General features: G+C 43.1%; 5 protein-coding genes, 2 long non-coding RNA genes and 1 pseudogene across 14 annotated transcripts; 4 read left to right on the top strand and 4 right to left on the bottom strand.

Moving 5' to 3' along the window:
- Positions 1-7,410: 7,410 nt before the first annotated feature.
- POU2AF3 (POU class 2 homeobox associating factor 3) lies at positions 7,411-17,886 on the top strand. 2 transcript variants are annotated; one of them, XM_058446661.1, is made up of 5 exons: positions 7,411-7,454; positions 9,385-9,479; positions 13,775-13,829; positions 15,228-15,457; positions 17,220-17,886. In XM_058446661.1, exons 1-5 carry the CDS (start codon positions 7,448-7,450, stop codon positions 17,586-17,588), a joined length of 756 nt encoding a protein of 251 aa, XP_058302644.1. In that variant the 5' UTR covers positions 7,411-7,447; the 3' UTR covers positions 17,589-17,886. The 2 variants fall into 2 exon arrangements, with proteins under 2 accessions (XP_058302644.1, XP_032023226.1); XM_032167335.2 differs by lacking the exon at positions 7,411-7,454 and adding an exon at positions 8,111-8,878.
- A 41,770-nt stretch (positions 17,887-59,656) lies between these two features.
- Positions 59,657-86,152, bottom strand: POU2AF1 (POU class 2 homeobox associating factor 1). Of its 2 annotated transcripts, XM_032167338.2 has the most exons (6): positions 85,814-86,152; positions 84,417-84,495; positions 64,628-64,758; positions 63,937-63,979; positions 63,587-63,852; positions 59,657-60,717 (listed from the first exon to the last, which is right to left on the bottom strand). In XM_032167338.2, the coding sequence occupies exons 2-6, from the start codon at positions 84,490-84,492 to the stop codon at positions 60,403-60,405; spliced, it is 831 nt and encodes a 276-aa protein (XP_032023229.1). In that variant the 5' UTR covers positions 84,493-84,495; positions 85,814-86,152; the 3' UTR covers positions 59,657-60,402. The 2 variants fall into 2 exon arrangements, with proteins under 2 accessions (XP_032023229.1, XP_032023230.1); XM_032167339.2 differs by lacking the exon at positions 84,417-84,495 and having other exon boundaries at positions 59,659-60,717; positions 85,814-86,118.
- BTG4 (BTG anti-proliferation factor 4) lies at positions 64,661-226,241 on the bottom strand. 3 transcript variants are annotated; one of them, XM_058446659.1, is made up of 7 exons: positions 226,036-226,241; positions 212,597-212,795; positions 211,997-212,134; positions 211,214-211,412; positions 209,161-209,312; positions 112,593-112,698; positions 64,661-64,758 (listed from the first exon to the last, which is right to left on the bottom strand). In XM_058446659.1, the coding sequence occupies exons 2-6, from the start codon at positions 212,767-212,769 to the stop codon at positions 112,596-112,598; spliced, it is 765 nt and encodes a 254-aa protein (XP_058302642.1). In that variant the 5' UTR covers positions 212,770-212,795; positions 226,036-226,241; the 3' UTR covers positions 64,661-64,758; positions 112,593-112,595. The 3 variants fall into 3 exon arrangements, with proteins under 3 accessions (XP_058302642.1, XP_058302643.1, XP_032023233.1); XM_058446660.1 differs by lacking the exon at positions 226,036-226,241 and adding an exon at positions 214,621-214,750; XM_032167342.1 differs by lacking the exons at positions 64,661-64,758; positions 112,593-112,698 and having other exon boundaries at positions 208,813-209,312.
- On the top strand, positions 89,725-89,854 carry LOC116477599 (U2 spliceosomal RNA; annotated as a pseudogene).
- Positions 122,241-126,163, bottom strand: LOC116476917 (uncharacterized). Its single transcript, XR_004250308.1, has 4 exons — positions 124,344-126,163; positions 123,921-124,042; positions 122,836-122,979; positions 122,241-122,739 (listed from the first exon to the last, which is right to left on the bottom strand). It is a non-coding gene; the product is annotated as an uncharacterized LOC116476917 (long non-coding RNA).
- A 2,333-nt stretch (positions 226,242-228,574) lies between the features above and the next one.
- Positions 228,575-253,825, top strand: HOATZ (HOATZ cilia and flagella associated protein). Of its 3 annotated transcripts, XM_032167344.2 has the most exons (7): positions 228,582-228,807; positions 229,309-229,350; positions 229,838-229,908; positions 238,755-238,835; positions 250,552-250,611; positions 251,213-251,265; positions 253,566-253,825. In XM_032167344.2, exons 1-7 carry the CDS (start codon positions 228,582-228,584, stop codon positions 253,621-253,623), a joined length of 591 nt encoding a protein of 196 aa, XP_032023235.1. In that variant the 3' UTR covers positions 253,624-253,825. The 3 variants fall into 3 exon arrangements, with proteins under 3 accessions (XP_032023236.1, XP_032023235.1, XP_058302654.1); XM_032167345.2 differs by lacking the exon at positions 238,755-238,835 and having other exon boundaries at positions 228,575-228,807; XM_058446671.1 differs by lacking the exons at positions 238,755-238,835; positions 253,566-253,825 and adding an exon at positions 252,121-252,282.
- Positions 228,781-248,969, bottom strand: LOC131384611 (uncharacterized). The gene is made up of 3 exons (XR_009215630.1): positions 248,912-248,969; positions 230,247-230,340; positions 228,781-228,891 (listed from the first exon to the last, which is right to left on the bottom strand). It is a non-coding gene; the product is annotated as an uncharacterized LOC131384611 (long non-coding RNA).
- Positions 253,826-257,520: 3,695 nt separating the features above from the next.
- Positions 257,521-276,887, top strand: LAYN (layilin). 2 transcript variants are annotated; one of them, XM_032167346.2, is made up of 7 exons: positions 257,521-257,728; positions 260,902-261,199; positions 266,586-266,743; positions 270,528-270,560; positions 271,174-271,257; positions 273,498-273,600; positions 276,015-276,887. In XM_032167346.2, the coding sequence occupies exons 1-7, from the start codon at positions 257,644-257,646 to the stop codon at positions 276,376-276,378; spliced, it is 1,125 nt and encodes a 374-aa protein (XP_032023237.1). In that variant the 5' UTR covers positions 257,521-257,643; the 3' UTR covers positions 276,379-276,887. The 2 variants fall into 2 exon arrangements, with proteins under 2 accessions (XP_032023237.1, XP_058302653.1); XM_058446670.1 differs by lacking the exons at positions 257,521-257,728; positions 266,586-266,743 and having other exon boundaries at positions 261,013-261,199.
- The last annotated feature ends 11,471 nt before the right edge of the window (positions 276,888-288,358 follow it).

The raw sequence follows: 288,358 nt of genomic DNA on the forward strand, positions 1-288,358 counted from the left end.
TAGTCATAAGGAATAAAACATCAGTTATATTTAAAGTACCAAAATAACGATTGATGTCTAAGGTTTAAGTCACATTACATTATAGTGATTCTACCAACCACACACCAAAATTATACTCTTTACTTAAGGCTCCATCACTGGGTCCTGTCTACAGTATCCTCTTTATGCAAAACAATATTACACCGTTCATCTCACACACTATAGATTCTAGAGAGGTTAAGTGCAAAATCACACACTCTAGACAAAGTGGTTCTCCAGCTAAAGAGACTCATGGGGAGGATTCATGAATGGCTCACTTCTGTGTCCCAGCACCTGGCTCGGGGCCCAGAACATTGAGCATCTGCTCAGTAAATTTTTGTTAGATTGAACTAAAATTATACCATAAAGATGAGTAACTTTTTAGCCCTTGGTTCTATGGGTGACAGCTCTCTGAAACCAGTATCTGAGAGGATTCTCACCATGTTTAGTATCTAACATTAGCCATACTCTCTCCAAATTCAGACAGTAGGTGGATATTGGGCTTTAGTGGTAATATATCTAAGATGACCGGTTTAGTCTTTTTAGATACCTTTATGAAGTAAAATTACTGAACCTTTGAAATAGCACAGAAAAATGTTGATATATTCATTTAGTATGTACATGTACTATGATCTGTTGCTAAGAAATTTTATAAATAAAAATTATTCAATATTTGATCATTATCTCTGGTGTGACTAAAACAAGTATGATAAATAAATCAGGAACAAGAATCCTCAAAGGTCAAGCTAAATAAACATTAAAATCTTCTATAGTTATTTGCAAATGATGACATTATATTATATTTGATTTTCGATATGGAAGTATCCTCTGACCAGGTGTGGCAGTTCACGACGCCTGTAATGCCAGCACTTTGGGAGGCTGAGGCGGGAGGATTGCTCAAGCCCAGGAGGTCAAGGCTGCAGTGAACCATCATTGCACCACTGCACTCCAGCCTGGGAGACAGAATGAGACCCTGTCTCAAAAAAGAAAAAAAAAACTTATCCTCTAATTATAATCTCTGATAAATAACATACGTGCATTTGTAATATGCAATGTCATTGTTAGTACAATTAAAAAAAAGAACAGTAAAAAATGTTAGAAGTTCCAAGAGGAATAAAATGTGGACCAAACATACAGTATCTTTGGATTAGCTCTTTTGGATTAGGAAAATTGATAGATATACCTGCTAAACTTCCCCCTAAGAAAATATCTTAACAGGAATAAGCATGGGCAAGGAATTCATGTCTAAAACACCAAAAGCAATGGCAACAAAAGCTGAAATTGACAAATGGAATCTAATTAAAGAGCTTCTGCACAGCAAAAGAAACTACCATCAGAGTGAACAGGCAACCTACAGAATGGGAGAACATTTTTGCAATCTACTCATCTGACAAAGGGATAATATCCAGAATCTACAAAGAACTCAAACAAATTTACAAGAAAAAAAACAAACAACTCCATCAACAAGTGGGCAAAGGATATGAACAGACACTTCTCAAAAGAAGACATTTATGCAGCCAACAGACACATGAAAAAATGCTCATCATCACTGGCCATCAGAGAAATGCAAATCAAAACCACAATAAGATACCATCTCACACCAGTTAGAATGGCCATCACTAAAAAGTCAGGAAACAACAGGTGCTGGAGAGGATGTGGAGAAATAGGAACACTTTTACACTGTTGGTGGGACTGTAAACTAGTTCAACCATTGTGGAAGACAGTGTGGCAATTCCTCAAGGATCTAGAACTAGAAATACCATTTGACCCAGCAATCCCATTACTGGGTATATACCCAAAGGATTGTAAATCATGCTGCTATAAAGACACATATATGTTTATTGTAGCACTATTCACAATAGCAAAGACTTGGAAACAACCCAAATGTCCAACAATGATAGACTGGATTAAGAAAATGTGGCACATATACACCATGGAATACTATGCAGCCATAAAAAAGGATGAGTTCATGTCCTTTGTAGGGACATGGATGAAGCTGGAAACCATCATTCTCAGCAAACTATCACAAGGACAAAAAAACCAAACACCTCATGTTCTCACTCATAGGTGGGAATTGAACAATGAGAACACTTGGACACAGAGTGGGGGACATCACACCCTGGGGCCTGTCATGGGGTGGGGGGATGGGGGTGGGATAGCATTAGGAGATATACCTAATGTAAATAACGAGTTAATGGGTGCAGCACACCAACATGGTGCATGTATACATATGTAACAAACCTGCACGTTGTGCACATGTACCCAAGAACCAAGCATAATAATAAAAAAAAAGAAAATAACAGGAATAATCCAAAAGTTTTAATGGTTTTAATAAGTTAATTTAGTCATAAATGAAAGATCACTCAACTGTTTTATTTCTTAAGCTTGATAATATAGTCATAGATTTTCATCATGGTATTCTTTATATGTTTTTGTATGCCTTAAATGTTGCACAATAAAAACGTTTTAAGTAATAGAAGAGGAACTCTTCAAGCAGTGTACGGTGGTGTTTTTCTTAGTTAAAGGATGAATTATCAAATGCTTGCTCCCCATGGAAGCCTCTTAAGGAAAAGTTAAAACTTTGAATATGTCTTATGGGAAGAGACTGACGTAGCACAAATCTTTAAAAAACCTTCACCTAATTGTCTTCTTGGTCATTTTCATATGGACCAAATGTTCACTCTAGGACCCAAAAAACATTTATTTCCTGCACGTATTCAATCTTCTGGAACTTGATATTTCCCACAAGGTTTGTTAACAGTGTCCCAAAGTCAAGGTGACAAAAGAACTTTGCATTAATAAAGACAATTTCGAGCTGTAGTCAAATTTGGAGGGAATAAACTATCCCTTTTCCTTATACTGAAAGTCCTGTGCCTAAGTTGAATAAAATCTCCTACGTGGGGGGGAGAAAACAATGCTCTGCAGTGTCATTTGCGTACAAAAGACTGCCAAAATTTTTCAGTCAAAATATTCAGTTTAAAACTTTCAAAAGAAATCTATTTCATTCCCATCACTTTGGGTACGGACTGGGTATAAGAAGGTCAAGGTCAAATACAGGATTTCTGAGGTCAATGGCAAGGATAGCCAGAGATCTGAAAAACAGTGATATGTGAAGAACTAGAGAAACTGGATGAGGAGTCTCAAAAGGAGAAGGCTTGGGGTGGAGATGGGATGGGCATAACTTCTTTAGACTTAGTACTGGACCTGGTCAGAGTAGCTAATCAGTATATGATTGTTGAATGAATGAATGAATGAATGAATGAATGAATGAACCAATTATTGAACTAAACAAACTCACAATAGAAAAGCAGTAGTACAGAAGTAGGAGAAGAGAGTAATTGATAGCAGAAATCAAGGTTTACTTATTTTTGTACTCCCGGTACTTGATACCATGCCTAGTGCATAGTTGGTGCCCAATTAACACATGATTGGATTACAGCAAAATCACTGATCACTACATTTAAAGCAGTCCAATAGTGGAACAGGCTGCCTCACAAATAGTGAGCTCTCATTTCCTCTACACAGATTCTACTATGGGCCAGGATCTCAGCCAAGCAGTGGAGCCAGAGGCTGGACAGACACAAGCAGAGATTTTGGAAAAAGACTGAGTCCCTCTCAGCACTTCAAAGATCCCTTCCAACACCTAAACATCAAAAGCCATGTTATATTGCCAAGCAAGGGTGCCTATGAATGCCTGTTGAAACCCCACAACAATTTTTTCAGCCATTTATTAAAACCCCAAAGAGACTATCAGGACTTCAGGGCAAACATCCTAGAGGTAGCAATGCTCCCAGCAAGAAGGAAGAGTTCTCAGTCTGAGAGGCACAAACAGTAATCAGTGTAATTAACAGCTCACCTTCACCTCCAGCCAGGCGTTTCTTCAAGCTTCTGGTGTTTCCAGTCCTTACAGAACATTCTCAAGTCAGCAGGCTACACTGTCTTAGTCTCCTCGTACAAACTGATGGTAAAACTGATACACCCCAAAATATTTCCACATGCACAAACAACCTTGAAACGTGTGTTCGCATATCTTACAAGCAGGTATTTTTCCAATGTCACTCACAGCCTATTAGTGGGTCATTAAATTAACGTAGTGACTCCCAACCAACGTATATTTTCCATAAATAGAATGAAACGGAAAAGGTGGACTAGAATAGAAAATATCAGAGTGCCTCACATACGTAGGTATATGTTGTTTCACGAAAAGTTTTGTTTAGAAATATAAATGTTGTTATAGATACACGTGAACATGTAAAACAGATTTCTTATTGTAGGTTAAAGTCCAAAAAGTTTAAAAGCTTCTTGTAGAAAAGATCAGGAAGACAACATCAATAGCTAAAAGCAAAGGCCAGGCATGGTGGCTCACACCTATAATCCCAGTACTTTGGAAGGCCGAGGCGGGTAGATCACGAGGTCAAGAGACCGAGACCATCCTGGCCAACATGGTGAAGCCTCCTCTCTACTAAAAATACAAAAATTAGCTGGGTGTAGTGGTGCATGCCTGTAATCCCAGCTACTCAGGAGGCTGAGGCAGGGGAATCACTTGAACCCGGGAGGCAGAGGTTGCAGTGAGCTGAGATCGTGCCACTGCACTCCAGCCTGGTGACAGAGTGAGATTCCGTCTCAAAAAAAAAAAAAAAAGCCAGGGCTTTGAAGTTAGACCTATCAAAGTCTGAATCCTAATTCTGCTACTGATATGCTCGATGATCTTGGCATGCCACTTATTCCTCTGAGCCTGTTTCCTCACCTGTGGAATGTGAATGCTATACAATATAGCACCTGATGTCCAGTAAACAATAATGAGTCTCCTATGAGGTCTTCTCTGAGTCTCCTATGAAGAACAGCCAATGCTGTGGGTACCTGGGGTCTCAGGGTTGCTCTGGGCCCGATCATCCACTCAGATCTGTAAGGAGGATTTGCAGGATCCATTTAGAAAGATTCTCCCTTACTTCCACAAGCATGGCCTTTGGCTCTTAAATACCTGTGCTGGGGTTTTGTAATTATAGAAACAACAGGAACCAAAACTCATTAATGTTGGGCTACAAACCAGAGGGAAGCTTCTTTCTCAAAACAGGGCTCAGGCCTAGACAAATCTAGTTTTCTGAAATTGCTAGCCAGCAACAGCACTGAGATGGCCATCCCAGAAACAAGGCCAACACAGAAGCACCCACAAAGGCTGCTGGAGGTTGGGACAAAGAGATCCTTGCTGTCCTTACAGACCCCCTGACTTCCCAGGAGCTCCCCTCTCACCCAGCCTGGCCTGCCTTCTCCACAGGGTAGCTGATCGTCAGCATCATCTTCAATGGTGTTGCCAAGAGCACTCAATGCTCCTGCCATCCCTGTCCATCTCCACATGAAAGGAGAGGTTAGGAACGAGATGAAGCCTGAAAGCATTGGGAGGACACCCCAGCACAGGGGAACACAGAGACACGTGAAGTTCAGGGAGAAAACCAGTAGTGCAGACAAGAAATGGAAGAAAGCAGTGACAGGAAGAGAGACAAAGAAACAAGGAAAGAAGTAAACAAAAATGCAACAAAGAAGAAAGTTTTTAAAAGCAAATTAAAAAAAAGAGTATAACAAAAAGGAGGAGAGCAGCAAAGAAAAGAAGGAATGGAAGAAGCTATGAGGACAAGAGACCATCCCTAGATTCCAAGCTGCTTGGTTCACTGTTCCTTCAGAAGGGGCGATGCCTAGGCCCAGCGGGAAAGAAGGTATGCAGGGAGGAGAGGTGCTGTCTCCACTCCCATTGTCCTTCCCCTCCTCAGGTCTGGTCCATCAGGGAAACCTAGGACACAGCCTCAGGGGCATTTGTAGAAAGAAGCTCCAAAAGCTGTCAGATTTCAATACATCCATCCTGCCCTCCACTGCCAGGTGCCACCTCAGGTGATCCCAGGCCTGCTACTCTCCCCCAGAGATGTGGTTTCAGCTGCCAAGCAATTCCTATCAGTCTTGTCATTCTCAGTTGCCCTTTCCCTAAGCTCTGTGCGTTTCCCTCTGTATTTGACACATTTGGGGGCACCCCAATCTTTTTCTAGAGGCCTTTGGGGCTAAACTACACTGTTCGCATTTCTGAGAACTCAGAGAACAAACAGCAGAGGCCTAAAACCATGGCCTGGTCTTGAATCCTGGAAATACCATGGTTATTTGCAAAAGGAACTCCACCATGCCTCTCTGTCTTCTCTTGCTGTCCCCTTCTGTGGAGGGGGTGGGTGGCTATGAGAGGACTTGGCCTGGCACTCTCTCCCTCTGTGGACCATTCCTGTCTCCTCATCTTCCAAATCACATGGAAGAGGCACAGTAAGTACTCACAGAAGATGACCCAGTAGAATCCCAAGCCATTAGTGAGGGGCTTGGGCCTGGACCATGGGAGAAGCCTGATCCCAAGTCCCTCCCCCTTCTCACCCCAACGGGAGAAGGCTTGTACCGAAGTCCACGTCCTTTCAGTTAAAATGAGCAGGAGCCAAACTTGTCACTGTTTCCTAACATGTGCTCCTACAGCAAAAAGGCAGGGGTGGCTCTAGAGTGAGAAAAAGCAAAGAGGGCACTTCACAGTGCAGTGGTGAAACCCAGAGTCAGAAAGTCTCCAGAGGATGAGGCTCCTGGCATCCCCAGCTCTGTGGGGAGGAGCAAAGGGTCTTAATGGGCAGTCATTCTGAGCCGAAACGTCAGAGTGTCGGGCCCAGGAAGAGCGGGATGAAAGGGGGAGGGAAGCCCGCTGGTAGCCAGGCGGAGCCAGAAAAATAGGAGGTGCAGAGCGAAGGCCTCTGCTAGGCCCGCTGGCCTGCCACCTGGGCCCAGAGCGACTTCTTGCTGTGCCACACCCACTAGCTGCCATGTTCATTCCCCAAAACCTGAGATTTCCCCTCAAAACACAGATGGGGGTTGCGGGAATCAGTCTGGGCAGCCAGTCTGGCTCGCCAGGGCAGCCTAAGTCACTCACGGCTCCCTAGCTGCCCTGAAGGCTGAAATACAGAGCATCTTTGAGGACATCTGCTCTATCTGTGGGAAGGAGGACAAAATGCTCAAAATATAATAAAAGCAAGGGCCAGGACCCAAAGGGGTCTCACTCCCTGTTTCTCTGGACTCTCTGTGGGGTGCCTGTGTGCAGGATTTCTGCAGAAGATAGTCCATTTTGTTAAGCCTTTGAATATTCAAATTGAAAGTATCGCGCAATCATTGATTGTCAAATCATGGGTTTCTAGAGGTTTTAAATACTTGGCATGAGGGGGAAAAAACTCAAACCTATACCCGAAGGTATAAAACATTAATTCTGTTTGTCTCCTGCTCCAGGGACCTGAGTGCAGCCGGATGCTTTGTGAAACTTTAAAAATGTTGCATCTCTGCTTCTCTCCCTGCCCAGGAGCCCTCCCAGGCGCTGAGTCCCTGCAGCTGCAGCATCCAGCCACCGACCCAGCTCCTGCTGACCACGATGTCGGGTAACTCGACTGCTTCTCCTGGGGTCGGGTCAGGCGGGCCAGGGGCATTTCAATCCGGGGGTGTTTCCACAGCTTTTCCTGCATAGAACAGAGAGGCACAAAGTCAAGGCATGCGAGTAAGGGCCGGGGATCCGGAGAGGACGCGGGCCACGCTGTGGCCGCTCCCACTCAGCGCCTGTCCCGGAGGGCAGAGGCTCAGAGGCCGAGTTGGCCGCTCCGGACGTCCGCGTACCCCAGGCCCCCGCCCGCCCTCCCACGTATCCACTGTTGTGTCCTGGGACACGCGGCGCGGACCCTGCGCGCCCAGAAGCGGCGACGGGGGGAGCTAGAGGCTCACAGTGAGCCTGGGACGGGAGCAGAGCGCGCCGACTGCACTGAGCCGAGCTGTGGCGGTCCTGCGCGGACCCCGAGGGGCGCCCGCTGCCCGCGGAGTCCGGAGCCGATCAAGGAACGGGGTGGTGGGGCTGCAGTAGGCTGGAGCGCGGAGAGGGCGCGGCGCCTGGACCCTGCGGGCGGGGCACCGGATTCCCTGGGTCCGGGCTAGGAAGAGCGCAATCTCCTTTCCTGGGGAGACCCTAACTCCTGGAACCCGGCTTGAGGGGGATCCCTGCTGTCCAGCTGCGGTCCCCGCAGTGACCAGGCGAGGCGCTGGCATCCTGGCACTGTCGCCAGGCGCCCAGGCTGAACGCGCGGCCACCCTCGGCCGCCGCACCCAGCTCCTCCCCGCGCGATTCCTGGACGCTCACTGCAGGGTCGTGGTAGGGCCGGAGCCGCCCCGGACTCCTGCGGCCACCTCCACCTTGAAAGCTCGCCCGGCTCGGCTTGGCCTAACAGCCGGTCCCCAACCTACTCACTGCGGCTCTTCGGGGTCGGGGGCCCAGGCTGCCCCTGCTCCCAGCGCGCAGGGGTCCCTCCCAGCGAACCCCTCGCGCGCGCCCGCCACCTGCCGCTAGCCGGGGCAGTCGGACCGGGCCCCGCCAGCCCCGGGGCGGCCCCTACCGAAGGGAGGCCTCCCGGCGGAGTGCAGGGTCATCGGGAGCACCGGACGGCTTTCCCCAGCTCGCGCTGCGCGGGCTCGCCCCGGAGCCTCAGTGCGCCTCGGAGAAACGCCTGCTCCAGAAAGGGAGGGGGTGGGGAGAGAAGGGAAGAAGGGGAGAGCAGGAGCGGGGGCGAAGGAGGGAGGAGGGCAAGATGGAGCGCGGAAAAGGCGGAGAAAAGGGGCGAGAGAGAGCAGGCAGAAGGAAAAGACAGAAGGGAGCGAGGGAGGGAGTTCCTCGGGCCTGGCCCCTTTACTAGGGTCAGTCTGGCAGGTCCCTCGCCGGCCCAGGACTGGGCTGGCCAAACCTCACCTCTTGCTCCCGGGCTGGCTTCCAGACCAAGGGCACGCAGAGGTCGGAGCCTGTCCAGAAGCCACACCTGGCCAGGTGGAGAAGGAAGGGACTCAGGACTTCCATGCCAGTGGGAACATCACAGTGGGGTGGGCTACATCAGCCGCCATAATCAGAGATAGCCCCCTGCCCCAGGCCTGGCCCCTCCCCAGGTCCATAATACCCTCTCTCAGCTGTCTGGGCCTGAAAGCCAAGGTTCCCCCGACCTAACCAGAGTGGTGGGCTCCCCTGCACTGGTCTCCACATTCCAGAGCAGAAAAACCCGTTTGCTATTGGCCTAGGACTGAGGCCCAGCCAGGGGTGGATGGCCCCACAAATTTCCATGGATTCTGTTCCTACTGGGGCCCTGAAACCTGCTCAGCCACTCTTCGTTCTTTCAAGTTTGAAATGTTTGGGTTTTTACCATCCTTTGACATTTTTTGTCTGTGTTCTCTGAACTTAGAAACTTGGCTTTGGGTGCCATAGCCTATAAAGGGGCCCCCACTCTGCACCCTGGCACCCAGACCTTGGACTTGACCACTGACTCAGTTGCCTTTCTCCAGAAAAACCGAAGGTGTATCAAGGTGTCCGAGTGAAGATCACAGTGAAGGAGCTGCTGCAGCAAAGACGGGCACACCAGGCGGCCTCCGGGGGAACGGTAAGCATAAGCCCTTCCCTCGCTCCCCAGCCCATGCCAGGCCTCTTTCAACCCTGTGTCTGCAAGCTGTGGAGGCCACTCAAGGCCCCACGCACTCACCATCCCCAGACCTGGCCTTCCTCTGCTGTTCCTATGACTTCTGTACCCAGCTGCATCCCAATCAGGAAGCTACAGAGGACAGCTGGGGCATGTTGTGGGGCTCAGGATTTGGGGGAGCCCATCCATTCCCCATGGGTGAAAGTAAAGTATGAAAAGTGTGTTGGTCCTCTGCAGGGGGAGAAGCAGCCAGCAGGTAAGTAGACATTGTTTTGTTAGGAAGACAGTGTATGTATGCACAGCCCTTGCAGACCCATAGAAAATCTCTCCCAGAAATTCACCTCATTTTAGGGGCCCCTTCCAGGATAGCATCTGTGTAGAACATCCTCCCTTCCCTCCTCATTCTTCTGGAACTCACCCTCTGAGATCATTTATCTGTAAATCATCAGTTACCCGAAGTATCTAGCAGCAAAGGGCCCTATCTCTGCAGAACAGACAGCTGGAGTAGAGGACCACTTCGTTAAAATGTATCAACACCTTAAGCAGTTTCAGGTTATTACAAAATTGAACTGAGCAGTCATAAGGGTATACCCTGACACTTTATACACCTTCCTACGGTAAGTACTGCCAAAAGCACTCAGGGCAGCAGCAGAACCAAATAAACTAGGTGGGGTTATTGCCCAAGAGGGGGCAGCTCATCCCTAAAAAGCCTCGATCATAAAATTGCTTGGGGGTTGGTTTGGGTGTGAACATAGGATCTGACAGCTGGGGCTCATATTGCCTATGTTAGGATTTGTCCTTCTCCAGCCCATTGGCATCTGCCCCACAACAGTTTTTGTGCCTGATGCTGTTCATGTGCAATGCATGACTTCATGAAATAGGCCTTTGACAGTGGGACTTCATGAAATGGGAGGGAGCAATTGGTGTAGGGGAGGTAAACACAGGTTCTAGAACCAGATGGACTGGGCTCAGGTCTCAGCTCCTCCATGGTGTGTATCCTCAAGCAAATTACCCAATTTCTCTTGCCTCTGTTTATTCGTCTTCAAATTGGGGATGATAGGATTTTGTGAGGGTTAACGGAGTTATTGCACGCAAAGCCCTTAGAAGAATGCCTTCCACATAGTGAGTGCTCAATAAATGTTAGTTGTCATTATTTGAGAAATAATAATATTATTTGGGGAAAGCAACTCATATTCCAACCAAGGATTGAAAGCCAGCTATTTGGTAATGTTCGTTCACACCCTTTGCTCAGAGTTTAGAGTTCAGATGTGAGCCAGCTGCAATTTGACGTGTACAGCACATGCAGCTGGAGAAGTTAGGACCTCCATGTGCAGAATTTCAGGTAACACATTAACACTCCCTTACATTTCTAGAGGACTTCACAGTGGTTCTTCTTTTAAAGCACCTTTGCACAGCCACAATTTCATTTAGTTTTTATAACAACCAGCAGAGGTAAGTAGATCAGAGATCTGTACCTCGATTACAGGCAAAATTCAAAACCTTGAAGTTGCTAAAAGTAGGACTAAGGTCTTATTCTCAGTGTAATATAAAAACCCTTCCGTTGGCTCTTTATTCTCTAAATTCATCATTCTGCAGATCTGACCATACTAAGCAGGAGTCTGATAGCCTCAACCCCTTCAGTTCAGAGATGGTTATATAATTAATAAAACCAGGTACAAGGGAACTGGAAAATGCTTCTGGAGAAAAACGTCATCAAGACTTTCATAATAAAATGTAACGTTTCCTTAAGGAGCTTTGGTACTTGCTAGAGTTCTGCTCAGCTGCACCTGGAGAGCCCCATGTGAGTGTGGCACTTCTGTTGCTGCTGGGCCCTTACAGATGAGTCTAGCCACTGCTCCCTTCTTAGCTGGCTACAGGAGCTAATGCGAGGGTCAGACACTTCACTTGTGTATCTGACCAGTTTCTGTTCCCCAGAGTAGTTTCACTTGTTTAAATTTTTCTGAATTCCCTCCTGAGAAATAAAGCAGGACTTCTGAACCAGTGTCTTATAGGAACAGGCAGAGTAAAGCCTGCTCTACTTTGCTTCCCAGAAGACTGCATCAGCCCATGCCCTCGCAAGCAAGCAGGTGTAACACGCATATAATTTAATTACAAGAGCCAGATGTAAAATCCCTCACTGGAAGCCATCGGATGGATCTGGGATTCTAAGGAAGGTGTGAGAGCGTACTTAGTAGGCAAGGGTAGCAGATACCAGGGGATGATGTATGCCTGCTTCTTAGAGTAGACCTTTCTGGTATAACAGAGATGATCCCCAGTTTGTTCATTTGTTGAAGGATGCCTCTGGGAAACTTTAAGCCAAGGGGAGGGTTAATTGTATCAAATACTACAAAGCGGCAAGAAATCTATCTTAATTTGTTATAAAGTCAGAGTAGTATCCACAATTTGAAATTTTAAGAAGGCAATCATGAATGGCAGTTATAGGTTGAGACAGATATTCAGTAAAGAATTCAACTATTCTTCAGGCAGTGCCAGAAGAAACTGTGTGTATGCCAGATTGGAACACTTGATTTTAAAAAACTTATTTCAGCCAGATCAATTTGCAAACACGCACGTGCGCGCACACACACAGACACACACACACATTTGCCTTTGGGGTAAAAGGAGACTTGAGTTAGTCGTTATCAAAAGATATCATTTACCTTTCTTTTTTTAAATCATTAATTTTTTAAACAGCCTTGATGTGTTTTTATAAACTGTAGATTGTGAATTTTTGTGCTGTTTGAAATCTAAGAGAGAGTTGCCTTTCTTTGTATTCTTGGAGCAAAGTAGAAAATGAACCCATGACTAGAAAGATAATATCAAGTAGGATATTGTAAACACACCTCAGGGAGATAACATGGGGAGGAGGCAGACAAACAGGCCAATCTGGGGGAGGAATGGGGTTAAGGAAAGCTCTACAATGAGGCAGATTTTTTAATACCCACTCCTTCCAAGTCCTTCAGCTCAAGCTGCAGCCAAATATTTGCATAAAGAGCTGGTAAAGGATTCCAGCTTCCTGGTTCATGACATTACAGCATGGATCATTTTCAAAATTAATACTGCCTCCTGTTTCAGCAGTGGCTGCCTGCACAGCTCTCCCTGTGGCTCAGAGTATGGGAGTGAGTATGCCCTGTAACCCAAAAGAGGTGTGATAAGCTCGGCTTCCCAGCATAGAATCACAGAGCAATACAGGTCCCTTTAAACTTTAAAGCCACCACCTGAAATTAAAAAAAAAAAAAATCCTAAATTACTCAGTATAATTATCAATTCAACTGAAAAATGCAGGCTGCTTTACTTTAAATAGTTAAAAAGAGCAGTCTCATAAACTTTTAAGTATTTAAATACAGTAGTTTAAATAAAAGCAACTTTTATAGAAAATATTACAAAACATACAAAGTACTAGAATAATTCCCGACCATTAACTAGAATGAAAGTAGGTTCCAACTCACCAACTACAGCTTTAAGAAAATATTTTCTATTTTAATATTTCATATATACTAAGAACATGTGAATATTTTTAGCTACTCAGGATTAACAAACTTAAGAATTGTGTTCTTTGGGGAAACAAATCCCTAAGGCTAAGTAGCCAGAGGGTATATGAAATTTTTGAGAAAAATAATTGACTAAGCCATAGATAGTTGAGATTAAATAAATGTTAGTCCTTAATAATTTTAAATCGAATACTTTAATAGGAAGCCTTTTGCTGCATTTTCTCAAACTGTTACATTTTTACCACATAAAATTATTTACATAAATTTTTTAGTCAAAATTAATCACTTTTAAAATTTAAGTAGAAGAATCTGATATTAGGAAAAAAACTCCCCAAGCAAGCAAACATAAATATTGAATCTAGATAAAACACAATATTGGTTGTATTTAAGAAGTCTGTTTTATGATTTGATTTCAGGTTTTCATTGTTCCAATGCAATTTTCCAGATTGAATCTTAAAAGGATTATAAACCTCAAAAGTCATTTTAAATTCTACACGGACTTAATACACCTACTGCAATTCTATGCACCTGTCTTTCAAATTCTATAAAATATCTGTTGACACTTTCCCTTTCACTTGTTTTTTACAATATATTTTGTATAAAAATTTGTCAAATACTGAAAAAAAAAAAGGAGGCAACTTTTTCTGAGAAGGAAGAATCTGGCTTACCTTACAGCAGAAAGAAACATCGTCCTCATCAAAATGTCTTAGCTTTCCCTTTAGAGCTTTTCTTTCAGCCTGCTTCACAGTGATATTCTTGCTTTGACAGCGGTCCGGAGGCAGCAGTGTCCGCCTTTCAGAACCAGTTGCACCATCTTCTGCAGGTCAGTACAGCCAGCATTACAGTTCCCTCAGACACTCTTTCAAAAGTCCATCTCAAAAGTCTTTCAGTCTTGATTCAGGGGTTAAGATAGGCACCACCATTTAATTGGAATCCAACCAATCAGAAGGTGAAAAAGGCATAGTCACTCCACATGCAAGCCCAGCAAGAAAACAAGCGCAAATGTTGTCTTCATTTCTGAACTCTCTACTCTCTGCTATATTGTCCCAAGAGTTTGTTCTTCACATTTATTCCAGTTCCTCATCGCCAAGTAACTAAACTGAACTACAGAATCAGAATTGTTCTCAGGAACTTATCTTTTTTTAGTGCACTGTTAGATGGAATACAGAACATCCCGAGGCACTCAAGTAATGCCTTTGCTCTGTTCCTTTAGTTTCCAGCCGACAGGGGCTTCCCTCCCCTTCTCTCTTCCCAGAAAGCAGTTCAAACAAGTGTAGGTTTTCTCAGCCCAATAAGAATAACTCAATTACATAAACACTCCTACCTCTGCTACTCAACAGCTAAGAGTTTAAGGAGGTCGTATATAAGGAAACCTCTGCCTATGGCCGCTCCCCATTAAATGTGTCACTGTAGCTTCACCTTAAAGGAACTTGAGACCTCAAGAAGAACCCAGTGTCCTTTAGTCCCTTTGATGAGCACCCTCGAATCCTCTCTTCTTCCAGCATTTACAGATAATTATCACAAATTGGGCCTATTAATAATAAAATGGAAAAGGAGTAATGTTTGCTGATTATCCTTGTTTGATGTTTAAAAACTTACTTTGATCACATTATGATGTTAACATGTTCACTGAGAAAACATTTTTGCTTTTTGTACTTCTGAGCCAATCGTGCTAATTGGTACTCTATGTTCCTGGTTTCCATGATTATTATTTGCATTCTCATTTAAATCACTTCTCAAAATTATCTCCTCCAGACTTAAGTTACTGAGTAAGAGTGAAAAGTTCAGAAAAGCAATCACCCTAAGTCAAGAGAATTATTTCCCATCGCATCAGAAGTTTTCTCAAAGCCTCAACAGCTTTGTCAGTTACTTCTGAGAGGTTTACGTGAACTGCCGGTAGGGGCTTGATGTCCATGGTTTTACAGCCCAAGAAAGGGGAAACTTGAGCCATTATTTGACTGTGACACTTGGACACAAATTGGGTCACCATCCTTTTAGTTTTGCCCTAACCAGTTTTACAGCCAGTTTCCACATTATTAACCATGTTCATTTCCCTGGAGCTTGAATTAGCTAGGACAACTAAAAAGTCAAAATTGCATTCCCGTTTACTCTTCTGGACTTGTTAAGCCCCTTTTCCCCCAGACATAGTAAATATTCAGAGTGTAGATCTCCATTCAAATCTGTGTTTTGCAAAAACCTGCCTTTTTCCTTTCTCCTCTAGGACTGTATTTTGAGCCTGAAACAATTTCTTCCACGCCCAATTATTTTCAACGGGGAGAATTTTCCAGTTGTGTTTCATGTGAAGAAAACTCAAGCTGCCTCGACCAGATCTTTGATTCCTACCTTCAGACAGAGATGCACCCGGAGCCTTTGCTCAATTCCACACAAAGTGCTCCACACCATTTCCCAGATGGCTTCCAGGCCACCCCTTTCTGCTTTAACCAGAGCCTGGTAATTTATCTCAGTTCTTTATATACCTGATTGTCGCTAACTATGGGGTAATAGTGCTTTGTGAGTTTGCACCATCTCATGGGAAATCATACAAAAACTATCAGCAAGGAAATCACCCAAGGAAACAAGCAGAGAAGAATTTAAAAGTCAATGTATAGAAGTAGCCACACACTGCAGGGCATAAACCTGTGGAAACACACATAATTTAGATTTCCTAAGATTTAGATTTTTAGGCCACCAAGTAAGTTGGTGTGTAGCAATAAAAAGAGGTTCCTGGCAATATTCATTTAATGTTTTTTAAACTGTGAAGTCAAGACACCTACTAATTGGGAGTCAGTGGTTTAAACAATGGCTCTTGGATTTTTTAACGGAATTTTGAGTTCGTGGAAATGGAATTAAGGCTGTGTATATATGGTAACAAACTTCATTTCATTAGGGGGAGGTTTTGCTTTGTTTTGTCATTGAACTGGCTCTACTAACTGATTGTTTTAGTCTGCTATAAGCACAATGACTCATTTGGGTCTGAGATGGTTAGTAAAAATGAAGCTGTAATCTTTGAAAAAAATTAAATTGGTTGTTCTCGGTGGATCTCGAATGTTTGAAAATGTGTTATCCTTCAAAATGAAGTAAGGTTTCTATTAGTGGAAACTAGTTATTTCAGTTGTCTTTTAGAGACTCACAGGTTTGTTTTGTAAACCTTAAATTGTAAGATTTTCTTTTTTTTTTTTTTTTTTTTTTTTGAGAAGGAGCCTCGCTCTTTCACCCAGGCTGGAGTGCAGTGGCGGGATCTCGGCTCACTGCAGGCTCCACCCCCCGGGGTTCACGCCATTCTCCTGCCTCGGCCTCCCGAGTAGCTGGGACTACAGGTGCCCGCTACCTCGCCCGGCTAATTTTTTGTATTTTTAGTAGAGACGGGGTTTCACCGTGTTAGCCAGGATGGTCTCGATCTCCTGACCTCGTGATCCGCCCGCCTCGGCCTCCCGAAGTGCTGGGATTACAGGCGTGAGCCACCGCGCCCGGCCAAGATTTTCTTTTTTAAGGAATGTAAATACTTTTTGCTTTTGGATTGTCGAAAGCCTGTGTGGGCATCAGACTAAATTTTAGAGGGGATAGGAAATTAACTCTGCAGAATATGCACATTGTCACGGGGAAAATATGGGGCCCCAGTGACCCAGTTCCTTCCCAGCCTCCAAGTTAGGTTTTCTCAGTAACAATTGTAGGCTTGCTTAAGAGAAAACAGACAGTAGCTCTCACTCCAGGGAACAAGACTTTAGTGGCGGGACAGGTAGTGACTCATCTTGGCATATGCCGGGGCTACTCCAAGATCCTTGAGGATCCAAGTTATGCCTTTGCCTGATCACCTGATTCTCCATGGTGAGGGTGTGGAGAAACATCCAGGGTGCCACCTACAGCTTAGATTGTGGCATACAGCAGGATTTGATGTGCAGGTGACTTGAAGCACAATGGGATTTTGTGGTTTCAGAACAGAGCACCCTCTAAAGTAGGATTATAACAAAGGAAGCCAGTGAAGCAAGGCAATTTATTGTTCGGAAAGAAATAGGTAACTATAGATTGTGGTGTCATGAAATCATGTAGTCTGCAAATAAAATTACTTCTGCAGACTTGGGTTGGGTGTTGTTTGGTTTGGTTTGGTTTTTTACCGCTCATTTTCTCACTCTGCGTTGGTAAACTCACGCTGTTCGGTTCTTTTGATCCTGTCTAAGTTATTAAGCTCTTTGTTTCTTGGTTGTCATTTCTCTAGATCCCAGGATCACCTTCAAATTCCTCCATTCTCTCTGGCTCCTTAGACTACAGTTACTCACCAGTGCAGCTGCCTTCATATGCTCCAGAGAATTACAATTCCCCTGCTTCTCTGGACACCAGAACCTGTGGCTACCCCCCAGAAGACCATTCCTACCACCACTTGTCCTCACACGCCCAGTACAGCTGCTTCTCCCCAGCCACCACCTCCATCTGCTACTGCGCATCATGTGAGGCCGAGGACTTGGATGCTTTCCAGGCAGCAGAGTACTTCTACCCGGGCACAGACTGTGTGGACTTTGCCCCCTCGGCAGCCGCCACCAGTGATTTCTATAAGAGGGAAACAAACTGTGACATCTGCTATAGTTAATAGAAATTACAGTAATTCAGAACATGGCATGGGTATATCTATTTTTCTACCACGTCTAGATGACACTGCAAAATATGCAACTTGGTAACACAATATCCCAAGCACAGTTTACATGTCACTATTTCCAATTTTCTGATGCTAGGCATTCATATGAAGTCCTCAAACCCAGTCACAGTGCCACTCCTACTTTGTATGCTCATAGTTTAAATTTTTGTAGGAAACTTTCAATTGTTTTACTTTTTGTGTAAAGAACAAATGCTCTCTCCTTTTTTACTAATAAATAATTTTGTATTACTAACTGTTGGATTTTTTTAATTTCCAATTTTTAATTGATTTGAACATTATCCATTAATTCTGGAAATTGCTAATTACTCTCAAGTGGTTTAATCTTATGGATTCATGAATTTAAAATTATTTGTCTTTGAGCCAGGGGAAGTGGCTCACACCTGTAATCCCAACACTTTGGGAAGCTAAAGTGGGAGGGTCACCTGAGATTAGGAGTTCGAGACCAGCCTAGCAACATGGAGAAATCCGGTCTCTACTAAAAATACAAAAAAAAAAAAAAAATTACCTGGGCATGGTGGTGCATTCCTATAATCCCAGCTACTCAGGAGGCTGAAACAGAAGAATCACTTGAACCCAGGAGGCGGAGGTTGCAGTGAGCTGAGATCGCACCACTTCACTCCAGACTGGGCAACAGAGCAAGACTCCATATATATATATTCATTTAAAATGCAGTGAGATACCTTGGCTTTCATGGGATGGAGGGTAGGCACAGCTAGGATGTTGGAAAAGGGAAACCCTGCCTCATGAGGGGGTACAGCAACATCACAAAAATGCATTTATGAACCATTAGTTTCTCTTATCTAACATTAGTCAATGAAGTGTTAGGATAACCAAAAAGCACATGTTGCCTACAGCAATGTTAGCCCGTAGATCATTCTTTTTCCTTTCCAAAGCATTGCTTTGGAAACTTTCTGAGCAAGTGGTTGATCTTTTCCTTGAGAGCTGCCATACAATTAATGCAGCCCAAAGTTTAGAAGTCATTATTTTCTATTTCTGAATTTTTGGCTTTAGGTTCTTAAATATACATCACTCATGTTTACACATTGATTTATAGGATTGACTATGTTGTTTACACTTGAATTTTAGAGTTTACTTCCTCTGATTAATCTATTTGAAGAAGCCCAGCTGTCTTTCAAGGTAAAGAGGAGTTATTTAATCTACCTATGCGGGACTAGACTGTTGAATCTTGTTTGCTGAAGGCATTAAGGCACAGGACTTAATCCCTGAAGTGAAGTCTGAAGAGCCTTTGCCATGTGTCAAGTGCCAGTACAATGGCAGCAATACGGGTACCTTCAGCATTGGCCACAGGTACCATTTTCTGAGCACGTCCTATGTGCCCGAATTATCTAACAGTATTCTCACTCATTATCTAATTTAATCTTCACAACACTGACAGAAAAATGAGGAGTCTGAGGCTCAGGGAAGTTAGCTCACCTGTCCAGTGTCACCCAGCCAGTAGGCACCCAAGCTTGGGTCGGAAAGATAGCAAAGCCCTGTTCCTTCCTCTCCAGGGCTGAGAAGTTTGAGCCACCATTTGTGAAAGACCATTCAGGAACCTATGGCATCATTAAATGCCAACTTCCTCATATACACAAAGGTGTGTCCCAAAAACAATCGACTCAGACCTCACCAAAAGGGCCGGATTGTCCACAGGACACAGAGATGCCAGGCACAAGAGCTACCAGATTAGGTCCTATACTCTGGGGACTCAGGAAGAAACTGACTCACTGCCACTTCAGTGGGTTTCTTCCTACCAGGAGACAAATGTGTTTTGGAAATGTCACCATCTGACCGCCCTCCCTGAGGACTCAACTAAGGCTTGGGCAAATAGAACAAGTTGCAGCCTGCCTCATAGGATAATCATGCCAGGGAAACAGAACAATTGCTGCCTTTCTGAGATGCCAGTAAAACTAGATTTTTAATGGCTTGAAACTAGCCTCTTGTCAGCAAGTATCTATTCACACAGACCAAAGACCCTTCATACTGTCCACCCACCACCTCACCCCCAGCAAGTGTTCCCAAGATATAGAGAGCAGAGAATACAAAGCTGTCCAGTGGTTGGCACCGATATACCCCTTTTCTAGATGCCATTCTTTTTTTATTCCCCATGTCAGTCCTCTGGCACCTGAATCAATTGTCTTGCAGCTTAAAGAGAGAGCATTTTTGTACCTCCTTAGGACTTACTCTTTCCTCGCATGCTCCTAGTTTTTCCCTAAATCTAATGCAGAAAAGCATTCATAGAGGAATGTGAGACAAGGGCGAGCACAGCTCCTGTGCACCACGATGTGTAACTCCATCTTAAAACCGTTGTAAGAACTTGCTAGAAATTTGGGCCAATGGGTCACCTGGTGCATTCCTAAGTGGGTGGACACTGCCCACTCAGTCTCTTAGCTGCTGCAGCTCACACAGAACAGCTCAGGAGCCCTGTAGCCTCAGGCAGCACATCCATCAGCAGCACGTCTCATCAATATATACTGTGGCATCTGGTAAAACCCAGGGGCTTACACCTCTGTGTGAGAAAGGGGAATTCAATAAATCCAGGGTGGGGCCCAGGCATCTGCATGTTCTAAATGTACCTAAGTTGATACTTTTTGTTTGTTTGTTATGTGTAAATGTATGTGTGTGTGTGTGTGTGTGTGTGTGTGTGTGTGTGTGTGTATGATGGTGTGTGTGTGTATGATGGAGTCTCACTCGGTTACCCAGGCTGGAGTGCAGTGGCCCAATCTCAGCTCACTGCAACCTCCACCTCCTGGGTTGAAGCAATTCTGCTGCCTCAGCCTCCCCAGTAACTGGGATTACAGGTGCATACCACCACGCCTGGCTAATTTTTGTATTTTTAGCAGAGGAATGGTTTCATCACGTTGGCCAGGCTGGTCTCGAACTCCCGACCTCAGGTGATCTACCTGCCTCGGCCTCCCAAAGTGCTGGGATTACAGACATGACCCACCATGCCTGGCCTAAATATACCTAAGTTGATTCTGATAGAGATGATCTTCTGTTTACACTTGAAAAACACTGACATAGTCAATGTCCAAATTGTTTATTTGAAGGACCAGCAGCACAATAATAATAGCTTTACATGGATTAAGCTCTTTCTATGGGCTGGTGCTGTGCAGATTACCTCACTTAATCCTCAAAAAAAATCACACAAGATATATGTTATTATTGTCCTCATTTTTATAGATGATGAAGTTAAAGTTTGGAGAGATATGATAACTTGCCCAATGTCACAGCACTGATAAACCAGGAAAAGAGTTCTCTAACACAGGTGATCCGATGTTACTGTCTGAATTTCCAATAGCCTCAGTACACTTTCCATGCATTATACACGGAAGAATAATCTTCTCTGGAATTTTATCTTTTGCCTTAAATGTCACAGGTATATCTACAGCCAGTTCCTCATACCACAAATGCATTTGATAACATTATAAATGGAAGTTTACATGAAGGAATATATTTTGTTATTCAGAACCATTATCGAAATCAATAATCCAAAATGTGAATTTAGTGCTTGCTGTATGCAAGACTGATTACATGTTACATGCCTTCAAAATGCAAAGCCAAAGGTTAAAAAGGGATGTGATTTTACAAATTTAAAATTATGAGGATTTCAGGCAGGATGGGCATGGACTGATTTTAAAATTCTTAGAAAACTTTAGTTAGGAGTCAACTCTTGAAGCTCGAGAGAGAGGAGACAAAGCTGAAGGTAGTAAACATTTGGAAACTATTATCTCAAGAAATTGCCAGAGCACGACATATTGGCAGCTGGCCTAAACCAGCAGGTGAACACTTGGGAGCAAGGTATAGACAGATAAGGAAAACTGAAATGATTGAGTCAGGGAGGGGAGGCTACCCATGGATAAAAAATGCTTTTAAAAATCACTCTTTACTCTGGAAAGATGAAGGCTGAAAAGGGTTAGGATCAAAGCCAGTGAAATTGTGAATAATTAGATGAAAGTAAACATGAACTTATCATTCTTTCCAAATCCTCACAACCTACATAACTAACCCCATAGCAACTCACTGGTGAGGCTTTTCTGAGAAGCCCCCCTCATGGCTCCCCCCTTCCTCCTACAGGTGACAGTATGGAAATGCCCTGCTAATAGCATCATTTGGGCAATGGGGTATCTCAGAGCCCTGGGGGCTAGATTTCAGGGTGGCCAGAGGGTGACCATACAGGGACAGGTGGCTCTGTGCTTTAAGGCAGAGTAATTGACCTCATTTTTTATGCTTCTATAGCCCTCTGGGAAAGATGTGGAGGCTGGAAGATGAACAAACCTGAGACAACACAGCTTTGCATGGTAATAAAGCACCAAACTCAGTGAAGACAGGAACCTGTGTCCATTCCATTAGGTCATACTTCAGAACAGTTTCTTTTGCTTAACATGGATAGAGAACATACAGTCGTTATTTGAGAAATATGGAAGCATGTGTGTGTGTGATCTTTTTCAGTCTTTTTCAGACAAACAAATGCTGAGAGAATTCGCCACTACCAAGCCAACACTACAAGAACTGCTAAAAGGAGTTCTAAATCTTGAAACAAATCCTGGAAACACACCAAAACAGAACATCTTTAAAGCATAAACCTCACAGGACCTATAAAACAAAAATACAATGAAAAAAATCAAGGTATACAGGCTACAAAATCACGATAAATGGGATGGTACTTCACATCTCAATACTAACATTGAATGTAAATGGCCTAAATGCTCCACTTAAAAGATACAGAATTACAGAATGGATAAGAATTCACCAACCAACTATCTGCTGCCTTCAAGAGACTCACCTAACACATAAGAACTCACATAAACTTAAGGAAAAGGGGTGGAAAAAACATTCCACGCAAATGGACACCAAAGGTGAGCAGGAGTAGCTATTCTTATAACAGACAAAACAAATTTTAAAGCAACAGTAGTTAAAAAAAAGACCAAGAGGACCATCATATAACGAAAACAGATCTTGTCCAAAAGGAAAATATCGCAATCCTAAATATATATACACCTAACACTGGAGCTCCCAAATTTATAAAACAATTACTAATAGACCTAAGAAATGAGATAGACTGCAACACAATAATAGTGGCACTTCAATACTCCACTTACAGCACTAGACAGGTCATCAAGATAGAAAGTCAACAAAGAAACAATGGATTTAAACTATACCCTGAAAGAAACAGACTTAACAGATATTTACAGAACATTCTACCCAACAACTGCATAATATACATTCTATTCAACAGTGAGTAGAACTTTCTCCAAGACAGACCATATGATAGGCCACAAAACAAGCCTCAATAAATTTTTTTCTTTTTTTAATTTTTTTTGTTATACTTTAAGTTCTAGGGTACATGTGCACAACATGCAGGTTTATTACATATGTATACATGCGCCATGTTGTTGTGCTGTACCCATTAACTCATCATTTACATTAGGCATATCTCCTAATGCTATCCCTCCCCCCTTCCCCCACCCCACGACAGGCCCTGGTGTGTGATGTTCCCCTTCCTGTGTCCAAGTGTTCTCATTGTTCAATTCCCACCTATGAGTGAGAACATGAGGTGTTTGGTTTTTTGTCCTCACAATAGTTTGCTGAGAATGATGGTTTCCAGCTTCATCCATGTCCCTACAAAGGACACATGAACTCATCGTTTTTTATGGCTGCATAGTATTCCATGGTGTATATGGGCCACATGTTCTTAATCCAGTCTATCATTGTTGGACATTTGGGTTGGTTCCAAATCTTTGCTATCGTGAGTAGTGCCGCAATAAATTTAAGAAAATTTAAATTATATCAAGCATTCTCTCAGACCACAGTGGAATAAAACTGGAAATCAACTCCAAAAAGAACCTTCAAAACCATGCAAATCCATGGAAATTAAACAACCTGATCCTGAATGATTATTAGGTCAAAAATGAAATTGAGATGGAAATTTAAAAATTCTTTGAACTAAACAACAATAGTGACACAATCTATCAAAACCTCTGGGATACAGCAAAGGCAGTGCTAAGAGGAAAGTTCATAGCCCTAAACACCTAAATCAAAAAGTCTGAGAGAGAGCACAAAAAATCTAAGGTCACACCTCAAGGAACCAGAGAAACAAGAACAAATCAAACCCAAACCCAGCAGAAGAAAGAAAATAACCAAGATCAGAGCAGAACTAAATGAAACTGAAACAAAAAAAAAAATACAAAAGATAAATGAAACAAAAAGCTGGTTCTTTGAAAAGATAAATAAAATTAATAGATCATTAGCAAGATTAACCAAGAAAAGAAGAGAGAAAATCCAACTAAGTTCAACTAGAAACAAAGTAGGAAATATTACAACCAACACCACAGAAATACAAAACATCATTCAAGGCTACTATGAACACCTTCATGCACATAAACTAGAAAACCTAGAGGAGATGGATAAATTCCCAGAAATATACAACCTTCCTAGCTTAAATCAGGAAGAATAAGATACCTTGAGCAGACCAATAGCAAGCAGTGAGATTGAAATGGAAATTTAAAAATTACCAATAAAAAAATGTCCAGGACCAGAAGGATTCATAGCAGAATTCTACCAGACATTCAAAGAAGAATTGAGAGCAATCCTGTTGACACTATTCCACAAGATAAAGAAAGAGGGAACCTTCCCTAAATCATTCTGTGAAACCAGTATTGCCCTAATACCAAAACCAGCAAAGGACATAACCATAAAAGAAATCTACAGACCAATATCCCTGATGAACACAGATGCTAAAATCTTTAACTAAATACTAGGTAACCGAATGTAACTACATATTGAAAAGATAATCCACCATGATCAAGTGGGTTTCATACCAGGGATGCAGGGATGGTTTTAACATATGCAAGTCAATAAATGTGATACACCACATAAACAGAATCAAAAACAAAAACCCCACGATTATCTCAATAGATGCAGAAAAAGCATTTGACAAAATCCACCATTGTTTTATGACTAAAACTCTCAGCAAAATCAGCATACAAAGGATATACCTCAATGTAATAAAAGCCATCTATGACAAACCCACAGCCAACATAATACTGCATGGGGAAAACTTGAAAGCATTCCCTCTGAGAACTGGAACAAGACAAGGTTGCCCACTCTCATCACTCCTTTTCAACATAGTACTGGAAGTCCTGGCCAGAGCAATCAGACAAGAGAAAGAAATAAACAGCATCCAAATCAGTGAAGAGGAAGTCAAACTGTTTCTGTTTGTTGGTGATATGATTGTTTACTTAGAAAACCCTAAAGACTCCTCCAGAAAGCTCCTAGAACTGATAAAAGAATTCAGCAAAGTTTCTGAATACAAAATTAATCTATACAAATCAGTAGCTCTTCTATACACCAACAGCAACCAAGCTGAGAATCAAATCAAGAGCTCAATACCTTTTACAATAGCTGCAAAAATAAAATAAAATACTTAGGAATATACCTAACCAAGGAGGTGAAAGACTTCTGCAAGGACAACTACAAAACACTGTGGAAATAAATCATAGATGACACAAACAAATGGAAACATCCCATGCTCATGGATGGGTAGAATCAATATTGTGAAAATGATCATACTGCAAAAGCAATCTACAAATTCAACACAATTCCCATTAAAATAACATCACCATTCTTCACAGACTTAGAAAAAACAACCCTAAAATTCATATGGAACCAAAAAAGCACCCACATAGGCAAATTAAGACTAAGCAAAAAGAACAAATCTGGAATCATCACATTACCTGATTTCAAACTATACTATGAGGCCATACTCACCAAAACAGCATGGTACTGGTATAAAAATAGGCACATAGACCAGTGAAACAGAGAACCCAGAAATAAACCCAAATACTGCCAACTAGTCTTCGATGAGGCAAACAAAAACATAAAGTAGAGAAAGGACATCCTATTCAACAAATTGTGCTGGGATAATTGGCAAGCCACGTGTAGGAGACTGAAACTGGTTCGTCATCTCTCACCTTTTACAAAAATCAACTCTAGATCGATCAGGATTTAAATCCAAGACCTGAAATGATAAAAATTCCAGAAGATAACATTGGAAAACCCCTTCTAGACATTGGCTTGAGAATAGACAATTCTCAAAAGAAGATATAGAAATGGCCAACAAACATAAGAAAATATGCTCAACATCACTAATGATCAGGGAAATGCAAATCAAAACCACAATGTGATACCACCTTACTCCTGCAAGAATGGTCATAATCAAAAATCAAAAAATAATGGATGTTGGCACGGATGTGGTGAACAAGGAACACTTAAACGCTGCTGGTGGGAATGTAAACTAGCATAACCACTATGGAAAACTGTTTGGAGATTCCTTAAAAAACTGAAAGTAGAACTATCATTTTATCCAGAAATCCCACCTCTGGGTATCTACCAAGAGAAAAAGAACTCATTATACAAAAAACATAGTTGCATATGAAATGTTTACAGCAGCACAAATCGCAATTGCAAAAATGTGGAACCAACCCAAATGCCCATCAATCAACAAGTGGATAAAGAAATTGTGGTATATATATATATGATGAAATAATACTCAGCCATAAAAAGTAATAAATTAATGGCATTCTCAGCAACCTGGACGAGATTGGAGGCTATTATTTTAAGTGAAGTAACTCAGGAATGGAAAACCAAACAGAGTATGTTCTCACTCATAAGTGGGAGCTAAGCTATGAGGATGCAAAGTCGTAAGAATAACACAATGGACTTTGAGGACTCGGGGAAAGGATGGGAAGGGGGTGAGGGATAAAAGACTACAAATTGGGTGCAGTGTATACTGCTAGGGTGATAGGTGTGCCAAAATCTCACAAATCACCCCTAAAGAACTTATACATGTAACCAAACACTACCTGTTCCCCAATAACCTATGGAAATAAAAAAAATTTTTTTTAAAGAAAATAAAAGTTTCTTTTGCTTAATATGGATAGAGAACATACAATTGTTATTTGAGAAATATGGAACAGAGAGAGAGAGAGAGAAAGTGTGTGTGTGTGTGTGTGTGTGTGTGTGTGTGTGTGTGTGTGTGTTCCACTAGTTACCACCTGGATAATCAGGAGGAAAGAGGAGACATTGGCCCCCTAACCTGTCACAATTGGACTTGGAATGCCAAAGCTCACCTGGGACAGTCCTAGTGAAGCCACCACTTTCCCTCCTCCATTATGTAATTCTTGGTTGATTATCTCAGATTTTGAGAGTAGTTCCTCTGTGTGTTACTGAAGTTCTAGGATTATCCTGATGAAAGAAAGGGGTGAATCCTGGAAAGGGATCAATTTGGTTGATAGACATCACTTTCCCTAAAGGGGGATAGGGTGAAGAATTTCACTGTGGCTGTACAAAGAAAGGAGTTCTCTGAAAGGAGGACTCATCAGAGGACATGGAGCTGAATGAGGAATTGGAGTGCATCCTCAAATGGGCTCCCTCTGATTCTGGTATACCATAAGGCTTTCGGTGGAAGTATAGAGAATAAAGTGAAGAAACTGCAAAGGGCAGCATGGCCTGCCCAGTTCCTCCCTCTCTGCTGAGAATCATATGGAGCTGGTAGCATCTTATTGCAGGGAGTTGCAATCAAGGGATCATAGGAAGTGATTGGTAGCCAGTGAGTGGTGGGTGGCGCATGGAGAAGGTCAGAGTCATGGCAAAGGGCATCCATTGAGAAGATGCAGCTCCAGGACACAGCTAGAGGATGACAATGCTTGGGAGTGAAAGAGGCTAGAGCTTAGGTCACTCAAAGAAGGGATAACTTTAGGACAAATTCAAGAAAGTTTTTATACAGCAGGTAATAAACTTAACATCCTACCCCTGCACACCGAACATGTAAATAGTTTCAAGAAGGGTTTAGATAAATTTGACTGATAATATTTTAGGACTGGAAAGGGATCTGGAGATCACCTAGTTCAGTAATTCTCAACCATGGCTGCACATTGCAATCACCTGAGGAGGTTTTAAAAGACATTGACGTCCAAGTCCCAGACTAATTAATCACAACCTTTGGCGTGGAATTTGGGCATTAGGATTTTTTTTTAACTTTTTATTTTAAAATTGTAGGAAGTTGCAAAAATCATACATACAGTCTCATGTACCCTTCACCTAACTTCCTCCAATGGTGATTATCATCTTAAATATATATAAGACAATATCAAAATCAGGAAGCTGACATTGGTACAATGCTATTAACTAGACTACAGATTATTCATTTTTCACCGTTTTTTACATGCATGCATTTATGTGTTGTAAGGGTATGTGTCTCTATGCAATAAAAATTAGTATTTTTCACAAACTCTCCAGAAGATCCTAATTCACAGTAAAGGTTGAGAACTAGGGGTTTAGTCCAGCCAATCCTCAGTTCACAGGTGAGGAAACTGAGTCCAGAATGGCAAAGTGACCTGCCCAAGGACACAATCATCTTTTGGAGGGCAGGCAGTGGACTTTCTTAGTCCAGTGTTCTTTGCTATACATTAAGTTACCTCTGCTCCTTTATGGGTAACAGGTCACTAATGTGCTACTGAAGAAGAGCTGATTTCTTGGGGCAGGGTCAGGAGGTAGAAGGGGAGTGTGTCAATTTTTTAGATTGCCGTAATTAAAAGACAAACACAAAAACACAACTTTCGGTAGTTCTTCTAACATTATAAGGTTATCGAAAGACATTTCTAAAATAAATTCATAAAAAGCATGGGCCCCGGCCAATAGTAAGCACCCTCCTCCCCAACTCCCACAACAATATTCATTAGTATTATTAGAGAATTCTGGCCTAAAGGGATCACGGGTTGGGCATCCTGTCGAAATTATTTTATTCTTTGGCTTTCTTCCACTGTGGCTCATTTTATTTGCTCCATGTTGCAAAGGGACTTCTAGCAGCTGAGGGCATTCTCCTGATCATCACTCCACAGGTTGAGGAGCCACGGTCAAGCTTGTTAATATGACCTCCTGCCATGCTGGTCCTGGGAATATTCGTCCCTCTCCACTGGCAGCATGCAGCCAGGCAAGTGCGAGAACTGACTTACTCTCTGTGGGACTTAATGTCTTCATTTGATGTGCTTTCCTGGCCTGAACAAGACACAGAGATGTTTCTTCCTTCTACAACAGCCCTCTGTTGAAAGCAGCACATCCAGGGAAGTATGTGGAAGGGCTCAATGGCTCCAGCCTAAGCTCTTCTCAGCCTAAATACTTCACCTGTCTCTGGAAATCCTTCTGTCAGAGGTGTTTGAACCAGAGCAACTCCATCTTGAATAGGAGCTAGGTAAAATAAGGCTGAGACCTACTGGGCTGCATTCCCAGCCGGTCAGGCATTCTAAGTAACAGGATGAGATAGGAGGTCAGCACAAGATACAGGTCATAAAGACCTTGCTGATAAAACAGCTTGCAGTAAAGAAGCCAGCCAACTAACACGGTGAAACCCCATTTCTACTAAAAATACAAAAAAAAAAAAATTAGCCAGGCACGGTGGCGGGCGCCTGTAGTCCCATCTACTCGGAGGCTGAGGCAGGAGAATGCCGTGAACCCAAGAGGCGGAGTTTGCAGTGAGCCGAGATCACCACTGCACTCCAGCCTGGGCGACAGTGTGAAGACTCTGTCTCCAAAAAACAAAAACAAAAAAGAAGCTGGCCAAAATCCACTAAAACCAAGAGAATGACCTCTGGTCATCCTCACTGCTACACTCCCACCAGTGCCATGACAGTTTACAAATGTCATGGCAACGTCAGGAAGTTACCCTATGTAGTCTAAAAAAGGGAGGCATGAATAATCCACCCCTTGTTTAGCATATCATCAAGAAATAACCATATAAATGGGCAACCAACAGCCCTCGGGGCTGCTCTGTCTATGGAGTAGCCATTCTTTTATTCCTTTACTCTCCTAATAAACTTGCTTTCATTTTACTCTACGGACTCACCCTGAATTCTTTCTTGCACTTGAACTAAGAACCCTCTCTGGGGTCTGGATCCAGACCCCTTTCCGCTAACACTTCTACATACCACGTTTATCTGAGACAGAAAAATACAGCAAGGACATCCATCTAAACTTTGTCTGGAGTCTGAGCCCAGAGGAGCTGCAGCACACGGAGGGTCTCTGGAGTGGGTGTGGCAGATTAGAACTCTGCAGCGCCTAAGCTCAGCTGGCTTTCCTCCTCTGCCTCTGTTCCTGGGACTTGCTCACGGCTCACAAGGCAGCTTCCCACTGTCAGTCCATCAGCAACAGCCAGTTAGAGTCGGTTGGGTGTGAGAAGCAAGACTATTTATGAGCAGCCTGTCCCCTGTGCCACTGGCTTATTAAGCAGAACTGGGCATAGACAGCTGGGAACTCTCTGGGCGGCTCCTTTAAATTTCTCTTTGGAGAATGTTAAGCATTCACCAGCAGCAAAGGTTACAAAGGCTGAAGTTTTCTCTCCATCCCCAGCATTTCCCAAGGGGTTAAAAGGAAGGATCAAAGCTACAATGGGCTTGGCTGCCCTTCTCCAGGAATGGCTGGAGGACAACTTCTGCTTGGTGAGCAGCCATTTATGCCACCCCGGTGCTGACAGGTCACCTCTCCTGGGCTGGGGAGCAGGAGCTCAATGATTAACTAGAGGAGGCCATCTCTGGAGGACAGGAAGAGCCTTCTGATCTGGTTAGCCATGCAGACCTGAGCCTGGATTTTCCTTCTCACTCTACTTCGAGAGAAGGGTGGGTTCATTTCCACAGTTCTCCTTCCTGTGGCAGGAAGAGAGAGTAGAAACCCAACTTCCCAGACACCAATTCCATTTCCACACAAAGCGGTAGAGCCCAGACCTAAGGGTTCTGGAGCCACACAGACCTGGTTTGAGTCCTGGTTCCATCACTTATCCGTTCTGGGACATTGGTCAAGTGCCTTAACCTTCCCGGGCTACAACTTAGTGACAGAAATCAGTGGAGTAAAACCTCATTCAGAAAATTTTTTCAAAACTGATGCCATCCTGGGAACAACTTGCAGAATGCTATTTTTCTTGCACTGAGCAAAAAGAGGTTACACTAGGTGTCATCCCGGGGAATCAGGTATCATCACATGGCCCACACCATCTGAGACCTTTTCAGATCCTCTAAGATGCTGAGACAAGAAGTCATCCGGTCTTGGAGGGAATGGAGATGGTAAAAGCATTGTCAATGACATGGAAGTCTGAGAAGTGTCCTATTCATGCCTTTGGAAAAGACTTCTCTGCCTGTCTGGGTTTTATGTTCTCCCCACACTTCAGCAGAAAATAATGGTTTTGCTGACTTCATCTGGTCACCTCTGAAAATCCCCCCAACCCCTGGTATTTTGTATCTGCTGTGTACCAGATGCTCTGCTAGACTACCTACATGCACTATCTCATTTCGTCTCCATAACCAAACTAATGGAATAGATATTATTATCCCATTTTATACACGAGAAAACCAAGATTCAGATAGATTGAGTCAACTGCCCAAACCAGTAAGTTAGAGCAACATAATTCAAACCTAAATCCGTGTAATTCCACAGCCTATTCCATAGCCTGTGTCTTCTTCCCCTAGGAAAGTTCCTGGATACTTCTGGAACAGAATTCTCCTGGGGTAGGTGGTTCACACAACTGACCCACTTCATTCCCAATCAGCAAAATGAGAGCATCATTGACTCTGACAACAAAATGCTGAACTGGAAAGCTCTGCAGTAAAACGTGGTGCAGAACAGAGAAAGAACGAAGACATTCTGCACAGATGGTACCATGCCCTCCATGAGGAAACTACTCCAGCATATCTGTGTTTCAAATGATGTCTTTGAACTATTTATTTTAAATGCCCTAAAAAGATGGAAAGACTTTTTTGTAGAGGAAAGGGCTTGAAGTTGCTAGGCTGTTCTGCATTCAATAGGCATTTATTGTGCAGCTACAAAACGCTGCACCAAGCACCGGGCAGTGGAAAGGTGATTCAGACACAGTTCCTTTGACAAAACCTCAAAATCCCATGTGAAGTTTTCTTTTATAAAGTAAATCAGAAAAGATGCAAAAGTTGAAGCACAAAAACAAAATAATATAAATGCAAGTAGTAAAGCACTATTAGCTATAAATAGAAGCACTTAATAAGTGGTTGTTGTTTCTGTTCTTCTCTCTAGTAAGTGTATACAGGTGGCTAAATGCTTTTGTTGAACTATGAGGACCTCATCCTGTGGAGTGACTCAGAAAGTCTCTAGGTGTTAGACTGGAAACAGGTGATGTTCAGTGCACGCAATGCTTGAAGTGTTCCCAGGTATTTAGTTTCAGGTAAATTTTACTGTTTAAAAAGATTGTTTTTACTTGCTATTAAGTGTGTTGACCTTGGAAAATTTACTTAACCTCTCTATGCCTTGCTTCCTTTTCTGCAAAATGACAGTGAGAAAAGTGCTTACCTCATTGGCTTTTTGTGAATATTAAATGAGTTAATACATGGGAGAAAAGATGTTTTTAAATAATCAGTTCTTAGGAGTTGGTCAGTGTTATGAGTTACATCATGCGTAGTTAAATATTTTTTAAATAATCAAAATTTATTTTCCTATAGGAAAAAGGAGGGACTGAATTGTGAATCCATTTTCTCTGCTTTCAGTTATTTCTACTCCTGAGAAAAAGCCTAAGCGCTTAGGGTCCAGAACCACATCCCGAGACTGTGAGCTCTTCCCACATTTTCACATGCGCATGACTCACCTGTAGGTCTCGTTCAAGCGGAGATTCTCACTTGGGAGGTCTGGGGTCGGGCCTGAGTCCCTGCATTTCTAACAAACTCCCAGTTGATGCTGGTGCCACTGGTTCTGAATTAAGAGGCTTGTTTACCTAGTGACAGCAACAAAAATTGTAGCAATGGTGTCCAGAAGTAAACAGCATACTTTTACAGGGCTAGTCGAATGAACCCAAACATACAAAATAAAGGCAAACCTCAGAATCTTCTTGCGATGATTTATTACTCTGAGACCTCATTTTAGGTGAGATTGTCTCCCTCCAGAGCCTGATTCCTAAAAGCTTTCTATGACTTTGAAATTATCGTTTTCCTTTTGGAGATAGCACAATATAAGAGCTAAGAAGAGAATGAGAACCAGAGTCCCTCCCACGTTTGCATCTCTAGGTATGTAAGCTAAGGTAAACTACTTAGCCTTTCTTAAGCCTCGGTTTTCTCATTACAAATGGGCATATATGGAACATTGGCTTGCCTCCTACAGTTGTTTGAGGACTCAATGAAATTGTACGTGAAGCTGGTTGCGGTGAGCTGAGATTGTGCCACTGCACTCCAGCCTTGTGACAGAACGAGACTCCGTCTCAAAAAAAAAAAAAAAAAAAAAAGACTGGTTGCAGTGGCTCATGCCTGTCATTCCAGCACTTTGGGAGGCTGAGGTGGGCGGATCACAAGGTCAAGAGAGCAAGACCATCTTGGCTAACATGGTGAAACCCCGTCTCTGCTAACAATACAAAAATTAGCTGGGCATGGTGGCACATGCCTGTAGACCCAGCTACTCGGGAGGGCTGAGGCAGGAGAATCGCTTGAACCAGGGAGGCAGAGGTTGCCGTGAGCCGAAATCGTGCCACTGCACTCCAGCCTTGTGACAGAGTGAGACTCCATCTCAAAAAAAAAGAAAAAGAAAAAAGAAAATGTATGTGAAGCAGTTATCCTGGTGCCAGTGCCTGGTACGTATCAAGGGCACCAGCAACATTGGCTATTTAACCTTAAGGTTTCGAATCCACCCTTCTCTGGAGACTTCTTGTTCCCTACTCTCATGCATCTCTGCATCATGGTCATAACCCAAGCAACGAAAAGCCAAGGTTTCACTCTTTGAAATCTGGGTAATGGTATTTGTCTGCAATAATATCCTGGGAGTAGAGCTAGAGAATTTGTTTTGGGTTTTGTTTGTTTTTGTTCAGTTTTCAGACACGGTGAGTCAGAAATGTAAGGCTCAGAGATATTTTTAGTTTTTCCAGCCACCAAGAATTCTTGTTGCCTGCCGGGGAATAAAGAAATGCAGAGAAGGGGGAGTGTTAGACTTGCCTGCTTGCTGTCCAAAACCACTTCTTTCCTTTGAAAAAGGGTCTGTGCAGCCAAAACAAGCAGCTGTGGCTGCTAACACTGGGCTGAGAGTAGGCACCAGCCATCCAGGAAAGAGACAAGTCAACCATCAGCTACCAAAGCTGCTTCAACAGCAGACAGCTCAAAGAATCAAAAAATGCATCCCAGGAGGGCTGGGTGAGGAAAGACAGTGATCTTGCCTTGGTATTTGCAGCAAAGTCACAGACCAGGAAGGTCAGAACCTCGCTGAGAACCATGTGGACAAATGTCCAGGACATGGTTGCTGGCCTCAGGGAGCCCACAATTTTATTGAAGAAGCAAGATTGTCAGAAGTAAGGACCAAAACTTGTGTATACAGAGAAAGGAGAAAGAGAGAGGAAAGAAGAGGAGAATCAAGGAGGCAGAGGTTAAAGAAAGGAAGGGATAGAAAAGAAAAGAAAGAGAAAGAGGGAAGGAGAGAAGGGGAAAAGTATGGACTCTGTTTCATGAGTACATCACAAGCATTGATGAAAAGAAGAGAAACCTGTGAAGACTCGAAAGCAGGCACTGTGTGTTGCACCCTGACACCCCAGGAAAAAGGAAACAACTCACTTTAAAAGCCACAAAGAAGAGACGCTCACTCAGACACAGACATGATGGGTTTTGGCAGCTTATCACACTGGGAAGGGCGGAATTGGGTTATGCTATGGTTTAAATGGGTCCCCTTCAAAAGTCAGCCCATGTGATAGTATTAAGAGATGAGGCCTTTAAGAGGTGATCAGGCCATGAGAGCTCCTTCCTCGGGCTTGGAATTAAGTACCCTTATACAGAGGTTTGGCACAAGGAGTTGGCCCCCACTTGCCCTTCCGTGTTCAGCCATGAGGACACAGTGTTCCTTCTCTCTGGAGGATGCAGCATGAGGGCGCCATCTTGGGAGCACACAGCAGCCATCACCAGACACCAAACCTGCTGGTGCCTTGATCTTCCCAGCCTCCAGAACTGTGAGAAATTTCTGTTCTTTACAAATTACCTAGTCTCGGGAATTCTGTTATAGCAGAACAAAAGGACTAAGATAAGTTACCTTTTCTTAAAGGAACACTTTGATAAATATTCTTTGTCCTCTATTCCCTTCACCTATACCCCATGAAGCAGGAAGGATAGGGGGAGTAAGAGGAGGAGCTGAAACTAAGAGGTCAGCAGCCCCTAAGCCCTAATCGGAAGCCTCCAAAACTGTCAATCAAACCACTGTGTCTCCAGCCCTGGGCTGACTCAGGAAACCATCACCTGCCTCTTCTCCAGCCTCCTCTCTCCATCGTTGCTTGTGATGTAGTCATGGAATACCCTCCATACTCTTTTTCCTCCTCTTTCCTTCCCTCTTTTTCTTTTGTTTTCTCTCCCTTCCTTCCTTTATCCTCCTCTGCCTCCTTGATTTTCCTCTTCATTTTTCTTCTCAACCTTTCTCCTTTCTTTTTATACCTTAGTTTTAGTCCTTACCTGTGACAATCTTGCTTCTTTGACAAAACATTAAACTGAGATCTCACACTGGCGTGCAACCTGATTAGTAGAAACCTGCTCTTCCTGGCCTAGTGCAGTTCATCATGCAGTCTCTCTTCCTCTTCCCCTGGCACCCCACAGCAGTCAGCATCCACGTGCTCCTGCTAACAAGTGCAAGGCCAAATGAAGAAAACACTAAGAATGCATTCACAAAAGTGACAGCATCTCCTCTGGCCACTTTGGATTTTCCCCTCATTTACTGAGGAAAATAAAATTCCTATTTGATCTACAGGTCTGCCACCTCTAAGGAGTCGTTCCATTTTCTGAAACCCAGAATTAACCAGAACTACTGTCTCCACTGTCACCCAATTTTGTGTTGTGTTAATCAGAGCTGTTGGCTGGTCAGGCAGGTTTTTCAGAATAAAGTTGACTTCAGGCTGAAATAGTCAAAATCAAAACCTCGGGCCCTTTGGATGATTCCCTAGTGACTCTTTATAAAGCCCAATAAAGGTCCCCATAGAAACACCTTGCAGCCCATTTATGAGCTTTCTTAGCAATAGCTATCCAGAAAATTTTTACACCCCCCTGGAATAGTCAATCTACCCCATCTGCTCCATGGCAACAGAAAAATGGTGCCTGATATCATTAGCCAGCATCTCATAACACATCAGGGTTTTGGCCTGAGATTGTTCTCTGAGATACACTATGCAAATATCCAGTTGGTATCACCAGACAGCAGGAATTTAGTTGGGAAAAGCACAGGGATTGGGAAGTCTGAGGAAGGGCTCAAGGTCTCCAACTGGACAGCCAGCTCAGGACTCCTTTGTCAGGGTCCCTGGGGACCTGGCTGAGGTTTTCAACAGGTAGGGCTTGATCCTAGTGCAAGACCTTGTTCTTACCCTGGGTCTCTTAGATGAGTGAACTTGGCCAAACCACTTAAGTGATCTGAGATTGTTTGCTCATCGTGATAATAATCATAATACTGCCAACCTTACACGGCTGTTGCGAGTGCCCAGAGAAACAAAAGGTAAAGGAATGTGGCCCTCCTCACATGAGAAAGGAAACTAAGAGAAATTAAGGAGCTTGCCCAAGTTCATACAGGAGGCAAGCTGTGGTTTAAATCTAAGTGTGTCTGACACATATTGTGTTCTGTTTCCACTAAGCCCTAGATATAAGATAAAAAATATTATGCTTATTTGCATATTGTTATGCATAATGTCCAAATGCATGCTTCATTTGCACATATGATTGCTACGGTCTCTCACCTGGGATGTAGTTCCCAGCTGGGTAATACATTTGAGCTAAACTCTCCTCAAGCCCAACTTCAGCCCAGCAGAGAATTTTTAGGGGCAAAGTCTCATCGCAACACACAGCCCTTCTGAGCAATCAGGTGAAGCATAGAGTTCCAAAAAGCCCAAACTTCACTCAAATTTCCTGTCGTAGCTCAGGATGGGAAGCTGGGGCTCTTCCAAGGGTAAGCAAGCTAGGTATCATGGCAGCTTCACACCACATTTTTGTATTCATTCTTGACCACTCCCCACCATTCCCAACCCTGCTGCCTGTACCCTGTTCTAAAGCTCAGGACTCTCAATGTTCCAGAAACAGCTAATACCATTAAAAATGGTAATTAATTTTGTGGAACACCTACCAAGGTAGGTCAGCCTCTTTATGATATTTAATATTCAACGTGAAACCAAAAGTAGGGGTTTTTTAACCATTCCCATTTTGTGGTCAGGGAAATGGAGGCATGGAGAGATGAGGTGGCCCACCCAGGGTCATACAGCTAAGAAAGGTAGGACAGGATTCAAACCTAGGTCCTCTTACACCAGACCCAGTGCCTGTCCCAGGGTGCCGTCAGTCCCATTGCTGCTGGAGGGCAGTGTGGGTAGCACACCATCCTGCCAGCCCCCCTCTAGCCAGGGCAGACTCTCAAAATGCAAAACTTGCCAGACAGGCAGGAATGCAAATGCGCACACAGCCTGAAGTAGATCTGCCCTGACAGAAGTCACCCAGGTGGCCACTTGGCCATGGAATGTGCCCAGCTTGATAAGAAGGCAAATACCTGGCGTCTTGCGGGGCCAGGGTGAGTATCAGGTTTCATTTCTTGGCTGTGGCAAGGCAGAAGCCATATGTGGTCTTTGCCTGCCAGGACTGGCTGGCCCTGATGCCCACGGCCTGCCAGGCATGACAAGCCCGGCAGTCTTCCCTAACGGGGCCTTCTCTTGCCCCAAGCAACAGTCCTGATGTCTTCCCTGTTGGGCACAGTTCCACAGCCCCACAAACCTGCAAGCCAAGGAATGCAGCTCCCTTTTACCTCTGCCTTTCTGAACTCTACCCTTCTTTCAAGGTCAGCTCAAGCCTGCCCCCCACATTACAGGTTAGGTTCAAATGCCAATTCTAGCTGTATGGCCTTGGATGACTCATTTCACGTCTCTTAGTGCCCTATTGTGAATAAAGTGGGGGTAAAAATGTCCACTCCCCAGGGCTATGGTAAGGATTGAGAGGCCCAGTGAAACCTGGCACATAGTATATGCACAGTAAATGGTAGGCAGCCCCCACTTCTCATAGTGACCTCTCTTTCCTGCATTTCAATTCCTCTTATCACCCGCCTAATTCAACCTAGCATTTTATTAAACACTGACTCACATCTGTTTAGCTCATCATTTTCCATGCATGTGTAAGTCTCGTCTTTCTCTGATCTCCTTAGAACCAAGAACCAGGCTGTTCTTTCTCTCGTTTCGCCATAGACCACTAAGCACAGTTCGGAATCGTCATGTGATTCATCAGTTGCTGCTGGTGGGTTGGCGCTCCTAAGTATATTGATAATACAGATTGAATATCCTTAATCCAAAAATCCAAAATCCAAAGTTCTCCAAAATCTGAAACGTTTTTAAGCACCAACATGATACTCAAAGAAAATGCTCGTTATCGCATTCCAAATTTCATATTTTGGGATTAGGGATGCTTAAAAGGTAAGTATAATGCAAATGCTCCAAAATCTGTAAAAATCTGAAATTTAGAACATGACTTATCCCAGGTATTTTGGATAAAGTATATTCAACCTGTACTACTAAACATTCTCTAAGAGTTTTTAAGTGTTATTGCTGTTCTGTGTGATTTACATAATTATGTTTTTAATCCTGGCAAAGTGAAACAGGTGCTGTTTTTATATCCATCCTAGAAGTAACCAAGTCTTAGGGCGGTGAAATAAACTGTCCATAGTCACAAGGACTGAAAACGGAAAAAGTCAGAATTTAAACCCACATTAGTTCAACTCTAAAGATCATGCTTTTAACCATTATCTTAAACCCAGTAATGTAGTCAGGGCCATTCCCCTATTGGAACAGAGCGTCTCACAAAAAAAGAAAAGCACACAAAAAGTTAGAGAAAAAAAGGAAAGTTACACAAGGAAACACCAAAACAAGCCCCAGGGAAGGCTCAGAGTTGGCTGGCAGCTTCCTCTTTGATCTAAGACTGACCCAACTATCACCCAAGCAACAGCCCCCAGTCTATTCCTGCTAAACACACTCAGAGAAAACATTATGACATATTCAAAAGCAGGAAAATAAAGTTTCTTCTTAGAATGTTCTTAAATGTTACCCTCTTCAACACCACAGCCTAGAAAGACCACTAGATGAGAGAGACCTAAATGATTTCTATAGGAAAAAAAATCACCTTGCTTTTGAGTTATCTGCTTCATGGCCGGAACTACCAAGAAAGTGCTGGCTTCAGAGTACTAATTGCACCTGTCTGTTACACCTCAAATTAAAACCATTTGCATATTGCTAGAGGGCTTTGAGATTTAGAAATCATGTGCCGTAACTTGAAAGCCAAAAAAAATCTATCAAAGCAAGCCAGGACTCGTTCCCAGGAGATATAACTGAAATTTACAAGAATCTACCCCAGTGGTTCTGGGTACTTTCCTTGCAGAGACTGTTGCTGCCTTCTGGGTCTCAGCCCAGTCTGGCCTCTCCTCTCAAGGCTTCTTGGAAGGGGAACCTGGCTAGGCTTTGTCAGTCACTCCGGCTCCAAGCACAGGGCCAGCTCCAGGGTGCTTTGGGTCCTTCCTGATGCTTTTAGACTCAAGAAAGACAAAGTAGACGATCAGAGAAGGTGGCCTCAGGACCAATGTCTTAATCAGACAAGGAGCAATTCCAAAGAGAGGTAAAAAAGAAAAGGAGCTCCTGTTCTATGCCAAGCCTTTTGACAAATGTGGGCACCTTTAACTGAACCACCCACAAGCTCTGAGACCAGTAGTATTATCCTCATTTTACAGATGAAGAAACTGAGGTGTAGAGAGGTAAAGTGATTTGACCAGGGTCATCAGGTTAGTAAATGGAGTCAGGGTTTGAGCCCAGGTCGACTGGGCCAGAGTTCACTTCATAACACTTGGCTGCTTTCCCTCATATGCCATCAGAGGCCAGAGTACATCACATTCAGGCCTGAGCAGAAGCATTGCCTGCACAGACCTCAGCCTGGCAGCTCAGTTGCTTTATCCGGGCTCTGAGGACAGATGAGACCATAACTGGGGCAGAGGGCCGGGTCTGAAGGCCTCAGGGATCACCGTCTGACTGGTTCCATGCCTTTATGATGATGCCTGGTATCCGCCAGCCCAGACAGGGGCTGGGCACGTGCCAAGGTCACAGTCCAGGGCAAAGTGCACACTTAGAAAGGCCTCTGCGAGTAGCTCGGACTACAGGTGCCCGCCACCACGCCCGGCTAATTTTTTGTATTTTTAGTAGAGACGGGGTTTCACCGTGGTCTCGATCTCCTGACCTCGTGATCCGCCCGCCTCAGCCTCCCAAAGTGCTGGGATTACAAGCGTGAGCCACCACGCCTGGCCAAGAATAATGTATTCATATGTTACTTGTATGCTTATAATAAATTTAAAATAAGGTTGTCCTAATTCTTTACAGTAGAGAAATGGTGGCATGTGGTGATCAAGGATGCAGCGTGGACTCAGACAGGCCTTAGCTTCCATCCCAGCTTGGCTACTCCAGAGCTGTGTGACTGTACATAAGCTACCCAACCTGTCTGTATCTCTTTCGCCTCTTCTATAAAATGAAGATGATGATAATACCTCAGCAGAGGTAGTGAGGAATTAAATGAGGTAATGCTTAAAGCTCTTATCTGTATGCCTAGAGCATAATAAGCAATCAATCATTATTGGAAGCTTTCATTGCTCCCAAAGCCCTGTGAGGAACTGTGATTTGGGTGACGGTGCTGGAGGGGATCTGTCAGGAAGTATTAAATAGTCCATCACACCTCCAGGACTTCTATCAGGGGATATCAAGAGTTCATTCCTGCCCAGCACCCTACACACACACTCAAGGGGAGAAATGGGAGGGCAAGTGACATCCAGGAGGAAATCTGGGTGGGAACCAAGGGCGATGTGCTTGTGTGTTGAGGTCAGAGGACGCTATGGAGCAGGCCACGGAAGCCAGGACTCAGCTGCTCAGGGTCCACCGTCCTGTCCCCAGTGCAGCAGAGCCCAGGAATCCCCTCAGCTCTGAGGGCAGATCAGCCCTAGGGAAACCAAATCCCTGGGATGAGTCATTGGGAAATAGAAAGGGGCAAGACCCCGGCTTGGTTGAGCCTGCTGAGCACTGGCTGAGCAGAGAAGGTAGACAGAGCAGCAGGGGCAATGAGAAAGGGCCTGGGAACATCCAATTCAGAAAACGGGGGTTTTTCCCAGAGAGTAAGGGCTAGAGCTCCCACCTTTGTCCCTTCCAGCCAAGCACAGACACAAAGCCTTGGCATTGCTATGAAAGATGCAGGAGCCTGGGAGGTGCTATCCAGCAAGGCATATTCATCCGAATTCCTGGGATTGACTGTGGGACAAATAACTATGTCATGTTGCCCTTACAGCACGGGCCAGGGGCCTAACACTTTCCTTGGCACTCCTCCAGAGTCTGCAAACACAGGCCTGAGTGCTGCCTTTACAGAACCGAATCCTGTGCATCCTGATTAAATATTGACAATAGCTCTACCTGCCTTATCTTGATTCAGTGGAAACCCAGTCCCCGGGGAGCTGTGCAGGGCAGGATTTACCTCCCACACCACAGCCACAGATGTCCTCTTGAACCAGCTCAGCGAAAACACTGCTCTGAGGCACAAAATCCACATCTGTGCTCTTCGGCAAAATACATTTTATGACTAGTTAGACCCTAAAATAAAAGTCTTCTTTAGTCATCTGGGTTTGGGTTGCGAGGTGATATTCCTGTGGAACTTAATAAATCACTCATTAACTTTCTGCCAGCGGGCTAATTTGTAAGTGGGGAAGTAGGGATTGGGAGTGGGTAGAGAGCTGGATCATCAGGCTTCCTGGTGTCTGAGGCTGCCAACAAAATCCAGGCCTATCAGCCCAGAGATCAGTGGGGCCAGCCCAGAGGTCAGAGGGAGTCTAAGAGTCCCAGGCCTCTAGCAAAAGACAGGCTTGAAGTGAAGTTACAAAGGGGCAAAGGTTATCCTCAGCTCCCAGCTGGTGCCTTTGGACCTTTCAGTGACATCCAGGACCTGGGCCTCTTCGCTGTGCTTTCCCTGAGAGCATTCCAGATCCCTGAATATTCAAGTGAAAACACAGTGAATGGGTTTAGGATGGTCAAGACTCCTGTCCTCTTTTCCACTAAAGGAGCAGGATTGGAATAGGAGTTTCTCCCTGGAGATGTGGCGAGGGAGACCCTATGTCCTAGGCTGCCTTGTTAACAGAGAGCTTCGGGATCTTCTTCACAAAGAGAGCTTCTCATGGTAGAGAGCACTCCAGCTAAGGAGGGGCAAATGTTCAGAAGGGTGATGAGCTTTGGCCCTTTTAACTCCCTCTGCAGGCATAAGCCAAGGTTTCTGCTGCACCTGGCAAAGAAGTGAATCAGATCAGAAGCACAAACGCACAGAACTGAGTTTTCTGCCTGGACAGTGTCCTAAGACTCTCTGGTAAGATCTCTGGTTTAACGACTTCCTGTACTTTATCTTTCACCAGACAGCACATCTCCTGAGGCCATGGGGATCCCCATGTAAGTGGAACCTCTGATCACCCCCAGTGGAATTCCAGAGTTTAGAAAGGTGGCGGCCACATCTCCCTAGAACACAGTGGACAGTTTTCTGTTCAGGGGATTGCACATTGGCATCAAATCCCACAGGCTTCGGAGAGAAATCCCTAAGAAAGCAGGTTTTCCTCCTCATTGTCATCACAGCCACCCATCATGCAAAAATATCAGGTCCTCGGCTGAGTGCTTTGCACGCACGTTCCCATTTAATCTTCATCGAAATCTCTTAAGGACCCATCTTATAAATGGGGAAACTGGGGCAGACGGGCACCAAGCAACTTGCCCTTGGTCACAGATCTACTAAATGATAGAACCAGGCTTTGAAGCTAGATCTGTCTGACCTCATAGGTCATGCTCGCCATAGCCACTCACAGACTCCGAGCCAGAACGCTGAGGTTGCTATAGGAGGGAATGAGTTAATATCTGTTAAATACTTTCAACAGTGCTTAACACATGGTAAGTCCTATATAAGTGCTTATTAAATAATTAGAGGCTTTGCAGGACAACAGAAGATGACTTTGCACACCTGCGTGGCTGGGATAAACCCTATGAAAAGAAATAGAATGGGGCAAGACTGAAGAGCCCCTCAGCCCTTTGTGCCTTACTCCTAACTCTATCTGGTGAGAAGGTGGTGATAGTCACCTCTAGCATAATTCTCACCCCCAACATAGGAAGTTCTGTCTGGACTTTTGCTGTCTGTCCCCTGGGCTGGAGGATCTGCAAGAGCTCCCAAGAGTGATCTGCAAGGGCTCCCAAGAATGGCCCAGCCAGACCCCTTAGTCTCAGAGGCCAACACAGCTGGAGTTCATTTGCATTGGAGTTGCAGGGCACTGCATCATCCAGGAGATAAGTCTGCATTATGCAAGTTACTTGTGCCAATTCTCCAGAAATTACTGAGCCATAGGGGGATTGCCTAACTGCTTAACCCTTTCTATCCAACTATAGAATAAAAATAGACACCACTGGTCAATGCAAAGAGTCTTCCCCAGACGTGACAACTTGATGAGCTGAGAGTGACAACTCAGGACTGGTGTGACCGGTGCACACCTCTCCCAGCAGGTTTGTTCTTGCCTCACGGGGTCTAAAGCCCAGCCCCTCCCTATACACACCTTCTAAAGGGGAGTGAGTTGCCTCCTGGGGATGCTCAAGGTTCACTGGAAGGGGAAGGATTTCTTCAACAGGCTTTGGGCGTTCAGAGTCATTTACCCTGGCCATATTGGGTCGGTGGGTAGCTCTCAGATAAAGTGGTATTTGAACGGGGCATTAGATGTGAGTCAATGAGGAGAAAAAGGGCATGTCAAAAACATAGGTACAGAAGGTCACAGCTTATCTTGGAACAGCAAATTGCAGAAGCGTAGATTACAGCATTGGACTAGGTGGCAACTGAAAGCAAAATACAATTTTGTTAGATAAATCACTGTAATGAAGCTAAGAATATCTAATAAAATCACAAGTCCATGCTTATGGGTTATGAAACTCACCATTTGAACAAAAAACAAACAAATTAATTAAAAACTACTGTTCAGATTTTCTAGACAGAATATCTTCTAGTGGGCACTGGAGATTTAAAAACAAGAGGTGAGGCTGCCACAAACACAAACTCATAATGGGTATTTGCATAGCTGAGCTCCTGGGTCCAGCTGGAACAGCCAAGCCTGGGAGGGACCCACAGCTTGGCCACTTGGGACATAGATTGCCAGATGAGTAGCAAGGAAGGGCTCCTGCAAGGAAAGTCAGTTTCTCCATCTGACTGGCACCACAAGACATCAGATTCTCTTGTGGCTCCCCTAAGAAGGAGTCATGGAATCTTAGGGTAGGTAGCCCAGCAGAGACCATCTTATCCTGCCCTCTGCCTCTAGGCCAAACTATAATACATACAACATAATGAAGGTAATTGGATGATGGCCATTATGTGTGTATGTTGTGACAGTGACATTTACAGCCCAGCCCCTCCTTTGACACTGACAGAACTTACTGATTCCATTCACTCCAGTACTACTGACAATGCCTCACCAACTTTATAACCAAAAGTTTCTTCTTTACAGCCAATCTTTTTTTCCTTTTGAAACAGGGTCTTGCATTGTTAATAAGGCTGAAGTGCAATGGGATGAACATAGCTCATTACAGCCTCAACTTCCCAGGCTCAAGCAATCCTCCCATCTCAGCTCACCAAGTAGCTGGGACAACAGGCGCATGCCGCCAACATGCCCGGCTAATTTTTTTTATTTTTTGTAGAGACAGGGTTTTGCCACGTTGCCCAGGTTGGTCTTGAACTCCTGGGCTCAAGCGATCTGCCCACCTCTGTCTCCCAAAGTGCTGTGATTACAGGCATGAGCCACTGCGCCTGGCCTTTACAGCCACTCTTGAGCCCTGGAGTGGAACTATGAACACTGTGTCTTTAGAAGACACCTTCTCCACATACACTTCCTACCTTCGCCCTCACCTATCCTGTGATTTACTACACAGGATCTCTCCAATTCTCCTTCCACTTAATCTATAGAGAATGGCATAGCATAATGGTAAAGAGTCCAGGCATCAGGGTAAAACAGAGACCAGGCTGGTGCTCACTCACCACTGTGATCTTGGGACAGTCACTTAATTCCTGTGGACTCAGTTTTATCTCTGTAAAATGGAGATCACAATATTATTTATCTGTAAGATTGCTGAGAATATCAAAGGAGAGCATAGAAGCCATTCTCTTCATAAATACTATACCATATAAACATAAAATATTACAGTATTATTTCTACTTACAAAAGTAACACAAGTGCCACTGAACAAACAGTAAGCATAAGGAGACTAAAGTGTCTATATTTATATCAAATAAAGTAGATTTCAAAACAATCAGTATCAGCAGAGATAAAAAGGGATCTTTTACAGTGATAAGACAGCCTACTCATGAGAAATGCATAACAATAATAAATGTGTATATCTCAAATAACAGACATTCAAAACGCACGAATCAAAAGTCAACAGAATTAAATGGAGAAATAAATTTAGAATAATAGAGATTTTAACACTTTCATAAAAACTAATCAATAAATACATAGAAGACCTGAACAACACTATCACCTTGACTAAATTGTTTGTTAGTTAATTGTTATTAAGCACATTACACCCAACCATTACAGAATTTACCTTTTTTCAAGAGAACATGGTATGTTCCCCAATAAATCTTAAATGTTTGTTCATAAAACAAGTCTCAATACATTTAAAAAGATTGAAATCTTACAGAGTATATTTTCTCACAATGGAATTAAATTGCAAAGAAGTAATAATGGATCTAGAAAAATGCCAAAATACTTGAAAATTAAACAGAATATATCTAAATAAATCATGGGCCATACAAGAAAGCATAAAGAAAATTAGAAAATATTTCTAATTGAATAATAATGAAAATAAAAAATATTAAAACTTAAATGCAGCTAAGGTAGTGTTAAAGGAAATTTATAGATTTAAATATGTATATTAGGAAAGAAAAACGATACTAAAAGAAAAATCAATGACTTTAGGCTATATCTTTAAAATATAGATCAATAATTCTCAACCAGAAGTTACTTTGTTCCCCAATATCTAAAGACCTTTTTGTTTTCACAACTGGGTGGGGAAGAGCTATTGGCATCTAACGAGTAGAGGCCAGGGTTGATGCTGAACACCCTAGAATGTGTAGGCTAGTTCCTCACAACAAAGAATTGTACAATCAAAAATGTCAATGGTGCCAAGGCTGAGAAACACTGATCTAGTTAAAGAAGAGTGAAGTAAAACCAAATTAAGTAGAAAGAAAAAATAATAAAAGATAAGAGTAGAAATCAATGAAATACAACATTGAAAAACAATAGACAACATTTACAAAGACAACATTTACAAAGCTGAAGCTGATTCTTTGGAAAAATCAAGAAAGATCAAGAAAATTAATAAACCCTAGCTAGATAAGCTGAGGAAAAAAAAGAGAGGGAGCTCAAGTTGCCAATATCAGGAATGAGAGAGGAAACATCACTACAGATTCTACAGTCATTAAAAGAACAACAATAACATAGTATTAACAACTTTATGCCAATAAATTTGACAACTTTGGTGAATGAACAAAGTCCTTGAAAAATAAAAATTACCACAAATGACACAGGTTTTTCAGAAATCTAAGTAGTCATTTATCTATTAAAGAAATTGAACTTGTCATCAAAAACATTTCCACAAAGAAAACTCTAGGCCCAGATAATTTCACTGGTGAATTATATCAACATTTCAGGGAAAAAGTAACACCAATCTTTTATGAAGTATTGCAGAAAACAGAAAAAGAATGCTTCTTAATTCAGTTTATGCAGCTATACAAAAATCTGATAAAGACATTATGAGAAAAAAATTACAGACAAATAGTCCTCATGAATGTAGACAAAAAATCTTTACCAGAAAAATAATATGTTTTGGCTAAGTCAGATTTATCCCAGGAATGAAAGGTTAATTTGACTTTCAAAATAATCTATCAATGTAATTCACTATATTAATGGTGAATGAGGGAGAAAATCAGCATGATCATCCCAATGGATCAAAAAAGTCATATGACAAATTCAACGCCACTTGTGATTTTCTTTTCTGCAAATTGGAAATAAAAGGGTACTTTTTCAAGCTGATGAAGTGAAGAGTGCCCATAAAAAAAATCTACAACTAATATCACACATAATGGTGAAATATTGAGTGATTTCTCTCTAAGATTGGGAACAAAGCAACAGTGCTGTCTCTCACTGCTTCTATTCATCATTGTACTGGAGATTGGAGCCAATGCAATAAAATTTTTTTTAAAAAGAATACCAATTGGAAGGAAAAAAAAGAAGGAAAATCTCAGTTGAGACATAAAATGTTTACATATTAAAACATAAGGAATAAAAAAAGAGTGGCCAGGTGCGGTGGCTCACTCCTGAAATCCCAGTACTTTGGGAGGCCAAGGTGGGCAGATCACCTGAGGTTGAGAGTTCAAGGCCAGCCTGACCCACATGGAGAAACCCCATCTCTACAAAAAATATAAAATTAGCCAGGCGTGGTGGCACATGCCTGTAATCCCAGCTACTTGGGGGCTGAGGAAGGAGGATTGCTTGAACCTGGGAGGCGGAGGTTGTGGTGAGCTGAGATCGTGCCATTGCACTCCAGCCTGGGGGACAAAAGTGAGATTTCATCTCAAAAATAAAATAAAATAAAGTAAAATAAATAGCGACTAGAACCAACAAGTGAGCTTAGCAAGACTGCAGGATACAAGGTCAATCCACAAAAATTAATGATATTTTTATCTACTAGTAGCAATCAGAAAATGAAATTTTTAAAAATTCTTTTTACAGAAACATAAAATACTTAGGAATAAATTTTAAAAACATGTGCATGACCTGTGCACTGAAGACTACAAAACCTTGCTGAGAAAAATTTTAAAAGATCTAAATCTGTGAAGAGACATACCATGTTTATGGGTTGGAGGATACAACGTTTTAAGATGTCAATTATCTAAAAATTGATCTAAAGATTTATTACAATCCCAATTATAATTTCAACAGGTTTTCTTTGTAGGCATTGACAAGCTGATTCTAAAATTTATATGAAAATACAGAGGATCTAAAATATTTAAAGTAATCTTGGAAAAAAAACAAAGTTAGAGAACTTATTTGATTTTAAAACTTCTTATAAAGCTATATTCATTAAGACAGTATGATACTGATGTAGGATAGATAAATTAACCAATAGATCAGAAAAGAGTCTAGAAATAGAATCACACATATAATTTAATTTTCAACAAAAGCATCAGAGCAATCTAATAAAGAAAGAAAAGGGTTTTCAACATAAACGTGCTAGACAACGAAATATCCTTAGCCTTGACTCCTGCCTCATACTACACACACACACACACACACACACACACACACACACGAAATGAATTATAAATTTAAATGTAAAACATAAAACTATCAGTCTTCTAGAAGGAAATAAGCTATCTTCACTATTTGAGGGGCAGGCAAAGATTTCTTACATAGGAAACAGAAATACATACCCATTAAAATGATAAATTGTACTGCATTGAGTTTTAAAATTTCACAAAATACACCAGTAGAAAAATGAATAGGCAGGCTGCAGCCTGGGAAAAAATATTCACAGAACGTATATCTGATGAAGGAATTGTATTCAGAATAGATAAAGGACTATAATTCAATAACAAAAAGATAAGTTGCCCTATTAAAATGTGGTCAAAAGATTTAAACAGACACTTCACAATGGAAGATAAATAAACATCAAATACATATATGACAAAATGTGTTTCATTAGTCATGAAAGAAATGCAAATTATAACCTAGGTGAAATACCCCAAATGTTGTTGAAGATGTGGAATAACCAGAATTCTCATTTCTTGGTGGTGAGAGTATAAAATAGCACAACGACCTCGGAAAAAAGTCTGGCAGTTATCTTGTAAAACTAAACATATATCTACTATACGAGCCAGTGATTTCATTCCGAAGTATTTACCCAAAAGAAATAAAAACATCTGGCCAAACTTGAAAAAAAAAAAAAAAAACTTGTTCAAGAATGTTCTTAGCAGCTGTATTCATAATAGCCAAAAACTGGAAACAGCCCAGGTGTCGATCAATAGGAGAATAAATAACCAAAGTATGGTAGATTCATGCAATGGAATACTATTCAGCAGAAAAGGAATTGCCTATACATGCAACAATATATAGATGAATATAGAAAAACGTTATGCTAAGTGAAAGAAGAGCTACACAAAGAGTGCATGCTGTGTAATTCCGTTCACACTTATTCTACAAGCAATGCTCATCTATGGTGAAAAGAAATTGGTGGTTGCCTCTAAGGAGATAGAGGTGGAGACTGATTGATAAGGAGCATGAGGAAATTTGGGGATTAATAGTATTGTTTTGTATATTAATAGAGATTTGGATTACACAGCTGTACGTATTTTCCAAAACTCATTGAATGATATCCTTAAGATTTGTATGTTTTGCTCTATGTAAATTTGACCTCACGATAAAAAAAGAAAGAACCTTAAGTTAATATCAGTTTAATATATACATCCTGAAGTCTTTAGGGTGAGTGCACTGATGGCTTAGCTTACTTTGAAATGCATCTAACAGAAAAATACAGAGTCAATAGATGGATTGATAGATTTCTGATCATCTAGAGCTAAATGTTCATTGTAGAATCTAGGTGATTACAGGCATTCACTGTACAATTCTTTAAACTTTTCTGCATGTTTGAAATTTTTCATAATAAAATGATAGATAGAAAAAAAAAGTAACACTGATGTGAAGTATCAAAACTCTCTATGGTAACCTTAGGGCATAAACCTAAAGAATCGAGTCCCAGTAGGTATACCTCCCCCAGCTGCTTACTAGCGCACCTGTGTCTTGAATGGATTATCCAACACCCAAGCTTCTGATCAACCTGGACTACTGCATTGCATTTTCCCAGCAAAAGAATATGCAGGATTTTCAGTAAGACTGTGTGTACATTCTAATTTTAATAACTGCAGTTACTAGTACGATAAAGCTTCTGACAATCATATAATTTAAGTATATAAAAGGTACTTTCACTTCAGACTAAAAACTGGTGAAAAATGACTGCAATATGGAAGAAAGTAATTATTTTCCAGCCAGGAGATTCTATTTCAATATCAGCTATAAGAAAAATAATTTGTATTTAAATTTTGTTCATAAAGTGTTTCTATCATACCTGTGAGCTGTATTTATTTATTTATTTATTTATTTATTTATTTATTTATTTATTTATTTTGAGATGGCATCTCGCTCTGTCATCCAGGCTGGAGTGCAGTGGTGCAATCTCGGCTCACTGCAACCTCCTCCTCATAGGTTCAAGGGATTCTCCTGCCTCAGCCTCCTGAATAGCTGGGACTACAGGTGCCTGCCACCACGCCTGACTTGCCTGGCTAATTTTTTTTTTTTTTTGTATATTTAGTAGAGATGGGGTTTCATCATGTTGGCCAGGCTGGTCTTGAACTCGTGTCCTCAGGTGATCCACCCACCTCGGCCTCCCAAAGTGCTGGGATTACAGGCATGAGCCACTGCGCCTGGACAACTGTTTTTAAATTTTAAAAGTTTAAGATGCAAGGCCTAATCTTCTGCTTATGACATGTCATCAGTGGACATTTCATGTATATAACCATGTGATAATGGAACACAGCAGTGAACGGATGCATAGCAGTCTGAACTCTTCCCTGTGTATTAGTGCTGAGTCACTACTGGGATCTGGCAGGGCTCCTCAAAATCCCTGAGCCTCACTAGGATCTCCGGCCTGCCTCTTGGTCTTCAAGTACACAGACCAGAAATTCACTGTTCCTGAGAGGTGCACAGGGCCAAATGATGCAACCCTGAAAAAGCTTTCCTCTAACTCACTTTCCCAAGGCAGAGAGAATTTCTCTAGAAATCAGGTCAGCCATGTTATTTAGGCATTTTAATTGCATCTTTTCCCCAAGGCCCTGGGACTCTGTGTTGGTATATACACAAAGGATTACACTATTTTTGTTTAGTAAGATGGCTTGCTGATTTCAGTTTACAAGGTGAGAACATGGATATGTAAGTCTGAGTCATTTGGAAAAACAAAAGACAATCACTTTTAGAATAAAGAGAAATACCTACTTAGAATTTTCTCTGTAAAAACATCACATTGATCACATCTTTCCATCTTCTGAAAGGCATTTTAAACCAAATCTACAGATTAGAAAATTTTGATAGATAACTTATCAGAACTGTATTTTGTGTTGAAACTGACCAAAATGCTTAATACATTTACTTTTAGTCTTTTAAATATTCTGACTTGTGTTAAATATGTCAGGAAACAAAGAAGTAAGGCAACACCTTCTTGACTTGTGAGGTTTCCAAGCTCTGGGCTGGACGTAGTAGTTACTCACTAAGCATTTGTTGAATCGGTGAACAATATATCCCCAAAAAAGGAGCATAATGAAAATAAAGCTGCCACAATCGGGCCCCTTGATTTCCTAAAGCACCCAGGCATCAGCTTGCATCAAGTACTTTTGCAGACACAATCTCAAAATGCCTCATTCTAAGAAATGGGCAAATGATACTCTCTTTGATTAATGGAGAAAAAGAACCTGAGCCCAAGATGGCATGGCAAACTCAGAATTCTAATTGCAACTTGCAAGATCAAAACACCCAAAAAAAGCCCCTGCACACAGCCATGCTGCTGCCTCTGCTGACCTATACATTGGCTATAAGTCATCTGAGGGACAAAGTTCAAAAGAGACCACAAAAGTACCAGAAGATAAGAATTCCAGCTATAATCTGTGTGTATCCATTAAATATGTCTATTTATGTAGATTCATATTTATTCCTCTATCTACTGAGTGTGTATACTGTGGGTTGAAAATAAAATTACTTCATTTGGTAGCAAAAACTGTGAGGTTTGGAAATTGATACATAGGCAATCAGTACAGTAAGATGAAAGTTTAGCATGCCATTAGGCTACTAGAGCCTATATATGATTTTGAAGAGAGGCACCACTAACCATCCAGAGTCTAGATCACAGGGGCACAGAGCAACCAACACGCTGGCAGAAAATATTGCCCTTCTCTCTGCATATCCACTCTGAATTCAGAACTGGCTAGATGTCCCAAAGCACAAGCATGAAACTTTCATGTCCACTTCTCTCTGTCTGCTCCTCTTGGAGTGAATTCTCCCATTATATAGACCGCTGAGTTACTACGATCTGAGGCACTCCAGGTGGGAACATTCCAACCATCCAGTCCTCTTCATCCATAGCATCTGCCACGACAGAAAGACACTCAACAAACACTTGATGTATTGATGTGAGCTAAGGCTTGATAAAATAAAAATAGTAGTCATCCAAATGGCCACCAATAACGTCAGTTGCTATGTGGCTACAGGATTAAAAGAACGAACATTGAACATGCTGGATTTGAACACCAGCACTACCATTTACTGACTATGTAAACTTGGACAAGTGACTTAACCTCTTTAAATCTGTTTCTTCTTCCTATACTTGGGAATTAAAGTAGTGTATCCCTTATTTGCTTTCTGAGAGGCTTAAGTGAGATCATGGTAACATCTCCTTAGCAAATGTGAGATGTAAAGCATCTGTGTTTATATCTACCACTCTACTTGTTTTACTATATTATAACCTTCCATTTGCCCCAATAACTCTGAATTTCTTGTGATCAAGGATGCACCTGACTTTTCTTTGAATTCCTTAGCAGGTAGCACAGTATGCAGCACATGAATGCCATAGTACATTGTAAAGGAAGCAAGAGTCTCCATTCTCATCTACCAGAAGTTGGTGACAATCTTCTTTAGGCTCCTGAGCCCCAAGTCCTCCAGCTCTTTCAGCTACTACAGACACCAAAACCTTTCTCCACTGAAATAGGTAGAATAGAAAATAGGAAATAAAGACACTAGTTGTGGAACACTAGTTCTTATAATTAGGAAAAGCAGATTCATCAGTCCTATATGGCTCATTCTTTAAATTTTGGTTTGGCTTGAATGTCATAAAGCCCTTTGCCCAGGGAGGCAATGAGTAGACTTCAAATGTCTTAAATGTGGGGTTCTACCATAGTTGCTTTCTCCATTATCTTTTTACCTGACCCAGCTTGCCCCATGTTTGAATATGTCAATCCACTGCTGAGCTTTAAAAGTACACAGGTGAGAGAAGGGGCAGATGCCTCCGACATCTTGCTATTTTCTTTATGTTTCATTCTTGCATTTGCTTATGGGTCTACACACATGAAAAGGAAATCGTCATGCTGTCAGATAAAAGACATTTAAAATCACTTTAGCTGATACCTCCTTGCTGAGTCAGTCTACACTAAAGACCTCCTATAGTGACTGCTAAGACCACTGGGCTTTCACTCTCTAATGAAGAGAGTGAGAATTACCATAACCCTGTCTGGTTTAGTAAGGGGGAAAAAAAATCTCTAAAAGGGCAGCATTCATGCTACATGCCACTCACAAGTTGCCTCTGAGAACTCTTTCTTAGTATTCAGACTCGACCACAGTCCCACCCACCACTGGAGGGGAAAGGTAGATGTGTGGTGGTTCTCAGCTTTCACCGCACATTGGAGTCACCTGGAAGAGCTTTAAAAATTCCTGATGCCTGCATCCACTCCCAGCAAGTCCATTTTAATCAGCCAAAGGCACAGTCTGGACACAGGGATTCTTCAAATTCCCAAGTGATTCTAATGTGCAGCCAAGGCTGAGAACTGCTGTTATAGATTTCCACCTAATGGGCTTGGGTGGGGGAAGACAACATCTGGATCTTATGAAAAGTGTGTTTTCTTCCTCTTAAGGTTTTCCCAGATGAGTTAATGTTATCATATTAATATAAGTGTCACCTTAGGATAGGTTGGATAAAGAAAACTTTTAATGAGAAGTGGATTTTAGTTGTAGGAGAGCAGATAAAGATGGTGTATCCCATGCTACTGCCACTCCTGACAAACACCAGGATCGCCCCCTGGCAGAACCACTGATGCCCCTGGACCCAGTCCCATCTTAGAACAAATAATGTCAGGGTTCCTCAGGCCACAGCCAAATTCTCTCCTGTGGTCTCCAGAGGGAATTTGAGTGAGAAATCTATTAAGCAAGAATTGCTTTAACAAGCTCCAAAGAGACCAAAGTGGCAGGCATGTGTCTTAGGGACCACATGAGGCAATCCATTGGAATGCAAAAAGAAACTCCTAATTTATTGAAAAAAGAAAAAGAAGTAAAAGAAAAAATAAGCAAAGGAAAAGGAAATTAAGATTTATTTGTATTTGAATAATAAATATAAATAATAAACCTGGACATTTGGTCACACGAGTCCACATTAACATGGACCAGACAATATTAATGTGGACTGGTGTGACCAAACGTCCAGGCTTGCCCCAGACTGAAGGATATATTAGAACAGGACTTTCAATGCTAAAGCCAAGAAATTCCCAGGCAAACCAAGATGAGTTGGTCACCATAGTGCTGGTGCTCTCCACACTTTAGTTATGTGTGACTCATGGTTCTGAGAGTGTCCTCAAGGACAAGAGGAAGTTATGCATGGAACTGGGGGTAACAGTGATGCCCTCAGTGAATTCACTCCCATCATATTGCAACACAGTGAGATTTAAGGATGATATCAGTGTGGTTAACTTTATAGACCCAACATCTCTAAATGTACAGTCTTTATAATGATATGAGACCCTTTTGTGCCATAAAACGAATCACTGATTATCTCTTGACTAAAGACACCCAAAGAACTGTGAAACTTAAAAATGAATCACACATAAATAAGTAAATCAATGAATTATAGATAATTAAATCAATCATTTATAAGCAATGACATATATAATTAAATTAATCATATATAATTAAATAAATGAATTATATAATTAAATTAATCATATAATTAAATTAATGAATTATATATCATTAAATTAAATGAATTATAATTTATATATTAAATATCTATTTACTTAATACAAATACAAGCACACTAAATTTGCTGATCTTTTTTGGTTGATAAGTTGGTTGTCCAAAATACGTTACCTGCAGATATTTTTTAAGTAGTAAACACAGTTTGTACTTAATCCAGCCCATCAAGATCAAGATAACATTAATGCTTTCTGAAATTCATGCAACGAGGGGAACATTTAGCAAGTGAAAATTTAGTAGATGTTTAGGAATGTTTCCATCATGTGATATTGTTGCTAACAACAATATAGGTGTGCGTCACCCATAAAAACTTCCATATCTTCAGCCTTTTAAAAAAATATGTAGAAACAGAATTTTTTAGGTTGCTGAAAATTTTTCCAAATAAAGAGTTTGAGTGGTTTTAACTCAATAGGTTAAAAAGGCAACTCCTTCAATAAGTGTGTAAGACCAGTTGACATCAGCTAAGATGCAAATTTACTGACCAAATTTTAAAATAACACCTTTGCATGATTGATAGAAGACATTTTAAAATAATTTTTGCAATTTATTTAGCATAGCCAATGATATACTATTTTTATTTGGATCTAAATATCTTTGTATGGTATCTTTTTCAGCTGTGACAAAACACCAAAATCAATTGAAGTTAAACCCAGATCTTCAAATCAGTATGTCACAAAGATACTCCTTCTAGATATTATTTACAGTTAATGAGGTCAAATGAATTTTTGTAGTCAATAAATAAAATAGTTAAAATACTTATTTTTATATTTACCTCTTTTAAAATTCCTATTATTGTGAACATTTTATAATACATACAATTAGCTATATGTTTGTAGGGTATACAATTTACAAATAACTAAATATACATATATAAGAATGGACACTCATACTGAAAAGAAATCACTGAGCTAGAAAACTATTTCAAAGCAGACATCTGTAATAATCCAAGATGCCTGCCTAGCCCAGAGTTGGCAATCAATAAATATGTGTTGATGGCTAACATATTTATGAAAAAAATGTTCAACATCACTAATCATTAGAGAAATGCAAATTAAAACCGCAATGAGATACCATTTCACACCTGTCAGAATGGCTATTATCAAAAAGACAAAAGATAGCAAGTGCTGGCAGGGATGTAGAGAAAAGGAAACCCTTGTACATTGTTGGTGGGAATGTAAATTAGTACAGCCATTATGGAAAACTGTATGGACGTTCCTTGAAAAGCTTAAACTAGAATTACCATATGATCCAGCAACCTCACTTCTGGGAACTTACCCAAAAGATTTTAAATCAGTGTGTCAAAAAGACGTCTGCACTCCAATGTTCATCGCAGCATTATTCACAATAATCAAGTTATGAAATCAACCTAAGTGTCCCTCAAGCAATGAACGAATAGAGAAAATGTGGCATATATACATAATGGAATACTATTCAGCCTTTAAAACTAAGGGAATTCTATTATTGGCAACAACATGGATGAATGGAGAACATTATGCTGAGTGAAACAAGCCAGACACAGAAAGACAGATACCGCATGTTTTCCCTTATATGTGGAATCTAAAACAATCAAACACGTAGAAGCAGAGAGTAGAATGGTAGTTATAGAGGCTGGGGTATGGGGGAATGGAGAGATGTTCAAAAGGTACAAAGTCTTAGTTAGAAAGGAGGAATAAGTTTTTTTTTTGAGATCTATTGCACAGCATCGTGAATATAATTAATAATAACGTATTGTACATTTCAAAATTTCTAAGAGAGTAAACTGCAAATGTTCTCACCACAAAAAACAAGCATTGGAGGTAATGGATATGTTAGCTTGATTTAAGTATTTCATATTGTATTCATAAATTATAACATCAATCTGTAAATTGTATCCCATAATGTATTATATTCATACCCCACAAACATATTTAAATTGTCAACTTTCAATAAAATAAATTTTTTTAAAATCTGTGTTGAATGAATGAAACACCTTCCACAGCAGCCACAGCTGTAGAAGAACTGACAAACAGATTAACAGCACCACCTTATGAATGTTTCTACTCAAGCTTTCAGAAAAAACATCTGCCAAGCATCATGTCTCTGTCCATCCAATAAAGGAGACTTCATTATAATCAACTTGCAATCATCTATATCAATATTTAGAAGTAGTGGACAGAGAATCCCCCCGGTTAATTCAACAAGAAATTATTGAGAGAGTCTCATATTTGACACTCAAATGAAGTAAGTTAATGCAAAATAAGTTATCTATGGTTTCTGATTTCAAGAAATTTGTGTTTAGCTTTAGAACACATCTTCAGATTTCCACTTACAGATGAGTGCAGCCTGATGTTCAGAAAATTTGAGCCACTTGGTCATGTGATTTTGTTCTTTTCCAGATGTCTATCTTCTTCATCTTAGCCACATACTTGTCTCCTTGCTACCCTGTTTTATGCTGGAATTGGACAGCCTCATGGATCAGAATCTTGTAAAGCACTAATCTACATCGCACTGTCCACGCTCTTCTTCAAGTTGCAGATCAAGTTTTTCATGCCTCTACCTCAAAAGAGAGTAAGGCAAATGCATTTTTAATAGATCTTCCCTTTCACTTGAGCCTCACTAAAGCTGAAGATAAAACCTCAAACCCTTTCCTTCCGTGTCAGTTTTCTAGGTTCTGGTTTTCAGGGAGAATAAGCCAAAAAGACAATGATGCTGGTAATCTAAAGAAGGCTAAATAACTGGATGTGCTCTCACCTCCAAAATCTGGAAATAAGACACATAGCAGAATAGTGTGGATAATTTTAAAACAATTACTCCAACGAAGATTAACAATGAAGGCAGTGAGCTCAGAGGCCTTTAGAAACTCAGAAAATCACCAGGAAAGGGAGACCCCTTCCAAACTGTAACTCATTCCATGGACTGATCTTGGAGGGGAATAATTGGCTTCCGGAATTTCCATTCCATGGTGATGTCTGGCCCTATGAGATGGCTTCCTTAAGTCACGGTTCCTGCCTGATGTCACATGCTCCTGGATCCTGACTCAAGGATTTTCAGAGCCTGCTATGGAAATGCCCGTGGTAGAACTTATCCCTGAACACTCAGCGTCATGAGAAGTTACTCAAGATGGCATGAATAACAGGAAGAGCAATCAAGTTAAAAGATTTTCCTGTCGCCTCAGCTCCCCACTCTCCTGGACAACAAGCCACTAGCCACGCGCATGTACTGCTTGGGAGAACTGGACTGCAGGCACGGTGGGGACTGGTTTTATCTTCTTCTGCAACAGATCAATTTGCAAAGTCAACAAGACTAGTGTTAAGTTCCTTCCTCTAATCACACTGTCTAACATGAGACTGAAAGCTTAGGGGGATCAACTTGATAAGAAATGAAACACTTTGGCACAGAAAAGTCTCTACAAATCTTTATGAAAATGTTTCCATCTTAGCAGAGTAACTCGGGAAGAAACCCAGATGGACTACTACCAAGACATTTGACCTCAAGATAAGAGAAAAAATAGACCATTTATCTTAGCAAATACGTAAAGTACTTTATTTCTTTGCTAGTTTTTGCCAACTTTAACTCCTTTGTGGAGGTTGCTTCTGCACCCTCTCAAATAGTACAAGGAAAAATCTTGCATAGTGTCTTTTTTTATGGAAAACCAGGGCTTTTAATCAAATAGGACTGAGACCCCCGCCCACCTACTTACCATCACTACCGACAAAGATGTAAATGCATCTTCTCAAATGCTGTCTTGAACTTTTAAATCTAAAAAATATCTGAATAAAAACAATTCAAGATTTGTGTACTGGGATTTTAGGCAGACACAGAAATTTGGGTCAAAATTAATCCTAAGCAGAAAAAAAAAAAAATCCAAAACAGACAACTTTCTCCAGAGTTTTTATTTAAAGTGGGCAAAGAAAATATGTCAAAGAAACTGTCATTTCCCAGAAAAGTCATTTCCCAGAAAAGTCCATGACTTCTACATGGATTCTACCAAGTGAAATATCTGCTTAATAGTGACAATGGTGCTATTAGCAGGTGGATGAGCCAGTTCCCAAGGTACACGTTCGCTATCAAGAGCTAAGCACACCTGCTAACAACTCAGTCTCGTACAAACCTGATGTTTCTCCAGCAAAACAAATTAAAATTAAACCTAATGGTACTTCTGGCTGAGGCTCCAGAAGTCCCCAGGAGGGAGGGTGTTTGGGTGGAGGGGGCCTTGGCTCCACAGAATGGTGGCTTATGGATGCTTTTAAGACACTAAAGAAGCCCACATGGTAAAAGGCTGGGCACAGTCACTCACGCCTGTAACCCCAGCACTCTGAGAGGCCGAGGCGGGTGGATCACGAGGTCAGGAGTTCGAGACCAGCCTGGTCAACATGGTGAAACCCCGTCTCTACTAAAAATACAAAAATTAGCCGGGCATGGTGGCATGCACCTGTAATCCCAGCTACTCGGGAGGCTGAGGCAGGAGAATCACTTGAACTTGGGAGACAGAGATGCAGTGAGCCAAGATCGCACCATTGCACTCCAGCCTGGGCAATGGAGTGAGACTCCGTCCCAATTAAAAAAAAAAAAAAAAAAGAAAGAAAGAGAGAAAAAGAGAAGAAGGAAGGAAGGAAGGAAGGAAGGAAGGAAGGAAGGAAGGAAGGAAGGAAGGAAGGAAGGAAAGAAACGAAACCCACATGGTAGCACTAAGCCTAGGCGAGGACCCATCACCTTTAGGCTTAATGGGGTCTTGGCCTCCACAGCACCAGCAAAGGGCCTAGAGGTGAGACAGAAATGGCAAAACACACCCTTCACCCTGTTTACAACAGCCCAACTTCCCTTGCACGTATCCTCAAGGAGAGCAGCAAAACCACCTCTTCTAGCAATGCTTTCTTTCAGTTTATTATTATTCTTAATAACCAAGTAATCTGGAGCCAAGTCATTCCTCAGCCTTCCTCCTCCCCACATCAAACTCAAGCTTCCTCCCACACCCCTCTCTCCAACTAAGATGCACAGCCTGTTCCCATCTCTCCTCTGTCCCTCTCTTCGTCACTGGCCTGTCCCCACCCACCCTGATGTTCTTTTCTCCCTGCCACCCACTCCCCACCCCTTACTACTCTGAGCCCCAGGCCTTGAGATTTTGCTGCCCAGACTGTAAATCTGGCCGATGCTGAGAAGAGCAAACAAAGGAGCAACTGTGGGAACTGACAGCTCAAGGACTCTGGCATCAGGGTAGGCCCTTGGCTGCCTTTCTCAGGAGGTGCTGTCAGGGCTGGTCTTCCCGCCGGCCACCACATACATCTTAAAATGACAGAGGGTGTGAGTTACCCTAAGACGGTTCAGCAGGCACTGGAGAAAGGAGGCCTTTTCTAAGAAATGAAATGTGACAGAAATGAAAGCCCATGGACCATGGACTTGGCAACATTTGACATAAAATGTTATCGCTAAAATCCCTATAATTACCTCCCAAAATGGAACAGAATTGAAAAAAGAAGAAAGAGAGAAGAAGCGAAGGAGGGATAGAGGGATAGAAGGAAAGGGAGAAGGGAAGGAGGGAAGGAAGGGAGGGAGGAAAAGGAAGGAAGGGGTTGGAAAGGAAGAAGGGAGGGAGGGGAAGAAGGGAAGGAGGGGGGAGAGGGAGGGGGGAGAGGGAGGAAGTGAGGGAGGGAGGGGAAGGAAAAAGGGAAGGAAGGTTTACAGGTCTACAATTCTAGCTGTGCATAGAAAGTGTAGTTATGAAATGACTACTCCAAACAAGCATGAACTTTGGGCTCAATTCCGGCTCATTTTAAAATCCCAGTTTCAGGGAACAGGACTCAGGTGGGAGCCACCCCTAAAAGCCTTCCACAGACAGAGTGTGGTTGAGAGCGTAGGCGTCGCTATCCTCTTCCTCCAAAAGCAGCTTGTCGATGGTCAATGAGCTGGCGGCTCTCCTGGGGTCTTCCATGTCCTGAAGGACTGGCTCTGGGATAGAGATGGGGAGCTGGACAAACTGGGGCCCAGGTAGGGCTGGGGCCGGAGGCTGGTACTGCAGGGTGGAGGTGGGTAGTGTGGAAAGGGGCTGAGGCCACGGGAAATAGGTGAGGGGTGCCTGGTGCTCTGGGCCCTCCAGCGGGGGCCCCACTGCGGGCGTGGCGGAGCTTCTTGTCTGTGACAGGAAAACACAGGACAGAGGGTTAGCAGCCCCGGGAGACCCATCCACCCATCCTTGCCCTTAGAGGGGCCTCCATCTCCCCCTTCAACTCTGCCCTTTCCTGGTTTCTCACTTCATGGGGCTCCACCTCCTCCTGCTCAAAGTCTCCCCCAAGGGAGAAGCCAGGCTGACTTCAACCGCAGCCCCAACCCTGACCCTTCCTAGCTATATGTCTTTGCTCAGGCCACTTCCTGCTCAGAAGGCTCATTTTTCTCATCTACGAAATAGAATACAAATAGTAATGAACTCATTGGGTTAAGCCAATTAGAAAAGATTTTCCAGGTTTCGTTGAATACAAAATTCATTCCTATTTCAGAGATCTTAAAACATGAAAAATATATGCATCTTAAAATCTGTGAAAATACATGTTAAACCATAGCCTGGCAGCTGTATCTGGAAGGTGGCCACTGTCCTGCCCAGACACAAAGACAGTCCAGGCTCCACACAACAGCTTTGGAGGTCCCCTTGGGCCAACACAGCTCCATCACCTCCCACCCCTCTAGTGGTGGCCAGCATGGGGAGGCCCGGCCATCCCCAGATGGGGGAAGCACTGCTTTGTCAGCAAACTTGGCCTTCCTTCCTGCTGCTGCCTGGTGCCTTCCACATCCTCGTCCTCCTCTGTGTCTGAGCTGATCTCCATGGCCATCCCACTTATGGGCACCCCCCATGACCCTCCAAGTGTTAGAGTCCTTCTCCTGAATGCTCTACGCATCATACCTCTCACCTGCATGGTGACTGCCCTCACAAACCTCAGATCAGGCCTGCAACAGAGGCGGGACCTGGATTCTTACTTTTCTTTCACACTTGAGGAAAGCAGAGAGAAGAGGATGCTCTCTGCATGGATTCATGACACAGAGGCCAAAATCTCCCCCTACCATCCCTGTCTCCCCTGTCATATGTCCCTCCTACTGTCACTGTGTCTTGACAGCAAACTGTTGGAATCATTTAGGGCCGGGCTTTTCTCAACCTCCTGGGGATCTTGTTAGAATGCAGCTTCTGGCACAGGAAGTCTGGAGTGGGGCCTGGGATTTTGCATGTCTAATCAGATCTCAGGGGACTCCAATGTGGCCAGTCCAGGGACCAGAGTTTGAGTAGCAAGGCGTTAGGGTGTTTTTGCATAGAATGATAGAGCTGGAAATGGTCTCAGAGGACTTCCAGCCTCCCGAAATCTGGGCTGAGCTGTACACCCCACCACAGCATAACCACTTCCTCTCCTTTGACTTAAGCCAGTGGTCCCCATCCCAGTGTCCTGAAACCAGACAGAGTCCGGGAAAGCCTCCTGATTCTCAGCTTTTCAAAAATCCAGATGGAAATTCTACATTTCCCAGTCACAAACCTGTAACTATAGGTTTCTTTGCTCGGGAATACAATTACATCCACTCAGCACCACAGCAGGTCTTATCTCCACTGATCAGGAGTGTGGACTTACAGCTCTAGCCAGCTTTGATGAGTTAATTTACAAAATGGCAAAACAAATAAATTAATTCTTAATGAATACTGTTTGTTTGATATACAGAACCTTTCAAAGCAGAAGGTGGGAATGATGAAAGGGGATAAATAACGAAAGGAATCCTTGGTAATGAAATGGCTGGGAGCCATGAGTCCTCCACCCACCACCCTCACCCCAGGCCCCTGACATGGAAATGAGTTGCCTGGGAGAGGTGTTGGATTAACTCCTTCTTATCTATCATCATCCAGGCTCCAAAACTGGTTTGCTGGGTAGCCAGGTGGACCTGGGAAGGAAGGGCTCCTGCGGGCCTTTCATAGAAGGTGCTTGGAGGCAGGGGCAGGTGCATCAGGATGACACTGGACCCTGGAGGGAAACGGAGGAGACAAGGTGGACAAAAGCAAGCTCCACCATTGAAGGCGGGCTCTGGGACTGCTCAAGGCCCAGCTCTACTTCCCACGGTCTCCCTGGACTGGAGCTGGATGCAGCTGTAACCACAGGTCTTTTTGCCCTTGAATACTTAGAAAATTCCCATTCCTTTAGTCGAACAGGCATCATTAACATAAATCTATTGCCCTTCCTTCCTTCATTCCTGGGGAAAGAGGCTCTTCCTTTCCCATCAGGCCCTTGGTTAATGTTAGCAGATTTTGATATGATGATAACTAATATATATTAGTGGTTTCTGTATGCCAGACACTGTGCTAAGCCCTCCACACTCATTATTTCATTTGATCCTGACAACGACCCTTTTCTTGGTATTCCCATTTTACAGATGAGGACACTGAGGCTCAGAGAGTTTTAAGTCACTAAACCCAGAGTCACATAGCTAGTAAGTGAAGGGGCACGGATTTGAACAAGGCAATCTGACAGTAGAGACAGAACTTTAAAAAATTACCCCACACGTGGGTCTGACACCATCAAAAACATCACCTGTTGTTCAGCCTAGAAATCTTCTGCTAAACCCCATTATTAAGTGAACAATCACTCCCTAAGTTATCTGAATAGAAATGAAAGGCTAGTTCCAACACAAGACCCCATGTAGATCTCACTTGGTACCACATTCACTAAAAACTTCAACTCAGAACCAAGATTCACTGCTTGCAGGGAAGCTGGGGAGATTTAGAACAGGGAATCAGAGAAGATCTCCCCAGTCCTGAGGAGCAGAAAGTATGACAAGAGAGGCTGCGAGACATCTTTGTGGAAGATATTTCAGGAAATGAGAATCAGAGCAGGCCTCCATGGAGGACAAGGCGAGCTTTGATGACCTGATTATCTTGAGAATCAATAGCAAGGAAGACCAGGATCGAGAAGTCAGATCTGGTTATAAAAGGGTGCACTCAGCATGGGCGGGTGCAGTTCTGCCTTTGTGTGACATACCGTGACGTTGGTGATGAGTGGTGGAGAGGCATAGGTCAACACTGAGGAGGGCCCCACCACCGTGTAGCTGGGGCACACGGGCTGCACATACATGTCAGCTGAGTAGGGGCAGCTGACAGCTTCATGGGGCACATACTCGGTGTAAGGTGTCCATGGGGCCAGGGGCTGGAGGGTGGCTGGGGTGGGCTGGGAGAGCCAGCCGGCACACAGGGCACCCTCCTCTGTCACTGCAGACACAGAGCCTTCCATGTCCAGGCAGGAAGGACCTGTGGGAAGAAGGAAATTACAGAATTTCAGATGCCACCCAGATGAGAGGCCTGGGGGCCACCAGGGCTACGGGGCACTCTTACCCACTGTGGTGTATGTCGCCAGGGGCTGATGGGGCAGCACCACCTAGAGGGGAGAGGAGAAGACCAGGGTCAGTGTTTAGCCATCATCGACTGGCCCTGTGCAGGGAACTTGCCCAGAGAGCCTCAGGGCAGGAGAGTAGAAGGTAGGAATCTCTCTGGTTAGAACAAAACATCCCACCCAGTATCCCAACCATCACCACCTACACGTGAGAGATTTGTGTTTCCATTTAGCAGGAAGTCTGTGCGCTCAGGGAGCTGGTGTCTTCTTCTTCTCAGGGGGAGCCCCCAACTCACACCAGGGTATGCAAGTCATTCGCTCACTCAGGTCTTGACAGTAGCTGTGTTCAGTGGGCCAACTGAGCCAGCCCTGATCCCTCATCCCAGTTGCTCCACCCTAGCTCTATCCCTGGCAGCCTCCACCATGCGACCTGCACTCCTTCCTGCCTGATCCTCTTGGTCACCTCCCAAGCCGTCTGCCTGCACACACACACATTCTTACACAAACACAAACACACACACTCTCACACACATACACACTCACACACTCACACTCTCACACACACACACTCACACACACATACACACACACTCCCTCACACACACACTCACACACACATACACTCTCACACTATCTCTGACACACACATTCTCTCACACACACACTCACACTCTTACACACACAAACTCTCACCGCCGTAGGTGCAGGTGCTGCCCCGCTGCTGGAGTGGCCTCGCTTCCTCCTCAGCAGTTCCTTCACTGGCTCCTTCACACGGACGCCCTGGTATGGCCGGGCCGGGGCTGGGGCTTGCTCCGGGGGTGTGGCTGTGAAAAGCAACGTCCCTGGAGCCCATGGTCCTTCTCAGACGAGCCCCCACCCCAAAGTGCCCATTTCCTCATGGATCTGCCTGCTCCCCCAAGTCGTACTTGAACACAGAGAACCACGTGACGCTTCCTAGAACGCTTCTCCAGTATTGTCACTCCTCCTACTCCCAAACCTTCTGTGGGTCCCCTGCACCCACACAACGAAGGCCCAGCTGCTTATCCTAGAATTGGACAGTCTTCAGAATGAGATCTGAACCCATTTCTCTCACCACTTTGCACACTCTCTACTACACAAACCCTGACTCCAACCAGAAGGTCTGTCTGTGTTCTCTACGTGTTCCTGCGTGTCTCACCTCCTCATCTGTGGTTGAGGTTTTCCATGGTCAGAATTCCCTCTCACTTCTTCCAACCTCTTGATTCTTGCTGACCCAAGACAAATGCAACCCTCCTGCCTGACCCCTGCAGCCTGAGGAATTTCCACATTCTACAGCCTCTCAAACATTTCCAGATCTGATTAGTATTCATCATAGGTGGCAGTAGAGGACAGCCGTAAGAGCAGGGACTCTGAGCCAGATAGCACAGGCCTCAAATCCTGCCCCTGCTACCACCTCGCTGTGTGATCCTGGGCAAGTTACTAAACCTCTCTGTGCCTCTTAATCTTCAGTTTCTTTATCAAAGGAATATTGAGAGAAGTCACCAGATGCAGGAAATTGGTAGAACAGTATATGCCTCAAATAAACTCAGGTACAGGGTAGGCATTCAAAAAAATTCAGTCTGTTATGTAATAGTTATTCTTTTTGATGGAAGTGTCTTATACCCACAACTAGATTATAAACGTCTCAAGGTGAATTATTATACCTTATTTCTCTATATCTTCCCAGTGGCATGCCTATCATTTTTAATCTCAGTCGATACTTATTGATTAATCAATTGGGTGATTCTTTAAGACATGCTGCCATTTGTCTTCCCTTCACCTCTCCTACACCTTTAGGATGGAGGAAATGGCTCCCAGGTTCTCAGTGACTTTCAGGGCATGGGACAATTACCCAAGGGTGATCCATATGCCCTGGGGCCAGAGAGTGTCCACCTGCTGCTGAGGGAAGGTTTCCTTCCCCTCTTGCCATCAAAGCCAGGAAACCAATGCATTGAACCAAATAAGAGCCAGTGCATAGGGCCCTTCCTGGCCTGGGAGAGCAATTGAAAAGCAGCCGTGGCTGGGAAGCGACAAGCTGCCCACCTAGACAGCCTGTGGCCTAGGGGCCCTGGGCTCTCAGAGAGCAGGCCTGGGTCAGCCAAGAAACACTAGCCCTTAGGACTTCCACAGGGAGCCCATTATTATCCACCGATAAGTTCCCCAGGGACCTGGGCTCTGAATCAAAGTCCCGGAAGCCTAGGTATCTGTTAAACCCGGATCTGCAGCGCTGCCCTGGTTGAACTTTGCTCAGTAAATACCCAGCTGATAAGGTCCCATGCCTCACTTGGCACCAGACCTCCCTCCAGGCTCCAGCCACGAGCAAGGCTTGGCCTTGAAGCCCAGAAGGCAGAGAGAAGCTTGGGCAGAGAGAGGCAACAGGAAGTGTGAAGTGAGCCCCGGGGCAGATGTTGGGGGTCAGGAATCCCAGTATCTCAGGTGGGCTTCAGACCCATCCTCCAAGGTCCCTCAGCTGGCCAGGTAGCAAATCAACCAGGAAATGATGCAATATACAGGTACAGGTCCTGCTCCAGGAGAGTCTGATTCTAGGGGGCTGATATAGGCCTAGGAATCTGTATGTATAAAAATCTCTCTTGGGAGGCTGAGGTGAGTGGATCACAAGGTCAGGAGATTAAGACCGTCATGACCAACATGGTGAAAGCCTATCTCTACTGAAATACAAAAAAATAGCCAGATGTGGTGGCAGGCACCTGTAATCCCAGCTACTTAGGAGGCTGACTCAGCGGAATGGCTTGAACCTGGGAGGTGGAGTTTGCAGTGAGCTGAGATCACACCATTGCACTCCAGCCTGGCAACAGAGAGAGACTCTGTCTCAAAAAAAAAAAAAAAGAAGAAAAAAAAAAATCTGTCAGGTAATTCTGAAAATATACTGGGATTACAACTGCTGATAATCCATTCCTAATTTAACATAAGAATCTCCCAATAACATCCCAATAGGAGATTCATTATCCTTATTTTAACTTCCCCTGTCTGAACAAGAGATCTCTACTGGTATTCATTCATTCTTTCAAATATTTCTAGTGCTAGGAGTACAGAGCTGCACAGGACCCATGCAGCCCCCGCTCACGTGGATCTTGCAGTCTAACGGGGAAGACAAGCAACAAAAGTTACCAGCAGATGAATGCATCACAACTTGTGAAATTCAGGCTGCTATAGGAGTGTCTAGCAGGGGAACCAGCCTGGTTCTGTGCCCCGGGGCCACCTGTCCACCTCCACCTTTGCTCTGAACACCAGTGACAGTAGACTTGAGAACCACACATACCCGTATTCAAATCTGGGCCGTCACTTACTGGTGGAAAGTTCTTAGATTTATTTAATGTCTCTGGGCTTCAATTTCCTCATTTGTAAAATGGGAATAATAATTCTTCTCTCACACAGTGGTTGTGAGGATTAACCAAAATAATACATGGGGAGCTCCAAAGGCCATGTCTGGCACAGGGTAGACGCTCAATACATGTGGTTTTAATTATCTTCCCTCTGGCCATTTCCACCTTCCTTTCGGGGGGATATTATCATGTCAGAAAGCTCTTCCTCCTACTGAGGCTAACTTATGGCAACACATGCCGTATTTCCCTCCATTACCTTCTAATGAAACTCACATTTCTTAATCCATTTACAGCTGTCTCATCTATAAAGTGAGGATCATAATGGTATGTATGTTGTAGGGTAATTTAAGATTTGCATGTGAAGTGCTTGGAATAGAGTTTGGCACAAAGCATTTAATACATGTGAGCTCCTATTATCATGAGTATTAGTAGTAATATTCCTTTCCGAAATCTGAGGAGAGATACCAGGTGTCCCCCTAGGTCTGAAGGGACTTCTCATTCCTTCAGCTATTTCTAAATGACATGGTTTTAGTCCCCCCACCTTCCTTCTGGGTGAGTCGTTCTTGCACAAGTTCCATTTGCCACTTTCCCTACTGCTGGGTGGTGCCCAGCGATGACCACAGGCCCCCGGTACAATCTGACGTGTCAGCGAACAGGGCACCTGCCCTGCCACACTCTACTCACTCTTTCTCAGGGTCACCCCATGGCCACGTCAGCATTTTTTGATTTTAATCTTTATGAGTACATAGTCAGTGTATATATTTATGGGGTACACGAGATATTTGGATGCGGGCATGCAATGCATACTCATCACATCAGGGTAAATAAAGCACCCATCCCCTCAAGCATTTGTCACCTCTTTGTGTTATAAACAATCCAATTACACTTTTATTTATTTTTAAGTGTACCATAAATTATTGTTGACTATAGTCACCCTGTTGTGCTATCAAATACTGGATCATATTCATTTTATCTAACTACATTTTTGTACCCATAAATCATCCCCACTCCCACTCCCCCTGCTGCCCTTCCCAGCTTCTGGTAGCCATCATTCTACTCTCTATCTCCATGCATTCAATTATGTGAATTTTTAGTTCCCACATACAAGTGAGAGCATGAGAATTGTGTCTTTCTGTGCCTGGCTTATTCCCTTCACATAACATCCTCCAGTTCCATCCATGCTGTTGCACACATCAGTTCTGTTCACAACCACATCCTGCAATTCACACCTGTCTTCAATTGGGTTCGCAGCTATTCCTTAGGCATAAAGTACAGTCTGAGGCATTGTGTACTCGAGAGAAATTTGGGAAATGGGGTTACTTGGAGGTCTGAGCACTGTGGTCACCCTCTTAATTCAGCTGAGGGACAAGAAGGGCTCAATCCCATATGCACATATCTCAGACCATCTCAGAGACAGGTGTATGGCTCAGCCCCCTCTTGTTTGCATGTACACTTCTGAGGAAGGGCTCAGAGGCCTCCTGGTCCTAGTCCCTCCCAGGAAGTGGACACACCACACACTTGGCTGGAAAGGGACCAGCTGGGCACTTCCAGGATCTTGTCAAGAGAGGGCTTTCCGCCTCCTACTGTTTCTAAGTCAATGAACAAAGAGCGCTCGGTGGAGGTGCTGTGGACAGAGAGTATCACCCTCTAATGTCTGGACTTCCTTGGAACTCAGTGTCAACAGGCGTGCCCTGGCACAACAGACCATATGTGGAGCAATCTCGAAGTCCCCACCTCTTCCTATTGTCGTTGCAGGACTCCCACAGCTCCCAAGGGTCTCCTGACTGCCCGGCACATGTCCACAGCCAGCTGCCAAAGAATCCTGTAACTGACTCCAACGGAGCAGGTAAGAGGGAGGGCGCTTCTCATAGTGACTTTGCAAAGTGCTCATGAAATATCAGAATCTGAAGCCTCAAGACGATTCCAAAGGAGCCCAATCGCCAAGTGTTTTTGCAAGTTGAAACTTGCAGTTGGTACCTTTCACACCAACCTATGTGCAGCAACAATAAACATTTTTAATTCCACAGTAAACACTGAGCTCCCTACTGCCACCAGCATGAGAACTGAGCTCACAAATACAAATTTGGGAGAGGAAAAAAGTTTGTCTAAAATCACGATTGCCTCACCCTTGGGGCTCCCGGATCCCTGAATTAACTTCAAAACAACTAAACTGGAATATGTAAAAGAAAGATTTTTAACTTTTTAAATAATTTCTTAAAATCATAATAAAAAATGCAAAGAAAATAAACCAGGAGGTTGAAATAATAAGATATCAGCAGAGAAGATAGAAGCCCAATTTCCCACAGTAGAGTTCTCCAGAGATTTTAATAAGCCCCCGATTAACTTGTAGCTCCAAGTAGTTCACCCTCAAAGCCTGAAGCTTTCTCACCATTAATCCTGTGGTCTGAGGGCCTTTCAAGTCTCCTGTGGGTATCCAAGAGTCCATCACGGAGGAAAATCTTTCCACCTTAGCATGAGCCTCTCGGCCCTGATTAGAAATCTCCTTTTTTGGGCTGAGAAGTTCACCATATTGCCTTTCTATACCACTGGAAGTCAAGCCAATGGAGTTTGAGGGGGAAAAAAATCATTTACAGAAAAACCATTAATTTGGCCCCTATAAGGGCTTCCCTTTTCCAAAATGAGCAATGAAACAAAATCTGTAGGTACAAAAAGTCAGCAGAGACTATTTCAGTTCCCCCTGCCACACACCCAGACATGCTCCACATCACAAAAATAAGAGTCCTGCAGCTGCTGTTCTGCTAGAGAGTGCAGAGCATGAAAACTCATGCAAACTGGTCACCTCAGTCAGCACCCTGGCTGCATGTGGACATTTGTGCCTGCTTTGCACCAAGCTAGGAACATGTGGAGTGTACTGATTTAAATAAATATGGTGCTCCAGTTCCTTGATGAAAGTATGATAAAATATCACCCAGGAAATATGTAAAATTTTCAGCACTTGTTTATTTAATGGCACCTTGCAAACCACATTCACACCACAGTGCAGGAGCTACTCACCTAAGGAGCTAAGTCCCTCCTGATGGCTCTGAGCTAAGCAAACACCTAGGGCCTGGTCAACGGTAACTTCTCTTCTGGGGCAACTTTAAGAAAGCCCATGTCAGAAGCAATTCATTCCCTAAAACAGCCTCCAAGGCACCCTTGAGAGAAGGCCCTTCTCCCAGCCATTGTCCTCTTGTGATGTCCCATGAGCTGCCAGGGCCAGGCACCAGGGTGGACAACAGTTAAGACAGTTGCTCTAATGGCGAGGTGGGCTGCAGGGTAAGCATGCATTTCCGTCCCACCGTCTCACCTACTGAGAGTACTCTCCATTCACAACTGACTGGTTGAACCTCAAATCAGCAAGGCGGTACCACAGTGAGGGATGGAGCAGAGGAGAGGAATGTATCTTTCCTTGTTAGATCAAGGCTTGAACCTGGAATTACCCATCTTATCTAGGATAGGAATAACATGGGAATAATCTGTAGTTAGGCAGCTGGAGGAGGCAGCTGGATATCCAGTTGTTTGTTCCTTGATTTAAGCAATATCTAATTTTGGCTTTTCAAGACCAAAGAGAGCCTTATGAAAAAAATAACTTTTCCTGAGACCATCATGTAAGGACCACTTTCTTGGAGGACGGACTCTTCACATCCCAGCATTAGTTTTGTATTTGGGGTCAGACCCAACTGCCCAAGTACCAAGGCTCATGGTGGCCTGGGGTGCAGCCTGTGTGAGTGAGAGTAGCCCTAACAATGGATTCATGAGAGACATCACAGCCGGTCAAGAGGAGCTTTCTGGATAATGCTCAACTTTACTAACCAATGGCCCTCATGATGCAAGGGATTCCTTTATGAAGGACATTGGAGAAAGGGAGTGGTCGTTAGCATCAAGCCTGAGAAAGAAATCACTTGGTCAATTTTTTAGGAACTTACCTAAAAATCAGGTAAAGCTTGTAGCCACACAAGGCCATTTTGAAAGATAAAAGCCCCTAGCCCAGAAGGACATGTGACACACTGTTAATAGTGACACACTATTGATCACTCTAAGTAATCACTGGAAATATCTTCTGCTGTTGAATCTTCAGGGGAAAAAAAACCCACTGAGAAGAAATACGATTTTCTCTTTATTTGTAGCAAAACTAATTGAACAATAGGAATTCAAGACTATGGCCAACAAACTTGCCCTGGCTTCTAACTGAAAATCAAGTCACAATAGTTGCTGCCACCTTTCACTTGCGTATAAAGAATTCTTTACATTTTCATAGAAGAATTAGCAGGGTGCGGTGGCAGGAGCCTGTAATCTCAGCTACTCAGGAGGCTGAGGCAGCAGAATCACTTGAACCCAGGAGGCAGAGGTTGCAGTGAGCCAAGATGGCACCATTGCAGTCCAGCCTGGGCGACAGGAGTGAAACTCCATCTCAAACAACAAAAAAAGAATTGCTTACATTTTCATGTAAAGAATTTTGTTTGTGCTTGTGGCCCAAGGACTTCTAGAGAACATTAACTCCAGTTGGCTAAAGGATTATTCACATCTTTAACTGAAACACTAATGTGGGTACTTTTCTTACAGTGACGGTCTGAGTCAAAGTTTTCAAATTTGTTCTTTCCATTCATGGACAATGGCTGATTTTTTTCCAAACAGGAAGAAAGAAGTTGGGTTTTGGCCAAAGGTTGGACTTGACACACTACAGAAAGGCTTTCCCACTCGTTTACACTATATTTTAGTTGACATTTCTTGTTGTTGTTTAACATAGGCCAACAAAGAAATCCCATATGCATGAAAACGCAGGCTTCCCATTCATTAACATTTGAACTGAGAGGACCCTGCAGCCAGGAATTATAAACACGTCACTCATATATCCTGCAATCTGGATGATACCCAGGACAGAGGAGAAAAGGACAGCAGGGGGAGAAAGGTGACTTTAAAGGTGATTGGAAGACATGAGAGAAAGGGGAACCATGATTGAAGTACAATTTGATGTTGCCTGCAAGGCTGCTGGACAGCCGAAGAATAAGTTGTAATATCTTGCTTGGTAGGCTGGGATGTCTCTATCAGATCAAAAAGATGGTGGCTGACCTCATGTTCTCTGGTCTGGGTGGAGAAGATCAAGGAACAGACAGTGACATGTGCCCTCCCTGTGTCCCCATTCTAAAAGACAATTCCTTCCCATCAGCCCCAAAGATCTCACTCATCAACCATGGGCAGGTCCCCTGGGAAAGGCTGAACCAGGGGCCACGGTCACTGAGAATTTCCCCAGACCTAGGCAAGCCACCAGGACCTAGAAAGAACAGCCCTGACAATGGGACCCAGGGGACACTCTTAAGGTATGTTGGAGGTGACAGCAGAGGGTTTTTCAGTCTTAGAGCCACAGAGCCCCAGACCAAAGTGGTCTAGGGGCCGAGTGATTCCTACTTAATGGAGGTCATAGCCAACAGGAAATGGACCCCCAGGGCGGTCACAGGGATCCCTCTAGGTTGTATTAGGCTGAAGTCAAGAGCCCACTGACCCACAGAAGACCACCCTTCTCCACCAAGCTCAGACCTGAGCATTTACACCCTAAGGCCTCAGGATTACTTGGATTGTCCCTAAACTTCTGGGTGTCCCGCCCCACAACCGCATGTAGGGGCAGCCAAAGGCCTCGAGTGCGAGAGGTTTCCGCGTGGCCGCGGCCCTCTAACCCTTCCCTCACAGGCACAACTCCCAGGGATCCTTTCCCCTGCGCTCTCCGCACCTTCCACACCACACCTCCCTTCCTCTGAGCCTCCTGCAGATCAGGTCAAGCACAGAAGGCTGTTTGTACCCATTCTCTGCTCCCAGGGACTCAGGTCTGTTGAATGAACGGGTGGCAAAGGTCCATGTGTTTCCTAGTCACATTCTTAACTCTCGGGAGCTCTGAAATCACCACATTCCTATTTGCATGATGTTCCATAGAGATTTTGACACTAATGATTGCAGATGGAGCCTCACTACAACGTATTCCTCTTCCCCTCCCTTCCTTTACCGAGAAGGAAAGTGATGCTCAGAGATGTTCAGTGACTTGCCAAACGACTACACTTGTAAGTGTAGTCAACCAAAGAGACTACAGTGTCCTCAACCAAGCCCAGGACCTGCGATTCCAAGTACAGTCCACTTCTGCCTCACTGCCTGCCTTGTCCCTGCCCGGGCAAGTCCCATTTATTTCTCTGAGCGACACTGCAGGTTGATCATCAAATGATTCCTGGCCCCGTCCTAACCCTCCTCGCTCCAGTTAAAGTCTGGACTTGGACTACCCTGATCCAGTCTCCCTCAAGTGCCAATTTCCCTAAGAAATGGTGTTGCCCAGCCAAGAGAGGAGAGATCAGTCCACGAGAACCTTGTCAGCAGCCTTCTCACATGAGGAGTGACGAGAACTGAGAGACCCAAACAATTCCCCGCAAGGTTTTATTTTTGGTATTTTTCGACTGAAATGACAGCGGACAGGTCCACCTGAGAAAGCAGCTGCATCTGCCTGCCTTTTACAGAAACTGGGGTCACTGGAGCAGAAAGGGTTCCCATCTCAGATACACTGTGTCCCAGGGTAGGGGACAAGACCAAGAGACCCCTGGCAAAGCATTCATTGAACAAGTACTTGCTGAGCAGAACAGATGAGGTTCTTGCCCTCTTGGAGCTTACAGGCTAGTCTAGTGGGGTACACAGACTTTAATCAAATAATTGCACAAACAAATTTAGAATTACAAACTGTGACAGAGCTGCATCTGCCTCAGAACTGAAGTGGTTCTGGCTTGTTTGGATGGTTTCCACCTACACCTTGTTTAGTAAGGCTTGAACAAGCAGCAAACTGGGGCCCCAAGTCTGTAGAGACTGTATAGAGGGGAGTGCAAGAGATATGACTGTTTTGTCTCCAATGCAGAGGGGCTGGTCTGGGGCCAGAGGCTCAGGCCTCACCATGAGCAGACCCTTGTCCCAGACACTCTAAGTGGCTGGTCCTGAGTGAATCCTAAGGGTGTGTCACTATCTTGGCTGATCGGCCCACCAAGAGAAGAGGAGTCCAGGGAACTCAGATTCTAAGATAGAAATCAGCAGGTTTCAGAGCTTCCATACTGAGTCTCGAGCATGACTTGCTAAGATTCAAATCTGCAGAGGCTTTTGTGCCAGGTTAGAGCTACCCTTGATGAAGTCATAACCTGCCTCCATCTAAGCAAGGGCCCTTTTCAACTGGGAGGGGAAGAAGGACCTAGTGCAACACTAAAATTCTTGTCATTGAGAAGCAGTGTGGTATAGTTTGGGACTAGACCTAGTTTAGAAAGCCTGTTATGTTGCTTATTACCTGTGTGACTCTTGGCAAATCACTTAACCAGAGTGTGCCTCAGTTTCCCCATCTGCAAAATGAAAGTAATAATATCCATCTCAAAGGGTTATCATGAGAACTGTATGAGATTAATACAATGAAACACCTGGTGCATAATGAGCTCCCAACAAATAGCCCTTTCTCCTTTGATCTCAGCCAACAATCCATGGCCCATCTGTCATCGGAGAAGTAGCCTTGGTACAGTGACCCTAACTTGCCCCCATTCAGCTACATCCTGATACTGAATGTCTCTGTCTTCAGCATACCCAGGGCCTTCTGTTGCCTGCAAGGCCTGTCTCTACCTGCCTTCATTATGCTCCTGGAATTAATCCCTCAGGTACCTGGAATCCCCAGGCAGCAAGATACCCCTACTTAGGAGACAGGGAGGCCAATGATGCTGCAGAGGGGCTGGTGAAAGACCTCACTTTCATACAGCAATCCTAGACAGGAGACGCCAAACCCTGGAAATGGCCTTTTATAAAGATATGATGAGCTGAGCAGAAGACTTCTTTCTTCAGAAGTCACCAGAGGATTAGGTTGCAGCAGATGTGAGTTTTTTTTTTGTTTTTTTTTGTTTTTTTTTTTCAAGATGTCCCTGGCTGTGCCAGGATTTCCATTTTTTTTTTTTTTTATTATACTTTAGGTTTTAGGGTACATGTGCACAATGTGCAGGTTTGTTACATATGTATCCATGTGCCATGTTGATTTCCTGCACCCATTAGCTCGTCATTTAGCATTAGGTATATCTCCTAATGCTGTCCCCGCCCCCCCCCACCCCCCACCCCACAACAGTACCCGGAATGTGATGTTCCCCTTCCTGTGTCCATGAGTTCTCATTGTTCAATTCCCACCTATGAGTGAGAACATGCGTTTTTAAAGGATGACTTTAGAAATGAAAAACCTTGGATATCTTTGAATGGCAGCGATTAGGTTGCAGACAGAGTATGATGGCGTTCCCTTGTCCTGACCTCAGATGCAGCCCCTTAAGGAACTTATATGTATCTCCTAAAGGCCAGAAACACAGCCATGGCTGAGGCGATGTTGTAGATACTCCCCCAACGGGGCTAGAAACCTAGCAGCACATATCGCATATGGAATAGAAATGTGACAATGGGCAAGGGAGGGCTCTTCAGTGCCCACAGATGGGAGTTTTATCACCTTGTAGAGTAAAGCAGATTCCTGGATTACGTATTTGGCATTGCCTCAAATTTGCTGAGAGTGGGGTATCAGAAGGAGAGAGAAAGCGCCTAAACAGAGCTCCAGACCTACCATCCCAGACCAGAAGGTGAATGAGGAGAGTCCACCCACCCCAGTGGCCACCCCAATTCTATAGCAAGGCAGTACCATAGTGAGGGATGGAGCAGAGGAAAGGGCTGTCTCTTTCCTTATTAGATCAAGGCTTGAATCTAGAATTGCCCATCTGAACTAGGATGGGAATAACCTGTGGCTAGGCAGCTGGAGGAGGCAGATGGGTATCTGATTTTTTGTTCCTTGATTCAAGCAATACCTAATTTTGGCTTTTCAAGACCAAAGAGCTTTATTGAAAAAACCTAACTTTTCCTGAGACCATCATGTAAGGACCACTTTCTTGGAGAATGGACTCTTCAGACCCCAGCATTAGTTTTGTATTTGGCATCAGACTCAACTGCCCAAGTTCCAAGGCTCATGGTGGCCTGGGGTGTAGCCTACGCAAGTGAGAGTAGCCCTAACAATGGATTCATGAGAGACATCACGGCCGGTCAAGAGGAGCTTTCTGGATAATGCTCAGCTTTGCTCACCAATGGCCCTCATGATGCAAGGGATTCCTTTATGAAAGACAATGGAGAAGGGGAGTGGTTTTTAGTATCAAGCCTGAGAAAGAAGTCACTTGGTCAGTTTTTTAGGAATTTACCCCCTCCTTATTCACAAGAGACCCACAAAGACTGAACACATAGTCTTCACAGCTTCAAAGTTTGATGAAGACCAGTGCAATATGTTTCACAGCCACTCACTGCCACTCTCTGTGACCAGCTAGCAGGGATCTTGCTAAAAAGAGGGGTAGATTGGCCAGGTCAGGGGGATCCAGCTGTGATCTGAAGAACCCTGGAATATAGTTATGGTGCCTGCAGGTGCCAACAGAGTGAGAATGGCAGAGAAATGTGAGGGAACATAAGCAATCAGAGCTCCAGATATCCCCCCAAAACTGTGTCATTTTTATTCTTATACTGAAGTTCTACAGTAGATTTGGTTTGAATAAGGGAGTTTATAACAAAATTGTTATAGACATCAGCCTAGAAATCCTTGGATTTTCTTCCCAGTGCTAATATTTTATGTCCTAAGATGCATCTGCACATCCCAGGATCTAAGCAAGAAGTCAGATTATCATCTATTCTTCAGGATGCAAACCCAATGCTACATGTTCCATGACACCTGCCCTGATTCCATCATCCCCACCTTCTGCTGAAGATAATTTATTTCATTGGTTGGTTTCTCTAGCTGGAAATAACTCCATTATTGGATGGATGCCTAGAGGGATGCATACCTGCATGGGATGATGAATAGATGGTTGATTTTCCTTCTATTCCTTTCCTTCCTGAATTGGTGTGCCTTTCATCCAACATTAAGACTTGCTTCTATTGTCAACTCTCTTGCCTCTCTTCTTTTCTTTCCTTTCTGTCACCTCAGCATTTCCTAGTCCTGGAAAGTTTTAACAATGTCCTGTATGCTTGCTCTCTTCCAGTGAAATGTATGGCTCTTTCTAGTGGATTAAAAAGTAATTCAGTTTAAGACTGGTCAAATCCTTTTTTGTCCCAGCACCTGGTCTGAGAATGATTCTGGTTTATAATCTTTTGGTGACCAGCTCTTCCCAGAAAGTGGTACTAATGAAACCGTTACTAAGAAAAGGAGGCCACACATTGTTGTTTCAGTTTTCGGTATCTATTTCTTGCATATTTCAAGTGTCATTCTGCTCACAACTAGATTACAAACACTCAGTCCAATCTTGTGAATTAAAAAAACAAACACAAGTTTGCCAGTCAGTACAAGTCTTGCTGCCACCCTACCTTACAAGGTCGGTAGGAAAATTGTGACACGAGTTCCAAATTTGATCATACAATGGTCAGATTAATCATCAGAAGTAACCGTGATCACTAACCCACCACAAGTTACAAGACTGGAGATGTGTGCCCTGCCATTTCACAAGAAATGCAGAACCCAGAGGACATACAAATTGTAATCTAAAATTAGCCGGCATAACCTTTGTCTTCAGAGGTAGATTGTGACAGAATGGGAAGATAATAATAGCAACTAGTATTTATTGAGTGTTTACTTAATGCCAAGCACAGCAGAAAACCCCTACCACAATCCCATAAAGTAAGAGTCACACCCCGGGTGCATGCCCATAAAGAAATGGTGGCAGAAGGAGGAAAAAGGACTTGCCAGTGTCACACAACCAGTAAGGCATAAACCTAGGACTCAAACTCAGATCTGCCTGCCCCAGAAATTAAGCTTTAACTACTAAAGGCAAAGAAAGAACAGAAGTGTCACTCTCTAACTCAAAGTTAAACCCTACTCTCTACATCTTACTCTCCACACCCCACCTAAACACACACAAATACACACACACACACACACACACACACACACACACACAAACACAGAGAGAGAGAGAGATATGAAGGAGCAGCCTGACTTTTCCAAAGTCTAGAAAGTTCAGAATGAAGGAAGTGCCATGGAGGCAGAAGCCTTGGCTCCCAGCAAAGGCTTCCTGCCACATCGGGCTCTCTACTAAAACTGCCCAGAAAAGAGTAGGGCTGGGTTATTTGGGGGCAAACTCTAGGTCCTTCTCTGAGCCTTTTATTATAGCTAAAATGTCTTCAAACTGTCCCCCAGAGAAGGCCCAGCTACAAGCAGAGACCTTGTTTTCTTCAACAGGTAAGCTGAAGTAAATGTTAAACAAACAAAATGGGTTCTCATGGTATGAACTACCATCTGCAGGCCTCATTTTGCCATTGGTCCCTTATCTGACATGGAAGGTCTGTGCTTTTACCAAGAATACTTCCTAAGCACTGTGAGAGAGACAGGCACTGTGGCAGGGAGACAGCACAGCTTAGCAGGCCAACACTTGAGGTCTGTTCACATGAATTTTGCTTTGTAGGAGAGTTACTAACTTAATCTTCATGATTCAGTTTCCTCATCTATAAAATGAACCTTACAACAGAATCTACTTCATGGAGTTTTTATGAGGATTAAATGAGATAATGCACTCAAAGCATAATGAAGACTGGCAGTTGTTACACTCAACATCCACCTTCCCTTCCTTTCTAACAGCCCCTGCATTATGGAGGGTGGCAATGTGCCCAGCTAAACAATTATGCTATTCTCCCTTGTAGATGGAAATGGCATCAGATGTCAGCAGAAGTTGTGTGTTGGGGAGGGAGAAGGGGCAGCAATTGGGAGGCATGATCTTTTGCTATTCCCTTTTCTTCTTCTTCCTTGTCCGAAGATGTGATGCTCACAGATGTAATGGCTGGAGTTACAATGGCAACTACGAAAAAATTCTTGAGGACAAGAGCCACACGCCAGGGACGGCAGATTAGAAAGAAAAAAGGAGCCTTGGGTGTTGTTGGCACTGTGAGACTCCATAAGATCCTGAACACCCTACTGTGGACTTCTTTTATGTGAGAGAAAGGACACCACTGTCTTACTTAAATCTACGTTATTTCAGGTCTCTTCACCAGCAATCAAATGTAATCCAAACTGATCCAACAGAACATTTTGTATACTGCATAGCACCAAATAAGTTCTCCATTCCCCAGAGATGTTTGTTTATCACTGTTAAAAGGATTGAGCATTCTTCTGCTCTTAGCAATGCCCAAAGGTTTATTAGAAGCCATCCATTTCAACCTCCAGGTCAGCAGTTCTCAGCCTTCCCAACTGGGAAGCATTTGCAGCTCTCCTTCAATGCCCAGGACAATTTAATCAGAAGCTCTAGGTTGAGATCTAGGCATCTGTGTTTCTTAAATCTCCTCAGAGCATTCCAGTGTGTAGCCAAGGTATAAAAACACTGTCCTAAGCAGATAGAAGAACCCCATCTATTAAATTAAAGACTTCTGATTTTAAACTTTTATTTTTTTTTATATAAACACTCAGGAAAACTCAGCAATTAGAGCTGGCAAAGAACCTCAATCAAGTTCAATCTCTAGGAAAATTAGCCAGGAAAAGGCAAGTTCCATTCCAACACTAGAACATTTGAGACCCAAAGTGGTTAGGTGGCCTGCTTAAGGTCTCTCATCTAATTTTGTGTAGAATGGAAAGTAGAACCCCTGGCTCCTGCCTACAAGAACAGTGCTTTGTCCCCAGTATCACACAAGCAGGACAAGAGGGTTTCAGAGAAGGCCTCCCCATCCCAGGTAGGCTCACTTTTGTCAAGTAGTTCTACAAAAACGAGAAAACTAGAGTGTTACTAAGCATTTCATAAAGGTGAGAATTATGTTAATGTTCACAATCAATTAGCCAACTTTGGTTTGGTTGGCTCAGAATAAGAAATAGGTGGACATCCCAACAACGATAGACTGGATTAAGAAAATGTGGCACATATACACCATGGAATACTATGCAGCCATAAAAAATGATGAGTTCATGTCCTTTGTAGGGACATGGATGAAACTGGAAACCATCATTCTCAGTAAACTATCGCAAGGACAAAAAACTAAACACCGCATGTTCTCACTCATAGGTGGGAATTGAACAATGAGAACTCATGGACACAGGAAGGGGAACATCACACTCCGGGGACTGTTGTGGGGTTGGGGGAGGGGGGAGGGACAGCATTAGGAGATATACCTAATGCTAAATGACGAGTTAATGGGTGCAGCAAATCAACATGGCACATGGATACATATGTAACAAACCTGCACATTGTGCACATGTACCCTAAAACCTAAAGTATAATAAAATAAAATAATAAAAATAAAAAAAAAGAAATAGGTGGACATCTTCATTAAGTGGGAAGATAAACTACTTTAGAAAGATGTCAAAGGGGGAAAAAAGCACTTTGTAATGGGAAAGTTAAAAGCAAATATTTAGAAGACTTCTTTATGAATTAAATGTCCACACATTTCATGAACAGCTGTACGCAAACTTGATTTTTTCTTTTTTTTTTTTTTTGGTTCCTCATGAAAGAACAGAATCTCAAGTGTGAATTGGGAGAGAGCTTTCAAAACTTCTGAGTCAGTAACTTTGGGGACAAATCTGGCATTTTCTTTAGTAAGTAAATATAAGTGGCAGGAAGTAAAATATCCATCAAGAACATCATCTGCTCTTTTACCAATTAAATCTGCGTATTTGGTTGATGTTTGTCCTTTATTTCACCTACAGAAGGTGCATGTGAATTTGTGTCTCTCTTTTGGATTCTACTTGCCCTTAACAGCAAGAACTGCTTAATTGGCCAGGCGTGGTGGTTCACGCCTGTAATCCCAGCACTTCGGGAGGCCAAGGCAGGTGCATCACTCGAGGCCAGGAGTTCGAGACCAGCCTGGCCAACATGGTGAAACCCCATCTCCAATGAAAATGCAAAATTAGCTGGGCGTTGTGGCATGTGTCTGTAATCTCAGCTACACAGGAGGCTGAGGCAGGAGAATCGCTTGAATTCGGAGGCAGAGGTTGCAGTGAGCTGATCTTGCACCACTGCACTGCAGCCTGGGTGACAGAGCAAGACTCTATCTCAAAAAAAGAACTGCTGAATCAATGGAATCAACCTGGTAAGAAGTAAAGGTGCTCACGAGGCTTATTAAATAAGCAAAGGTTGTAACATAGAATAGAAATATTAGAGGTTGTCCAGAAACCTAAATTACCTCTAATTGTAAGTTGTGCTTAAATTTATGTAGGAGATAGGCTTCCAAAAATTATATGCATAGTACACATTTTACTTATCTTTAACTGCCTCCCAAACAATATTGGCTCTTTAGTGGAACCCTAGAGTACATTTGAAGAGCTGAGTTCTATGTTGATGAGAATTTTAAGGCCTTAATTTTTCTGTTTGCTAAATCTCTGCTCTGTTCAAGTTGTCTAAAAGCAAAGGCATATCCATGACATAGTAATTTGATATGAATTATTTCCTGTTCCAAGGCCAAGTCCACAGGACACCAAGACAATCAGCCAGTCCAAAGAAAATCAGTCAAGCTTGCCTTTCATTAGCATGTAGATTGTTCCCTAATACAAACAACAACAATAAAAAGCAACTGTCCAATTTGTTCACTTTCTAGCAAATGGAGTTCAGTTTATTATACACAGTTCTATTACTTTTAAGGAAGAAATTCAATCAAATCAGTTTGGGGCATTGTACAAATTATTTAATGAATTGGCTGCAAGTTTTATTTCCCATTGGTGTTAGCAATGTACAATCCCAGGATACTGAGTTTTTTTTTGTTTTGTTTTTTGTTTTTGAGACAGAGTCTCGCTCTGTACCCCAGGCTGGAGTGCAGTGGCACGATCTCGGCTCACTGCAAGCTCCGCCTCCCAGGTTCATGCCATTCTCCTGCCTCAGCCTCCCGAGTAGCTGGGACTACAGGCGCCTGCCACCACGCCCGGCTAATCTTTTTGTATTTTTAGTAGAGACGGGGTTTCACTGTGTTAGCCGGGTTGGTCTCAAATCTCCTGACCTCGTGATCCGCCCGCCTCAGCCTCCCAAAGTGCTGGGATTACAGGCGCCCGCCACCACACCCGGCCTGATACTGAGTATCTTAAGGAAATGAATGCCTGAAGAACCAAACAAATTATCTCAGACCAGAAGTTGGCAATGTTTTTCTATTATAAGCCAGAGAGAAAATATTTTAGGCTTTGCATGCTGCACAGTCTCTGTCACAACTACTCAACTCTGCAAAAGCAGCCCTAGACAATATTCAAATGATAGACATAGCTGTGTTCCAATAAAACTTTATTTACAAATGGGGTGGCAGGCCTGATTTGGCACAGAGGTCATAGTTTGCAGACCCCTATTTTAGACCCTTGGAAAACTTTGCAATATCCTATCACCCAAGAATATGTAGACTGTGGCTTTTTAACTATTCTAATCAAAGTGTGGAAAAGGATATATGAATTTAACATAACACTGATCACTCAAGATGGGCCCACAGGAGGTTTCCAGGACGGAAGGCACTAACTCACCCCTACCACTACTTATCAGGAAACTTGCTATCATTTTACCCACATTCTCTACTTTAATTCTCACAAAAACCTTGGGAGGCAGACATTAGAATCCCCACTTCCCAGATGAGGAAATGAATGGAAATTTCCTTCTCTCAAAGGAAGAACTAAGTTGCCCAGTCAACTTTCAGACCTGTCTCCCTCCAAGGTTCCTGCTATTTCCACTACACTGTTACTAGCTAGGGGGGGATGGTAATTCTTCACATCTGCACCTGACCAGCAGGTCCAAGTCCAGAACCCAGGGAGAGAATCTACAGGTGGAGTGACGTCTTCATCCAACCGGCCCATCAAGCAAGTCTCAAATCCATTGGTTGGGGCTTGAAGATTTCTACTTCTCTGTGCCAGCAATTCTGGGCTTTGTCACGTTATGCTCTAATCTTAACCAAAAGCCAGGGTTCACATTTAGTCCACAAACTAGGGTCATGGGCTAGGTAGGGAGGAGGTAACATTCACAAAGTGAATGTTTTCTTAACCCTTTCCAGAACCCCATAGTACAGTCATTTCAGCTCATGCCTCGAGGGTGTTTTCTGAAAAAAGAAAGTGCCCTTTCAGCACTCTTGGTGTCTGATTTCAAACCCTGCCCTTCCATCGGGTGATTCTAAGTGGGCTGACATGCTGCCCTGTTTTTACTGATTTTCTCACAGTGTTTAGTCACCCAGGTGCCCTCTATACCACATACTTGGGTTCAGGCTAAGGGGATGGGTCCAGAGCCCAGGGTCTCTCCTACTTTTCCTTTAAGGCTTAAAGGACAATTCAAGATAATTTTGATTTGTGTTCATCTGAACATGTGGAAACATTTACCCCAGTTATTCCATTGATGAGCTTACAGTGTGGTCTCCCTTACAATGGAGTTTTGATCTATCTGACTGGTCTCCAGGGTGTGAGCAGGAAGCATGCCCTCCAGCATCCCCTTTAAAAAATTTGGGGGACAGGTGCGGTGACTCACACCTGTAATCCCAGCACTTTGGGAAGTCAAAGCGGGTGGATCACTTGAGTCCAGGAGTTCGAGACCAGCCTGGACAACATAGTAAAACACCATCTCCACTAAAAATACAAAGAAAATAGCTGGGTGTGGTGGCGGGCACCTGTAGTCCCAGCTACTAGGGAGGCTGAGGCGAGAGAACCACTTGAACCCAGGAGGCAGAGGTTGCAGTGAGCCGAGATCGCGCCACTGCACTCCAGCCTGGGCAACAGAGCAAGACTCTGTCTCAAAAAAAAACAAAAAACAAAAAAACAAAAAACAAAAAGTCTGTTCATCTCTTAGAAGTAATTAGAAATGAAAAAATGTAGTACGGAACCAAGCGGGGAGAATGTGGCAGATTGTGAATGCAGGAAAGCAACTCATATCTCAGAGGCTGATGCAGACAGAGCAATGAACATGACTTCAGTGGCACCTCACTTACTAAGGGTAGATCCTCAGTGTGGATATGATTTTTACCCCCACTTTACATACGAAAAACCTAAGGATTGAGAAAAAGGAAAGTGACTTGCTCATAGAAGGTAGGAGCTGAGGCAAAACTCCTTCCAGGGGCTCACACAAAAATCAAATGATTCAGCCCTAAGTGAAAAGGCACACAGATGCTTAGGAGCCCCCAGTAAAAACATGAATGCCCACCTGCTCTCATCCACAGAGCACTCACAACAGGGTCAGCTGCCATTGTCCCAGGAAGGATAGGCTGCCGCTGCTCCATTACCTGTTGGGAAGAGTTGCGTGCCAACAATTCTTGAATATTCCTAGTTATCTTGGAAAGAGTCTATAACTCTCAAACCCAAATTAAAGTTCATTTCTCTTTATTTTTTAAAAAAATGGATCTTTTGATATCAAACAATGGTGGGTCTTCACAATCTGAGAAATTTTGAAATCACTCTTCTGTGTTACTTGTTAATCAGCTTAGTTACAGAGAAATTTACGTAAGACATAAAGCAAACAATAAATTGGTAATAAGGTGACAGTGACACATTTTAATCAATGAAGTTATATTTTCAGAACTTTAGTGGATCCAATCAAGTATCTTTCCATAAAATAAAAACATTCCCTAATATATCTTCTTCTGTAAATCTAGATTCTCTTATATTAAGCATGCTTGAGGCACAGTGTACTTAAATTAATTAAAAGGCATTTTAAGGAACTAAGAATCTTTAAGAGAAAGACAGAGCAATTTTTGGTCATTTTTCTTGCTTGACGAAGTATAGAACTAAGCCCCAATAAGGTTCAACTCTCAGAGGCTGATGAGTTGACTCTGTTTACCTTGTCAAAAGAATGTTGTAAATAATCTGTATTATTTCAGTTATTAGTAAGGTAAGTCGCTGTTTAGTCCACATAAAGGAAAATAAAGTTCACAATTGTTCCATCCACCTCCAGGGATATAAAAATCAAGGCCAAAGATAAACCCACTGCTCCCTTTGCAGTGGGATAGACAAGCCTCGTCACAGAAGGGAAAAAAGAATGACGAAAGGCAAGACAGTGGAGCGAGTGAGGACACGCTTCACCAAGCCAGGTCTCCACTCCTGCCAGGGTATCCACAGGAACAAGTCACGCCCTGGCAGAAAGCTAAGTCACTCAGCTAGAAACAGGCCCAGGGAATTCAACAGAAGGCTGAAGAGCCACGACTTATGGAAATAAAGCCCCTCCTGTAAAGAACTGCATGGCTTTTCCCTCCCAACCCCAAACCCATCCCACATCTGGCTTTTGTTGTGTGAATCATAAACTGCCCTTTCTTCACCACAGTGATTCATGCACAGAAGCGGAGGTACCCTGAGCCGTCCCACCTTGGAACACTAGTTCGTTCCCCTCCAGCCTGGAAAATCAGCATCACCTCTGACAGGCTGGTTTCTCCACCAGGCTCCATCCTGCCCACCTCCCCCCTCCCAGCTCCCAGACTTGGAACCCAGACCCCCTCCCTGCGTGGCCCCATCACCTCCACCACCAGCTCCCCAATTCCAGGCCAAGCTGTGATCGCCCTGCCCCGCTGGCACTCGCTTGGGTCTGACAGCCACAGCCAAACCACTTACGTTTTTGCCAGAGCATGGCCTGTGACAGGATGTTGCCTTTTCTCTTTGAAGCCGACAGTTTGGCTTCTTTAATGTGAGACCGGGGTGTGTTTTCCTCCAGTGGAGCCACCGCTTGCGCTGAGGCTGTTTCCTGGGCTTTTTAAAGGCCCGGGTTCCCGCTGCGTGGGCCGCGTCATCACATCCTCCCACCTCAGGCACGGGTGCAACGTTTCTGCAGCCAGGCCGCCTGTCACCCCACTGTGCGCGCCCCAGCGGCCCCGGCCCAGAGTGCTCCACACCCGGAGCCAGCCAGCTGGGACAGAGCAACAGCGCAGCTCGGGCAGCCACGGCCTGCACCGGCCCCGCGGGGACCTGCTGTGTGTGGGTGTGAAGGTGGTGTGGGGCAAGATGTGGGAACCCCGTGTCAAGCCCTCCCCAGGCCAGTGATGAGCCCAAAAGCTCCTCTGGAAACCGTTGGTCTTTGCACGGCGCCCATGCAGGCTTCCAGGCCACCAGGGCATGGGCAGGACTCAGCCCGCCATGGGCGCCTGCTCAGCGGGAAATGCGATTCCCTGGGGTCACTGGTTCTCAACTGGGAGGAAACACCTGTCATCTCTTCAAGCCTCAGTAAACAACCTCCTCATTCTTTTAATATTGCTTTTCTGTTTATTCCATTTTGAAACACAATAGCCCTTCCCCTCGCCCCCAGCCACCCCCAAAATGGCAAGGCTTAATCATGCTGAAATATGGGGGCGCTGGTTCTCATGGCGGCTATGCCCACAGAGAAAGAGGCCAACCCTCAGGGAAGAAAGGAGAACATGCCCGTGCTCTTTGACTGGAGCTGGGCTTGTAGGCACAGGATGAACAGGGCCTCCTGCGAGTGACCACCCACTGATAACAGGAAGCTTCTTTAAGTAAAAGTCATGGGCTCACCATCTGGAAGTATAGAGGGTGTTGGCTACCGGCTCCTTCCCAGTTTGGAAGCCTTCTGCCACTGCATATCTGAGGTCCACATGCTCAGGCTCCAGGGACTCAGTCAGTTTGGGGTCAAGACCCCTTGGCTACGACCCCTAGAGCAGGTGTGGGGCCTTGCTGCTCTGCCGTCCATACTGCCTCAGAGCCATCTTGCACCACCTAGACCTGATCATGCTGTCCTCTGGACTACAAAGCATTCACCTTTCCCTTCAGCCACAGAGCTGGAGGCCTAGAAGGCCTCTCACAATCGAGCCCTTGCCTTCCTTTCCAGCCTCACCACCCACTGCCCTCTTACCACTGGTCCCAGTGCCCTCTAAGCACCACCAAACACCCATGCAATTCCCTGCCTTTGACCTTGCTGTCTTCTCTTGCCGGAAGGACAAACCCCCAGCCCAGAAAATACTTGTTCCTCTTCTCAGATCTTAGAGCACTTTGTTCATTATGTGATGGTGAATTGTCACATGACTCTGACAGTTTCTCAAGGAGGTTTCATCTTTGCCTCTCCAGTGCCCCACACAAGACCTGGAGCATAGTGACTCCCAATAAAAATTCATCTGATGAAGTTACGAATTACTGTCTCTAATAGGTTGTTGATTTGAGGGCAGGTCTTGAGGAGAAATGCTGTCCACATTTTATAAATGGCTCACTCAAAAGCCAGGGAAGGCTGTCTCCTGGCTGGCTATAAGCCCTCCCCGCAAAGCCTCTGAAGTTCAGGACAGTGGAGGCCCCCATGCTGTGGTGGCTGGCAGCCCACACCCTGGCCTGGCAGGGGGCAGCATCGCAAGGCCTTGGGCTGTGCCAAAGAGTTTCCATGAGAAACAGAGGCACATCCCTCAGGCCTGCCTCAGTCACAGGAGACGTGGGTTCCCATGAAGGCTCTGACACTCACTCGCTGTGTCCCCTTCAACAAGTCGCCTCAGTTTCCTCATTTATAAAATGAAGAACCAGTTCTGTGAGTGTCTCACAGGTTCTTAGGAGGATATGTGACCTCGCTGGTCCTCTCTCCCATGGGTCTGTCTTTTGTCTATTTTGGTCGGGCCTTATTCTCTCCAAGTCTGTGAAATTCAGAACTTTTTCTTATTCATCTCAGTTTCTCCCCACAGGCCTAGCATGATGATTTCCACAAAGTAATAATAACAACCACTTACTGTGCAGGAGGCTCCATGTTAAGCCTTAAATACATTACCTAATCTAGTCACCACAACAACGCTGCAAGGAAACTTCTACCTGTATTGTTCAGAGAAACAAACAAATGCTTAGGGAATTTCATCTGCCGAATGTCACCAAGCTATCAGGTTATAGGTTGGTGCCAGACCCAAGTTCATCTGACTAGAGCCAGAGCTCTAAATCATTAAACTAAAAGACACTTATTAAGTTGAAAGCAGTAAATGCCAAGTGTCAGCCATGTTTGTTAGTAGTAATATAGGATCATTATTATTAAAACCTGAAGCAGATCAACAGAAGCTATATCCCCCGGAATACATTTCTGTCCTTCGGAAAGAGGGAAGGAAAAGGTAAGACCCAGAGCTACTCTGACAAATCAGATCTTGTACAGTGGCAGAAAAACAAAATGTCAGTAGGCAAGCCCACCATCATGGCCAGCGATAAACCTATCACCTCTTATGGCCTCAAAGCTCATGAGGCAGATTCCACCTCATTTCTTCCAGCAAATACCCTGCATATCAGTGACCACATACAGGCAGATGCTTTGGAATCAAGACTTGATCAAAACAGCAAATATTTTCCAGGAAAACATTTTCCGTGACTTAGAATCAAAAGTCAAACTGCATGGCATAGTTCAAAAGAGGCGACTATGTTTATGCAATGTCTCAAGAAGTGGAAGAAAAGAAAAAAAAATCTGTGAACGTGGTCTAGATGTCTCCAAATATAGGTGAGCTCACATTTTTAAAGAATTTGATATACCAAGATCAAAACTTCTGAAAAAATTGGTTAAAGAGCACTGATTCATATTGTGAAATAAATTTTAGCTTTGCAAAAAGATTCACCATCAACTTCATTTCTTCCATCATTTAATAAATATTTACAGAGTGCTTATTACATGCCATTACCTCTGCCAAGTCTTAATCTTTTCTTTTCATTTAGCCTTTAATCATCTTCTTTCTCATCATTTTTGATTTATGAAAAGCCCCTATCTTATTTTGCTCAGTAATTTATTTATTCATTCATCTACTTTCCCCCTCATTTTCCGTGTCTATTCTTTTTCCTGTCCCCTCATACCCCCATCACCCACCCACCATTCCAATCAGGGCAACTATTTTCAGTGGTTGATGTTGAAGCTTTTATTTGTAGACATTTGTGCCTGTTCTTATAAGATCTGTATTGTTTGGCATGTATAGATTTTTAATTTATGTAGATGATGTTATATTACACATTTCATGCTGTTTCTTATTTTTTAATTCAGCACAGTGTTGTAAGATCTATCCACATCGATGTAGACATTCTGTGCACCACTTTTAACACCCGCGAAGTATTCTATGGTGTGCGAGCGCTGCATTTCACTTAAGCAGATTGTCTCCAACTTCCTCTCCCACAAACAAAGCATCGATGAACATTCTTATATGCATCTTTTTTCAGAGGCATGTAAAAATTTCCTTGAGGTTATAGCCCAGAGGTGGAATTACTGGGCCAAACAATAGGCGTATATTTAATCTGACTGCATACAAACAAACTGCTGTCCAAGACTTCCACCAGCAGTTCATTCTTCCACCAGCTTCTCATATTTCCACTTTACCACCAAACCTGGCATTATCCAAGGTCTAAATGTTGCCAGTGTGGTAGATGTACTGATAGCAATAGTGTAGTGTGTGTGTGTGTTTAGTGTAATAGTGTAGTGATAGCGTAGTGGTTTATTTTACATTATAATACTAATAAATGTAAGCATGTCTTCATATGCATGTTAACCCTACGGAGTTTCTCTTCTCCAAAATACGTCTCCAATCACCTCTTGGCCTTTTGGCTAAGATCAAGTGTAGTATTTGTTCTTGCCAGTTTAAAATGTCTGTTCATTCCTTTGCCAATTTCTGTACCAGGATTGCCCTTTTTCTTGTTGATCAGCAGAAATTCTTTGTACGTCTGTATTCTAGATGTACAATTCTAGATATTTTCAGTTTTACTCAACACAAATTTCTTCACTCTTGTCAGCTGCTAACTTTATTCATAGTGTGCTTTTTTTGAATAGAAATACATACTTTAGGTACATAGACCTATTTTATTTTACTGGTCTCATTGTTCTTGTACCTTATAGTTTTTATTATTATTTATTATAGTACAGCTTAAAGTTTTCAGATAAGTTTATCAAGTTCCTCAAAAAATCCCAGCCAGCATGGTGGCTCATGCCTGTAATTCTAGCAGTTTGGGAGGCCGAGGCGGATGGATCACCTGAGGTCAGGAGTTCGAGACCAGCCTGGCCAACATGGCGAAACCCTGTCTCTACTAAAAATACAAAAATCAGCTGGGCGTGGTGGTGGGTACCTGTAATCTCAGCTACATAGAAGGCTGAGGCAGGAGAATAGCTTGAATCCAGGAGATGGAGGTTGCAGTGAGCCGAGATCGCACCACTGCACTCCAGGCTGGGCGACAGAGAGAGACTCCCCAGCACCCAAAAAAAAAAAAAAAAACTGAAATTTTTATTGGTTTTCATTGAATTTGTAGATTACTTCAAGCAAGAGTGATATCATTATAAAATTAATTTGGTCCAGCTGCGCATGGGACAGCTCTCCATCTCTTCAGATCATATTCCATGTTTTTTATTATTAGAGTTTTTAAATTTTCTCCACAGAAGTATAGTATATTCTTAAATAAGCTAATTCTCAATTATGTTATAGTTTCTGTTGATATTGTGAATGGCATCTTGTTTTTTATATAATTTTCTAGTTGGTTAGTGATGCTATAGAAAAATTCTAATATTTGAGAGTTTATCTTATTTCTAGAAACCTTGCTGAACTATTTTATTTATTCTAATAGTTTGTTGGTTATCATAGTCTTTCTAGGTACAAGGCGATCTGTTCTGAAAGTAATGGCAGTTTTATTTTTTCCCTTCCGATTCTTCCATCTCTTTTTTTTTTCCTTTCCTATGGTGTTGGCCAGTACTATGACCTGTAACAATGGTAATAGTGGTTATTCTTGCCCTGTCCTTGTCTTACAGAAATGACAAATTCCTAAAATTTAAAAAAAAAAAAAGACGAAAAATCTTTGAAAGGCCTCATGGACAACAATGGAGGTAAGGTAAAACAAACACTTGGATACATTACAATGAAATTTTAAAACAACTAATACAAAGAGGACATTCTAAAAGCTTACTGAGAAAAAGAATATATTTATAGCTAAGGAACAAGAATCAAAATGACAGTATACTTTTCCACAGCAAAACTAGATGCAAGTGGATAATGAAGAAATATTTTTAAAGTATTTAAGAAAATGAACACTGAACCTATAATTTTAAATCTAGCCAAATTGTCATTCAAATATTGTAGCATAATGAAGATGTCTTCAGACCTACAAGACTCCCATTAAAATTGCTCTTAGAGAAAGCACTCAAATGAAAAGAGTGACCCAGGAGGATGCTGCAAGAACTATGAGAGCAAAAGGTAATCAAATACTGGGTAAAGTCTATTATAGGAATTTTCTTAAAGCTGGGAAAAGGAGAAAATTCATCCATAATAACACAAAACAAAATATCTTTAAAATGACATGATTACACAAGTCCAGAGAACACCATTTATATTATATCATATTTAATTTTCCAAAATGTGGCCCTTGAGGAGATCAAAGAGAAATTGAAATGCACTAATGCTTTCGTTTTCTAAGGAGAAAATATAGCTATCAATAAATTTAAGAAATCAATAGGGACAAATAAACATAAAAGTGGATCTGAAGGACAAATAAACATAAAAGTGGATCTGAAGTAAGAGGTAACTGCCACTTTTGTTCTTATTATAAAAACAAAATTTTTTATAACAAAAAATAAAACAAAACAAAAAAGTTAAACTTTTAAACATTCTGTTTAACTTTTTCATAAATGAAATGTTACACATTCTGTTTAACTTGTAATGTTTAAAAGTTTAGCTTTTAAATTTTAAACATTTAACTTTTGAGCATTCTGAGAGAAACTGAATCCTTCTATGAAAAACAGGAAGGATATATTTAAAAATTACAATGAATGGAAAACAGGAATAAGTTGGCTGGATAGGTTCTACTAGCTCAGTAATGATAATGAATTTAAGAAGATTAAACTCACCAATTAAAAGACAGATTTCTGCATTTAATTTAAATTACTTTAAAGATCCAATCATGTAAACTTCATTCTAAAGCTAAATAAGGTCAATATAAGAAAAGAAAATTATAGGCCATCTAATTTGTGAACATTGATTCAAAAATCCTGAACAAAATATTCGCTTGCTGAATTCAATAGTATATTAAGGACTAATATATCATGATATAATAATAATACATTATAATATGTAAGATTTATCCCAAGAATGCAAGGATGGTTTATTCTTAGAAAACCTATCAAATATAATTCACCACATTGATAAACTTTAGGAGAAAAATTATTAAAGTATCTCAATCAAATATCTAAACACCTGATAAAGTCCAACATCTATTTGTAATTTAAGAAAAATAACTCTTAGAAACTTAGGACTAGAAGGAAACTTCCTTAACTTGATAAAGTTTATATGCCAAAAATCTAGAGTGATGTTATACATAATAGAGAAATTGTAAACAAATTCCCTTTAAGAACAAGTTGCTGGCCCACTGCATTGGCTCACACCTGCAATCCTAGCACTTTGGGAGGCCAAGGTGGGAGGATCGCTTGAGCCCAAAAGTTCAAGACCAGCCTAGACAACATAGTGAGACCTCATTTCCACAAAAAAATTTAAAAATTAGCCAGGCATGGTGGCATGTGCCTGTAGTCCCAGCTACTTGAAGGTGGAGGTTGGAGGATTGCTGGAGCCCAGGAGGTCAAGGTGAGCTGTAATCGTGCCACCGCATTCCAGCCTGAGCAACAAAGAACAAGTTGTCCTATTGCATTTTCATAATTAATTTCCAAACATTTTTACACTCAATTTTACACATAATTTTTTGTATATAGAACACAAAAAATAAAACATATAAATTACACCATGTAATTGTGCCAAGTTCTATTCCAGGCTTTAGGGATATAGCAAAGAAAAAACCAGAAATGTTTAGTATCATATAGCTAGATACCTGGGGTTAGGTAGAAAGAAAATTCATATGACCTTTCAATAAATGATTTGTCATCAACTCAGATATGGACTAGTGCATAGAAAAATCGACGGCCTAGAAGCTCAACAACCTCTAAACTATGAAGATTTTCTATGGCCCAGAAATTCAGGGCAGTTTGTAAAGTCAGATCTATAGAGGATTTCTTGACCTTACAGATGGGAGTAGAGGGGAGGACCAGGCTGATTTTAAAGGAGGGCCATGAATCCTGTGTGTATATACATATTTTCCTTGGAAGACAGTTCATAGCGTTCATGAGAGTCTCAAGGTTAAGAACCACTGTTTATTATAAAGAAATACTATGATATCAAATTTTTAAATATATAAAAGATAAGTTGCTTTAGATCCAGTTAGGACAGTAATGGACTCCGAGGTAAAATGGGTAATCCACAGGTAAAATATCGAAGTCCATTGCTGCCTTCAGGCAATTTCCCACATATTCTTTACCTACTGAGTCAGCTAAGCCCATTTCTCGTTTCTCTGGCAAATGTATATCATTTCATTCTTATGCATAATTTCCCTCTGGGTTAGGCAGCAGGATATAGTGAAGAGATTATGTAATTTAGAGTCAGAGAGCCTGGTTTAGAATCTGGCTGCAGTGCTAGCAGTGTGGCCTTGGTCACATTGTTTAAACTCCCTAGCTTTAATTTCCTCCTCTTCCAAGTTGAAATAATAATAGTAACTGTTGCATTGATAGGCTAGTATAGAGTTTTCTACATACACTAATTTTATTGTACCATTCAGATCAAGAGAATATATCACTGAATTCTCTTTCATATCTTTCTTCTCAAAATTCATGCACACTAGGAAGCCCTTCAAACTTCACCAATTTCTAGTTTTCCAAGAAAAGATCAGGCCCTGCTACCCTTATCTGAAGAAGCAGTAAGATTCAAACCGCCTCTCATCTTCTCAAGTTCCCAGACATCATCTGCAAATATGGCTGACAGCTGGATGGCAGGTTCTTTTCTAGGAAGAGGCCTAATCATTGGAATTTTACTTTTATTGTGCCTTCAATAATTAGACACTGTGACTAGGCACAATGAAAAGGAAATCATATTCATCTGATCAAATAGAGATTGCATCAACCCAAGTGGCGCCTGGATGAGTGCCAGTGTTCAGAAGCCAGGGCTTTATTGTGTGTGACAGCCTGGCCTCCACGGCAGGCTGGAAGGTGCCCAACTCTCTTTATGACCATTCCTGAACTCCTTCTGGTACTAGACAGATGGCCTCTAGCCACTCTGACAAACTTGCATTAACACAGGCAGCTGGCAAGTGTCCATGCCCCATTTTGCAGATGAGCAAACCAAGGACCAGGTGGCTTTAATTATTACCTATGGCCTCAGACTGCCGTAAATGATCTTGGAAGATAATCAAGAAGGCCTGATAGTTATTACTTTTGGTGCTATTATGCCATGGAGTCTGGGGGGGGAAATAGTCTTTGCAAAAAGAAAATGTTTCTGGGCTATTCTACTCACCATGTGGTCTGTCCAAGGCAGAGAGACCTTTTTTTGTTTTTCTTTACCATTACTGAGCACTACACACTGAATAATGGGCTTTATTTGACAGTTTTGCCTCCATATTACCAACATTATTTTTCCCCACTTCCCGCACAGTCAGTGGCCACCTTTAAGAAATATTTTCCATGATACCTCTACAAATACTTATTGAGCACAAACTTTGTGCTGGAAATAATGTTAGGGATAACAAGGTAAGAAAGTCCCTATGCTCAAACAAGTTATTGCTGGTATGAAAAACCTGATATATTTTTCTTATAACTGAAAATCCCACAAGAATTCCTAGAGAACAGTTCCATCTAAATTACATGAGATACTTACTATAAAGAGATATTCATTGGGACCCACCTGTAGAGAACCTGACTCAGTAGATCTGGAGTGGCCATGACTCGGCTGGTTGGTTGGTTGGTTGGTTGGTTTGGAGGTGTTTTGTTGTTTTTTTTTTTTTAATTTCATGTGACACTGCTTTGGGATTTTGGAAGCACAACCCTAGACAACCAAACACTAGTCCTTCCTTTTTTCTCATGATCTCCTTTTCTATCTATCCCCTTTCAAGTTTTCTTCATTGGAATGCCCCTAGAATGCCCTGATTACCAAGAAAAACAAAACCCTCCAGCTTAAGTGTAGCATGGAACATCCTTTGTCTAGCTAAACACATAACCATCATTTCCCACACACAGGAGGGATCTTGGCTTCATGAACACCCCACACCCAGAAACAATCGCATTCCTATGGTTCTCCCAAGGAATAGCGATCCAGTGACCCTATGACCTGGCACACACTCTGCCTGTCCAGGACTCAAAGCGCTCAGCCTCACTTCTTCTCTGTGCAGCATTTAAAAGCCCACAAGGGGCCAGAGCCCCCCAGAAACCATATATCGGGATGCTGGTGGTTTGATCAATTACTGACCAATGCCCTGTTCCCCTTGAGCTAAAGGCTCAAAGGAGTAAAGTGAAAGGAGTTTGTCCAGTGATCGAGGTAATACTTTGCCAATCATCCTTCTTTCTGAAGATGCCACACAGGAACCTCCTCCTCTTCCTCTTCCTGAAACTTCAAACCCTCCAATGACTCAGGAGTTTCACCAGGTGTATTTCATGATTTGTGCCAAAACATCATGAAAATAGGAATTACAATAAAGCCAAAGTCCATTTCCTTATGAATCAAAGGTATAGTTTCCTATAAAAGGAAAAAGGATCCAACATGTGAAGACAAGTCTATTTGCATGCATGCCATGCTCCCGGGCAACTTTCGGTCATGGGTGGAGCTATAGGGCTGGCAACTGTGCTGCTGTTTTTCAACTACCACTTCTGTAATTTGGTGGGAAAGTAACTTGAATAAATGAATGAATGAAGAGACAGAGAAAATGAAAAGGAGATATAAATAGAAATGTCAGTGTAGGAAGAAAAAAAGGAAAGAATGAGAAAGAGATAATGACAACTCAAAATTTTAGACATCTTGAAGGTCCAAAAGAAAAAAAGAAATCTGCTTCCAAAGACAGAGCAGTCAATTCAATTAAGGATTAACTCTACGTGAGGCATTTGTTGGCCACAGTAACACTAGAGTGAGACTAACAAACAAAGTAAGCTAAGCCTGGCCTCACTGAACCCAGAGACAAAGTCTGACATTCAGTCAATATTGGGTATCCATGATCCATGGTCCACCAAAGTGCACAATGCCCAGAATATAGAAAAGACTCTATAAATGGTAGCTAGTACTGTTATTACTATTTTTTCATTAATAATGAATGTGAAAGATTTTGACTTGAGCCCAGTGTTGCTATCACTATCTGTGGGAGAAAATACTAATTTTCTTTTAGAAAAAGGTATAATAAATGTAACAGGTGCACAATAAATATAAATTGATTGGCATAAGTACGTTTTTCTTTTTAAAAAACTCTCTTAATTAATGTGTCCCACAAATAGACACAATCACACCATTAAAAAAAACAAAAGTGGAGGGAGGCAGAAGGAGATAAAACAACTCCAGGAGTTCCATGTGTGTCTTCCAGCTCACAAAGCCAACGAAAGCTAAGACTTCTGGAGCATTGACCATATGCGAGGAACTGTTCTAAATACTTTACACATATTAGTTCATTTAATCCTCATAACAATGCTTTGAAGTATTAGCCTCATTTGACATATGAGGAAACACAGTGAGATTAAGAAACTTGGCTAAAATGCACAGTTTATAAGGAGAAGAGCCAGGATTATAATCTGGGCAATATGACTCCATAGCTTATAATCACCACATCACATTATTCCCCACAACACGCACACACACAAGAAAGTTAAGTCCCAGAGAGCTGATCATTCATCCATCCATCCATCCATCCATTCATTCATTCATTCATGCACTCATTCATTCAGCAAATATTTGCTGAATGTCATCCCACTGTCATCCAGTCTGTATTTGGCATTAAGGATGGAAGAGCGAACAAGGAAAGTAAGCCTCCTGACTTCTTAGAGCTTACATTCCAGTGGAAGTGGGGAGAGGTAGAGGAGAGGCAGCCAGAACAAATGTCTTGTCATCAGAACAAAGAAAGCAGGGGGTCAGAAAGTATCTTTCAAAATCAACATCTTGGACATTCAGAAAAGCATTTCTAAAAACTCAGCTAAGGGATACAGATAAAAACTACCAATGGCATCCAACCTAGATATTCTACATGCAACAAATTCAAGAAATATCAGTTGAACACCAGCCACTGCCCTCACAATAAGAAAGTAAGAACTGAGCTCAGGGAGCCCTAAGCTCAGTCACACCACAGGAAGTGGGCATTAAGGCTCTGGTGGGCTTTCCACTCTGCGACAGAGACAGAAGGTTTTTTAAGAGTCCAACAGGACTCTGAGCATCTTGACTCTCCCTCTTTCTTCGAAGCCTTCCAGTCCCACTTGAACATCTCATGATGCAACTCAGACCACTTATCTTCCCAAAACAAGGCAACCATTTTGCACCAGTTGAGGCAGACTTCACAGGCAGATTGCTAAGCTGACTCAGACCCACCTCCGCTGGAGTTTGGATGGCCCAATTTATTAAATGATGCCAAGCCCTGGATTGCAGAAAATTTGGCAGACTTCTGGTGCAAGGAAGCACCTTAGGTTTCTTTTGTAGCCAGCAAATTTGGCATAATAACACTAGTGGAGTATATGCTCGATAAAGTCTCATTGATTAATTGATAACAGTTCCTTTACTCTTTTTCAGGGGTAGACAATCATATAGACATCAGTGGCTGCATCTGAAGTTGGAGAGGAAGTTCTCCAGCCCACCTACGTTAACGGCAGTCATCAAGCCCCAGGGACCCTATTCAGGCTGCTGGTTGTTGAAGACAATGGCCCCAGTTGCTGCAATAGATTCCAAACTCATACTGTTGAGAGTCTTGAGTCTTGAGCCAACACACCATCTTCTGTCACTCCAAATTTTTTGTAGGTTTTAAAATACAGGCAGGAATTTAGCCAGGTTTATCTGGGAGAAATGTCACGTGAGCCTCAAGGAAGTGTAGAGTTTTGCCAAATGTTGCATGAGAATCCTAGTCTTTTCTTTTTTTAGACACTAGACTCAGGTTATGCAGAACCTAGAACCTCTGCTGGCCGGGACTTCTTCCTCCTCGCCATCCTACAGGCCTGGGCGGCACAGGCGGAGTGATGTCTGAGGCCTCTCACATTTCCAAGGATCACAAGCAGCTTGGAATTGCGTTCCACCTCTCTGGTCCTTGGAATTGCGTTCCATCTCTCTGGTCCTTGGAATTGTGTTCCAAGCTGCTTGTGATCCTTGGAAATGTGTTTCCAATTGTGTTCCATTTGTGTTCCATTGGGAAAGTATGGGCAATAAGGAGCCACAGAAGGTTTTTCACTGAGGAGTGACAGAGTCAGAGTCACGCTTCTTTTAAAAGTCGCTTTGGCAACAGTGTGAAGATAAATTAGAGTTAGGAGAAAGGGTGGCAGGTTAGAGAGAGTCTTTCTAACAATTGTTTCGGCAAGAATTAACTAGGGTTGAACCTGGAGTGCTAACCACAGATGATCCCAAGCCACCTGGCTCTCATTGTGTTCCATTCTGAAAGCTTCGAGTCTCAGCATTCTTGGAATCAGTCACACAGTAAGCACTCAATAAATGTTTGCTGGATTAATGAAAAGTGAATAAATCTAGAGTGAGCCCTTCATTTTTAAAATGAGGAAATAGGACCAGAGAGATGAAATTACCTGCCTATGGTTACCTAGCTAGGCAAGGGCAGAGATAGACCTAGAACCTAGCCTCCAGCTTCCCTTTTCCAGTGGTTTTCTTTTTTTTTTTTTTTTTTTTTTTTGAGATGGAGTCTTGCTCTGTCACCCAGGCTGGAGTGCAGTGGCACACAATATCGGCTCACTGCAAGCTCTGCCTCCCAGGTTCACACCATTCTCCTGCCTCAACCTCCCAAGTAGCTGGGACTACAGGCGCCCACCACCATGCCCAGCTAATTTTTGGCATTCTTAGTAGAAATGGGGTTTCACCGTGTTAGCCAGGATGGTCTTGATCTCCTGACCTTGTGATCCACCCGCCTCGGCCTCCCAAAGTGCTAGGATTACAGGCATGAGCCACCGTGCCTGGCCTCCAGTGATTTTCAAACTTTGCCATGCATCCAAATCACCATTCCCAGGGTTTCTGATTTGGTAGGTCCAGGACAGGGCCAGAGGACTTGCATTCCTAACAAATTCCGAGGTGATGCTGAGGCTGCCGGTCCAGGGATCACATGTGAGAACCACAGCCTTATCTAGTTCTCTTCTATAACACCTAGCTATCTTGTTCAGAAAGCAGGGCCTCACCTGGCTCCTTCATCCCTCATTGCTTGGCTCTGAGTTTTTGAGAGAATAGACATTCCAGCCTGCACAGTGGTAACATAGTTTGCTAGCTAAGAGCCCAGACCTGCAAGTCAAATGCCTGGGTTTGATCCTGCCTCCACCAACCTTCTCTCCTCTGGATATGTACATTATAGAATTCTTGTGAGGGTTAGATTATTGAATGTGTGTAAAACAGTACAACAGTGCCTGGCAAATAGTAAGCACCGAAAAGGGATAGCCATTCTTGCAATCCCATGGATAGGCTTGAGCCTGGGCCCTGAGGGGAGTCTTATGGTACTGCCTGAACTACAGAGAGGTGTGAGCATATGCCACAGAGTGATGACAGATTATACCATATAGTCACCTAGAGTCATGAACATACAATACACATCAACAATGAGTGCAAAGATTGCTAGGAGGGATAGCACTGTGGGCTGATGCTATCTGGATCTCCCCCAAGTTTCCTCCAAATCCACTGTTATCATGGATCTCTTATTACTCTGAGTCAAGGAATGGGATTACTAAATCACAGTTTGTAAATTAAGATGAGTCACTTTATCTAATCTAGATGGTCATATGCACTCATCTCTCAGAGGCTGTGATGTCAGTTTGGACTGACTAGAGCATCCAAAGCAAAGGGCAGCATTGAAACACCTGTTCCTTGCAGTCCTCCACACCCTCAGGCAGCAGCAGCAGCAGCTGACTATGGTGCACAGAACCCACGGGCGCCTGAGAAGGACACACTGAAGCCCGGCGGTAGCTGAGTTCAGGTCTCCAGGATGCTGGTTGCCCAAAGAACTGTATACTTTGAAATCTACTACTCTAGTCCCAAATATAGGATGCACCATCATGATTTCCACTTTAGCCACTCTCAGCTTTGGGAACAGCTGGGAAGAGGTTGCAGAGAAAAGCCAGGAGGAAAAACTCCCGAGTTACTAAAGCAAAACCAGAGTGTTGAAGGTCTAGCATGAAGAGGAGAGGGAGATGCTCTAGGAGGGAAGGATGACTGACCAAGTGACATGACCTGTCCCCAAGCTCCACTTTATGCTGATTGAACTCTGGGAGCTCCACTACCCTTTGAAAAGCTTCATGCAAATGTGAACTTGAACTCTGCTCTTAGAAATACTCAGCACAGTTAAGACAAACTGGTACTGTCTAAAAAACTCCATAGCAAACAGCAATGAAGAATTTTATCTCTGGAATCAAATAGATCTGGGTTCAAATCTCAGGTCTACCTCTTAAAACTGTTACCTTGAGCAAAAGCACTTAATGCTCTGTGTCTTGATTTCAGCACCTGTATGATACAGATACAAGAGTTCCTCACCAGGCTGTTAAGAGGATCAACTCAGATACTGCATGAAAAGGCACATCATGAAGCCTCACAATAGTAGAGGACCAAGAAATGGCCATTGTATTACTAAGCACTGAATAAGAGAGAGCATGCTAGGAATGACCCAGGGAACATTAGGCATGGGGAAGAAGTCAAGTTGATGAGTCCAGCTTTCGAACTTGCTGTAGCCAGCCCATTACTGTGGCTCGAAGTTCCTGCCCTTTCCATACTGATATGGTTTGGCTGTGTCTCCACCCAAATCTCATCTTGAATTGTAGTTCCCATAATTCCCACGTTGTGGGAGGCACCCCATGGGAGGTAATTGAATCATAGGGGCAGTTCCCCCCATACTGTTCTTGTGGCCGTGAATAAGCCTCACAAGATCTGATGGTTTTATAAGGGGAAACCCCTTTCACTTAGTTCTCATTCTCTCTTGTCTGCTGTCATGTAAGACATGCCTTTTGCCTTCCGCCATGATTGTGAGACCCCCCCCTCCCCCAGCCACATGGAACTGTGAGTCCATTAAACCTCTTTTTCTTTATAAGATACCCAGTCTTGGGTATAGCTTTATCAGCAGCATGAAAACAGACTAACACACATATCCAGTGTGAAAATTAATGTCTGGTCCACCTCCACAGCCTCCTCATTTCTACTGTTTATCTCTATATGGGCCCACCTTGGCCTCCTCTTCAGACACTTGTGCCCAGCCCTGTGCCTGGTCTGAGAGACAGACCTCGTCTTTAAGTAACTGACACCAGGAAATCTGGTGAAAAAATGACTGCCACTTACCAAGATATGGTCCCATCTTTGTTGGCTTAATAGTCTCAATAGAGTGGAAAAGCCCAAGATGCTCATAAAATCATTCATTCCACATATATAGATGGAGAATCTATGAGGTGTCCTATCCATGAGTCCTCTCCCCCTCAGAAGCCATTTTATTAGAACTTAGTCCCCCCAGCTCAGGGAATCTGGCTCCTGGATAGTGAGTCCATGAGGTGACTAAGGAAGAAGGCCAAATGGCCTGAAAATAGTGGAGAATTTTTCCTGGAGCAGAGAGGGCAGTCCTCAACCACAACCAGGAAGTAGGGAAGAAATTGGCCCAGGCCAGGTGGGCTTGGCCATCCAGCAACAGCTCCTCCATCCTGAAGGCACCCAGGGGCTCTGCTGCAGATGCGGTCAGGAGCTGTGCCAGGAGAGACCGGCCTGAGGTCCCATGCGGCTTCCTGCCTGGACAAACACGCCTCCACAGCCCCGGTGGACTGTCACCTCCGCAGGCCCCCTCAGGCAGCACTCACACTAGCCCATTGTTCTTCCTCCTGCTGGCAGTTCACTGGCTCCTGCTCCCATCCCTGCTCCTGGCAACCCCAGCAGAGCCTTGCATCCCAGCACTCCAGCAGGGTATGTACACACTGAGCAGGTCCTGGGATCAGCACTGTCACCCCTGTGGGTGTCCGAGAGTCAGGGACCTCCCCTATTTTAGGGACATGCCTTCAAGCCTGGTAGCAGGGACCAAAAGAGCATGTTATGAAAAGGCTGCTCAAATGACAAAGATTTTCAACTGGTTTCTATCAGCAGCATCCTCTTCTTTTTCAAATAAATTATTAAGCAGTTCTCCAAAATATAAAGCAGATAGAAAAGCCCCAACTTCAGTGAAGAGGGAGCAAGTGGGGCCCATAGGCTGTCTTTGAGATCTTCCCACTCCTTTGGCTTCCCTAGCTCTCAGTCCAGGCAGCCCCACAAGCATCTCCAGAGAACAGAGTTGGCGATGCACTGACCTAGGCAATGCCCCCTTTGAACTTACGCTGAAGACAAATGTCTTCCAGCTAAACTTAGAGGCATGCCTCCTGCATCACCTTGATCACTTTGCACAGCCCCTCAACCTGGTCCACCAGCCGGTACAGCTGTCTCGCAGAAGCCACCCCGGAGGCATGCCTGTCTTCTCCAAGCCCAGCCCAGACCTGACATTGCTGTTGCAGGACAGTTTCAGTCCCTGTGCCCCTCAACCTTCTCCTCAGCCCCTGCCCAGGATGGTGGCAGGTGGCCATCAAGTAGCAAATGATAGTTGAGACTTGACAGCAATTCAGGGCCAATGTCCCCTTCAGAGCAGTTGAACTACATAAGAACAGATTATCTCCATGCTAAGGGGCAAATAGTTGGCACTCTGGGGATAGAGATTTTAGAATGGTCCCTCCTGTTATAAGTAACTTGTAAACTGCCTTGGCACTAGGTAACGTTCTGAAACCAAGTCACCTTGATTTCCAGGGTGACCAGCCAGGGTTATGGAAGGCCCACAGCACTCCCTGTCCCCTCTGCCCTTTCCAGGCCTCTCCCAAGTCAGCCCCATTTCCCTTCCCAACCAAGTCTACCCACATGCCCCCATTCTGCTGCAGTTCCAGCAGGTGCAGCAGAAAAGTGGCCACTAATTAAGATGGGAACATTCACTACCCCCTTGTTTTTTGGCAAAAGCTAGTGTGCTTTTCTGTTATGTCTGAGGGTCAGTCGACCTTCCCTGAAAATCAAGACAAATGTAACCACGAATGTGGATGCAACTGCAAGGCCTAAGCTCATGCTATTCCCGCCCTCAATGTGTTCTCAGGCATGTGGGCCCGCCCACCTCCCAGCATCCTTCAAAGACTTGCCCAATACCTACACTTCCCTGAAATCATTTCTAACTCTCCTTTTACAGTGTTTATGATTCAATTCCTCACTTTTTGGTAATTAATCACATGTTACTTGAATCTTCAATGAACAGTTAAGAGTTAAGAGTTTCTGTTTATTTTCATTACTCGATTGCTAGTTTCTTAGAGGCAAGGACCAAGCCTTCCTGGAATCCTCCATGGTGCCCAGCAGTGTTTCGTACTGTGGTTTGCCCACAGCTAATTTTCAATTAGTATAGGTTGATTTATTCATTGCCACTGGCTAGGAACAGTGTTGAGAACATACAAACTCTGAAGAGAGCTCTCATAGAGCTGTTTCATTCAAAGAAACGAAACTAGGGCTGAAAAAGAACATAAGATGAAGCACATATTTTAATCTTCTAATTTCTTAGTTCGTTTCATATTTTCCCTAAGCAAACATTTGTAAATTTAATCCATATGACACCCATCTCCTGACTGTCTCCAAATACCCACAATTCCCCCCCCAATCCACTTTCCAAATGCAGCCAAGAGATTTATGTTTTATGCAAATCTCTCATCTTCTTCCATGGCTTTAAATCCCTCAATTGCCCTTCCAATTGCCCTTAGGCCCCAGTCTAAATCCTTCATCTAACTTCCTAGGCCCTCTGGGAGCTGGGATGGCTGCCTTTCTAACCTCATTTCCTAACATATTCCCCCACACTTTCTAGGATCCAGCATATTCAGCTTGCAGTTCTTAAAATTTCCACACCAGGGTTTCTCTCTACTCCAGGCCTTCACACCAGCGCTTCTCTCTGTCTAGAATGTTCTTCTCCCCACTTTTTCCTTTACTTTCCTCCATCCCTTTGCCTGACTGATTCCTGTTCGATTTTCAGTTTTCAGATTAAACATCACTTACCCAGAGAGGACTTATCTGAGCCCCAGATGTCAGCCAACTGGTAGGTGTTCACAGGGCATCTGTGTCTCCTCTTTAAGGAGGGGTAAGGGGCAGTGCCTTCTCGCTGATTTGTTTTCCTTCTTACATCCTGAGGTTATAGACAGTGTCTCTTGTTCATTGATGTATCCCAATACTAAGAATAGTGCTTATTGACTAGAATTGAAATATCACCACCTTTCAGCCGAACGTTCGGGAAATCTTTCTTATTTATGGTGCTTTCAGGCCATAAAGACACTACACTTCAAGTGATGCTTTGGGATCACTGTTTTTAAGATAAATGTACAGTTAAAGAAATACTGTGTGCAAGAGTTCCATGATCTCTAATTCAGTATAATTTCTCTTAAATAAAATCATTAACTTCCCCTACCACAACCTTATCCTCTGATTCTGCCCTGTCTACTACCCTCACTTGTAGTCTGTGGCTTGTGGGGCATGAATGGAAAGAAGACGGTAGTCACGACCACCATCACCACCACTAATTAGCCACTGTGTTGCTGCCGCTTTAGGTCAATCATCACTGTCTTTCCTACCGAAAGAAAAGGCTCCAACACTGCTGATCATCTGCAAGTCTGAGACAGCTTCAATAGATTGACAAGCAATCAGAGATAGCTCTATATGTTCACAGAGCAGCCAACCACTGACCAAGTATGGTTTCAGAGGACACCCCTGCCTTCCAACCACATTACTCCAAATCTTAACTAAAATGCCCCAGTAAGACCTTGGTCCTTTAGCCTAAGGCAGTGGTTTTCAAACTTTGGCATGCATCAGATTCCTAGGCCTCACCTCCAGAGTTTCTGATTCAGGAGGTCTCGTTCAGGCTGAAAATTTGCATTTTTTTTTTTTTGTTTTTTTTTTCGAGACAGAGTCTCGCTCTGTTGCTCAGGCTGGAGTGCAGTGGCTCAATCTCAGCTCACTGCAAGCTCTGCCTCCCGGGTTCACACCATTCTCCTGCCTCAGCCTCCGGAGTAGCTGGGACTACAGGCACCTGCCACCATGCCCAGCTAATTTTTTGTATTTTCAGTAGAGACGGGGTGAAAATTTGCATTTCTATGTTCCAGGTGATGGTGATGCTGCTGGTCTGGGAATCACACAGTAACACCTTCCCACTTAAAGCAGGAATGGCTGTCAGGCCTGGTGGTGAGTGAGATTCACCTGTGGAGTTTTTTGTTTTTTTTTTTTAACATTATAGAGTTTGAAAAGGGCCCAGTCTTCTACATTTCATAAACGTATCATAAGTGATACTGCTGCAAGGCCAAGGTTGAGGACCATGTTTATCCCTATTTAAAAGCAATGATCCCTGTAAAGGTCTAATATTTTGACGCAGAGCTGCTGATTTACATGCTAGCATAAAAGAGTTCTTGAGCTTTTCTGAGAGATCTTAATGGTGGGAAAAGGCATGAATACTGAAGATCCTAGACCAAGAGGGATATGTGGATGAGGCACAACCCCAGAGGTAAACTGAGGCACCCAAACCTCACCTTTACTCACGTCACCACATGGGTTGCCCAATCTGTGGAAGCCCCATGCAGGAGGTGCCCTTGAAGCCACACTTGCAGCCACTTCCTTGGAGGCTTTCATTACCTTTGGCTCTGCTTCCTGTAGGATCCCCAGCTATGGCCAAGACTGTCCAAATGGGCAATGTGAAAAATCCAGCCAGTCAGATGTTTTGACTGAACCCCTGGATACCACTTAGCCTCTGGCATGAGAAAGCTCTTCCCCGACCTCCTGTAAACTTCATCCTCCAGGGAGACACTGGAAAGCATCCCCATATGAATTTGATCTTCGGACTCCTTTTGAACATAGGAGCCCAATGGGACTTTAAGCTTCATTCCTTTCATGGGGAGAAATGACATATCTCCTGAGCACAGCAAATTCAGCCAGATGTTTACCCCTTCACTTTCTAGCCCCAGGGGAACTGGGTGGTAGGGGGAAGGGGGCAATGTTTTTCCTGTTTCACCTCCCAAATGCAACCTGTGAGTCATATTGCCTCTTGAGAAGGTAAGACCTACTTGCTTAGTCCCTCCATGGCTTTAAGCGGGCTTGGTCTTCTAAGGGAATTGATCTCCTTGTTCCCGGGACAGCAGTCTCTGAGAGTGAACTCCAAATTTACTAGAGAGCTTCCACTTTTAAACCACAGTATCTCCATCCTATAGCAGAGCCTGGCTAGAAGAGGTGTGGGACTTGCAGACCACAGCTGAAGTTGGTGGGATGGGATGCAGGGAAGTGGCTGAAGCCTGAGAGGTCCTTCTGCCCTCAGGGTGGCGGGTGTGAGCTGAGTGGGAATGAGGTGTGAGGATATTTGCGATCTTGCATCATCCTAAGTATGGCCTGGATAGAGGCCTTATTCCTGATCTACAGAGAGAAATGGGAGGCCCTGGAGAAAGCCAGGATGGGTGAGGGTGGGGTGAGGGTGGAGTGAGGGGAGACGGTGTAAATCCCCTCTGTTACTGGGGAGGTCAGACAGGAATTTACAGCAAAAGAACCCTGAGAAGCAGGAGGCCCAGCCTCCCACTGACTGGCTGGGCAACCTCAGAAAAGTCATGCCTCCTCTCTGTGCCTCAGTTTCCTCATCTGTAAAGGAAGGATACCAGAGCAGATGATTGTGCCCAGGCCTAGTGTTCTATGATTCTACAGTTATGTGAATTGAACTACCATTGAGTCTCTTATCTTAAAATACAATAGGCAGTTGCTAAAACTGCTTTCAACTGAGGAAAGGGTATTGCATCTGTAGTACTGGAGTTAATTTACAAATAACAAGAACTTTAGAACGCTCCAGTGAAAATCCAGCTCTCTCCCTCCCTCCCTCTCTCTGTATTGTACAGGCTCATGTTAAATGATGAAGAATGTTCTAAACAAAGTGCAGTACAAACAGATTAAATGTCTGAACTTTAATATAGCATAACTTTAACATCACTTCAAAGGAAAATAATCTTATGATTCTTAAAGCCCTTATTCCCAAAGACAAGACACATAAGTGAGGAAAACTCAAGAAGAAAGAAGCCTTCCTCTAGGAGACAGACGTTAATCTCTCCCACTCCCATGTGGGCTGGTTAATGACTAGCTTCTAACAAAGAATATATGAAGGGGAAGAAATAACCTCACCATGGAGGGACCTAGCAGACGCCACCTTAACCAAGTGACCAATGTTAACGTCACCTGTGACCAGTCATGTTCATATCACATAGCCTTGACAGGATGTAGTGAGAAGCCTGCTTCACCTCTGTAGTAGTCTTTCTAAAAACCCATAGCCCCAGAATAACCGTAAGACAACACCAAACAAACCCAAACTGAGGGACATTCTATAAAATACCTTACCAGTACTCTTCAAAACTGTCAAGGTCATAAAAACAAGACAGAAACTCACAGAGCAGAGGACACTAAAGAGATACAATGAATGATTTCATAGGCTGTTCCTGACTGGAACCTGGAACATTAAAAAGAAAAAAAAAAAACACCTAAAACACCAAAAGCAATGGCAACAAAAGCCAAAATTGACGAATGGGATCTAATTAAAGAGCTTCTGCACAGCAAAAGAAACTACCATCAGAGTGAACAGGCAACCTATAAAATGGGAGAAAATGTTTGCAACCTACTCATCTGACATAGAGCTAATATCCAGAATCTACAATGAACTCAAACAAATTTACAAGAAAAAAACAAACAACCCCATCAAAAAGTGCGTGAAGGACATGAACAGACACTTCTCAAAAGAAGACATTTATGCAGCCAAAAAACACATGAAAAAATGCTCGTCAGCACTGGCCATCAGAGAAATGCAAATCAAAACTACAATGAGATACCATCTCACACCAGTTAGAATGGCCATCATTAAAAAGTCAGGAAACAACAGGTACTAGAGACGATGTGGAGAAATAGGAACACTTTTACACTGTTGGTGGGACTGTAAACTAATTCAACCATTGTGGAAGTCAGTGTGGTGATTCCTCAGGGATCTAGAACTTGAAATAGCATTTGACCCAGCCATCCCATTACTGGGTATATACCCAAAGGACTATAAATCATGCTGCTATAAAGACACATGCACACGTATGTTTATTGTGGCACTATTCACAATAGCAAAGACTTGGAACCAACCCAAATGTCCAACAACGATAGACTGGATTAAGAAAATGTGGCACATATACACCATGGAATACTATGCAGCCATAAAAAATGATGAGTCCTTTGTAGTGACATGGATGAAACTGGAAAACATCATTTTCAGTAAACTATCGCAAGGACAAAACACCAAACACTGCATGTTCTCACTCATAGGTGGGAATTGAACAGTGAGAACTCATGGACACAGGAAGGGGAACATCACACTCTGGGGACTGTTGTGGGGTGGGGGGAGGGGGGAGGGATAGCATTAGGAGATACACCGAATGCTAAATGACGAGTTAATGGGTGCAGCACACCAACATGGTGCATGGATACATATGTAACAAACCTGCACATTGTGCACATGTACCCTAAAACTTAAAGTACAATAAAAAAAAAAAAACAGGAAAATTGGTGAATCCAAATAAAGTTTGTAATTTAGTTCATGGTATTGCATAAATGCCAATTTCTTAGTTTTGATAAATGTACCATAGTTGCACAAGTCGATAATACTAAAGAAAGCTGGGGCCAAGCGCGGTGGCTCACGCCTGTAGTCCCAGCACTTTGGGAGGCCGAGGCAGGCGGATCATGAGGTCAGGAGATCGAGACCATCCTGTGAATGGTGAAAACCCATCTCTACTAAAAATACAAAAAATTAGCCGGGGGTGGTGGCAGGCGCCTGTAGTCCCAGCTACTCAGGAGGCTGAGGCAGGAGAATGGCGTGAACCCAGGAGACAGAGCTTGCAGTGAGCCAAGACTGAGACACTGCACTCCAGCCAGGGAGACAGAGCGAGACTCAGTCTCAAAAAAAAAAGAAAGCTGGGAGAAGGGAGCATAGGAATCCTCTGTGCTTTATTTTTGCAACCCTTCTGCAAAGCTAAACATATTTCAATATAAAAAGATTTTTAAAAACCAGATTGTACATAGGGTGGGCAATGTCATTCATGCAAAAAAAATATGTCAACTAGCAATGAATATAACATGACTCTTTGGATGTAAGATTTCAGATTCGTGCATCATAAACTTAAATTAAATGTCAACAAATATCATGGCCTCACTATCTTTGTTTTCACATTTACTAAATTAGACTATAATCTCTGTGAGGGGTTTTCTGCTCATGACTGTATTCCCATCACCTAACTCAGAGTAGGCTCTCAGAAAGTATGTGTTGAGTGAATCAACGAATGAGTGAATGAATGAATGGTATTATTCTGGGCTTGTACAAAGATAATTGGATGAATTCAACCCCTGCCTTCTTGGAACACACAATCTAAGAATGTATAATTACAAATTTTTATTCATATATTATTTATATGTGATATGCTTTGACTCTGCGTCTCCACCCAACTCTCACCTTGAATTGTAATAATCCCCACATGTCATGGGAGGGACCTGATGGGAAGTAATGGAATCACAGAGGCAGGTTTTTCCCGTGCTGTCCTCGTGATAGTGAATAAGTCTCATGAGATCCGATGGTTTTGTAAAGGGGAGTTCCCCTGCACCTGCCCTCTTGCCTGCTGCCATGTAAGATGTGATTTTGCTCCTCATTCACCTTCTGCCATGATTGTGAAGCCTCCCCAGCCATGTGGAACTGTGAGTCAATTAAACATCTTTCCTTTATAAATTACCCAGTCTCGGCCGGGCGCGGTGGCTCACGCTTGTAATCCCAGCACTTTGGGAGGCCGAGGCGGGCGGATCACGAGGTCAGGAGATCGAGACCACGGTGAAACCCCGTCTCTACTAAAAATACAAAAAAATTAGCCGGGCGTGGTGGCGGGCGCCTGTAGTCCCAGCTACTCGGAGAGGCTGAGGCAGGAGAATGGCGTGAACCTGGGAGGCAGAGCTTGCAGTGAGCCGAGATTGCGCCACTGTACTCCAGCCTGGGCGACAGAGTGAGACTCTGTCTCAAAAATAAATAAATAAATAAATAAATAAATTACCCAGTCTCGGGTATGTCTTTATTAGCAGTGTGATTAGAGACTAATACAATATGTCAATATATTTAAATTGTATTACATGCTATTTTGTATCAATCTAAGATTTATATATAAAATCGAAGATACATCTACATAATACACACATACGTACAGTCAGAGAGAACAAAATACCAATATTCAACCAACCTGAGGAAAAGTGAATTCTATGTCAGGAGGGATTGTTGCCTATTTTTGCTCGCTGCTGTATCCTTGGCACCTAGAATAGGTTTGGCACTAGCAGACGCTCAACAAATATTTGTTCGATGGATGAATGGAACAAGCCTCCTGTACCAGCCAAGGGGATGTGCCTTCCAGATCCTCTCAGGGTTAGTGTGTAGGAAGAGTGGGGGTGATACAGAGAAAGCTTTAGCCTTCCCAGCCTCAAGGCAAGCTGGCATGTGCTGTATTGTGCTAACTGTTCCCCTGAGATGCCTTAAAGATTCTCCCAACCGGCCTTCAATGGCCTTTCAGAATCCACATTCTGCACAAAGGTCTGTGTTTTCAGCCAAGAGCAAAATAATAATAATAATAATAATACATCAGAAATGTCTCCACACACTCATTTCCACAGTGAAATTTGTGTTGACTTGGTGAAGAATTTCAATAGAACTGAACACCGCTTTGCAGAGTGGAACATTAAATGGGAGCCCCAAAGCAAAAATTTCAGAATGAGTCCCTTTAGCCTTCTGAATTACCAAATCAATCTCTCTTCAGAGAAGGACTTCTCTTATAGGGGCCCCAAGAGTCACAGGGCTGCTCCAGTGGTATTTATGCCCATCATCCTGTGAGCTCTTAACTCGAGCATGACTCTGGACAGAGCATGGATAATTTCTCTACTTGAGAAACCCTCAAAGTAGAGCCTCAGGTTACAAAGATGAAACACAATTGTGTACACAGAAATCTGCCTGTGAAGCCAAAGGTAATTAACCTGTGCTTTTTATGCTTCAGAATCCCAACCTCAAACACTTCTGTTGTTTTCCTCCGGGCACTGTGTTAGGTAGGACTGAAATTAAAATGAAGTCCTCCCTTCACCATGACACTGTAATTAATGGAGAAAGGGGAAATGTTGTTCATGGGCTAAGGTCTCCTTTACCTGCATTGTGGGACAAGGGAGAAAACCCAGTGAAGTAGTTTATTTCTGGGACAGAACTGACACCTGCAGAGGACGGGATCTGGGAAGCATCCAAAAGTCCATTCAGCCAAAACTAACTTCCTTTCTCTCCCACTATGGGGCCTACAATTGTCAGAATTAATTTTCAGCAAGTCACTCCCTTGCCCCCTGCAAACTTGAATAAAGATATTCCTGAGTGGGTGACAAATTAAGCCACTGTCACTCAAACAGAGCTTGGTATTTATCAGATTAACCAACAAGTCATTTGAATAGGTCCTAAGGAAATGGCACATGGGATGTACTGGTTAGATGATGACGGTGATGATAGTATTGATGATATTGGTGATGTTGGTGGTGATGATAATGGTGGTAGCAATGTGAGGATATTAGCAGTAGAACTAATAACAAAAATATCATTTTAGAAAAATGTATTATGTACCAGTCATGATGGTAAGGACTCTGTATTGATTATTTCAGCTTGGCCTCAAATACACTTTCACATATCCATTGATATGGTTTGGCTGTGTCCCCACCCAAATCTCATCCTGAATTCCCATGTGTTGTGGGAGGGGACCCAGTGGGAGGTAATTGAATCATGGGAGCAGGTCTTTCCCATGCTGTTCTCATGATAGTGAATAAGTCTCATGAAATCTGATGGTTTTATAAAGGGGAGTTTCCCTGTACAAGTTCTCTTTTCTTGCCTGCCACCATGTAAGACGTGCTTTTCACCTTCTGCCATGATTGTGAGGCCTCCCCAGCCACATGGAACTGTGAGTCCATTAAACCTCTTTCTTTTGTAAATTGCCCAGCCTCAGGTACATCTTTATAAGCAGCATGAAAATGGACTAACACATCCATTTTATAGGTGAAGAAAACTAAAATTCAAAAGAGAGTAAGCAACTTACCCAATGTCATCCAGTTAGAGGAGAAAGGGCTGCAGCCCATCAAAGAATTAAGATGATGACTTACCTGAAGCAACCTAAGCATCAGTGGTTAGGAAGCAGTTTCTATGTCCCTAGAGAGGTGAGAGCACACCATGAAACAGGGTGCAGGGAATCATCTGACATAACAACTTGACCCAAGTGCCCTCTGCTCTCCTCACTTTTTCAGGTATTACTCAAAGGGTAACAGACCCCAGATTGACTTACCTACTATCTCTGATGAAGAAATACATAGGAAAATACAAAAACACATCTCAGTGAATATGGCAGGAGCTGCTGGGTGAAGAATGTCCTTTTTCTTGGAATTGTTTCCCTAGGAAGAAAGGACAGGTCATTCATGCTGGGAGACATGAAAACTTGGAGCTTTGACATAAAGACCAGGAACTGAATGGTATACAATTAGCAGCATGTTCCCTTTATCTCTCATGGTCTAATTGTCAATATTGAACAATTTCAAGCATCACATTTTCACTTCATGTTATCTTGTTATCTTATCCTGTGGTTTCATCTGTTGGATCTTCCCAACCGGATTGCTAACTCTTTGTGGATACCGACCATAATCCTGCTTCTTATACATCATCCCCCACATCCCAGCACTATGCTGGTCATAGTGTGGGTGCCTAATGCATATTTGTAGTCTGATTTCTGGAGTCACCTCCACTGCAGTCAGATTCACCTACTGAGGACTCTGCTGGACATTAAGATGTCAGAACCAGCCAGGCGTGATGGCTCACGCCTGTAATCCCAGCACTTTGGGAGGCCGAGGCGGGTGGATCATGAGGTCAGCAGTTCAAGGCCAGCCCGGCCAACATGGCGAAACCCCGTCCGTACTAAAAATACAAAAATTAGCTGGGCCTGGTTGTGGGCACCTATAATCCCAGCTACTCGGGAGGCTGAAGCAGGAGAATCACTTGAACCTGGGAGGCGGAGGGTGCGGTGACCCAAGATTGTGCCATTGCACTCCAGCCTGCGCGACAAGAGCAAGACTCCGTCTCAAAAAAAAAAAAAAAAAAAAAAAAAAGATGTCAGGACCATGAGAACCCAGGGAGTTTGTAGAGGTTACCTGGCCTTTCACTGAAAACAAAACTGACCCTCTTTATCGTTTTCTGGGACACCAGGCAAGCTTTGGCAAGATTTGGAATCTGTAGCAGACTCCAGATGCTTTTTCAGGGGTGGATTGATCCCAGTATGAACAATAACCCAATGTTGCCGCAGCCAGAGTTCAGGGAGTGGGGAGGGAGGGCTACCTGCAATTATGCTTATAAAATGTACATGCTCACATTCTCCATAAAGAGGAAGTATAGCGTGGCAGTTAGCACAGACTCAAAGCCTGATTTCAAATGTCGACTATGCTACTTGCTAGCTTTGTAACTTTGGACAATCTACTGAAACTCTCTGTGCCTTACTTTTTTTACTTGTAAAATAAATGATAGTATTTATCCTATAAGATTGTTGTGAGGATTAAATATGTATAAAACACTTAAAAGAGTTTCTGGCATACAGCAAGTGCTGTATAGAGATTAGATATTATTATTACTAGCATCCTTACTTAGTGATAATTATTATAGCATTCTGCAGATATAACATATCTTTACTGCCCTTTGCAATGTATGATGCTTTATTTTCTCCCAACAAATCTGTGTAACAGGTTTTATTAGTGTCCTTACTTCACAGAAGATGCAATTTAAGATTAGAAGACATAAGTAACTTGCTAACAATCAACAATCATATGCCTATTTCAATACACACTAATGTTCTTTTGTTTTTGTTTTAGAGACAGAGTCTCTAAACCGGGCTCAAGTGATCATTCTCCCATGTCAGCCTCTTGAGTAGCTGAGACTACAGGCACACACCACTGTGCCTGGCCACACACTAATGTCTTTTGATGATGATGACCTTCAGGTGACTGTCAGCTTCTGCATGCCTGGAGTGGGGGATGAGTGGATGGCTCAGCAGGGCCCTGCTGGCCCACTGGATAGGATACTGAGCACCATCTCTCTTTGCTGGCTGACCACCACATAGTTGAGTTCATGCTTGTGCCCAGTGTCTTACTTCTGCTCACTTTTCAAGAAGAGTCCCTTGGAAAATGAGACCCAATTTTTCCGACTTTAATCATCTTTGTCATCATTTTTTCCCATCACAGTATGCCTTGTACACTATAGGCACTATTCCCTGGGGGAAAAAACATCTCCTGACTGCTGCCAGGTTCAGGTATAGCCCATTTAGTTGGACCAGAAATGAGCAGGAGGCTAGGGTTTTGGTAAGTAGGCACTGGGAAGCTGGCATCCTCCCTCCTGGGGCTATTTGCCACTGAAGAGCTAGTACATTCTGCTGATGGCATCTCCTTTGTACAGGCATTCCACAAATAACTGCAGACCTGGAGCAAGGCGTTGGTGGGATTACAAGGATAAACCAGACCCAGGCAGTGCACCTCATAAAACTCACAGCCCAGGGGTGGGTAGCAAAGCCCGTGTACAACAATCTGTAATGCTGGAGCCTGCCTACCTCATTTCACATCCTACTCTTGCTCTTACTACAGACCACTAGGCAAGTTACCTCCTTTCTCTGTGCCTTAGTTGCTTATCTATAAAATTTGGATAACAATCACACTTACCTTGAGAGGATTAAGTGAATTAATGCATATAAAGCTCATAAAACAGTGTCTGGCACATGGTAAGCATTTAATAAAAGTTATTACTATTATTATCATATACTATATATTATTATATACTATTAATTATATAGTATATACTATAATACTATATAGTATATATACTATAGTTATACCATATAAGTATATAGTATATATATAATATATACCATATATGTGTCATATAACATATCTACCATATATTATATATACTATTATGAAAATGAGTAGATATTAATACAAAGTTCTGTAATAACACCATGGAAAGGGAATTATTTCTGATAAGGCAGGTTAGAGAAAGATGTAGTTATAAAAACAGCATAATGGGCCGGGCGCAGTGGTTCGCGCCTGTAATCCCAGCACTTTTGGAGGCCAAGGCAGGTGGATCACCTGAGGTCAGGAGTTCAAGACCAGCCTGACCAACATGGTGAAACCCCATCTCTACTAAAAATACAAAAAATTAGCTGGACATGGTGGCAGGCACCTGTAATCCCAGCTACTTGGGAGGCTGAGGCAGGAGAATTGCTAGAATCCCCGGGAGGTGAGGTTGCAGTGAGCTGAGATCACACCATCGCACGCCAGCCTGGGGGACAGAGCAAGACTCCATCAAAAAAAAAAAAAAAAAAAAGCATAACAGTCACTATTTGTCAAAAGCTCAAAAGCCAGCTCATAAGCATTAACTAACACAGTCCTTCCAAAACCCTACGAGCAGATACTTGCCACCTTTTGACTGCAAAAGCTCAGCCTCAGAGAGGGTAAGTAACTTGCAGAGCAGTTCCATGGTGGAGCCCATTTGCACCCAGGTGGGGCTGTCTCCAGAGTCCAAATTCCTAACCACTGTACCTTATTCCTCAGGATACGTGACTTCCAATGAGAATCAGAAGGGCAGGAAAAGTGTGGAGTGTCAGGGTTAGGATGAGAGGGCACAGAGGCCTCCATGGCCGGAGCCCAGTGCCAGGGCAAAGGGGCTCCATTAGTGCAAGTGAAAGAATGCCAAGACCCCTCCACTCTGCACAGGCTTACCTCAGCCAGGCCCGTGGAACACGTAGCCTTCCCTGTCCTAAGCCTCCAAGCCCATGTCATAGATGCGAATCCCAGAGGACAGGTGGAGATGGTTGTGCTGAGTCACTGGAGCTGAGGCCACACTTGATGGGGTAAGAGAAGCAGGAAGCCATCCCCTCTCCTTCTCATTTATTTCTCTTACGTCCTCCCATTTCCTTTTGTCTCCTGTTTGGTGAGATCCCCGTTACTACAACCTGCTTAGAGCCCCCTGGGCCTGGCTCACTGGCCCTGGGGAAGAGATGCAGGGGACCTCAAGAAAGGTTCCCAGAAGCAGGTGAGGCTGCTCGGGAATGAATGGAGGAGCAGACTCACTGCAGGGAAAACCAAGAGCTTATAGCTATATGGCTATTGGCTCAGGACCACCTGCCTCCTCCAGCAGCCATCCCTGACATCAGCGTCCTCACCTGCACCATTCAAGAGAGGGTTTCAGACAAACAGGAGACCAGGTGTACAGCTGGAGCAAAGTAGTCAAAACAGAGCACCTTTGCTTTCATTCATTTCTACCTGAAGGTGAGAGGTGCAAAGAGAGATCCTGGATGACCTGAAGACTCTTCTCTCACCAGGAAATTCAGACCAGGGAGAGATGGCAACATAAGCTAATGAAGTCATCTTCAGGACAACCCAAGTGAGCATAGTGCACCCATTCACCTACACAAAGGCATTTGTCAAGAACATACTGTGTGCCAGGCACCAGGTAGGTGGGGTGACAAATAGAATCCCTACCTTCTAATGAGGGAGGCTTTCGAATAAGCAAATATTGTAAGACAATGGGATTCGAGCTATGATCAAGGAGACACAAGGTGCTGTGGGAGGAAACAAGACGGCAGCCAATCTGCTAATGTAGGGTGGATGTGGGAAGGATGTAGTGGCCTCTGAGTTGAGTTGAAAAGAAGAAGTGGGAATTGGAGTTAGCCAAGGGAAAAAGTGGGATAGTGCCATTTCAGAAGGAGGAAGAGATGGGAATGGGTGTTTATGCAGATGTTTGTGGTTACAGAAAATCAAAGAAGCTCCAATCTGACGCATATATTTTCTCTGAGAGGGACAGAAGAGGTGGTAGAGGAGAAAAATTTAAAAATCACCCCTTTAGGAGATGATGGGAGCTGGAAAAGGAGCTGGATAGGTGCTATGGTTTAGATATAATTTGTCTCCACTGAAACGCATGTTGAAATTTCATCCCCAGTGTGGTGGTGTTGAAGGCAAGGCCTAATAGGAGCTGGTGAGTCATGGGGGGATCACCTGTGGTGGGATGGTTTGGTGCCATTCTCAAGGCAATGGGTGAGTTCTTGCTCTTCAGAAACTGGATTGGTTCTTGGGAAAATGGATTAGTTCCCATGAGAGTGGGTTCTTATAAAGCCAGGATGTCCCTGAGGTTTGGTCTGTCTTCCCATGTGCCCACTTCCTCTTTGACCTTCTCTGCCTGTCTTGATGCAGCACTAAAGCCCTCACCAGAAGCCAAGCAAATGCCAGCACCATGCTTCTTTTACAGCCTGCAGAATCATGAGCCAAAGAAAATTCTTTTCTTTATAAACTACCTAATCTCAAGATATTCCTTTATAGCAACACAAACAGACTAAGACACTAGGGATATAAGTCATGTGCACAGGACTCTCCCAAGTCAGTATCCTCTTCCTAATGAAGGGTTCAATTGGGATTTCCTATCTTTTGGATGGTTTTGGCATATGAAATGCTGTGTGCTATAGTAGGAAAAAAAAGCAATTTCCTGAAACATTTTACGTAAGTTATCTCATTTGATTAACTCTGCTTTACAAATGAATAAGCTAATGTATTGGAGTGATAAGTAACTTGCACAGTGTCACATACTTGGGGAAGTGAAAACCTAAAGAAGGTGAGAGACTCATTCTCCCTGCCTTAGGTGCATGGAAATGATGGAAGTTGAAGACAGATCTTCCTACTCCAAGTCCTAAGTTCTGCACTGTTAAGTCAGAAGACATAATTCCAGTCTCAGGTCTGTTACTAACCTGCAATAGGATCTTGAATTAGTCATTTAACTGCTCTAAGCCTCAACTTCCTCATTTGTAAAATGAGTCTATGGGTCTTTCTGAAACTCTTTTTTTTTTTAGACAGGGTTTTGGCTCTGTCGCCTCAGACTCCCAAGTAGCTGGGACTACAGGTGCACAGCATCACACCCGGCTAATTTTTTAATTTTTTGTAGAGACAGGGATCTTACAATGTTTCCCATGCTGGTCTCAAATTACTGGGCTCAAGCAATCTTCCTGATATAACTAGAGATTCAAGAATGGCCCCTAGAATCCAACCCATGAGCCCTCTAGCCTAGGAATGAGGCTTTGGCAAGAAATATCAAAGATGGGTTATCTTTCATTTCCACAACCCTATAAGGTTTGGGAATTCCAAATAAACAAATTGTCCTTAATAATTTGTTGACCTAATTTGTTGCTATCTCTCCATGCATGGAGAGATAGCACACAATGAGTGCAAAAGACCAAAAGTAAGCACTATGACCAACTCATTGTGTGCCCTTGGGCAAGGCCACCTCACCTCACTCAGACTCAGTTTATTCAGCTGTGAAATGAAGTAGAAGATCCTTAAAGTCCATCCTACTTTAAATGTCTCCCACAAACCTTAACTCATATAAGCAAATGCATCCTCAACAGGTCTACTTGATTTTCCAGTAAGCATTTCTAACTTAACGTGTCTAAAACAAAATCCACAATTTTCCCCATCAAATCAGCTCCTCTTGCAAATGGCAATCATATCTAAGTTTCTCGGACAAAAAACTTGGGGTCGTCCTTGGCCTCCCTCCTTTTTTCATCCTCTGCACCCAGCCTGTCAGAAAATCCTATTAATTTTACCTTCAAAATATGTATAATATACAACTATTTCTCAGCATCTCCGCCGACATTACCACGCTAGCCTAAGCTATCATCATTTCTCTCCTAGATTAACGTGATCCTTCTCTACTTGGTCTTATTGCCTCTAATTTTGTCATTCCACGGTAACAGCAGCCAGAGTGATCCTTTTAAGGCATAACTATGCCCCTGCTTTGTTTAAAACCCTCCAATGGCTTCCCATCCCACTTGGGCAGAGTCTCAGGTTCTCATTCTGACCCACACTCTAATGATCTGGCATCCTCCTGCTCCTCTCTCCTACTCTCCTCCTGTTCATCCTGCTCCTGTCTCCTTCTACTCTCCTCCTGTTCACTCTGCTCCAGGCACACTGACCCCCTTGCCGCTCCTTGAACAGGCCAACCGTGTTCCTGCTTAGAGGATTTTGCACTCACTGTCTCCTCTGCTGGGAAAAGATTTACCTGGCATACTCCTCCCCTCTTCGGGTCACTGAGCAGATGCTGTCTTACCAAGGCAGCCTTCCCTGGCCATCCTGTTGGAAATAGCACTCATGCACATTCCACCCCACCTCCACTTTCTAATCCCTTAACCTGCTTTCTTTTCCTTCATATCATGGACAGACTATCTTGTACAAGCAGCATGTCTCAAATTGTAATGTGCACACAAATCAACCAGGGATCTTGTTAACTGCAGATTCTGACTCTATAGGGTTGTGTTCTGCACTTGTAACAAGCTTTCAGATGATACCATTGCTGCTGGCCCATGGATCACACTTTAAGAATATAGAGTATATAGCATTTATTGATTTATGTCTGTCTCCTCCAACAAAAAAAGGAAGCTCCATGGTAGCCAAAACTTTGTCTGATTTTTGTTGGGTTTTTTTTTACTTCTATATTCCTTAGCCTTTATATCAGTGTTTGGCACAGAATAGACATAAAATAAATTCATTGAGGGAATCATGAAGGTATGAGGCAGATACATGAGAACCCCAGAAGGTCATCCAGTAAAGTCCTAGGAGCTAGAGCAAAATCCAGTGGGATGGTGTCCTGAAGCAGACAGAAATGTGACAAGTCAGAGAAGGCAATGGTGTCAAATCAGGTCAGCTGAATCCAGTGATTAGGTTTAAGAAATTAATTGGACCAGAAATGAGAGACAAGGCCCAAGAGTCCGGGGCTACAATAGACCAGAAAGCGAGAACAGGGCAGAAAAGAAGTGAGCAGGTTCAAAAGAATTGTTTCAGTCAAGACTGCAATGCTCAAAGCCCACTTTGTGATGTGGAGATGATATGGCCTGTCAGTAGGCTGATGTGGTTCAAAGGCGCAGTTGGGTAGGACAAATTCTATTTCATTTCAATCCATCTTGGAACTACTTGATTTTAGGATACAAGAAACTAGTTTCTTAAAGTTTACCATCTACCGTATTTGATTTAATTTGTCCTAAATTTCTTTCTTTCTAGCTTAAAAGATGTCCCATAACTTATGTATTTCAGGGTAATACAATAATTTCATGGTGTGTTGCATACCACTTTGATGCTGACATGGTTTTTCTGATGATGATGATGATGATGATGATACCATTTTCACTTTCAAAAGGGTTTGAGGCAGTTTATAGAATAATAACAACAACAATGAATAACATTCGTGTGGTGCTTACTATGTGCCAAAAACTGTTCTAAGGACTTTACAGATATTTGCTCATCTAATCTTTCCAACAATCTTACGAGGTTGGTACCTTCATTATCCCCACTTTATAGGAAAGAAAACAGAATCCCAAAGAGGTTAAGTGACTTGCCCAAGATCACTCAGCTAGCAAATAGCAACACCTACAATAAAATAAAAAAATAAAATCTGTAAGAACCAAGTCATAAAGGAAGAATGGTGAGTGGGAAGAAACTAATTCATTATCATAAAACTTGGGGAGAGAATGTTATAACTCAACACAAAACTTCATTGTAAGCTTCCTGGAAGCCCACGGGAGAAGGAAAATGGGTTGGGCTTTATCCAAAGGTTACCTCAGGCAAATTTTAAGAGAGTCTTCTGACACTAGACCAGAAGCAGTAAAGACGGGTAGTCAGTGTGAGCAATGGCACTCTAGAAGGCAGAGTCGGAGAGAAGTGCAGAGTCAGGCCACTGGGGTAAGTAGATTGAGGTGCCAAAAAGGCCAGCAACAGAGGTGGAGTGAAATAGAGACTAGAAGGAGGTGGAAAAGGTTCCAAACACAGAGGAGGCAAGAGTCAGCGTAAACCATCAATGCAGGGGAGGGTCAGCACTCGAGTGAGTCATGGAAATGCAGGATTCCAATCACAAAGTCCTTTTATACCTTGCTACTTAAAGTGTAGTCTTTGAACCAGCTCAGGAACTTACTAGAAATACAGAATTTCAGGCTCCATCCAGTTCCACTGAATCAGAATCCACGTTTCACAAGCTCCTCGGGTGATCGCAATGCACACGCCGGTTTGAGAAGCACTGCTTTGGCATGGGCCTTGGTAAGTGCCCACACAGCAGTAGACTCTGAACACACACCCAGTGCTGTGATAGGTGCCCTCACATTCATTATCTCCTGGGATCCTCATAACAATCATACAATAAAGATATCCTTTTTGTACTCATTTTACAGATGAGGAAATTGAGGCTCACAGTCATACCTAGTGAGAAACAGAGCTGAGACTTGCCCAAACCAATTACCTTCCATTCCATTCAATTCGTTTCTATTAGCATTTCAGTGAGAATTTATCCTGGCCAAGGCAATAGCGGACAAGCTGCTGCTAACATCATTCTGAAGGGTAGAAGCAGGGGGCCTATATCAGAGTGTGTTACAGCAAACAATGGAGGAAGGTTCAGCAGTAGGTTCTGATCGAAGAGAAGGAGACAGATGACAGCAGGTAGGATGGATGTCTTCCAAGAAGGTACAACCAGAGCCTTCCGGGAACATGGCAAAGTTGGCCCTGAATCCATCCAGAAAACAAGTCCTTCATATTACAACTGGAGACATGTAGAGGTAGCTCCAGCCAGGCCACGCTGCCCTATCTAAGACCCTCCCCTTCCCGCCCCCACCTCAGCTAGCTGCAGTGGTGTGTTACCCTTCTGACTGTTCCGTTCGTTCGGCGAAATGTCAGTGTAGGAGCAAACTGAGAGTGAATCTGTCTTTCATTTGCCAGTTAGTCATGTACCACTTAACTGCTCACACGTGTGATTTGAGCACATGTGTTACATGTTACTTAATTTTTCCTTTATTGGTGATTGGTTTAATGAAGTTGCACATGGGCCAGGATGGTCTTGTATCTAATTGGCTTCCCCACAGCACAAGGTGGACGCAGAGTGCATGTTTAATAGATTTTTATTGATGGATCGCCTCTTCTAGAGAACAAAACCAGAGCCCTCAGTCCCTCAATGCCCCACCAGGGAGAGCGGTCCAGGTGGAGGAGATGAGTCCTGAGAGCTGAGTGGGTCCATCTACGTGGGTTGGCCTGATGGTCCCTTCCTCACCCAGTTGAACCCTCCTATCAAGGCTCAGGGAATCCCTGACACGCCTCTCCCCTCCTCTTTCATCTTCATGGGAAACAGAAACCACCAAATGTGGGTGTGTGGTGTGAAGACACTAGATGGTGTTCTCGTCCGGGCAGCTGTTTTGCTGTGTTGTTTTCCTGCCCCTTCCTGAGAAGATAAGATCTGGACAGGCTTGTGATTCTCTCCCACAGACCCTCAAAGGCAACAAGCAAGCCAAGTTCATTTGTCAGGCACCTTCTCAGAAGCACACCCCACATCAGTATGTTTAATGAGATCCGGGTCACTTGAAAGCAACAGTGAAAGCAGCTTCCCTAAAACACAGGGCAAGATCAGTGCCTCCTCTGAGCTTCCCTTTCTTCTCCAAGATCCCCAGGCAAAACTGATTTGCATGGGCAGCCAACTGGTACCTCCTAGAAGGAAACTTGAAGCCTGAGGTCGCTGGAGATACCAACACCTTCCCCAGCTGTAGGGGGGTCGGGGGAGATGAGCACTTAACAGAAAACAAAATTTGCAGGTCTTTGGGGAGGCTGGGGAGAGGGAAGAAGACTGCTCTGGAAAACACAGAAGGAGAATAAAAGACAGACACAGTCAAAAAGAATAAATGACTATGAGCACAAACTCTGCTACCTGGCTTCAAAATGGGATTGCAGTTGCAAGATGGCCCCAAGATATGAACTAACTCCTCTGGGACCCAGATTGAAGCCCAGGTGGCAACTGCACCTGCCTCACCCAGTGCAGAACACAGAATTAGTCCTGCTCTGCAAAGCCCTGTGACTGGCTTACTGTTACCACTGACCACCCCGCTTCCCCTGCAACCCAAAAGGACGGAAACCTAATTTTGATCACTCTTCCTTCCTCCAAAGCTGCTTCTCCTTCATTCCTCTTCAGACCCCCTTATATTGTAAACTGGCAGCTGATAATACCATTCACTTTCAAACCAATGTTTACTGAGAAGTCAGAGGAAGTGAATATAAAAGATAGGGCTTGCAAAGACAGAGGGCAAAAGAATTGGAGATTTCTTCTTCTATTTGAAAGCATCATGCCCTCCTGACCTAGGTCCCAGAGACCAGGCTAGAGAGAGAAAGAGAGACACTGAGGTTCCTGGTGTATCTCCTGATGTGCAAAATGGCAGGAGGAGGAGGCTGGTATTGCTTATGGCCCCAAGTGACCTAAGGATGGCCTTTCCCAATGGTGAGCCCAACAGCCTCCCAGAGAATCAGGCCTCCAGAGCAGAGCTGGGAGGGGAAGACATGGCAGCCTTGGAGGCTGGGCCTACGGGATGGGGGAAAATTAGAGGAGCCAGAGACCCACAGTTTAGAAATACAGTGGAGGCCAGGTGCAGTGGCTCATGCCTGTAATCTCAACACTTTGCAAGGCTGAGACAGGAGGATCCTTTGAGCTCATGAGTCTGCCATCAGACTGGACAACATAGCAAGACTCTGTCTCTACTAAAAATCAAGAAAAAAAAAGAGCTGGGTGCAGTGGCACACACCTATAGTCCCAGGTACTCAAGAGGCTGAGGCAGGAGTATCACTCGAGCCTAGGAGGTCGAGGCTGCAGGGAGCCAAGATCACACCACTGTACTCCAGCCTGGGCAACAGAGTGAGACCTTGTCTGAAAAAAGAAAAGAAAAGAAATACAGTGGAACATGGCAGCTCCTTTGTTGTTAAGTTCCAGGATATTTTTCATTCTGGGCAGCCTAGGGTGTCTTTAGCTGTTAAGGGGAAAGATCTTGGAGGATGTGGGGAAGGGAAAGCTGGGGTACTGAGGGTTGAGCCTGGTAGGGAGATGGAGTTGCCTGGACTGAATCTTCAGGGCCTTCATCAGTTCCTTTCCTGTCCCCTGGATAACAAACTGGGCCTCTCTTCCTCTCTCTCCCTCTCTCGTTTTCTCACTCTGCCTCACACATACACACCTTTTCTTGATTAGATCGTTACATTCAATCCTAGGTAGGTGTGCCTCTAATTTCGGGTCCCCAAGCATACACACCCCAGACCTCAGGGGACTTTGGCTTCCTGAGGTCAGGTCGGAGCACAAACAGATCTGAAATGCCATTAGTCACACCATGGAATGGAGTGAGTTGGGTGCTTCAGGTAGATCCACAGTACACCTTGGCTGTCACTCGGTGTTATTTCTTAACAGCCTGAAACCCCCAGGACGTCCTGACAGTGTCTTCCCTGGGTGGGCCAATGTGAGCAGAGAGCACGGGCTTTGAGGCTGGAGCCCCTGCATTTGTATTCTGGCTCCACCGCCTACACTGTCACCATGAGAAATCAGTTTGACTTCTCTAAATCTCCTTTTCCCCTAGGTAGGAAAGGGACAGTAATAGTCCTTAGTAGGACTGAATGAGATACTGCGTAGGCCCAGCACGGTGCCTGAGCAGATCAAAAACTCAATAACTCATAGTCATTCTTATTTTTAACAGCACTTCCATTATGATTGTTATCCTCCAGGTCAGAAGCCACGCTGGGCCTGCAGTGAATTTTCTTAGAGTAGATTTTTGAGGGAGCCGGTCCCCAGCTCTTTCCAGAATCCCCAGAAGCTATTAAGGACGTCTGTGTACACCCAGTTTGCCATGTTTAGTTAAACCTTGAGGGACTCACGCCCCAGTGCAGCCCACGGTTTTTGCAGAGCTGATGACTAATATTTTGTAGAGAGTCTGATGACTCCAATACACCTGCCTTATGTCCCTGGGTCTGAAACAGCTTTCTCAATAGACTGAGAGATTCACTACAAGGACTCTCCTTTGTCAACATTTTACCAGCCCTGATGAAGGATTAAAAATTATGTTAACCAGCAGTTCTGACTTGGCTTCTGTCAGTCACAGCTTCACATGGCTGCACTTGCTTCTCTCTTCCTCTTCCTCTTCCTGTCCCCTCTTTGCTGATCTGGACTCAGCCTGGTATTCTTGTCACAAGGTCATCGCCTAGGTGAGCTCAGCTCAGCGTGAAACAAAACAGCTCATCTGAAGGCACCACACAGTCCGTACTGGGAGGAGGGGACCCTCCTCAATCCCCTGCCTTCTCACAAGTGGGCTCTTTTGGTTCCATCTTGCAAAAGCTGGGCAGTAAGAATTTTAATCTGAGCTCTCGGAGCCCTTGGACACAAGGAGAGCATGAGCTGCCCCTAATTCCTTGGGTGCTGGGTGATCTGCAATCACTCCCTCATAGCACTGTCTGAGGGTTGACCACTCAGCTTGCAAAGATATCTAGGCACAATTTGTTTTCAAAAGGCTTGCATGTTTGTTATTTTTTGAACTTTGGCTTTAGATCAGTTTGGGTGTTCTCCAGAGAAGAGCCACTCTGCTTCGGCATTGAAGTGTTCTCTCACTCACGCTCTCCTCCCTACTCCCAAGTGTCTTGAATCACTGCTGCATTGCAGGTTCATGCATCTGGATTGTTTTCATGTTTTGGGGCCATGGCGTGTATTTGATAAACACACGGTCAGTTTACACTGCCTGGGAACTTAGGGGATTTCCTCTCTGTGGGAAACAGCTGTGAGGAGCTTGACCAAACTTGGCTTTGTGGAGAGTAAGACATCGCCTCTGATCATCCACATGGGGCAGCTGCACTGGCTGTGTTCCTGTTGTTATGCCTGAGGATTCTCCTAGAAATCTAAGCTAAGAAGGGAAGCTCATTATGCTCTCCTCCCTGGTTTCCAGTTTAGTTGTTCATAAGTGATTTTGCATATTATAAAACCCCATGTCTGTTCACCTTCACGCCATCTGCCAGCAGCACCTTAAGCCATCTGACTGCTGTGGGACCTCTGAGGCCACAGAATTATGGCATCATAAAGCTGGAAGGGACTTTAAGAGAGCCATTCGCCCAACACATTAGATGAGCACGTACTATGTGCAAAGTGCTGTGCTAGATGCCATGGGTGAAGGAAGGTGAGCAAGACCCAGCCTCTGTCCTCAAAGAACTGACAGACTTTAGGCTTGGCCATCATCACCACAAAGCCTTCTGTGACCTTCTTCTTCAGGTAGGCTCAAGATGTCCTCCTTAGTTCATGCCCCCTGCTGAGCACTATCACAGCCCCTCCCATGCTGCAGTGAAGTGATCCTTGTGTCTGTCTTCCGCATAGAATGTGAGCTTCTGGAGGGTGGGATCAACCATGCTGGGTGACATTGAGATTCTGCAGCTCCTATCATAAGGTTTTCATAAAGGGGAAATAAGATTAAGAGTAGAAACACTCTATTTACTAGCTACTTAGGCTAACCACCAAAACCAGAGGAGGTTGGTAGCTACCTGAAGCAGAAAGAACTAGAGAAGCCAAAGGGATATTTGAGAGTCCATGAGAAGCTGGGAAAACTGGAAGCATCTAAACCACCATTCTCTTGGCCCTTCTGCAAACCCTCTCTGCCATGTCTGCAGGAGTTTGTTTTAGTTCACTAGGGCTGCCAAAACAAAGTACTGACTGGGTGGCTTAAATAACAGAAATTTACTTCCTCATCATTGTGGAGACTGCAAGTCCAAGGTCAAGGTGTCAGCGGGGTTGTTTCTTCTGGGAGCTCCTCTCCTTGGCTTCCAGATGGCCACCTTCTCTCTTTGTCTTCACATGGTCTTCCCTCTATACCTATCTGTGTCCTAATCTCTTCTCATAAGGACACCAGTCATATTGGATTAGGGCCTACTCATATGACCTCATTTTACCTAAATAACCTCCTTAAAGACCTTATCTCCAAATAGAGTCACATCCTGAGGTACTGGGGATTAGGAAGTCAACCTACAAACTTGGAGGAGAAGGAGCAGGCTGCACAATTCAGCCCCTGACAGAAGTTAACACTGATGCTCAGAGAAGTGCCAGTGAGTCCCTGATAAAAGCCACAGCCAATCAGTTCAGGAACCAAGAATTAGGCCTGTAACTGCCTTCTTTCTTGGCTGACTGACAACCCTAGAGATACAAAGCTTCATCCAGCACTGGTAACCGAACTTAACTATATTTTGCCACCACCACTTCCTGTACGTGCCGCTCGCCCCTTGGCCTCCCCACAGCACTGGTACTACCTGAGGTGTCTGTATTTGAGCCAAAGGCAAGAGAAGGTGTCAATGCAGAAAAGAGAAAGAAACATGTCTCCCTTGGGACTAGGATGGGAAATGACACGGATGGAGGCAATTTCCAAGGAGAACCACTGGCTCGCTTCCCAAGCTCGTAAGCAGAACATAGAAAAAAGGTCCAAATGCCCTGGCTAGATGGAAGAGAGCCAAGCCACCAGCAAGCACCAGCAGCGGGTCTCTGACCGCCAGCCAGGGCCATGGTGCTGCCAGACAGGAACTGACATGGAACAGAGAGAGAGGCCTGGCAGCGGGATGGCTTCATCCTCCACACAGCTTTTGCTGTTGGCTTCTGCAGGGTCATGAGTCTTCAGCAGCCTCAGTTCCCAGAGTCGCTCTTCACTATTGGGTGTCATATTGGGAAAAGAGTACGGGATGTGAGCTTCTAGATGAACCAACACATTATAATCAGACTTGGCTTAGTTTGGCCACACAATGCCAAGACAGCAGGGAGGTGTTGCTAACTCAGCACCAGGCACCCAAGGACAGGCAGGTCCAGAAGTGGCTTGGGGTAAAGGAATCTATAATGGACACCTGTAGTGTCCTAGAGATGCTTAGGGTCCAGCCATTAAGCTGCAGTCCAGTTCTCTAGGCAAAGGAAAGTTCATAGTCTATCTTCTCAGCTGCCCCTGAACCCAAGTCTCAAGGTGCAAAGTCCTGGAGGACTTGCAGAAACCAGCTGCTGGCTTGCCCAGGAGATATTAAAGTTTCCTTTAAAATCATCCCAGCAGTCCAGATGACCTGCTCTTCAATCTCATCCTGAAATTGCATCCACAGCAGGGGAGACCAATCTGAGCAGCCAGCTCTGGAAGTGAAACTGAGGAGATCATAGCCAACAATCCTCCTTGGACCAGGTGGCATTCTGGGCTTTGCCTGGAGAAAGCCACATTTTTTACACAAAGACCAAAAGACTAAGGATCAGTAGGAAGAAGGCAGTGGGCATGGTAGGGTGTGGACTCTGCCTTAGCAGAGACTGTGGGGGAGATAAAACAGGGGGAGATGAGACCATGATCATCTCACAAGAGTTAGGCCTCAAAAGTCACAGGAGCTGTATGTAGAGCTACTTTGCCCACCTGTGGTTCTCCCCTCTAATGGGTAAGAACAAGAAACAGCATTCAACAATTTGAGACAGGAGTTTGTCTAGTAGAAGGCCAGAGGGATTGCAGTAGCAACATGGTGACCCCATTCATTTATTCATTCAACACATTTTTATTGAGCACCTAATTTGTGCCAAGCATTATGCTGAGTGGTTGACAGGATAAAAAATAAACTAACAGGCCTTACCCTCATGAAGCTTACATTCTAGCAGAGAAAAGAGAAAAGAATCAATTATACAATTCAAAACATTAATAATTGTAATAAGTGCTACCAAGGGCTTTGAGAGTACATGATGGAACACAATCTTGGAGGTTCCAGAAGGCTCTCTTGGGAAAGGGACACCTAGGCTAGTCCCTAAAAGGTGAGAGGAAATTACCTAGAAAAAAGGATGGGATGGGGATGGGACAGAACATGCCAGGAAAAAGGAGTAACTTATGCAAAGGCCTTAAGGCTGGAGAGAGCATGACAGAGTCAAGGAACCAAGGTCCCAAGTGGCTGGAGTCCAGAGATTGGTGTGCGATGGATCTCAAGAGCCTAGCTCTCAGAGAGGGCACCTCATGCAGGGCCTCAGAGACTATCTAAAGGGTTTTTATCTCTAAGAGCAGCCAGAGCCATAGAAGGGCTTGGGGGAGGATGAGATGGCATAATTAGCTATGCTGACCTGAGCATTCAGCCCTCCCCTTTACCTAATGTTGCCTCCATACAAAGGAGCAGACCTGGCCTTGTGTCTGAGTTCATCATGATCTGAAAAACTCCAAACTGGACAATTCATGATAGCTACTTTGCTTCTAGCAAGCAGAGCTAGTCAACCGATTTGCAAAGACAAAATTGAGGTTTGCACGTGTTTCCCGAAGGGCAGGATGTCCCTATGGGCTCCAGTCTGGCTACCAATTAACTGATGTCTGCACCTTAGAGGCGTAGACCCGCCCAGCTTGCAGGAAAGAGAAAATGGGGCTAACTTCCCCAGCAACACTATAAGGCTTACAAAAAGTAGAAGGCGGCTGGGCGTGGTGGCTCACACCTGTAATCCCAGCACTTTGGGAGGCTGAGGCAGGTGGATCACAAGGTCAGGAGTTCAAGATCAGTCTGGCCAAGAGGGTGAAACCCCATCTCTACTAAAAATACAAAAATTAGTCAGGCATGGTGGCAGGTGCCTGTAATCCCAGCTACTCAGGAGGCTGAGGCAAGACAATTGCTTGAACCAGGGCAGCAGAGGTTGCAGTGAGCTGAGATCACGCCACTGCATTCCAGCCTGGGCAACAGAGTGAGACTCCATCAGAAAAAAAAAAAAAGGCAGAAGGCATGGCAGGTCACAGCAATTTTTCATGATACCATTGAGACCAAGCTCACGGGAATTAAAAGGGCCCAGAAGCTGCTGGAGAGCAAGTCAGCCTCTCCCCATCTCTGAAACTCAGGAAAACAGTCCCTTCTCTATGCACCAAGAGAGAATCTCTAATCTATCATTCCAATAGGATTCTCCTAAACTGCTTCAAACCAGTCTTTTTATCCCAAAACAAAAGGATGCAGGGGAGGGTCTTCTGGTCTCAGCGACCTTCATAAGGGAGCCCCAGCAAATCCTTCCTCCAGCTCTGAGCCAAACATGCACCAAGCTCAATCTCAACCTAAATATTCAAGGCACAAAAACTGATCTTAGAGGTCCCAAGTAAGGGCAGAGTGGTTCTGAAAAAGACCACACTGACACACTTCTGCTGGACTTCCTCTCATGCTCATGAGAAATGGCTGCTCTGCGTGGCCTCTGAGACCACCCAGGTGCCCTCCTGCTGGACACTCAAGATGGACATTCATAGTGCTCACCCCACCCTGCCACCCCAAGAGTCCTGGAAATGCATGTGCACACCGGCCTCCATCGCCCTAACATTCACATGGCCACCAAGCGCAGGCTGGAATAGAAGGATGTGTCCTTTGACCTTTTTGTCCTCTCTTCCCAGACTGAGTGTGGGCATCAAGTGCACAGGAAGACAGTTAACCTGAATCACCACGTGGCAACGCTCCTATTTAGAACCTTTGTGCCTCAGGTGCAGAGGATCAGCCAGGGACGGGACAGGGTGACTCCCGAGGCCAGAAACAGGACAAGGTCCCTCCCCTGCTTAATGAGAATGGACACGAGACACCCATAGGACACACTCAGGAACTCCAAGTTCTGTCTTGGCCTCCCCCATCCCCAGCTGACAGCCAATTCCCAAAAGCAGCTGTGGGCGGAGAGGGAGGGCAGTTTTGGATTCTATAGACTATAAAGCAGGTGCTGTGGCAGCTTCGGTCTTAGGCTGCACGCCTCTCTCTTTTCCCCCACCTTAGTGAGACTCCCTGTGCATTTCCATTTCTTTTCCAGCTGGGGACCCTGTAGCCAGTGACTCCTGACCTGGCTGCTCCTCAGCAGACACCTCAGGTTCCTCCTGCAGAAGAGACCCCTGTTGGCCACTCCTAAGCCCTCCTCAGGCCCCTAGATAGCCCCTCCACCCCGAGTCAGCAAGAAGGGCCACCGCAGTGACAGAGCTCCCCCTACTGAGAGCTCGCTGTGGTGGCGGGCCCGGGAGACCGAATGAGGCACTCTCTCCCCTAGAAATTAGATTCTGGGAACACCTTCCAACTCTCCCCAACTCCACTGCTCCCAAATAAGGGCAGCATTATCTGGAAGATCCTAAGAATCAAATCCTTTTACATCAGTGCAATATCTCCGTTGTCAAAACTTGAAATAACACCCAGGACAGGCCCTTAGCCCAGCCTGGGCCAGACTAATGGCATGGGTTCCAAGGTCCCCACTGCACTGATCTCAAAGCATCATGTTCACCAAACCATTCAGTTAAGCATTCCTACTAACTACCTCCCAGAATGCTGGCCTACCCCTCCCCAAAGGAATTCTGAGACACCTTGCCTACCCTTACACCACAGGCAGCAGAGCCCAAGCTGACAACTTCCAAAGGACCTGTCGATATCAATGACAATAAATAATAATGTAACACGCTTGGTTCTCAAAGTATATGACATACATTTAATCCACAAAAACAATGCCACCACCCCCAAAAAATAGATGTCACCATCAGATGAGGAAATTAAGGCATAAAAAGATGAGAGACATGCCAGGATGAAAACTTAGCTCCTTACACATAAAGACCACTTTCTGGAGGAGCTGTGAGCTGAGGACTGTTAAGACGAAAGGACACTGGAACCAGGAAATCTCCGAGGCCTGAGCTCCTTTCAGGGCCCTGCCAGAAGAGGAGGCTGAGAAAGCCAGACCTCTCCCTCCCCAGGTGCTAAGTCACCACAGAGACCCTCCCCAGGTCACCACAGCCTTAGAACCACCACCACCAGTGGCGCCAGAAGCCTCATGGAGGAGCAAAATAGGTGAAGGGAAATAAGCACAGGCTCAGAGGCTTGACCAGCCTCTCCCATCCTGCCCATCACAAGAAACATGTTCTTCAGAGAGCTCTTATAGAGAAACACTAAAGGCCCTCACAGGTTCATCTTTAGGGCATCTCCCATCCACAGCCCAAGTCGATACAATCCAGTGCCCCAGGATACTGAGAGTGACATGGATAGATGATGCTCAATTTGGGAAGCAGCAAGGGCAAGGAAAGCAAGGAAACTAGCCTGGGCTCTAGAGCTGGATGACTTACAAAATGTTGGTGTCACTATCTAAAAACGAAGGAGTCAAGAGGAACACCGTGGGGTGAGAAAGGAGATAGTGAGTTAACGGGAAAATGCCGGGCGTCCTGCCCCACAACTTGGCATGGAATTCACCTCAATATAATTTTTGCTGTAAGATGACAGTGCTAATTTGTTCACATTTATTAGAGTTGGTTAATCCACCCAAATAATTCATTTATTTGAGGCCAATAAACTGAATGCTAACTGGCCTCAAAGTCATTCATCATCATTAAGTGGTAAGGTCATGTGGTTATTAATAAACCAAGCCTGTAGATAAAAGATTTACTGGTCACTTAAGCATTTGTTTATTAATTCAATAAAATTAAGCTGGATGTGGTGGCTAATGCCTGTAATCCCAGCACTTTGGGAGGCCGAGGTGGGTAGATCACCTGAGGTCAAGAGTTCGAGACCCGCCTGACCAATATGGTGAAACCCCATCTCTACTGAAAATACAAAAATTAGCCAGGCGTGGTGGCGGGCACCTGTAATCCCAGCTTACTCGAGAGGCTGATGCAGGAGAATCACTGCAACCTGGGAGGCAGAGGTTGCAGTGAGCCAGGCTATATTAGGGTACTTTAATAAGAACAAGCCCAGTCCCCAAGAAGCTCAAACCTTACTAGAGAAGAGATGAGAAGTACCCAAATAAATGTGAACGATATCAAGGGCCATGACACGGGACAAACTGCCATGGCAGTTTAGAAAGCAGATGAGCAGGACCTTCCGTGCAATCATAGAGGGCTACATGAAGGAAGGTGCCATTTGGACTGGACCTGGGAAAATGAGTAGGCGTGGAACAGATATTTATCGTGGGGCATGCATTCCAGGCAGAACATGTGCAAAGGAGGAGGTAGGAAAAAATGAAGAGTATTTTTTAGAAGCAATAAGGACACCTGGAAGACAGTAGCAGCATTTCTGGGTAGGGGGTTCACAGGTGATGTTGAGGCCCTGCTGCATGCCAGGCACTGTGTACCATAGGCAGGCTCTAGGCTGATCACGAAGATAAATGCATACACAAAACACACAGGAACCCTGGCCTCATGGAGCTCATCGTCCCTCCAAGGATACGGTCGAAAAAGAAGGCTGGAGAGCCCCCAGTGCTGTCCATTTAAGTAGCCTGGGGACTTGGGGGTTAGCAATGGAGAGTTAGTGACAGTTTTTAATGCTGCAAGGTTATGATCAGCGCCTTTTAGAAGATTAATCTGGCCCGATAGTAGAAGAAAAACTTAAGAAGAAAGAGGGAAAATATTGAAAGTTCAGTTAAGAAACTACTGTAGTAACCCAGATGAGAGATAATTACCAAAATCAGAGCAGTAGGTAGGAAGAAAAATAGGGTATGAATGCAAGAGATACTAACCAAGCAGACTACACTCAGTTTGGGAACTAGCAAGGGCAAGAAAAGCATCAAAATGGACCTGCGGCTGGGCACAGTGGCTGATGCCTATAACCCCAGCTCTTTGGGAGGCCAAGTTGGGAAGATCGCTTGAGCTCAGCAGTTTGAGACTGGCCTGGGTGACATAGCGACATCCCATCTCTACAAAAAATTTAAAAATAGCTGGGCATGGTGGCACACACCTGCAGTCCCAGCTACTCGGGAGGCTGAGGTGGGAGGATCAAGTGAGCCCTGGAAGTTGAGGCTGCAGTGAGCCAAGATTGCACCACTGCACTGCAGCCTGGATGATAGAGCCAGACCTTGTCTCAAAAAAAGGAAAAAAAAGGAGAAACTGACCTGGGCTCTAGTGCCTAGGTGATTTACAGAATGTTGGCGTCATTATCCAAAAACCAGGGTGTCAAGAGGAGCACAGCGGGACGAGGAGGGGGGTGATGAGGTCATGTGGGGTATGCTCAGTGTCTTCCCATAACGAGGCAGCGGGTGGTCCAGCCAGACAGAGGTGAGAATTGCCAAGAAACCACGAAAGCAGTGACAGAAGGAAGGGAAGGGAAATGAAAAAAAAAAAAAAAAAAAAAAAACAGAAAGGAGGACTGGATTGAGAGTGGTTGTACCTACACATTGTATAGATCCTCCTGGCAGAAGACTCTAGCACCCATGGTTCTCTCTCCGTGTCTCCAAAGCTCTTTGGAAAGACACTTACTTTTGCAAAAGAAAAGGAGAATACACAATAGAGAGAATGTACTGTAGAAATATGCATGGCAAATATGGCAAGGATAGGGAAAGGGGTTTGCATTCTAGTGGTGGTGGGTGAACAGGGTGTTTCAATCTGCAGTGTTCCCTTATAGCTCTAGTACACCTTGGGCTCACCTCTCACAGTGACTCTCCCTCCATGCTCTAGAGACCCTGACTCCTCAGTTTTCCCATTGCTACCAGAGCCCGGACCGGCCTGAATTCCAGACGATGACCACCACTGGATGAGACAAACCAGATCAGAAGTCACCCTCTTCACCAGCACCCAAGGCTTCTTCACCTACACTCCCCCTACCACACCCCTGTGCCACACTGCATCAGAGGCAGGCAGGCCTGGGCAGGTTTAGCACAGCCAGCTCCCAGGCTGGTGTGGGAAAGTTAACATCGCCCCGGAGTTTACTCAAAGTGTATGTGCCTTAACAGAGCATGTTTTCTGGAGCTTCCCTGAGAGCTCGCCAGCGCCATCAGAACATTTCTCAGTCTTTGCAAACACAATTGATTTACAATCCCACCACTGAAGTCACAAAGACAGAATGAAAATCAACTCCCCACAAAGGATATTATTTCCTTGAAGAGACTTAGAATGATCTCAGTGACAGAGTTTCTTCATAAGTGGGTAAGAAAAAGTCCCTACCTGCCTCCGTTTTCTATTGGAACATCTCTTTTCTCTCATAATGCTGTTAAATATACCTCAGCAAAGTGGAGCTACTAAATTGAAATCATTAAGAAAGGATCAGTTCTCTACTCATCTCAGCTCTAGAGACTAGAGGAAAGGTGAGATCCATTCACAATAAGATGCTCTTCTTTCTGGAAAAAGGCAGCCACATCACAGACCTCTCTGAGCTGTGAAATTGAGCAGGACCCTTTGGTAGAGGCCTAGAGAGAGGGGCCCATGGCGGTCAAGAATATCATGGCCGCTCACCCAGCACTGCCCAACACCCAGACATGGGACCTCTGCTCACAGCTCTCAAAGGACTGCTCTGATCTCACCCAGGCAATATGTGGCCAACTCCATATAAAACAACAGAAGAATAAAAAGAGATTTTTTTCCAAAAATATTCTTCTGCCGCTAATCCACCCTTTATAACTGTCAGGCTTCATGGGGCTGGCAGAGAGCCCATCAGATAACAATGCAGCTGTGGCCTGAGAAACGTGAGAAGAGGAGCAGATTAATAAAGATGAAAAACACGTTTGGTAACTGTGTCTGAGGGGACGTCTCAGGGGAGTCTTTAGAGGGATATTCTGGCAGCTTGGGGACCCCAAAACCAATGCCACCCAGAAGCTGCAGCTACCCCAAGGGGAGGGGTCAGTCAAATGTGGTCCCTGAAAGCAGGCAGCTGACTTCCCTGACTTTGTGCACAGGCATTTGCTACCTGAGCCTTCGTAGGTTGACTTCATAGAATATGACAATAGAGTGACAGAGGCATCACATCACAAGGCACATGATTTTGGTTCCCCCCACCCTGAACATTAGACTGAGGACACATAAAGCTCTGCGAGGAGGCAGCCCAAGGCGGTGGCATTCTCCCCTCCTGCTCACTGACAAGCCCCCAGCAAGCAGCTGTGACAAAGCAAGGATGAAGTTATAGGGAGAAGGATTTGACTATTGGCCATATTTTCCTCGCCAAGAGCTAGGATAAATGGTCCAAAAAGTGCGTAGGTAAGTATGGAGACGTCAGGACAGAAAATTTCTGAGTTAGGCCTGTCCTGAAATATCTGGGATTTGGTAGAGTATAGAATGGAAATACTGGTCTTCTAGACTGTGAAATGACAAGGATTATCACAAAGATGGAAGGGGAAGAGGAAGAAGATGAAAGAATCGAGTTCCCTTTTAAGACCCTACACCTTTCTCCATCATCATCTATGAGGACGTCACAAAGAAAAGTCCCCCAATTCAGTCCCTCCAGATATCTTCAAACCCCACCGTATTGTTTCTGCTGCTTTTCCTTGCATCTCTGTCCTGCAATCCTCGGCAGGCCCTGCTGACCTACAGAGTTGGCCAGAGCCTCCAGTCAGGGACCTCTTCCTTTTGCCAATGCCTGGGGACTATGGCATTGGACCACACAGTCATCCCCCCAGGGGAGCAGACTGACAGCGGACCTGGGGAGAAAAACAATCAGGTATCAACAGGTTCTTCCTGATCCAAATTAAATTCTAGCCCAGAGGCCCTGAGCCCTAGGACACCAACCTCAATGTTAGGTCCTGTCTCTAAACTTCTCTACGCAGTTACTCAGCCCCTGACTATCCGCTGTTTGGAGCCATTCAGGGGAAGTGGGGGTGCAGGCATTCATTCCACTCCCACTCCTGGAACAGGCTACCAGGGTCCACCAGTGTGAGAGGCAGGAATTTCTGCAAGGCTCTTCAGCTTCGTGGCTGCCTCAGGTTCATGGTAACCAGGAATACAATGTGAGGGTCTCATTAGCTCCAGGAAAAGGAAGGCCAGTGATAGACCTCTAGCTAAATAATTAAGCGAACATGCAATCACGAGTAACATTTATAGACCACTCGCTATGTATGTTCCAAGCATCGTTCCGAGCTCTCCCCATTCACAAATTTGTCCCATCTTCACAACTTACTTTTCTTAAATTGAGGTAAAAATCTATATGACTAAAATTCGCCATTTTAACCATTTTCAAGTGTACAAGTGAGTGACTTCCAGGATAGTTCCAGTGTTGTGCAACCATCACCACTATCTAATTCCGGGACATTTCAAAATACCCAGTACCCATGAAGCAGTTACTCACAAAAACCTACTTTTGAGGGAGGCGCCCCTACTGACAAAGCTTAACATCACGCTCGCTCGGTAGAAAGGAGACTCCTTGAGAGACCAGTCAGTACTGCAGGGCAGGTCCCAAAAGACGAACTTGGAACTGAGAGGCAATAAATGGGTAACTTGCAAGTTACTCAAATTTTACACATGAGGAAATTGAACACGGGAGGTTAAGCAACCTGCTCAAGGTCACATAGCAACTGATGAAATCAGGCTGATTCCAAAATGAGACAGACATTTGTGTCTCGAAGGTAAAGGTAAAAGCCAAGAAGAAAGATGCTTTGCATCTTCTCAGGCATAAACAGGGGTTTACAATTGGTAAACAGATAAGGGGTCCCTGGACTTGTTGAGCAGATCTAAAACTAATAGGAAAAGGGACATTTCTGGAGCTTTGAATCAGATAGTTTTAGGAAATTCAGTGAAGAATACAAAAAGGTAGTAAACTCCCAAAACTCATTAGCTATAAGAGACACGGGGCCACACAATTAGGCCAAGAAGTTCTGTAGCAACTGCTAAGCATTTGTTGAGCAAAGCACCCTCCTAGGCACAATGGAGAACGTAAAGAAGTAACTCCCCAACTTCAGTTCTTCTGCGGCTGATCCCACCTGCTTTCTCATATCTTCCAAGGTTATACACTTTCTTCAAGTCCTGCTGTACATCCCACCATCCTTAACACTCCAGAGGCTTTCCTGAGTCTGTGTTATTGTTGTTGGTGTTTTGTTTTGTTTTTCCCTTGTCTTAGTGTACCTAAATCCTATCCCTTCTGATTAGTACAGGCCTCAGTGAGCTCTTTCTGCTGAAAACAGCAAGCACATCATAATAGTAAACGCTTATGGTGCGTTGTCGTGTGTTGTTAACCCAAAATATCGGAGATAGGTCGCAGTCAATTCAGAAAGTTTATTTTGCCAAGGTTAAGGACACATCCATGACACAGCCTCAGGAAGTCCTGACGACATGTGCCCAAGGTTGTCAGGGTACAGCTTGCTTTTATACATTTTAGAGAGACATGAGACATCAATTGATGTATGTAAGCTGTACATTGGTTCCGTCCAGTAAGGTGGGACAACTCAAAGTGGAGGCTACCAGGCTAGAAGTAGATAAAAGACAAAAGGTTGCATTCTTTTGAATCCTTGACTAGCCTTCCACTGAATACACAATTTAGTTTGGCTTAGTGAATCTGCATTTTTACATAAACACTAGGGCAGAGGAAGTAATCAGGTATGCATTTGTCTCAGGCGAGCCGCAGAGGGATGACTGAATTCTGCCTCTCCTTTGTCCACAAGCAATTTCCTTGTAGGCAAATTGTAAGGGAGGTAAGTATCTTCTTATCTTTGTAGCTACCTTATTTAGGAATAAAATGGGAAGTAGGTTAGTCTGACCACAAGGACACCATTACCAGCTTGACTTTTCCCTTGGCTTAGGAATTTGGGGGGTCCCAAGATTTATTTTCCTGTGTCAAACAATTGTTAGCACATGACTTCATTTTGTCCTCACCAAAAGAACCCAGATGAGGAAACTGAGACCCAGAGAGTTTGAATAACTTCCTCAAAGTCACACAGCCACTAAATGGCAGAATCAAGATTAGAATCTTGGTTGTTTTGATGCCAAAACCTCTTAACCCCAGATTAAAGTGCCTCTCAATTGAGTTTTCACATCACAATGCAGCCCTTCATCATATGGAGCTAATATTGCCTCTAATTCATTTATACATACCGGCCTTTTCTTTTTACCAGATTAAAAGAAGGCAGTCACCACGTATACAAAAGCAGCTCAGCATAGTCTCACATACAGTGATTAATTTTGTTCTCTTCTATGCCCCCACAGTGCCTAAGTCAGTGACGAAAGGGTTTGATATTCAAAAGCAGAAATTAATGGACTTATCTGAAGGCAGAACATATTTGTGTACCTTAACCCAGGCAGTAAAGGAGGGCTGTATTGTTCAGTATTGTATTGAGAAGTGAACTGAAGGATGGGGGGTTCAGGTCAACACATTGCTTTGTGGCTGGTCTAGAACCTTAGGCTCAGTATTAATGTTAGCCTAATAAACATAACAATAACTCCCATTTTTGGAGCCCTTGATGTGTCAGGCAGTGTTCTAAGCACTGAATTTACAGTATCTCATGAATCTTCATAGCAAGCCTATGATGTAGGCACTGCCATTATCACTTCTTCACAGATGAGGGAACCGAGACTCAGAGAAGTAACTTTCCTAAAGGGGCATAGCCAGTAAATGATAGAATTGGAATTTGAACACAGACCATTTTGATTCCAACAAAGAGGCCCCTCCAAAACCTACTTAGGGAATAATACCTCCCACCTAAGTTCAATATTCAAGCTTTTCATATTCTCAAATATTCACTGTTTAATCAACAGAAGTTAACTGATTTGCATAATATATGGCCCACCCTGTCCAGAGGCTTAGCATCTAGACAAGAGGAGGGATGGAGGACAACCCCCGGGACTGGACCACAGTGAAATGGGCTGTCCTGTGTGGGAAATGACCAGAGTGGAGGACAAGCATGGGAAGTTTAGCTAAGGGATCTAATTAGATGACCTCTATGTTTTCTTCCAGCACCCAATCAGAGATGTAAGAACTGAACTCTAGCAACTTGCAGAGCTGGGGACACATACTTCACAGCCTCCAGAATGAAAGTAGTAGATGCGGTCACAACGCTTGGTTGGGATTCCCAGTGGAGGATACAGACATGGATCAGGGTAGATGCCAGAGAACTAAATATCAGGAAACATAGCTAGAGCCAAAGAGACTGTCAGGAAGGTCAGAATTACAAAAAAATAGTCAGAGCGCACAAGCACAGCAGTGCAAATCAGTAAGCACTTATGAGTACCTACTATTGATTCCTTTGACATTTATGCATTCAACAAACATTTACTGAGTCTTAATGTGTGTTCCTGGAGCTAGAGAGAAAGGAGAAAGCACAGGTAGAGCCCTGCCCTCAGGTAGCTGACACTCTTAGAGAATGCTGATGGGCAGGGTATTTCATTGTGGAGCCACGTGAAGGAGTTGGATCCTGGTCCCTGCCTCCCAGATCACTTAAACGTGGGCTGTGGGTACCAAACAAACACACAGCAAGCGGAATTACAATCCAACAATTAAATAATATTTAAAGAAAATAACAGGCCAAGCACAGTGTCTCATGCCTATAATCCCAACACTTTGGGAAGTCGAGGTGAGTAGATCACCTGAGGTCAGGAGTTCGAGACCAGCCTGGCCAACATGGTGAAACCCCGTCTCTACTAAAAATACAGAAGTTAGCTGGGCATGGTGGTGGATGCCTGTAATCCCAGCTACTTGGGAGGCTGAGGCAGGAGAATCTGTAGAACCCAGGAGGCAGAGGTTGCAGTGAGCCGAGACCGCGCCGTTGCACTCTAGGCTGGGCAACAGAGCAAAACTCCATCTCAAAAAAATAAAGAAAGAAAAAATACAGAAAATAACAGACATGAGAGAAACTAGCAGGTCAAATAAAGTTTTGTTCTGCCAGATAGAAGGGAAACAAATATGTTTGGTGGCACAGAACAGAGCTAACGAAATATTTTGAATTGCTTTACACTGTGTGAAAAAATTAAACCTTCATCTTCCTCAGAAGCCAGATCTTACTATTTCTACTTCTCAAGTAATACATCTTTTTTTTTCTTTTTTGTAGAAACAAGGTCTTGTAGAGACAAGGTCTCAGTATGTTGCCCAGGCTGGTCTCAAACTCCTGAGCTCAAGCAATCCTTCCACCTCCGCCTCCCAAACTACTGGTATTACGGGCATGAGCCACCATGCCTGACCTCAAGTAATATATCTGTCTCCCCTGGAAGTAGTTGTAGAAGCCCTTGTCATCTTAACTGGGCCAAGCAAGGCAGACTCTGCCTTGGAGGTAAGACAAGAAGGAGATAGTGGCCAGAATTCATTAGTGAACCAGCATCTATTGTCAACAATGGGTGCAATATAAAATATACTAAACAGTCATAAAATGTACAACAAAGATGGAAGAGACCTTAAAGATCATCCAATCTGATTTTCTGATCTTACAAATGAAGCAACTGTGGTGTGGGGGCATGAAATAGTTTGTCCAAACCTGACAAAAACAAGCAATGGCGAAAGGATTCCCTATTTAATAAATCGTGTTGGGAAAACTGGCTAGCCATATGTAGAAAGCTGAAACTGGATCCCTTCCTTACACCTTATACAAAAATTAACTCAAGATGGATTAAAGACTTAAATGTAAGACTTAAAACCATAAAAACCCTAGAAGAAAATCTAGGCAATACCATTCAGGACATAGGCATAGGCAAAGACTTCATGACTAAAACACCAAAAGCAATGACAACAAAAGCCAAAATAGACAAATGGGATCTAATTAAACTAAAGAGCTTCTGCACAGCAAAAGAAACTATCATCAGAGTGAACAGGCAACCTACAGAATGGGAGAAAATTTTTGCAATCTATCCATCTGACAAAAGGACTAATATCCAGAATCTACAAAGAACTTAAACAAATTCACAAGAAAAAAACAACCCCATCAAAAAGTGGGCAAAGGATATGAACAGACACATCTCAAAAGAAGACATTTATGCAGCCAACAGACACATGAAAAAATGCTCATCACTGGTCATCAGAGAAATGCAAATCAAAACCACAGTGAGATACCATCCCACACCAGTTAGATGGTGATCATTAAAAAGTCAGGAAACAACAGATGCTGGAGAGGATGTGGAAAAATAGGAATGCTTTTACACTGTTGGTGGGAGTGTAAATTAGTTCAACCATTGTGGAAGACAATGTAGCGATTCCTCAAGGATCTAGAACTAGAAATACCATTTGACCCAGCAATCCCATTACTGGGTATATACCCAAAGGATTATATAGCATGCTACTATAAAGATACATGCACTTGCATGTTTATTGTGGCACTATTCACAATAGCAAAGACTTGGAACCAACCCAAATGTCCATCAATAATAGACTGGATAAAGAAAATGTGGCACATATACACCACGGAATACTATGCAGCCATAAAAAAAGGATGAACTCATGTCCTTTGCAGGGACATGGATGAAGCTGGAAATCATCATTCTCAGCAAACTATCACAAGGACAGAAAACCAAACACCACATGTTCTCACTCATAAGTGCGAATTGAACAATGAGAACACATGGACACAGGGAGGGGAACATCCCACACTGGGGCCTGTTGTGGGAGAGCTCGGGGAGGGATAGCGTTGGGAGAAATACCTAATGTAATTGATGAGTTGATGGGTGCAGCAAACCAACATGGCACATGTATACCTATGTAACAAACCTGCACGTTGTGCACATGTACCCTAGAACTTAAAGTATAATAATAATTTTAAAAATAATAATAAATTTTAAAAATAAATAAAAGCCACTAGACTTTAAAAAAAAGAGTTAGTGTGATAAATAAGTGAGATAATACATGTCAGGTACTCCATGTAAATATACCATCTATGGTAAACAATAAATAGTACTATAATTGTTTTAAAAAAAGAAAAAAAGTTTGTCCGTAGTGAATTAGTAGCATTGGCAGACTCAAATCCAAGTTTCCTGGCAATCCCTCTTCCTATAGATAGAAAAAGGACCACCCATCCAGGAAGAAATAAGGAGGGCAGGGAATCTCAGAGGTCCTTCCCAGCCCAAGCCCTGAACAATGCCTTCATTGACACCTCTCACCTTTCACTCATCCTGCCTGACCCTTATTCCATCAGCCATCCCAGTGCTGGCTGCAGAATAAGATCTCACCTGACAAGTCTCTAAAGTTAAGACCTCACCTGGCCCTGGGACTCTCCAGCACGACACAACTCGGAAGGGCCCGCCCAGCACTGGTGCAGGCTTCCCCAGGGCTGCCCGGTTCTGGCCAGAACTCTGAAGTGTAGCAGTACGTGCCCTGGAGGATCTAAAATCCATCTCAAGTTCTCAAAGCAAACAGAAGATGTGTTTGGTGGTTCTGTTGGCCAGAGTGCACTAGCACCAGCTGGAACTGAGACAGACACCCAGCAACCCTGTCCCGTTCTCCACGGGGCCAAGGGAAGCCACAAGCCCTGCCCCATTCTCAAGGGCTCAAACCTGGGATAAGGAAAGCACTCGGGGGTAGTGACAGAGAATCCAAGGTCTCTTGAGGGTAACTGGGGACACCACCACCACCACCACCATGGGTGGGAAGGAGAAAGAAGAGCTGTTGTTTCCCCAGGAGGCTGCACCCTGCCCTGGGGAGGAAGCAGCTCCCCAGAGATGACACTTGAGGACTTGGCTTGGCACCACGAAAGCATACCGCTCAGGGTTTTGTTTCCCCTTTATAAATGGAGGCAGGCGAGGAAAGGAATTCTTTGGCTGAGTAACATAATACTTCTGGGTCCAGCCCACCAGGCTTGGCCCTGGGAAGAGCAAACAAGCTGTCTACCCTGTCCCAACAGGTTTGTGGACACTCATGCCCACTGCCACTCACTGTGGATTCTGAGGAAAGGGGGAAAAGTAGATCCCCAAGGGGAGCAGAGATGTTGGGGAAGATCTACAGCCCAGACCTCAACCCCCGGGGTGAGGCCACAGCCAGATATTTAGTGTTACCACGCAATCAAACACAATTCCACCCCACCCGCCCTAAGCCATCTTACCTCCCACTTTCCTCACTGACCCGGGCCTCAGAGCCCAGCTCTAAGTCCAAGGTTTATCCTCCCAAGCCCCACAAGCTGCATGATTTCCCAAATGCTCTTCACCCAGGCTGAGGACCTCCTCCACAGATGTGTTCTGCATGTCACAAAGCCAGAAGCAAATACCCAGAGCCTTGCTGTGACCCAAATGGCCAGCCACAAAGAAAATGTTAATAACCACCAGATTTTTTTGCAAAGTACTTTTGAAAGATATTATTTCCATTCTCATAACAACTTTCCAGGTTAGCCATTATTATCACCCCATTTTAAACATAAGGAAGCAAGGGGCTCACAGAAGTGTCTACAGAAATGGCTAAGTCAGGTCTTGAGCCTAATCCATCTTACTCTTCATTTCACGCTTGATCAGTAGCTGCAAATCCAGCACCCTGATTATCTGAATTTGGTGATCAATAGAATTGGTGACAACCACCTCCAGCTTTGTAACTCCTGGTTTTTTAGACCCGGCAGCTGGATAAATGGGGGACTTTTGGCCAGGCGCAGTGGCTCACGCCTGTAATCCCAGCACTCCCAGCACTTTGGGAAGCTGAGGTGGGTGGATCACCTGAGGTCAGGAGTTCAAGGCTAGCCTGGCAAACATGGCGAAACCCCATCTCTACTAAAAATACAAAAATTAGCTGGGCGTGGTAGTGGGCATCTGTAATTCCAGCTACTCAGGGAGCTGAGGCAGGGAGAATCGCTTGAATCTGGGGGACGGAGATGGCAGTGAGCCGAGATCTCACCATCGCACACCAGCCTGGGCAACGAGAGCAAAACTCCGTCTCAAAAAAAAAAAAAAAGGGCTTTCACCTAACAGGACTGAGGGGTCCAGGCAGACATGGGTGCAGACCATACCTGACCTTGCTGGCCCAGGGGCAGGGAGCTAGCCCAGCCCCTCCCCCGGCAGGTGCCCCTTCACCTTCCCGCGCCTGCCCCTGCAGTCCACACACCCAGGCAAGGCACCCTCGAGCGAGCGCTGTTTGTTTTGCTGAGAGTTTCCGTTGGCTCGCGTGTGGGTGTTTGTTGTATTTCTCCGGCAGATGGCAGACAGCATGCCCTCCCCACCATCACCCCGCCCCACCATCACCCTGCCCTGGGGCTGTGTGGCAGGCAGACGCTGCAGGGCAGAACAAAAGCCTAGCAGGTGAACAGCCCTGTCTGCGGAGTCTTTTATCCAACCCAAGTCGCAGACAATATCTTTACAAAATTCCTTTCAACTCCCTCATCATCTGGAACTCTTCCTGCCTGGCTCCCATCCTGCTGCAGCCCCCAGCAGCCCCCACCCTCAGAAGAACATCTGCTCCTCTGACGGGGCACAGGACACAGTGTTCCAAAGAGCAATTTTTTCTTTGGCTTCCATCCACTACACCCCCTCAGAGCCCAGAGACCCCCTGCTCCCAGAAGCTTCCTGCAAAACGGGAGGAGTGTATTGATCTGTGGAATGGAGGAGATCATTCTTCTCCTCCTCCAGTGCTCAGAACTCCTCAGCAAAAATAACCCTCAGTTTTTACCACCCCTGAAAAACCCCAGATGAATCCAGGGACTCCTGCCAGGAACTGGGTTGGGGGGTGAGGGGGATGCTGGAAAGGGATGAAGTTTCTCAATTTCTAAAGCTATTGTTTCTCATTCCCAAATCGCCATGCTCCAATCTGGGCCCAAGAGCTGTGCTCAACTTGAGGACTGGTGTGGCTCCCTCTGCAAGAAGGTTAGGCCAATGCCAGTGAAACAGCCACTGCAGGCTGGAGGGGCCAGAGAGCCTCTGAGCATCCTCACTGCCTTGCCTGAGGCTAGAGCTACAACAGCGAGTGCCCAGATCCCCACCTGCATCCCCATCGCATCCCCGCCACTACCCAGCACCTCAGGAGCAGGCTCTTCCCTCTACTCTCAGGCGACACTCTGCAGTTTCCATCCTGGGGTCTCTTACTTGCTTCTGCTACTCTGCCCAGTTTCTCGTGTTGATAGCTTAGCTACTCAGCCTTCCTGGGTTTTCTTTTCAGCCCTGGTCATATCTTTAATGATCTCTATCCTCAACATGTCTAACAGCCCAAGGACCAAGCTCATTCCACTCTCATGCTCAACTAAGATCTGCAGGACCCCAGCCAGGCCCATAGCCCCCCAGCAGAGGGGAACTGACAGCTATGACTCTGACTGTGCTAGACAACATTCTACACCAGGAAGTAGAGCCTTGGAGATGTCCAAGCTGACCCTATTTTTAAGGGCTGAGAAGCAGTTGTGGATGCTGCTTAAAGGAAGAGGGGAAGGGGGCTGCCAGGGCAGCCACAGAGGCAGCAACAGATGGGACACAGAGGTCTCTGGCGTCACCCTGATGGCAGTTCTGCAGGTGCTGACACAGGGTCCCAGAGTCCCTAGACCTAACTTTGTGGGTTAGACATCTGACTCCAATTTGTGTGGGCCAAATTCTAGCCTGGAACTTGGGCCCCAGTATGCACAATCTGTCTTCCCCACAGCCCCTGAGACACCAGGTGAGCCAGGCCACACAGCCAGCCTGCACCCTGCCCTTCTCAACAGGAATTCCCTGGCTCATGCAGCCTGTGCCTCTGGCCTGACTCTGTTCTTTCTCTGTGAAACCTTCCTCAACCCCTTCAGTTAGCCTCTGTCCGAAGCCAGGCACTCTGATGGGCCGTTTCCCCCAGCACTTACCAAATGTTGCCAGGTATTTTAGTTATCTGGGTAAACATCTTCCCTGTAAACTCCTCAACAACAGAGACATTTTATTCATCTCCGTTGTCACCCACCACTGCCAGCACCTAGCTCTGCACCTTGCCAAGAGTAAACATTAAACATTTTCTGGATCAATAAACTCAGGATAATACCCCCAAGTCCTTATTCTGAATGGCCACAGGAAAACCAAAACATTTCCTCATCTCCTTGGTGACCACATACATTACCCTAAGCTTCAAAAGAGAGGATGCTAAAGAAGGCGTGATGTGGTCAGGGGGTCCCTGGATATGAGAACCTCCCCTGTCCTAACTGGACACTGTCTTAGATTTCCATTTATACCTTCCCGGTGGCACCTCTGTCCCTGCTGTCCTATCCATCCACCAGAAACCTCTGGCCAACACATTAAACAAATTTTCAAATCCCCAATTCCCTGAACTTAAGGGAAAGCAGGCTGCCCCCTGTCCCGCACACCCACCCGCTGGGCAGCTAAGCCTCTGCGGTCAGGACCCCAGGGAGGCTTCCTGGTGATTTGCATATAATCACACAATGCCAGGCACAACAAAGCCACTCAAACAGCAGAGCCTTCTCAGCTGAGTTTAAAGTTTAATCTCCTTAATACAAAAGTTTCTGCTTTGCTTTTGACGGGTTCTGGAACTCTTGCTGATGATGCTAAACAAATAATCGCCCTTTCTCCCCCTTTGGAGGCTTTGCCCAGCGCATTGTGGCAGCACAGGCCCCAGTTGTTGTGGTTTATGGGCCAGACCTGCACCTGCACTGTTTGTGTGAGCTCATCTGGATGCCCAGAAGGGCTCTTTAAAGAGAGCCCAGAACAGCCGCAGATGGAGCAGGAGAAGACGCCAGCCCAAGGACTGCTACAACCCTTGGCCAGACACCAGCTGAAGGCTGCCTGTACTCTCAGTGCCCCCCACCGCCCTCTGCTTCCCTTATGGAAACATTCATCCCCAAGTCCTCCTCCCAAAACCCAGCTCCCTCCTATGTGTCTCTCAGGACCTTCCTCTTCCAGAGGCTGTCCAGCCCCCTCGTACTTCCCCTCCCAGACTCACACCCCCTCTCAGTTTCTACACATTTTGCCTCTTCATCTGGAGGCCGTTCCTAGGTCAGTTTTCCTATTAACTTCAGCACTTCACCTATAGGAGTCACAGAGCCATCCCAGGCAAATAGCCTATAGACATGCTCAGCACTTTAAGTTTTGGCTCCAGCTCCTCTGCCCGGTCATTTTGAGAATGAGCCATGATCCCGCATCTCTCATATTGATGCGGGAATTGGAAGTTGGTCATTGAACTGGTGGCCTGAATAGGGGTGCCCTGGCCACCTTGGTTATCTGTTTTTGTGTAACAAACAATCTCAAAACTTAGCAGCCTAAGACAATGGTTGTTTTATTTTATCTCACAGTGTTGTAGTTCAGAAATCTGTTCAGGGCTCAGCTGGGTAGGTCTGCTCTGCTGGCATTGGCTGGGGTTACTCTGTGATCTGGGATCTAAGATGGTTTCATTTTCATGGCTGGTGTCTTAGTGAGTATGGCTAAAAGGCTTGGCTCAGCTGGGACTGTTGAGCAAAGGGCCTGCACGTGGCCTCTCCAGCCTAGCAGATCAAGGCTCCCAGACAGTGTCCCAAAAGAACTGTGCAGAAGCTTCAAGCCTTCACATGACCTAGGCTCTAAAATCCCAGAATCTCACTTCTGCTACATTCTATTAGTCAAGCAGATTCAAAAGAAAAGAAATTGCAACATCTTTAATCTGTCACACCAGCTAAAGAGGTTTTTTCAGAAGCCACCAGCCCCTGTAACTAGTTCAGAGACAGAGTTTCCTGGTCCCAATGTCTAAATAACCCATCCTTGAAAATAGAACATCACAGTTACCAGCCTGCATGTACTAGGAGCTGACATCCTTTCCATTCTTTCCCCAGAGACTCAAACCAATATCCTATCCCTGGGCGGTGTCCCCATTTGACCCCGTTTGGCCTGCCTCTTCCCTACCTTGGCTGCTGGCAGGACCTTTGGTTTTTCTCAGTTGCTGCCAGACCTAGATCTGCCCTTTTCAGGTTTTTATTCACAGGTAGCTTTAGATGGGAGATAAGGAAGCTTGAGTCAGGTCAGTGCTGAGGCAAAGATGCTGCCCCAAGACAGGGGGAATGCCCCAGACTTGTCCCATCCGGTCCTTGCAGAATGGCACCAGCAACAAGCACCTGCTGTAGAGAAGGGTTGTCACTATGTTGCAGCTCTGAGGCTCTACAGAAGTCAGAGGTGGGTCATGGAGATGAGGGGACAAGGAGAGTGAGGAGGCAATAGGTGACTATCTACCACACCGCTTAGGTACTGAGTCACATCAACATGTATGCAATACCTGGTCAGACAGGCACCCGCAGACCCATCTGGCCCAGACCGGCTGCACTTTCCCTGGCTCTAAGCTGGGAGTGGCAGTCATCTGGCAGAGCCATGGTTCCTGGAGTGAGGGCACAAGGTCACACAGGCCAAGGCCAGAGACAGCTCTCTTTTCTTTCTTTTTCACAAATATGTTTCAAATGTTAGTATGAAATATGCAAGCCATACAAAAAGGAATGAAGAATACAATAATAAGCACCCATGTACCCACAACCTAACTTAAGAAATAAAATATTAGCACAGAATATCTCATAATGTATATCTCAAGGCTCTGGGGAGTAGGGGAGAGAACAGGGTCTGCTCATGTTCACACAGGAAGGAAGGAGTATTGAGGAGGAAGAAGGAAGCAAACTAAAGCATCAGCAGCGGCTCCTTCGAGAGAGAGAGATGGCTCCTTGGGCACCAGAGTCAAGGGAGATTTTATGGGCTTGGGAACAGACCACAGAGAATGCACCACCCTTCTTCTTTCAACTCTCAGCTCAGAGACTTCCCAGATCCCACAGTCTGAATTAGTCATGAGATCCTTAGAGATGCCTTATGGATTGACTTCTCCATCCTTGTCTGCTCTTGGGCTGTTTATAATATATCCATGCCTCTCCCATGCCTGACTGTAAACTCTGTGACTGTGCCTCGCTTTTGATCTCATGAAGTTCTCGTACAGGCTAAGAACTCTTTGTTATTGACTTGAATGTGTGATTAATCCTGGGAAACCCCCATGGTTGATGGGCAGGGGACAGAAGCATTAACAGAAAGGGAAAAGCAAAGCGAGTTGAGCCGGGTGTGGTGGCTCACGCCTGTAATCCCAGCACCTTGAGAGGCTGAGGCGGGCAGATCACTTGAGGTAAGGAGTTCAAGACCAGTCTGGCCAACATGGTGAAACCCCATCTCTACTAAAAATACAAAAATTAGCCAGGCATGGTGGCGCATGCCTATAATCCCAGCTACTCAGGAGGCTGAAGCATGAGAATCACTTGAACCTGGGAGGTGGAGGTTGCAGTGAGCCGAGATCACACCAGTGTACTCCAGCCTGGGCGACACAGCAAGACTCCATCTCAAAAAAAAAGAAAAAGAAAAAAAAAGAAAGAAAAGTTACTTGAACATAAGAGACCAGAGCATAGCTAACACCCAGACTTTGGTTTCTAATAACATTCTCCAATAAAAAGGAACCAGAACTCCTTGGGGAAAAGGCCAATTCTAGGACTGGGACAGGAAATATAGAAGATGAGATCAGGTGTGGTGGCTCACGTCTGTAATCCCAGCACTTTGGGAGGTCGAGGCAGGCGGATCACTTGAGGTCAGGAGTTTGAGACCAGCCTGGCCAACAAGGTGAAACCCCATTTCTATAAAAATACAAAAAATTAGCCAGGCATGGTGGTGCACAGCTGTAGTCCCAGCTACTCAGGAGGTTGAGGCAAGAGAATCACTTGAGCCGGGGAGGTGGAGGTTGCAGTGAGCCGAGATCGAGTCACTGCACTCCAGCCTGGGCAACAGAGTAAGATTACGTTTCAAAATATATATACACACACACACACACACACACACACACACAAGATGAGACTGGGGCATCTTATAGTGCCAAAAATATAAGGAAGTACTCAAAAAAAAAAAAAAAACCCACAATCATGAGGTATGTCAAAAGGACCCAGTAGCCAACTGGCAGAGCTCACAACGACCAGCACTGGATCATTTTGAAAGAGAGGGAAAAAAAAAAACTCTCAATCTAAATCTAAAGTATGAAATGAATACCTATAAGTCCATATTGATATAAATAAATGTTCGTGTGAATAAATAAAGATGAAGAAGCGACAAATCTCACATGCAGAAGAATCTCAAATAACTTGCATTCGATTAACTTACGTTAATTTCAAAAAACTTAATTCCACCCTCGGGGAGGGGTAAGGCAACTGCCCGCTCCTTAAGTGTGGGCTGTACATAGTGATTTTCTTCCAATGAGCATACTGTGGAAAGGGAAAGAGAGTAACCTCTACAGTGGAGTAAACCTGGCCAACGCTACCTCAGCCAGGTGATCAAGGTCAACACCAACAGTGATACATCATGTTGATTGCACGTACCCTTCATACAACGTGATGAAAGTGGCACCTTGCCTCTGTGGTCTCCCTGTCAAAAACCCACACCTCCAGTCCAAGCATTAGAAAAACATCAGATAAATCCTAATTGAGGAACATTCTACAAAACATCTGACCAACATTCCTCAATACTGTCAAGGTCATCAAAAACAAGGAAAATTTGAGAAATTCTCTCAACTGAGAGTAGGCAAAGCAGACATGATGACTGGATGTCATATGTGATCCTGGAACAGAAAAAGACAATGGGTAAAACTAAGGAGATCAGAACAAAGTATGGACTTCAGTTAATAATAATGTATTGGTTCATTAATTATAACAAATGTACCATATTAATGTAAGCAGTTAATAAGAGAAGAAGCTGGGTGTGAGGTATATGAGAAAGCTGTACTATCTTTTGAAATTTTTCTGTAAATCTAAAACTGTTCTTAAAAAATAAAGTTTCTCAAAAAATGTATCAGCACATTCTAGGAAAAACTTACATAACAGTTAAAAACAGAGGGAAAAAAAAGAGAGACAAAAGGGACTTTGGGATCATGGAAATTAAGTTGTCCCCCACCTGTCAGACCAGTGGAAAGTCAGGTAAAATCAGAACTGAAAGTGACATCCTGGGGGCACTGCCAGGGTCCTGAGAGAAGGCAGTTTGGGGAAATAGTGAAAGTCAGAGAGTTGAGGGCAACAGGACGAGGACCTGGGTGCAACAAGTGTAGGGCAGCAATCAGAAAGTGTGGTCTTTAGGTACGGGCATAGATGAAGCAGGAAGCCTCACTTAGAAGCCTCCAACTCAAGGACGCTTAGCAACACAGGTGAGTATTTAAAACAGTGCAGAGTGGGGAATAAGAAACCAGGGTGAGACAGCACAACCACCTCTGCAAGCATTTAAAACGGACATGTGCCTAAATGATGCCTGCTTTGCAGGAACTCACAGACACACATTTGGTTTAACAGAATTATTTTCTATGGGGAGATAGAAATGAGAATAAATGGAGAAAAATAAATGAACAAAATAGGAGAAGTTTCCTGCCCAAACCACATCAGCAATGACAATGTTCCATGAACTGAGTGTAATTAATTCAAACCACTACCCTGAGGGGTGTGTGTGTGTGTGTGTGTGTGTAGAGACAGTGTGTGTATGTGTGTGTGACTGAAAGACAGAGAGACAGAGAGAGAGGAGAGGAGAGGGAGGGGAGGGCAGGGGAGGGGAGGGGAGAGAAGACAGAGGAGAGAAAGGGAAAAGAAACAGGAGAGTCCTAAGAAGTAATGTCTCACTTACTTTTGGAATCTAAAGATCAAAACAATTGAATTCATGGACATAGAGAGTAGAAGGATGGTTACGTGAGGCTGGGAAGGGTGGGGGGGGGGGCGGGGGCTGGGAGGGAAGGTGGGGATGGTTAATGGGTACCAAAACAAATAGAAAGAATGAATAAGACCTACTATGTGACAGCACAACAGGGTGACTATGGTCGATAATAACTTCATTGCAAATTTTAAACTAACTTAAAGATTGTTATTGAATTGTTCATAACTCAAAGGATATGTTTTTTGACACATGAGATGTATTAAAACGTCTCATGTAACCCATAAATATATACACCTGCTATGTACCTACAAAAATTTAAAAAATAAAAATTAAAAAATAGAAGAAGAGGTAAGGGAATCAAATGAGATTTTTTTCAGAACTGGATGAAAGGCAACAGAAAAAGGAATGGTGGAAAGAGGGTGGCCGAAGACGTTAGGAAAGAAAGGCAGGAGAGGGCAGCAGTGACAGCTGGCGTGGGGGATTCCTCTGTGAGAGGCGGGGGAGTGGTCAAGCTCTCTCCAAGGCAACTGTCAACCAAGAAAGTTTGTTTTTGAAAACCATAACCTTCCCTGTCAAACAGGACAAATAGGACATAAGCCTTAGAGGACAAAGACAATAGATATGGGGGAGGAGATTGAAGAAGCAGTGGTGAAGAAGAGAGATGGGGAGCCCAACAGCTACCCTCGTTGTACTGTACTAAGGTTGAGGTTGCCCTCGTGGTACAGTACTGTGAGAAAAGTACTGATGGGTATTGGGGACTTGCCCTCATTCTGCCATCAACCAGTTATGTGACCTTGTGAAAATCCCAAACCTCTCTGAGCCTCAGTTTCCTCATCTTTAAATGAGATGTTGGAATGAACACGCTCCCTTCCCTAATCTGGCGGTTAATGCAGTCTGGGAGTTCACGCAGGAAGGAAGACTAGCGGCATTACCGGCCTGAGGCTGGATTCACAGCAAGGCCTCCAGCATCTATACCTCCACTCCTGTTGTGTATCGTGCCAACAGGGTCCGGGGATCCTCTGAGCCCTTTCAGCTCAGTTCCACGTCTTTCATCGTGCCCTCCTTTGTTATATATGTGGCCCTATGAGGGCAGTCCTCTGGATTCCCACAGGACTGAGCCTAGGAAAGAGGTTCATTAAATATTTTGCCACATTCTAGGCCCAACATATCCCCAGTTGCTAAAGACTCTGAGGCAAGACATTTCAAAGCAAAGAACAATTGTTCTCTAATTAGGATCTGATTTTTAATTTAAACTTCAACCTGAAGAGCAACCTGAACTCTATTTTAGTCTTTTCCGGTTTGCTATTCCTAGAAATCCTGTCCAGTGACCCGACCTTGTGGGAATTTTCCATCTTGTCTTGTGTTGACCCAGGACAAGACACTTCCTCCCTCTGGGTCTGAGTTTCTTCATCTACAAAATAAAAGAGCTGAAGGACATGGCCCCTAGGATCCCTTCCAGCTCTACTACTCTCGCCAGCTGGAGTAATCTGAACCTATTTAGGCCCCCAGGACCTTTCACCAGCCAAGTACAACCTCCTTGTCCCACTCACCAGGTAAGAAGTTACCTTTGAGATGAATTTCACAGAAGGGGGGTGAAGTGCAGAGAGCTAATGGCCATGATTATAACAGAAACAGGATAGAGAGACCACAAGGTTACAGAATATCCCTTAAGACCTCAGAGCAATAGGAAGCTTTCCCACCTACCTACCCACAGCAGAAGGACAGTTGACAAGGTGAACCTACTTTCTACTACCTGGGAAATGGATGTGATTGATATGGAGCGAACAGGCTTCAGAGCAAGAATACCTGGGCTCTATCCCGGCCTTATCTCCTATTACTGGTATGATCTTAGGCAAGTGATTTCATCTCTTTGCTCCTCCATTTCTTAACACAATAAATGGGGTTCATTATAATGTCAATCTCACAAGGTAGTTGTGAGTACCAAAAAGCGTGGTGCATATCAAAGTTCCTCGCAAAACTTTGCTACTGAAAGCAGGGTCCAATGAGGTCGGCCTTCACTGAGAGCTTGTTAGAAAGGCAGAATCTCAGGCCCCACCCCAGATCACCCATACTGTTGAATCAGAATCTCTGTCTTTAAAAGATCCTCAGGTGATTGGCAGGGACAGGAACGTTTTGGAATTGTTACAAAACATTACACAGATGCTAATCTTACTTCCTATAAAAATAATTAAGATCATGACACCAATACACACACACACACATCCTCCCCTGCACCAGCATTTCCTCTTCTCCTTCCATTGGACTCCTCCACGCCCTGCTCACCACTTCCTGCAAGCTCACAGTGCCACCATCTGGACAAACAAAGGCAAAGTAGATGACTGAGATGTGCAGGGAAGGAGGATGGACACTCAGGAGCCTGGAACGCCCAGCAGAGAAGTGGCTTTGTGGGAGGAAGTCAGCCTGTGCTGAAGATTATGGTAACCACCAGCCACCTATGGCTACTGAGCACTTGAAATGGGGCTACTACAAGTTGAGATATGCTGCATATCCCAATGCACTCTGGATTTGAAAGACTTACTACAAAAAAAGAATGTAGCTCCTGGAAGCTAAGTCTTAGTCCTAATTACTGCGTGGCTGTCCCCCCACAGGTAGTCTCTGTCACAACTTACCACCTGCTCCCTGTCCCCCGGGAACTTTCCTCTCTGGAGCAGGACCCTACAACACCTCCTTCTGCCACCTCTGCCCTTTTGAAAAGTAATTAATGACAAGGCCAGGACCGGAGCCTTTCTCTCCACCACCTACTGAATGCTTTATCCGACACATCATGTGGTTATCCAAGGATTCACTGGCAGTTTTACCGTTTCCAGCTTTTCTGGGTAGGCATATTCTTTAAGAGCACTTGACTGGTTGCCTGAATTTTCAGTCTTTCTGGACCGCAGTCTTCTCCTTTATAAACTGGGAGAAGAGAACTAAATAATCTCCAACATCCTTTCTAAAGCCAAAACCATATAGGTCTCTGAAACCTGGCTGTACACACACCAAAGGCAGAAGCCTCGGGTTTTACTTCCTTTGCATCTCTCCTGCAGCATTTCACACACAGAGAGTACTTAAAGGAATCTGGCTGGCTTTGCCTTGCAGAAGAAGGGAACTGAGATGTCCCTTGCCCTCCACTAAGCCCAGTTATGCACACGCATGCACACACACCCCACCAGCTTCTCTAGGAAGCAAAAGGAGATAGGAGATAGAGAAGAACCACGGAGAGCAGAGGCGGCAGATGGAGGCATTCCTCCAGAAAGGAAAGTTCCCGGAGGACAGGGAGGTAGGAAAAAGAGAGTGGAGACACTTAAGTCGTCTGGGCCAAAGCTGCTCAGAGGATCCATATCTCAGATTTCATCTTCATGAGATATTCAGTGAGTGCATCCCAGAGCTCCCATGGGTGGCAGAGGCTGCCCTTCCTGGGCATTTCTCGCTGCATTGGGATCCTGGGTCCGCGTGTCCCTGTGCCTCTCCTGTTCCGCCACCCTCATCTTGTTTTCTCATAGTGTTGCTGGCACTGGGCCTCTGTGTTTTGCTCCCTTCTAACTCTCCATCTGCCTCCCCAGCAGTCTTTCTCAGCATCTGTCCACCCTCTCACTTCTGTGCCTACCTATCTCTCTGCCACTGTCACCCCACCCAAGAGTGAGGATGCTCCCCTTTGAGGGCACCCCAGTGACGTGGGCTTCCATAGCTGTCTTCTGCTCTGCCCTCCAGAGTGCCACATGCCTGAGCATGGAGAACCCTCAGGACTGCGGGAATGAGATGCCCTGTGCAAAAGAAGAGCTAGACCCACCAGGATGCCGAGATGGGAGGGGCTGGGGGTATAGTTGAGGAGTGAGGAACAGAAAAACAGCTCTGGGGGAAGATGCTGGCTTTATGAGACACCTGGGCTGGGCTAGGGCTCAGAAGCCCCCTAATGGGAGAAGAACACTGTCAGGGGTCCACTTGGGCCCCTGTGGGATCGTGGGTGACCCACAGCTCCTAGAAGCTAAGTCTTAGTCCTAATTACTGCATGGCTGTCCCCCTGCAGGTAGTCTCTGTCCTAACTCACCACCTGCTCCCTGTCCCCCGAGAACTTTCCTCTCCGGAGCAGGACCACACAACGCCTCCTTCTGCCACCTCTGCCCTCCCTGGTTCTTCAACCCCTGGCCCAGCCAGGATGCCTGTTTCCCCTGTGGCTCAGAGGCCACCCAGCCGGAGAAGGGCAAGGACACGTGTGTCTGCCAGGGGCCTGGGCGAGTTTTCCAGGTATGTCCTCTGGCAGGGGGGCCCAAGGACAGGCTTCATTTCCAGGACTGTTTTGGTCTCAAGTCAAACTCAGCTCAGGTGTAACTTGACCAGGGTTGGCTCAGGTTTCCAAGTGACTTGGGGATAGGGTTGCCAGATAAAATACAGGGTACCCAGTTAAACTTGAATTTCAGATAAATAACAAACTTTTTTTTAGTATTGCATGGGACACAGTTATACCAAAAGAAAATTGTCTAAAATTCAAATTTAACTGGGTGCCCTGTGTTTTCATTTGCTAAACCTGGCTCCCCTTCTCCAAGAAAATGACAGACTTTATGTTGTTCTTTGCCACGATCACTTCCAAAACACATCCTGGCCCAAGCCCTTCCAACTGGAACATTCTCTGTAAGCCAACAAATGTGCGTGTGCATCCTTCCTTTGCTGAATGTCTCAAATCTCTTTTTTTATTGAAATGATAGCACCAGCCAGACCCTTACCAGAACAGGCTGGTCTCCTTCCCCTGACTCCTCCTCTGCCCTGTTTATTGCTCATTTCCCCTCCCCTGCCCTTGTCTTCTGGCCCATTTCCAAAAGGGTCACAGCCAAAAACCTGGGCATGGTTCACCACAACCAAGTATTAACCAACCAACATGAACCAGCACTCCTCCTTCCCCCTCCCCACACCCAGCCCAGTGACAGTTGGTGCCCCTGCCTCCCTGGCCACTGAGACTTTGGAGAGCCAATGGGCTGTGTCCAGTGGGAACACAGGAGCTGCAAGGGCAGAGCCACCTGGAATCAGGAGGGGCTATGTTTGACCAAGGCTCAGTGGAATGACCACTGTGTCCACGAGGTAGGAGAATGCCCATCTATTATGTCCTTGGCCTCCTGCCCCTCCACCCTCCCATTCAAATGCCCACCCTTCCAGCCACTGGGCTCATTCCATGGCCCCTCTCTGGAAATATAGAGGTCAGTACTTTGCACTCTCAGGCAGTTCCTAGAAGCAGCTGGAGAGAATGAGGAAGACCTTCCCTAGGGAGGTGGCCCCAAGAAGTTTGAGTCTTTGTGCAGGTGTGTGCCACACCAGGAGATGCCCGTGGACATGACCCAAGCCTGGGGCTCTGCCTGTGCTGGGGACAACAGTCAAGCAGAATGTGCAGCCCTCTGTGCCCAGAGAGACAGAGACACATCTTGCAGCTTCGCTGCCCTGATAGTATCCCACAGATTTCTGTCACTAAAGGCAAGGGGAGTCAGGTACAGTACTCTGAGGTCCTACCTCATGCAGAGCCAGGGCCTATGACTTCTGCCTCCAAAGAGGGAGCATGCAGGACATGCCTATGTGCAGGGTCCAGGGGCTGCTGCTTCCTGGCCCACATCACTGGCACCTCACCAACATCAGAGGCTCAGAACCAGAGAAAGGCCCCTTTGTTGATTTTATTTCATCCTACAAAACTCCTTGAATAAGAGATCATTGTGTTCGTGAAAGAAGAGGGACACTGTCCAAGAGGTCATGACTCCAGGCTGCCCCTGCCCCGTTGAGTTCTTGGAACTATTCCCACCCCCACCTCCCTTGTGTCCTTTCAGGACACTCAGAAACAGCTCAGGGAAGGGGCTGTGTTCACCCTCCCTTCCTACTGGGCAAGTATGTGACTCCATGTCTTGAGGGAAGATCTGACACTGGATCTTTTTGTTTCCAGGATTTTTACCTTCTGGACTGGCCTCCCCAACACGTGCTGTGGGCCATCTCTGCAACTTGGACCTAGGGCAGAAGTCTGTCCCCCTCTATGTGGTCAAGATGGATGGTAAGAGAGCTGGACAGATGGAGGCCACAGGGAGGCCTGCAGCTTGGGGCCACACACATGCAAGCCTTGTCCTTACCCGGGCGTGTGCTCTGTCCCGTGACCAGAAGCTGGGATTTGACAAGGCAACCACTCCCCTAGGGAGGGCTCCGTGAGAAGTGCATGCAAATTCGGACCCCCTTCAATGTTTCAGAAAGTTGAAGCTACCATGTGCAAACCAGGCTGAACAGCTGCTGATTGTATACATGCTCTTGGGAAAACTCTTACCCCGGTCCCTGCAGGGTCAGAGGGATCCCTGCTTATTCTAGGGCTTGGCTTCCTGGGCCTGACCAGACCAGATGGTGAACTACTAGACTCCCTAGGCCTTCCCCTCGGGGATCCCAGGTGTCCAGACCAGGATCCAGGTGGGCATCGCAGCTCACCTGTTGCCCCTCCTATCCCTCCCCTACCCTTCCCAGGTCCCAGCACAAACCCATCTGAAGAGTGGCGGCTCTCCCTCATTCTCTGAATCTTACCTAGGAAAGTCTAGGGAAGGACATCCGGCCTCTTCTTGGTCACTGAGCCTCAACTCCACACATCTTGGGGATCTGCTGTCCCCAGAGCCAGGCATCTGAAACCCCCCAGTCTGCCTCCAAGCTAATGATACCCTGGCCTTCCTGGTGACTCATGAGCATTACCCAGAGTATGACCTGTGAGTGTCCAGAGACCACAGCCCCATCATCATGGAGGCCCTAGAGAGGAAATGCCCCTGCATCAGCCACCACTCCCAAAGGCAATGTATTTCCTCCTTTCTCTCTCCTCAAGGGCCATTTCTATAACACACTGGAGCAATTTGACTGGGGGCGCTCGGGCCCTAGCTGAGGAGTCCCAGCTCTATGAGCAAAGCCTCAGCCTCTTTCTGCAGCAGTTCCAACAGCCGGGCATTTATGTCTTTCATCTGAGCAGCAACTGACATCAGAAGATGGTTTGTCTATGATAATTTGCCTCATTTAAGACATTATCCCATTATTTCCCCTCTCTTTAAAAAATACTGCTGCAGGCCAGGTGTGGTGGCTCACACCTGTAATCCCAGCACTTTGGGAGGCCAAGGCAGGCAGATCACCTGGGTCGGAAGTTCGAGACCAGCCTGACCAACATGGAGAAACCCTGTCTCTACTAAAAATACAAAATTAGCTGGGCATGGTGGTGCACGCCTGTAATTCCAGCTACTCGGGAGGCTGAGGCCGGAGAATCACTTGAACCTGGGAGGTGGAAGTTGCAGTGAGCCAAGATCACGCCACTGCACTCCAGCCTGGGCAACAAGAGTGAAACTCCGTCTCAAAAATAAATAAATACTGCCTCATAACCAGCTCAGACAGATCTGCAGGGAAGGAGATGCCCTGATGTCCCTGTCAGTTTCAGGTTCCCGCAATGCTAACACATGGTCCTGGGATGCCAAAGTTCTTTCCACAGCAACCCAGCATGTGCTGTGCAAGGAGGGGAAGGTTGGGAGGATGGGAACACAAGTGTGTATTCAGGGACATCAATGGCACTGAGCGGCTTAGGACCTCTGGCTATCTTTCCCAATCCTCCATTTTGTCTCCCCCCCACCCCCATCTGCCAAGCCCATTTACGCATGGTTTTATCTGTGTGACCTGCACATTGCACCACCACACTGATCCAGGTGTGCTGTTTGTGCCACACACAGCATTTAGTATCTCCCTGTCAGCACAACGTCCAAGAGGTTGTACTGGCTTAGTCCCAGAACATGCACACAGCTCCCTCATACAGATAGTCATCTGATTTGAGTCATCTGATGTGAACAAGTTTCCCAGGAAAACTCTGATTCTGCCTCCCAGCCCCCAGGTTTACACAATCATCCAACTATTTGGTCAGTGTTGGCTGGCGTGGGTCCCACTCTGTCTCCTGGCCAGTCTCTGGCAGACAGTGGGACAAAGACCGAACAGACTTCTTTCCACCCAGTATGTCCGGGCCCTCCCACCAGAGGGCCAGTGCTTTGGGGAAGGGCCCTTTGCCTCCACAACTCCCAAGTATCTCATCCAGACTGGCATCGCCAGGATCCCCCAGTCCCTGAAGAGGTCTGGCTGGCCAGGACTCCTGGGGGAGATCGTGCTGCTCCTGGGGCTTTGCCTGCTTCTGATGGTGAGTAAAGCCGGACAAGCGACATCTTAACCACTCCACAAGACCACCTCTCCAGTCCCCTATAAGTGGGTCTTCCAGTCCTGTTTATGATAAGCATTCTAATAGTTGCTAAGATGCAAGGTGACAAAGGTGCAGTCTCAAGCCTCCAGGGCTTGAAACAAATACATGTCAGCAGACATAATGGAGCTAGCTAAAGCGTGTCCAGAGTGCACACCAAGGCAGGAGTTGACTGTTCTCCCTGGAGTGGGTGGGGGTCAGGACAGACTTTCCGGAAGAGTTGATCCCTGAATGAGGTTTGAAATAGGAGAATTATTAATATAACATGGTCCCTGTACTACCAGAGGGTTGGTGAGTTGAGGAGGGGGTACGCACTGGGGAGGAGGAACAGAGATGAGAAGGGGAGTATTGTGAGCACAGCAAGGACATAGGCATGAAACAACACACATCTTCTCTGGCAACCAAACGGGGTTTACCCATGACTGGAGCTGAGGTGTGAGGACAAGGATAAGGCTGGAACTGGGAGGGAGACTAAAATGGGATGGTCTCCAGGCCCTGCTAGGAAGTTTGGACTCTAACTCCTAGGCAAGGGATAAGAATTTTCAGCAAGTGAGAAAACCTGGTCCAACTTCTATTTGTACTCTAGCAGTAGGATGGAGGACAGAGATAGATCAGAGGGGGAAAAACGACAGAGACCTAAGCAATTAGTCCAAGCAAGAGAGGATGAGGTGCTCCCTAACCATGGCAAAGTGCGACCTGCCTCCTTTCAGAGTCTTCAGGAAGAATGCTGCTCCCTCAGCTCGCCCTTCCCTTCCTACTCCCATTATGGACTCCGTAGTTTCAGTGTCACAGCCTGAGCTGGGATCGGAAGGCTGCTCCCCACCCCACCTTCAGGAGACATCAGCAAGAATACAACCTCGATGCCTCCACTTCCCCAAGAACTGGGATAATGTCAATGAGAAGAGGCCCATCTCACAAAGACTCTGATGCCCCCAGGGTTGAGGGGGGTCCTGGTGAGTGACAGGTGGGCTAGAATCCCAGAGGTACTCCCAAATTCAACTAGCCAGCTCCTGCTTCTTTTTTCCATCTTCCAAGATTGCTCAATGCTCAGTTCCTCTACATTCATCCACTGATTTGCTCAAAAAATCTTTACTGAGTGGCTACTGTGTGTAAGACACTGCCGGGCACCAGGCATAGGCAATATAGAGGAGGAAAGAGACATCTAAGCACACTTTCCAAAAGAAACATAGTATAACCGTGTACAAAGTGGCCAAGTTACACAGTGACCAGTACTACCTAGAGGAGCAAGTTGCAGAAGGTATTTATTGTATGTTATGCTGAGGGGTTCCCCTTCTATCCTTGCTACTCACAGCATGGTCCTCAGACAGCAGCACTGGGATTTGTTTGTGCTCCTAGAACTTTAATGTGCATATGAATTTCCTGGGGATCTTCTGCTTCAGTAGGTCTGGGATGAGGCCTGAGATTCTGCATTTCTAACTGATGCTCCTTACCCAAGAACTACACTTTCAGTAGCAAGACTGTGCCTGGATTGTTGAGGCTCTATAGGAAGAAGATGCATGGAAGATCTGTAGGGAAGCTCATATTTGCATTTCAGGAGGATAATCCTGCTTCCCCCCCAACCCCCATAGGTGGGAGCTGGGAAGCTGAGGAGCAGGTGGACCTGGAGTGGTTTGACACAGAGGCCTTCTTTGGAACCCTCCTCAGGCAGTCTCTGTCAGTGACAGCCAAACTCAGCCAGACCAAGGAGGAGGTAACTAGCAGCTCCAGGCAACACTTCTACCCAAGACTGGAGGAACATATGGGGCTAGAAAGAGTCTCCTCTTCAGGACAGTTGGTTATGGGACATAGAGTCCAAAGAATATGGGACATAGAGTCCTTAAGAAATCAGAATAAAGGAGAGTATATGGGAAGGGGAGATAAGGATTTCAGATTAAAATTAGAACTGATTTCATGAAACCTAGGGCTTCAGACCAGTAATAGGGATTCTACCAAGGCCACCACTGGAGTTCCTTCTTAGATCTCCATCCCTAGTGCTCGGTAGCCCAACTAGGTGAGCAAATTTATGCCAGTAGATGACAGGCATTAGAAGCAAAAAGAATACACTAAAAGTCCAAGTACCAAAACTGGGCCAGGGCTTCCCCAGCAGAATGTGCGTGCTGAGACTGGCTGGGACGAGCCTGTGTCCATCCTCATTCATTCTTTCCAAGTGTCTGGGTTGGGGGTTGCGGGGCGGGGTTCTGGTGTCTCTCCAGCTGTTGGCAGCAGGGGGCACTGCAATCACAACAGTGAGAGGCTGGGTGGCTCCAGGAACAGAGTTCACACACGCTCAATCCACCCTCTCTCGCAGCTCAAACTCCTCTACCTTAAACTTCTGGGTGAAGCCCGTTCTCTCCAGCAGCTGTGGGGAACAAGGCGCTGCCTCTCAGCCTCCACTAACCTGCTTCTGGGGAGCGTGCAGAGGGAGCAGCAGCAGGTGGGCTTGGTTCACGCCTTCCTCTCTGGTCTCTGCGCCCAAACACAACTCCCTCCCCTCACTGAGGTCCAGGCTCCCTCCCTCAGCACCTCCCCAATCTGTTCCATCTCCCTGGCCCTAAAGCTTTTACCTACAGTTCCCACCATCTCTGGGAATTTCTCACCCCCTTTGCCGCTGCTGCCATGCCTGTCCAGAATAACTCTGGAGTTCCCAAGGTGAGCGGGGTGTCCCCGAGCTTGCTGTCCCTGGTGGCTGTAGTGCCTGCAGGTGAGCAGGCAGGGTTGTCTCTGACCCAGGCTGCTGAGGCAGCTTCCCGGGCTGCAGAAGAGGAGGCCACCAGGAGGAGGCACCTGGCAGGCGAGTACGCAGCCAGCCTTCGTCACCAATTCAAGCTCCTTCGCCAAGACCTCCTCGGGAGGCAGGAGCAGTGGGCCTCTTTCTGCTTGGCGCTGAGGGAGGCTCAGCAGCAGCTGAAAGCACAGATGGGCTCCAGGTCAGAGAAGTCCTCTCCGGCTGGGCAGAACCCAGAAAGGTGTGGACCTGGCCAACCTGGATCAGACTTAGGGAGACATGAAATGGGGAGGAGTGAGTGTGGCTGCATGAGGTCCCAGAACTGGCGAAAACAAAACGTCCTTTTCCCACCCCTGATTGCTCCTGTGCCCCTGCAGGGCAGTTCCCTGGCTGGACACTGTGCTGGGCCACCTGTCCCAGGTGGTGCTGCAGGAGGGTCACCGCCTGACGGCCTGGGGCATTCTGGGCACCGGCACTGGGGCGGAGCTACTGCGGCCAGGTGAGCTTTGCTTGAGCCTCAGCCAGGGCGCCCTAGGAAACCTGGCCCTGAATCAGGGCGACCAGCCCTGTAGAAACTCCAGCTCCACCCCCAGACACCCAGCAGGGGAGGAGACGTAGAAGACGGCAAAACACAGCGGACACCCCAAGGTCGGGAGGGGCTTCTCATGCAGTGCCTGCCCAAAAGAAGAAGGAGCCTCCAACGTGGGAGGAACCAAGGAAGAAACAAAGCCATGGCAAGTCATAGCTTTATAGATCCGGAGGCACTTCCTGAAAATAAAAGCCTGGCAGATGAAGGCAAACGGCCAAGTTTGGGAAATGATGAACCTGTCTTGGGGACTCGCAGGCCTGCTGAGTCCTGGGAATCCCATAGCCCCCCTGTAGCCTGTCACCACCATTTCCAAGGCTCTTCCAGGCTCTGCCGGCCTGCGCAATGATATCACAATGGCACGTGGAATCCTGCCCTGGACTCAGCAAAGATGAGACCCCTGCCCCTCAGGAGCACAATGTCTGTGGAGGCTGGGGAGGAGTTCTCACCAGCTCCTTCCAGTCACCAGCCAAGGGAGTCCCCACATGTTCCCTTCCCCCCGGCCCCCAGCCCAGGGCTGAGCAGGCAATGCTTGCTTTCCTGCAGCCCCAGCAGGCCCTCCTGGTGCTGATGGCATCAGTGTGAACCCCGTCACCAAGTTGATGGTCCCTGGCCCCAACTGCTTGATGCTTCCAGCCAGTGGCCACGCAGGCTCCATACCCCCTGGCTACTTCATCCACCCTGACACTGGGCGGGTGCTGCCCGAGGCTGGACACCTGGGATATGATCTGCTGAGAGCTAACCTGGTGCCCACTATGGACACCAATGCCGGTGAGCCCCTGGCCCACTGACTATCCCCAGCTCAGCTCTGGGCTTCAGAGATGTGGCAGGGCTTGCTGGGACTCTCAGGAATGAGCTCCCAGGGAGCACAGCACAGGAAGCAGGGCTCTCTCCTTGGACAGCGGGGCTTGGTGACCAGCAGAGTAGTAAATACTTCCTTCCCCTCCTCGCCTTGACATTCTTGCTGGATGCAGAGAGTGCCATGAGCTGCACGGTAAAAGGAGGCAGGTCCCAAGGCCCCTCTGTCCGTGCTCTGCAGGGCTGAGGGAGGCTGGTGCATTAAAGGGTACCAACAGCTCCCTGTATCCCTGTCCAGGTGGCGTCCAAACATCAGAAGCTGCCATCCTGCCCTATGTGCCCTACCCAACCAGTCCCACCACAGGTTCCCCTCCAGCCACGCACCTGCCCATCCTGTAGCCAAAAAGACACCCCCGCTGGGGGCTCTCATGACAGACCCCATCACAGGCATCGAGGTGCCCGTGTTGGCTGTGACTCTGCACCCTCAAACGAGGCAGTGGCTCACTCTTGGGGGGACATACTACAATCCTCTCACCAAGACCTTGGCCCCTCTGGAGATGGGGGGCCCCACGGAGGATCCAGTCACAGGAGGCATCTCGCCCATCCTGGGAGTCGAGTTGGATGAAAACACAGGTCTCCCGGCAGGCCTTGGCATTGTCCTCCCTCTCCCTCCTCCATGCCTGGCCTGGCCTCCCAGTCCCCTTCCTCTCAGCCCCCTACACTCTCCATGTTCTGGTCTGAGCTGCAAACTCCACCCACCACTCTCTTTCCACCCTCACTCTGCCTCTTAGCCTCAACCTTCCCTCTCCCCTTCCCCATCTCTACTCCGGTGCCCCTGGGGAGGGGAAGAGATGCAAGGTAGTTCTATAAAGTTAATGGACACTTTTCAATCAAAAAGGACCATTTCTCCACCTGTCACCACCATGCTCCACCCCCTGCCTCCTCCCTCATCCCCTCCTCCTTCCTTCCCGCAGCTCACTTCCACCCTTGTGCCCTAGTTTCCCTTATGCCACACCTGCCTACATCCCTGCTGGGTCTCTCTCCAACCTTGCCCTCTTGGTTTCTTGCTTCCAGGTCAGCTACTTGTACTGAGAGGGCTGCGAGATGCTTCGGGGAACCTCATGGTGCCTGGTGACAGCTTTGTGGAGCCACTGAGCGGGAAGACAGTCCGGCTCCAGGGGGGCTTCCCGACGAGAGGGCCAGACATTGCCCCATATGGGAAGGCCGCAGGCCCTGCTGGACACCAATGTGCTAGTGGCCCAGAGGCGAGTGATTGCAGTGCTCCAGCAGTGCCAGGAGAGTCCAGAGTCGGGTGTACAGGAAACTCTGGAGGCTGCCATTAAGGACATGAGACAGGCACTGGCCTTGACTCTGCACCACGTTCTGCAGCAGGCTCAGAGGCTGGAGAGGCAGCTGGCGGCAGCAGATGACATTGAAGCCAGTGGTGGCAGGATAGGTATGGACGAATCTGGGCCAGAGGCTCTCAGGCCCCGATATCTCAGGCCCAGAATGACCTGGTGCTTTGATGCTCCTCGGCCCATAAGCTCAGGGACAGGGCTGCAGCCCTACTGGCCTTGCACATGCGTGACCAAGGGAAGAGAGAAGGAACTCCATGACTTCATACCCCTACCCCATGAGTGCTTGACTGCATCCCTGTCTTAATTTCTTGCCAATGCCGTTGAGTTTATGTTATGGAGCGTACATTCTCTTGTTACTTCATGGCTCATGAAACACCACTAACAGGTGCTATGACACCCATTTTAGAGTGGGAAACCTGACATTCAGAGAGTTAAATGAGTTGCCCAGCTGGGGTCCTCTAGCTGCAAAGCCTGAATCTCCTGAGTCCTCAATCCCTTCTCACCTTCATTCTGCAGCAATCTTCCACTTCCCACGAATAAACGCAAGAAAGGAGCCCATCCCACGACTCCACCTCCGCCCAACAGCCCTGATACAAGGAAAGGCAAGGAGAAGTAGGAGTGGCATCTTCCTGGCGTTTATCTCACTCTTTCTAGAAATTACCCTTTTCCCACAAATAACAACAAAACAAAAAGAACCAGGTCAGAATTGACTTGAGTTTGAAGACCTGCCCCACAATTTCTTAACTCTTTGACCTTGGACAAGTTATTAATACTAACCCCTCCCTGCCACTGTTTTACCATCTTTTAAAAGGAAGAGTAAAATCGTGCATACTGGCCGGGCACGGTGGCTCACGCCTGTAATCCCAGCACTTTGGGAGGTCAAGGCAGGTGGATTGCTTGAGATCAGGAGTTCGAGACCAGCTTGATCAATATGGTGAAACCCTGTCTCTACTAAAAATACAAAAAATAGCCAGGCATGGTGGTGGGAGCCTGTAATCTCAGCTACTTGGGGGGCTGAGGGAGAAGGATTGCTTGAACCCAGGAGGTAGAGGTTGCAATGAGCTGAGATCACATCATTGTACTCCAGCCTGGGTGACAGGGTGAGACTCTATCACACACACAAAAAAAATCGTGCATACTTTATAGCTTGGGTTGTAAGACTGAGTGAAATATAACTTCTACGGAGCCCTGAGTTCAGATTCTGAGGAATGGCAGGTGCTCAAGAATACAAGCCCCCTTCTTTTAGAAGTTGTTCTTTGCTTCTCAAAAAAGCAACTCCCACTTGCTTCTTCCAAAACAGGCCATTAGGGCATTGTCCTTTCTTCCTTTCTGAATTCAGAATGCTAAGTTGAGCCTAAAGAAAACAAATGCAGTGTTTGCAGGGAAGCCTCTCTGGTCAGGGATGTAGTACTTTGAACCTGGAAAGACTTCAGGGTGATGCTTAACCCTCAACTCCTCCTCTTCACTCCCTCTCCCCCGGTGTTAGGAATGATGCGCTATCCTGGGACAGAGCTGTGGGTCCCAGCCCCGTATGGAATGGAGATCCCAGATCCTGAGGGCTCAGGGCTTATGGTGCCTATCCTGGGCATGGAGCATGATGAGAATTCTGGCGATGCCACACCCCTGGCAGGCTCAATGGAAGACACTAATGGCAAAGGTACGAGAGAACTTGGGACCTCTGAGAGCTCAGGAATGTGACTTAGCTTATGGGAGAGAAAACCCCCTAAAGCTCAGGAGGGGTACCCATGAGCCAAGGGAAGGGGTCATTCTGATCTTCTGCTAGGGCTGCTGAGACCCAAAATTAAAGGTGCCCAGAGATTCCAAAACCCCAGGTCCATAAATCATGTATGCCTCCCCTAGATTATTGGGTCCTTTCAAAGACCAGCACTTCAGAAACTCACCACCCACCCCCACGCCAGGGCTGTGGCCACCAGGAGCCCTATAACCCAGCTTAGAGCCCCTTGAAGGGTAAAAGGAGGTCAGGGGCTCTTCTGGCTTCTTTTTTGCCATGCGTCTTTCTTCCTATGACTGCCCCTTCCTTCCTTCCCCATCTCTGGTTTCTAAAGCCAGTGGTGGTCTTGGCATCCCACAGGTCTAACCCCAATCTCAATTGGGGCTCAAGCCATAGATCTCTGGACTGGGAAGCCTGGTCCCGTCATTGGAGCTCAAACGGATCCCTCTGCCAGAGTGGTGGTGCCCATTGTCCAGATGCTGGAGGCCTTACCTCGGGGAGTGAGAGACCCTGGTCTGGTATGTAGGGGGGTTTATTGTATTCATTTATTCATTCATTCATTCATTCACTCAGCAACTACATATTGAGAGCTGTGTTCCAGGCAACATGTTAGGCATTGAGATACAAGGACAACTAGATAGGGCTCCCAAGGAACTGGCTGACCATGGGTCCCAAACACAGTGGGTGGTTCACAAGGGTGTTAGGAAAGCTCAGGGGTGAGCATCTCAACACACACAGGAGAGCTCAAGGCTTCCCAAATGAGGTAATGCAGGCAGCAGAGAGACGGCAGAGAAAGTCACTCCAGCCTTAGGGAAAGCAAATGCAAAGGCAGCAAGTATGAGAAATGTGTCTTCTATCATGAAAGCCACAGGGAGCTGCTGAAGGGTTCTCAGACATGGGATATAATCAAATATAAATGCAAGACTTTAAAATTTAGAAAATATGAAACAATACAAAACATAAGTCACTCATACATTTTTAAAGTATGTCAATGAAGAAGCAAAAGCTCTCCTGCCTATTCCTCTTCCTCTACCCACAGTCAACACCCCATGGCGTCCCCATCCAGGCACTCTTTACCTCTCCCCCTCTCTCCCACCAAACCCAGCCACTTCAAAAGTTGGCACACCTCCTCCCATTTATTTTTATGCTTATGTGTGTGTATGTACAGTCAGCATTCTAGAAAGCTCTCCCTGGCAGCTGTGCAGAGGATGGATGGAAGTTGGGCCAGATTAGCTCAGGAAGCCCCATCAGGAGATTATTGCAGTAATTCAGCCATTGGCGGATCTCCACCAAAATGAAAAAGATTTAGGGCCCCCATACATTCTTAGTCTAGTTACGTTTCAGAAACTGTGATAAAAGGTATGCAATAAATAAAAGGTTCTTGTTAGAAGCCAAGAAATTTCAATTCTAGCCCTGACACCACTGTTTCACAGGTCAGTATGTCTTCACGATATGAGGGGGGTGAGAACAATTTCCTGCCGCCACGTGCCTGTCTCCACATGCCTGTCTCCTCTGGGCTTCGGAAGAGAAGGGTAGGGGCAGGAGGCATGGGGGACTCTGGAGCAGGTGTCACCAGGAGGGAGGGAGGAACCAGGGAGCTTGAAGAAAATGTATGGTTATTTTTCTAGCTAAAACCACGTTGTTGGGAGGCAGAGATGGGAGGATCACCTGAGGTCAGGAGGTCGAGAACAGCCTGGCCAACGTGGTAAAATCCCTTCTCTACAAAAATATTAGCCAGGTGTGGTGGCAGGCACCTTTAATCCCAGCTACTAGGGAGGCTGAGTCAGGAGAATCGCTTGAACCTGGGAGGCAGAGGTTGCAGTGAGCTGAGATTGCGCCACTGCCCTCCAGCCTCGGCAACAATGCGAGACTCCATCTCAAAAAACATAAAAATAAATAAATAAATAAAACCAAGTTGATGGCCTCACCAAGTTTAGTCATGGATACCCAAGGTCAGGGAGGGCCATTATCCTGTGAAGCTTTGGGGATCTACAGCTGGACCACGTGGGGCCATGAGCAGAAAAAGCCAGTAAGCCCTAAACAGGCTGGATATTGTAGCTGGACATCCTGGAGTGGGAGTTGAGAGCCGGGGAGCAGTACTGGTGCCACCAGAACAGGAGGAGGAGCAGCTACTGGAACAGCTGGGGCACCTGAACCAGGAACTGCACTTCACGGCAGGAAATGGTGCTGAGCAGCAGGTGAGGCCCAGAGGCACCACCTCACTGTCCCCATCCATCTGCCAAGATTGCAGTTTTCTCTTTGAAAGTTGGAGTCCTTTTCTCCCCCATCCATGGGAATGAAATCCATCTCAGAGAAGACACAGACCCAAGATTCCCCAGCCCCAGGCCCAAGATTTCAGTCACCCCTAAGGATCTAAGCAGGATGGAGGTAGGGGAGGAGGAGCCAACAGGAGCCCCACCCAGAACTCCTGCCTTCCCCTCCTAGGCCCATTCCTTTGTCCCTTCTGTCCTACATAGCTGAGGGCTGCAGAGGAGGCCTGCCACGCCCTTGAGTCTCGCTACCTGCAGGAGACGCAGAGAAGAGCCAGGGCTCTGAGCACACACAGCAGCCCAAAGCGGGGCCTGCTCTCTCAAGGTGAGAAAGCATCTCCTAGGCTCAGATCCCCACAGCAGAAATCTCCAGGGAGTGCATCACCACAGATAGCTGCCCCATGGGGAGCCCCTTCTGCCCTCTGAATGTGCTCGGCTCTCCCAGGCTCAGCCACACCCTGGCTCTTACCCGGCAGGTTTCCAACTCCAATAATCTATTGTCTTTTCTTCTCCTCCCTACCCCTGGTGGTGGTCGCTGCCATGTGGCCCTTTTCTCTGCCATTTGCAGCAGACAGAGAGGAGTGGGAGCAGGAGGCACAGGTGGTGCTGGGTGTGCAGAAGGTCCTGCAGTGTTTAGGGCAGGCAGCAGAAAAGCTTAGGCAAGCAGCTGGCTGGCTGCAGGGCAAGGAGGAGATGCAGCTGTAGCAAAGCAGGAATTAGAGCCCACAGGTCTGGAACCACCCCAGGAAGGTGAGGCTTTGAGGCTGACAAGTGCCCCACATGTGATGAGCACATCCTCCTATGTCATCAGATGTGGCTTTTCGGGGCAATGTAATATTCAGGGGTAGGTGGGCTCAAGGAACCGTGGATGTGCCAGAAAGGGAGCGAGAAGAAAGAAAGACGGCTCATCTTAACTTGGCCATTACGTTCCCTGTGTTCTAGGTGGTTCAGCGTCTCTCTGATGAGTTTCAGGGGGTGGTGAGGGAGAGACACAACTTCCTGGCTAGGGCCCTGGGTCAGCTGCAGTACTGTTGGGAGTGGAGCCGCCTCCAGCTCCTGCACACCCAGGTACTGATCCCTGGACTGGACTTGGCTAAGGAGATCTGTATTTCCATCTCTGATAGGGGGCCTCAGAAGGAGACTCCCAAGGCAACCACGTGGGACAGGCGGGGACCAAGCACGGAACTCAGTGCTTTTTCATCCTAGATGATTGCCTCAGGAAGCCCTGTGTGTTTGGAGAATTACCCTGGAGACATATTCTATGGAACAGTCACCACTTCTCTCAGGGACCGGACTGCTGCCTGCCCCCTGTTGATCCCATTCCTGAAGCAGCTCACTGCAGCGCTGGTAGGAGCTCCAGGGCTGGAGGATCAGAGGCCAGAAACAGGTCAGGCTGGTCCCTATTCTAGTGTTGCCTTCTGCTGCCAATCCTGGCCATGTTTTGATAGGTCCTAATGCTACACTTAGAATTCCCAGCACCATAGGTGTGTGTCCCCAGTAGGTTCTTTAGGATGAACATTAGAGGAACCCAATGCATTAGTTATCGATTGCCATGTAAGAAATGACCCCAAAATCTGGTGGCTTAAAATGACATTTTTCTCAGTTTCTTTGGGCCAAGGATCTGGGTGCAGCTTAGCTGGGTGCCTCTGGCCCAGGGTCTCCACAAGCTACACTCAAGGTGTGGGCCAGGACTGCAGTCATCTCAAGGCTTGACTAGAGGATTCACTTCCAAGCTCACTCTTATGGCTATTGGCAGACCTCAAGTCCTTGCCAGCTGTTGGCCAGAGACAACAATTCCTGCCACAAGGACTTCATGGGCAGCTCGCAACATGGCAGCTGGCTTCTCTCAGAGCAAGAAGGCCGTAGAGTGAGAAAGGGCAAGCAAAGTGGAAGCCAACATCTCTTTTTGAGACGGAGTCTCTCTCTGTTGCCCAGGCTGGAGTGCAGTGGTGCAATCTCTACTCACTGCAACCTCCACCTCCCAGGTTCAAGTGATTCTCCTGCCTCAGCCTCCTGAGTAGCTGGGATTACAGGTGCGTGCCACCACGCCCAGCTAATTTTTTTGTATTTTTAGTAGAGATAAGGTCTCACCATGTTGGCCAGGCTGGTCTTGAACTCCTGACCTCAAGTGATCGGCCCGCCTCAGCCTCCCAAAATGCTGGCATTACAGGTATGAGCCACTGTTCCCAGCCCCACAGTCTTTTTGATTCTTAATCTCAGAAATGACAACCCATCACTTTTGCCATGTTCTATTCATTTGGATGAACCACTAGATCCAACCCACACGCAAGGGGAGAGAATTACACAAGGGCATGGATACACATTAGGGGGTCACTGGGGCCATCTTAGAGGCTGCCTGTCACACCCAATGCTACACAGCTGGCTCCTTTTGGCTTTGGCCACAACTCTAGGCCCTCACCTCAATAACTATTTTATTCCCCTCTGTTCGGATACAGATAAAGCCGACATCATCTGGACTTTACCATTCTTCTCCATCCTGAAGAAAAGAGACATCTGGTCCCAAGCCCACAAGGAAGAAGCTGAACTGCAAAAACAATGTATCACAAAGCAGGTAACCTTTTTCCTTGTAGCTCCTGTTTGGGATTCTCATGGGGGGCACTGAAGGTATGTGATGGGGTAACCCCTGGGATCTAGGAATGTTAGAATCCTGCCTTGCCAAACATCTCTTTCTCTCTACCCCCACACTAAAGTTGCCCAAGTGATTTTCCCATGTAAGGAATAACAAATAGGAATCAAAGTACCCTTATGGCTATAACTGAGCAAATTTCCAAAAGTAAATTTCCAAAGGCCCCCTGCCTTCCCCACCAAACATGAATCTAAATCTTGGGACTTCACCCCATACCAGCCAGCCACATGTTAGAAGGAGCTAATGTAAAGGTGTGAGGCAGGAAAGGGAAAAAATGAAAAGGGGAAAAAACAGAAGAAATGAACAAAGAGAAGACCTTGTTCCCCAAAGGGACCCGAAATCTCTTTACGAATACCACTCCTTGGAATTGCAAGTCAAGAAAGCACGTGGCTTGCCTAACCTGAAGAGCCAGGTCCGTTTCAACTCACGCACCTCCCAAGTGGAAGAGAAGTAACAGAAAATGAATGTGTGCCTTTCAGTAGACCACAATGCAGGGCTCCAGGTAAGCACAGCACCGTGAACACCCCTGAACTTGAGCAGGGAAGCGCAAACTATGGCCCACTCCATACCTCCAACTCCAACCTGCTACCTGTTTTTGCATGGCCCACAAGCTAAGAAAGATTTTACATTTTAAAATGATTAGAGAAAAAATGACAAAAGAAGAATAAAAATTTTATGGAGTGCTTTATAATATGCCACATACTATTCCAACTCTTTAGATGTATTAACTCATTTACTTTTTACAACAACCCAGTAAAGTAGGTACTATTACTCATCTTATAGATGAGGGAACTGAAGCTCCTGGATAGGTCAAGAAAGTATTCAAAGATCGTATTGCTAGTGAGTAGTTCAGCTGGAATTCAATGACAAAGAGTCTTTCCACAGACCCTGTGCTCTTCGCTTGCTTCCTCAAATGAAAAGTTGTTCAACACTATAAAGGCAGTGCCAAAAGAAGATGCAGGTTACACATTTTGGTGAGTTCCCAGAAGGGCAGATCACTTGCTTTTCCGGACCAGAGAAGAAAGAGAAGGCTTTGTAGGAGAATGAGGCCACGCTTCTACCATGAGGAAAGGGAACACTAACTTTGAACCCTAATTTTGGCTTTTGGCTAACAAAGCCTAAAATACTTACTGTCTGGCCCTTTCCAGAAAAAAAAGTTTACTGACTCCAGAAAACTTGACCAATCTCATTATTAATTCCTCCTTTCTTTGGGTGAAACTAGGAAGGGAATGGCAGAGAAATGGGCTCTCCTTTAAGGGTTCCCAGCCCCACTTCAACCTTCTTTGTCTTGCCATTATACTGGCTTTATAATTTTGAGAGTAATTTTATATACATTATCTTGTTTATATCTTCTAGTTCTAGAAGATAGAAGATTATTAATTACTTTTTAATAGATGAGAACTGATGCTCAAAGAAGTTCAGTGACTTTGTTGTGGTCTTATAGAACCTGGGCCAGAACACAGGTCTTCTGACTGCTACTTCAGCAGTCTTCCCTAAACTTTGCTACCAATCCATTCTTTACTGTTCTCTCAAGAACAATAAAAAGACAATAGAAATTTTAAATACTCAAGGCCCATTACAGACATTCCCTACAGATATTGTAGGGAAGTAAGATTCTTAAATATAGTTAACATTTGCTGAATGATTTCTATGTACTAGACACTATTCTGAGTATATTACATTTAATGCTCCAAGCAACTCAAGGAAATAGAAGAAGAAAATCTGTTGCCATCTTCTGTGGACCCTCATTCTGTCCTGGCCCCTCTGTTCCTATTGACTGAAACTCAATCATTTTTTCCATAAAGATGGACAGAAGACCCTGTAGCATGATGCATATATAGCACAGGAGGATGGATGGATGGATGGATGGATGGATGGATGGATGGATGGATGGAGGATGGATGGATGGATGGATGGATGGATGGATGGATGGATGGATGGATGGATGATAGATGGTTGCAGTAAACCTTTTCCTAAATTGAGTTGTGTTGTTAACATATCGTTATTGTACAGAAAAGTTAGTGAAATTATTACTGGTTTCTCCTGATCTCTGTAGACCCAAAGAGCTCTTTGCAGGATCTTCTAAAACCTCAGACAGTGCAGAAGGAAGAGTTGATAACTGTGCAACCCACTGATCTTTCTGCCAGGGAGTTTGTGGTTTACCAGTATGGCCTCTCCATCCTGCACCTCCTCATCCCCCAGCTTCATGTAAGTCTTGTTTCTGGCCTTTCTATGGAGCAGTTACTCATGGAGCCTAGAAGGTCAGGGTAGCCAGGAAGAAGCCTTTGAGATGGCAGATATTCCCTAGGATTAAGCACCTAGAACAGCAAACTTTCTAGTCTCTCCTTTAAGGGGATTTATGGGAGTTATTTTACCAATCTAAAGTCTAATCTCTCGAATGATATTAATCACAGGTAGAATGAATTAGTCACTTTCTACAATGCCAGAAAATATTCTAATAACTTCCATTAATTAACTCATGTAATCCTCAAAAAACCCTGTGACACAGATACTATTATTTTTCTTATTTTAAAATTGAGCAGAAGAGACACAGTGGTTAAATAAACTTACCCAAGATCACACAGCCAAAAAGGCAGAGCCTAGGTTAAAATCTAGGCATTATGGCTCAAGAGCCCTCTAGTCTAGTCAACCTCTATTTAGAAAAGTAGTAAATTGATTGTCATATTTAGCATAAATATTAAATATGCAGTTAAATAGTCTTTCCATTTTCCTGCATACTAAGCCTACTTACCCTGTTGCAATTTAATGTCCCAGTGCATTTACTTCTCATCAATTTGGCTGATGCTACATAGCTGAGATGCATGAGAATTTTTTAGCAAAAGGATAGGTTTGGTTTTGTTTTTATTCTTTTCAGGTTCCAGAAATCACCCTGAATATTGCTTCTCACCTTCCTGCCATGGAAGCCCAAGGCAGTGCTTTCCAAGGTGCCTTCTTCTATCAGGTGCCGCAAATTCATTCCCAGATGTGGGTTAAAAAATTCTGGGGTCCAGTACAGGTAAATGAAAGCAAAAAGAACAAATTTTATAATTTTTTTCTAAAATCCTGACATATTTTATTCCCTCCTGGAAATAAGTCATTTAGCTAAGGCATAATAAATGTCACAGTGTAAGAGCTTTCTCTAATCAGTAAAATGAGTATGTTCTGGCTTGTGCCCAGAGAAGCATAATAGCTTGGTGCCCTTTAATAGATCTCTGTCATTATCAAAGCCAGAGGTTCCAGGCTGGTATTTCCTATAAGAGTCATGGTTCCAGCTTCAGGAAATCCTGCACAATCAGCATCTTTCTACAGAAAAGGATCTAAATTGTTCCTGTCCTGGCAGTTCTTCAGATATGTAGATTGGAAGTGCCTTGCTAGTAACTGCCTTAAACACTGATGACAGTCTATTGCTAAACAATTCTGAGAGGAGAAACTGCTCGATACTGGAGGATTAGAAAAAGGTTTATACTTGACTAGTAGGTTGTTGGGGGGTTTAATAAAACCAGAAACTACTCACATATGGTACTCTCCACACATTATTTCACTTGATCCTCAAAGCAACTCGATGAAATAGACGAGAATTTAATCCCATTTTATGGATGGGTAAACAAACTCAGGTTGTGGTGCAAGTGCCGTGTGCCAGGAACTCAGCCAGGTGCCTTACAGGCATGGCCGCATTTACGACTCACAACATTATGGGGTACTTTTGTTATCTTTGTTTTAGAATTTAGGAAATTGAAGCCCAGAGGGGCTAAGTAACTTCCCCAAGATCACAGAGTGAGCAAGAGTTAAGACTTGAGCCCAGGTGTGTTTGACACCAAAAACTCATTCTTATAACCATGAGTCTATGCAGCTGCCACTCACAGCTGAGTCAAAGGATAGATCTCAGATTGTCTGATTCCAAACTACCTGAAGTTTTTTCATGCCAACCTACTGTCCCTTGAAAGAATGAACAAGAGAGTTATTTCAAATCAATAGGCAAGAGAGGCGCGATTTGAAAACTTGATTACAATAAAGGCATGGAAGATGAAGAAAGCCTTAAGAGCCCTCTAAGACAGTGATTCTCAAACTGCGATTCTTAGACCTCCTGAACCAACCACTTGGGGAACCTGGGAAAAATGGAAGTACATAGACCCCACAGAACCAGGAATTTGGGAATGGGTCTCGAGAACAGAATCATCCCCTTGTGATTCTTATTACACAAAAGTTTGAAAACCACTGCTTAAGGAGACAGCTATTGGAGGATATTGACAAAAGAGATACACAAGTAACTCTGAATTTCTAAGTTTGTTTTCTGTAAGATGGAGGCAGTAGGAAAAATTGGGAGACAGTGGAGCAAATGATTTATTCAGAGAGTTGAACTCAAACAATTTTTCCCTGGTCATCTGAATCTTCCCTTCAGCAAATTTCCATTAGGGCCAGAGAGCATTGTTTTAGACCATGTGCCATAAACCCTGAGAAAGAAACGGGTGGTGGGAATGTTCCCAGTGGCGGACATCTCTGTGTTTGGGTGTTTTCTCCTCTCAGAGTGCTGAAAACACACTGTTCATTGGGAGAGAACGTTTGGCCTCTGTGGGAAGCTTTGTTCTGCTGCTGATCTGCTGCCTGGCGCACATCACTGCTGGGGAACCCCACCAGGACTCCAGCCCTGCCTTTCTGGGGTCATTTTACAAGGTATTTATAACATGTACAGGGCATTTTGCTTCTCTTTCTCTGTGACTCAGACCCCGTTCCCCAGGAGAATAAATGCTTTAGGCTTTGCAACATTTCAAATCTTCTTGAGTCCCATTGTGGCCTTTGGTTCCTCCTGCCTGGCCAGGAAGAGGATTTTCCTAATCAGATTTCCCGTGGCAGCATATGACAAAATGCACGTACCACTGCTTCACGGAAGTGGTTTTCCTATGAGCACAGCATCTCAGCTTTCTGTGGCTGTTTAACAGTTCACACACAAACCGCACCAGAACTGCTAAAGACAATGACAACCCATGGTGAGGGCAAGTGAAGATGAGAACTCTCAAGCCCCATTTTTCTTTCAACTATTATTTTAAAGCTTTAATAGCAATTGTCTGGAAGTCCTACTGATCTGTCCCCCTTGCCTTCTCTTCCCTTGACCAAGGGCCTGGAGACCTATTTCAGGGAAGCATTCTCTATCACACTGAGAATGTCAGCGGTTTCCAGGGACAGTAAACTTGACCAAAGCATAAGTGCTATCCTGCTGGAAAAGCAACCCATCTCTGACAGAGAAAGAGATCTTCTGTCTAAACTCATTGAAATGAAGCATGTATCTCCCTTGGAGCGAGAATCACTAGGAGAGGTAACTAACTTTATCACGTGTATCACATGGTCTTGACTAAAATGGACTTCTTCACAGAGTAAATGCCTCGGTGTATTCAGATATTTCTGACCTCAAGCCACATATGACAATATTTTTTGTTTTGTTTTTGAGACAGGATCTCGCTCTGCTGCCCAGGCTGGAGTGCAGTGATGCCATTACAGCTCACTGCAGCCTCGACCTGCTGAGCTTAAGCGATCCTCCCATCTCACCCTTCCAAACAGGTGCACACCACCATCCCGGCAAATTTTCATAATTTTTTGTAGAGACAGAGTTTTGTCAGGTTGCACAGGCTGGTCTTGAACTCTTGGGCTCAAGCAATCCACCTGTCTCAGTGTTCCCAAAGTGCTGGGATTACAGGCATGAACCATGGCACCTGGCCTCATGACAATAAAAATCCTATTCTACAGGGCAGATAGTAGTTACATGACTGAGTCATAAGGAGTACAAATGTGGGCTAACTTCATGTCTCACTAACATATTATCAATAATTAAGTAGAATCCATCTGTAAAACTGTGACTCATACTAAGTTTAGATGCCCAAGTGGCAGCATGTTTACCCAAACTTATGGTGTGCTGTTTTCTGTGCAAGCTTGATAATGATATTCTTAATATCCTGTTAAAGCACTTTTGCCAGGCGCAGTGGCTCACACCTGTAATCTCTGCACTTTGGGAGGCCGAGGCAGAAAGATCACTTGAGCCCAGGAGTTTGAGACCAGCCTGGGCAACACAGTGAGACCCCATCTCTACAAAAATAAAAATAAATTAGCCGGGCATGGTGGCACATACCTGCAGTCCCAGCTACTCAGGAAGCTGAGACAGAAGGATCCATTGAGCCCAGGAGTTTGAAGCTGAGGCTGAAATGAGCTATGATCACACCACTGCACTCTAGCCTGGGCAACAGAGTGAGATCCTATCTCAAAAAATACAATAAAACACTTTTTTGAAAATATCTCAGCATTTTAACTATTAATAAAAATCATAAAATTTATGTCTATGTTAAGAAAAATATCATCCTGCACTAAAGGTTAATTCATTCTTATGAACAAGAGCATATCGTGTTTCAATATTTATATCAAACTATAATTTTCAAAGCCACTTTTATATATAGTGTCACTTAATCCACCCAGCAATCCTGCAAAGTAGGTACTGTCTATACTTTTAGCCACATTATTGAAAAAGAAGATAAGGAATTTGCCCAAAGTTATAAAGCTATTTGTAGTGGTGGATCTGAGACTAGATTCTAGATTTCCTGATTCCTGCTAAGTAATTGTCCCATACACATATCTCCATCATTGAATCTCTATTAGTCACTAAGCCAGATTTATTTTGTGGGTTTGATAATGATGTTGGTCATCTAGACCACAGAATTCTGTTAGACCCCAATTCCCACAAATCACAGAGAACAGTCCATTTTCTGTGCTCATCCATCAGCAGCATTTGACATATCTGACCACATTCTCCTCCTTGACATATTTTCTTCATTTGGCTCCCAAGACACTAGCCTCCTCTGGTTTTCCTCCTACTTCTGATTGTTCCTTCTCAGTCTTCTTTGCTGATCCCCGCTCTTTTCTCTGGCCTCTTAATGTTGGAGGGCCAGAACTTAGTCCCGTCCCCTTCTCCAGTCTGTATTTTCTGCCATTGAAGGTCTCTTCTAGTCTTCTAGCTTTAAATCTCATCTATATGTCAATGATCCTCAAATTTCTATCTTCAACCCCAATTCTCTAACCTATACCTCCAACTGTTTATTGGCCATCTCCACCTGACTGTCTCAAACTCAGCATGTCCAAAACCCAATTTTTAATTTCTTTCCAAACCTGCTCCACCCAAAACCTTCTCCCATCTCAACTGATAGAAATTGTTCTTCAGGTTTTTCAGGCCAAAGCATCCCTTGAAACTCATCTGTTACACACACCCACAACCAATCCATCAGGAAATCCTGTTGTTCTACTTTCAAAGCATATTCAGAATCTGACCACGGCTCATCAACTACAATACCACCCTTGTGCAAAGGCCACCATTGCCTCTTGCCTGGATTACTGTAATACTAATGGCTTCCTCAAGTCCACCCTTGTTTCTCTTCAGCCTACTCTCAACACAGCAAAGTGATCCTTTTAAAATGGAAATTGGATCTGCTCAAAATCTGCTATGTCTCCCCAATTCACTCTGAGCAAAAGCCAAATAATATTGTCATGAGGCCTTATATCTCACTCTCTTACCTACTACCCTTCCCCTCATTCACTCAACTCCAACCACACTTTCCTCCTCACTGTTCTTCAAGCACTAGGGACACTTCTCTCAAGGGTTCCCTGTGCCTGGAATACTCTTTCCCCTAGGGCAGTGTTTCTCAACCAGGAGGAATTTTTGTCCCCCAGGGGATATTTGGAAACACCTGGTGATGTTTTTGATCGTCATGACTCAGGAGAAGGAGTTGCCACTGACAACTAGTGGGGAGAGGACAGGGATGCTGCTAAACAGGGATGCATGGGACAGCTCCCAGAGCAAAGAGTTACTCATCCCCAATTAGTGCCAATCCTGGTCTACCCCTGACTCCTTTACCTCCTTCTTATCTTTATTCAAATATCGTCTTCTCAATGAGGCCTACCCTGACTATCCAATCTTAATTTTCAACTCTTCCCCCTACTCAGCAGCTTTCTCTTAATTTTTCCTATATCCTTTCCTAACACACTACATAATTTACTTACACTTGTTATTACTTTCCTTCCTCAGCTGGAATGTAAGCTCCATGAGGGCAGAGAGATTTGTTTCATTTCCTGATGTAGGCCATGTGCCAGGCTCACAGTAGGCTTGAGATGTATTTACTGTGTTAATGAACAAGTAGATATATATGGGCCCTGATGCAATACACTGAAACCACAATCTACCTGAGCTAACTATAAGACAGATAATAGCAAACATTTATTACATGCTCGCCATGTGCTACATACCATGTTATGATTCAGAGTTTTACATACATCATCTCACTTAATCTTCTCATGCTCTTATAAGGTGGAAGCTGCTCTTATTTCTAACTTATGGATGAGGAAACCGAGGCCTAAAAGTGAAGGAAAAAAAAAAAAAACACCAAACTTGCCTAAGACATAGCAATAGTTGAGGAGCTGGAATGTTAGTCCTCTGCCAACCACCCTCTATGAAGAGATATTGCTTTAATTTAAAAGCAAAATTGTACATAGTACTCTCAGGTCCACATTGTGGCTAACAAGATCCAAGGGCACTTAAAATAAATGGTAACAAGAGTATTAACTCTGTCTTCCACATTCTCTACAGTAAATTCAGAGAAACAAAGATCTTCTGCTTTTCACCAATATGGAACATTTCCTAAAAAGCATCCTTGCTGCAGAACAACAAATCCTAAGAAAACCAAGAAATCAATTTGGGAGTGAAGATAAGGTGAGATGCCCTTATGATCAATGGCATTAAGATAACAAATAGCTATATGCCAACTATTATTTATGATTGTGTTTGGGCCATATTTATAATTGAACATGTCCACAGAATAAAAGGTTGGAAATGAGTGACGGTATGAATAAGTGGCATCACTTCCTTTAAGAGCTTCCCCCATAACAACAGAGGGTGGATCTTATATTTCAAAAAGGATCCAAGAGAGCATACAGCATTGGTCATCAGGGAAATTTAAAACTACATTGAGATACCACACACCAGAAAAATGAAAATAGTAAAAAAGTTGTAGTTTTAAAGCACAGTTTATCCCTTTCCCTTTAGGCAGGTAACATATTAATCCTAGAGAGAAGGATCTGAGGATTAGACTTGCCCCCATTCATCAAGCTGGAGGAGAACAAAAAGTAGCTAGAACTTGGGTCCACTGTCTTCTCATTCAGGGTTTCTGCCACTACACCACAATGATACCAACTGCTGTTTTACAAAGGCTTATTTTTAATCCTAAGCATTTAAAATGTGGTATCTTTAAAAATCAAATGTTTTGGTTCCAAATCATCACTAATATTTTGTAAGGTCAATGGATAATATTAGCAAAGAGAGAACCCCAAAGTCTTCATCTTCCTCATGCACAGTGGGGACCTATCATGTCAAGATCAAGACCAGAAACTAGCAACCTAGAGAAATAACCAGGCACTGACTCCTCCTGGGCCCCAATCCACTTTATTTAAAGTTATTGCTAGTGTCTGGGATGAAAACTTTTAAACCTTTATTAAGATAACAGCTTTAAAAGTGAATAAATAATAAATTTATACCTCAATGAGTTGTCCAATGTGAATATGCCCATATAACCAGCCCCAGATCAAGAAATAGAACATTACCAGTTCTCCAGAAGCAACTTATGCCTCCTTCTAGTCACTTCTTCCAAGATACAGTAACCACCATCCTGACTTCAAACATCATCAATAGTTTTTGCTTATTCATGAACTTCATATAAATGAAACCATAAGATATGAGTTACTTTATTGCTTATTTTGCTCCACTTTCTGAGATTCATCCACATTGTGGGAGGTAGTTGTAGTTTGCTCATTCTCTTTGCTGTAAACTATCCCATTGTGTGGATACATTACTACTTACTCATTCAACTGTTGATGCATATGTGGGTATTTTCCAGTTTGGGATTATTACAAACCAGTCTTGCACATCTGGTGATGATACATAACTACATTTAGCCAGGTACATACTTAGGACTAGAAATCCTGGGTCTTAGGACATGGATATGTTCAGTGTTAGTAGATACTACCAACTAGAGTTCCGAACTATTTACTGCTGCCAACAGTGAAGGGTTCTGGTTGCTTTCCATTTCTATCAGCACTTAGTATTTTACATCTTTTTTACTGTTTTCATTTTTCTTGTGTGTGGTATCTCAATGTAGTTTTAAATTTCCCTGATGACCAATGAAACTGAGCATCTTTCATATTGATATACCATTTAGATACCTTCTCTTGTAAAGTGCCTAATCCAGTCTTTTGCCCATTTTCCATTAGATTGTGCCTATTTTTTTCTTGTTGATTTGTAGGAATTATTTATTCTGCAACTGTTTCCCCCATTTTGTGGACTGTCTTTTTATAAAGTAACTATATAATGTTTATCTTTTTCCATTTTATTTTTAGATCTAGAAAAAAATGGTAATCTCATTTCAGTCTGCATGATTAAAAGGTCTTAAATACATCACTACAACATCTGATGACATTGATAAGAATTATTGGAAAATCTATAATACTCATGGTAAATCACATAAATGTGTAACATAGTTTTTAGGTGTATATATAATAGGGGCTAATATTTGCCACAGAAGTTGAGGACCCCTGCTCACTGTGACTGAAATTTTCAGTGTAACTAAAAGATCATTAGATCACATATCTTATTAAAATATTTATTAAAGATATTGACTAAAACTCTTTCTGGGAATGTAAAACTTGTGTATGTCATTATTCAATCAGGCTAAGGTTGTCTATTACTGAATCACAAAGTAGATGGATATATGTATATAATATTTGGTGATCTAGAATGTGTACTTAAAATATAGGCTATGTCACACAAAATTCACTTTGGAGGCCCTGGTTGAAACACCACAAAGAGATAAGCAGTCATCTGAAAGTGAAGTTTTGGAGTGCTGATCAGGAGACACAACACCCTCACATGAATTTAGGTTAAAAAAAAATCCAAATACAAACTTCAACTCAAAAGCCTGCTCAGATTACAAAGCCAATGCTTGAAATTCAAACTGCTTCTCACATGGATAATTCTCTTTATTGTGCCCTGTATTTATCTGTTCTCATGCTTCTAATAAAGACATGCTTCAGACTGGGTAATTTATAAAGGAAAGAGGTTTAATTGACTCACAGTCCCACATAGCTGGGGAGACCTCACAACCATGGCTGAAGGCAAATGAGAAACAAAGTCACATCTTACATGGCAGCAGGCAAGAGAGCTTGTGCAGGGAAACTCCCATTTATAAAACCATCAGATCTTGTGAGACTTACTCACCACCACGAGAACAGTATGGGGGAAACCACCCCCCATGATTCAATCACCTCCACTCGACCCCAAGGAAGGGTTTCTTAACACATAGGGATTATTACAATTCAAGGAGAGATTTGGGTGGGGACACAGCCAAACCATATCATGCACCAAGAGAAGTACCAGAATAGATACACACACACACACACACACACACACACACACACACAGTAAAACATTTGTTAGCAAGTCTCCTAAGCAATGCAAGGAAGATAAGACTACTAAAGAATTAAAGCTTTCTTTTTAAAAATATTATTTGGGTAGATAATGAATGATAACTAATTTATGAATTCAGTGTCCATCTGGTATTCAACATTTTTAGCTCTGCAGGTCTTTTGTCATAATTAAGAGATGTCCATACATGGCTGAGGATTTAGCTGTCAATCCAACTGATGAAAATACTAATGGTAGATTACTTTCAAGAAAATAAAATAAAAACACTGAAATAACATGAAAAGAAGATTTACAATTAAGTTAAACAAGGATTTTTTAAATCAAGCCATCAGGAACATCTTCTCAGAATCAAGTCACTACATCTAACTCCTCTATTTTGAGGTGTTTTTTTTTGTTAGAATTGGCTACTTAGTCATCTTAATTCAGCTCACATAGTTAGATTAGTCATCAGGTAAGTACCAAATTAGACAGCCTTAAAAATACCTCATTAGTTACCATTTTGATTGAAATCGTGCTTTCATGGCACAGATACTAATAAAATGGTGAAATAGTCATTGCCCATAAGAGCGGCTATGAGGGAGCTGTCCTCCCATTTATTCCATTAACAGGGAATTCTTAAACAGAGCACACCCTCAAACCAATGTGTAACTTTATAAGATTAAAGACTCTCTAGCATTTTGAGAAGAAGGCAAGTGTTAGTTTGATTTGATTAATATTGGGTATGTGTCTTCAAGAACTTTATTTAGCTACCCACATAAGCTATGAAATGTATTTCCCAGAAAGCAGAGTGAAGATTAATTAAGCCAGACACACAAGACTATTTAGGATAGTTAAGCCAAGAGTCCAGGGCTTCTGGGAGAGGTGGCAAAGAAAAAGTAGTACAGAACTTAAAGACCTTTTTTCTATATTCCTCATTCTTGGCTGATCAAGGCATCTACCAGGACATGGTCCTATTAATTTCCTGGCTGACTTCTTGGGCTCTCCATCTTATTTCCATTAATACACTAACAGCCGCAGGCTTTTAGTAAGCACATGCTTTTTAATGGAAATGCCACAGATTACAAGACAGGGATCATGTTCTCCTTACTGCTACATTATGCATTTTTATTGCTGAATCAAATCAATAGCAAGCTCTTTTTTAAAATGGACATTCTAGTTATCTTTAAGGAACAAGCTTGTGTACACACACACACAGCCCACTGACTAGAAAACAGAAAAGAAAACCTCAATAAATGTAGAAGACATATTTACCAACTATTATCAAAAAAGACCCTTTTCCAAAAATATATTCAATTGTCTTAAGATTTACCATTTCAAAAGTGATACATAGAATTCTATCTTTAAGAAGATGGAATAGGCGTTTTTTCTCTACTCCTCCCACTAAGAATAACTAAAATCCCTGGGCAATACACACAAAAGAAAGAAGACTCTGAAAGGTGTAGAGAAGAAGGCAGACTGGCTAGGGAACTTCAGATTCCAAGGGAAGATATGGAGGTAAGTTCTACAGATTTTCTTTCCCCATCATATATTCCAGACTTGGAAATAAAGAAGCCAGCAACCCATAAATACCAATGGTAACCAACCAAAAGAGACACAAAACCCTGCTCTTTAGCCAAAGGACCAGGAAAGGGACAGTGCAGCAAAAAAGAAAACTTTAACAATAAATCCTATACACTAGCAAAGCAACAAGAAAAAACTGGCCCCACCCACACCAGCATAAGTTGAATGGGGAGTCTAGAGCTCTATCTTTGCCAGGATGGATCAAGTCATCCCAACCTCCTGCTAGGTTGGTATCAGAGAAGACCGAGCAGAGAGCTGGGAATTTTCATCCCCACAGGGTAGTTCAAACCCTCTTCCACCTCATGGTATCAGTAGAAACCACATAGAAAGTCTGGACATCCCCACACCTGGCAATAATAACCTCTCCCCTCCCCGTGGCTGCCACCACCACCACCACCTCCCTGCTGTAGTGGAATCAGATGAGGACAAGTAGAGAGTTAGGGCTTATGCCATTGTCCAGTGATAATGAGGCCACCCTGGCCACAGTGTTAGTGGAAGCCACATAAGGAGCTAGAACTTCCATACCTGTCCAGCAGTAATGAGAGACCCTTTCTTGGGTATTAATGGAGGCCAAGAAGGAAACCCAAACTTTTGCTTCCACTAGGAAGTAGCAAAGCAGCACTCCCTTCTCTCCCCCACTGGAATAGGGTCAAAGGAAGCCAGTTGAAACAAAGTTTAAATAAAATCCCAAGTCTCATGATATCAAAAGTATCCAGGTTTGGCAAAAATCATTCATCATACTAAAAACCAGAAAAATAAACAAAGAGTGAGGAGAAAACCTAATCAACAGATTACAACACCAATATGACAAAGATGTTAGAATTATGACAAAGATTTTAAAGGAGCATCAGAAAAGCGCTTCAACAAGCAATTATGAACATGCTTGAAACAAATGAAATAAGTCTCAGCAATGAATGGTAAAGTCACAGCAAAAAAATAGAAGACAGAACTAAATGAAAGTTTTAGAAATGAAAAATGTAAAAACTAAAATATAAAGCTTTGTGGATAGGCTCAACAGTAAAATGGAAGGGATAGAAGAAAAATCAATGTTTTTAGATAGAACAATCAAAATTATTTAATCTGAATGAAAGAGAAAAGACTGAGGAAATGAATGCATAGAGCACCAGGGGCATATGGTACTATAGCAAAAGATGGAGCATTCAAGTAATCAAAGACTCGGAAAGAGAAAAGAAAGGGGCAGGCTGAAAAAAAATACTCAAAGAGAGAATGGCTGAAAACTTTCCAAATTTGGAAAGAGACATAACCCCACAGATTTAAAAAGCTGAATGAATCCCAAACAGGAAAACCCAAAGAAATCCACACCACCATATCATAATTAAATTTCTGACAACAAAAGGCAAAGAAAAAACCTTGAAAGCAGCCAGAGAAAAATGACACCCTACCACTAGAGGAAAAACAACTGGAATGACAGCAAGCTTCTCATCAGAAACCAGAAAGCCAGGAAGAAGTGGCACAATATTTTTCTAATGCTGAATGAAAAGAGCTGTCAACCCAAAATTCTATAAAAGGGGAAATATTCTTTAAGAATGAGAAGGAGAAACAATACATTCTCGGATGAATCAAAGCTAAGAATAAGCCAGGTGCAGTGACTCATGCCTGTAATCCCAACACTTCAGGAGGCCAAGGTGGGAGGATCATTTGAGCCTAGGAGTACAAGATGAGCCTGGACAACAGAGTAAGACCCTGTTCTCTATTTTTAAAAAAGAGCTAAGAATAGATCAAGCATACCTAACCTAAAAGAATGGCTAAATGAAGTTCTCTAAATAGAAGGGAAACAAAAGAAAGAACTTGTAACATCAGGAAGGAAGAATACAGGAAGTGAAATTATGGATAAATATGATAGACTTTCCTTCTCTTGAGTTTCTAAATTATGTTTAACAGTTGAAGTGAAAACTATAACACTGTCTATTATAGCTCTAAATATATGTAGAGGAAATATTTAATGCAAGTATATTATAAATGGGGGAAGATAACAGACAAAGGGAAGTAAGGTTTTTATATTTTACTTGAACTTATAAAATAACACTGGTAGACTGTGGCAAGTTACATACATATAATGAATACCTAGAGCAACCATTAAAAAAGCTATACAAAGAAATATGCTCAAAAACACTAAAGATATGCCAAAATGAAATTCTAAAAAGTGTTCAAGTAACCCACAAGAAGGTAAGGAAAAGAAAATTGAGAAATGAAAAAGAACAGAAAACAAAAACTAAGTGGTAAATTCAAGGCCTAACATATTTATAATTGCAATAAATGCAAATAGTCTAAAAACACGTTAAGAGACAAATTGGTAGAGTGAACTAGAAATAAGACTCAACAATATGCCATCTACAAGAAGCTCACCTCGAATATAATATAATAAGCATATTGAAAGCAAAAGGATCAAAAATAGATACTATGCAAACATTAATCAAAAGAAAGCAGGAATGGCTATATTAATATCAGAGAAAGCTGACATCACAGCAAAGTAGATTACCAGAAACAAGAACATTACATAATGATGAAAGGGTCAATCTACCAAGAATACATAGCAGTCCTAAATGCTTACATACGCAACAGAACAGCAACACATGTGAAACAAAGAGAAACAGACAAATCACAATTATAGTTGGAGACTTCAATACCTCCTCTCAGCAATTTATAGAACTAGACAGAAAATCAGCAAGGATATAAAAGAACTCGACATCATCAATCAACATTATCTAATTAACATTTATGGGACACTCCCCCCAACAACAACAGGATGTACTTTCTTTTCAAGTGCCCAGAGGATATGCATCAAAAATCATGTCCTGAGGCATAAACAAACCTCAACAATTTTTTTTTAAATTGAAAACATGCAGAGTGTATTCTCCAACCAGAATAGAACCAAATTAGAAATAAATAACAAAAACAGATAAATCTCCAAACACTTAGAAACTAAACAACATACTTCTAAATAATCCGATGGTTAAAGAAGTCTTAGGAAAATAAAAGATACATTGAACTTAATATCAAAGAAAATACAACATATCAAAATTTACAAGACACAGCTAAAGCAGTGCTGACAGGCAAATTTATAATACTAAGTATATACATTAGAAAAGAGGGAAAGTGTCAACTCAATTTTAGCTTCCACCTCAAAAATCTAGAAAAAGAGTAAAATAAACCCAAAGCAAGCAGAAGAAAGGAAGTAATGACAAAAATAAATGAAACTAAACACAAAACAAGAGAAAAAAACACAATAAAGCAAAGAGCTATTTCTTTGGAAAGGTCAATAAAATTGACAACCCTCTAAAATTAAATTAAACCCTCTGATAATTAAAAAGAAAGCAAAGACACAAATTACCAATATCAAGAATGAATGTAGGGATACCACTACAGACCTGCAGACACCAAAAGGATAATAAGGAAACACTATAAACAACTCTATATGCATAAATTTCAGCGATAAAATAGACTAACTTGTTAAGAAACACAAAAGTATTACAACTCACCCAATATGACATGTATTATTTAAATAATCCTAAAACCATTAAGGAAATTGAATTTATAATTTTTTGATTTCCAAGGAAGAAGTCTCTAGGCCCAGATAGCTTCATAATATAATTCTACCAAACATTTAAAAATAGGATTAACATCAACTCTATGCAATTTCTTCCAGAAAATAGAAGGGGATTACGTTCTGATTTACTTTATGAAATGTTTATAGTATGTATATAATAAATTACATATTGTACTATATATTTATAATATTACTCTGATACCAAAACCAAAAATAGTACAAAAAATTAGAACTGTAGACCAATATATTTCATGAATATAAATGTAAAAACCCTTAAAATATTAGCAAATAAATTTCAGCAATATATATAGTGAATTACATGCCATGATCAAGTTGGGTTTATTCCATGGACGCAAAGCTGGTTCAGTATTTTTTTTAAAAAATCATAGTAATCCACATGTCAATAGGCTAAAGAAGAAAAATTATATGATTATATAAATGGATGCAGAAAAAGCATTTTACAAAATCCAACATCCATTTATGATTAAAACCCTCAAAACATGGGATTAGAAGGGACCTTTCTCAATTTGATTTTTTTTAAAAAGTAGTATCTACAAAATTGATGAGTATCTACTTAATAGTGAAGGATTGCTTTCTCCCAAAAAAGGAACAAGTCAAAGATGTCTGTTCTCAGCACTCCTATTCAACATACAGCCGAAAGTTACACCCACGAAAAGCACAAAAAAAAAAAAATGAAATAAAATGCATCCATATTGGGAAAGAAAGAAATAAAACTATCCCTATGCAGATGACATGATTGTTAATACAGAAAATCCCAAGGAATCTACACAGAGATAAAAAAAATTCCTGGAATAAGTAAGTTCAGCAACATCTAGAAAGGATAAAAGGAAAACATACAAAAATCTACTGTATTTCTATATATTACCAATGAACATATGGATACTGAAACTAAAAATATAACACAATTTATAATTGATCAAAAATGGAATTTTTAGATATAAATCTAAAAATCATGTACAAGAGTTGTATAACACACATACACACACACACACACACGAAGGAAAAACTTGATCTAAATAAATGGAGAAACATATCGTGTTCATAAATTGAAACACTCAACATAGTAGAGACATCCTTTCTCTCCAGATTGATACATAGGGTGAATACAATGCCTTTCAAAATCTCAGCAAGATTTTTCATAGATATAGACAAGATCATTCCAAAATGTACATGGAAAGGGAAAGAAACTAGAATAGCTAAAGTAATTTTTCGGAAGAATAAAGTGGGAGGAATCTATCCAGTTTCAAGACTTACACAGCTACAGTAATCAAAACTGTGTGGTGTTGGCAGAAGAATAAACACACAGGCCAAGAACACAGAACACAGAAATACACCCACAGAGATATACTCAACTGAATTTTCACAAAGATGCAAGAACAATTCGATGGAGGAAAGATAATCTTTTCATTTAACAAATGGTGCTGGAGTAAGTGGATATTCCTAGAGGGGAAAACAGCACTTTAATCTAAGTCTGGTATCTCATACAAAAAATTAACTCAAAATAGATGGTGAACTAAATGTAAAACATAAAACTTTAGGAAAAAAAAAAAAAAAACTTCAGGATCTAGAGCTAGGCAAAAAGCTCTAAGACTTGATGCCAAATCATGATCAATAAGAGAAAAACGAATGAATTGGACTTCATCAAAATTAAAAGATCTTGATCTGTGAAAGATGTCATTAAGGGGATAAAAACACAAGCTAGAAGTGTGAGCAAGATGGCCTAATAGAACCCTCTAGCAAGCATCCCCCCACAGGAACACCAAATTGAACAACTACCCATGCAAGAAAGCACCTTCGCAAGAACCAAAATAACCCAGCCCACCAAGGCAGTTCCTCAAGGAGTCAGCAGAAGTTGCAGCATTCCTGTGCTTAGGGTACACCCCGGTGCTGATACACCTGCAGTGACCGCAAGCTTAGATCACAACACTCAATCCCCTTTTAATATGTGGAAAGCTTTCTCAAGAAGGGCAGGTACAAATAAATCCAGATTACAAAGATTGGGACACCTAACTCTTCAATGCCCAAACATTGATGAATGGCCACAAGCATCAACAACATCCAAGAAAACATGACTTCACTAAATAAACTATATTAGACACCAGTGACCAATCCCACAGTGATGAAGATATCATCTTTCAAACAGGAAATCAGAATCACCATCTTGAGGAAGCTCAGCAACATAGATAAAAAGATAACAGAGAAGGAATTGAGAATTCTTTCAGAAAATTCAACAAAAAGATTGAAATAATTTGTTTTAAATCAAGCAAAAATTCTGGAGCTAAAAAATTCAACTGATGAACTGAAAAATGCATCAGAATCAACAGCAAATTGACCAAGCTGAAGAAATAATTAGTGAGTTTGAGTCAGGCTACATGGAAACAGTCAGAGAAGAGAAAAGAATAAAAAAGAAGCACACCTACAAGATCTAGAAAATAGCCTCAAAACAGCAAATCTAAGAGTTATTACCCTTAAAGAGGACAGAGAAAGAGAGACAGGGAGAAATATCAGGGTAGAAAGTTCACTCAAAGAAATGACAGAAATTTCCAAGCCTGGAGACATGAATATCCAAGTAGAAGAAGGTCATAGGACACCAAAAAGATTCAACCTAAATAAGGCTATTTCAAGGTATACAATAATCAAACCCCTAAAGAACAAGGATAAGGAATCCTAAAAGTAGTAAGAGAAAATAAGCAAATAACATATAAAGGATCTGTGGCATATCTGGCAGCAGACATCTCCATGGAAATCTCACAGGCCAAGAGAGTGGAGTGACATTCAAAGTGCCAAAGAAAAAAGAAAGTCTAACCTAGACTATCACATCTAGCAGAATTATCCTTCAAACATGAAGGAGAAATACTTTCATAGAAAAACAAAAGCTGAGGGCTTTCACCAACACCAGACCCACCTGACAAGAAATCTAAAGAAAACTATTCAATCTGAAAAAAAGGGATGTTAATGAAAAAGGAGTAATCTGAAGATATAAAAATTACTCATAAGTACACAGAAAAATAAATACACTAACACTGTAGTTGCGCTAACAGTATAGTTGCACTAACAGTGTCATATAAACCACTCATATCTTTCACAGGAAGACTTAAAGACAAATCAAAAATAATTACAATTACATTTTAATAGATAAACAGTATAAAAAGATAAAGAGAACAAAAAGTCAAAGCAGAGGGTAGGGAAGAGACGGAATTCAAGTGTAGTGTTTTAATTTTATCTTTGCTTTGCTTTTCTTTGTAATCACAGTTGTCACCATTTTTAAATAATTGGTTAATAAATACTATTTGCAAGCTTCATGGTAATGGCAAAGCAAAAACCTATAAGAGATACACACACAAAAAAAGGAAATTAAGACATACTGTCAGAGGGAATCACTTTTACACAAAGGAAGACAGGAAGGAAAGAGGACCAACAAAACAACCAGAAAACAAATAAAATGGCAGTAGTAAGTTCTTACCTATCAATAACAACACCGAAATTTAAATGGACTGAATTCGTCAATCAAAAGACATACAGTGGCTGAATGGAATTTTTAAAACACCCAACTACATGCTGCCTGCAAGAAACTCATATCACCTATAAAGGCACACATAGACTGAAAAAGATATTCTATGCAAATGGAAACCAAAAAAGCAGGAGAAGCTACAGTTATCAGATAAAACAGATTTCAAGACAAAAACTGTAAAAGAGACAAAGGAGGTCATTATACAATGATAAGGGGGTCAATTCAACAAAAGGATATAACAATTATAAATATATATTGACCCAACACTGGAGCACCCGGATTTATAAAGAAAATATTACTGGAGGCCGGGCGCGGTGGCTCACGCTTGTAATCCCAGCACTTTGGGAGGCTGAGGCGGGCGGATCACGAGGTCAGGAGATCGAGACCACAGTGAAACCCCGTCTCTACTAAAAATACAAAAAAATTAGCCGGGCGTGGTGGCGGGTGCCTGTAGTCCCAGCTACTCGGAGAGGCTGAGGCAGGAGAATGGCGTGAACCTGGGAGGCGGAGCTTGCAGTGAGCCGAGACTGCGCCACTGCACTCCAGCCTGGGCGACAGAGCGAGACTCCGTCTCAAAAAAAAAAAAGAAAATATTACTGGAGCCAAAGAGAGATGGACCTCAATACAATAATATCTGGGAGTTTCAACACGCCACTGTCACTATTGGACAGATGACCCCAACAAAAAATCAAAGAAACACTGGACTTAATCTGTACTGTACACCAAAAGGACCTAACAGACATTTACAGAACATTTTATCCAACAGCTGCAGAATACCCATTCTTCTCCTCAGCATATGGAACATTCTCAAGGACAGACCATATGTTAGGCCACACAACAAGTCTCAAAAATTTTTTAAAAAATGAAATCATATCAACTACTTTTTCCAACCACAATGGAATAAAACTAGAAATCAATGACAAAAGGAACTTTGGAAACTATACAAACACATGGAAATTTTAAAATATGCTCCTAACCGACCATGAGGTCAATGAAGAAATTAAGAAAACATAAAAATGTATTGAAACAAATGAAATACAACATTCCAAAACCAATGGAATACAGCAAAAGCAGTACTAGGAGTGCTAGTTTATAGCAATAAATGCCTCCATCAAAAAATAAGAAAAACTTCAAATAGACACTCTAACAATGCATCCTTGAAGAACTAGAAAAGCAAGAGCAAACCAAACTCAAAAACTGGTAGAAGAAATGAAAGATCAGAGAAGTGAATGAAATTGAGACTTTAAAAAAAATACAAAAGGACAAAATGAAAAGTTGATTTTTTGAAAAGATAAACAAAATTGACAAAACTTTAGCCAGACTAAGAAAAAAGATCTTTCCTGTAGGAGATAGCTAAAAAGGAAAAAAGAAAGAAGAACCAAATAAATAAAACCAGAGATGAAAAGGGAGACATTACAACTGATACCACAGAAGAACAACTATGCATTGATAAATTGGAAAACCTAGAAGAAATGGATAAATTCTTAGACATACAACCTGTCAAGATTGAAACCTGAGGAGATCCAAAACCTGAATAGACAAATAACAAGTAATGAGATAGAAAGCTTTTTACTACTGCTTCTATCAAAGAAAAGCCCAGGACCAAGGCTTCACTGCTGAATTCTACCAAACATTTAAAGAACTATGATGCCTGTAATCCCAGCAATTTGGAAGGCCAAGGTGAGTGGATCACTTGAGCCCAGGAGTTCAAGAACCAGCCTGGGCAACATGGTGAAACCCTATCTCTACAAAAACTCAATAATTAATGAGACATGGTTGTGTACACCTGTAGTCACAGCACCCAGGAAGCTGAGGCAGGAGGATTGCTTGAGCCTGGGAGGCAGAGATTGCAGTGAGCCAAGATCACACCACAGCACTCCAGCCTAGGCGGCAGAGTAAGACCCTGTCTCCAAATAAATAAATACATACATACATACATACATACTTACATACTATTCATACTATTCTAAAAAATTGGGCTAAAAAATTGAGCAGAAGGTAATACTTCCAAACCCATACTATGAGGGCAGTATTACTCTGATATCAAACCCAGACAGAGATACAACAGAAAAAAGAAAACTAAAGGGCAGTATCTCTGATGAATATAGATGCAAAAATCCTCAGTGAAATACCAGCAAACTGAATTCAATAGCACATTAAAAAAGTATTCATCATGATCATGATCATGTGGGATTCATCCCAGGGATGCAAGGATAGTTAAACATATGCAAAAAATAATGTGATACATCACATCAAGAGAATCAAAGACAAAAACCATATGTTTTTCATTGATTTTTTAAAATAATTTTATTTCAAGTTTGGTGATACATGTGCAGGATGTGCAGGTTTTTACATAGGTAAACATGTGCCATGGTGGTTTGCTGCACCTATCAACCCATTACCTAAGTATTAAGCCCCCTATGCATTAGCTCTTTATCCTGATGTTCTCCCTCCCCCCACCTCCTCCCTGACAGGCCCCAGTATGTGTTGTTCCCTTCCCCATGTCCATGTGTTCTCATTGTTCAGCTCCGACTTATGAGTAAGAACATGCAGTGCTTGACTTTCTGCTTCTGTGTCAGTTTGCTAAGGATAATGGCTTCCAGCTCTATCCATGTCCCTGGAAAAAACATGGTCTTTCCTTTTTATGGCCGTGTAGTATTCCATAGTATATATGTACCACATTTTCATTACCCAGACTATCATTAATGGGCATTTAGGTTGGTTCCATGTCTTTGCTATTGTGAATAGTGCTGCAATAAACATACACGTGCATGTATCTTTATAATAGAATGATTTATATTCCTTTGGGTATATGCCCAGTAATGAGATTCCTGGGTCAAATGGTCATAGGATAATTTTGATCGATGCTGAAAAAGCACTCAAAATTCATCATACCTTCATGTTTAAAATACTCAACAAATTGGGTATAGAAGGAACATACCTCAAAATCATAAAAGCCACATATGACAAACCCACAGCTAGGATCATACTGAATGGGAAAACTGAAAGTCTTTTCTCTAAGATCTGGAACAAGACAAGGATGCCGACTTTCACCGCTTTTGTTCAACATGGTACTGGAAGCCCTAGCCAGAACAACTAAATGAGAGAAAGAAATAAAGGGTATCCAAATTGGAAAGGAAGAAGTCAAATTATCCTTCTTTGCAGACAATATAATCTTATATTTAGAAAAACCTAAACACTCCACACCAAAAATCTATTGGAACTGAAAAATAAATTCGGTAAAGTTGCAGGATATAAAAATCAACATACAAAAATCAGTATCATTTCTATATGCGAACAGTAAACAATCTGAAAAAGAAACCAAGAAGCTAATCCCATTTACAATAGCTAGAAATAAAATACCTAGGAATAAACTTAGCCAAAAATGTGAATGATACCCACAATGAAAACTATAAAATATTGATGAAAGAAATTGAAGAGCACACAAAACATGGAAAGACATTCCATGTTTATGGACTGGAAGAATCAATAGTGTTAAAATGTCCATGGTACCCAAAGCAGTCTACAGATTCAATGCAATCTCTATCAAAATACCAATGACATTCTTCACAGAAATAGAAAAAAAATTCTAAAATGTATATGGAATCACAAATGACCCAGAATAGCCAATGCCATCCTAAGCAAAAAGGAGCAAAACTGAAGGAATTATATAACCTGACTTCAAATTATACTACAGAGCTATAGTAACAAAAACAGCATGGTACCTGGCATAAGAACACACACATTGACCAATGGAACAGAATAGAAAACCCAGAAATAAGTCCATGCATTTATAGTCAACTCATTTTCAACAAAGGTGCAAAGAACACACACTAGGGACAGTCTCATCAATAAATAGTGGTGGGAAAACTGGATATCCATACCCAAAAGAATGAAACTAGACCCCTATCTCTTACCATATGTAGAAATCAAGTCAAGATGGATTAAGAACTTAAATATAAGATCTGAAACTATGAAACCACTAGAAGAAAACATTGGGAACATGTTCTAGAACATTGGTCTGGGCAAAGGTTTCTTGGGAAGACCTCAAAATCACAGGCAACCAAAACAAAAATGGACGAATGAGATCACATCTAGCTAAAAAGCTTTGCACAGCAAAGGAAATAATCAACAAAGTGAAGAGACAACTCACAGAATAGGAGAACATATTTACAAACTACCCATCTGATAGGTATTAACTACTAGAATATGTAAGAAGCTCAAACCACTCAATAGGAAAAACAATTCAATTTTTTTGGATAAAAAATCCAAATAGGCATTTCTTTTGTTTTCTTTGTTTTTATTTGGCTCAGAAGGTACTGAATATAGATTTCTTAAAAGAAGACAAACAAGGCTGGGCACGGTGGCTCAAGCCTGTAATCCCAGCACTTTGGGAGGCTGAGGTGGGCAGATCACCTGAGGTTGGGAGTTCAAGACCAGTTTGACCAACATGGAAAAACCCCATCTCTACTAAAAATACAAAATTAGCCAGGTGTGGTGGTGCATGCCTGTAATTCCAGCTACTCGGGAGGCTGAGGCAGGAGAATCACTTGAACCCAAAAGGCAGAGGTTGCGGTGAACTGAGATCACCCCATTGCACTCCAGCCTGGGCAACAAGAGTGAAACTCCATCTCAAAGAAAAAAAAAAAAAGACAAACAAATGGCCAATAGGTATATGAAAAAAATATTCAGCATCACTAATCAGAGAAACACAAATCAAAACTACAATGAGATGTCATCTCACCCCATCAAAATGGCTTGCATCAAAAAGACAAGTAATAACAGTTGCTGGTGAGGATGTGTAGAAAGGGGAACCCTCATACACTGTTGGTGGGAATGCAAACTCATACAGCCACTATGGAGAACAGTATGGAGGTTCCTCAAAAAACTACAAATAGAACTACCATATGATCCAGCAATCCCACTGCTAGATACATATCCAAAAGAAAGGAAAACAGTATATCGAAGAGATATCTGCACTCCCATGTTTATTGCAACCCTATTGACAACAGCTAACATATGGGATCAACCTAAGTATCCATCAACAGGTGAATGGATAAAGAAAATGTGGTACATATACACAATGGAATATTATTCAACCATATAAAAGAATAAAATCCTTCATAAAAAAGAATAAAATCCTATCATTTATGAAGAACAAAATCCTTCATAAAAAAGAGTAAAATCCTGTCATTTGCAACAACGTGGATGGAACTAGAGGACATTAAGTGAAATAAGGCAGGCACAGAAAGACAAATATTATATGTTCTCATTCACACGTGGGAGTGAAAAAAAATTGAACCCATGTAAATAGAGTAAAATGGTCGGTTACCAGAAGCTGGGAAGGGTAGCAGGGAGGGGTTGGGTGAGTGGGGATTGTTAGTGGGTACAAAAATACAGTTAGAATAATTAAGATCTAGTACTTAGTAATACAATAGGATGACCATAGTCGATAAGTTGCTGTACATTTTAAAATAACTGAAAGTGGCCGGGTGCAGTGGCTCAGGCCTATAATCCCAGCACTGTTGGAGGTCAAGGTGAGTGGATCACATGAGGCCAGGAGTTTGAGACCAGCCTGGCCAACATGGTGAAATCCCATCTCTACTAAAAATACCAAAAAAAAAAAAAATTAGCTAGGCCTGGTGGTGGGCACATGCTACTCGAGAGGCTGAGGCAAAAGAATCGCTTGATACTGGAAGGTAGAGGTTGCAGTGAGCCAAGATCGTGCCATTGCACTCCAGCCTGGGCAACGAGAGCAAAACTCCATCTCAAAAATAAATAAATAAATAAATAAATAAATAAATAAATAAATAAATAAATAAATAGTTGAAAGTGAAATTGGGATGTTCCTAACGCAAAGAAATGATCAACGATTGAGGTGATGAATACCCCAATTACCATGATTTATAACACATCATATGCCTGTATCAAAACATCACATGTACTCCACATATATAACTATTATGTACCTATAATAATCAAAAATAAAGAAAATTTTAAAATATAAGGTACAAACTGGAAGAAAATAGTTTCAAGCCACACATCTGACAAAGGACCAGTGTCTAAAATATATCAAATACTCTCAAAACTCAGTGGAAAAATAAACAACACACTCAATTAGAAAATGGCCAGAAGACTTAAACAGATATTTCATCAAAGAGGATATTCAGATGCCAAATGAGCACAAGATGTTCAATATTGCTAGCCACGAGGGTCATGTAAATTAAAACCATACTAAGATATCCTACACACCCATCAGAAAGGCTGAAATAAAAAAATATGACAATACCAAAGACTGATAAGTGTGTGGAAAAGCTGAATCACTCATACATTGCTGATGGGAACATAAAATGGCAGTTTCTTTAAAAACTAAGCATGCAACTACTATATGACCCATTAATTGCACCCATATGTTTTTATTTCTCTGGAATAAATGCCTATGTTCACACATGGTCTACAGAAATGTTTGTGGCAGCTTTATTCCTAACATCCAGAAAAAATCCAGTTGTTCTTTGACAGGTAAATGGCTAAACTGTGATGTATCCATACCATGGAATACTACTCAGCAACAATAAGGAATAAACTACCAATACATGCAGCAACCTGGATGAATCTCCAAAGAACTATGCTTAGTGAAAAGAGCCAATCCCAAAAGGTTACCTACAGTATGATTAATTTATAAGATTCTCGAGATGACAAAATTAAAAGAACAGGTGGAAGATTAGTGGTTGCCAAGGGGTTAAGAAAGGGATGGGAGTGGGAGGAAGTGTGTGCAACTATAAAAGGGCAACAAGAGGAATTCTTGTGGTGATGGAAGTGTTCTGTATCTTGACTGAAGCAATGTCAATATCTGGTTGTGATACTGTACTAAAGTTTTGTGAAATGTTACCAAGGGGGAAAACTAGGTAAAAGAATGCATGGGATCTATGTTATTTCTTACAACTGCATGTGAATTTATAATTACCTCAAGATAAAAATTTTTTTAAAAAGAGAAGGCCAGGCACAGTGGCTCATGCCTGTAATCCCTGCACTTTGGGAAGCCGAAGTGGGAGGATTCCTTGAGCTCAGGAGTTCAAAGCCAGCCTGGGAAACATAGCGAGACCTCGTTCTCTACTAAAAATCAAAAATTAGCCAGGCACCTGTAGTCTCAGCTACTCAGGAGGCTGAGGCAAGAGGATCACTCAAGCCAGGGAGTCAAGGCTGCAGTGAGCTATGATTGCACCACTGCTCTCCAACCTAGATGACAGAGTGAGACCTGATCTCAAAAAAAAAAAAAACAAACAAAGAAAAGAAAAATAAGTGTTACATATTCATCATAGAAAATTTTCAAAATGTAGATTAGGAAGATCTAATTTGGTTACTATACAAATAGACTAATAGATATGACATTAATATATTTAGGGGCTTTTCAAGTATATTGACTACTTTTAATCACAGTTGTTAGGTAACATGGGGTACCTTAAAATGGCACTGTACCTTAAGATGGGGCCGGTTCCGGGTTCTTCTCCCCTCCTTGACTGGGCACTGGCTGAACCCGCCAAAGGAGGGCCAATCAGAAGCATCTCCCGCCTTCCCTTGGGCCCGCCCCAGCCCAATCCACGTAGGCCCAAGGGATATAAAACCCAGCACACCAGCAGCCCTCTCTCTCTTCTCTTCCTTGGTGCCGCTTGATACCTCCAATAAAGATCTCTTGACCATGACCGGTGTAGTTTGGTCTCCACCCCGCCCCTTTCATTGGTGCCGTGACTCGGATTGGGACTCCCCACCCCCCTTGGTGGGACCCCGATCCCTTTCAGGCTCAGTCCAGACCCTGGCTGGTCTTCGCTCATTCTCCTGTTCGCCAAGCTGTTCGCCCAACACCAGCCTCATCTCAATAAGTCTTCCCCTCTGGGGTCTACCTCTCTAGGCAGGCAGGAGTCCCCATGAAGTGCCTCGCCTCAAGCCCCTAAGGCCATGGTAGACCCCAAATAGCAAAACTGGCCCACATATCCCCTAGACAACCAAAGCAAATGGCCCACTTATGGGTCTCTCGATCCTAACATTCTCCAGGATCTCTACAATTATTGCGAGCAAACAGGAAAATGGGTAGAGATCCCATATATCCACAGCTTCTTTCTCCTATGGGATAGACCTAACCTTTGTCTCCCTTGCAAACTGCAGCAGCTCCTTGCCACTCTTAAACCGCCAACCTCTCCCTCTGCCCCTGACTTCTACGCAGCCAACGAACCCCTCCTACCACCACCCTCCGCCACACCCTCCGGCCGCCACCCAACTGGAAGTTGCCCAGCCTCCCGCTGCCCCCCACACACACCCTCAACCACCTACCCCATCAGCCCCGGCCTTCAGCCCCCCCACCACTCGCTCAAAGTCACACCCCCCCATCCTTGCCCCCCTTAGAGAGGTGGCAGGAGCTGAAGGTATTGTCTGAGTCCACGTCCCCTTTTCTATGGCTGACTTATCACAAATAGAAAAATGCCTAGGCTCCTACACTTCCAATTCTGCTTACCTCATCTAAGCTTATAGCCTTACCTTCCATGCTCTCTAACACCCTCCTCCCCGAGGAGCGTAGGCGAGTCTAGGAACAAGCTCGAACTTATGCAGATGAGGTTCATCAAACAACCCCAGCCCTACCGCTACGAGCGCAGGCAGTACCTGAGCATGAGCCCAAGTGGGATTATAACACCCAAAATGGAGTATATCAAAGAATTCCAATACCTCATCCAAGCTTAAAAATGAAAACCCGTCCACTTTTCTACACCGCCTTACACAGGCACTCCAAGTATACACCAACATAGATCCCGAAACCCCAGATGGTAGGCAACTCCTCATGTCCCATTTTTTTCCTCCGAGTTTTCCTGATATCAAAGGTAAACTAAAAAAACGTGACAAAGGCCCCCTCACCCCTCAAACCAAGATCTTAGCGACAGCGCTTAAGGTGTATCACAATCGAGATGAGAAGGCAAAGAGGCAAAAGTACCAGTTACTGGCACAAGCCCTTCAAGCCTCCCCTCGATCACACGGCCATAAGTTGTTGTCTGCCCATCCATCCCAACATCAGCCCCCAGGGCCCTGTTTCAAATGCGGAAAGGAAGGGCACTGGGTCCGAGAGTGCCCAAATCCCAGGCCCCCCAACTGGCCATGTCCTAAATGCCACCAATCTGGCCATTGGGGCATAGACTGCCCCGGCTCCCAAAGGGGGGCCAGGCTGGCCACCATCCCAAATCCCGATCTTCTAGGATTGGCCATTCAAGACTGATGGGGCCTTGGGACTTCCTTCCTGACACAAATCATCACCACGCAGGAGCCCAGGGTCTCTTTAACAGTGGATGGACGTCCCATCACCTTTCTCCTAGACACCGGAGCTACTTTCTCGGTTTTAAGAGAATTTGGGGGCACCACTTCCCTCTTTGGATCTCCCATAGTTGGGGCCGGAGGCCAAACCATACATCCAAGAGCCACTCCTCCCCTCTCCTGCACTTTCTCCAGCCACATCTTTTCCCATCGATTCCTAGTCATGCCACAATGCCCACTCCCTTTGTTAAGAAGAGACATTCTCTCTAAATTTAAAACCTCCATCACCTTCAACCCAATCACCCTCCCGCAATCCACCTCACTCATTGCCTTGGTGGCGAGTTCCATAGATCAAACTCCTGCTCCTACTCTGCCTTCGCTCCCAGCCAGCGTCAACCCCATAGTGTGGGACACCACCACCCCCTCATTAGCACTCTGTCCTCCCGTACAAATATTCCTTAAAAACCCACACCACTTCCCCAGCCAACCCCAATATCCTCTCCCCGTCTCCAGCCTGAAAGGATTACAACCAGTTATTTTAGACCTCTTAAGAAAAGGGTTCCTCAGGCCAACCCATTCTCCATTTAACACCCCTATTCCAGCAGTAAAAAAACCCAATGGTACGTTCCGCCTCGTCCAAGACCTCAGCTCTTATCCTCTATTCCTCCTAGTGCCACACATTTCTCAGTCATAGATCTTAAAGATGCCTTTTTCACCATTCCCCTCTCCCCTCAGTCACAAGACCTTTTCACCTTCACCTGGACTGACCCAGACACCCAACAATCACAACAACTCACATGGACGGTCCTCCCTCAAGGGTTCAGAGATAGCCCCCATATCTTTGGTCAAACTCTTGCCTCAAACTTAAAACAACTAAATCTTCCCCAGTCAAACCTCCTCCAATATGTAGATGATCTCCTCTTATGCAGTCCATCTCTAGTCGCCTCCCAAACCGACACCACTTCCCTATTCATTAGAAGTCTTCCCATCCCAAAAACCAAACAAGAGATACTCTCCTTCTTAGGACTAGAAGGCTACTTTAGAACTTGGATCCCCGACTATTCTTTATTAGCAAAGCCCCTATATGATCTCTCCCGAGGTACCCTATCCGAGCCTGTAGAGGCCACAGTCAAGCAGCCCTTCCTGTCACTCCAACAGGCACTACTCAAAGCCCCAGCCCTACATCTTCCAGACTTACAACAACCTTTCATTCTATATGTACATGAGCACAATGGCTTGGCTCTTGGAGTCCTAGGTCAGATGCACGGACCCACCTTGGTGGCAGTTGCATTCCTATGCAAACAATTCTGAGAGCGAACTCGGCCCGCAGGGAACTGAGTTTTCTCCTTTCCCTCCTCACTCGTCCGGCCTGGGTTTCCTCCCTTCTCTCACTCAAAAAATCCTGGTACCAGGTAACCCACAGCCCTTGGCCTTACACAGGCCCATCAGTTCTTTCATTTTGGTGATGACCAGCTCGAAGGTTCTGACTCGCAACACGGCCATCGGCTAATAGGGGACGCCTTGTTCAGCCAGCCGCCATATACATATACCCCTTCCTCTCTCACCATGGGAGGCTCTGCATCCCTGCTGGCCGACTAGACCCCACCATGCGAGGGTGGGCCCCCTGCCTTCAGGCCCTGGCTGCAGCCTACCTACTACTTCAAGAGTCAATTAACATTTAAGGCAGCTGTTGTCATTACCTCCCCCCATCAACTCAAGGAACTCCTGACCTACAAAAGTCTACAAACCCTTCCCCCTTGCCGTACTGTCTCTCCTAGTTTCCTTCCTGCACGATTCTGCTGTAACTTTCCAAACATGTGCACCCCTCAATCCCACCACCCTCCTGCCTGTCTCTCCTTAAACATGAACCCACAAACCCCTCTAAAGCCAGGCACGCCCATACCCCACAACCCCCTCAAAGTTCGCATTTCTAAAATGCCCTTCCTTCCTACTATTCCTAAGGTGTAAGCTGCCACCCTCATGCCTGCTCCGAGCCCGCTCTTCTGGCTCTCCATCTCTTACATCTTCTTCTATGGACCCTTCTCCGCCAATAGGCCCCCTTCACAACCCTACTACCTGTTCACCCTCAAAGAAACCTACAACGCTAACTGGAGGTCACACACCAATGTCATCAGTTACGCCCGATGCTCCATCGACGCATCCTCAGTAGACCTTCCCCTCCCTAAACTCACCATGATAGATAGCGGTTAGGACCCTTATTTCCACATGTTCCACTTTGCCATTTGCTTTCCACACCAACAATCCCGCAGTGCCTGTAAAACTGAATGGCCCCAAAACTATGAGTGTCCCTGGACCAGCTGTGTTATGAATTAAATACCCTAAAAACTGACTCCCAACAGGTTCTAGCCGAAATTAACACAACACCTCTCAGGTCCCTACTTCCGATTGTTTCTTATGCGCAAACATCAACAAACCCCCTCTTGCTGCGGTTCCACTATCTAGCTCCATAAACACAAGCAACTCCTCCCCCCCCGACCACCAGCTTTGTAATCTCCCACGTCCCCCTCCTTGCCAACCTCAGCATCCCTATTCCTACCTGTTACAACACCAGCTACCACCCCCCATCGCCCCACAATGTAACATGCAAACAAACTGTCACCCCCCCCAACTTTCCAGCTCCAGACGGCCTTTTTTTTTTTTTTGGTGTAACGGCTCCTTATACAAATCCATTAATTCCTCTATCCCTGGCCCCTGCATACAGGACTAGGAGCCACCTCTTTAGGATACAGCATATCCCAATTTTCAGACTTCCAAATCCAGATGCAGACAGCCATTGAGGAAACAGCTCAGTCTCTAGCCACCCTCCAATGACAAATCACACCTCAAGCTGATGTCACCCTTCAAAACCGCTGCGCCATCGACCTACTCACAGCCGAAAAAGGCAGTACTTGCATCTTCTTACAGGAGAACTGTTGTTATTACATTAATGAATCCCAAGTAATCGAAACTAGCATTAAAACCTACATCAGATAAAATGTAAACTAATGAATGCTAGCATTACTCCCTCCCTTTGGGAAATCCTCAAAACCCCCCTCTTAGCTTGGCTCCTTCCCTTTTTAGGCCCCCCAATGGGTATCCTCACTTTCTGCGCACTACTCCCCTGCCTCATTAAGTTTGTCTTCCATATCTAACCAAACATTTAACCAGCTTCTCCTCAGAAACTACCAACTTTTAGTCACCACCGAGGATGGGAGAGATTCCACAGACGGGCTCACAACCTGCTAACCCAAGCCAGTCATGACAACCGCCAACCGATTCCACAAATTTCTCAACGATCTCCGCACCAACAGCTGGCTCATCGCCAACCCATCCCTGCCCCTCAACTGGCTCACAGCACTGGAGGATCTACACCTACAAGGAACATTACCCCATGCACAACCCTGACAGTTCTCCCTGTGCCCCCTCCCCACAGCGCCCCCACTCAGCAGGAAGCAGCCAGATGAACCACGATGCCCATTTTCCCCCATTTAAGAAAACAAAAAGGGAGGAATGTTAGGTAACATGGGGTACCTTAAAATGGTGCTGTACCTTAAGATGGGGCTGGTTCCAGGTTCTTCTCCCCTCCTTGACTGGGCACTGTCTGAACCCGCCAAAGGAGGGCCAATCAGAAAGAAGCATCTCCCGCCTTCCCTTGGGCCCGCCCCTAGCCCAATCCACGTAGGCCCAAGGGATATAAAACCCAGCACACCAGCAGCCCTCTCTCTCTTCTCTTCCTTCTCCTTGCGTGGTGCCACTCGATACCTCCAATAAAGATCTCTTGACCGCGACTGGTGTAGTTTGGTCTCCGCCCGGCCCCTTTCAACAGTAAAAATATATAGTTGATTATATTTTTTCCCCAACAATTTGCTCAGAGCCTCCTGAGAGGCTCTAATGGATTACACAGGGATCATATGCTCATGGATGGCTGCCTCTGAGCCAAACCCTAGCACATCGTGGAATTGGCTTCTTCCTGAGTACCAATTTGGAACAATTAATTATAATGGTCATCTCAAGTACTGTGCTACAAGAATTATGAGGCAATCTCTGAACCCAAATCAGAACACTGTGATTGTCCAGCAGTGTCCATCAGCAGCATGGGGTTCAGCAGTACAGTGTCACCTCTGTTGGCTGGAAGAAATGTTTTTAAACCAACCTTGCAAACTACAAGGGACACTTTATTAATAAAACCCTCTGTGTAAAGGTTCTTGAAAAATCACTCATTCTTCTGTCATATCCAAATATTATGTTGCATTTTTTATCTAGCAACTATTATATATGGTTGATTTTTCTTTTTTTAGTCCACTAAATTGTACATGTAAAGACCAAACAGCTTCAGATTTTTACAGCAATTAGTTCTCCATGCCCAGCCTAGAACACAATACTTGTTACTCCACTGAGAGAATGATCAACCAACAAGCATTATTTAATGCTGTGTATCAGATTATATATTAGACAAGCATTTAATCACCAATAAAGTCATTCAGTCTATAAATCTGAACACTGCTATATGCCAACACTAAATGGGAATATGAGGTATCTGTACTCTGAAAACTCAGTCTATTGGGAGGATACTGATAACTATGAAACAATTATAATAGATAAGTGCTTTTCTAGGGGCAGAATGCTGTAAGGAACCCCTAACATAGAATGCTGTAAGGAACCTCTAACATATGACTGTAAACTGGACTTGGGGATCAGGAAGTCTTCCTGGAAGAGGTAGCATCTCAAGTGATACCCAAAGATCAAGAGGGAAGGGAGAACAATGAGGCAAGGTGAGAAGTATCCCAATCAAGAAGTCAAATACCAGAGTCCCCGGTAATCCCAGCACTTTGGGAGGCCAAGGTGGGCACATTGCTTGAGGCTAGGAGTTTGAGACCAGCCTGGCCAAAATGGTGAAATGCCATCTGTACTGAAAATACAAAAATTACCCGGGCATGGTGGCGCACGCCTGTAGTCCCAGCTACTCTGGAGGCTGAGGCACGAGAATCGCTTGAACCCGGGAGGTGGAAGTTGCAGTGAGCCAAGATCTCGCCACTGCACTCCAGTCTGGACAACAAAGTGAGACTCTGTCTCAAAGGAAACAAATAAACAAACAAAACAGTGTCCAAAAGAGTCAAGGTTAGGCTGAAAAGATATGCAGGAACTCAAATCATTAAGACCAGAAGCCATATTCTAGAATTTGAATATTTTCCTGATTGAAACATTTTAAACTGGAGAGTAAAGATTACCTTAGGCTAGGGAACAAGACCAGAAACAGTTAACTGTTGTTAGTAGACTGTTGCAATAATCAGGTAACTAATGACAATTGCCTGCACAAGGGTAGAAGGTAGGGAGGCAGAGAAAATGAAATGTTACCAGAAATTCTAACTTGATGCTTAAGGATTAAACTAAAGTACATTCACATACATGCCAGCATCCTAAAGCCTAATACTTACACCCATTGCTGGTAGTCTTGTTTCTGCCCATTTTCTGGAGACCAGAATTCACCCACACATGTATGAAGGCTGGCAAACATCACAACCACCTCCAGGAGATGGTTTGCTGAGGGGCCAGTAAACTAGTGTTGTGGTTGCCTTGAGAGAAATCTGGGGAGGTTCACAACAACTCCCACACTGTAGTAGAATGCTCTTCAAGAGAGGTCAAACTCACTTTTCAGCAGAGAAACTTGACCTCATATGCCATTAAGGGTAGGTGAGTTTGTCCAGCAAAACAATGCTGCTATTTGCCCTAATGAACCATCATTTCTAGAAAAAAAAGAAAAAATGATTACTAAGAGCTGCACCCAAAGTAATGAGGCTAGAATCAAGCTCCCCTCCCCCTTCGTCAGCACTAGCATGACTGCTGGCATGTCATACCCGAGTTGGGACTCAAGGTCACAACTTTTTGTATCCATTCAGAGCCACTGGCCCAAAGCACAAGTCTACTCACAAGAGAACCAAGCTGTGACTGCTCCAATGCTACCAGCTTCCTGGATCCCGAACCACCTAACAGCAGAAACTCAGCAAGAAAACCAAGATGTAGGGAGAAGATACAAGCAGCTGGAGAAGAGCAAAGCCTTAAAATGGAGATGAGAGAGGAGAACGGAGGGATAAAGTTTTGAAGTAGGAGAAAACAAAAAGAACAAGGCCCCTGCTGAGAGCACAGGAAGGTGGAGTAAAAAGAGATTGGGAGGACAGCTACAATACGGCTTAAGTGGAGATTAACAGGAACTGCCAAACAACAGCAAGGACCCGGCTGAGAATAAACAGCATGAGTAGGAATGGGTCCAGTCAACAAGGTTTTGAGAATTTTCTAACAACTAGAGACCCAGAATTCAGAAGAGTCAAACTATTTTTGGCTAATAAAGTGAAGCTGGACTGTAGAATCTCCCTCCCTAATTTTAAAATCTATAAAATCTAGCAAAGATAAAATTCACCAGCAACAGCCTAATGGGCATTTCCTCATACCATAGACATCAAAAAGTAGCAGCCTAAACAATTCTCACTGCTATCAAATTTGTAGAGACATGGACTGCAGAGTCATCAACTTTCCCTCTAGCAAGTGGTAGAGGGTGAGGGGAGAAAGAATGAATAGTGGCCAGGTGCGGTGGCTCAGGCCTGAATCCCAACACTTTGAGAGGCTGAGACAGGAGGATTGCTTGAGCTCAGGAGTTTGTGACCAGCCTGGGCAACATAGGGAGACCCCTTCTTTACAAAAAATAAACTTGTAAAAGTTTTTCTTGCAACAAACTAAGAAGTATTAAAAACACTGTACGTTTATTTACACCATTACTTTTCATAATTCATTGAGTCTTATTACAGGTCAATATCTTCATTTTGTTACCTTACTGGGTACATTCACTAATGTTACATAAAACTTCATGTAAAATTGAATAAGAGTTAAAAGTAGAGCTAAGAACAGTCATGATCTGTATGAGAGGATTTACCATTGTGTACCCTAGTCCCTAATACGGTCATTTTTTGTTTCATGGGCCTCTCAACCTTAAATTCATTTTTATTTTAGAGAGAATAAAGGCACTCCTCTGAGCTCTCGCCCACCACATGCCCAGTCGCTGCGTCATCGGTGTGTGTTGACCCAGTGGTACCTGTCCACCCGGTGCATAGCAGGCCTGTAACACTTAGGGTGCTTCTGCGAGCCATGGTAAGTGTTTCCCAGGAGGCCAACACGGCCGTCCACCACATTCTTTTTGCGGGGGATTTGTAACCAAGATTGAAAGGGCTGTTTCAAGTTTTCAACCTGGAAAAAAAAAAAAAGTATAAAGATCTCTAATAAGCTAGCTGTAAGGACTAAATATGAACCCATAGTTCAAAAGTCAGGCACTTCAAAAGCATAGGGAGCACAAATGAATAGAATTGAAAGTGCATAACCGCCTTTGAAAAAATTTCTAGCACTTGGCGCGAACATAAGTCACTTTATACTGTAACTTTTTAAAAAATTAATTCAACTAAAAACTTTTTAATATGCTTATTCAAGTTTATGTTTATTCTTGAATTGTCCCTCTTCCATCCCTACCTCACCACTGCCAGCCCAATCCAAGAGATGCATGTTCATGATCTCTGGGGCCACAGCCTAGAAATCTTCATTTTAAACACCTAAGATGACGGACACAGATGTTTTACAGATCACACTTTGAAAAGACATTGCTGTAAAAGAATGTAGCTAATTACAGGTCTGATCCCCAAATGGTAGAAGACCTTTCTAAAAATAAAAATAGAATTAAGGGCAAATACCATAAATCCTTCCCTCAACAACCTCGATAGGTTCTTGGAAACTAATTTTAAGCTAAATGACATATAGCAGGTCTTTGAATAACATCGTTTGGTTATAACACTGAGGAAAAAATCGGCTTTGTCATACATCATTTTACTTAAAGTCACTGTTGCCAAGAAACTATCAATGACACACATAGTTTAAAAAACTAGGGACAAAACATTTGCCAGAAATATGACAAGGGGTTAAAATCGTTCTGGCATATAAAGAACCTACAATAATACATTAGAACTTCAAATAATGAATGGGTGAATAAGAGAAAATTTGTAGGACAGTAGGTGCGAAAACATTTGGGCACATGGAAATTTTTAATGTTTAATTTCACTAATACTGTATTACATATGCATATCATGTTAATCAAATTATCTGTTTTTTAAATGAGAATAGCCAATTCTAGAAAAAAATGGCAAAGTGGGCACTTTTACATACAGCTGGTGAGACTACAAATAAATACAACTTTCTATATGGTGTTTCGGCTGCATATTAAAAACCAGTAAAATGTTCATACTCAGTGACCCAGTAGTTCTGTGCTTCAGAGTCAAATCTCAAGAAACAACCTAAAATTCAGGCATCACTATACAAGTTACCAGCTTTTTAAAAAATATTACAACCATGTGGCAACAGCCTAGAATACCTGCCAATAATAAGTTACAAGGGAGGCAAATGAATGTTAAAATTTTAATTGCTTTAACATTTAATACATACGTGATTAAGAGAACATACAAACAAATATATACATACAGTGTTAATGAATTCTCTCTAGATCAGTGTTTTTCAAATTGTGGGTCATAAAATCAATTTAGATGCTTGAAATCAAATGAATTTAATTGGAAGTATTGGGAGCACTGGGAACATTGCTCCTAGTAAAGATAAGCACTGTTTCATGAAACTTTTTAAATGTAAATATGCATATCTTGGAATGGGTTATGGTTTAAAAAGTAGAAAAAAAATAGTTGAGAAAAACTGCTCTAGTGGCAGAATTTATAGGCCTTTGACCTTTCCCAAATCCAAATTTTCTATAAATGCCATGGTATTTTCAATTGACAAAAAAAAAAAAAAAGCCCACTAATCTTAATCTTTGATTCTGTAGGGATTTAAGTGAAAGAAAACCTGTGGTCTTCAAATACCGTATGAAGAAATAGGACAATAAAAGATTATGTGGATCCTAAAAGCTCAGCCAAGTGTAGGGAATACATTGTGCAGTGAAGGAGACAGAAAAAGTTTTGCCAAAATATTAAGATTCTGGCTTTTAAAAATCTACAGTTTTGTTCTTCCCATTTTTTTTGCTTCTTTGTTTCATAATGAGTGCATTCTTTTTAGAATTAGATAGAAAAAAAAGTATAGAAAAGAACTGGAACACGCTTGACCTGATAAATACTCTTTGGATTGCTGACTTTAGGAATGACACGAGGTTCCTTGCTACAACTTTCTTCATCGCAGGAAGTGCCAGAGGAATCGTCTGATGAGGCTCTACTAACTGCATAACTGATTTGTTGATATAGTTCCCACTCCTCCCATCTGCCTTTAAAAGAAGCAACTGTAAATGGATGGTTTTTCTCACCATACCTAAGTAGGAAAAGAAATTTAAGTACTAATTAGAGATTCAATTTCCTACAAGATCTCCAATCTTTCCTGGAGAAAATATGCTAACTTATTTTAAAAGAAATTGCCTTAAAAAGTTAAAGGACATTATGACCTTCACCTACTACACTGTTATAAATGAGGATTTGCTGTCAGAGCTATCTTGGTTGATTGTTCAGAAAAAAACAGACTAGTTTCTTTTGATTCAGTTAATGAACTGCATTGTCCCATGGTAGATAACTCTTCTTCCTTTCTGATATTGCCTATAATACTTATCTGTTATCAACTACAGTTTGTAATAGATACTGCTACCAATCTATAGTTTATAATAAGGTGCAGTGATTAAAGCCACATTTCAAATATTTTGCAAAATCATTGTGCTTTCCACCTCACCCACTTTGAATAGAAGTCTGCATTATCTAACAGCAGTTTGCATCTAAAATCTTAACCAAGAATATCCCTGCTGCTAACTCAAGGCTTTGGGGCATCATCTTTCATGAAGGTATGTAAAGTTGTCTAACTTAAGGTTTCCAGGTATCATACAGCACACAAACTATGAGATTACTCACCTACAGCATACTTCAAAGGGATCTACCCATATGGTCATCTCCTTCGGAAGACCCAGGTGAGAAAAATCTACATTACTTTCCACACATGCCCTTTCTAGAATGGGATCTTTATTCTGATTGTTGTTTATCCTGATGCACCTTTTTAAAAAGCGAAGGGAAATGAAGACATGATGACAGACATTTTAGCAGGAGAATCACATTATGCACATACTGTTCCAATACACATAGCTCCCACCTCATCCCCACCTTCCCCTCAGCCTCCTCCACCCTCCACTCTTACAAATAAGACAACATCAACTTTTGATACAGTGGCTCAGAATGTATGTTGCATCACTAAGTCACAAAATTAGTTATCTTTCATGGCAAACACAAGTTAGAAATTGTTTAATCTACCTCACATAAGGGGCTTTGCTCTGTTGTTTCCAGCCACAGTGTCATCTACTATGTCTCCTCCTTTCAATTCCACGTTCAAACAAATGAACTCGAGCCCATAAAACTTTCGTTACTTAAATGCAAAAAACAAGATCACTCCATTTTCCTAGGAGCTGGCTGGTTGCTTGGTGATTGTTTCCCTTTGCCATCCCACATACTATCTCTCACCTGAAGGCTTGCCCTTTAGAAGGGCAATCAGAGTGCCAGTGACTTCTGTAGGTTTCAAACAAGATCGTCATCAGCTTTTCTGCAAAGTCTTCTATTTGCTGTTTACTTAGTTTATCATGTTTTTTCACCAGTCTTGTGACAAAGAAAACTGTTGTTGCAATTTCATCTCTCATGATTCAAGAAAAATAGATAAGGAGGTCTGAATCATTAAAAGGAAACAAGAAGAAATAGAAATGTTTAACTTATTATCAATATTTAACTGCCATTTAGAAATTTTACATACCTTAAAGTTAAAACTGAGAAAATTTGCTAGAAAGAAGTCCTTAGTAGATAAGTACATGAACACTATCAATCAACCTAACAGCCAAGAACAGCAATTCCTCAAATAGCCCAGTTTTAAAGGTTTTCAAAGGGAAAAAAAAGGCTTTTTAAAATTTTAAAGCACTGAAATAATAAATGAAACATCACTACAACTTAAAAAAGATCCTGATATGAGACAGTAATTACCTCAAGCATTACTTTTTAAAGATATATTAACACAGCGCAAAATATTCCAGGAGAGACTAATTCCAAAATGGGGCTCACAAGTTGCATGCTTTAAGAATAATCAAACACATTATACTTGCCAACAAAAGCTCTTCAGCACCCAAGAAAAGTGGGTGAGAGTTAGAAGACCAACCGCACTATCCCTTATGTTTCCAACTCTCACCCACACCTGTTCGTGAGTTTGAGGCTGAAGTTTATATAAGCCTGGGCCCTAAAGGCTGATGGGTGTTTCACCTTACACAGGTGCTGCCTATTGAAATGATCATATAGCTTTTTCATATGCCAATCTGGTCTCCATCCGATTGCCCCTTGGCATAAGTGGAGTGGGTTCTCTATTTGAAGTGTTTAAAATTTTCAGACTAGATCTATATTTTCTATTTTGCTATATAATCTTATCTTTTATAACACAGAGTGAGAATCAAGTGTTCTCCTTCCATATCCTAATATCGTACATTCCAATGATGTCATCTCTAACTTAGCTGACAACATATTAAGGAATTTTGCCTTAGATTTCTTACAAAACTTGTTAAGACAACTTTGAGCAGTCGTTATGTTGACTATACATTTTTTACTAAAGTGTTTATTTGTAGGATAAATGGAAGAGATCTGAGTTAATCTAACCTCACCAGTTCTCAAAGGGTGGGTCAGTGACCATATGATCTGGACTCACTGTGTTTCTTGTTAAAAATTCAGATTCTTGGCCGGGTGCGGTGGCTCATGCCTATAATCCCAACATTTTGGAAGGCCGAGGCAGGTGGATCACCTGAGGTCAGGAGTTCGAGATCAGCCTGGCCAACATGGTGAAACCCTGTCTCTACTAAAAATACAAAAATTATCCAGGCATGGTGGCATGTACCTGTAGTCCCAGCTACTCAGGAGGCTGAGGCAGGACAATTGCTTGAACGCAGGAGGCAGAAGATGCAGTGAGCCAAGATCACACCACTGCACTCCACACTGGGTGACAGAGCAAGACTCCGTCTCAAAAAAATAAATAAATAAATAAATTTAAAAATTCAGATTCTTGGACCTTATTTCAGATCTGTTGAAGCAACTCTTCTCAAGGTAATCAGTAGTTAGCAAGCTCCCCCAGGTGATTCTAATACCCACTAAGCGTTAAGACGCACCACACCTGACATACGTTAAGTCTTTAACGCTCAGGATTAGTGATCATTCGGTTTCTTCTTTAGTGAAAAGGAATTCACTGTCTTACAAGGAAGTCCATTTCATTTCTAAAAAGCTTCAAATAACAGCCAGACCTTCCTTTCTGTGTGGAGCCAAATCTACCTCTGATTTTCCTATATGTGCAGCCTAGTTTTTCCTTCTGGAACTACACCAATCGTGTCTAATGTTCCACCACATGATGACATTTCAAATACTAGCTACTCAGCCTCCCTCAGCCTTCTCTTTGTGGTGCCTAAATAGTCTCAGCTTTTTAAGAGTTTTTCCTACAGATGCAGCTCACCATGCTGGGTACTCACATCACAATGAGTGTCAGGTGTGTGAGTAATCCTCTTTTTTTTTCCAGCTTGCACACAATGCTCCAGGTGTGCTCCACCTCTAGACTAGCATGGGACTGTTGCTTCCCTCCCTCTGAATACTGTATTCCAGAACACAACCTCGGGTGGCTTTTACCTTGTTGGCAGTGGCATCACACCACAGACTCACATTGAACTTGCAAGTACTCTTTTTCATTAATGCTATCATTTTGTCATATCTTTCCATTCCTGCACAATACAAAGTTCAAAAATATGGGCATTAAGATCGGATAGACCTGGGTGTGAATTGCAACTTTAGGACTCACCATCTGTGTAACCTTGGGCAACTTAATTTTCTGCCTGTGAAATGGGAGGTACAATAGTGAACTCATAAGGTTGTAATTAAGATTATAATAGATAACATTAAAGCACAACTCACTTGTTCTTGAGCTGAGCAGAGGGCCTCACGCCTGAAATGCAAACACTTTGGTCCCAGGCAAAAGGATCACTTGAGGTCAGGAGTTTGAGGCTGGCCTGGGCAACTCAGTAAGACCCCTGTCTCTACAAAAATTTTTAAAGTCAGCTTGGTGTGGCATGTACCTGTAGCCCTAGCTACTCAAAAGGCTGAGGTGGGAAGATCACTTGAGCCCAGAAGTTTGAGGCTGCAGTAAGCTATGAGCTATGATTGTGTCACTGCACTCCAGCCTGGGCAACAGAGCAAAGACCCTGTCTCAAAAAAATTTTTAAAAACCTTTCACTAGTGATGAACTGAGATGAAATACATATATTAGGTAGTGTGCTGGCTATTGTAATGTCTTTGATGCTTGAGAGGTATAAGAAATGTAAGTATAAGGATTATCAAAGTTGGTTAAGGATCCAAAAATAGATAGAAGAAATTAGTTCTAGTTATTCTAGTACAGTAGAGAAACTATAGGTAACAATTGTTGTATATTTCAAAATAGCTAGAAGATTTTTAATGTTCTCAACACAAAGATAAATGTTTGAGGTAATGGATATCCCAATTACCTTATTTGATCATTATATATTGTATACAAGTTTTAAAATATTATATGTACCCCCAAAGTACATACAACTATTATGTATCAATTTTTAAAAACTGTTTAAAAAGACTATGAAATGGAGGGCTGAGCATCTTGATATCTAAGAATATGATTTAAGATTTAATTAAGATTAATTTAATTCAATTTAGTAAATATTTAAACATCTACTATGTACCCAGAACACATTAAAATAAACAAATGTGAAAGTAGGACCTTAATAATCTTCCAACTCCGTAGTATCTTGTTTGTTTCAACTGTCCATGATGTAGTTGTCATTCCTCTTCCTCAGTGGCTGGGGTACCTAAACGGTTGCACTTTGGAATCACCTGAAGATCTTTTAAAAATACCAATGTCTGCCTCCTATCCCTTACCCCAGACATTTTTTTTTTCAATAGAGATGGGGTCTTCCTATGTTGCCCAGGCTGGTCTTGAACTCCTGGGCTCAAGGAACCCTCCTGCCTTGGCCTCTCAAAGTGCTAGGATTACAGGTGTGAACCACCATGCCCGGCCAAGACATTCTGACTTAATTGGTATAGAGTGCAACCTGCACATCAGGATTTTTAAAAGTTCCCCAAGCGATTCTAATGTGCAGCAAACGTGGAAATCATTAAGATAGATACCGCCTCAGCTGTGAAGAAGATTTTAAGCTTATTTTACACTTTTGATTGCTTAATAATGCCTTAAGTTTAACAGATTATTAGGACAAATTTGCATCATTTATTCTCATATTTTCTAGCCATTTGCTAGGGTAACTTTTGCAAAGATTATTTTTTAAAATTTATATTACAAGGGACAAAGCTGAAAATTAGGGTAACTCCTTGTATACTGCTGAAATTTTGCTTCTGAACTAAAGGCAACATATGCATCAACAAACACAAAAATTTTTTTCTTTTCAAATGGTCAGTTTGCATTTACAATAATAGAATGATGCCAGGTGTTTTTATAACTCTTTTATTATTTCATCTTCCCGATGACAAACTGTTCCCTTGCACTTTGAGTTGGTGAAGTACATTAATGAGGTTTTGAACCCTCTCCTAGCATTATTTTCTGCAACAGGCCCAGGCAGGCCTTGAAAGTTATGAATAGAACAGTAGAATAACAATGTACTTAGATTTCAGGAAAGAACAATCAAATAAAAAGTAAACATCATGCAAGATTTCCTTCCGTTACTTGTTTATGACTTGAAACACCTTATTTAAATCACCTCCTTTACATTAATGACAACTACACCTTCTGTTTTAATTAACACTCACTTAATGACTATTTACTGACCACCTACTTCACAGACACTAAGTATTAGTGGGGCTGGGGGTAAAAACAAAATTCAACTTTCCTTTCAAGAGGCTTATTATCTAGAGAGGGAAACCAAATATATACACAAGTGACTAATTGGATGTAAAGTTTGAGAAATTAAATACTCAAAATTTACCCCAAGTTTCAAACACTAGTAACCAAGAGATTAATGTTATCATTGAAAGAATGAAGTTCAGTGGAAGAGTCAGTATAAAACAAATGGTGATTCATTCAGATTGAGGTATACTGAGCTTTCAATGGCAATTAAATACCCAAGTAGTGATGTCCACTGACAAGATGTTAGAATTTAGCAAAAAGACCAACCTGGTCTGGCCTAAGCCAATCCCAGAGCTAAGTAGAAGATAAAATTACTGCTGAAATTGGAACAACTCTCCCACTATCCTTGTGTCATGTCTAAAATTCTCATTATAAGACATTTGTTCCCTTGCTTAAAACCTTGTCTTTCAAGGATATCTTTTTGAAAATGTCCAATGAGCTATCCACAGTAGAGCAACAGGATGGTGTTCTGTTTGGGTGAGGGGATTATGTCTGGGTGAAGAACCACAGAAAACAAGAAATAAGAGGTTCTGGCCATTTGGAGTGAGGATGAAGAACAGAAAGGCAGTGAAGCAACATAGACATATTTTATTTCCTATTATGCCTGTAACAGAGAATCAAATGGTATAAAACATGAATATGACTGACATGACCTTGTACAAGTAATAGTTTCTAGAATTGCATTCTTCATTTTAAAACGAGGAAATTCAACTTGATGGCTAAGGAATAGTCAAGCCCCAAAGTTCATCGATGAACGTAAAACTCGAAAATCTGGTTCTACATTTGTCTTCTTGGTTTTAGCTAAACTTCACTTATAAAATGAAAATATTTATGCTTACAAAAGTTTAAAAATAGACAAAGTAATTTTAAAATATCATCTGAATTGAATATTAAATTTGCTGGACTTGTGATGTAATAACCAGTCTTATAATCCCATTTCATTTCTTTAGCTTCCTTCCCTAAACTACAAGTTATATCCCTAGGCTCACCCATCCGTTCACAAATACATGTTATTGCCAAAGAGGGGAAAAGTATAGATGTTTCAGCAAAAGTCCACTTCTGACAGAAAGTATTTTTTTAACAACAGCAAGAAAGTAGCACTATTTTATAAAACAATGAACCGATTCTGTAACCCACACATAAACTCAGTTCCATTATGGTAAAGCCACATGAAAGGAAGTTACATTAATTGCTGAAACAAAATTGCTTTTCCCAAAACATTATCTAATGAAATTCTACAGCCATACAATGTTGATTTGAACTCAAAAGAAATTAATTTCAGTGTAGCCTGATCAAAGTAAAATTCCTTTACCAATAATACTGTGCAAGTGTTTTATCTGCCACAAGCTTCTTCCTAATTTGTATTTTCTATCTGCATTACTGAGCATTCACAATGTAAGTGGCATTATTTGAAAGACCACAAAAAATACATACATATATACATAACGTTTCAAGTTAGAAACCAAGATAACTCCTATTCAACATAGTACTGGAAGTCCTGGCCACAGCTATCAGGCAAGAGAAAAAAATAAAAGGCATCTGAATTGGAAAAGTAGAAGTCAAATTTTCTCTCTTCACTGACAATATGATTGTATACCTAGAAAACCCTAAAGACTCCTCTAGAAGACTCCTTGGCCTGATTAACAACTTCAGTAAAGTCTCAGGATACAAAATCAATGTACAAAAATCAGTACCATTTCTATAAACAGTAACATTGAAGCTGAGAACCAAATTAAGAATCCAATCCCACTTAGGATAGCCACAAAAAAGAGCAAAATACCTCGGAATACATTTAACCAAGGAGGTGAAAGATCTCTACAAGGAGAACTACAAAACAGTGATGAAAGACATTGTAGATGACACAAATAAATGGAAAAACATTCCATGCTATGAATTGGAAGAATTAATATGGTTAAAATAACCATATTACCCAAGCAATCTACAGATTCAATGCAATCCCTACCAAATTACCAATCTTGTTTTTCAGAGAATTAGGAAAAATAATCCCAAAGTTCATATGGAACCAAAAAAAGCCCAAATAGCCAAGGAACTCCCAAACAAAAAGAACAGAGTCAGAGGCATTATATTGCCTGACTTCAAATTATACTACAAGGCTATAGTAACTAAAATCACATGATACTGGTACAAAAATAAACCCAGAGATTAATGGTACAGTATGGGGTTCTCTAACCTAGAAATAAAGCTACATATATACAACCAATTGATCTTCAATTAAAGTCAACAAAAATAAACAATGGGAAATAGACACCCTATTCAATAAATGATGCTGGAAAAACTGGCTAGCCATATGCAGAAGACTGAAACTAATTCCCCATCTCTTAACATATACAAAATTAACTATAGATGGATTAAAGACCTAAATGTAAAACTATAAAAACTGAAACTATAAAAATCCTAAAAGAAAACCTAGGAAAACTCCTTATGGACATTGGCTTAGGCAAATAATTTATGATGAAGTTTCCAAACACAAACGCAATAAAAAACAAAGATAGAGAAATAGTACATAAACTAAAAGTTTCTGCACAGCAAAACAAATAATCAATAGGATAAAAAGACAACTCACAGAATGGGAGAAAACATTTACAAATTACACCTCCAACAAAGAGTTAGTATTCAGAATCTACAAGAAATTCAAACAACTCAACAAACATAAAACAAACCAATTGAAAATGGGGCAAAGAACATGAACAGACATTTCTCAAAAGAAGAAATGTAAACAGCTAACAAACATATGAAAAAATGCTCAACATCACTAATCATCAGAGAAATGCAAATTAAAACCACATTGAGATACCATCTCACTCCAGTCAGAATGGCTTTTATTAAAAAGTCAAAAAACAACAGATGTTGGTGTGTATGCAGAGAAAAGGGAACACTCACACACTGTTGGTGGGAATGTAAATTAATTCAACCTCTATGGAAAACAGTATAGAGATATCTCAAATAACTAAAAATAGAACTATCATTCGACCCAGCAATCCCACTACTGGGTATCTACCCAAAGGAAAAGAAATCATTATATCAAAAAGATACTTGTACTTGTGTGTTTACTGCAGCACCATTTACAATTAGAGCAAAGTCATGGAATCCACCTACATGTCTACCAACTGTTGACTGGATAAAGAAAATATGGTGTATATATACACCATGGAATACTACACAATCATAAAAGAAGAATGAAATCATGTCCTTTGGAGCAACATGGATGGAGCTGGAGGCCATTACCCAAAGTCAACTAACCCAGAAGCAGAAAATAAAATATTACATATTCTCACTTGTAAGTGGGAGCTAAAGAAATGGTACATGTGGAAATGAAAATAGAGAAAATAGACTCTGGGGACTCCAAAGGGGGGTGGGGAGGGTTGAAAAATTACCTACTGGATACAATGCCTAATATTGGGGTGATGAGTACAGCAGAAGCCCAACACCCAACATTGTGCATGTAATACCCATGTAACAAACAAGAATATGTACCCCTTAAAAAAAGAAACCAAGATAACTCATTAAAAATAATTCAGAGTGTAAGAAAATGTTCCTATGTACAACACTCTATACTAACATAATAAATATGTGTATATGTATCAGCACTCTATACCATTATAATAAAATGCTGAATTCAAAATACAATTAGAATATAGAATAATACTCTCTTATTAATGGAACATACTAATTTTAGAGTGACAATATTAAGTGTCAAAGCGATTAGAGAAGAGAAAGGATCAGGAAGAACTAAAGGTACTAGGGAAGATTTTACCCAGGAAGTAGAATTTGAGCTTGAGATTTCAACAAACTATAGAGTAGCTAAGAGCAGGAAGGACAATGTGAACTTTACTAAATGTAAGCATGATGAAATCTTTGAGATATATTCTATGAATATAGAGGAAATAAAGATAACAAATGAGGATTATGTAAATTTTTTAACTAAGTTTCCCACTTTAAAAAAAAAAAAGCTTAAGTGCCAAATGAGGACAGTGGAAATAAAAACAAGAATAAGTAGATACAGAGTGATGTTTAAGAGGATGGCATAAAGTATTTTCATTCTTGTAAATCAATTAATTAACAGGATAATCAGTCTGTTTTCTCCTTTTGGCTTAATAGAGTTACAGAATACACCCTAGAGATCTTAAGAAGAGGAAAGTTTATTAACTTTCTTCAACTGTGCAGACTACTAACTAGCTTATTGAAACCTTAAAATTACTTTTATAAACCTGAAAATCTACCTGAGGGTTTTTGGTTTTTGTTTTTTTGGAGTTTATTTATTTTTTTTTTGAGAGAGATGACAGAGGCCAATCAGTAATGGGACAAGGCCAGGAAAGTTCATCTGTTTAGTTCTAGCCTAGAGAAGATCATTGATCCTTCATTGACTCAATGAATAAAGCCCTGGACAAAAAAAAACCTGGTAGAGCCAATCCAATCATCTGCTGCCTATGTCTAATTCTCTACTGACCAAACCTTTGTGATGTGGTGGTGTCAATGCAGCAGATTCTCTTGAATTCGTAAGCGTATGAATTTTAAAACAGCTTGGTTTTTGTGAGAGTCCTCTCTTCTGCTTCCTGTAGGCAACCCTTCCCAAGATTTACTTCCTTCTGTCAGCCCCTAAAGAGGAGAGGGATCCTCTCAGATTTGGTCCTGAGCCTTCTGTTTTCCTCATTCTATTCTCTAGGATAGAATTCGAGATTAATACATTACTGTCATCACCTACTCTGGCGTCCTTGATAGCAGGGACTGGCAGGTCAATGAAGAATCAGCCAGCAGACCTTTCTTGGAGAACTCCTCGTGACTTCAACTATCAAGAGGATAAAAGAGCTTCAGTCTCTTTTCAGTTCTGGCCTGCTACCAGAGTTCTAACTCCACGTATCTAACTCCACCACAATATTCTTCCATGACCTAAAACTAAACATGCCTACACCTAAAATCACAATTATTCTCTGACTAGATTTTCCCCCTCAATACCTCTACTTGTCATCGAAGTCTAGAAGTTAATCTTATTCTGTTTGTTCACTTGAACCAGTTACCAACCAAGTCATGCAAAGTTTCCTTCACAAAGTTTCTCTCTTCATGCCGTATTTTCTACATCACCTCGTACTGAAATTTACTAATCTCCTAAATGGTCTTTCAGTCTCCTCTGTCTCTCCCTCTTCCAATCTATGCTACTTTATGAATCCTTATAAAACAACACATTGTATACATCTGGGGCTCCTCGAGCAGAATAATGAAATTGAAACTCCCTGGGCTTTTTTTTTTTTTTTTTTTTTGGTGAACTTCATAGAAACGTATAAGCAGGCAGGTAAGTAGGATCATGGAGGACTTTAAATGTTAAAGTCCTCTTTAATTTTATTTCCCCAGTGGTTCTCATTGCTCTTCCAATTGGCCTCATACATTACAATCTCCATAAATTTGCTTGTGTTTTTCCTTCACAAATTGCTCCTGCTACCAAAACATTCCCTCTTCATCTCTAGTATTTTTGCTTCTAGGCTCAGCTCAATCTCATCTTTTCCATATAGCCTTCTCTGTGTCCTAACCTTTGACAATTTTCCTTTTCCTTTTTCCTAAATGTTGGCAATAATGAAGTTTGTATTCGTCATCAGGATTCCTGAAGCAGTTTTTCATATAACCATCTTGATACTAAATATATATAATATAAATAGAATATATAACACAAACATATATTCTTAATCTATTACTATGTTATATTAATATTAAGATATATTCATATTACATACTAATATAATTAACATATTAATTATCTATATATACACACATTGTCCATCTCACCAACTAGACCACATAAATCCCTAGAGATTGTTCTCTAAAGATGGAAAATATGCAACCTGTTTGCTCCTACTGAAGCCATACCTAAGAGCTCCGGCAACTTTAATTATAAAGACTATTTTGTTAGACTGCTTATGATTTACCTGAAAGATAAATTAACATTTTATACTGAAAGCAACAGTATTGATTAATCAATAAACATAAACAAGAAGCTAATTAAGAATCTGGTGCACTCTTACTAATGAGAGTACAATGAAATGGAACTAGAAATATGGAATTATAAAAACTGCTGGCAGTTCATTTTAGCTTAAAAGAAAATCTTCTCCCATAAATAGATTCAATGATTTTTAGTTCTTCAAAGGCACTGAATTGAATTCAATTTAGTCTTGCTTCAACATATAAACTAGTTTCTAGGTATACTATCAAGAAAGTTAATAATCTGACATTTATTGATCTGTAAACCAAGATATGGTTTTATATTTCCTATGAGTAAATATGCATTTTAAAAAAACAGGTTTAGGCCAGGTGCAGTGGCTCACTCCTGTAATGCTAGCACTGTGAGAGGCCAAGGGCGGGGTGAGGGTGGTGGATCGCCTGAGGTCAGGAGTTCGAGACCAGCCCGGCCAACGTAGTGAAACCCCATCTCTACTAAAAATACAAAAAATTAGCCGGACATGGTGGTGGGCGCCTGTAATCCCACCTACTCAGGAGTATGAGGTAAAAGAATCGCTTGAACCTAGGAGACAGAGGTTGCAGTGAGCCAAGATGGCGCCACTGCACTCCAGCTTGGGCAATAAGAGCAAAACTCCATCTCAAAAAAAAAAAAAAAAAAACAGGTTTAAAAAGAAGCTGCTAAAATCCAGTAATGTCTAATTAGTCTAATTCTTAATTTCTTCCTCTTCCAACATCCTTCAAAAGCTGTGGGAGATGGTAAGTTTGTATGTATTGAAGGGAGGGATATGTTGTCTCCATGGTCTCCATCTTTTTTGTTTTTTTTGTTTTTTTTTTTTTTGAGATGGAATCTTGCTCTGTCACCCAGGCTGGAGTGCAGTGGCACGATCTCAGCTCACTGCAACCTCTGCCTCCCAGGTTCAAGCGATTGTCCCACCTCAGCCTCCCAAGTAGCTGGAACTACAGGCACGCACCACCACGCCCAGCTGATTTTTGTATTTTTAGTAGAGACAGGGTTTCACCATGTTGGCCAGGATGGTCTCTATCTCTTGACCTCGTGATCCACTCGCCTTTGCCTCCCAAAGTACTGGGATTACAGGTGTGAGCCACAACGCCTGGCCTGTCTCCACCTTTTCTAATTCCCAATTCCCATCAATCTAGTCTTGTATCTAGAAGTGGTAAATTAAGTCAATATAAATGTGCCAAAGCTAAAGCAGAAGGTATTTGTTTTCTACACTCTTCTTGACTTCCTCCTAGTCATCAACCTTGTCTCTCCTGACAGCTCCTTTTCCATCTCCCTAATCACCAAAAGCCCAGAAACTAAAACAGTAAACAATTCCCCTGAAAGGTGCCTTCCTAGTACTGTCTAAAACAAATGCAATCTTCTGTGTGGGCATTTAAAACACCACAAGCATTCTTACTTAGATTAAATCATGGGTCTCCCTGGTCTCCAGGCATGCCTAGACATGAACCATAAAGAGAATGAGATCCTTGGAGTTTCTCTAGTAACTGCAGGCCAAATCAACAGCAACCCTAAGAACAAGCATTCTTTTTTTTTTTCAACAGAACTAGGCCACACACATTTTTTGTCATTATTTAAATTTTTAGTTATACTACATAGAAAATAAACTCATTTTAAAAAGTTATTTCAGTAGGCAATGCATCTTCATGACTTTTACATATGAGTTTCATTTTTTATTACTTTTGAAGAAAAGTCTGTAGAAACCTACTTTTCAAGGCATCTAACACAACCATTGCCTTCGATGGCAGCAATCCAGCTCAGGTAAGATATTTAAGATGCAAATAATAATCATAAAACATCAATTGGGAAGAAGTGTTCGATATAGTATTGGGTAAAAGTGACTAACAATTTGGTAGAAGATAATCGTTTTTATAACTATCTCCTAACCAAGATTTCTCTAAGTCTGCATATTGTTAATGGAATGAAGACTATTTTGCTCCTAGTTTCATGTATGTATATTTAAGTGAATGTGAGTCATTTATGTAATGTGTGCTAAAACACTGTGCCCCTCGCAAAGATAAGATGAATACAAAATACAGTTATTGTAGATGGCTATGTCTTTCACAATTTAATTCTACAAGTTAATTTTTACAATTATCATTTCCTGTGCTATATATTTTATATTTTGGTTTCTTTCCCTTCACTTTGGGGTGTACAGAACAAAGTATGCATTTGGAAAAAAAGTGCTGTCTTTCATATGCAAAGAAAATGCTATAACTTATTCAAACATCCTTGGGCAGTTCTTTAGTTGTTTTAATAGTGTGAGTTTGGAGTTTGTATTGAATGATCCAGATGACCTGCCCCTGTTCATGTTACTTGTGGCATCTATGAGAACATTTGCTGGTTTTAGGGAATCAATCTATAGGTGGGAAGTTTTCTTTTGCAGAAACTAATTTAGAACTAAGCCTTTGGTGTCAGCAATGAGTGCTCTATACTGGATGCATGAAGACCATATTTCTAGGGGAGGCTGCTTCCAGCTGAATTTCACAAGGTGAGGATAAAGAGAACATTCCTTATCCTCTCCTGATTAATTCATTAAAGGCAAAGGAGGGGAAGGAAAGTTATTAGCGGAGATCTCCCAGAAGTCCTCTGTAACTGTCCCTTTTGCCCAACTGTCACAAGATACTGTTTTTCTGGCATCCACAGCCCTAACCCTGAATATCCAAAGGTACTCTTGCATCAAGGATCTACTCAAGTCTCACCTCCTCTGGGAATCTTCTTTGACCTATTACAGCTCTCACTAAGGGCCTCCCTTGTATTTCTATCAGTCCTTAGTTTAGTAATTTATTATATATATACTGTCTTGAATGGTATGGCCTTGATCTCAAGAGGACCACGATTTGATGTAACTAACAAGCTGCCTGGCTCACTATTTGACTAGAAGGCCCAGGCTTCGCATCGCTGCATGGCCCTCTAAAAGTATAAGGCCAAGTCCCCAACAAAGCACAAAGGTGCAGATGAGACTCTCAAAGGCATCCGCCCACCTCCATTTGGAAAATTCAAACCTATACTTTGAGGTACCTGGGAAGCCGCTTTCCCAGGGCGGAATGGTCACGGAAACTGGGTTGACTGGGGGGCTTCTTGGGGAATGAGGGAGTGGAGGAGCTCTTTGTCCCTCCTGCTAGATCAGAAAGAGAAACGTCTCAAGAATCTGGGCCTCCATCTTCTAGGCGTCTCCCTTGGAGGCCCTTCAGGGACCGCCCACAGCCCCTTCTCTCAGCCTCCTCCCCCCCGCCCCGTCTCGCGCCCGCCCCGCCCCTCGGCCCGCGGTGTTCCAAGGACGGTTGGTCGCCCCCGCCACAGTCACTCGGCCGCTCAGAGCTGCGGGGCGCACGGGGTCGAGAGAGCCGGCTCTAGGGTTTGGGGCTGGGAACTGAAGCCTGGCGTGAGGGAAGTGGGAGCCCGGGCCGAGGAGGCGAAGGGGAAAGGAAAAGCGAGGGGAACCTGAGCGGGAGGGCCCTGAGAGGAGCGGGAGGCTGCGGGAAGGGGAGGCCCGGCACTCCCGGGGGTCACCGGGGTCGGGGCGCGGCTCCCGGCCTAGGAGGGCGCGGGTCGTCCCCGGCAGCGCCGCCCACTGGCCCAGCTACGCGTGCTGTGTGCTGCGAGGCCGGCGGGGGTCCCGCTGGGCCCAGGGGTGTCCTCGGGGGCCGCTCGCGCCCAGCCATGGTAGGGCGTCCCCCAGTGAAATGGGGTCCGAGGCGGCCCCGACCCCGCGACCACGCGTCGGCGCTGCGGAGCGTCCGGGAGCTGCAGCCGCGGGTGCCCGGTGCTCGGTTTGTAGGCAGTGTCATTAGCTGATTGTACTGTAGTGGTTACAATCACTAACTCCACTGCCATCAAAACAAGGCACAGCATCACCGCCGCCCGGCCAGGAACAAGACGCCGGCTCGGGCAGCCCGCAGCCTTCGAGAGAAGATGCCTGAGAAGCGCGGCGTCGGCGTGGGTCCTGCGCAGCCTGCCCCGCGAGCGCCCGCTGCAAGTGCGAGGAAACCCGCGGTTTCTCCACATACAGTTAAACTGTTAGTTCTCTCCAGGAGTCGCAGAAGATGAAACAGTCTCATGCCAGCAAAGCAAAATCCCTGGAGGTGAAGCCCCTTCACCCATGTAACGGTTAATACTGTATGCTATGATTCACTGTGCCTATTTGCCATTGTCTAGTAGAGTATTCACCAAGCTAGCAACTCAGTTGAGCTCCAACTCAACCAATGAATTGCCTGTCACAACGTGTGGGGGTACCAACTTGAGACTGCAGTTTTTTCTATGAGTCTAGTTACTAGGCAGTGTAGTTAGCTGATTGCGAATAGTACCAATCACTAACCACACGGCCAGGTAAAAAGATTTGGGAATTCATCCAAATGAGCTGCCTGTGCATCATCAATGTGCGTGGAGTAGAGGGGTGTTGGAAAATGCTGATTTCATCCATTGCCCGGCCAAAAGAAAAAATCAGCATTTTAGCTACTAAGTTTACAATGTATGTAATGTGTATGTATGTGGGGTGTTTTGTTTTTTTTCAATATTCCTTCAGGCTCTTAACCAAAATTTTAGATATAATGGGGAATATGATTTTTTTCTTAGCTGATTGATGTATGTTATTATATGAACATGTGATTATTAACTTCTTGAGACTATATTGTTAGTAATATTTTGAAAGAATAAAGTGCCATAAAGACATAAATTGTGGTTATTGCCATGTGTCCATTTCCTTTGCTAAATTGGCTTTATGATGTCCATCTCAGTTCCTGCCACAGTAATCTTAACTTTTCTATCAATGAAGTGGTTAAGTTGTTCCTGCCATGACAAAAATCTCCCGGGAAAGCTACTCATACACACAGACTTGTTAGTACTTTTATAAGAATACATTAACAAAATTTTTCATACTTCTTTTTTCCATGAAGGGACTCTGTTCACTCATTAAGATATATCCCTTCTTTTAAGTAATCATTTACAACTGTTGGAGTCTATGCAACTTTTAGTGGGAGTGATTAGTAAATGCAGTTACATTTTAAATCCAGCTTGTTTCCTAAGATTTAAAGGATTCAGAATTTTAAAATCACAGAAACTGTACACATGGGCACGTATCCGCCCAGTTCAGGCCTCTAGCTCCCAAGGGCTAGGCTTTCAGGCGTGAATTCTCCAACGCAATGTTCTCAGAACTTCCACCTAGCAGGTGCTGTCCCTGGCAATCTGGTTTGGAAGTGGGGATTAGGACGATGGGGCTGAGGAATTTAAAGTTTATTTAGCTATCTTTCTGAGGGGAGGGGAGAGGATGTGGCAGGCCCACTGAGGATATAAGAAGCTAAAGTACTCCCCCACTGACTCCAACAGGACATAACCCAAAGCTGATGTTTTGGTTCTCCCATATCCAAGATTTGGACTGGTCCTAAAACGTGATCACCGCAGGGGTGGGCTTCCAACGGCCCCCACGCGCGTGGCATATCCCAACACCTACCTAGGAAACCGAGGGCTGCCGGCAGGGGCTGGTACCAACTTGGCGGTTCTCGGAGGGGCGGGGCGGGGGCGGGGCGGGGGGAGGGGAGAGGACGTTTGGAGAAGCGTCCTTAGTTGCCATGGAGACGGTACCCAGCGAAGAACCTAGCGGCCGAAAGGAGTCCCAGGAAGTTTGCCCCCCGGGATTACTGGTATTTGCCGGCTCCTCGGAACAAGATGTCAACTTGGCTAAGCAGTTCTGGATCTCGGCGTCGATGTATCCCCCTAGCGAATCTCAGCTGGTGCTGCGCAGAGACAGCAGTCAGCGTCTGCCGGTGGCGCGGCCCGGGAGGAGCAGAGGGTCTGGTGAGTAGAGTAGCGGCCTCCTGTCAGTCATATCTGCCTCCACCGTAACCGGCCTGCAGGTATCAGAGCCCCTTCCAGGAGAAACTGCAATGGTATATACAAATAGTTATAAGTACATAGAAATGCAGGTATAAATAGTTCCTGAACCCTTCCAGCAACCCTTCCACCCGAAAAGGATCAGTGGTATATCTGTTACATCTAAAAACACGTAAGTTTCTCTTAAATTATGGCATCTATTTGGTAAACAGTATAGAATAATCTGAGGAAATGCTATGTGTTGGCTGAAAGGATAGTTTACACAGTTGAATTCAAACACGAAATGCCCTGGAGAAAGATGAAGGTGGAGTCAACATTACCAATGAACTTCCTGGACCTGTGAGCCCTTTGTGAGGCCTAGGATGTGGAAACTGTTATGCAATTGTTATAGTACAAAAAATTCAAACGCCTTTAAGGTTGTGGACTTTTCCAATGATTTCTTTACTTCCCTTTTGTATTTTTTAGAAAACAGTCACTCCTCGCAGTCTTTTCACCTTGCGAGTAACAGTAAGTACCAAATTTTATGCCTTTCAACATTCTGACTCCTAGGTTCATCAGGAAATAGACAATAAGTACAAGGGTACTACTTACACTGTGGTATAACTTTCTGAATTGCACATCTAAGTCCCTGCTCAGGGACCACCCTGTTTATCCAGAGGACAATGCCTAAATTCCTTTAACAGTTTGAACAGGAAATGTGGAAATTGGAATCTCTGATCCTGCAGATATATTCTCTTTTGAGACTTTTTCTTGTCTCTGGACTGAAGCTTACTCATCCTCTAAAGATATTAGAGGTTCCCTGCAGCCATAGCTAATTAACTCAGTCTCCAACTGTTTGCAAATCTGGCTTATAAAGTTCCAATACACCACATGTATTTTTGTTTACCTTCCTACTCTATGTATTCCCTTTCAACCCATGTCCAATTTTATATCAATTTTAGTATAAAATCATAATAAAATTATTTCAGATTGAATTTGACTTTATTCCCTCTAGAAAATAGAGACATCTTTGCCGAAGCCCTAAAGCTACAGGAATCTGAGGAGAAAGTAAAGTATCTCCAAAAGGTAGGCCAATATTTCAGAAGGTCATCTGATCATCATTAAATTTCTAAATAATCTTGATTTTTTAAACACATGTATATTAAAAAATCTGCTACTTCTAGTGCATCAGCTTGAGCAAATTAAGGAAACCTTTATGAGAATTTTAATTGAAAATTAAGAAATTCTGTTCAACATTGGCTATTATCAATCTCAGCAAAAGCCCAAGAATGTATAGGAACAACAGAACCAGAGAGAAATAGAAAGAGGTAGAGACACACACTTTCCATCCAGTAAGGTCCCCAACCATATACAGTGCTCTAAGAACAGAAATAGCATAAGAGGCCAGGTGCAGTAGTACATACCTACAATCCCAGTGCTTTGGGAGACCTAGACAAGAGGATCCCTTGAGGCCAGGAATTCAAGACCAGCCTGGGCTACATAGTAAGACCTCTATCTCTACAAAAAAAAAAAAAAAAAAAAAAAAAATTTTAATTTGCCAGGCCTGCTGGTGCATACCTGTAGTCCGAGCTACTTGGGAAGCTGAGGCAGAAGGATCCTCTGAGTCCAGAAATTCAAGGCTACAGTGAGCTATGATCTCACCACTACACTTCAGCCTGGGCATCAGAGTGAGACACTGTCTTAAAAAAAAATCATAAGAACAGGAAAAATCAAATAGAATTGATTGTCTTAATAGGTCAAAATCAAACGATCAGAGGAATGAGTCTGTCATCTAGACCTGTTTTGACTGAAGGCTGGAATTAAACACATTGGTGTAGTCAAATCAGCTGAGCAGTTCTCTTTTTGGCAACATCCTTTGTTTGCTTTTTGTGATACAGGCATGGCCTTTAACTCAGCAATTAATACAGTGATTTATAGAAACACTTAGTTTGATTAATGGATAAATTATACTCCTGTAACTGTTCCTATATTGTAAAAGCAAAAATAGAGGATTCATTTTGGCTGAATATCTTTAATCATTGGACATATTGGCAAACTCTGAAAGACTTATCGGGAATTCTACATAAATTTCAAAACAATGCATTTGAGTTTGTTTATCACATTAATTCACTTTGTGGACTACTGGTGATTCCCTCAAACAAATTAGGTAATTAGAAATAGTCAGCATTTTATTCTCTCTTTAGAATATTATGTACTGTATATTTATATCCAGACTTTATAGGGAGGGGAAAAGCCTAATTTTCAGTGAATTAAAAATCATTAAAAGTCAACTTCAGTGCTTTGGGAATTTAATTTTCATTTTATTTCATTTTAGGAAAGGATTAGAAGTAAAAGGTTAAAGATAAACTGTTATAAATTTCTATCAGCTTTTGTCAAACAATAAGACAATATGATGTGAATTACCAGTGGAGGTTATGCTGATAGACTGTTAGGCTAATAATCCTAGAACTGGTTTCCTTGTCTTGGCTCCTTCTATGAACTCGTCTTAGTTACTAAATTCCACAGATATTTATTGAGAACCTGCAAGTACTATACTAGCTGCTGGGGATCCAAAGATAAGATGTGGTCCCTTATCTCAAGGAGTTTACAATCCAGTGGAGGAGACAGCCAATTAAAGTCAATAATTATTATATATTATAACATCATGATAGATGTATGCACATAATACTATGAGAACACATTAAGAGACATCAAATTCAAGTGTAACAAATCAAGAAAGCTTCCCAAAGGTGCTGGGTTTTAAAGGATTTATAGTTTGTTAGACAAAGAATATGCAAAGCAATCCCTCACAATGTATTAGTTGTCTTCCTAAAATCCAAATATGATTATACTAGCCCTCCTGCTTTTTTTTTCCCCATGACTGCCCATTTCCTTTACAAGATCAAGGACAAACTCTTTAGCATGTTCGAATTCCTTTCCAATCCAACCCTAACCTGTCTTCTCCTATCACTCTCCCCACTTTCTCCTATGCTCTCACCCCAACTCTGTATAGTTGGATCTCAACCATGCAGGCCAAGGAACACTATTTACACCTTTACATATATGCTTGCAAAGTGATGAACAGGAAAAGTATATTTTTATTACACCTAAACATGCATAGTATCTGCCAAGTTGTTCATTAAGCCTAGTGGTCCTGCACTGCAATATAGAAGATGATTCCATTTGTTGACAGTAGAAGACAAGAGGCCTAACAGAACAGTAAGGCAGTGGGAAAGAAAGAGAAGTTACTAAACTGTGCCTTCTTAGTATATGGGGAAACTTAGTCAGCACTATCTAGTACAATTCAATTTGAACAATGCCAAAATACAAAAGGGCAACCAAAAGAATCCTGAAATAACTGAATTGTCTTATAGATATAGTGAGATAACATAATTTAGTGTTCATAACAACCAATTATTGAATGTCTATTAGGTACTATACACTAAACTAAGTAATTGACATACATCAACTCATATACTCCTTAAAATAGCCCATTATAATTATCACCATTTGGCCAAACAAGGCCTAAAATGATTTTCTAAAGTCCCCACAACTGGTAAGCAGCAGAGCAGATTCCAAGCCTGCAATCCTTACTCCAAAGTCCATGAAATTAATCCCATAATAGATTCATTGTATCGTAATGATTGCTGACTATGGCATTGTTCAAGTATGCTGCCAAATATTCTAAAATTCAAAACTATGGTATGAATACAAATGTGAGAAGCACTGTTTCCAGCTCTGGAACTATAAGCTGGTTCTTCATTCTGCAGGGCACTTTCATGTATCTGCCTGAAATGCTCTTCCCCATTTACCTTCAAGGCCTAACTCAAATGCCAGCTTCCGTGAAGCCTTCTCAGGGGTTACCCAGAGACTAGCAGAATGAAAAGATCTCTTCTCCGTGCTCCCACGGCAAGCCACATATCCTTTCTCATAGTATTTGTACAGTCTCTGATGTGTATTGTAGGTAATTGTGTATGTTTCTCTCTTTCCTGCTAGATTACAGGCACCATAGCGTAGTAGATTTTGGAGACAACAAGATGGGTTTGGAAGCCTAACTCTGCCATGTACTATTTGTTTGACCTTGAGCAAGTGGTTTAACTCCTGGGATGCTCAGCTTCCTAGTATATAAAAAGAGAAATAATTTTTTAAATATCCTCCTCATAGAGTGATGTAAGGTATGTGAAGCGCCTGGCCACAGTTTACCCTCAACAAATGCACTCTATAAAGGCAGGGGTCATGTCTTATTTGCCTAACCTAGTGCCTTTTTGGTTATTGAAACTCAGTAAATCTTTGTTTATTGAATAAATAAATGCATAATTAAATGAATTAAAGAGTAATGAAGGCCCTATATATTGATATTTCAATTTTGTTTAGCTTTTCCACATAGACTCATCTGGCAAATTTTTCTAGGCTGATAATCTTTACAAGAATACTCCCAAAATCTAATCTGTTAGCACATCACCTCTCCCTAGTTCTGCTTTATCTCATGGGTTATGGATGTAATGGGAGGAAACGTAACTCCCTGTAATTATTGAAACAGAATCTGGTTTTGGATACCACTTCTTTTCCTAAATCGATAATGTTGTCTCTGCGTTGCTGCCACCACCATTCTAGAATTTTTAGCTTGATGTTAGAAAATAGATGAGGGGAGGGTAAATTTTTAACTAACAAAACATTTACAATGATCTATTTAAGAGAATCTTCTACATGTTTTGAACATATACATTGATAAGTAAATTCCAGGGATAATTTTCATCTTAAATTGGGAAAAAAGATTACCCATAAATTCTCTTTAAGGTTTATTCTTCCACTTTCTCCTTAAAATTAATGAAAATCTAGAAATTAATTTCTCTCTGAAAGTACCTTTTTAACCCTCTCTCCTCAACGGATATTGATTTTTCAGTTGTTACAGTTTTTTGCACTTGAATATTATTCTCCATTTTGGAATATTTTCCAGGTATACATTATAACAAATGCTTTTGGTTAGTGATCAAAATGCTATTAATCACAACTGCTATTTCTGTGATGGATATCTATGGCAGGAAGTCAAAAACAATTGAGCCTGTCAAGATTAAATGGCTTACTCTGTCCATAAAGGAAACCTCACAGCCCCACACTGGACCATCATTCCTCCTCTGAGAGTTCTAAAGTAGTCTGAAAACATTATAATAAGTGGATACTCAGCTAATTCTTTGAAATCATAAAACCAATTTGCTTTTTAGTTTTGCCACCTTTAAGAAAGCTCTTTAGCTGATTATCCCTTTATGAAAAGAATTATAAATAATTCATTTGCTGGGAGAAGGAAGAAGAGGTCAGAGCAGTATTTGAAGGCATATATGTAAATGACAGATTTGGAAATGATCTGTAATCAAAGTTTTAACATGAATGAATATAAACCAAAGGTTTTTACAGGAAAAATATGCAATCTGCAGAACAATATCCCAGGTATGCTCCTTATTTGGGTATGGGTTTTTAATCTGTTCTATTACACATTCTACACAACCAATAATGTCCATAGTATAAGTCTTTCTCAAAACTTTGTTATATGTCATTTCCTTGAACCAGAAGAAGCAAGTCATGCTATGATGAGAACATGACAGTAGCCTTCTTTCCCATGATTTCACTTTCCTTGGTTTCAGCTACCTGCAGTCAACCATGATTCAAAAATATTAAATGAAAAATTCTTGAAATAAATAATTCATAAGTTTTAAATTGCTCGCCATTCCAAGAGTGTGATGAAATCTTGTGCCATCCGACTTGGGATATGAATCATCCCTTGGTCCAGTGGATCCATGCTGTAGACACTACGTGCCTGTTAGTGACTTAGTAGCCAAGAGAGAGATCGCATTCACATAACTTTTATTACGGTATATTGTTATGTGCTCTATTTTATTATTAGTTATTGTTAATCTCTTACTGTCTCTAATTTACAAATTAAACTTTATCATAGGTAGTATATATAAGGGAAAACATAGTATATCTAGGATTCGGTAGCATCGGGAGTTGCAGGCAACCACTGAGGGTCTTGGAACCCCATCTACCAACATTGCCCTTTAAATGAAATTCATGCTGCAGCCATTTTGAACCACTTGTGGTTCCAAGAATCCAACAAGATGTTTCATTTTTCTGTGACATTGAACCTACAGTTTATTCTGCCTGGAAATGCCTTTCTCCCTTTTCTTCCCATTTAGCTAATACTTACTTGTATTGAACTGCAATCTGTATTCTCAGAAGAAAAAAAAAATCTTAGAACTTCAAAAGGTTGTATTTTTAGACACTGAGTCATGAAAGTGGAAAACTTTTTAGCATTATCAACTGTTGGATTATCACTTTCAAAGTAGTGAAAGGGATACTTTGAATCATTATAAGTCAACTTCAGAGAACCAAAGCAAAAATGTAGGGAATTTCCTCAGTGTCATTGCCAAGATGCTCAGATAAAAGAAAATCCTCTTTTGTGTCAAAATGATAGGGATTGGCTTCCGAGACAAACCTAAAATTTCCCAGTAAGTGTTACCTGGCTTGTGATTTTGCTTTCCCACTCTAATATAATATTTATGAAATTCCTTTCCTCAATAAAAGGAATACCAATAGAAAGTGGTGGATTTCCCCTTCACCAATAAAAGTTGTTTAGTCATTTAAATTCTTGTTCTTCTCTTCCTAATTTGTCAAGGCATTCAACTGGAAGAGTCATAAAAACAGACTGTGCATTTATAGTAACAAGCAAATATTTTGATAGTAAATGATAATTAAAAGATGATATTAATATACATATGTTTTATGCTTTTATATCATCCGTAAGTACCACTTTGTTTTCAAAAGTTATTCAATGTTGGGGAACATTTTCAGTTGACAGATGAGGTTCCCCTCTAAATCTTCTTTAGTAACATCTACAGTCTGTAAAATCATAATTGGGAGAGGAATGAGATTTGGGATCAAACAGCTGAATTCGGCTACTCTGGGCACACTGCCTACGGGGTAGCCCTGCTCTGCAAAGAGTAGGAAAAAAAATGCTGAATTCATTTGTCCCATATAGACCCAGCCTCAGAGTTCCACAGGGACATTCTCCAAATGCATCTCTTCCTCTTTTTTCCAGAGATCTGTGTATTATATCTTCTATACATTTCACCTTAAGAACAAGATGAAAACACTTTAAATGCTGAGATAATATTGGGGAAGGATCCACGTTCATTATCTGTATAAAACGTAATTAAATGAAACTATTAAATGCAAAATGAAGCAAAAAAGGATCATGTACATTTTTCCTTTTTTAAATTAATGCAGAACTATCAATTTGGTTCCAGTTACATGAATCCTTATTGTTCAAATTAGTAAACACTTTATAAGCAGCAGGGCAAATCAAATCGAGTTTATTGAAGAACTGGAACGATTCTGTAGATCAGATAACTCAGACAATAACCATGGCACATCTGAAATTAAAGTCATTATCCACCTTTGTACTTTGCCTCTATCTAAGGCAAGATGAAAACGTTCTTAGGCAATTATATCAGAACCAGATAATAAATGATTGATGTATCTATATTTACTTCATTTTGTCATTTTCTGTGATAATGTATTCTAGTCACATAAAGTGTGGTCAAGAAAGCCTCAGAGCCAGATGATACGGTCATTTGTCTAGCTGCCTCTTCCCAAGCCACTTGGGCAGTTCCCAAGCCACTATATTGGCAATATAGTAGATCCTCATTATTCATGGATTCCTTATGTGCAAATTTGCCTACTAGCTATAGTTTATTTACAACCCCAAAATCAATACCCATGGCACTTGCATGGTCATTTGCAGACATGCAGAATGTGGTAAAAAAAAAAAAAAAAATTGAGTCTGGGCACGGTGGCTCACGCCTGTAATTCCAGCACTTTGGGAGGCCAAGGAGGGCGGATCACCTGAGGTCGGGAATTCGAGACCAGCCTGACCAACATGGTGAAACCCCGTCTCTACTAAAAATACAAAATTAGCTGGGCATGGTGGTGCACGCCTGTAATCCCAGCTACTCGGGAGGCTGAGGAAGGAGAATCGCTTGAGCCTGGGAGGTGGAGGTTGCAGTGAGCCGACATCGCGCCATTTAGTCTGGGCAGCAAGAGTGAGACTCTGTCTCAAAAAAAAGAAAAAAAAAATGAGTTGTTCAACACACACGTTCGCAGCTGAGTTTGAACAAGGTGATGTTTTGCCTTTGTGTTTCACTCTCATAACTCCAAACAAGAGTCTTTGTTATTTCATGCTAAGTGTTCTTTTTTTTTTTTTTTTTTTTGGTGCTCTTTTTTGGTGACTTTGCTGTTTAAAACAGCCTTAAAGTGCTAATGTTCCTAAGTGCAAGAAGGTTGTGATGTGCCTTATGGATAAAATATATGCATTAGATGAGCTTTATTCAGGCATGAGTTAGAGTGCTATTACCATGAGTTTAATATTGATAAATCAACAGTATATTTTAAGGTGTCTTTAAACAGAAACACACATAAAACAAGGTTATGTATTGTTCCATTGATGAAACATTATGACCAGCGGCTGGCAGGAACCTAGGAACAATGGTTTAGTATTCACTGATTCAGTGTTTGCGGTGACATTCTAGAACATAACTATGACAAACAATGAGAATCAACTGTACTCCTGAAACTGGTTGAATCACAGTTTAATATACCAAGACTTTCACTATCTGCCTTCTGCCATACCTCCCCAGCCTCATCTACCCACCATTACCCTTAAGTGCAATTCATATTACAGCCATTTTGAACCACTCGTAGTTCAAAGAACCCACCAAGGTGTTCTGTGACATTAAACTTACAGTTTCTTCTGCCTGAAAATGCCTTTCTCTCATTTCTTCCCATTTAGCTAATAACTACATTTAGCTGTTTACAGTTCAATAGTCATAGTCAAGCCTTTTCTCACTCTCACATATCTCCTAGTCTGATATAAATGCCTCTTTCTTTAATTCTCTAGGACCCTGGGCATCCCCATCATCATCCTTGAAATACAGTACTGTGGTGTCATTGATCTGTTTCTCCTGTAGGTTCCAAGTTTCTTAAGGTGAAGGACCATGGCTTTTTTGACATTATAATCACAGAGCCTTACAAATAGGTGATCTCCTGACATACCAGATAAATATTATGAATGAATAAATGGATTATCTAACTTGTCTGGACCAAATTCTGCATGATAGCCCAGTTCCTTGAGCTAGATGTCATATAAAGTATTCATTTAATAGGAAAACTTGCAAGAATAGTATTAAGACCCAGAGGCCTCACAGACTCGTAGGTGCTGAACACACATGTTGTCAGTTGAACAAAAGGATATGGGAGCAACAGAAAAGAATGGAAGTACATTGTGCTCTGTAGGTCACAGAAGAAAGTCACAGTAGATGAGCAGAGCATTGCATGTTCTCCAAAAGAAGTGATTCCAGAAAAATTTGATAGACGTTTAAAAACATTATGCCGAGGTTTAACAGCATGTAAGAGAAGCCCTGCCATGGGCATTGGAATGTAGGGTCAGGAGTGGAAAATAGAGCAGAACCCCTGTCCCAGGGAATCTGGAATGCTAGACAAGAAATTGAGACTAGGAATTGGACACAGGGGACAAGATAATATTCCATATACTAGAACTTTGGTACCAAAGAGAGGCTTGGCCAAAAAAAGAAGGAAAGAAAGCAAAGTCCTAGAAGCATATACCCTTCCCCCAACTCCAATCACATTGCTAAATGCTTGTGTCATTCTTTACTGCCATATGTAGAAAACCCAGAAAGTTTAGAACCATCAATATAGGAGACAAATTGACCTAACTATGATTATTTTGACTTTCTTGGCCAAGTCAAAAAAATATTCAAAAATCAGTTTACAAACAGTTGATTTTATTGTTGATATAAGCTTTGATGAATAGCTTTTTAAAGAAAATTTGCATATTTTCTTTTTCTTTTCTTTTTTTTTAGACAAGGTCTCCCTCTGTCACCCAGAATGAAGTGCAGTCACGTGATCACGGCTCACTGCAGCCTCAACTTTCTCGGGTTCAGGTGATTCTCCCACCTCAGCCTCAGCCTCCAAAGTTTCTGGGACTACAAGTGCACACCACCACATCCAACTACATTTTTTGTATTTTTTGTAGAGGCAGGGTTTTGCCATGTTGCCCAGGCTGGTCTTGAACTCTTGAGCTCAAGTGATTTGCCCACCTCGGCCTCCCAAAGTGCTGGGATTACAAGCATGAGCCACCACACAGGACAGGAAAATGTGCCTATTTTCATTGTAACAGTAATTTAGCAATTTGTTTTTAAAAAAAAAAAAAAAACCCTAAAAGTTATTTAGGATAGGGTATCTAAACTTTGAAACTTTCATTATAAAGGACACATCTTTAGAGCACTGAATAACTAAAAATATAAAGGTAGTTCTTAATTGTGGTTACATTTTATATATTATCTTTGCATTCTCTGGAGTTTCTGGTCATAAATGCTGCCAACAGATAAAATAGCTGGTAATATAAGTATAGACATTAGTCTGTATGTGTGAGGTTGGATTGGACATTGTTTAGGTTTTACTCCAGACATGTGGGCACTCTGCACTGAAATCATGGAGCCAAGCTGAACTTTACAGAATGTTGGCCAGAAGCAACTGAAAACTCTGTAGGCTTCAAAAGAAATCTAGGCAAGTTAGAGGTCAACACTGAAAAGGCAATGTCAAGTTCAAGCAAGAAGGGCCAAGCAAAGACATAAACGGTAAGATGAATCATGGGCCCAAAAGATGGGAGAATTTTATTTGGAAGAATTGTGCAAGATTCATTCAACAAATATTTATTGAGCACTTCTATGTGCCTGGCATTGTGCTAGGCACTGGCATACAATGATGAACAACAACAACAAAACATGTTTTAACCCATTTCCCATTTAGAAAAAGAAGTGCAGGTCGCTGCCAGCACAGTGTTCTTGGGGCAAATGGGAAATGGGTCAAAGATACGAACTTTGCCCTTATATGAAATTTGGAGTCTAATCAGGGAGATAAATATTTCTGAAAGAATTACAGTGATGTTAGGATAATTTAATAGGATGGTATTGATCCAATCAAGGGAATCAGGGAGGATTTCTACAAAGATTAACCAGACTGAGATTTGAAGGAAGAGTGGGCATTAACTAGGTCAGAAGGAGGTGGTGGAGGGAACATTGGAAGAGCATTCCAGACAGCGAAAACAGCATGTGCAAAGACCCTGTGCTGGGAACAGGCACCGTGCATGTCAAAAGCTGAATGGCCAATGTGCTAATGTGGGAGGAAGGTTAGGCTCCAGTAAGAACAGTAAGAAGCTACTGCAGGGTTTAAATTGGGGAATGAGAATATCACATTTGCTTGAGAAAGATCGGAAGACTGTAATATGGAGAATGTATTGAAAGTGGCCAGAGCGGAAGTGGAAAACCAGACTGGAGGCCATCACAAAACTTCAGTCAGGAGGTGATGCGATGTGAATTAGGATCATGCAGGTAGATGAGAAAGACCAGATAGATTGAAGGGATAGTTAGGAAGTAAAATAACTAGTATTTAGGGTTATATACTGGATATGGGAGGTGAGGTACAGCAAAGTATCAAAGATAACTCAGTTTTCTGGCTGCTTGCATAACAGGATGGGTAGTGTCATTCTCTGAAACAGGAAACATTAGATGAAGATCAGGTTTGGGGGGTTTTGTTGGGGAGGGGCTACAAGTTTAGTTTAGACTTACCTAGTTTGAGATGCTTTTGAGAAAAGCAAGTGAACTGTCAGACAAGCCTGTGAATATATGGGCTAGAAACTCAAAGAAGAAGTATGAGCCAGAGATGAAGTTTGAGGTCATCTGTGTGGGGAATCCCTAACCTCTCCTTCTTAAGTCATTATGGGCAGAAAAGGAAAGACATATCTGAAAGATGAGGTCAGTATCATTCACCCACTCATCATATCTGTATAACCAGCAACAATGAAAATCTTCAAGACTCAGTAGTCTTTGCTAAGGAAAAGCTTTGATAATTATTGCAAACTGAATCATCATAACATATAATTCAATCATATAGAGTTATCCTCAATATATGTATACTTTGTTGAATTTTAAAATGCAATGCTCATTTTATGCTCATATTTTCTCAATATTAAAGTACAAATCTCACTTATTACTTTTTTAAAATAAGTGCCTTTTAAAGCAATATTAAAGCAGTTTTTTAAATCGCTTATACTTCTGCTCTGCATGCATTTTGTGTGTGCACGAATGTTTTAAAATGTACGTTCTTCAGGCAATTATTATTGGTAAAATATATGTAACAGATCTAAGAAAATATATGTAACAGAACCAAGAAAATACACATTTTTTCTTCCTCACAACAGATAAATTCATACTTGATTGAAATCTGCATTTAAGAAAGATTGTATTGACTCCCTCTTATGTAATGACTAATTTTTTTTCTCATTTTAGTAAGTTGTTATTTTTCAAATGAAAAGTATATATGTCAGACCTAGGAATTGAGCCAAGATCAAGCAATTTCCAGGAGGTATAGAAAGGTGCTTAGATCTGCATCTTTTTCCTGCAAGTCAGCATTCTTCCTTTCCCTGATTAATAATCCTGTAACATCTTCCATCCACTCCCATAGATTACTATAGTTAGGTCTATCTTTTAAAATCAGATTATACTGGGGAAAGCCTTCTCACTGATTATTCAGCCTGTCTTTTAAAGTGCATAGTAGATAATTAGAGGTCCAACAGTTCTGTATCTTATTATTAGAGTAGATATAAATTTCCTATATGGTAATTGTAGAATCAACATAGCAGATTTCAGTTAATAGGCACAAAGAATGGTAGTAAATTCATAGAGTAAATTCATAGTTGAAGCATTCTGTTATCAAAATCAGCAAGCCAAGGTGCATACCACTTTTTGAAACCAGGCCCAAATATGAGATTTTTTTAAAATGACAAATCGACAAAAACCTCAAGTCAATCATAATTCTCACCTTCCTCATGATTGCATTTGTAACATAAAAATGAAATGGAACCCACTGAGGAGTGACATTCTTGCAGAATATGAACTAAAATTCCCTAGCACACCTATAGACAGTTAACTCTCAATCACTGGGATAGAATTAAAAATTAAGGCTAGGTATGGTGGCTCATGCCTGCAATCCCAGCACTTCAGGAGGCTGACCAAAGTGGGAGACTGGCTTGAGCCCAGGAGTTCAAGACCAGCCTAGGCAACCTAGGGAGACCTCATCTCTACGAAAAAAAAAAACGTTTTTTAATTAACTAAGCATGGTGGCATGTGCCTGTGGTCCCAACTACTTGGGAGGCTGAGGTGGGAGGATTGCTTGAGCCCAGGAGGCAGGAGGTGGAGGTGGCAGTGAGCCCTGATCATGCCACTGCACTTCCACCTGAGTGGCAGAGCAAGACCCTGTCTCAAAAAAAAAAATTAAATTCTGGAGCCTCAAGGAAATAAAAATCAGATAATGTTCTCAATTTCTGTTAAACCATAGAACCTTGGCTCTGCCTAGGTAATATTCTGAATTTGGAATGTAATTCCCATTTTATAATTAATTTATAACTTAAAATCCTTGCATAAATATTTCATTTACACTACGATCTTAGCTCCTCAGTTTATAAATACCACTATAATTCAACTATCTTTACCCTTTAGCCACATTTTGCAAAGAGCTACATGATACCTTCAAATAAGTAAATTAACTGTGATCAAGGCTGAGCTCAAGCTGGATTAGCTCCACTTGCTGTATTCCTATAAGCATGTATTTTCTACAAGAATAAGAATGTTTCTTTGAGAGCAGAGACTATATTTTTCTTCTTCAGCATGGTTGATGCTAACCATTTTTAGAGTAAAGATGGAATGAAGAAACCATTCTGTCACTGTGTGTGTGTGTGTGTGTGTGTGTGTGTGTGTGTGTGTTTGAAGTCTGTGTGTGTGTTTGAAGTCTGTGTGTTTGAAGTGTGACAAAAGAAGCACAGGAAATGACGTCCAACAGAACTGGAAATGAGTTTGAATCTTCGGCTCTGCCAGTTACTAGTTAGTTAAGTCACCCTGATAAAAGTTGTTCATTTTTACGTGGTTGAGTTTCTTCTACTTGTAAAGAGGTAATAATAATAACAATGCCCACTTCACTGTGCTATAAAGATAAAATGAGATAACTTATAAGGAACTCACACAAGGCCCGACATCTAGTAGTTACTCAGTGAAAGTTTGTTTTTATCTTCTCTGCTTCCCCCTCTTCCTTTTTTTTCCAAACCCATGATTGAAAAATAAAAATTTGGCAGGTTCAAAATAAGCATTAGCATTAAATGGAAATGCTTTGACTAAAAGGGTAACTCTCAAAGGATGATGACTAGATTACTAAAGGCATGATCACTCAAGTATCCACATCCTGATTAAAAGACACAAGATTGGCTTGCTCATAGTGTTAAAATGAGACTCATATTATTTTCCCTTAATCATTTTTTTTTTTGAGACAGAGTCTCACTCTGTCACCAGGCTGGAGTGCAGTGGCGCAATCTCAGCTCACTGCAACCTCCGCCTCCCGGGTTCAAGCGGTTCTCCTGCCTCAGCCTCGCAATTAGCTGGGACTGCAGACATGCACCACCACGCCCAGCTAATTTTTGTATTTTTAGTAGACAGGATTTCACCATGTTGGCCAGTATGGTCTCGATCTCCTGACATTGTTATCCACCCACCTCGGCCTCCCAAAGTGCTGGGATTTCAGCCATGAGCCAACCCACCCAGCCCCCTTAATCATATCTTTAGTTATTGCCTGAAAAAGAAAAATTACCACTGAAGCTATATTTTGAAATTTCAAAGACAGAGCAGAAATGTGTGGGCAAAGTTAATTAAACCTTTGCAGATAAATAAAAAGTAATTACATTTATCATAATGCCTCCCTCTGCAAGTATAGATTAAGAGATGAACATCATAATGATTCTGAAAGTCTAGAGTGGTCTCAACTAAAACCCCATTGAAAATCAACTGGGAAAGGAATTCTCAACCATATACTGACTTTACAACCCTTGTCGGAAACCTATGAAAAGGCTAAATTACTGAAGCTGAGGCACTATTGGGAGCGATGAATAATACAGTGACTATACCCAAGTTAACCCAAGACGAACCCAATTGATTAGCCAATGGTAACTGAAATTAGTTGAGGTGATAAAGATGGTCCTACTCTGCATAAGCCTACAGGTTTTTTGCCCGTTTACTTTTTGTGTTTGGTAGATAAATTGGCCTATTTGTTATTTCTTAAATTCTTTTGGTAAGTTTTTTTTTCTCTAGGAAATTGTTCATTTCATCTCTATGTTCAAATTTACTGGTGCAAAAGACTCATAGTGTTTTTAACACCTTTTTTATCTTGGCTGTAGCTCTGGTTATTACCTCTTTTCATTTCTAATCATTTGCATCTTTTTTCATAAGTAATTATGCCAAAGTATTATCTATTTTCATAGTCTTTTCAAAAAAAACCCAACATTTAGCTTTATTGCCCTCCATCATATTTTTATTTTCTAGTTATCCATAGTTGATTTTTATTACTTCTTCCTTCAACTTTGGGTTAGTTCTTTTCCTTTCAACTTCCTTCTCTTTTCACTTTAACTTTCCACTTTCTTTCCTAATACAAAAATTTAAAGCTATAAATATATACCCCAATGTTCTATTTTAGCTGCATCTTATAAGCTATACAGTATTTTCATTATTATTCCATTTTAAATATTTTACATTTCTATTCAGATTTCTAATTTGTCCTATCAATTATTTAGAAGTATGCTTTTTAATTTCCAGTGTATGAGGTCTTTTTATGTTAACTGTTTTTATTTCTAACTTCATTATATTGAGGTAAAAAACATAGTGCCTATTTTCTATTAAATCAAGTTTAAACAGAGGTATCTTTGTGTCAAGGTTCTCAACATCCCATTAACCTATCCTACCCTTCATCTCTCTAGTCCTCAAAGCATACACCTTGCTTCAGTCAAGCAAGGCTTATCACCGTCATTATGCATCTTTAAGCTCATTCCTACTTCCATGTCTGTATTTATTTTTAAGTGAACTGCTATCTTCTTTTTATCCCTGTGTATAATTTTTTAAATAATTTCAATTGTTATTTTAGATTCAGGGGGTACATATGCAGGCTTGTTCCCACACATATGGGAATATTGTGTGATGTGGGTATGAATGATCCTGTCATCCAGGTAGTGTGCATAGTACCCAATAGGTAGTTTTTCAGCCCTTGTGCCCCTCCCTTCCTAACCCCTCTAGTAGTCTTCAGTGTTTATTGCTCCCATCCTTATGTCCATGTGCACCCAATGCTTAGCTCCTACTTATAAGTGAGAACATGTGGCAATTGGTTTTCTGTTCCTGCTTTATTTCACTTAGGATAATGGCCTCCAGCTGCATCCATGTTGCTGCAATGGACATGCTTTTGATCCTTTTTGTGGTTGTATAGTATTCCATAGTGTATATGTACAACATTTTCATTATCCAGTCCACTGTTGATGAGGACCTAGCTTGATTCCATGTCTTTTGTGCATGACGTTTGTGTTATAATCATTTTAAGCTAGCCCACAGCTTCTTTAGCTGCCTTTCTCCTTTTGATGAATTATTTTTAAGTCCATAGATTATTTATTTTGGAGCTTCTTTAAGGGTCTTCTGAAATTTTTACATGTTTAAAATATTAAAACTTATATTAATATTTTAGATTTAGCAGTTGGATTTACATAAACATCATTTCCTTTGTGTATTTTTTCACATTTTCTGATGCCTATACCATGTACATCTATTGCACTTAGAATCCATGGAAAGAATTTTAAATGTTTTTAAATTCTCATTTGAGTTAAAACATTTCCCTCAGTACTTCTTAGTCTATCTTCTTAATGTTTTTTTCTCTCCAAATATCTGCTCGTCTCCCTACATAATATTTTTGAGAACTAACTGCATGCACTAAATATATTTTGTGTGCATTGCATCTTACTCACATTCTTATTTAATCCTCAGAATAATTCTGTTGAAAGCACGATGATTGCCCTCATTTTACAGATGAGGAAGCTGAAGCTATAACGTGACTTTTTCAAGGTCACACATCTAAACTATAGTATAAGGGTTTGAACTCAGGTCCATCTGACAGTGAAGCCAAGGGGCTTAACTACTATCCCATACTGATTTCAAGAGTTCTTTGATTCTCTATGTGTTGAGATGATTGCCAAGTATCTAAGCAAAGAACTGATCCTGGAATCAATTCAATATTCTTGTAAGATATTTTTAAAATTATATTCAGTAATTCAGCTTTCATATTATGGTAATCAAGAGAAAATTTCTTCTGGCTATGTAGACAGATAATCAGAGAAAAACACTACCTCATTTTTTTTTTTTTTTTTTTTTTTTTTGAGATGGAGTCTCACTCTGTCACCCAGGCTGGAGTGCACTGGCACGATCTTGGCTCACTGCAACCTCTGCCTCCCGGGTTCAAGCAATTCTTCTGCCTCAGCCTCCTGAGTAGCTGGGACTACAGGCAAGCACCACCATGCCCAGCTAATTTTTGTATTTTTAGTAGAGACGGGGTTTCACCCTATTGGCCAGGATGGTCTCGAACTCCTGACCTCATGATCCTCTTGCCTCAGCCTCCCAAATACTGAGATTACAGGCGTGAGCCACCACACCTGGCCCCTGGTGTTATTTTTGATGAATGTTTCAGTCCAAAAATTTCAATCATAATCCACGAAAGAAATGCAGTTTGTATATGGGAACCAGGTCTTGAGAAGAAAAGACCTTTCTTCTAAAGTCTAGTGTTTATTAAGAGCTTTTTTTATAATTGAATATTAACTGAAAAGAAAGTTGATAACACACCAGAAAATTCGTGGTCAGAAGAATTTGCACAGCATATTTAATGACAAATCATATCTTTAACATCTCTCCTTGTTTCTCCTTTCCTCCCTCAAACTGTATTCACCAACTGACCCATAGGTCAAAGGTTGAATCGTAAGAATTCCTTCATGCCTGTACACAAAAAGCAGACAATCTATCCTCTTTTTTCTTACTTTTTTCAAGATTTTAAAAGCACTGAAAGAAAAATTTTCTAATAATAATAGTGTTATAATAGCTACCATTTATTAAATATTCACCATATGTCATGCATTTCATTAAGCAATTTTTATCTCCAATTTTCACAACAACCTTCCTCACAGATTAGAAATCCACAACTGGGATTGTGGATTCTTTGGTTTACCCAAGATCACAAAGCTCTAACTTACAGGTCAGTGATTACTGCATAGTTGCGACAGGGAAAGGAGGAACCAGGCGGGAGAGTTAAGCTAGAACTTGCTATTCAACACACAGCGGAACTGGGATTCGAACCAAATGTATTTGACTCCACTAATACATATTGCCACTCAAGTCGTTCGGCTCTGAAAAGCCAAAAAGAGAGAACCAGACAATTTAACTCTTGAGGTGACACTAAAATTCATTAACCATCTATGAGACATTAAATGTATATGTTATATCACATCCTAATTTTCTGGAATCAGTGTTATTTCACAATTTATTTTTTCAGGAATAGTATAAATATAAATCATAATTAAAATATATAAATATAAGTCAATAGTCAATGGTCAAAGGTGTTATAAATATAAATTCTGATCCCCTTGTATTAACAATTAATTGAATAATTATAAAGTCTTATAAAATTCCATTAACAAGCCCAACCAAAACACTATAATTAGAAATGAAAATTTTTTTGTCGATATGAAATTAAGAAGTAAGTTATGCTTCCTTACTAATAATATAAGTTATAAGGATCTTCGCTTACCACTGAATTGTATTTAGCTTTCCTGGCAGAGATTTCCTAGAATATTCCACAAGGTTTTTGTTTAGATGACACAGTTGTTTACACTAGTTTTGTTATTTATTTCCAGGAAACATGTCCAGGAAGCAGAAATCAGCTCATATTTGAAATATTTGTTTATAGTGCATTATGTGATATGTGATATTTAAAGGCACCAAAGTCCTTTATATTAAAAAAGAACTTGCAGTCAAGGAAAAAAATGAATGAATATATTTGTTATTCTACTATTATTTTTGAATCTTGTAACTAAATATTTGTCTTTCTATATTAGAAGCACAGGACAATATAACTTGTCCATGATTTCCCAATAGTTACATGGAAAATAATCATATAATTTTGTTCACAGGGGATTTTTAAAACTAAATTTACCCACTGTTTAATTTCACTTTCCAAAACTTTTTGTTTTTTGCTTAGGCCAATAATTGTGGATTACACAGTACAATGATTGCATTCATACATCATGACTCAATCAATTCAATTCAACAAAAATTCATTGAGTATCACATACAAAGCACTGCTAAGCTCTAAGGAAGGATAAAGAGATGAGTAAGGTTCTGAAAGAGGCATGGTAGCAACTAAGAGATAAAGCAGGAACAGTAAGATCAATACCATAATAAAGGTATAAAGTGCTATGTAATCACAGTATGAGAGCAATTAATACTGATTGAATACATGTGTAATGGAAAAGTTGGAAAAGAAACTAACATTGAATACCTGCATTGAAAATATCCCAGGTCTTTAAGGACATTATTTTACTCAATCTATGCAAGTTGACAGATATTGTGAAACAGTTTTCAAACGTACTCTGAATTTTTTTCTTTCAGTAACTATGATATATGATGCCTAAAACTCAAGTAAAACGTAGAAATCCTACCTCAAAATAAATAAAATTAAAATTTTGTAGGCTTATAAAAGGCAAGATTCATACCACTTAAACAGAATGATGCAAAGCCAAGGCACCCAGTTCACCAGCCCAGACACTGATTACAGCTGCCCAGCGTGGGCCCCTTCTCTGTGTGTCTTGATGGATCACGCCTGAGGTTTCTAGCTTCTTTAGCAGATGAGCCATCAGGACTGGGGAACCGCCCTGAAGAAGTACTTAGCCACCCAGCACCTTCTGGGGCTTTGCACACGCTGTTTCCTCTGCCTTAAAAGCTTTCTTCCCCATCTTGTCTCCAACATTATCTGACAACTACCACTTTCAGGTCTAAAGCATGGACATCACCTCTCCTGGGACATCTTCTGAGTCCCCACCCCTACTCCACATACACACCTTTGTCTTAATTAAGGGTCCTTGATCTTCAGTTCGTTCATTGTACCATATATTAACCCCACATAGCACACTTGAAACTACTGTCTTCTGCTACATAAGTCTGCAGTCACCTTACCGGCAGAAACTGTGTTATGTTCAGCCACTAGCACATAATGTTACATCATAGGCACTTATTATGAGTTGAAATATGCCCCCCTACATGCAAAAATTACATTGACGTTCTAAGCAGCAGTACCTCAGAATGTGACCTTATTTGGAGACAGGGTCTTTGCAGATGAAATTAGTTAAGATGAGGCCATTGTGGAGTAGGTTGTGCACCTAATCCAGTCTGATTGGAGTCCTCCTAAGACGATTGCCATGTGAAGACAGAGACACAGAGAGAATGCCATGTGACAACAAAGGCAAAGATTGAGGTTACGCAAGCCAAGGAATGCCACAGCTTGCCAGCAAACCACCAGAAACTAGAAAGAAGCAAACAAACCCTATAGGTTTCAGAGGGAGCACGGCCCTACCAATACCTTGACTTCGGACTTCTAGTTTCCCGAACTGTGAGACAATAAATATTGTTTTAAGCCACACAGTGTGTGGTACTTTGTTACAGCAGCCCTAGGAAGGTACTCAGTAAATTTAGATAGATGACAGAATCTGCACCTGGCTATGACAAATCTGTGTCTATTCTCACTTCTTATTTCTTTCTTGCAGCTTGATCTAAACAGAATTTATGTGATTTTATCTGGCCATTTGAAGTTACAAGTTTTATTTGTTAGATGTTAGATTATCAGGCTTTTCTTTTGTTCTCAAATACACCAGATGTGATTTTCTGCCTGGCTATCTCCAAAACTTAATATAGATGAATTCTGTGAAAAAAAAAAATGGAACCATATTTGCCTATTTTTATAGTTTATATATTGATAAATCCTCATGCCTGCACTAAGTCAGTTTTTTGCACTTAGGAAAACTTACCTGGGAATGTGCAGGTCTCAAGATCTAAGCTAGAAATAGGAGAGATGAAGGAATAAGGTTTAATTGCCCTGTGCAAGCAGCATGCTGTTTGAGCTTGGTAATCCTGCTTCTTGCCACCATTAGTGGCAATTTAGTGTGATGGTCAGTGGCTTGAACGTTGTTGCTAAATGGAGCTAGGATCAAATCCGGTTCTGCCACTTAATAGCTTGGGTAAGTTATTTAACCTTACTAAGCTTCAGTTTCCTCACCTATACAATGGAGTAATAGTAGTGTCAAACTTCTGAGTTATTATAAGAAAATAATGACCTAATGTCTATAAAGCTGTTAGCATAGCTCATGTGGTAAGGTCTTAATAAATATTAGTTGTTTTTTAAAAGTTAGTCATTATTAGGTGGGGAAAAAATCCCTCCATTTAGGATCAATTATGTAAAGCAGCATTTTATTATTTTACAATACAATTTTACAGCATTTTAATATTTTACAAAAGCATTTTGTAAAGCAGCATTGTCTTGAATAAAAACAGGATTTTGCCACAAACAAAAATGTATAAATATATCTTAGGAAAAAATATTTTAAAATTATGCCAATACAAGATGAAAATGGAAGAATTCTACATTCCGTAGGCACAAGTCTTTATTATTGAATCAAGACACCCACTTTTTTCTTTCTTTAAACAGGCTAAAACAAGAGAAGAGATTCTCCAACTCTTAAGAAAACAAAGAGAAGAAAGGATCTCGGTGAGACCAATAGTGAGGCATTTGGATAATCTATCTGAATGGATGAATTGTGGCAAATTTGCAGAGGTTTTATAGATTGAACCCTTAAATCTAGCTAGCTATAGTCCAGAGCCACTGATATACCAGAGTGGGGCAAGGTATAGATATTACATAATTTGGCAATCCTTGATCAATCAAAGCTATCTCCAGAGTTTGCAGCCCTCCTGGCATAAGAAATGAGGTATTATTGTCAGTGGAGTTTACTGTTCACATATTATAAAGCTGTAAGATATTAACATGGGCTATTTCGGTGCTAATATTTGTTTACAATGATTGAGATTGCCTAGATCATACAAAAATAAATGTTTTTTGAAGAGAAACAAACCTAATAAAAATAGTAATAGTATCACGTAAACTTGTGGATGTACAAAACAAACACTCCTGAATAAACCCCAAACTCCCTAATGTACAACATTTCTGACCCCACAGTTTCCAGATTTAAGAAGCTAGTCTTTATAAACTCTGTGATGATTTTACCTCAGCTTTTTTTCAAATGAGTAAATTGCAATCAGTGCAAGAAGTAAAATTTTACCTTTTTGATTTTTGTTTTGTTTTGTTTCAGAAAGAACTGATTTCCCTTCCGTATAAACCAAAAGCCAAAGAACACAAAGCAAAGTAAGTTTACCTAAGTCAAAAATATTCTCTCACCTTTCAACTTACTGTGTAGGGAAGCACTTCTTTTTTCTTACTTTGCCACTTACCCTTAAATCTTCTAGAAACCCACCCCTGTGTATTACAGATTTCTTGCCTTGAATAAACTTTCTTCTCCGCATAGCTATTAAAGCCTGTGTACGAACTTGTCTGTCTGTGGAATATGCAAGCATAAGTTAGTGCAAAATGGAAAGCAGCTCAGCCTTGAAGCTCTGTGCACATTCTCTGTCCCTCCCTTCTCATCCTGGGCTATATTCACCCACCGTCATGCCCTCCTGACTCCACTATCCCCTATCCACACCTGGCCCACTTCTTTAGTGAATCAGCAGGTGTTTGTAGCTCACCAGTTCTGAGTGGGCTAAGGTCGCTAAAACTAAGTTCATGTAGCAAACTCTCAGTGATAAGGGAGTAGCCTTATCTCTGGAATAATGCTAGAGCAGGACTAGGAACAGTTTAACAGTCTAGAAGAGTTTAAAGGAAATAAGCAAGCAACAGTTAATCACTAATGCATCCCTAACAAGAAATCTCTCCATTTTTGTATTATGACTAAAAACCAATGTGGCTAACTCAACATTAATTTGACAAATATTTATTTTGATACTACATTCAGGTAGAAACAGAAAGTGATAGAATTTTGATTTTTCTCTCATTGGTATTGAGGCTAACTGCCTTTAATGCTATCAAAGTAATACCCTTAAAGAAGAAAGACTATGTCTACACTAATATTTTAAACTTCTGGAAAAAAAAATAGAAAGATCATTTAATCACCTAGCTATACCATCCACACAATGCTCAGCAACCTAATTTCTCGCTTTTTAGCCAGACGATTTGACTTAGCTTCTACAGATGAAGCAAAACTAGCCCAGTCAAGAGTGACTTAACAATACCAACTGTGGATGAAGACTGCTACTTAAATAGCATCAATGGATATGTCTGGGTGCCTTAGATTTCTGCATGTATTTTTACAGAACATTCCTGCTACTACCCATGTTGACTCACCTAATAAAACATTTCACAGCTTGGACAGATAATTCTCTTAATAATTTAAATGCTTACTTAATTCCTTTTGTAAATTAACTTTGTCCTGCATCCTGAAGCCTTGAATTTCATTCTATTCTGCTGTGATTATCTTCTTACTATTAAATTCTTCTAGTTACTCTTTTTTTTTTTGGAGCCGGAGTCTCGCTCTGTCACCTAGGCTGGAGTGCAGTGGCGCGATCTCAGCTCACTGCAACCTCTGCCATCCAGGTTCAAGCAATTCTCCTGCCTCAGCCTCCCGAGTAGCTGGGATTACAGGCGCCCACCACCATGCCCAGCTAATTTTTGTAGTTTTAGTAGAGACAGGGTTTCACCATCTTGGCCAAGCTGGTCTTGAACTCCTGCTCGTGATCCACCCGTCTCAGCTTCCCAAAGTGCTGGGATTACAGGCGTGAGCCACTGTGCCTGGCCTCTAGTTACTCTTTGTACATTCTTTGGGCAACTAATCATGCATTACTCTGTGCCCATATTTTATAATTATTTAACTCTTATTATTGCTTTCATTATTTAACTTTTCTCGTATTTTTTGTATTGTCTGTAACTATACTGTAAGCTCCATGAGGAATTGGGTCACCCAAAGTGCCAGCATACTGCTTACATGTTGGACTTCAGAAAATATTTATAACAAAAAGTTTAGTTGAAAAATATCATGTAATTCAGTGTTAGCCAATTTAGAAAGCGATGTTTGCATACTATATATTAATTTATAAACTTTGAAAACTATTCTATTAGACACAATTGTAAAATAACTCCCCTACATACACAGACTCCCCCTTACCATCCCTCCTTCAACAGGTCTTCTTAGTATAATCCAGGTCCCCTTCTGTTAGAAAGAAAGAACCGGAAAATGTGTTCATAGTAAGGTTTTAGTAGCAATATGTTTATTATCCATCCCAGAATATTTGCATTTTAAAAGAAGTCTGAATAAATAAAATAATGGGTAAACCAAAGAAATCAATTACCAATGATGAAATCTCAGGAGTCTGACTCTCGAACAAACAAAACACATTTAGGGTAGGAGGGCTCCTGTACCTCCAAACCACACTTCACAATATCATAACCACTTCTCTCACATACAAGTTTATACTTGGTTGCAAAACCCAACACATAGAATCCACAACAGCGAATTTTTACTGGGAGAGCTTTCAAAAGTTGTTTTCATGCTACATCATGTTCACAATGGCAGAGTTCTATGTATTGGAAGTGACTGATATTACTACCAACAGGAAAGTGGTATCAGAGTCAGACAAAGAGGACCAAGAAGAAGTCAAAGCTTTGGACTGATTTGCTTGACACATGGCAGAGGATGGCTCACTTATACCTTCACTTTGGAAACAACCTTCTCTTAGATCAGGATCATCGAGATCACTGGCAACATTATAGCAGACAAAGAAATACAAGTCAAATATGCAGATTTCTAGGAATTTTACCAGTTAGTGAGTACTTGTGTTAAAATAAAGAAATAAAGGTTAAATATGCAGACTTCTATGAATTCTACCAGCTATTGAATATTTGTGTCCATTTACTTACTGGGTACTACTGTTTGACACCACATCATACATCTCTTTCATCTTACCACATTCTCAAATTCCTATTTATCTTGTTTTCATTTGAAGGGTATTTCCAGAATTTCTATGCTAGATCTATATTATGAATATCAGGTAAGCAAGAAACTGGGGCTTTATGTGTCTTAACTTGTAGACCACCAGTAAAAACAATCAGGAAATAGGAATGAAAGGGCAGTTTTGAAAACTTCAAGTCTACTTGCTTTAATAAGAAAACCACTTAGCAAAATTTGGTTTGTTTCATTCCTGGAACATGTCTGAAGTCAGAAATGAGTTGCTTCTACCTCTGAGAATAACTGGCGCCACGTGCCTATGTTTTACACACATACATAAACCCAGTGCCAACCCCCCTCACTTTCATTCCCTTTGCCATGTAGTGGAAAATAAAAGATTAAGGATTTGTCCCTTCTGCATTGTCCAAATGGCAGTCCTACTCAGGGTTAGATGCTCTTCCCCATCACTCCTTCAAGAGATCTTAGCATAATCCAGGCCCCCTTCTGTCAGAAAGAAAGAACTGGAAAGTGTGTTTATAGTAAAGCTTTAGTAGCAATATGTTTATTATCCACCCAGGAATATTTGCATTTTAAAAGAAGGCTGAATAAAAGGAACAATGGGTAATCCAAGGAAATCAGTTACCAATGATGAAATCTCAGGAGTCTGACTCTTGGGTAAGCAACATATATTTAGGGTAAGAGGGCTACCCAGAGTTTGCAGCTCTATTTAGGACCACCATTTCCATCACTACTGGCCTCCACTTGGAACTCTTGGACACAGCTTTCATAAGACGCAGCCCCCATCCACTGTGCCAGCCGAAGACTGGGTGGCCCATTGGTCAGAGCTTAATCACAAGGACACATCAGGCTGTGAGGGAGGCTGGAAATCATCTTTAGAAAACGGGGAGGGGGCTTCTGTCTAATTAAAATTCAGGGATTCTATCGCCAAAAGTAGTGGAGAATGGATATTAGGGGACAATGACAAGATTCTGGCACAACACTATTTGAAGAAAAATGTTTGGAACAAAAGGAAGGTAGTCAGGCCTAGGAAAGGAAAATTTTTAAAGTTATAAATTGGCAGCCCCATCCTAGCACCAGCAAGAATAAAAGGTACCCTGTCTGGTTGATGTATTTGTCTGCCTGGCAGGGAGGTCTTTGTCATGAAGGTGGACACAGCAGGCTATCAAAGCCTAAACTATTAAATCATATAACTAATTCTTTTCCTTCTGATTCCATGCTGATAAATCTTTTTTGCCCAGAGGGAGAGAATGTGTTCAACAGGTCAATGCAAGCATTAGTTTACCTGACAATTCTATTTCTCAATGTGTAAATATATTCGTCTCTTAGATTGGGTTTGAGTATGTTAAACTAGGAATTGTACCCTTGACCAAGGTAATTTTACCAAGAAAAATTCTACTTTGTGAACTTTCTTGGCAACCAGCCTTCCCCTAGTGATACCTCCCTACATTGCCAAGTGTAATGGTTAGCTATTGCTGCAAAAATGCTGCATAACAAAGGAGTCTAAAACAACATTTATTATTGCTCACACATCTGCAGTTGGTGTGATCTAGTTTGGCTGATCTAGGCTTAGCCAGACAGCTCTGCTTCAAGCTACAGCACCTAGAGCAGCTCTGCCTCTTACTGCAAGTTTGTCAATTGCCTGAGGTAGCTCTGTTCCATTTGTCATCCTCTTAGGGATACACATAGACCAGTGGGATATCTAAGGTATATTCCTCTCAGAGAGTGGCAGAGAAGAAAAAGAAATATGAGACCTTTCTCGTCTAAGCTCAGAAATGACTCATTCTGTTAGCCAAACAAGTCAATCATACGGTCAAACACAAAGTCAAGGTGTGGGGAAATATACTCTGCCTCTTTAATAAGAGAAACTACAAAGTCATATGGTAAAGGATATGGGTACAGGGAGGTGTGGAGAATCGGGGCTGTTATTGTAATCTACCAGGTTTGGTTGACTGTATACCCTAACAAAGTCCATCTGAACCAAGGTCCAGGGTATCAAAGCGAGAAGTCGGGACGTGATTTAATTATGTGGACCCAATAACAGCTTTTTAAAGTTGTAGCAGATGTTATAATATTAGAAATAAATCCTTTTCAATTGACATTAAGTGCCTAGATATCTGAACATTTACATATATATTTGCCTTATCAAACACTCACAAAGCTCTTAAGGCAACTGTTAATGTTACCAACAGTTAAGTGAAACTTAGGCAAAGGAACTTGCCACAGGCCACACAGACATTAAATGAAGAAGAGCAGAATCTGAAACAGAACCTCAAATGCCAACTCAAGTTCTTCTTCTCACCATAACAGTTCTCTCTGGTTGTTTTGATAACCAAGAATTTCTAAGAAGAATGTGTGTTGGATGTGACACTGACGTATTCTAACTGGGACATAAGGAAGGGCTATAAATGATCTTGCCATAAAGGTCAGGCCTCATCCTGCCACAACCGCTGTTACGTGCCACAGCAGAGCTCCCCCATAGTCTCAGCTGATACTGAAATTCATCCCACTACCCTCTCACCCCCAGCTTGTATTCAGGTTGTTTGTCTAGAATTGCAGTGGCTAGAGGCCTTAGAAGCATCACTGCTTTCTTGGCTGTTTTGAAAAGCAGAACGAGTACGTAAGAAGCAGCAAGCTGGAACCAAAATCCAGAGGTCGTGGCCCAGATGGGACTTCAGCTATGGTCACAGCAGCATAGTGTGGCAGAAAAGGCAGAAAGTCAGATTCACCTTCTGCTACTTAGTGCCTTAATCTTTGGGCAGATGGCTCACTCTATTGCTTGACTATATTTAAAAGCATTTTGTTTACGAAACCAAAGTGAAACACACCTACTTTGGGAGTTTATAAGAGGAAGCACACACTGAGGGCTAGGTTAGGAAAGCTTTTCCTGAGATAATAGTTTCATTCTTTCCTGGGGGGGCGAGGGGCCAAAGCTGAACTCCCTAACTATGACCCCTCACCTCCCAAACTGTTTCCTGCAAAAAACAGAATCATTTCCTTCCTGGGATCTGGGACATCTTTTGGCTTCTGGTAGAAGCTGCTCTCCTTTCAGCCGGGAGTGCTCCAACTCAGCCACGTTCTTTGGACGCCATCCGCGCGGTGTCCCATAACTTTCCTGGCCGGTGGGCACACCGCCTGCGTGAGTGTTTGTTCTCTGCATCGACCATTCCCTGCTCAGGTGTCGCCCTTCGTGCCGGGACTGCGGCCTGCTGAGCCCCAGATAGGAGTCCACGCATCGCCTGTCCCTCCAGCTGCACCCGCACAGCTGGCGAACTTGGTTAAGGTCAGGGGGAGAGGAGAGATGAGATGTGGTGCTAGTTTTAGGTACACTGTGCTCGTTATCAGATTGCCTAGGAGCCCGACTAGAGTATTCCTCCGCCCAGCGCCTCGGGCAAACGCGGGATCTCCCAGAGAAGCTCGGAGGGGGACAGAGAGCTGGTCCCCCTCTGCGACTCGCCCCCCTCTGGCTGGCCGAGTGTCTGGCGCCAACCTCGCTGGAGGAGGCTGTCGGGGGCGGGCCAGCCAGCGGGGCTGCCCTCCCCGCAGTGACGTCCCAGGGGGCGGAGGGGCGACCAACTAACTCCGCGCCATCCCCCCTCCTCCCATGCGGTCCGTCGGTCCTCGGGAGATGCTGCTGCCGCGGTTGCAGTTGTCGCGCACGCCGCCGCCCGCCAGCCCGCTCCACAGCCGTAGCGCCCGGGTGTCGGAGGGCGCACCCGAGTCGGGCCATGAGGCCGAGAACTGCGCTACAGGCCGTGGTGCTGGCGGTGCTGCTGGTGGGGCTGCGGGCCGCGACGGGTCGCCTGCTGAGCGGTGAGTGCGCGAGCTGGGGCGGGGTCTGGTGCCGGGGTGGGCTCGGCCGAGGTACTCACTGCACCTCAGCTGCTGCTGACCCTCTTCTGGGCCGCTACGCATGGGACTAGGGGGCCGTCCTATGCCCCACTCCCAGACGCAGCCCTTCGGAGTCTCCTGCTTCCAGGGAGCAGTCGCACGGCGTCTGAGACCCGCGCCAGTTCCCGGAGCCGCGCAGTTCCCTGCGCGTCCTGGAACGCTCGAAGCCCGTTCCCAGTCTAGAGTTATGGGGGTGGGTTGGAGGATGTAGGAGAGGTGGGGCAGTGGGCAAACGTGCCCCAGTGGGTGCCCCTTTGGCCCGCTCCTTTACACGCATCGAGTCAGTCCTTGGGACCACCCCCGCGGGTCAGGCTTGCCAGCTGGCCCCTGCCTACCGCCCGCTCCAGGAGGCGGCCGCAGAGACAGAGGGGTAGGGATGCGGCATCCGCGGTGCCGTGGGAACCCTGCCTGTTAGTCCTCGTCTCTTCTGGGGGGTTGGATGGCTGGGTCCAGCGCGTGGAATGAGAGCGCTTAGAGATCGGGAAAGAACTCCAGTTAGTGTGGGATGAGCCCCGCCTGACTCCGGGGAATGACTCTCTCTGCTTCCTTCCTCCTGTTGTGTCACTGCAGCCTCTGATTTGGACCTCAGAGGAAGTACAGTGCTCTGGCTTCTGGCCTCTTTCAGTTGTTCTGCATGTCGGGAGGAGAACATCCGTGCCCTTTTCTCAGATCCCCTTTGCGGGTGCCAACAGCTTGACCAAATGGGACAGAGGAGACTGGGAACCTCCTCCTCTCCGGCATCCCGGCTTGCGAAACTAACTTAAAGAATCTAAAGTTGGTTTCAGGATGGGGGCGGGGCGTGGGGAGGCAAAAGAGGTGGGAAGCTGAATTGAGCTGCTTGGCTTAGGGCTGCGTGGGCTCTGTCCTTGGTCGGGGGGAACAGAAGGCTCTCCCACACTTCCCCTTCCTGCAAATGAGAAGAGAAGGACATTTCCTGAAGGCAGGAGAACCAGACAGGCCCGCGGGCCTCCTTCCAGCTCTGACTGTCTCTGGCACTCACCCGCAGACTTGGGATGTGTGGCCAGGCTGGACCATACAGGAAACTCGCTTAAGGTGTTGTTTCCCTTGACAATCCAATGTGGAAAGTGGGGGTTGTAAGGAAATTCAACTCCAGCTTATTTTATGCCGGTGGCCAGGTTGGATAAGTTCCTCGGGGCTCATTTGCCCCTCCTCTGCTGCCCAATTTGGAGCCAGCTTTGAAGAATCGCAAAAGCGTGGCTGGCCCAGCCCCCTTCCCGGAAGGGCATCCCTGCCTCAGCCTCTCTGAATGCCTTCTTGTAAGAAGGTCTGGCTTTTGAGCCCTCCTAATATGCTGCTGGACCAGTCTAGTTAGAGTTTCTCTATTATCAGCAATAGCCAAATAATGACAGGAAAAGGGAGAAGATGTGGAACTCATAACTTGTTGCTCATTGAGAATTCCTTTATGAAAGCGATGAGAGAAGAAATAGAAAATGAAGACTCACTGGAGCTTTCTGGATAATCTGTATGTGCTCTTTCTCATTTAGCACTAATCATATAGTTATCTGTCTGTGGCCCCTTGCCCTATATGCTGGCCAGTGTTGGGAATAATGAATGCTATCTGGCTACCTGCGCAGCTGCAAAACAAGTTGGGAAAATGAGAACATTCCAGAAGTTCTGGGAGGAGGTTCCCAAACCAAAATCTTTTACCCCCGGCACTGTGGCAGCAGTTCGCACCCACAGCCCACAATGTGGCTTTCTCTTTGCAGGGGGACTACTCCCCGTGTTGATGTGTGGTTTTCACTTTGAACATTTGAATCCGGAAACATATGCTGTGTGCTACTGTGGGTTAGGAAGTAGCTTTTGTTCCTGTATTCCCAGCACCTCGCACAGTGCCAGGCACAGTGTGTACACTCAATAAATGTTGATTGAATGAAAGGAGTGATGAGGCTAGTGTCTCCGTTGAGGCGAGGCTTCAGTCACACAGACACAAGCTAGAGCAGTGTGTACTGTGAGCGATTTGTTATTGGCTCCTCAGTAAAATCCCATCTGTTTGTCTGAGATGATCTTCAGCCCTTCAGGGGACAGTCTGATAAGACACATTACATGGGCTCCCAGTAAAACATGAGCTTGGGGTGCAGCGGGGAGCTAGCAATTTAGTTCACTGGTACCAGCATGATTTTGTAATTAGATCTGGGCTCTAACTCCGGTGATGCTGATGATCACTGTGTGATGTTGGCCAAATTACTTAACTTCCCTGAGCTCCAGTTTTCTCATTTGTAAAATAAGCCATAAACAGTATCTGCATCAAGGGACTGTTATGAGGGTTACATGAGATAAAGTATGTGAGTAAAGGTTAAGCCCTTACCATAGTTTATGGCACATAGTAAGAGTTCAGTAAACCTTAACTGTTGTCTTTAGGTCAGAAGGCTGACTGTCAGTAGCAGAAAACCCCGTGCATCTGATGCTCTTAGCTTCTGCTTACATCAGAGACTGGGCAAATTCTCAGTCCTGCTGCACAGGCAGAGGGTTCCAGAATAGAGGAGCCCATGCCTGACTTCAGGAAGCCTCTCTTACCTTAAAGAATGACCAGAGATACCCCTTTAAGCCACATTATCCCCTGAGACTCCCTAATGAAAGTGTTATTTGTGTGCCTTTCAGTGAAACCATAAATCTTCATCTACTTCTAAAGGATAGTCAAAATAAAACATCTGCTTTTTTGCAGTGGTGGGTGCCTGTAGTCCCAGCTACTCAGGAGGCTGAGGCAGGAGAATGGCGTGAACCCGGGAGGCGGAGCTTGCAGTGAGCCGAGCTAGTGCCACTGCAGTCCGGCCTGGGTGAAAGAGTGAGACTCCGTCTCAAAAAAAAAAAAAAAACATTTACTTTTTAAGGTTCTGTAATGGAACAAACAAAACATGATGTCCCTACACAATATAGGCATCAGAGTTTAAATCACTACATCTCCGTGCTGGAAGGAGTATTAATTTGCTCTGAGAACCCCAACTGACATGATAACAGTCTACTGATGAGTAACCAAAATTCCTACCCAGGGATACCTTCCTTCAGATGCCTCCACGCATCCCTGCCCCAGTATGCTTTTTGAGGCACTGAAATAGATTGGCTTCTTTTTTCTCTAGGGCAGCCAGTCTGCCGAGGAGGGACACAAAGGCCTTGTTATAAAGTCATTTACTTCCATGATACTTCTCGAAGACTGAACTTTGAGGAAGCCAAAGAAGCCTGCAGGAGGGATGGAGGCCAGCTAGTCAGCATCGAGTCTGAAGACGAACAGAAACTGATAGAAAAGTTCATTGAAAACCTCTTGCCATCTGATGGTGACTTCTGGATTGGGCTCAGGAGGCGTGAGGAGAAACAAAGCAATAGCACAGCCTGCCAGGACCTTTATGCTTGGACTGATGGCAGCATATCACAATTTAGGTAAGTGTGTGGAACCCACAGCAGCTGACTCACTTGACATAACTCAAAAAAGAGGCAGGCTGGATCCACAGTGCCGGATCAGTGGGGAAGAGAAGACCAACCAGGCAGATCTCTGAAGGGGAAGTAGCACCAGAATAGCTGCTGACCTAAGCAGTGCGGGTGGTGAACTCAGCCTTGATTTGGGCCCAACCGATGTCCAAGGAGCTCTGTTCAGGTGAGTGCAGCCCAGCAGCCTTGTTTCAACAGCACACAATGCTTGAAGCCAGTTGTTCTGGCTCTCTGGCCTTTTGGACCAGAACCTCATTGAGAGACTGAAGATCCATAGGGCTATGACTCAGGATAGGACTCCAGTCCACAGGGAATTGTAATAATGGGCAAGAAATCAGAGCCAAGATGTAACTCTGTGGACTGGCCAAAAGTGGGGACCTCAGGAAGCCTGCAGTGTGTAGAGCCCTGCTAAACCCACAGCATCAAGACTCACTCATCCCCAACCCTGGAAGCATGACATTGCCATCATCCCTCCCTAAGAAATGCAATGACATAGACAAACATTTTAAAAATATCAAAATTAAGAGACAGACATGAGACTAGGAGAATGCATGTAACAAATCCAACAAAAAGTTAATAACTTTTTATGATAAAGAGTTTATATGTCAATAAAATACTAAGAACCCAAAATATAAAGAGGCAAAAGACCTGAGCAGACCGTTTATAAAATAAAAAATCTAATGGTAAACAATCATATAGGGAAAGGTCTAGACTCATCAAAAGAATGAAGATTTTAAAATATATTCTTTTATACCTACTATGTACCCCCCCACAAATTTACTAACTAAATATATACATATATATTTACCTATTACATTTAAGGTAGCACATCAGCATCTATGTTAGTCCACCTATTACTAGGTGCTGATCAGGTGCACATCTTCATATAAGTTCTGGGAGTAACTCCGCCAGGATTCTCATGAGCCTGTCTTCCTGGGAGAAACTTCAGAAAGGAGGGTTAGTGGGATGAACTACACTTCCCATCACTGCAGCTGGTCCCAGGGCCACAGATGGTACTTATTGACCTCCCTACTCTACTAGCCAGTCCAGATTCCCTCACCCTCTGCTGGTCTCAACGGTTGACCTTGTGGCATGATCCACATCTTCATATCTGAAGAATCTGAGGCCCTAGTCACCTTGCCCTTATCATGCTGGAGTTAGTGCACTTTTCCACTGACCATCAAAATTGGGCAAGCGAATTCCAAGAGGTACCCGAATAGATAACTCCTTGCCCATAATACATAACAGCAGGCCTATCTCCTCCTGATGGTTAGGGTCACTTACCTCCTGCCAAAACAATGTCTTCTCTTTTTCTCTGCTGGTCCCTGGACGCAAAGATCCCAGAGTGTCCAAATGACAGTGATATCTCATCGTTTAATAAGATTCTTGTATCTTCTGACAGTCCCCTGTGGGAACCAGGACCTCTAAACTTCCAGATCCCAGTGTTGCAGAGACAAGAAGCACAAATTCCAAAGTGGGTCACTGCAAGTGATTCTAAAGCGAGGCTACTCCTGCTTCCACCCCTCGGCTCCCAAACCCATGTATTCTTATTCTTGGGAACACAGGACTGTATAAAGGGCACGTGAGTTATTGCCTCTTTCAGAAGTCCTATGTAGTCAACTTGCCACCAAGTGCCACGTTGGTGTCCTCAAGTGTTGGTGCTGTGTCAGAGACTTAGCATTGGTTTCTGTTGCTGGAAGTTGAACATTCTGCAGTAGCAATAGCTAGATTAGCCCTAGTGAATGAGAGCCAATCTGTTGAGCCCATCCATAGCCTTCATCTCTGCCACTACCTATTAGTATCTATTGTACTAGCACTGGGGTGGCTGATAACAGGCTGGCTGGCATTACCTAGCTGAGTTATTTGTCTCCCTGCTTGTTCAGTGCCTCTTCTACAGTAGATGTTTCCTGGTGGTCTTTAATATCTGATGGAAAGAGTTGCATATTTTATGTTCACTCCTCTATGTATAGTCACATCCTTCTATCCAAAACTTCCTAGTCCACAATCTTCCAGTCTGTTTCCATTTAGACCCTTGATCAACTGGGCATGCTATTTACCTTACCTCTAATTCTTATATATTCTAATCTCCAATAATTTCCCTCTCCTTACAAAGTGGTTAACTAGATGTACCAACTAAAGCTCTGGCCATTGGGAAGATGTTCCCTTACTGGTGTCTTTCAAGGCCACCTCAGTGGGACTGCAGTGCAGCTGCTGTCCATTTCACTGTGTACTCCATACTTAGCTGACCTACCCTTGAACTAGGCTGAAGCTGCCTGGATCAGCCAGTCACAAGAGATTCCTCCATGAAGTCACAGGTGTGAGCTAAGGAAGAGGCTGTGGTCCAACAGTGGCAGATGTCATGGAAGTCTGCTTTACCTGCTCATGCAGTGCTCTTTGGTCCTGGATATACCTCTTCCATCTTACAACAGATCAATTCCAGGCTTGCCTAATCTCCAGTTAGGTGTGTCCGACAGTTCCTCGCTCATGATGGGCAGGTTGTTGTGCTTCATGGTCTCTGGTGCTCCCTCCTTGCCTAGTAGCCAGCCAGGAATTGTTTCTCAAAAGGTGACTAATTTTCAGCTACAGATGGTATGGCCTTGCTTCAAAATCCTAACGGTCTGCATGTGATTCTGTCATTGAGGCTTGTCACAAACTCTATATGGCATAATTTTTCCCACCAGACATCTCTAATAATAGGAGCTCCTGCATCATATGGCCCAAGTGGCAAATCTGCTTGCACATAGCCTAGATCCACTTTAGAGTTCTTTTCTGCTGTGACTCCTACTCAAAATGGCTGTATTCCATGTCACTTGGTTTATGGGCCAGAGCAGTATTCCCAGGTGTGAAATATGCTGCCTCTAGAGCCCAAAGAGACCTACCATGTGCTGTGCTTCATTCTTCAAATTACTGCAAGATGCAATAGTTTGTTCTTTAATTTGAAAGGGATGTTCTGGTATTCCCTAGATCACTAGACACCCACACATTTTATTGAAATGGTAGGCTCCTGAATCTTCATAAGATTTATCTCCAACCCTCTGGAGTACATAAGTCTTACCAAGGCATCCAGTGTACTAACCACTTCTTGCTCATCTGTTCCAATTAGCGTGATGTCAGCCATATAGTAGGTCAGCGTGATTTTCTGCAAGATGTCTAGGAAATCCAGATCTCTTTACACCATATTATGACAGAGGACGGTAAAAATTAATATAGCCTTGAGTCAAGACCATAAGTATATACTATTGTCCATCCCAACAAACTGTTCTAGATTATCTTTCTGATACAGAAGGAAAAGAATGTGTTCACCGGATCTGCATACTAGGTACCCAAGGGCATGTTAACCTGCTTTAGCAAAGACACCACATATGGTACAGGCAGCCACAATCGGGCTTCCATTTGGCTGAGTTTGTGCTACTCTATGATCACCTTCAGGATCTGCCTGGTGTTTTCAGGAGTCAGACTAGTGAATTAACTGGAGATATGATGGGGAACACCACTCTTGGATTCTCTGGGTCTTTAAGGGTGACACTACTTCCTGCCATCTTTCCCTGGATAAGATATTTTTGTTGATTTATTATTATGGCAGGGGTGGGGAGGAGTGCAGTTTCAAAGGCTTCCCCACTTGGCATTCTCCACCGTGATAGCTCTTGCCCCACAGGTAAGTAGACCAAGAGACGACGCAGCTCAACCTGCCCATCATAGGCCAAGGAACAAATGTGGAACTGTACCAACTAACAAATATGTCTATTCAATTCATATATTTGGGGACTGGGGAATGATGACTGGCTGGGTGCAACTACAAGCTGATCCTGGGCCAGACCTCTATTTAATACCTGTCCCAGACCTCTATGAAATACCTGTTCCCAGTATGCTCCCACTCTAATGGGTAGCTTTGATGACACTTTAAGTCTGAGTATTAATGTCAACTTGCACCCTGTGTCCAACAGCCCTTGTAATATTTGGATATTCCCTCTTCCCCAGTGTATGGTTACTGGAGGAAATAGCCATGGATCCCTTTAGGGAAAAACGGGAAGTTACTACAATGTGCACCTGCCATGGTGTTGCAAGGTCCTTTTTACTGGAAATGTGGCCGCTCTATCAGTGAGTTCTGGGTCTGAAAATTGGCTCAAGTACAGAAATTATATGCCAGACATAATATTCAACCTATAAGACAAAATAATGTAAAGCCATAAGGCCAGTGGGGAGGGGAACAAGGCAAGTCAGGGTAGGAGGCCCAACAGGGCTGGAATCTGGACTAGAGATAACTAATGAGCTGCTGTCCAGGCATAGTGTCCAAGGAGTGTTTATTGTAAGCTAAGATATTTTCCAGGAAATTCAATCCAGTGAGTGCAGCAAAGGATGTTCCTTTTAGTAGACAACAATACAGGACTTAAGCAGAGCCTTACTGTGGCGCTACAGGGAGAGCTGTCTCTTAGCTGTCTCTTTCCTGAAGAGGGCTCTGACAAGAGCTAAGCAGAGCAAGATCTGAGCCCTAGAAGGAAACAGCTCAGGCGACTAACCAGGCAGGTTACAAAGCCCAGCCCTGAGTCAGCACATGGGGTGGGTACTCACAGATGTAAACGCTCCGTAAGATCCAAGGCTTTAACCTGGCACCCACATATCCAACTGGGTGGCAGCACCATTTACTTTCAAGTGCCACTGAATAGTAGTGTAAGGTTGCTAATGCACCCCTCTAGGGGGCTAGGGAGACAAAGACAAGACATCTGGAGGTAGAGGCTGAGGGGCTCATCAGCCTTATCAAGTGGAAACAACTTAAAAACTGAAAAAAACCAAATGGTCCTCCTGCTTTTGTCCCCACCCCTTCACCTGTTTTGACAGCCTCTATGTTTTCGAATGTCTTGCTCATGTGCTTGAATTTCTTATCTACTTCCCAGGGCTGAAAAGGCAGTTGGTGGCTGTTGAAAAGCATGGAGAGACAAGAGTAGGGCAAGCTCTGATGAGATAAGCCATGTCTCTTCTCAGTGCATCTGAGATCTAAAAAAAGACAAACCAATTAGCAAAAAGCAAAAAAGAAATAAGATTGTCCAGACTAGCCCTGCTAGCTGCTTTTTCTCATAATTACTTTACAGACATCATATGGTGACATGTTCCTCCCTGCAAAGAGATTGTGGCAAATGTCAGATGATTGATTGTGATGTCCACATGAGAATGCGTGTGGTTCTGCTTACTGGCAGTACTTCAATTCCTCCCTCTCTCTGTATCGTGTTCTGAGGCAGAATCTTATGTTTATGGCTCAGTGAGACTTGATGAGAAAACAAAGGCTTTGAAGTCTCAGGGGATCCTTCTCCAGTTGCCTCCACTGCTGATCCCTTTCCTACAGGAACTGGTATGTGGATGAGCCGTCCTGCGGCAGCGAGGTCTGCGTGGTCATGTACCATCAGCCATCGGCACCCGCCGGCATCGGAGGCCCCTACATGTTCCAGTGGAATGATGACCGGTGCAACATGAAGAACAATTTCATTTGCAAATATTCTGATGGTAATGAATCCTCTCCAAGCTATGCGGCTGAATTCTCAACCTCTCTCATTTCATGAGCAGCTGCTGGTACCAAGAATTTGTCATGTGGTCTCTGAGAAAGCTTGTTGCAAATGCCAGCAACATAAAACCTTAAGAATTCTTGTAAAGGGCAATGTAATGACAACTCCTCACTGAGGAGTAATCCTAGCAAAGGAAAGGTTATCAGATGTTAAGAGAAGGGATGAGAAAAAGAAAAGGTCTAATTTATGTGTGATAAAGCAAGTCTTACGAGAACATCAGGAAATAAGCCCTTTAAGTGGACAGCCACAAATTATTACTCTTTCCACATGTGAGGTTGGCTGTAGGGGCTTAGAATAAGCTGGCCATTGCTCCTACAAGTCTTCTAACAGCCCGGTGAGATTATTTTCTGGGGTTTTAAGGAAGCATGATACATATATAAATGATAAAGTACACCAACTGCACTTTCACTGGGCAGAGATAGTAGGTAATTTGATGAGCAGATTTAAACTCTCAGACCACCCTGTATTTAATGCCTTGCAAATTCAACTTACATTTGCTTCCAGATCTGTTAGGGTTTTGAACTGGCTACAAGCCTGTAGTTTCACTATACTTGGGTTTCCCAGACTTCTCCATTATAACTGACAGATTTGAATTTGAACTGATTCTTAATCTGCCCTTGAATTTTCTCACCTCCCTAAAGCCAACTGCTTCGCCCCAGTTCTGCATTCTTTCTTGATAGGAGTAGAGTGACTTGTTAGTTATATCTAGTTTGGGACTAAGTAATCCTGTCATTTTAAAATTGTTTGAACTGGACTATGGTTTGGTGGCAATTTTTGCTGCTAAAAGATGTTATTCTCTCTCTTTGTCCTCTCGGATGAATTCTTCTCTCCAGTGACCTGGCCCTCCCCACCATACAGCATTGTCTCAGGTGGGGAGATTGCAAAGACCTAGACTGACTTAGCAAGTCACCTTTATAAAGCAGTGAAAGCAAGGCACTTGTTACATACTGGCTTTCCATCACTTTTGTTAATTATATTCTATTATTAATAGCTCCATGGTTTAAATTTTTGCACTTCCTTTAATAGTTTTTGAAATGTGAGATTTTGACATTTGCTTTAATATCCTTTTATTTTGGACTTGGCACCTTTTTAAAAAAAATCATATTCTTCATTACTTTTGTTATTGCCTATATTAGTTACACTAAGTCCTGGCAGGAAAAAGTTGGCACACACAAAGGGTTTAATGAGGAAAGTGTAATAAAAAAGGACATTTGCTGAGGTGTAGGCAAAGAGCAAGAGGTGGTAAAATATCCAGGGACTAGCTACAATGGGGAACTGTTACTTCCAGGCCTGAAGGAGTAAAAGGAGGGAGTGGTTTTAGCAGAACCCGGGAAAAGCTTGGGGTCATGAAACAGGACCCGCCCAACAGGAGCTATTACCACAAAATGCAGCTACTATCAAACCATGCTGACGTGGGATGGGGACATGGGGAACAAATACTGAGACTTCTGTTTCCTTCTATCCTCTGAACTTCTGCCTTTGCCTCTCATTGTCTAAGTCCAATCAGAGACCAAAGAACAAGGGAACAAGGAAGCCCCATTAAAACAGTTTATAGACCTCAACCTCCCAAGGCACAGAGAAGGACAGAGAATGGATCCAACAGAGGGATGTGGGCACATGGAGAAAAACTGACACACTGCCTGTTTTTGGCCACCCATGCCCAGAATAGTTTACACACCTTAGCATGCCAGAAGAGGATCAGCACAACCAGACCCTTGCTGACCTGTCCAGCTCAATTCTCACCACTGTAACTCCTCTCCTCATCCTATTCCAACACCTTTGTACCAAATGAAATTCTCCAAGAGCTCTTAATTTCTGTTTCCTGTGCTTGAAACACCCCTTTCCCAGCCAACTCATTCTCACCCTTTGGCTTCAGATTAGACAACACCTTCTCTCTTAACAGCTAAGTGCAACCAGTGATCCTGGGTTGGATCCTGGACATGATGTGATGATTTCCTATAAATGGCATTATTAGGAAAATGGGTAGAATCTGAATAAGGTCAGTAGATTAGAAAATAGTATTACATCAATGTTAATTTCTTGGTTTTGATCATTGTACTGTGGTTATATATGAAAAGGCCCCTTTCCCTTTGTAAATGTGGACAGAAATCTTTAGGAGTAAAGGGGCACCATGCTGGCAACTTGTTTGCAGGAAAAAAGTTATGGATGTGTATGTGTGTCTATAAGGCCACCTCCCATCCTGGCTAACACCGTGAAACCCCGTCTCTACTAAAAAATACAAAAAATTAACCGGGCGTGGTGGCAGGCACCTATAATCCCAGCTACTCGGGAGGCTGAGGCAGGAGAATGGCAGGAACCCAGGAGGCGGAGCTTGTAGTGAGCCGAGATCGCGCCACTGCACTCTAGCCTGGGCGACAGAGCGAGACTCCATCTCAAAAATAAATAAATAAATAAATAAACAAACAAACAAACAATAATAATAATAAGGCTGTTATCAAGATTAATTGAGTTTGATTTTATAAAACACTTAGAACAGCCCAGGCACGGTGGCTCATGCCTGTAATCCCAGCATTTTGGGAAGCCGAGGCTGGTGGATCACTTGAGGTCAGGAGTTTGAGATCAGCCTGACCAACATGGTGAAACCCCATCTCTACTAAAAATGCAAGTACAAAATTAGCCAGGCATGGTGGCACATGCCTGTAATCCCAGCTACTTTGGAGGCTGAGGCAGGAGAATCGCTTGAACCCGGGAGGCAGAGGTTGCAGTGAGCCAAGATTGTGCAGTGCACTCCAGCCTGGGTGACAGAGCAAGACTCTTGTTACAAAAAAAAAAAACAAACCACTTAGAACAGTTTCTCTCATATAGTAGGCATTGTATAACTGGGTTTTTTAAAAATAAATGGATTTACATCACCTATATACACACACACACACACACACACACACACACACACACTTATGGGAAGATGACTAAAAGTTTTTGTCCTTTCTCAGTGAAACTTCAGAATGGGCTTGATATCCTGGCCCCTTAGGACTGTGATTTTTAAGGTCTTTCCCTTAAAGACTCTGTCCCTACGAACACCAGAGCATCTAATTGGCATAAGAGACTCATTGCCAATACAACAGGTGGACACACTCCCAGTCAAAAGCAAAAACATTTGATGTCAATTATCTGTACAACCTGATATTCTCAAGACACTTTGAAATATGTACAACAGCTCAGAGCTCTAGATCACCAGCCTCTGCCTTGGTGCTGGCCAGTGGTCTACTGAGCCCCTAAGCCACTTTCACTACTTGGAGATCAGTGTTTGTTGCCCTCTAAAACATCCCTATTATGAACTGATAAAATGTCTTAGACTGCTTTAAAATAACCCAGGCCAGGAGTGCAGGGGAGAGGAGTAGGGATTATTGTTGAAACTAGATGAGCCATACATTGATAGGAGTTGAAGCTGCGTGACAGTACACGGGGTACATTATACCAGTTTTTCTACTTTTTTGTATATTTGGAAATTATCATATTTAAAGGTTTTTAAATACTTTTTTAAAAGTAAAAAAGCACCGAAATAAAGCTGGGGAAGGTTAGTCTTTGTGCAAAAGCAATTATTTTGATTTACTAGCCCAGTTCCTGATATCTGATAACAACAAATAAAGTTTATCGGAGGACTGAATCAGCAAATAAATGGATGCCATGAGGCTGTGGTTGATTTCATTCAGATGCCATAAAAATTTACTTATTAGTTTTGTTTTTGTTTCTTTCTACTACAGAGAAACCAGCAGTTCCTTCTAGAGAAGCTGAAGGTAAGCCTGTCACTTGAGATTTGGGTTAACTGGGGCTGTTTCATAGCCCCTCTTCACAGGTTTAAAGCCCTATGTCCTTTGGACCGGATTATTCAACAGAAAAACTACTGGTATTAACTCAGGCATTTGGGACAGGTATACACCACACCCAGCCATGACAGCTAGTTTAGTCATCTCATTTTCTAGTGTTCTTACAGCTGAAAAGCAACAGTTACAAATTCTGTTTGGGGTGTTACTCGTCATCATTGACAATATGAAAGGAAAAATTTAATCTAATGAGACCAAAAAAAATGAGCCAAACTGATAATTTATGGTCCTAGAAGTAAGTCCTTGGTCCTTCCCCTTGACACCTTGGTATTTTATGTACTTTGATGTCAGCTGCTTCTTGATTGTTTTGGTACTGGATTCTTGACAGCAAGGGTCTCACCAAAAATACAAAGACAATTTAAACCTCTAGTGCAGCAAATTCAACCCTTTACTTTTCTATGTTGATAGATGGTGCTGGCAAAATTGCTACAGCTTTTTTGCATCCCAATTTGAACATGGTAGGACCTCAAAGAATACCTGAATTATGCCTTTCTTCAAGTTCACAAATCCATGTGTCTCTCTCCAGGTGAGGAAACAGAGCCGACAACACCTGTACTTCCAGAAGAAACACAGGAAGAAGATGCCAAAAAAACATTTAAAGAAAGTAGAGGTATGTACAAAATTCTCCTGGGAAAGATGAATAATGAGGCTCCCTTGATTACAAATTACCCATGGTTGAATTCCCTACTTTGTTCTTTCCCACAGCTACCTAAAAATAGAACTAGACAGGGCCTATGTGGCTTTGCAAAAGCTGTACTAAATGCTAGGTTTCATCAATGAAATATGCAGATGGAACTATCCTAAGATGACTGGGGAAATCAAACAGCAGGTGAAAAATTTGCTTGAAGACGGAGCCTTAGGAGCCACTCAGAGGTCATGCGGGGTAAGGTGGAGTGAGGACTGAGAGAGAAAATGTAGAGAAATAAGAGCAGAAAGACCCAAGCTGTGATGCATAACATCTATGATTAATATTCATCTGCAAAACAAAGAGAAGAAATAGACAAAAACATTTAAAAGGTTAAATCATAAAAGGTAAAAGAAAATAGGATAATACATTGGAGTGCTAATGGATTTCAAACTCACTCTCGCCCTGAAGTTCAATAAGGACATCTGAGTTTTTGTTACTGGGCAACTTTTAAAAACCACTTTACTTCTCTGTGCTTCAGTTTAATTATTTGCATAATGGAAGTAATAATATTTTTCTTACCTACCTGAGAGCACAACTCTGTCTATAAAATGAAATAGGATATTGCAATAGTGCAGTTCAGTTCTGACACTAAATTCCAGAGTTGGCACACACCCCAGCTCATGAGCACAACTCATAACAAGACTGCCCTCACTTCAGACATCGACTGCAAGTTTAGAGGTCCCCAGGCCACCTGCATTTCTGACCAACTGGCTACAAACCCAGGAGTGCCCATGACCCCCACCTCTTAGGTTTGATAATTCAGTAGAACAACCTACAGAACTCAGGAAAATAGTATGACTAGATTGATTGTATGGGATACAAATCAGGATCAGCCAAATGAAGAGACACATAGCAGGACGTCTGGGAGGAGTTTCTGTGTCATCCCCCACCCCATGGAATCAGGATGCATTAGCATCCTGGCATATCAGTGTGTTCACCAACCAGGAAGCTCCACAGAGCTTTCGTGTCCAGAGGTTTTATTGGGGTATAATTGCATAGCAGTCTCCAGAAGAGGTCAGGCTGCTATCACTAGGCTCAAAGCCCCAACCCTATCATCACATGGTTGGTCTTTCTGGCATGGCCAGCCCCCATCCTGAATCATCTCCTTATAAACTCTCTTATGGTCTGAGGGGCTCATGAATAACAAATTCACTCCTATTACTTGGGAGAGTCCAAGGATTTAGAGCCTCTCTCCCAGGAACCAGGGACAAAGGTCCATCAGATTCTTTATTATATGACATATATGTGAAAAAAGTACAAAGTGCTCTGCAAAGGTGGGTGGCATTTCTATTGCTCATTGTTATTATGGTGGTATTTAAAGTGGGTGTTGAGGGTTTAGGGTTTTTAGTGGTGGTCAGGTTTGCAATCTCACAGAGAAAAAAAGCCAACAGCCTCTGGATAGTCAGGAAGCTTGGGTCAGTGGGAGTAGGAAGAGGGTTAGCCTCCAATCCTTGATTCCTCCCAAAGCCACTTGAGGGGAACATCTTTGGTTCTAAGTTTTAAAGGACTAGAAAGTTCAGAAAAGTAAGCCTCTAAGTGCTCTTCACAGTCATGGCTCATGGACCCAACTGAATCCAATTGGTCTTAGAAATATTGGAAAGGTTTTACACTGTAATTTACTTGCTTCCTGTGACCTCTTTCCTGGTAATGACACTGAGACTTCTGGCTCGCTTCTTTTTCCCTCTCTTTCCCATCCCATCTTGGGAACTCCGTGACTGTCCTTAGAGGCAAAAGCATCAAGGCCCCAGTGGCCCCTGCTTTACTAAGGGAGGAAAAGAAAAGAGGGACACTCTTTTCTCTGAAGGAAAAAAAAAAAGACAAAAAGCTTAATTAACAAAAGTGCTATTCTGATATTTGGAAGACCCAAAAATTTAAACTGATTTTCATTATCACTTAGGGTAATAGGACAGGTAGAAAATGCTCATTCATCGAAACCAGAAGACTCTTTGCTAACTGGCTTGATGTGTCTCAATCACTCAGGAATGAGCTCTTTGGAGTACTCTGTGTTGATTAGGCTTTTTCTTTGTTTTGTTTTTTAATTTCAATAGATTTAGGGGTACAAGTGGTTTTTGATGATTATGCTTTTTTTAAGCCTGGTTTGAAGCACAGAAAAACAAAACAAAAAACAGCCAATGCTGATCATGTGCCTTCTTTCTTTTCAGAAGCTGCTTTGAATCTTGCCTATATCCTAATCCCCGGCATTCCCCTTCTCCTCCTCCTTGTGGTCACCACAGTTGTATGTTGGGTTTGGATCTGTAGAAGAAGGCAAGTAAAACCTTCGTTGTGTAAACCTTTGCATCTTCTGCACTCTTCGAGATTTGGATATTGCCCTGTTTACTTCGTTAAAACCCATGGCAGCGCCAAGAGTATCACCATTGCAGATTGGAGAGCGGGTTCTCTGACAGGCCAGGGCATTCAGAAGTACTAGGCATTTGTGCTTAGTTGTGATTAAGAGAGTGATCTTACATGCTTTACTGTGTGCATGTGGAAGATTTTAAAACAACTTGAAGGGTGAAACTGCACTATTCACCTCCCATTCACTCACACGTCACCCAGCAAAAATGCTCTCATGAATGTATGCCCTCACTCTGAAAATGTTTGTGGACTGAGTGAAGGAATGAATAGTGAGCCATATGAAAAATGACTGTTGCAAAGCATTCTGTTAAACATCTGAAACTAAACCACTTAATTCAAAATGAAAGAGCCAAATTCCTTTTAATTGCCTTTTCTTTTAATTCAGTACCCAAGTATAGAGTGCTATAAAATAGCTACACTAGGTGGCATCAACAATTTCTGTATATGGTCAGGATCGTGTGCCACTATTTTTTTTTTTTTTTTTTTTTTTTTTTTTTTAGTACTGAACGCTCTTCTCAGTTACCTTTTTATTCTCCATCATCATGGTATACGGAGATGTCTAATATTCCCATTTTACAATGGGAAAACTAAGGCCCAATTTAAGATTTGACTCCCTTTAAAGACCAATTTGAGATGAATTAGTAAGATTCCAGTGTAAAATCTATTTCAGTTCATTGTAACTTCCTTATAGGATTATTATAAGGATTAAGGCAGTTAATACTTGCAGAATAAGTATATACTAAGCACTTAAATGTTACCTATTATTGGGATTATTTTATTAGTTATTTCCTTTGAATCTAAAAGTGGAATTTAGTTCAAAAAATTACAAGCATATTTTCCAGCTGCCTACTCTGCCTACTCAGTTGGTTCTTGATTTCCTTTCCTGACTCTCTGTTTTGCACTTCACCAGGATTTGGGAATTGTGACTGTAAAGCTGGGGTGTCTGTCTATCCCAAGGGTTTTTAATCTTTTTTGTGCCCTGCAGCAGTCTGGTGAGGCCTATGGACTCCTTCCAGAACAATATTTTATTTCATTTATTATTTTATTTAAAATATATATATATATATATTTGAGACAGAGTCTTTCTCAGTCGCCCAGGCTGGAGTGCAATGGTGCAATCTCGGCTCACTGCAGCCTCCGCCTCCTGGGTTCAAGTGATTCTCGTACCTCAGCCTCCCGAGTAGCCGGGATTACAGGCATATGCCACCATGCTTGGCTAATTTTTTATTTTTAGTAGAGATGGGTTTCACCATGTTGGCCAGGCTGGTTTCGAACTCCTGACCTCAGGTGATCCGCCCACCTCAGCTGCCCTAAGTGCTAGGATTACAGGCATGAGCCACCACACCCAGCCTAGAACAATATTTTAAATGCATAAAATAAAATACATTGGGTTGCAAAGGAAGCAATCATACTGTTATATAGTTTAGCAAAATATTTCCAAAAATGAATATGTGATTAGTAATACATGTACTCCTTTATTAATGCTTCTTTATTTAGTGCTGGGTATAATTATTATAATTTTGAAGTAGAGATGAGGGTAAAATATTTCAAGGCATCTATAACTGTGATATGAAAACATCTATAATTCCTAGTAGTGATCAAGTCAAAGATATTATTAATCCTGCTCTGTTTATTCATAATGGAAGGACATGCTAAATTTCACTTATGGATGAGTTGTGTTTTTTGTTGTTTTGGTTTTATTTTATTTTATTTTATTTTTGAGACAGGGTCTCACTCTGTCGCCCAAGCTGGAGTGCAGTGGTACCATCACGGCTCACTGCAGCCTTGACCTTCCAGGTTATCCTCCCACCTCAGCCTCCCAAGTAGCTGGGACTACAGGTGTGCGCCACCATGCCTGGTTAGTTTTTGTATCTTTTATAGGGATGGGTTTTACCATGTTGCCCAGGCTGGTCTCAAACTCCTGGGCTCAAGTGATCCACCTGCCTCAGCCTCCCAAAGTGTTAGGATTACAGGTGTGGGCCACTGTGCCCAGCTGAGGTTTTTTTTTTTTTTTTTTTTTCATAATGTGGTATTTTTTCCCTATTCAGTTCTATCCCTGGACACTCCAGGGACTCTGGGGACCCCAGGATAATAACCCTGCCCACACTTGGGCAGCAGTGAATGACAGATACACAATCACTTTGAACATAACATCTCCCTGTTTGGTTCCCTCCCACTCCGAAGCCCTGGCCTGTAAGTTACATAGACGAGACATGCAGCTGGGTGACTGCCCAGGGCTGCTTCCTCTGGTCTCAACAGGAAGCACAAGGGTATTCTCAATCACCAGGTCTAAAACACTCAGCCCTGGTTTTCTTTCTTCCTAGGAAACGGGAGCAGCCAGACCCTAGCACAAAGAAGCAACAAACCATCTGGCCCTCTCCTCACCAAGGAAACAGCCCGGACCTAGAGGTCTACAATGTCATAAGAAAACAAAGCGAAGCTGACTTAGCTGAGACCCGGCCAGACCTGAAGAATATTTCATTCCGAGTGTGTTCAGGAGAAGCTACTCCCGATGACATGTCTTGTGACTATGACAACATGGCTGTGAACCCATCAGAAAATGGGTTTGTGACTCTGGTGAGCGTGGAGAGTGGATTTGTGACCAATGACATTTATGAGTTCTCCCCAGACCAAATGGGGAGGAGCAAGGAGTCTGGATGGGTGGAGAATGAAATATATGGTTATTAGGACATATAAAAAACTGAAACTGACAAGAATGGAAAAGAAATGATAAGCAAAATTCTCTTATTTTCTGTAAGGAAAATACTCAGAAGGTCTATGAGAAAGCTTAGATCAGGTCCTGTGGATGAGCATGTGGTCCCCACGACCTCCTGTTGGACCCCCACGTTTTGGCTGTATCCTTTATCCCAGCCAGTCATCCAGCTCGACCTTATGAGAAGGTACCTTGCCCAGGTCTGGCACATAGTAGAGTCTCAATAAATGTCACTTGGTTGGTTGTATCTAACTTTTAAGGGACAGTGCTTTACCTGGCAGTGATAAAGATGGGCTGTGGAGCTTGGAAAACCACCTCTAAGTTCTGTTTTCCTTGCTCTATACAGCAGCACATATTACCACGCAGACAGAAAATCCAGAATCTTTTCAAAGCCCACATATGGTAGCACAGGCTGGCCTGCGTGTCGGCAATTCTCATATCTGTTTTTTTCAACGAATAAAATCAAATAAAGAGCAGGAAACAAGAGTGTTACTCTGTGTCTACAGCCCTTCCTCTGCATGTGGCCACAGGGGACCTTTTTTTCTTTCTCCTGACATCCAAACTTGGAAATATCTAACTACTTTCAAAACTAAAAATGAGGCCAGGCGTGGTGGCTGACGCCTGTAATCCCAGCACCTTGGGAGACCAAGGTTGGAGGATAGCTTGAGTTCAGGAGTTCGAGACCTTCCTGGGCAAAATAGTGAGACTCTGACTCTACAAAAAATTTAAAAATTAGCAGGGCATGGTGGAATGCGCCTGCGGTCCCAGCTACTCAGGAGGCCGAGGTGGGGGAATTGCTTGAGCCCAGGAGGTTGAGGTTGCAGTGAGCTAGGATCATGCCACTGCTCTCCTGCGTGGGCAACAGAATGAGACCCTGTCTCTAAACAAAAATATTTTTTAAAGAAACTAAAAATGAAATTTGAGTCTCAGCTTCTAGGCTTATGTACTCCCATCCCTGATACTACACGTTGTTCTGTTTGTGTGTTTGTTACTGCAGCATCAACATAACATGACTAATAATGATGACAGTTCTACCTTTTGTTGACAGACCTCATTGTTTCAATTGTGTTTGGCCTCAAATTCAGAGAAAAGTTTCTCGGCCCAGCATCAATCATATACACATTGGAGGTCTGAAAGCCATTATTTAAATCACCAGCAATTGCCCTCAATCAGCTTCATAATCTCATATTTTAACCTTTCCTCATACGTCTTATTTTTTAATAGCTCAGCAACTTTGCTTCACATATGGAGCCCCAATCTCTAGAGTTAACTAGTCTGGGTCAAAGCAGTATCGAATGTAGTGGATTGGAATCCCTGCCAAATTATCTGCCCTACTGGGGAAGTGAATATACGAGGAAACAAAACTCCCTGCTTTGGGAAGTGTGTTTTGTGGTTACATTTCAGGCAAAAACTGAGCACACGGTCCTGAAGGACTGATTTCGCTGCTCTAAAATGCCCAAGGTTCCATTCTTGCTTCAGACAGCCTCGCTCTATCATCTGCCCTGTATCCTGCACTGTGCCCCACAACTCTGGCCCTTATTACGCTGCAAGCTTCGCAAGTAGGAATCCTATCTGCTGGTCAGCATTGTACCTCCTGCAACCCATGGCAGCACCTTGCAGAGTAGGCAATCAATGTCTATTGAATGGATGAACAATGCATCTTTTCAGACTGATGTCAAACAGTTTGAATATTTCAGCTTAAAAGTTTGTTTTTCACAGTCCCGCTAGGTGGAGGAGGTAACGAGTCATTGTAATTGGAATGCCTCCCAAGAAGGAAGCATAGTAACAAGTAAACAGATGCTGGTGAATTGTGCTAACAACTTACTTTAATTATGTCACTCATGCTTGAACTGAGGACCCACTGTTAATCTGTAAAGGGAGTAAGGTTGTAATCAGAACAGACCCTCAGCATCTTCCCTTCCCTTTTTTCATTAATGTGTTGTCTCTTCTGGGACCTACAGATCTCTTCTGTGTTTGTACACAGCCAGTCTTACCCTGCATTTTAATTATTCACTTTCTTTTTTCCTCCTCAGGTTCACTAGCCTGAGTTTACCCAACTCCATTTCTATCTCTATTTCTGTCACTTATGTAACAAATATTTGCTAAATGTTAAGGGTTTGCTACGTTCCCGTTGAGCTTATTCATTAAGCTAGTATCATATGGAAATTTAGTAAGCTTGTTTCATAATTGTTATGATTTGAATGTTTGCCCCCTTCAAAACTCAGGTTGGCCAGGCATGGTGGCTCATGCCTGTAATCCCAGCATTTTGGGAGGCTGAGGCAGGAGGATTGCTTGAGCCCAGGAGTTCGAGACCAGGCTGGGCGACATAGCGAGACTCTGTCTCTACAAAAAATAAGAAAATTAGCTGGGCGTGGTAGCACATGCCTATAGTCCCAGCTATGCAGAAGCTGAGGTGAAATGATTACTTGAGCCCAGAGGTCAAGGTTGCAGTGAGCTTTGATCATGCCACTGCACTCCAGCCGGAGTGACAAGTGACATCGTGTTTCAAGAACAAACCAACCAAGAAAAAAAGACAAAAAAACCTCATGTAGAAACTTATTCCCCAATGTGGCAGTATTGAGAGGTGGGGTCTTTAAGAGATGATTGGGTCATGAGGGCTTTGCCCTCATGAATGGATCAAGCCATTCCTGGATTAATGGGTTTTCACAGGAGTAGGACTTGTGGCATTATAAGAAGAGGAACAGAGACCTGGGCTAGCACCCTCGGGCCCCTCACCGTGTTATGCCCTGCGCTGCCTCAGGACTCTATAGAGAGTCTCCGCCAGCAAAAAGACGCTCCCACATGCAGCCCCTCAACCTTGGACTTCTCAGCCTCCAGAACTATAAGAAATACATTTTGTTTCTTTATAAATTACCCAGTTTTAGGTATTCTGTTATAAGCAACAGGAAATGGACGAAGACAACCATTTAAAACCGTATTTCCCAACCTTTTTTTCCACTGCGACACACATGACAGATAAAATGTATGTATCAGACAACCACTTGGGTCTCTTCACTCCACAGGCATTCCTGTTTGTTTGTTTGTTTGTTTGTTTTTTGAGACGGAGTCTCACTCTGTTCCCCAGGCTGGAGTGCAGGGTCATGCGATCTTGGCTCACTGCAGCCTCCACCTCCTGTATTTGCAACTTTTCTTAGTTTGAAATTCTTTAAGGAACAGCATGTGCAAACACAGGTACTGGAATGGTTGGTAACATATTAGTTGCGGCGCACCTTCCATCTAAGCTCAGCACACAGTTTGCCATGATGTTGGAGTTGAGAGCATCTAAAAGCCTCTGATCCAAGATAAAAATAAATCATTGGTAAAGCTGTCCATCAGTACCCAAGACCCAGGCTCAGGCCCAGGACCCCAAACCCCACCTTTGTCATTTCCTTGCAGGCTACAGGGAGCCGTGATGAGCCACCCCACAGAAGTGAATCCAGAGATTCCTTTCCTCCACAGTTTCCCATCCCTCCCCTGTGAGAACACAAAAAAGTTGTGTGATCTAAGGTGACTTCCAGCTCTAAAATTATTCAGTATGATTCTTTTTCTAATTTGTTGAGCATGTTATGTCCACATTACTTCTGAGCTTGTAGTAAGACACACCTAATGGTGGACAGCAAACTGAAGACAGAAGTATCAAATGAGGTCTAGGAAACTGCAAGCCCGGAGATGGAGAAGCAACAAAGCCAATTATTCTGTACAGCCCCTTCCTTCTTTCTTCCAAAGAACAGTAAATGGTATAACTAATGGCTAAAGAATCTTAAGTTATTCTTGAATCTTGAATTTGAACAGCAGAAATAGTGACTAGAATGAGTCTTCAGAGCCAGGGCACCAGGAGAAACCGGTTTTTAAAACAGAATAATACCATGTATAGGCTGGGCGTGGTGGCTTACGCCTGTAATCCCAGCACTTTGGGAGGCCGAGGCGGACAGATCACAAGGTCAGGAGATCGAGACCATCCTGGCCAACGTGGTGAAACCCCGTCTGTACTAAAGATACAAAAATTAGCTGGGCATGGTGACACGCACCTGTAGTCCCAGCCACTTGGGAGGCTGAGGCAGGAGAATCACTTGAACCCGGGAGGTGGAGGTTGCAGTGAGCCGAGATCACACCGCTGCACTCCAGCCTGGTGACAGAGCATGATCCCATCTCAAAAAAAAAAAAAAAGCGCGCGCACACACACACACACACACACACACACACACACACAATAATACCATGTATAACAAGGGTCCCCAGTCACCAGGCCAATGACTGGGATCCGTCCCTGGCCTGTTAGGAACCAGGCTGCATAGCAGGCAGTAAGCGGCCAATACTGCCTGAGCTCTGCCTCCTGTGAAATCAGTGGCAACATTAGATTCTCATAGGAGTGCGAACCCTACTGTGAACTGTGCATGCGAGGGATCTAGGTTGTGTGCTCCTTATGAGACTCTGACTAATGCCTGATGATCTAAGGTGGAACAGTTTCATCCTGAAATCCTCCACCCTCATGGAAAAACTGTCTTCCACGAAACCTGTCCCTGGTGCCAAAAAGGTTAGTGACTGCTGATATATAAGGTTTTAGCAAAATTTATATCCCTTCAGGGGATCAAAGTTTGTGCTGCTCTCTTCCCTGTTTTCATCTGCCCTGTGTTTGGCTTAAAGTAGGATCAAGGCCAGTCGCGGTGGCTCAAGCCTGTAATTCCAGCACTTTGGGGTGCCAAGGTGGGCGGATCACCTGAGGTTAGGAGTTCGAGACCAGCCTGGCCAACACATGGTGAAACCCCGTCTCTACCAAAAATACAAAAATCAGCCGGGCATAGTGGCTCATGCCTGTAGTCTCAGCTACTTGGGAGGCTGAGGCAGGGGAATTGATTGAACCAGGGAAGCGGAGGTTGCAGTGAGCCAAGATCACGCCACTACACTCCAGCCTGGGGGACACAGCGAGACTCCATCTCAAAAAAAATTTTTTTTAAACATAAAATAAAATAAAATAAAATAAAATTATATATATATAATATATATTAGGATCAAGCAGAATTCACCATTGCTTGACAGCATTGGTCTATTAGGGAAAAGGCCTGTCAGCGTTTTTGCCTGATGCAACTTTGCCAGGAAGTTCGAGGCTGCTTTGTTTTCAACACCAGGTGGCAGTATTAGGCTGCCATAGAAATTTTACCTAATTATAATGACCAATTTCTGGCAAGCAACTGCAAAGAGACGGGGAGGTAAGGATATATGGAGAAATAAGAAAATACAATGCAGGTTAAAATCCTGGGTTCTGGAATCAGGTTGTTGAGTTTCTAAGTTCTATTACTGCTACTTACTGGCTGTGCAATGTTGAACAAACTACTTCATTATTTAACCTCGGTTTCCTCACCTCTAAAATGAAGATAACATTACCTACCTGGAAATGTTGCTATAATAAAAATCACAAAATATGCATAAGGCGCTTGATGCATTTTGTGGGTTGAATTTTGTACATCACCACTACCCCCCTCAGAAAAAGTATTGAACTCCTAACCCCAAATCCCTCAAAAATGTGACCTTTTTTGGAAATAGGGTCATTTCGGATATACTTAGCTAAGATGAAGTCATTAGCACGGAACCCTGTTCCAATGACTGGTGTCCTCAAAAAAAAGAGGCAATTTGGACACAGAAACACATACAGGGAGAGCGCCATGTGAAGACGAAGGCAGAGATCATGGTGATGCTTCTACAAGCCAAAGAATGCCAAAGATTGTTGGCGAACCACCAGAAACTAGGCAAGAGGTGCGAAACTGATTTTCTCTTACCGTCCTCAGAAGGAACCAACCCTGCTGACATCTTGATCTTGGACTTGTACCCTCTAGAACGATGAGAAACCATTTCTGTTGTTTAAGCCACCCAGTTTGTGGTACTTTGTTCTGGCAGCCCAAGCAAACTAATAGAACAGATAAGCCCTCATTAAATACTAGCTAGTATTAGTCCTGTACTCTTTTAATCTAATTGTACTGAGACAACAATACTGTTTTTACTGTAAATTAAAGCTCACTTTCCAGCTATCATGGGTTTATATATCCTGCCCTCCCCCACAAAATCATGGCATTCTGTGGAGTGACAGAGGGCAAAACTAGGCAGACACGATAGTCACAGGGAGGGGGATTTCCATGACAGGCAGGAGGATGCCTGCTTACAACGAACACTGTAAGGCCTTCACCCCTCCAGAGGCTCACGGAGAGACCACATGAGCCCTTGGGAGAGGGAAGGATTCCAAGCCCCCAGGTGCAAGTTTTCGCTGATCAATGTGCTATACGGAAGTGATATAGGTGTCAGCTCTTATTGCTAGAGGGCTCTTATTCCACCTGCTGGTGGAAAACAGGTTGGATGTCATAACCTTTAAGACCCCTTCATCTCATCTCAATGCATACATTTCAGCCACTTTCCTTTGAATATATAGAAGCTTGGAACAGAAAGTGGGCAGAGCAGGTTGGTTGTAGTTTGTTTCTTTTTCTTTGGTGGGATCTGGAATCCCTAACAGCTAGTTTTACTACAGACTGAGATCAGCTAGGTAGGATTAAGGCTGAGGAACTTCCCCAACCCCCTACCCCATGCCACACACCTCCTCACTATTTCATCACCACACCCCCAGCCTCCAAGGCAATGAATAAGAGTGTTGAATAAATTGAGCTGGAATAGGCAGCTCTGAAAGTTACCACATTTGGCAGACAATTCATCCCAAATCTTCCCTTCCTCAGGCTCAAAAAGAGACTCGACCTTGCTGGGTGGGCTGGGTGCTGTCCACATATAGGGGCATTTGGAGCTGATTCTATTGTACATATGGTAGAGAAAACAGGAGAGAATACAGTTGGCCTTTTGCATTCCCAGGTTCTGCATCAAAGGATTCAACCAACCATGGATGGAAAATATTCAGAAAATACAAAGCAAAATGAACTTTAAGAAAAAGAAAAAATTTTAAAAAAAATAGAAAATATTTGAAAAAAATACCAGAAAATGTTATGTTGTTGCTGGAGTTCAGCCTAGATGGTTACATTTGTACTAAGCATATACAGGTTTTTTTTTTCCTGTCATTAATCCCTAAGCAATACAGTATAACAATTGTTTATGCAGCATTTACATCGTATTAGGTATTTTAAGTAATCTAGAGATGATTTAAAGTATACTGCATGTAGTGGCTCGGCCTGTAATCCTAGCACTTTGGGAGGCCAAAGCAGGGGGATCGCTTGGGCCCAGGAGTTCCAGACCAGCCTGGGCAACATAGGGAGACACCATCTTTACAAAAAAAAAAAAAAATAGCCAGGAGTTGTGGTACACATCTGTGGTCCCAGCTACTAGAGAGGCTGAGGTGGGAGGATCAGTTGAGCCCGGGAGGTCGAGATTGCAGAGAGCTATGATTGCACCACCACACTCCAGACTGGATGACAGAGCAAGACCTTATCTCCAAAAATAAATAAATAAAATAAAATATACGGCAAGATGTGATTAGGTTGTATGCAAATATTATACCATTTTATAACAAGGATGTGAGCATCTGTGGATTTTGGTATCCACCGGCCCTGGAACCAATATCCTGCAGATACTCACAGACAATTGTATTGCCTGCCAGGGTTGCCCCAAAAGTCCCACACCCAGGTTGATGCCACAAATTGCCTCTAAGGCAGATCCCCACTCTCAGGATGGATTGGAATTTTAACTAAAAGGAATTCTAGATATGGTGGTCTTATTTGGATCCCGATTTGAACAAGCTAATCATAAAGAGACATCTTGAGATAATTGGAAAAATCTGAACATAAACTGAGTATTATAGAAAATTAAAGATTTATTTTTGTTTTCATTAGGAGTGATAATGGCATAGTGGTTTTATAAAAGATAAAAGGCCTTATCGGTTAAAGATGACAATAAAATGACCCAATTTCGGAAGGGCATGGTGGCTCATGCTTGTAATCCTAGCACTTTGGGAGGCTAAGGCAGGTGGATCACGAGGTCAGTAGTTCAAGACCAGCCTGGCCAACATGGTGAAACCTCGTCTGTACTAAAAATACAAAAATTAGCTGGGCATGGTGGTGTGCACCTGTAATCCCAGCTACTCGGAGGCTAAGGCAGGAGAATTGCTTGAACCTGGGAGGTGGAGCAGAGATTGCGCCACTCCACTCCACTCCACTTCACTCCACTTCACTCCAGCCTGGGCAACAGAGCAAGACTACATCTTGGGGAAAAAAAAATGACCCATTTTCTTGGGCCTGTTTTAAAATATGCTATTAGGTTGGTACAAAAGTAATTGTAGTCTCTGCCATTACTTTCTCTTTTTTTGAAATGGAGTCTCACCCTGTTGCCCAGGCTGGAGTGCAGTGGTGCAATCTGGGCTCACTGCAACCTCCACCTCCCAGGTTCAAGCGATTCTCCTGCCTCAGCCTCCCAAGCAGCTGGGATTATAGGTGCATGGCACCATGCCTGGCTAATTTTTTTTTGTATGTTTATTAGAGACAGAGTTTCACCACGTTGGCCAGGCTGGTCTTGAACTCCTAACCTCAGGTGATCTGCCCACCTTGGCCTCCCAAAGTGCTGGGTTTTCAGGCATGGGCCACCGGGCCCAGCCTGCCATTACTTTCAATGGCAAAAAAGCGCAATTACTTATAGCAAGAAAAAAGGCAGAGAGAAATGAATGAAACAAGATCAGCAAACTGATCTTGTTTTTTAAATAAGTGAGAGGCACATGGTGGTTCATTATATTATTTTCTCTCAACATACATTTTTATGTATGTGTGAAAGTTTCCATTAGAAATTTTTTAAAATAAAAAGAATGGGAAGAGGGAAAGAATCGCAGATCTTTCTCCTGCCGAGGGAAGTTCTTCTGTTGGGGTGTAAAGGAGAAAGGCTTAGAAATTCCACTGAGTATCGGGCTGGGCGTGGTGGCTCACGCCTGTAATCCCAGCACTTTGGGAGGCCGAGGCGGGCAGATCACGAGGTCAGGATATCGAGACCATCCTGGCTAACATGGTGAAGCCCCGTCTCTACCAAAAATATAAAAATTAGCCGGGTATGGTGGCATGCACCTGTAGTCCCAACTACTCGGGAGGCTGAGGCAGGAGAATCGCTTGAACCCGGGAAGCGGAGGTTGCAATGAGCCGAGATTACACCATTGCACTCCAGTCTGGGCGACAGAGCGACACTCTGTCTCAAAAAAAAAAAAGAAAGAAAGAAATTCCACTGAGTTTCTCCTCACAGAAAACAATAAAGTGGCTTGAAGAGAATACTACTAGAACTAGTTTATCACACATGTATCCCACTTCTACTGTCTCCCAGGGCCTAGGATATGATAAATAAGAAGAAATATTAATTCACTGAACACCCACTCTGTGCCAAGTACTTTCACAAACATCATCTTTGTTAATCCTCATAACAATATTGCTCAGGTAGATGTGATTGTATGAATGAGACAGAAAGACCACCCAACCAGTAAGGGGCAGGGCAAAGAGACCTTTTGGTTTTGTTGCACATTCCACAAATCATTCCACAAATAGCCAAGCTGTGTATCCCACGGTGGAGGCAAACGGGGATGTAATTGTTTTTTTAATTTGTATTATTTTTTCTATTTATAAAAGCACATGTGGAAATTACTTGCGTTTTTTCACATAAGCCCTCCCATTTTTTCAGTGACATACGTGTCTTAAATACCTTCTGTGTTTCCAACACTGTGGACACAAAGATAAATAAAGCCCTCCCCTCAAGCTATTTACAATTCAACTGGGGAAGCAGAGCTGGAAATAAATGTCACTGTGCATTACTTGCTCTCACAGGGGGACATCACAGAGGCAACTAGCACGCACAAGGAGGAACCTGATGTCCTACCTCCTCCACTTTGCCCAGCCAAGAGCTTTTCGAAAGTCCCAGCAGCCCATGGAAGGTTCCCCAAGCCCCTGGACAAAACTTGCCCACTCTTGTTTTCTCCCACAGCCTGCAGCATACACTTTACTATGGGATCCTTCACAGTCGAACGCACCTTAGAATTCACTTCTTTCCTCTGGGCCACCCAATTGCAGGAACCACCTCCTATTCATTGTTGTGACCCCCAGCTCTTAGGGCAGTGGCTTGCACTTAACTGGCAATCAATAATTGCATTAAATTGAGACAAAAACCTCTCCTGGCAAGTGCTACCAGCGTTAATTTTCCACCTTCCTAACTGCCTTTCAATTTGTCTTTTCCTTATTTTACTACTAGAAATATTCAGTCTAGAATCTCTTCACAGAAATCAGTGCTTTTTAAAAATGTCTACAAAATAATCAGACATAAAGGAAAATACAAAGATTGAGTCACTTTCTATCAAATATTGTTTATTTCATGAAGTCCAATACAGAGAGATTCAACATAAATATTTACATTCCACGAAGTTGCTCTGCTCTAGAAAACAACTAGCCAGCCCATGTTTTTGAAAGACTGTTCCATTCTGTTTTGTTTTCGAGAAAGAAACTGGCCTCCCTTTTGGAAGAGATCACGTTTTCCCACCCCGTTATTTCTAGAAAGCAGCTTGCTCTAAATGGCTTTTCCAGGGTCAGTGAGCCATTGAACAACCAATAAGTTCTCAGCATCTTGGCATCAGCTCTTTTTTTCTACCAATCTGTCCTTTCTCTGTGTCCCGCCTCCCACCAAGACAAGCTAACTTCATATTTTCCTGCTTTTCTACTAAACATAGTGGTGAATGTTTCCTATGTTGATAGATGCCCACAAAAACAACAAGTCCTTATCACCTCATGAATTTTAAGAATCTGCTCCTGGATACAAAGATGTGTCATCCATTATGTGCTGCCAAGGGAATGAGCAGGAATCCAGGCGAAGGAGAGAGCATGAGCCATGAAGCCAGTCCCACCTGCCCTGTGGATTTATAGGCAATCACTTTAGTAATAGGCACAAGGTGGCCATTTATAAGGTTATAATGCATCTCCTAAATGGACAGATGTCCCAGCATCTTCCTGCTGATCTAAAACCATCAATGACTCCTTACTGTCTACAGAATTCAGTTCAAACTCCTTAATCCAGCATCCAGTGGCCTCGATGATCTGGTCCAACTACCTAACCTTACCACCACTCCTGTAATGCCAGTCAAGACTCGCTCTCCCACAAACTCAGCATGCATTTTCCCATTGCTGTCTCCACTTGTTCTCTTTTCTCAGCCTGGAGTGTCCTTTCCTCACTTCTTTATGTGATACATCCTACTCATCTGTGAAGATTCAATTAAGTGCCACATCCTCCTTAAAGCCTCTTTCCTCTTCCAAAGTCCTTTAGATCTTGGCCTGTTCCTGCCTTTCTCGTGGTTCTCAGTATGTTTTGTGTATAGGAAGGGCATGAAACAACAGCAGAAAATACCCTAGGACCTAGAAATAAAGGGGCCATATGAGAATTTAACCATGGAAATCCATTTGTACATGGACAATGACTTGCAACTGAAAAAGTGTCTCCAAGACATCTGAGCATAACCCTCAGGTGAAGCCTGGCTTAGGTCTGTAGTTGCTGCAGAGTAAATGGTATTCATGTGCCTATTCAGTGAATCAACAAATACGTACTGAGCACCTGCTAAATGACAGTTACTGTGCTTGACAGTGGGTATGTGCAATGGTGAATAAGATACAGCTTCTACCCTCATGGCAGTTATATAGTAAAAACCCAGATTAACATCAATGACTTACAAGATGATAGGGCTGTGACAGGGATATGGGCGAGCCCAGGATGCAGATACTTCCTAGAGGAGGGGATGCCCAAAGTGAGAAGGTGGCACCTATGCAGAATTTCAAACAGTTCAGCATGATTGAGCTGGGAGTGTTGGGTGGGTGAGTGGCAAAGGGTGAGGGGTGACAAGACTGAAGGGGCTACAAGGAGCTTGATAGTAAATGGATTCATAAGCCTTGCTGAGGAATTTGGACTTCAGCGTCAGGCTGATTATTCGTCATTTGCCATCTCTCACCAAATCCCTGCCCACATCCA

The sequence above is a fragment of the Hylobates moloch genome, unplaced genomic scaffold (genome assembly GCF_009828535.3).
Source record: "Hylobates moloch isolate HMO894 unplaced genomic scaffold, HMol_V3 SCAFFOLD_11, whole genome shotgun sequence".
Classification (NCBI taxonomy): domain Eukaryota; kingdom Metazoa; phylum Chordata; class Mammalia; order Primates; family Hylobatidae; genus Hylobates; species Hylobates moloch.

Bases quoted from the DNA above. Each gene is read 5' to 3' on its own strand.
- POU2AF3 (XM_058446661.1), top strand. The intron at 9,480-13,774 runs GTAAGCATAAGC...TTGCTTTGACAG, and splicing joins AGGCGGCCTCCGGGGGAACG to CGGTCCGGAGGCAGCAGTGT. The intron at 13,830-15,227 runs GTCAGTACAGCC...TTTCTCCTCTAG, and splicing joins AGTTGCACCATCTTCTGCAG to GACTGTATTTTGAGCCTGAA.
- POU2AF1 (XM_032167338.2), bottom strand. From the start codon at position 84,492: ATGGAGCAGCGGCAGCCTATCCTTCCTGGGACAATGGCAGCTGACCCT. The intron at 64,759-84,416 runs GTGGGCATTCAT...TGCTTTTCACAG, and splicing joins TGCTCTGTGGATGAGAGCAG to CCACACCCCCGGAGCAAGCC. The intron at 60,718-63,586 runs GTATGTCACACA...TTCCTGTCACAG, and splicing joins CACTCATCACCAACGTCACG to ACAAGAAGCTCCGCCACGCC.
- BTG4 (XM_058446659.1), bottom strand. From the start codon at position 212,769: ATGAGAGATGAAATTGCAACAACAGTTTTCTTTGTCACAAGACTGGTG. The intron at 211,413-211,996 runs GTGAGTAATCTC...TTTCCTACTTAG, and splicing joins CCCTTTGAAGTATGCTGTAG to GTATGGTGAGAAAAACCATC. The intron at 112,699-209,160 runs GTACCACTGGGT...CTTTCTTCCTAG, and splicing joins GCTATGCACCGGGTGGACAG to GGAAACAATTCCAAGAAAAA.
- HOATZ (XM_032167344.2), top strand. From the start codon at position 228,582: ATGGAGACGGTACCCAGCGAAGAACCTAGCGGCCGAAAGGAGTCCCAG. The intron at 228,808-229,308 runs GTGAGTAGAGTA...TGTATTTTTTAG, and splicing joins CGGGAGGAGCAGAGGGTCTG to AAAACAGTCACTCCTCGCAG. The intron at 229,909-238,754 runs GTAGGCCAATAT...CTTTTTTTTTAG, and splicing joins AAGTAAAGTATCTCCAAAAG to ACAAGGTCTCCCTCTGTCAC.
- LAYN (XM_032167346.2), top strand. From the start codon at position 257,644: ATGAGGCCGAGAACTGCGCTACAGGCCGTGGTGCTGGCGGTGCTGCTG. The intron at 261,200-266,585 runs GTAAGTGTGTGG...CCTTTCCTACAG, and splicing joins GGCAGCATATCACAATTTAG to GAACTGGTATGTGGATGAGC. The intron at 270,561-271,173 runs GTAAGCCTGTCA...GTCTCTCTCCAG, and splicing joins TCCTTCTAGAGAAGCTGAAG to GTGAGGAAACAGAGCCGACA.